Raw genomic sequence first — 236,830 nt, forward strand, 5'->3', positions numbered from 1 at the left:
AGGACCTGGAGACCTATTGTTTTTTGATTTCCCCAGTTGGCCTAGAATGTCATCTCTCATCACCTCAATTCAACTAGTTCTTCAGACTCCCTTTCCTGAAAATTGTGGCTGTGGTATCTGCGCTGGGAATCCAATATATATTAGATATATGTGGTAACTGCTCTGAGAATCTTTCTATATATGTTTCATATAGAAGCATAAACAGTTTGAAGATATCTTATTTATTGCATCATTTCCCAAATGTTAAAGTACATCTGAATAAAAGTCTTATAAATAATCACAGAAAGGCTGTTTACAATATTATACAAATTGTAACATTAGTGTGCACAAGGTATTGCCAATGTACATACCTTTTATTTCTTACCATCTAAATAGCTGTCATACAAATTTCTCATATATTAACTAGGCATGTTTGGAATAACTGATTTTTTTGGAATAAAATTTTTCTAACATTAGATGTAATATAAAGTAACAAAAAAGTGACACATAAGAGACTGCCTGAATAAAACTCAGACTGGAAGTGCAAGTATTCAGTAGGAAGAAAGATTGATTTAAATAAATGGAGACTAGATCCATGTTAAATATATTTAGAATTGGGTTGATGGTTTTCAGTATTGCAGCACTAGAGAATAAACTGGCAAAGGGATGAATCCTTTCCACGTTCATTTCCTGAAACCAAATAACCTTACAGACATTTCTGATTTCACAGTGTAAAACACTTATTAGTGTGAAAATGCATACCAGGGGGTGGGTGTGCATGCGTGCGTGTACTACATAAACAATGCAAAAATGCAATCAGTATCCGAAAGGCTGTCACCACAACCACGTGGTATATTTTTACGAATTGGTCAGTTTATAATTGAAAATTTACAATAAATCATGTTTTCATATACTTCATATATGCATTTCTTCATCCAACATTATATCAGAAATAAATACATAATTTCACATAAACAATTCTTAGTTACAAATAATTCAAAGTTGCAAAAAATGTGAGGTGGGGCATACATCTCTGTATACATCTCTGAACACTACATTAGCATTGTATATATCTCTGAACACTACACTAGCTTAGACACAATACATGATGGCAAATGCCCAAAGAGTTCGTGTTTTAGTTGTTTTTGTGTTATTTACCTGTATTGCCATGAACATTTATTTATTGTTTTTATTTATTTACAACATTCTTATGCTGCCTTTCTACCCAACCAGGGTCAACAAAATGGCGAACATAAAAACAATATGCATTTGAACAATTAAAAATACAGATAAAACAATAATATTCAGTTAAATCTCTCTTTGGAATATACCCATGTCAGTGAACTGTGTCGTTAGAACTGACCCTTAATACTTGAGTTCTTTTCCTCACCGTATGTGCAAGAAGAATTACATTAGAAAACTTGGGTTTTTCCACATAGCCCATTTGAGTTAACATGTTGCATTGTATTCTCTCTACAAGTAGGTATATACAGAGCAGTAAGGCACATACGAACACATGTATGTGATAACTGAATTTCTTTAATAGTACAAATGTTTCATCAGGCTAAATTTAGATTGCGACGAAGCAAGAATTTCTTCTTTTCTTAAAGCTTCTGTAGATAAATGCTGGACAACTCACCATGGCTCAGTTTGTACTTCATTTATGAGCAACGTCTGTGCATATTCACAAGTTTATCTTTTATTATAAATTGTCTGCATATACATTCTTGCACTGCTGGTTGGAAATTGTTGTGTTGGTGTGGGAAAAGTTGAGTTGCAAAGGATGGAACCAGGATGCTTGATTTACTTTGTTTTTAAAAATGAATTGCACAAAATGGGTTTATCTTGGATTATATGCCAAGTTGGTTCGTTTTAGCTTTTAAATATCTTAAGTTACAAAGCTTCTTCTTAAAATAGCAAGGCTTCTCTCCAAACCTCATGCATTTATTTTTGATAAAGGTCATATTTATGTGCTGTTAGGTTCTGCCCAGTTGATGTCTGACTTTTCAGGGTTTGATGATTTGATTACAAGACTGCAGTATTCTGTACATTTTAAATGTACATAACGTTCAAATCAATTTTAGTTATCATGAGTTTAACTGAGACAAAGTAAGGTACTAACTAAAGCCATCAACATCTGATGAAAGCTAATTACACAGGTGTAGAAGTAGCTCGGAAGCTCAAAATATATCAATTTTAAATCGCAGAGTTAATTTCAGGGCAAACCTCATGATAAAGTATTACAAACTACAGAAACCTGTATTATGACCCTATAATATTCACTTTAGATGGCATTACTTGTTGTAATTTGGTTCTTTAGTAGAGCAGTTTATTACTAAGTATAAGTAGCCATAAATATGTCCATAATATATAAAGAACAAGTAGGAGACTGTGAAACTTGTGGGGGGAATCACATCTCCCCTCCCCCATTGCTGAACAAGCTCAGTGAGGCTGCCACCCCTTATTCTGATCTTGGCAGATGAGCCTTGAGTTGCTCCAGGCTCACCTGCTGAGGCTGCCATCCCCATCCCCATCTCCACCACCACCACCCTTCCATCAAAGCTTCAGGCCTGGACTTTTTATTTTCATCTACCCCCACGGCACGCACTGCTGTGCTGTGGGCCAGCGTGAATGCTGGCAACTATTCTGGGCCCGGCCGACCCAGCGGGGAATGCTGGTAGCTGCCAATGCATAGAGAACACTTCATTCTGTTTGGGGGGGGGGATTTAAATCCCTCTTTTGAAGCGATTTGGATTTTTCTGCAGACCCAGAGGGTTTCCCAAGTTTGTAGAAAAGCATGGGTTTTTTTTTTGGGGGGGGGGGGGTTAGTGGTCCTCTTATCTGTGGATTTAGGTATCTGCAGATGGGGGCACACTTGGGAATTAGATATACAGATTAGGTCAGCAAGAACAAAGAACAAAAAAAGCTGAGACATCTCAGGAATGTTGAGAACAATGGAAATAGATATTATAAGAAAATAGCAAGTATTTGAGTAAATCAGATCAAAGGGGAAGTGTTAGAAAATACTTGAATGAAGTTTTTTAAATTACAGTGCCTCGTGCTTCACTTTTCATCACTGCTTCACTGTTTCAAGTATGAAGTTTCTGCTCCATGACTAAGTTTCTGTCATACAGAAGTAAAACATTTTATGGCATTGATGCAATAGCTTCCAAATTTATTTAGTGTACTTCTTCAAGGAAAAGATGTAGATATTGAAATGTTGGCTAAGCTGCTTCCCCTTTAAAAAAAAAGGACATCTTGATTAGAAAATGGCATTATACCATCAACACTGAAAAGGATGATCTAATTATATGCAATTGAAGGAATTTTAGATGAAAGCTAGTATTCTCATTGTAATTCCTTTTTGCAGTATGTTAATGCTAGAAATGTCAGATGCTGTGTTCTTTGACCCTTATCCCTACCAATTCCATATAAATAACTGTGATACCTTCTGAGGAATGTGGTAAAGCCTTTCTGTGCAATTTCACATCAAATATCTGAAAGCAATATTGAACTAATTTTTTTAAAAAAACTGATGGGTAAAAACTCTTACTGTAAAGTAAAATTTTTATATTGTCAGGTTTAATCAATCTTGCCATTCCTCCACATAGCTCAAGGGGGTGTGCACAGGATTCGTAGGCATCTTCAAATTATATGAAGTGATAAGAGGCAGCTGCTTCATAGTAAGGTGGTATAAATAATGATCTGTTTGTGCTGAAGGAAGCCTGAAGACAGCAGGTTAGATCCTGCCATCTGCTTATTGAAGGCACTGACAGCCACCAATCGTCTCCGCTTTCCCCTGCTCACAACAGGCCTTTCCAGTCCTATGAAATTTATTCACAGGGTTGAAGGACCTGCATGGAATAATAGCTTATGGTTTGGTTGCAGCAGGAAAGAGGAGAGAGCAAAGTCACTCCTTCCCACTTCTTGTGTAAGCAGAGCTCTGCTTATGGAAAGGAATAATTCTGCATGCTACCCCCTCCCCACTGCAGCCTCACAACCATTGTGACTATCACCCTGTGAGGATCCTGTGACCCTGTGAATAAACTTTCCAAGAGTTGGAAATGACTGCTGTGAGGAGAGAAAGGCCAGGAAGACTGACATTCTATGCATCATGGCCTTGTACTGGACCCAACCCAGTAGTACTTTGGATTACCTGCTGCCTCAAAATGGTCTTAAAGTAACATGATATTCTGGAATTCCTGGAACCTGTGAAAAAACCCCTGTAATCCTTAATAAGGAGGAAAATGTCTGAATTTATGAAAAAAAGATCCACAGACTGACTTTTCCAAGATATTCTGGAATGTATCCATCTACAAGTAGCCTGGCAAACTACCACAGAATGCTATTTTCATATACATTCCTATTTGCCTGTAGTAGTTTCATTTCCAAAAGAATTGGGGACTTGTATGGCATATATAAAATAGTTATATAAAATCAATTATGCCAGATTATGGCTGTGATAGGGTTAGATCTAAAAAACAAATCTCTGTAATATTTTTATCCCCTTGATCCTGTACTTATTGGACTAATGTATTCTGTGAAGTATACTTTATCTGATTTAAGTAGATTAATTTTTTAAGAACTAAAGGGTGGTTAAAGGATATTGCTTGCTTGTAACAATTATATGCATGCACACTAACCAAATATAGATATAGAATATCCGTCGTCACTTAAAGATATCAAATTTGTTAGGGCATTTTTCAAACTGAGTACATGATCCAAGCCACTTGGGTTACTAGAAAGGAATGAAATCAGACCATATACTGTTTCTCTCGGCAAACAACAACCTACAAATGCCAAAAATTTGGGGAAGAGTTTGGTCTTTCACTTTACACACTTTAAAAATCCTTAAGTGGAGGCTTCTTGGTGGTGGCTAGGAAGATGTCCATGTTTTTAGAATGAAAACTGTTTTTAATACTAATTATTGTAAAAGCATTACCACACAAACTCCATAGTGGACATGAACAGCTGTGACAAAGATGGTGAATCCCGCAAGTATTGGTTCTTCAAATCTGCCTTGAAGCCCAGAAGTTGACGTGCAGACCATGACAGCTAATGGGATCAAAAGCCAGTGAAGCACTTCGGATCTTGTGTTCGTCATCTGGCAAATTATCATCCTGCACTGTAGGAATTAAATGGAAAAGTAACTTTCCCCCCCAAATTGAGAAAGAGATTAGGAAATGCGGTTAGTACCACATTCACCAGATTCATCGTGCAATAGCGCTCTGAGTACATTGAAATGTCATTAGTGGAGTTCTGCTGATGTAGAAAAAACTGCCTGCCTCCCCTTGCTGTTGCAGCCCACTAAGCTAATTGAAATGCTGCTTCTGGAGCATATGGGAACCCCAGGAACAGTGTTGGGGTATGCAGTAGGAAAAGGGATTTGGGTAATGCTCCCTCTACTGGCTGTTACTGGTAAGACAACCTTGGGATCCAACCTAGTATTTTGGCTAGCAGAATGTTGGGGGTTCCACAAATTTTGAACCCCAGTGCTCTCTTCTGGTGATTTTTGAATGTGTTGGTGAAACAGGCATCCAGTCCTGATTCAGTTGGGTATAAATGACTAACTGGAACAGGGTGAGGATGCCACTCCATTGAAATTGATATGTTTCTGAATGTCCAGTGAGTTGCATACATTTCAATTTCTTCCTGAATTAGATATGTGTGTATCCATGACTAGAGCCGTATCAAGGTAAAACACTTATTTCACAGCTCCAATAAGATGGGAAGCATTAGCTTCCTCACCAATGAGGATAGTCCCCTTCCCTTATTTGTTGGAACTATTTATATCTGCCGAGCGGCTTAAGTTAGTCAACAATCCCCTTTCTGTTTTCCCATCATTCTAGTATCTAGAATGTGGAAATACAGTCACCACATCATGCCAACCACAATTCAAAACCCTCAAAAAGCATCAGCAACCTGAACAGTTTTCATCCCCCCCCCCCCTTCCCTGAGCACCTGCAAATAAGGAGTTCTTTGGTCCAAGGAAAAGCTGACGAATAGTATAATCAGAGCCAATTTTCATGTTGAGGCACAGCCCCAGGAATGTGTGTCCCAGATCGTGAAGAGCTTTAAAGGTAAAAATGTCAGCCTTACTGACCTCCATCTTTTGGACATGCTGAGACTGTATTTCCCTTTAACCATGAGGCACATAAGCCTTTAAATAAGCCCTGGATTTTGAAAAGATGTACAAAAAGCGCTTGCAATCTTAGGGCAATTTGGGCATTCCTCCATTAAAAATTACTACCAGTTGATAACTGACATTTTGTGCTGCGTAACATTTCCTTTCTATGCTACTTGATACTGACGAATGCAAGATCCTAAATTGTCTATTATGCTTCTCCCTGTTTTCCCCTCATAGACACGAAGTGGTCATTCCTTCTTAGATTGCATTCTTATTATGTCATAACTGATAATAAGCATTTCTTAAGCAAATGGATGCTATAAAAATAAAGTTATACAAGAGCAGATGAGTTTTGGCTAACTTGTTGGACATTTAAGACAGTGAATGAAAATGAAAGACTAGTACAATCTATTACAAATTTAAATATATTTAATCCTGTTAATAGCGGTGGGCTTAAGTACACTCAGCTCTACACAGGATTGTGACAAATTGGTAGAATTGGAGGGTAAAGAAATGGCAACCAGTCTCTGAATGGGAGAAATGAAGAGAAAGAGCTAGCAGAAAGAAAGAATGTAGTTCTTGGATTCATGAAATTTGTGGAAGGTGGGGGTAGGTATGGTGTAAATGAAGATATAGTTCAGTCATGTAATTTCCCAACACAATTATAATTATTTCTGCAAGTTGGCATTGAAATTTTTTTACTGAATATCCACAGTGAATTGCTGCCTAACAAGGAACATGTGTCTGTATTTCTTCTCTTGTGGGCATCTTGCCATTATTGGCTCAGATGTGTCTGGATAATATCAGGAGCAGGAAATTCCAAAGTAAGTTTTTCTCATTGAGGAATATAGCCTGAACTCTTAACAAAAGCATCCACTCAAGCTGAAATCATTCTGCTATAAATCTTGGCCTTTATAGAATAAAGCCACACTGCATGGTTGGATATCTGTTCCAAAGTGAAACTATGTGAGCGAAACCAGCTATTTGTGTGTATGTCTGGACCCTTAATAAATATATGAACATTTTATATTTGGTTTTAGAAGCTAAATTCTTAAGCAGAACAATGCAATTTAGGAATCCTATTTGCCCATGGGTACTGCAGCTTTCAAACATTTGTAATAATAATAATAATAATTGTGCTTTTGCCAGATGTTTTTATGAAGGATTTGTATGATGAACATTTTTCGAAGTTTTTGAAGCGATTACAATTTTAAAAAATCTGAGTAACTTCATTTATACTTATTTCCTGGTCAGTAATACCCCACAAATACTTTACAATAAAACAGAATAAACATGCAAATAATAAACCGAGGGGGCGGGAGGGGGATCACAGTAGCAGAAAGCATTTTAAAAGCTAGCTGCAATAAAACGGGTGATAATACCTAAAAGGAAAGGCCTTGATCATTCTTCCAAATAGGAAGAGGCCCAGCCTCTGGCCCCTGTAACCCCTTGGAAAGGAGGAACATCCATAAAAGACCTCTTTTAGACATCATGATGTGAGGTATCCTTTCAGTTGAATAGGGTTTTTAAAAATTAAAACCCTATCTCTTTGATATTGATCTGGAACCAAGCAAATTGATTGAGAACTACAACTGACTGAAAACTAGAACTGTACCTTCAGCTAATGTCAATCAACAAACCAGCAGTTGCATTCTTGACCAGCTATAATTTTTGGAGGCTTCAAAAAGCACTTTGTTTTAATCAGTAGCATTCTCATAAGGAATGCAGGGCACCTAGGCTATTCTAAAAGCCAGGGCATGAATTACTGAAACTAGGTCTGCAGTTTCTAGGAAAAGATGCAGCTGATGTACCACATAAGCCCCCATGTAATCAAACATTAAAACCAAATTGCAGAGCATTCTCCAACTGCAGGTTCAACCCTTTGCGGGGGAATAGCCCATCTAGAACAGGTTTACAAGGTCAGCTTGCACAGCATTGGTGACTCAGTATTGAAGGAAATACACTAAAAGATGGTATACCTCTATAAATTGCAATTTTTTGCAAATCGCTTAGTGATTTTTGCAAATCAATGTATAACGTGAGAGTGCTACTTTGGTTCGCTTGATTTTTTAAAAAATGGTAAATGGACTGTGTGCCTCTAAGCCATAATTTACCAGTTAATCTCTCTAGCAGACTAGCACTGCACTGATTCTTAGTGCTGTGTTTACCTTCTGTGCTCATACATGAAATATAGGCCGTAATAAATATCTATCTATCTATCTACATGAAATATAATGTTGTTACAATACCATATTTGAAACAGCTAATTGAAACAGATCGTGGTGGAATAGTGCTGAGCACCAAAGTCCTCTTCAGTTTCTATGGGAATAATGAGAAATCCAATCTCTTTAGGGGTCCTTTCATCCTAGAAGCACCATGCAGACTTTGCAGAGTTATAACAAAGGAAATACAGTTTCATTTCATTAATTAGAATTAAATGTTTATAAAGTGTTTTTGAAAGACTTTAACTCCCAGCCACCAAACACCCAAGTATACTTACAGTAACATTTGAGAACACAACTCCAACCATCCACAGGAACATTCTGGTTTGTTTTACCAATATTTCACAGGGTGATAAAAATGCCCAGATGGTGAGCAGTGTAAAGAGCAGCATAGGTGACAACAGTGGTAGCAGCCCTTCATACAAAGAATCCTTCAGTAATGTTTTATTTCCATAGGCTCTACAAAAGAAGCAATTTGCATTCATCTAGAGAAGCGTTCATTTATAGAAACTCCATATAGTCAGTCACAAATCCAAGGGCACTGATTGCAAGTCTTAGCCATTCATCTTGTGTTTTTTTAAGTTTATTTGACTACAAAATTACAAATAATTGTTTTAATTTGTATTAAATCGGATGATTTTTTCAAGCAATAGGCAGATTTTTGTTGCTACCTACAGTAGCCATAATTAGATCTCTTCAGCTGGGATATAGCCGTCATTTATAACTCAGGTTGCAATTTTATGGACATATCATTGTAAGAAAGTTCCCCTGGATTCTGTAGGACATAATGTGAATAAATATGCATAACATCTCAGTGGGAGAAGGACAACGTAGAAGGAAGATAGAAGAGGAACCACTCTTTATTTTAATCAGCAGCATTTGGAAATGAAAGAAAACCCACTATTGCTTGCCATTGATACATGAAGATGCCTTACACCAAGTTATAGCACTGACCCAGCTAGCTCAGCATGGTCTACCATAATGGGCAGCCGTTCTCCACAATCACAAGTGGAGAAAAGTCTTTACCAGCACTTTCTGTATGCAAAGCAGGCATTCTACCATTCAGCCAAATCGTACCCATCCCCTTAGGTTTTAGTGCAGAAACTTCATTGTTTCTGAATACACCATATTACAAGCTTACTTACAAGTAAATGTTGTAGAGTGTCTGTGGAATGGAAATAAATATGCAGCAAACTAGGAAAAGAAAAAGTACAAATGTACAATTCATGGTTCATGGTTCAATATGGCTTTTGTACAAGCAAAGCAAATAAACACAAATTCACCAAATACATACAGAATGCATTGTATGTGCTACGTAAATAGCTATTTATAAATTGAGAAAGCTGGAAAAAGACTCCTTCAAATAGAAACACAAAGCTGAAAATGACCTCCAGGGTCATCTAATCAAACTCCATGCACAACACAGGAAATTCACAACTCCCCTCCTCCCCCAAGTGACCTGAATGCCCAGAGGAAGGCAAAACAAACATACAAATCAAATGGTTCTGGTGGGTTTTCCGGGCTGTGTGGCCGTGGTCTGGTGGATTTTGTTCCTAACGTTTCACCTGCGTCTGTGGCTGGCATCTTCAGAGGTGTATCACAGAGAAAAGTCTGTTTCACACTCATACAAATCAAACTTCAGGATCCCTGTTCAATGTGGCCTAGGGGAAAAGTCCCTCCTGATTCCACAGTGGTGATTGCCGTCATATGTAAATCTGCTGCAAAGGTCAGCTGGACAGATTTTCACATTCAAGTGATGTTCTCACAATGGAGAGATGTAGGGAGTGGTGTCCCCCAAAGTTCCATTTTGGGACCAGTGCTCTTTAACCTATTCATAAATGACCTGGAAGTAGGGGTGGGATGGCCACTAACCTAGAGAGTTTTAAAAGGGGCTTGGACAGATTTATGGAGGAGAAGTTGAGAAGAAGGCTACCAATCTTGATCCTCCTTGTTCTGAGATTGCAAATGCCTTAGCAGACCAGTGCTCAGGAGCAGCAGCAGCAGAAGGCCATTGCTTTCACATCCTTCATGTGAGCTCCCAATGGCATCTGGTGGGCCACTGGACTGGATGGACTCTGGTCGGATCCAGCAGGCTCTTTCTTATGTTCCTGTGTGAATGCATGCCCTTTGCATGCAACCCATGATAATGTCCCTTACATACCTTATTGGACCACACATACCCAAAGGCACCTGCAGTTGTAAAGGAATGGCACAGGTCCAAACTGAGTATTATGGGAATGTGATATCATAACTTATAATTAAATCCAGCTACTGGGAGCTACCAACTTGAGAGGAACAATTGTAAGTTAGTGTGTTTAGTTCTTTTCACCCATGTTATTTTTTTCTGATCAAAATCACTTTATGCTGTCTGCCCCAGTATGGTATCCATACCACCAACTGGAGTACAGCAGCATGGAGGGGGGTGATTTTGATAAGAAATATAGCTACCATCTCACTCCACTCCCTGCCTCAATCAAGTTGGCAAACCCCTTCACAGCATTTCAGGGGTTTTTTTTTGTGTTTTTATTCATTTGTTCTTCCTAAAAAGAGTCGATCACATATTTCTTGCATACGTAGTTTGACCCACAGATGAGGAATCAATTAGAGTGGAAAAGTCAGTCATAATTCCATACCAACTGAGTAGTTTGCAAGTGTAAATAGGGAGCAATCACAGGTCTGAATCCAGGAGCAACTTAGATACCAGCAAGATATTTGGGCTATAAGCTTTTTGAAAGTCAAAGCTCCCTTCATCAGACTTGTCAGACTGGTAAGTATTTGATGAGGGGAGCTTTGCCTTTCAAAAGCTTATAGCCTTAAAATCTTGGACTGTATATTAATGGAAATACTTATTTTCAATAATAGAGTGGTCATAGTTGGTTATAGATTCTGTCCGAAGCCCCCAAATGTGGGGCTTTTCACTCCTAAGGAGAATCCTCCACCACAACTCTGACACTCTCAAAATTCTATACAAACTCCATGTCAATTAGGGGGGTTCTATTACTGGGACAACTGTTTGGAATGCATCTGTAAGTCGCAGTCTCTAGGTGCTACTGGATTCAAATCTCATTGTTCTACTGCACACCAACATGGCTATCCTCTGAAACTAGCCACAAGTCTACATGCAAGCCTGGTATTGGAGGATATATGACAATTCCAAACGTGGTCGTCCTTGTTTTAAGAAGCTTGAGAATATGAAAAATTCCAGATGCTACTTTTCAAGTTGTTTATTATTTTAACATTGTAATTACTCCATCATTTCCCTTTCTGCTTTCCTAAAAGAAAGCTAACAGCTGCCCTATACATAACATCTGGATTATATCCTACTAGAAGAAGCATCTCTAGTGTGTTGAATAGATTCATGTATTCTTTTAAGTACACTTCTCCCAAAACTGCCTATAGTTAATCTGCACTGCAGTAACTTATGGTTTTTATTAAGCAGAAAGGGTTTTTGCAACAAAAACCTGACTTATAATCTAGCAGTTAAACATCTGCATCATGTTAAAGATGAGCTAAGACAAAACAATGATGCTTGAGGTTAAATCTAAATTTCCTGCTGCAGTGTTAAGGCTGGATTTGTTAAAATGAAAGCTACCAAGAGGAACATGTATAGAGGCTTGGACTAGAATTAGCAGTCCAAGGCTGCTAACTGCCAATAGTTTGTTCCTTACATGCAATGCTGTTTTGGACAGGATGAACACACTGACCACAACAACCATGTCTTCGTGTTTTAACAAATGGAAAGGGATATTCCAGTTCTCATTTTCTTTCCTATGGGGCAGGTGCAGATTGCTGGACTTTCCTTTTATTACAACGTGTTAATTTTGGTCAGTGGTACTCTGGGTAATGAAGCATCTTGTTACTCACATTTTATGAACAAGCAAATCTTCAGGAATTGCTCTCATAAGGAAAAATGGATTGTGCCAAATAATTGTCACATGAGACATTCACTTGATCATTGGCACCCATACTGCTTTCAAGATGTCTTTTGCAATATGGCAACAATTGTGTAAAACAATCTTAAAGAACAGATTTACCAATGTCTTGTACTGTCTAGAACAGTCCTCACATTTTAGCAACCTGAGACCTCTCATTTTTATTTTAAAATGTTCATGGACCTCCTCAAACCTTCTCCTGTTTTCTTGCCAGCACTTGTCCCAATGGGTGTCTTACCCATAGGGCATCTGAGAGCCCCCACGACCCAACAGCCAGTTGCCTCAGACATGCTCTGCAGCTCTCGCTACTGCTGCTGCTGATTTTCTGCTGCCTGAGACTCAAGTGTGTGTGTGGGGGGTGGATGGGGGTGATCAGCTGTAGGATGTTGGGGGCTGACCACTCTCCAGTTGATTGGCCTTCTCCTGTGCTGCCGGAGTGACTTTGGGGACCTGTCAAGTCCTTCCTGGAGCCCTAGAACCTCTAGGACCACCACTGCCTGTCACATACTAGAGAGTCCCTCTGCTTCAAAACTGGAGTAGAAGATTAACTGGCATCTGTTTATTTCTCCTTATCTTTGTCCTTATCTGTCACTTGTCCAAGCAGGAGTGAAAGCATGTCCCCCTCCTTACCCTTTGGAATATGTCAAACTGCCTATGGAAGCTTCTGTCATGTCCATGGAGGCATCTGTCATGTCCTGAGCCACAATAGTTGCCACCTTAGGCAGTTCACCCGACTCTCTAAATTTTATCCCATGTCCCTCTAGATAGCATGCTAGCATGTGAAAAAAACTGTTTTCACCTGGAGTACTTCCTAACATGCCCTGATGGAAAATAGTCTTTCAAATTTTACCAAATGTCTGCTTTTTTGTTGCCTGGTTTACTTCACTCTGCAGGAAAATGTAATAGGTCAAGCAGTTGTAAGAGAGGACTTGTTCCAGATGCAGTTCAATGATTAAACATTAGTAGAAACCTCAATTTACACACCTGAAAGCTTAAAAACCTTCATCATTCCCTTCCTCAGTTGAGTTAAAATGCACCTCATGAGAATACTTCTCGAATATGTGCAAATATCCACAAAACTTTGCACTGAACTCTTTCTGCCAAATATTGATCACAGTAATAGAAGATCACTGTAAAATGCTCAGCGGTGACTAATAAATGCCACCCAGTGGCTAAATAATGTCCAATTAGTATTTAATGGCTCCAGTGGGGAACCTAGGAAATAATAATACAAAAATGTGCAAGTCTTTTAGTACTGCTTTGTTTTCATTTTTCCCAAAGCCATAGTGATCACATAAGTTGCTAATTTAACATACTAAGACAACCAATGTTTTACAAGACTAATATGACAAATACAAACTCAGCAGACATCGTTTTTGTATGTTCACAACCCTGTAGCAGCTGTGGAAACTAGTGATTCCTGTGGGATTTGTGCAGGAGAAATTGCTCTATCCATTAACAAGACTATGCATTTGTAAAATAATTAATCAAAAATATGAACCAAATTACCTCTAACAGAATTAATCCAAACACTAAAATATTTGATAATATTCATAAATGACTGATTGTGAGACTTTTTCTGCATTTCATAGTTGCATGAGGTAAAGGAGAAAAAAGAACAGTAGGGAAGGGGGTAAACAACATGGTAGACTGCATTTTTCAACCAGAAAAAAAATGCATTTCAACTTTCTGCTAATCATTCTCTTGTTCTCCACTGACAAGGGAGGGGGCACCTTTCTTAAATATATAACCAATAGGATCTATTTGCTTGCCACTCCATTCTCTCTTCTGCTCTGGTGCAGTGCCTGTCCCTGACAAGAATGCAGACATTTTGCTTGAACTCTCTGAGGGCACTTTCACACATGCAGAATAATGCACTTTCAATATACTTTGCAGCTGGATTTTACTGTGCGGAATAGCAAAATCCACTTGCAAGCAATTTGTGAAAGTGGATTGAAAGTGCATTATTCTGAACGTGCAAAAGTGCCCTGAAAGCACACGCTACAGATGGGAGTAGTCGATAGAAGCAGAAGCTAACCCACCCACCAGCAACTTTTATGTGAGAAGAAAATAAAATAAAAGGCAGGTGCTAGGGATGAAAGAGGCAGACCCACGACAGGTCACATGCTACCCATTTGTACAATGTATATTGTCTTATAGGTTAGCAGGCAGGATGCACAGAAAGGCGGGGGAGGGGGGAGGTGGTTTGCAATTAGAAGCAAATCTTTCATATGTGTAGTTCTTAAAACAAGAGGGCCAAACTAGATGTCATGTAAGAGATCTGTGAAGAAGAATCTGAGAACTCTCAGTGTGAAAGATCAGTAAATTCTGAAATCTCTTGATGTCTTTAATTTCATGGAAAAGCAGCAGCCCCATTTCCCCAGTACAAGTCACTTAGCTGCTGTTAAGCCACCAGGGAAAAAAAGGCAGCCCTCCATTCTCAGCAAAAGAAAGTTCACCTGTCTAATTTTAAACAAAAATGGAGCAAGGGGAATTTACATGGTTGTGGAGGATCCTAGGGGGCTATAAAAGTCCTGAATTGTTGCCAGGAAGAAGTATTGGAGTGGATGCAGGCTAATTAACTGAAGGTTAATCTCAACAGTTCACAAGTACTATTGGCAAGCAGAAGATTTGACCCCGGATTTAAGGTATCACTCATGTTGGATGGGGTTGTACTCCTCTTAAAGAAACAGATCCACAGTCTGGATATGCTGTTGGATCCAGGCTTACTTGCTTGATAAGCAAGTGACAGCTGTTGCCTTGAATGCCTTTTACCAGCTTTGACTGGTTAGCAAGCTGCAGCCTTTCTGTGCAGCAAAGATCTAGCCACTGTGATGCATTGCCTTGGTTACATCTAGATTAGATTGCTGCAGTGTGCTCTACATGGGGCCACACGCGAGAAGCGTTTGGAAACTTCAGTTGCTGTGGAATGCTGCAGCCAGGGTGTTGACTGAAATGGGTCATAGGGACCTTATCACTCCAGTCTTGGCTCAGCTACCCTGCCTTTTTAATTGTTTCTGGGCACAATTCAAGATATTAGTGCTGTCATTAAAAGCCTTATATGGTTTGGGACCGGAATACCTGAAGAACTGTCCACTCCCTTATGAACTGGAACATAAATAAATTTTATGTATTATGTTATGCTATTAAAGGTTTTGATTTGATCTGATAAATTTTAAGAAACGTTATGGACTATTAACATACTATAAATGAAATGTCTAATATATATATAGCGCCTACATATATAAATATAAACCATTTCATATTCCTTTTCTGAATTTGGACTAGCTAGTATTCAGTTTTGCCAAGCATCTGTGCTCACTTCTTCAATACGATTCGCATTCAAATCACACAATGTCATTTCAAACCAATAATGTGCAAGCTTTTGGAACATGACACACCCAGCATGGTGTAGTGGTTACAGTTTTGTGACTAGGATCTGAGAGACCCATGTTGGAACTCCCACCCTGCCACAAAAAAACTGGCTGGGTGATCTTGGGCCAGTCGCACCCTCTCAGCCTAACCTCCACCACAGGGTTGTTGTGAGGATAAAATGGAAGAGAGCAAAATGCTGTAAGCCTCTTAGGGTCCCTCACTTGAGAGTATAAAATAAGTATACCAAAAAAAATAAAAAAAGCAAAAGAGCACCAGTGGCCCTGGCATGCAACAGACCCAAATAGGCTTAGGATTGTTCTTAAAATCTTTGGACAAGATGCTGAATGAAAAAGGAGAGAGAGGGTTAACAAGAAGGGATCTCACGCAGCAGTTAACATGAGCTACTGTTGTACAGGAAGGCCATCTATGCACTTGTGATCTTTACTTTGAGCTATATTCCTTTTGGGTTTCCTCTCTTCAGAACTCACTGTACTCTCAGATGAGAGAATCTCCACCATTTCCAAAAATTCTCAAAGTGCAACTTTTCCTCTCCCTTTGCCAGGAAAGTGAAAGAAATCAGCATGCATTTCATTTTCTTTGGGTTTTCTTGCTCCTCCACACCTTCCCACATTTATACATTAGCAGTTTCTCCTGTTCTTCCAGTCATCACTCCAAAAGGATCAAAAGGGCTGTTTTGTTTTTGTTTTTTATTTTCATGCTGAAGGTCTATTGCTAGAGCAATAAACCCTTGAAATCAACACAAGACTTAGGTGGTCTAGTGAATTAATTCTAGACCTAAGATAGCACTCCCCCCGCCCTGCAAAAAAAAGGCAGTAAGCAACCTCCTCAGATGGAGGTTGTACGGAAAGGACAAAGAAGTGGTTGTCGGACAAAATGGCGGCTCAGCTACAGCCACTTTGCACCAGGAGAATCCCTGGCTAAGCAAAAAACCATGGGGGAAACCCATTGTGAAGCCAACGGTCATGGGGTAAGTAGTGCACACATAAATGGCTGAAGAAATGGATATTGTAGGGGAAGATGGTTAGACACATTGAGCAGCCATCCATGTTGCCATCCTACTTCATGGCAAGAGCAATGCTATCCGCCTGCAGACTTCCCTTTGTGCCTGCGCTGTTCTGAGGGTCCAGTGGTCCCAAGGGACAAAATTTCAGGAGGCTCAATGAGCTGCATCAGGAGAGGAGAATCAGTGAATATTGCTGCGCTCTCTTTTGGAAACTTAACCACCTTTAAATTTCAGAACTGATTGGCTGAATACAAACCACTGTATTAAAATACACAATAGCATAGGTTTTAACAGTTCCTTACCTAAAAGAAGCACTAGTAATATCTCTGTCAGATAATAACCAAATATGAAAGGCCTATGCCAAACTTCTACTCCAAAAGCAGCAGTCAGCAAATACATACCAACCGTAACCTAATGGGAAAAGAAAAAATATCATTCATTTTATCTGTAAAATAAAATTTCAAACTATAAAGTCTGGTTCTATTCTCACATAAAGATGTGTGAAAATTATAGGACACTTATCCACTCTTCCCTCTGTGAAAAGGCCTGGATGAGCACACAAACATGTACAGTGAGAATTTAGGGCTGAGATCCTGAACATATGTATTTGAAAATATGCTGCACTGAAATAAATGAGTCAATACCTAATAAATGTGTTCAAGCTCAGGGAGTCAATGTAATTAGGAAGGACTACCCAAAGTGCCTGAAAAAGAGGCACTAAAAGAGGTACTAAAAGAGTGGCTTGATAAAAAGGATGGCTGCTATCAAAGTCTTTTTAAACAATGATATGGGGGGAAAGACTATGTCACCCTTTTATTAAGGTTTTTTGGGTAAGAAAATGCCATTTTCAGATAGGGGAAATCAAAGGGGAATCATACAATTTTAATTAACCATAAAGAAGAAACAGCCAATTCATCCTTTTCTGATCTAAAATGTTGCTTCTGCATGTTTGGGACTGGGTGTCTCCAGTTATACCACGAAAACAATGCAAAGGCAGTTATGTTTGTGATCACAGAAGACAAGTTATTTTTAGGCCTCAATTAGAACTGAAACTTTGGTACAGAACACTGATTTCACGTGATTTTTAAAATTAATGACCTATTTCACCAATACATTATAGCCTGCAAACATCAAAAAACACACTACTGAACGCTTTTCCCTGTGGTTTAAAAATATCCCCTTAGTCAATATACATGCATGTGTCTGCACCATATGGTTCTGCCTAAATTTGTATAACACTTCCAAAGTGTACAGTGGTAGACTGCCAATTTTTAAAAGTATATTCTTGCCAACTACTAAAGTCACTTAAACTTGTTTTGTAATTTTCTAAAAGCAAGTGGTTGAATTAAAGCTTTTAAAATCAATCCTATATAATTTTAGATAGCCTTGATTGACTAAAAGTTAAGGATCATGTGTGATGGTTTAAGAATATCTGTCAGTCTAAATTCCCATGGAAGGCTAAACTGCTTTTATTGGAAATCTGATATTAGATGTTTCTGGAAATGCACAGATGCTATTGAAAGCAACAGCCCTATATCTCTTTCCTTTTCTCACCCACCACAACATCTCGTGAAATGCATAATGTGACATTACTGAACTCCAAGTTTCTCCATTCCTGATCCTCTTAACTAACTGCCATTTGCAGTGATGGGGAAATTCAGCTCAGTGGAATAGATCTCACAATCCACCACAGAGCCTTCCTCCAGTCTTCACTCAGTTTAGTAGCTCTTGTAAGATGGAGGAAAACTTCAAACATTGCCCTATTGAGTGGTAGGGTAGGGGCAGGATCCATCCCAATAATAGCTTGTGTGTTTTCTCCTAATATGGGAAAAATTAAGGAGAAACCACATGGCTGTTGATGTTTGTAGTAGCATTTTTAACATCTAGTTCTGGTTCAAGAGTTACAAAGTATCAAATTAATAGTGCAAGTGATCTGAAATCAGTGGTTAACGACACTACCAACGCCTCTATGTGCTACATCAGCCACTACTGCAAATCGAAGGAAGGAGAAAACTTGTTGCACAAGAATCAAGAATAGAAAATACACTGTTTATGTGGCATATTAAATGCACATTGGCACCCCTTTAGGCACCTAATATTTGACAGTAAACATTGTAGTGCTATTATAATTTTTAGATGTTAGAACAGGACAAGTGGGAGGCTACAAGAAATTGTGGGAGCATTACCCCCTCCCCTACTGTTTCCTTTTTTCATTCCTTGAAAGCCCACATAGTCTCTCCTCCTTTTCCATTTCCTTTTTTCCCACCAACCAGCCAATCTACTTTTATTTGGCCTCATCAGTTTTTCCTCCCTAGTGGCTTCTATCCAGGAAAACTATGATCCAGTATTTACTCCTAGGCTGGGCCCAGTTACAAAGTGGGGAACTTCCAAAAAATTTTGGAGGGCACCTCACTTACTGTTGTATTCTCCTCCTCACACTTTCCTATTTCCTGTCTACTGGCAACTCCCCTTTTCTTCACCTTTCCCTGCTGATCAACAGCAGCCAACCTATGAAAGCCATATAGTGTAGTGATTAGAGCTTCAGAATAGGATCTGGGAGATCCAGTTTTGAATCCCATCTTGCTATGGAAGCTCAGTAGGCGATTCTGAGCCAGCCTAACCTATCCCCTAGGGCTATTGTGAGGATTAAAAAAAGAGAAGAATAATGTAAGATGCTTTGGTCCACACTTTGGAGAAAGGTGAGGTATAAATGAAGAAAATAATAAACTCTGCTGAAGATGGGAGACAGATAAAAGGTTGGTAAAGGGCTAAAAAGGAGAGAATGATGCAGGGGAAAGGGGGAGGATATAGGGGTTGCCAGCGGGGGGGAGGGAGGGGGAGAGATATAGTGTGAGACGAGGGAGCAGGGGAAAGTGAGATGCCCCTTCACAAGTCGTTGAGGGCTCCCTGCCATGCAAGTAGGCTTGGCCCAGTTGCTGACAGAACAGAACTGGGCTATATGTTTCCTTAGTAGAGGCTGCTGGGGAACCCCATTGCAGAGGGTTGGACTTGATGGTCCTTGTGGTCTCTTCGAACTCCATGGCCGTTTCCGCATGGCCCTTTTATGGCGCCCTGGGGACGGCAAAAACGCCGTTCCCAGGGAGCCATTCGCACAGGCGGCGCTGCTGCAACGCAGCAGCGCTGACCTGGCTTCACTCCCCCTCCCCCAGGGCGGCGTCAGGCCGCCCCAAAAAACAACCCTTTAAAGGGTTGTTTTTGCCCCAACAGCATGTTCCTGCCGGCGCGGTGCGAACGGCACCGCCAGGAACATGCTGTTTCCCTTCCCTTTCCCACTCATCTTGTCCCCATCGTCGGCCTGCTGGCCTCCGAAGCCCCTCCCTCACTGTCCTCCGACCCCTGGTTGCGTGCGAACGGCCTCAGCCCCCACGCCGGCAGAATTCTTGCCGGCGTGGGGGCGCCTGGGGGGCCGTGCGGAAACGGCCCATGATTCTATGATGGGGGAAGAGGGAAAATTAAAGTCAAAAGGGAAAATAAATGTAGGTTGTCTGAAAAGGAGAAGAAAAAGGGAGAGGCTATAGGGGCTTTCAGGAAAGCGAAGAACAAAATACCAAGGGAGAGGAAAATGAAGTGCCTCCTCCTTGTTCTTGTTGGTTCTCTCTTGCTTTCTTCTGCAAGAAAGGGGGCTTTTATTGTTAATTATTTGTATGAATATGCCTTATTTTTATCTAGTGAAAAAGTATTTATTCAAAATTTCTAATAAACATTAGTGATCATTTGACATCTCAGCAAAATATACTTGCCCCCCCCCCCAAATACTGGTTATCCAGTTCCAATACTCTGTTTTATTAAAAATTTTAATTAAATAAAACAGTAAATACTTACTACTTGGCTTATATCATATCCCCAAGGAAGAAAAAGAACTCCTGTGTTATATTTTTCCCAGTGTGAAAACATAAAATTTAGTAACAGAACAATTAACGATAAATACATGGTCGACACAGGAACTCCACTTTTTCCATTATCACGGGAGCAGATTGAAAAAAATGAAAGGGGTAAAACTGAGGTAGCCCAACTGTCTAGGCCATGGTCAAACAGCTCTCCCAGGGGGGTACTGGACTGAGTCCTTCGAGCATGCTTTCCATCTATGGAATCTATAAAGAAACAAGAAATAATCTAAAGAATCTAGTTATTAAGGCAAATGACAAAAGTTAGTGAGATGTTTAACATTTTGGGTATCTAATTTGCTGTCTGAATTAAATCTGGGGTACATGCTTTCAAACTACTCTCAATTCTCATGGAGGCCAGAAGCTCAGAAGATTTCTTTTGAATTCTTCAGTCTTGCCAAAGCTGATAAAGGAACTGTGCATGTATACGTAATAGGCACATGCCTATATTTTATATTTAACAGAGAACCTACAAGTGGATTTGTACCAAGCTGTAGGGCCTCTATATTCCCTAGGCCAGGAGTCCCCAACCAGCCTGTGGGAACATTTGGAATTCTAATACAACATAGTGGGTTGCCACAACAAAATGGCTGTCACATATTGGCTACCGCAGGAGGCGCAGCCAGCCACAAAATGATTGCCACAGCTTAACGTCAGTAATACATCTACACTGTGTCGATCCTTGTCCTTTTTGGGCAGCAGCTTCCAAAGCAACATTTGGAAAAATCTGTACAGTCAATCAAATATCCAATAATTAATCAGAATTCTTGCTGGTCAAAAGCCCTATATGGCCACACCCACTTCCTAAAAACACTTGGCAGGCACCAGAAAACATGCTGGCAGGTGTTATGGTGCCCCTGGGCACCATCTTGGGGATCCCTTCTCTGATTTCTGCCTTTGATTCTTTTGTTACTTGTGTGGAATTGTCAGAATTATGCTTGTATTAATTATATTTGTTCTATTTTATAAGACAAATTAGTATATGTTTGATTTAACTTATAAAAGTTAGCCAAGTAGCAATGTCTATTTTACAATATCTGTTGGTTCTTTGTGTTAAGACAGTCCAATCAAATGTTTAGTATTTGCCTAAATTATAAACTGCCAATCAAAATCTATCACTGTTATAATGCAGAAGGAGGGGCAGTATGGGGTATTATAAAGTAACTTTATTTGTTTTACTCTGGGGGCGTGTGTGTGTGTGTGTGTGTGTGTGTGTGTGTGTGTGTGTGTGTGTACGTGTGTGTGTTTCCCCCAAACTTTGTGTTTGCAAATATAAAGTTTGATTTCATTAGACCAATCATTTGTCTGGAGATTTTTATTTCCAACGCTTGTGTGTGAATTAACGTATAGGCCAGTGGTTCTCAACCTTCCTAATGCCATGACACTTTAAAAAAAGTTCCTCATGTTGTGGTGACCCCCAACCTAACATTCATCCATTTTACAGATGCAGAACACTGATGCAGAGAGTCTTAGGCGACCCCTGTGAAAGGGTCGTTCGACCCCCAAAGGGGTCGCGACCCACAGGTTGAGAACTGCTAGTATAGGCTCTAATTTAACTTTTTCATTAAAGCTGAACCATGGTTCAGGTATGTAGCTCCTTGGTTGTGCATCACATTGGCTCTCCCAGCCCTCCCCACCCCCCAAACTAGTGGCTGTTTGTTATACTTTGTCTTGCCTTGAATTCTGCCCAGACCTTTTGGGCAGAACTTTTCTAGAAATCCTGCCCACAATTACCTCTCAAGTCCTGTTCTATTTGTGTCTCTATGAACTGCAAAAGATCATTTAACTGCTGAGCTCAATACAGATGTAATATTACTCTGAAGGTATCAGGCTGAACAAGCATGCAGTTCCTCTCCTAATACATTTCTCTATTATAATAAATAAATTTCTGTGCTCTCCATGTTACATTTGTCCATTGGTAACTCTGGTTAAAATACATGCATTGGTTCCCCAATAATCTTTCAGAACACTGATTAAACTCTCAGGCCTTGTCTAAGCCTTTACTCTCAGATAGTGTTACACGTGTACAGAGCTTAAATAGAAATATCTACAGGCTTAGAAATATCTACAGGCTTAGCTATGCAAGGTTTCTCAGCATACTTTACCTAAAGTGTAAGCCAAAAAGCAGGCAAAAGCACCAAACCCCCAAACCCATGTTGGAATCAACCCAGGACTGGATCCTGCACGAAAGAAAATGAAAATAACAGTTTAGCAACAGAAATGTGTATAAAACAAGTGTTCAGACATTAGCATATCCTTAAATAATTCAGATATTAATATTATTTCTGATACCACATTTAAGACACCTATATTAAAACCTGTATGTAAATATAAAGAACGGATTACAATTTATCTATCTGTTTTGAAGTTAAGATATATGTTCTGCCATTTATTACATTTCAGAGTTTGTAAAACTCACATCTACATTGTGCGGCAGATCTCATACTCACTAAGGAGGTGTAGGACCATTTCTTACTATAAAAGGGGGTGGGGTTCATATGAATGCTCCCCCATTCAGAAGTCCCTCTGTATAAAAAAACGGAATAGAAAACATTTAGCCTAGCTTTCTCCCTGACATACTATGTGAAGGGAGTGACTTTTTAAAACAATGGAATATGAGGTAAAGTCACTAGGGATGAATGGAGAAGACTGCTGGGCTTCCTGCCCCTCCCCCCATCCCCTTTGGGAGCTATGTTCTAGTCACAGTGTGCATAGCTCTCAAAAAGGAAAACCCACAATCCATCTGTAGTTGAGAGTTCTCACCACTAGCTCTAAATGTCACTTCTCATACAGGCAGGAGAGCAGATCATATTAAGGCTTAACATACATCTAACCAACTTACCTCCTAGCACTGGCGTTCCTGCCTAGGGACATGGGGTACCCCTTGTCCCCGGGCGCATCGATTGAGGTCACATGGGGGGCGCCAAAACATCCTCCTACATAGCGAGGGATTGAGCAAGCCCTAGAAAGCAGGCACTGAAGCAGCGGACTGCTCCCAGTGCCTATCGTAGCCCCGCCCACTCTGTACGGTGGCCTGGAGTGTCCAGGGGGCGGGGGAGAAGTCCCACTGGGCTTCCAGGAGCAGGACTGGGGAGCTCCGCCTCCCCTCCCTCTAACCCAGCATGCCTTATTCGCCTTAAATTAAGTGTGGCATTACTCAGAAGCCGGCAGCCGGGCGCCAGCAGGCACAGGAAAAGGCAAGCTGAGCAGGGAGCCCAGAAGCAGCAGCAGAACTGAAGATGATGCTGATGTTTGTTTGGTGAACCTTCAGATGGGGGGTGACTTGTGAGAGATTTACATGCTTAAAAGTTAATTCCCCTTGCACTGGCTTGGAGCTGTTTCTCAGGCTAGCAGCCTACCTCACAGGGTTGGTGTGAGGACACAATTAGGAAAGTGGTGGGGAGAGAGCCATGTATGTTTTGGAGGTGGGGAGAGAGCCATGTATGTTTTGGAGGTGATTTGTGAGAGATGATGCTGATGTTTGCTTGGTAAACCTTCAGATGGGGGGTGACTTGTGAGAGATTTACATGCTTAAAAGTTAATTCCCACTTGCACTGGCTTGGAGCTCTTTCTGAGGCTAACAACCTACCTCATAGGGTTGGTGTGAGGACACAATTAGGAAAGAGAGTTGGTGGGGATAAAGCCATGTATGTTTTGCTGGTGGTGGGAGGTGTTTTGTGAGCTGGTGCAAAAAATCATTGTTTGGTCGTTGTGGGGGAGGGTGGTCGTCCATACCTGGGGTGGGGGTTGGGGGGCACCAAACTCAGATTTTGTCCCCGGGCTCCAGTTTGCCTAGATTCGCCCCTGCCTCCTAGTGAACTGTGGATGTATGTCTCTGTGTGTGGAGTTTTGGCACTGAGAAGTATCCTCAAGCACCTAGAGTTATCTCCAAATACAACACTCACACAGAACAAAAGCCTTTGGATCACAAATCTGAAAAGCTTGAGAGCATCCCATCCCCTGCCAGCTACGTTATGCTATGTTAGCACAACAATTAAGATGTAAAAAGCCAAGTGTTACCTGATGCAGTGTAGTCCCAGTCATAAACAGCTAATATGAACCAGTGACTCAAAATCATCAAAAATCCTGTCAGGGTTAAAAGATTGGGAGCAATCCACAAAGGCACTATCTGTATAATGTAAAAGAGACAGAGAGAGAATACATTTGAGAACTAAAATATGTTGACCTGCAAACAGTTAATGTGTCATAGGAAGTTTTCATAATTTATACAGCAGAAATTATAAAAAGACTGCAGCACCACAGTGTGGTAACTTTAGGTGCAGCAGAGAACAGGGAGATAAGGAAGACTGAATAGCAGGTTTGAGACTCTGGTCTTATCCACACAGGATTTGTATGACATTTCCAGGTTGGAAATGAAACATTTGTCTGTGAAGTTATGCATTGTTTTTCCCCATTTGGGTTTGGAAACATTTGTAAAACACATTTTCTCTGTCTTTTTTAAAAACCCTTTTACAGTGTTTCTTTTCACTGAAACGTTTTGGAGCCAGCTTTCCTCACAGTGTGGCTGTATTTAAAATGTTTTATCTTTCTTGCTGATGTTTTCCATTCCTCTGTGCTATTGGCCAACTTCCCATTTGGCCATTTTTCATGCCCCTGACTTCTCCCCTTTCCCCTTCGTCTCTTTATTTTCATAATTTCATGTTATTTTTTTCTGTTTGGCTGAATCAATAAAGCATCAATTCAATGAACAAGGAAAAAACCAAACAAACCCTCGCAGTAGCCATGAAATGTTTGAAGGCGAGTGCAGACAAACTTGCTGGTAAAGGGGGGTGTCAAAAAGGTTCTGAAAATGTTCTAGGTGACATGTGTAGAAAAAGAATCCTTAAATGACAGAAAAGAAGGGCATAAATCCAAACTCCTCCTCTTCTTCTAAAGCTATAGAAATGTAAATATTTTGGCTTACCAGTGCTTTTACTCTCCAAATGCATGTATCTTCCTGATCAGTCATCAAATAATATTTCCTCAATTTTAAATTTAATGTTTATAATTACTCCAGAACAGCTTCCTTGAAAAATTAACTACTGAATATTTTGTGACTAATGCCAACACAAGTTCTGAATGTGAGAAAGCAATTTGAATGTTCGACAATCCAGCGCAAGAAGCTCTCTTTGAAACAATGTCAAGGAACTTGTAGGCTATACAAAAGCATGTTTAATGTATCTCCTGCTTAATTACAGAATTGGAATTCTTCCATAGTTGTATAATGACAAGTTGACAGTCATTAATACATTTGAAACTATATGTTTAGCCAAATAGCATGGTCACTGAGTCAAAGTTTGATTCACAGTTATTTTGTAAATATTAACATGAATGATTTTTCAAACGTTTTCACTTTAAAACCTGTCTATCAAACAGGCAAATATTTACCTGCTTCTTGACATCCTTTCCACACAATCCATTACCTGAATTGCATATATGTTTGATCATACTTTGGATTCAATGCCAACAACTGAACAATTTAAATAAGTTTTTTTCTTATATTCCGTTAAGTACTCTGAAAGACCCATTCTCAGCATCCATATATCAAATCAGCAACACATGTGGCACCTTTAAGGCAAAGCCCCCTATGCCACTGCTTGACTGGGACTGACCCTTTTACAGCCCAGGGTCTAACAACCTCTTGAGCCAGGAATGAGGACACAAGGGGATGAGGCACAATTAGGATGTGGCGTTGGCAGCACTTCCCACAATAATTGCTCAGATCGCATGAGTGCGGTCCACAGGGATGAAGTCTCCAAATAGGCTGGCCCCAGGACAGCACAGTGCCTTCATAAGGCAAGAGGAAGACAGCTGAAGAGGATACACCAGCTGAACGAAGCAGGGTTAGGAGAAAGATGAAGAAAAAGGCTGAAGGAAGTCTCCTTCCTTCTCAGTCTGAAGCCTGCGGGAAAATATACTGTATCCCTTACTGGCAAAAATCTGCTAGATTTAGGCATATCTTCTACATATCATATATAGACACTTTACCAGGGACACTTGACCAACCTGACAGTAACTCTTCCAGTGGCAAAGCCACAAGGGGGCAGGGTGTGTGTGTCGTGCACCGGGCGCACGCCTGAGGTGAAAAAATCGCCCCAGGCCCCTCTCCCTTCCCCCTGCAGCACCCCCGCGCACCCCCCTTCCCATATTTACCTTAGTTCCCTTTTCAGAACTTTTTCAGGCTTCAAAAGGCCTTGTTCTCAGTAAAAACGGCCTGAGGAACTACAGTTCCCAGGAGGCCCCTTAGCCGCGGGGGGCATAGGGGGCGGAAAATGTGGAATGCGCACCGGGCGCAGTTTGGCCCAGCTACGCCTCTGAACTCTTTCTCTGCTATTTCCAAATTCAGTTGTTTCTCCATTTATTTGCATATGATATATTTATTTCCTGTCCTGAAATAGTATATATTTGTAACAGAAGTGCTTTACCCAAGCTGTTGGCATAATCTACTATCCTCTCAAAGTTGACTAATACTGTTAATAATCTGCTGTCATTACTCCGTTGTATCCTCACAACAGATCAGGATGAGGACAGAAGCAAGAACTCAAGAGAGATCAGAAAATATAGATATGGAAAGCTGGAGGAAGGAAACAGCATATTTTCTTTCTCTCATTTTACACAACTTGTTCAAAACAGCTATGTCAAAACCAGTCATGAGTAATTAGGAAGCAACAGACATGAGAATGAGCCTAAAGACTACATAGTAATGTTGTCACCTGAGGAGAAAAATAAAATTTGCAATGTTAAATAGATCTCAGATTTCATTGACAGAATCGTGATAGCAATTTTCCATGTTTTAAAAATCTTCTGAGAATTTGGTGCCTAACAGTCTGGATTTTTAGTATAAAAATATAGCAATATTGAACATTCAGAAGTATGTCATGCCAGATCTTAGTCATTCACATACAAGGAAAGGATGGCTACCCAGTGTTTACAAAATGTAGCATACAAATGTCTTACTTCAATGTAAATTCATTTCAGACAGCAATATTTTTCCTGCATTGAAGGAAAATTGGGAAAAAAAGCTTCAGAGAAATGTGCTAAAATGGCCTATTGCTTTTGTGACAGTATCAGCATTTCTCTCTGGAGATTTTTACATGCTTAATTTCTGTTTTTCTTGGCTGTTGATCAATAAGCGCTGGAATCCATTTGGGAATTGGTTCACATGTTTGCCCTCCCTCTGCATTTTCACAGCTGTGGAGTCAGTTTATGTTCTTCTGCACATGCCTTTAAAAATTTGCATTTTGAAGGCAGAATGCTATTGTCGTTGGTGATGTCATCACAGAATCCCCCCCCCTTTTTAAGGCATTACAATACTGATATATCGCTAAGGGTTGTAACAGTAGGCTTAGCAAGTTTTTTAAATTCTTAGCTTTCATTCATAGCTTTTCATACCTGTCGAGAGATATAAGAGAAAAGGCATATCACACCAAGGGAAAGGGCTAAAAACGTACTTTAAAAAAATGAAAGTTGTGAATGCAGAGAACCTGTTGTTTTGATGGTTTCTAGCAATATACTGTTAATAAATAGAAAACAAAATAAAACCAACCATGGGGAAGCAGTTTGATGATGACTACAGTCCAGTCATCAAAGTGGGCTGGGAGTGGGTGGGATAAAGACAACCAATGAAAACATTTACACATGAGAAAAAAGGGGACTCAAATTGTTGTCTTAAAAAGATTGATGTAAGCAGTCTCAAAAGAATCAGAAAAAAATTGAGCGAGGGGTGGAAACGAAGTGAAAACTAAAGGGACATAAATGCATATGGAACTGATAAACTGAAGTAATATGGGGGCAGAACCAGAGGGGGGAAAACATGCAGAGAAGCCCCCTCCCCTGCTGTATTCTCTAAATGTTCTTTAAAAGAATTAATGGTACAAGATTTATTACAGGATGAGGACATAAATATTTTCCATGTCACTGTGACAAGGAATATGCAGGTCATTTAAAAGGTCAATAAGGAAGTTTATAGGTAACAATAAGGAAGTTTATAGGTAACAGTGTGAATCCATAACCTCAATATAACAGTCTTTATTAAACTGATATTCTGAATAAGAAAAATATAAACCTATAGGCAATATGCAAGCATTTTTTCAGTATTACTATCACACTCTGATGCACTTATGTGCTATTACTTCCCCCAAGATCAATACAAATGTTCAATTTTATTTTGAGTGTTATTGACTATGGTTTTTCTCCAACAACCGTAAATCTCAGAGAAAGCAATTATATTTTTGTAAAAAAAAAACCTTTCAAATACTTTTGCACATCTGAGATTTTAATTTGTTCTTCTGTGATCATGGTAGTGGTTTTTATTTTCATCTTCTTAAGGAAAATCGTGCTCCTTAGAGCAAATACTTCCAAGAGAGCAGACACAACTTACTTATCGTATTTTACAAGAAAAACAAATTATACACACAATGGTTTTCAATATCTTCCAGCCCTAGATAAAGAGTGTGTTGAAAGATAATGTCATTTTTATCAAGATTTGAACAGCTAGCTGAAATACTGGTGTATAAAAAACCCTCCAAATTCTTTGCATTCTAAGCTTTTAAATGCTTTGTATGTGCTTTTAAAAACAGTAGTACTGAACAATGTCTTTAACCAAAAATCAAAATTTTGCATACAAGGACAAGGCTTAAAATTCTCTTTTCTTCTTTCCTCTTTGCAAACACGTTCTCCTGCTGTTACCAAGGAACGGGAAAGCATCCTGTTTTGTTTGAGACACTCATAATGTGCAAACCAGAGACTCTGTATTGCAGACACGATGTTCAGGTAAAAATCCCTATAGTTTCTGGGGTCTCACAATATATAAAGTATAATGTTTCTGGGTGCCAAAACAATAACCAAAAGAATGAAGAGTAGTTCCAACAACTTTAATCTAAGAGGCAACTCCAAAAAGTTCAGGAAAGTACTCTTATCTAACTAAACTGCCTATATGAACTAGTGACCTTAGGGAAGGTCTTCAAATTAATACACTAGACTAGCATAAGGGAACTTCATGAATTTATAAATTTTATCATAACACAAAGAGGGATGAAAATCCCCCATTTCATTTTCCCCATCCTGCATCTTCCCATGTCTGTTCTCCTAATCTAGGCTGATCCATGCCAAGAGGCTGATGGATCTAGAGTATTCCTGACATATCTTGGGATTTTCCATTCAGCATAGTTGGTGCTCTTGTTACAGCCCTGGTTGACCTGAGGAATGCGAGATGACCATGGATTCTGAAATGCCCCTTGGTTTATTGAAGAGCTGCAGATTATTTTATTTTTATTTATTTATCAGTCTTATAGACCGCCTAACCCCTGAAGGGCTCTGAAATTATGAAATGGTTCAGCAGATGCTTAGAGCAGAAGTGGAGAAAAACTTGAAAGGAATGTGACTGAACACAGCTGAGAGTACATTATTTTGCCTACTTTGAAATAATTCTATGTGATTCTAGACTGTTTCTCATCCCCAAGGCATTTATTATATAGAGTCATCTTATCCCCTATGCTATTTAACATCGACATGGAAATTTCGAGTGAGGTGCCATCAATATGCAGATGACAGTGCATATTGTGACTATTTCTTCTTAACCACTAAGCCAGGTGGTTCTGTGAAATTCCTAAGTTGGTGGATGGAGAAGGCAATGGGATATAGGCCAATAAACTTACGCTCAGTCCACAAAAGAATTAGCTGCTGTTTGTCAATGCAGAAGTTGCTTGGGAACTGAGGATCCAACCTCTCTGGAAGGGCTTGCACTCCCCCTGAAGGAGCAGGCTCATTGCTCAGGACTGTTCCTAGATCCTGGCCTATGGAGGCTCAGGTCTCCTACATGGCACATAGTGCCTTCTATCAGGTCTGACTGGCCCACTAGCTACAGCTGTCCCTCAAAAAGTGTGAACTGGCCACATTAGTCCTTGCTCTGATCACATTACAATTAGATTACTGTAAAGTGTGCTATGTGGTTCAGAAACTTCAACTGGAAAGTGGAGTAGCCACGCTTTTGTAAGGAGCTGGTCACAGGAAAAATATTGCTCCTGTGCTGAAAGATATGCACTGGCTACCCATATGTTTCCAGGCACAATTCAAAGTGTTGCCACTTACCTTTAAAGGCCCTAAAGGGCTGTCAGCCAGAGTAACTGAAAGGCCACCTCCTCTAATACTATCTAGTCTTCCAGTTAAGATCTACCTCTCAAGTTCTGACCTCTGTACCCCTTCCTTCAGAGGTGAGGCAGGTAACAATTACAGACAAGGCATTTTCCATGGTAGAACCTCCCTTTTGTAATGCCCTCCCCCTTGAAACTTGCCTGGTGCCTACTATATACACTGGCATAATGCCCATTGGGCAAGGTGGGCAGCTGCCCAGGGCATCACCTTGTGGGGGGCATCAAAATGCTGGGTTCGTTTTTGCGTATTTTAGTCGTTTTCCATTTTTTGCCTGCAGGGGGCGCGGTTTTTAGGCTAGCGGCACCAAATTATCAGCGTATCATCAGGAGACTGCCCTTATGCTACCCCCCAAGTTTGGTGAGGTTTGGTTCAGGGAGTCCAAAGTTATGGACTCCCAAAGGGGGTGCCCCTATCCCCCATTGTTTCCAATGGGAGCTAATAGGAGATGGGGGCTACAGTTTTGAGGGTCCATAACTTTGGCCCCTGAACCAAACTGCACCAAACTTGGGGGGTATCATTAGGGGAGCAATCTCTGATGAGACCCTGAAAGTTTTGAGACTGTGCCTTCAGAAATGTGCCCTTTAAGCCTGCAACGGCCCCATTGACAGCACTGCAGAAAAATCAATGCAGAACCAAGATTCTTTGGAGGCAGGGAATTTCTAGGATGTTCCTGCAGGGGGTGCATTTTTGGATGTATCAGCACCAAAATTTCAGGGTATCATCTGGAGATGATGGCACCCCCCAAGTTTGGTGCAGCTTGGTTCAGGGGGGCCAAAGTTATGGACCCTCAAAACTGTAGCCCCCATCTCCTATTAGCTCCCATTGGAAACAATGGGGGATGGGGCACCCCCTTTGGGAGTCCATAACTTTGGACTCCTTGAGCCAAACCTCACCAAACTTGGGGAGTAGCATAAGGACAGTCTCCTGATGATATGCTGAAATTATGGTGCTTATATGTCTAAAAATGCACCTCCTGCAGGCACCAATGTCCTGGTGCAAAAAGAAATTTGGTCGTGGTTTTGCTGTCTCATGGGCCCTGACCAGGTGGAAAGGCAGCAAAAATTGTTCAAAATAAAAAATAAATGTCTAACTGCTTGTGTATCATATGGTCATTTTTAATTGTAAGACACTTTGAACAGGACTCTGAAGAGCTGGCATAGAAATATTGTAAATAATAAGTAAATCCCCCCCCCCACTTCTATCTATCTAAAAGAGCTGTTTTGTACAGTATCCTATTAAAATTATAATGTAATTTAAATAATAATTATAGTGATGGTTTTTATATTCTGATTTTCATTCACTGTTACAAAACAGCCAGTCATCTAAACAAAAGATGTCATAGAATCATATTCAAAGCATTATTTAATTATCCTCAATTGAGGAAGAATCTTACCTTTACAATTCTGTTCCATAATGGCTGCATAATATATACAGATAACGGGTTTGAATCCACAGCTCTGTACTGCAAGCAAAACACATATGCATTAAAACAGAACATTTTCAAACATTGAGTTTGCTTGATGTGAAGAAAGTGATATTTTAATGTGAATGTTGTGTGGTTTCTGGTCTATATGGCAGTGCTCTAAGTAGCATTTTCTCTTGACGTTTCGCCTGCATCTGTGGCTGGCATCTTCAGAGGATCTGATGGTAGTAAAGCAAATGGAGTATATATACCTATGGAATGTCCAAGGTGGGAGAAAGAACCATTTGCCTTTTAACAAGTGTAAAGGATGCAATTAGTAAGCTTGATTTGCATGTGGTGTACATGTGTTTTTGATTAGTATGTTTGCCATGGTCACTTCAATTTTGGTTTTGTTTACAATATATCAGTGTAAATGACTTTTTAAAAATAGGTGGGTTTCCCCCCCTAAAAATAGAGCTTTACATTTACTGTTTAAAAAATAGCAATTCATAGTAATGGAAATATTATACAACCACAATAATGTGAAAAGCAATCTAATTTATACATCTTCCATATTCAGACAATCAAGAACACAACAACATATTCAAATTGATTCACTATTACCTTAACAGATAATATATTTTGTTAAACATTTCTTAGCTAGCTTCACAAAAAACAACCTTTCTATGATGTATTTGTTCCTGTATTATTATTTTTCTTTTTGGAATTGCCATTAACCAAAATTAGAAAGAGGTTAGGAACAGCTGTCATGTTTTGTCATAAAGTTAGAATGAAAATGTAAGCATCTTTTGTACTAATCTCACAAATTATTATTATTATATTTATCTTCTGCTCTCCTGCTGCCAAAGCAGGGTTCACAGTGGTTCACAATAAAAACACTACATTAATAGTTTACAAGCAAATAACAATAAAATATATGATTTACATTAAAAGTATATAATAAATCCATAATAGTGGTGCCTGAATAATTGACAATTTCCCATTTTCTAAACAACATCCAAGTTAGACTAATCAGAGGCATAAGAATATATGTAACAGTCTGGTTGTGGACCTAAAAGAGAGGGGAGGCTACAAAAGGGAACTGGCAGGAAAAGAAGAAGGAGGAAGGTTTGGGGAGTCTCAGCCAGCAATAAAGATCCCTATAGATGTAAAACAATAGTTGTCTTCAACCACAGCCCTGGCAGAATATGTCTTACAGGCTCTAACTGAGAGAGGATCATTAAGGCCTGGGTCTCCTTGAACAGAGAGTTTCACCAGGCAGAGGCCATAGCTGAAAATTTTATGGCTGTGGTTGAGGACAATTGGATGAGCTTTGGACTGGGGACCACCAGAAGATTGTCTAAGAAAACGCACAAGATTCTCTGGGAGGTTTACAGGTGGTTCTGAATTATGAAGATCCGAGACAGAGCTTTGAATGTAAAGATCAGTACTTTGAACTTGGTCTGAAAATTGATCCAAAGCCAGTGCAGCTGGAGAAGCATAAGTTGGATATGTGCCCTCCAGGGGACACCTGTTAAGAACCATTCAGCTGTTTTCTATAACAACTGTAACTTCTGGAGCAACTTCAGGGGTAGCCCTACATAGAGGAAGTTACAGTAATCTAGTCTGGAGCAGTGGCGCAGGGGGGTCAAATGGTGCCCTGGGCAAAATGGTGGGCCTGCCCACCCGCCCCACTTACCAAAGAGCAGCTGGCTGAAAAAGCAGTCTGGCTTAGCCCTCCAGGTTGCTCCAGGCTTCTGCCAGGCCTGAGGGATGGGTGATTTTCTGCTCCCCCATGTGACGCCAATGGCACGTACCTGGGGCAGGGCCACCACCACACACCCCCACACCCCGTGGTAGCTATGCAACTGGTCTGCAGGCAACTGTTGCATGACAAAATGTCTGGTGCAAGCTGAGGGTGAAACTGACCAGTGGTCAAAACATTTGGGCAGGAACAATAAGTTACCTCCTGAGCTCTGCATTCCACACAGTCATGCAGGACATGTCTTGCAGGCGGCTTAGGGGGGAAAAGTGCTTTTGAAGCATTCTCCAAAAATGACACCTTGAGCTAAAATACATATATACATACTAGGGTGTCCTGAGGATCTCTTTGGAAGAAAGCTGTGTGGATGCCTTCCCAGGATGCCTTTTTTAGAGTCCCCAGGATGTCTTATTTAGGCTGTGTGGAACAGACTATCCTTAGCAGAGATACACCCTTCTAACCCCCTAATTTAAATTAATTTAAAAGAAAATAGCAACTTTAATTTGGGGGGAAATTATTCCTTGTTAGTTTATTTGAGTGTCTGTTATTCTCTGCAGGGCTAGCTGAACTCAAATGGAACAGCAGATATGAGAAAGCATCTAATGAGTTTGACTTCAACAAGTAGAATTTTCAAAAGTCAAATTCTTATGTTTCTCTAGAAGCTGCTAGAAGTAGACATTTTGTTGCTGGAAGAAGGAAGGCATGGATCTCAGTTAATTTTATCAATATTTTAAAGACACAATTCTGATACCTGGAAAGGGGAGGGGTCAAGAAGATAAATGCAGTAGGTCAGTGGCCGAACCCAAGGAACCAAAGAGTAGAGTCCAGAAAATCAGCTGTAAAGGAATAACATCTGTATGCCTGGGGCACATCCCAGTGGTAAAACAGGTAGAAACTGGGCTCTTGTGCAGAGCCAAATAGTAAAGGTGGCATGTCCAAGCATCTACGTGGAGCACCCAAAATCTTCCATTCATCTAAGACAAACAACTAATCTTGTACATTAGTTTCCTGCCACAAAACAATAGCACAATTACAAAATCAAAAGTGTAACTATGTCATAATCAGAAAGCAAGAACTAAAGGTTAATCCAGAGCAGATAGCTCAAGCAGGGGAACTCTGTTGAAGATTCCATGTCTTGTCTTGGATATACATGTAGTGCATTACTAAGGAATCAAGCTTTTACAGGAAACTGTAGAAAACATTTGTCTTATTTTGTAAATGGGGTAGAATGAGGTGGAGAAGCGATTTTATACTGCAGTTAACTACTACATTGTCAGTCTGCTGTTCTGCTTGCAGCAGTTTAGAAGCTAGTCCTCTCATGGGATGGATCAAGTTATCTAGCAGGATATCTCCCTTATTATTTCTAAAATTGCCTCCTACCTCTTTCATTGCAAATCTGCCTTTTCCCCCTTCCCTCCAGCTTGTCCATTCCTCACATCAACAGAAGATTGGGGAGAAATTGGAAGACGACCATTGGTGATGGTGTTTTATCACTTCTGGGAAATCCCAAAGTGATGTCACACCTCTAGCAATTGGTGGAAAATCTATAGTAAAACAGAATTTCCAGTGATACTTAAAGAGGATGGATGTCACTTCTGGGTCCCCTCCAGAAGGGATGTCACACTGTTGGCTTAATTGCCATTTTTATTTGATTTTTCTTTCACCATTGTTTTGAGAAGAAGTGAGAAATGGTAGCTTTAAGAATGGGATCCCATGCTCCCAATGGGAGCTGGTAAGCCTGTTCTCACTTGGTCTGATGTCCAGCATCTATCACTAAAATATAGGAAGCACAGTGCAATTTATATAAGTTAAGCAGGTGAATTTCAAGTGACATTGCAGGTAGAAAGCACATGAGCACTGAATTTTGCCTTACATGCCTGTTTTCATGTTTGGTATGTATGTATACTTATTGACAAATACACTTGCAGCTAATTACACAAGACCAATGAGAACAAAGCACTAGTTCCATAAGAAATATACAGGCAAATTTGCCTCATTCAACATCGGCATAATGTAACTTGATTATAGACATGCTATCAAATCTCTCTTGAAAGAAAATGGACCATTATAGAAAATAATGTATAAAACCATGTAGAAAGAGCCACCATGGCACAAAATAGGTTAAGAAAATCAATATCCTATAGTGACAGTCACTATTTTAGATGTTAATTATGTATGAAATGATGTTAAAATAAGATAATAACATAAAAATAGATATTTACTTAAAGGACAACATTATAAATACTGCAGGTACAACATTATCTCAGGCACAGCGGCAGACCAAAATGTGGTTTAATATCTATTTTTGAAGGCAAACGTGCTCTGTAATTGCTATGATGAAATTAAGCCAGAAAAATCCTTTTTAGTCTTGTGACTTCCTGCTACTAATGTAGTAGTTTTAAAACAGAAGTGATGACTACTCATTTTTAGTTTTTTATTTTAATGGATCCAAACAACAATTAGATGTTTATAATGTTTAACCTGTTCTTCCAGTTTAGAAAAACAAGGCAATTTATAAAAAGTAATACAAAAACATATTGACTAATATTGTTATTGACTAATATTGACTAATATTATTATTTTATTGACTAATTTTATTAGTCAATTATTATATTGACTAATATTGTTATTTGTCAATTATGTTGACTAATATCATTGTATTGTTCTAAGAGTTAAATAGCAGAAACCAGAGCTTTTAAAATTGTTTAAATAGGTAAATAAAATTAATAAATAATAGGGAAATACAAATTAGTTTTACATAAGTTACGTTAAGTCATTTTTTTTTATTACTATTCCCTATTCAATTTTTGGGGGTTGTTTCAGTTATAAACACAAATGACTGGGGGTTTTCTGGGGGACAACACATGTAGAATTTGCACCAAGTGATCCTGTGACAAATTTCAGCTACACAGGATTATATTTTTCCGATTTTATTTATTTTACTGTCAAGGCAACCCTGGTGGATTTTCAAGGAAAGGGGCATTTAGAAGTGGTTTGCCATTGCCTGCCTCCATATCGCAACCCTGGTATTCCTTGGAGGTCTCCGATCCTAATATTGGCCAAGGTGACCCTGCTTATTGATCTGACAAGATCAGGCTAGCCTAGTCTACCCAGGTCAGGGCTCCCTGTTTTATAGGCAATTCAAATTCTTACCTGCACAATAGACACAGGAAGGCATGGACTGGCAAGTGAATTAATTACTTCTGCTTTGCCCAAGATTGTTTGACCACTTCTTGCCTGCTACTCTAGAGCTTTAAGCATTTTTTTCCTCCCAGCCAGACTCCAATTCAGGAAATTCGTTGAGAAGGGGGACGCGCTTCAAGCCCCACAGTAGGGCAGGAGAAAGAGCTACATTTAGCTCGCCTTGGTAGCATCTTCCAGTTATTTAAAAAAAGAATACTCTCACATCACTGCTTTCATTACACTGAGGTTTGTCTTTTTCCCAGTAACCTAATAAGAGATGACAACTATGATAGTATGATGTGCATTAGGATGTGCGTGGCTACTTGGTGATGATGATACTAAACATATTTAGAAATCCCATAAATTGATCCGCATTGAACTCGTATGGATCTCATTGGGTCAGAGATGTCATCTCATGGTGAAAAGAGCACTGACTTTGCCTCTATCCCAGTTTGCAGCTGCTTCTTTCTAGAAAGTACAATTAAAATATTTCCTGAAGGTGTGTCACCTATCTCATGTGTCATACAGCACATATGCATGTTAGGAACTGCATGTATAAACCACCATGCCCACATAACATCTAACGTGTGGACATTGAGAGTTTCAAGACGGGTAGGGCAAAACCTTAATTTTCCTTATGCATAGCTAATGTCACATGCCTAGTGTTCAGCTCTGACATAGATTTGAGAACATTAAAGCTTCTGGATTCAGTTTCCTCTCTGCACTAACTGCATGAATTAACCATTCCAATAAGACTGCTCTTCCTCCCCACTATAAATTTCCCATGTGTTTGGTAGCATGTATAATTGATTACAGGAATAAATCCATAGCCAGTATAATCAGCTCCAGTTGGAATAACTCCCACTGTCTTCCCATAATTTACTTCCAAACAGGAATATAAATCCATGGATACTTGTTGGGTGTGTATATATATTAGCAGAGTAGACCAGAAGAGGCAGATTCCCAGTTGCTTTTTATATATGAGTTTACTAACTATAAAGGGAGGGTAACATGGAGATAAAATAAGAAATCCTTTATCTCCTGTTACACATCTACATTACTGTATGTTTGGTATGTTTGGTTACATCTTGGTGCCTATCTACTGCCTCGTGCTCATGGTCGTGGTGGTGTCATGCCTGCTTAAACAAAGAAACAGAGTTAACTTTATAACTTCAGATATACGTGCTCACTATCAGGCCCTTTCCGCACGGGCCAATTAAACCAGGATAAACCCGGTAAAAAACTCGGGTTGGGGGGAACTTTGCATGGATCCCGATCCTAATGTGGATCCACTATGGTCCCCCCCCCCTCCAACTGGGTTTTTTTGGACAATCACATTATGTGTGACTCTCGGAAACCCTTCTCTGGCTCCCATCTGCGGAGCCACACAGGAGAAACAGGCCGTATCATGGCCCAGGGGTGGGGATCGGTCCTGCTTGTGCTGTGCTTCGCAGGCAGGCAGGCAAGTAAACAAAAAGTGCCTCTGTGCGAAGGCACGCACCCCTGTCGATGCCACGGGACAGCCAGCCATGCAAAGGTCCCGGGGCTATGCCGGGTTCATTAATCCTGGTTGTAACCCACTCAGAATTTGCTGTGCAGAAAGGGCCTCATTTAAGCAATGGCTATCTAACTGACCAATAGCTAATCAATAGATCAGGTCATAAACAGTGACTTCAGCAACTTATTTACATACAGTTAACCCTTTTATAACTTGAGTTGTGACAGACACTTGCAAAATCCCAACAATACTAGGTGCACTTTATTACTTTAAATTATTAAAGTCCACAGTATGAGCTGACAAAACTATCTCTAAAGGCAATCTATAAACAGCAAGCACTTATTTCAAATTGATTTTCCTGTGATAGTACTTAGAACTCACTGCTATAACATCTTGCATATCCACTCTCTGCTTTCCTCCTGATACAGGCTTATCAGCAGTCTGGTGCTGAGAAGCTATTATTTAAACTGTGATGGCACTCTCCAGGCCCTACCTGGACATTGGCAATCCGCTGATAAACAACTTTCAGTATAGAAGCAGTTGCACACTATTCCCATGTGACAGAAGGTGAGTAAAAGCTACTACAAATGTTTCAAATTCTTGCCAAACTGACTAATTTCATCAATAGAACAGAACATACTTAAAGAGAAATGGGAGCCATATTTTAAGTGTTATATAACAGAAAGATTTACTTAGGCATATACACAGTCATTTATGATGTTAGAGTTCACATATCTGAAAACATTGTGCATATCCATACAATTTTAAGTTAAGAATATATACTATTTCCAATATCTTGATTAGAGTAAGGATTTCTTAAAACAGCATAATATTTTTATGTATATAAAATTATATGTATGTGTCTATCAGCTTAAAAAAATGAGAAAATTAGACCATTTAAATTATTAACAATCAAAGTTGTTTTTATTCAATATACTAGTTAATAAGTTTATTTTTATCACAATTATTACAAAACTTATAAGATTATAAATGCAGATCCATGTAATGTCTACTTAATTTTCATTTTCAAATTTTTCTTCCTTTCTGTATTTTTTCCCCAGATAAAATAAAAATTATTTTTAAAACATGTTTTAGATGCATTATTGTTCAGGAATAACCATTAACAGTGTGGGTAGATTATATATTTATTTTATTAATTATTTGTTTATGTTATTTATAGTCTACCTTTCTCACTTGAACTCAAGGTAAATTACACAGAGTGTACTATCAGTAGGATGGGATATTCAATAAACAGTGAAACAGGATTAGGGTTGCAGAACCAACCAGAAATATAAAAACATTACTGAAGCAAAGAATTAACTTTGTGTTTATACCCTGTTGATATATCAATAAAGGTATTGTTGATGATAATAATGCAAAAAAATTATTTATTTATTCATAGTTTTTTTTTTTACCCCGCCTATCTCCAAAGGGCTCAGGGCGGCAAACAACATAATGAAACAATATTACAATTAAAACAATAATAAATACATTAAAACAATTTATACAATACATATGACTTACATTGTAAGGATCCTATGTAAATTACATAGTAGGATCCTAATTTCAGCAAGCTATACATAGTAATATAGGCCACACTCCCTAATAATTTATCCAAGTCACAATGTAAATAATTTAGCAAGCCTATTGCTTGCAAGCCTATTGCCTGTCTAGAAAAGTCCTCTTGTATATTTCAGTTTTACATAGCTTGTAAAAAGCCTGACCTTCTGAGGTAGGCTACTGCACAAAGTAGAGGTCACAACAGAGAAGGCATGCATATGGGCAGTTATTAATTTTGCCCATTTGCAGATTGGTACCATCAGAAGGCCTTGCTCAGATGAGCAAAGCTATTGTGGCAGAGCATAGGGGAGATGCTGTTTTGGAGATTTGTGTTCCCAAGGTCATGAAGGCCTTATATGTGATCGCTAATATCTTAAATTGAGCCTGTTTACTGATGGGCAGCTAGTGGACTGTTTGCAGAATGGGAGCAATATACGGGCTCCAGCTTGCTCCAGATAATAGCTGAGCCATGGCTTTCTACCAGCTGGGGGTTCCCATCTTGACAGGAGACCAATGTACAGCACATTACAGTAGCCTAGTCTTGAGGTTACTGTGGTGCGGATCCAGGCGATCAGATCAGTTGAACCAAAGTAAGTGGTCATCTTTTGGGCTAGGCTGAGATGGAATGAAGTCTTTTCTGCAGCTGCATTAACTTGCATCTCCAGTAATAACACTTTGTCTAGCATAACCCCAAAGCTCTTAACTGATTCATCAAAGGTCAGCTGAAGTCCAACAGAAGTGGGGATCACAATTTCCTTCAAGATCTCTGCTTTCCCCCGCATTACCTCTGTCTTTTCAGGGTTCAAACTCAATTTGATCACTCTTCAACAATTTACCACAGCAGCCAGGCAGTATTCAAGACCTCTACTGCATTACGAGCAGATTTGAATAGGGATATATAGAGCCAGTGGTGTAGCACCAAGGGGATGGGAGGGTGTGTGACGCACTGGGCGCACACTGGTGCAGGGGTGTGGCGGGAGTGTGGAAGGAGCGTTCCCTGGCCCTGTATATAGCTGAGTATCACCTACATAGTGATGATGACCAACACCAAAGCTATGAATGATTTGTCTCAAGAACTTCATGTAGATATTTATTTATTTATTAAATTTATATCCTGCCCTTCCTGACCAAGGCCAGGCTCAGGGCGGTGAACATACATATTAAAAAACATTCCATAAAAATATTTAAAATGAGCTCATGGACACCTGACCAAATTTAAATGGAAGGAAGCCTCCTTATATTGGAAGAAGGATTTAAACTCTGAGACAAAATGAAAGATGATATATAAATATTTAAATGAATATAAAGTTTCCTCAGTTGAATAGTAGGATAGGGACAGGAACCACCAAACTGAGAGTTCAGACCTGCACATATAAATCCCTACCTTTTTCATTGTTAAACAGTTATATAATAAAAGGGTGAAATTCATATGCTCAGTTTCTTGGAAGTTAGCCCCAGTAAACAGAATAGGACTTACTTTCAATTAAGCATGCATGGAATTCAGCTGTAAAGCAAATCAGGGAGTCTTTGACCGAAGTGAGAATCTTTAATTCTCTTCTGTCTCCCCTTGCCTCTCCCATCCACTTTGATCCTGCTCCTTCCCTATGGCTCATTCCGCATGGGTCAAAAACAGTGGTGTGAAAATGGTATAAACCCTTTTATACTGTTTTAAACTCATTTACACTATTTTCACACCGTTTTCACACCGCTGTTTTTGGCCCATGTGGAATGTGGAACCTGGTGTTCTCTACATAGCCCATGATTACACCAGCATCTTTCCTGACACATGACAGTCTGTTTCATTTAGTTTGCTTATTTCCATCCCAGTCTTAATGCTTCTTCCTATGTGGAAGGAATCTTAAATATTTGAAACAGAGCGCACAATTATTTATCTACTTTCCCATTTTTCATACATTTATGCACACATACATACACACATACCAGTAGGTATTTTAAATGTAAATAATTGCTAAACAGAAAGTTTTCAGGGTTCCACAGTGTTCCAAGGCTAGCTGACCCAAGGAGACTGTGCAATCCCAAGAGCGCTTTCCTGGAAGTAAAGCACATTAAACAGATTTGAGTAGGATTCTGAGGAGACCTGTGTGGGATTGTGCCCTAAGCCTCCAGTGTGTCAGACAACTCGATGCACAGCCTTTTTCCTTCCTGTGAGGACCAGGAAAATGCTTCACTTGCCATTTGAGTTCCCTTTATGTTTGTAATGCTGAATAAAGGAGATTAAATCTAACGTCTCTTATTAATTCTACAGAATTCTAATATTTTTAAAGTAATTGTACTTGCTGTGAGTAAAATGCAGGGCGTATCTGCAGTGGGAACATGGGGTCACCCATGTTCTCGGGCGCATGCCTTCTGGTCATGTGGGGGGCACCAGGCACACCCCCACATCACCAAATGCCACCAAGACCCAGCCCCCGCCTCCATGCCAAGGGGGGCTCGGGGGCATAGTCCTGCCCCCCCCGAGCCCCACCCCCAGCCTGCATGGAGGTTGGGGCATGGCTTTGCTCCCGAGCCCCGCTGTTCCTGCTTTTGAGCCTGCATGGAGCGGGGCAGAGCTCGGGGCATAGCCCCGCTACTCTAGCCCCTGGCTTGCATGGCGGTCAGGGATGTGGCCCCATCCTGAGATCCGCCCCCCCGTGGAGTCTCAAAAAAGCAGGGAGGGGGCCGGGTTGGGCCATGTCCCCGACCTCCATGCAGGCCAGGGGGCAGGGTGCCCAGAGAAAGAGTAGTTTCTGGGCACCATTTCCCTCCCATACACCTCCGGTAAAATATAAAGTGGGAGTTTAGTCTAAATCAGCCTTATACAACATGACCTGTGAGGTCAAGCACAGCACTAGTAGCCCTTTAATCAAGGGCTTGACTAACCTGTTTTTCCAATGTGCCTGGAACTACAAAAATGGCAGGTGTGTGTGTGTGTGTGTGTGTGTGTGTGTGTGTGTGTGTGTGTGTGTGTGAGAGAGAGAGAGAGAGAGAGAGAGAGAGAGAGAGAGAGAGAGAGAGAGAGACCTAGCAGAGCTTAATACCTAGCTATTGGGCTGTGTTGACTTAATACAGGGGTCCCCAAACTACGGCCCGGGGGCCAAATGTGGCCCCCTGAAGGCATTTATCTGGCCCGCCAGGCATGGCAGTGATAGCTTCATTCATGTGCAGTGGGGGCTCGAGGGAGAGGAGGAACCGGCCCCAACGGCTGTTGATTGCAGTTACATGATGGCACCCCCAAATCTTCATGAATTTTCTGACCCAGAGTTGGAAACCTTACATGTGGCAATGCCTGCTCTGGCCCTCCCTCCCTCAGCTACTCCATGTGTTGCTCTCAGGCTTTCTGTTCCGCCTCACTCCCATTGGCATCAGCCAGGCTGGCGAATCGCTCGCTGGCTGCTAGGGAGGAAAGAACCCAGGAAGATACCTGATCTTGGGTTAGATGGAATGTTTCATTGGGAAAGTTCTGCTTTTTTTTTTTTTTACAGGGGAAGGTATTCCACAGCCTCCCCAACAATATTTGGAGCCCACCCTGTACTTGACATACTTTGGTCACTGTTCTAAAAACAGACCATGACAGAAAGGCTGAAAGGTGAAATCAAACATTTTACAATCATTTGTGCATAGGAATTTGTTCATAGTTTTTTTTAGTCCGGCCCTCCAACAGTCTGAGGGACAGTGAACTGGCCCCCTGTTTAAAAAGTTTGGGGACCCCTGACTTAATATATCAAAAATGAAATACTGATCTAAGATTTTAGAGAAGGCAGGAAATAATACTTCTTAATGTTTAAATAGTGTACTTAATTGCTGAAGCTTAATTAGCAAGTGTAATTATCTTATATTTATTTTTCTGCAGGGTGGATTTGATTTAAATTAAACAGAGTTAAATCACTAGGCAGGAAAACTCAGTTTAATCTTGGCTTTCTATGTAACTTCTCATGATATTGTTGCATTGTTTACATCTAACATGAATGCCAGTCTTACGTCATTAAAATATTCCCAAACTTGGTCTCTATGGTAAATCTCATATCAATGAACATTACATTCAAAAAGACTTGAACATTTCTGCAATGGGTTGGTCAAATATGCTGATGTTTTTTCCTACTGACCATCTCTCCAGTCTCACGTGTATTGCTAGACTTCTTCTCTATTCTGCAACTAACAAATCTTAACTGAACTTCTGATATTTTGCATTTTTAGAAAGAGGTAAGGGATTTATTTATTTATGGCCCTCCTTTCTGAGCAAGACTGAAGGTGGATTGCAAAATAAAGAAAAAACAATGCAGTTAAACACCATAGTAAGACATCCATTAAGCATGAAAGGCTCAGATTACAATGTTTGTACATTTGAACTAAGATGACAAGATTAGAAGACAATGCAGAGGCAAAAAAATCAGTCTAAAATAGGGTATATCTTAAACAATACATAAAATGGCTTACTGCAGCTGACGAAAAGGCAGCAAAAGATACATGATTCCATACAACTCGACTAAACAGTGCAATAAACTACTATGCTATAATGATAAAAAGAAAACTCCTAATTGACTCTGCATGCACAAATCTCCAGAAGGACAGCAGGTCTGTTGTTTATTTCTCACCTGTATATATCCACAGGGTGGATCTGATTTAAATTAAACAGTTAAATCACTAGCCAGGAAAAGTCAGTTTAATCATGGCTTTCTAAGTAACTTATCATGATGTTGTTGCATTGTTTACATCTAACATGCATGCTTCTTTGAAATATTCCCAAACGGGCCTGTTGTTTATTTCTCACCTGTATGTATTATTTATTTCAAAATATTTTTGCTGTTCCAAAATATTTTTGCTGTTAGTGAGATCAGCCCAATTTCTGAAATGGGAGCATTATGGGGGATGGATGATTATGTATTTTTAGGAGGGAGGGTTAGGGTAGGGGATTGGATGGGAAGGGAATGGATTTTAAAGGAGATTTTATGATGGTTATTTGATTGTACCCCACTTTGGTGATGGGCAGGAAATAAGTACACAGAAAATAATGAATTTTTGGGTACACAAATCCAGTTTGTGAACTGTAAAACCACATAACTGCAATGATAGATACACTGAACACTGAGTCCCATTGGATAGACAGAAAAAAAGAAACCTAAATGCAGACGTTTCTGGAATACCATGAGACTGAGACATAAGTCTATGAACTATTGGAACTCATTTTTCTTAAATACTGTGAGTATATGATCTTGTTCTACAAAATTAGACATCTTTTAGCTCTAATGTATTGTTTCATATATGTTATTAAAATCTGATTTAAATAAAAAACTCTGATTTTAATTTTTAATTGATTTGTACACATCCTGCTCTTCAGTGTACAGAGCATAGCCACAGTTAAGATGGTAGACTTGAGAAAGATAATAGCTTCCAAAGCTAAACCAGAAGGAAGATGGGTATAGCCCAGAGGTCTGCAAACTGTGGCTCTCCAGATGTTAATGGACTACAATTCCCATCAGCCCTTGCCAACATGGCCAAATCTAACCCATAGGCTATAGCCCAGTCTTCTCAGATCTTAGAAGGTAAGCAGGATTGACACTTGGATGGGACACCACCAAGGAAGATTCTACAGTGAAAGGCCATGGCAAACCACCTTTGCTTCTCATTTGCCTTGACAGCCCCTTGCTGGGGCTGCTATAAGTTAGTTATGGCTTGATAGCACTTACGTTGTATAAGACAAAATACAAGTGATGCACAATACTAAATGAAAGCCTTTAGACATATTTTAAATGACCTCAGTTTAACTATTGCAGCAAATATTGTGTGTTCCAGACCACTATATTTTCTGGTAGGATGCCTGGATATGTATCTCAAATGGTTATGTTCAAAGTACTATTCCCAGATCCCACCTATTTATCCAAGCTGATCTCTCTTACCCTATCAATAAAACTACCAACTTAAACCCTTATTTCATGTTCCAGTTTCTCAACTTGAAACAATGTTCTACAGAATTTATGGGCATCTACTTAGTTATATGTTATCATGGCCCTGAAAGAGCCTATCACAATGCGCTAACACAGCAAGTCTCTATTTTTGATCTTACAGATGCTGCCTTGTCCATAATATCAGTCATTATTTCAGTGATTTTCAGTTGCTGTCTGCAACACTGTAGCATGTTGAGGTGACTTATGAGAACAAAACAAACAACCAAGGAAATAATAGTCCACATCCAGGTCAAATAGTGGCAAGATGGCAGATTAAAATTCTATACTGTCATCCAGAATAGTAATGCCCTAGTGACCTACATTATACAATGTCAAGCCAATAGTCTGCACTTGCAACTTGATAAGGAGTGTATCCCAAAGATCCTCCTCGTTCTACAACATGAGAATCCAACTAGTTAGAGAAGCCAGCAATAAATCTAGGACCTCAAACCTTCAAGTCACGTTCCACCGTTTTGCTATGAATCCCTACCTAATCATTTTAATTAAACTGGTGAACCTGTATATTATTAATTTTACTAAACAGCCACTTTATTCTCATATATGCACACACCCAGAATCTTTCATTCATTATTCCTCCCTACACTTTGGCCCTCATTCTCCTCCTTAACATTCACACCTATTTCATTATAGCTTAACTCAATAAATATAACCACACAGAATTAAAATTCCTAGTAAACAAATATTTGTAGGTACAGAAACAAACCAGATAACCAGCAGCCTGAACATCAGCTGGAATTTCTTTTGTCTATTGGGAGTTGCTGCGGGGGGGGGGGGGGCACAGAGTTACATCTCAAGCTTCAATATTCTGTGTCATTTTAAGATAGTAATAATAAAGATGCAATAAAATTATTAATGTAGCAAGAGAAAAGTGCATGTTAAAACACTTTGGGGTTGGACAAAGCAGCTGGTACATCACAGCAACTGGTATTCCTGATGACATGTAACATAAGAAACCAACCTCTTCTCCTAATCGCTTTGCATCTTCTGCATTTATGAGGCTGTTGTTCACTAAAACCAGATTTCCCTAAGTCTGTCCGCGCTCCGTATTCCTTGGAGAAGGAATAAAAATTACCTGCCACTGATTTTTCCTAAAAATAGAAACCCGCTGCCCCGAACGCAGAAGTTCCGCGCAGGAAACTATCAACTAGTTGAAAAGAAGAGGCGACAAACTAAATAAAATGGATCACACGAAGCCATTCCAGGAACAAGCTTGAAGATTCTTTGCACTGGCGGGCTCCGACTCCCTACTTTCCGAGAAAGGGGCATCATAAGGGAAGGAAGGGCGAAGCTGCTGAAGACCTGGCTTTGCCCTGAAAGCAGCGTTACCTTGTACTGATGGAAGCCGGCTAACTGCTCAGCAGTCACATATTGAATGGACCACATACCGGCCGCTGGGTCCTCTCGCGCCTTCTGCGCCGGGTTTCCCGCCGCTCCGCTTCTGTTTCGGCTTCAAGTGGAGTGGGCGGAGAGGGAGTAGGACAAGGAGGCGGGAGAGACGCCTCTCGCTCCACTCCCTCGCTGCGAGGAGGTCGGGTGCACGTGAAAGTGGTGTGGCTCCTCGCCCAAGTGCAGCTACGCTTCTGTGGAGAAGAGGTGGGCCCTTAGTTGTGGGTTACACTCGAGGGACCCATTTGATCTTGGCATTGCAGGCGCGTTTGTTATTCTCCTGCTCCTCGTGTTTCTGCGCCCTCTCTGAAAACGGCTCGCACTTTCAGTGAAATCCTTCCAAACATCGCAGGGTTGCTTATTTCGGACGTCCCTAAAGGTCATTACTTACTGAAAAAAAGGGTGCTTGCTGTCAAAAATATTAGACTTAGTGAATATTAGACTTATTGAAAATTTTTAAACTGGTCTACTCAGATTCTTGCTATGGTTCAGTGCTATTTACTCACAGAAAATTGCCCCTAGGACTGCGCAATTTTGTCATAATGGCTGCAATCCTAACATTATAATAGAGCGTATGTCTCTCTGATGCTTATTTTTTGCAGTCATGTCACAGCTGATTTATGGTAACCCCATGGGGTTTTCAAGGCAAGAGATGTTTGGAGGTGATTTGTCATTGCCTGTCTCTGTATGGGCTGAGAGAACTGTGACTGGCCCAAGGTCACCTGGCAACACTCCACTATCCTGGCTCTTTTTCCCTGTTGCATCTGAATCAAAATCCATTAATGAAGTAATAATGATCTGTAACATATTCTGACTTGATTCTTACCCATCATAAGCTCAAATGAAATACTGACATCATAAATCAGTTATTTTGTATCGTGATCACAGAACTCATGTGACAAGTGGTGAAAAATTGTGCCAGGCAGTTTAACTATATAATAATTGTTGGAAAACTCACAAAAACAGAATTGTTACTTTGCTCATGATATGGAATAAGGGTCAAATCATAGTAGACATTATGATGAACCTAGACGGCTTTAAGATGGGACTGGACAGATTAATGGAGCATATGTCAATCAGCAGCTAGTTACTACCCATGATAACTTCAGGGATGTATGCACAGGTTGTAAACTTCTGAATTCCAGTGCTAAAAGCTCTCTATGCCAGCCTTCTAGGCCAGCTGGTTGATGACTGGGTAAACTAGAATACTGAATTAAATGAACCATTGGTCTGATCCAGCAGGATTGTTTTGATGGACAATTCTTCATTGTTGCCATCCTCCAGGTAGTGCCTGGAAATCTCCCAGATTTTCAGCAGATCCCCAGACTACAGAGCTCAGTTCCCCTGGGAAAAATACGGCAGCTTCAGAGGGTGGACTTTATGGCATTATAGCCTGCTGACGTCCCTCCCCTTCCCAAACCTCACAAGTTCCACTCCCCGAACTCCAGGAATCTCCCAACCTGGAGCTGGTAATCCCTCCCATAATAAATAAATGCATTCTCAGGGAACCCAATGTTACCGTAACTAACATATACTTTACTACTGACTTTTAAGAGAATTCCGATACATTCGGGCTGCTCATGCTCAGCAGCAAAGCACAGATTAATGTAGCAAAAATTACTTTCTGCAGAGCGCATGCGCACCGAGTTGCAACAAGACATAATGGTCCTGGGGCACGACAGCCCTCAGGAGGCGAGAGAGAGAAGCTTCAAGGAAGGCGCCGGCGCTTACGTCACAATTATTATTCTGTATTTCCCCCAATCAAGAGCGCAGCCAGGGCAACGGCGCCAAATTGGTGGGGTGTGGAGTTTAGTCCTGCTGCTGGAAGAATTCCCCCTGGGGTAGTGGGAGGGGAGTTTGTGGTGGGTCTTCCACGTCACGTGACTAATGAAAGGCTGGTTCTGAGAGACTGCGATGCCCAACAAGAAGGTACCGGGAGGGGGAGGAGGGTGGGCTGTAAAGGTTGCTTTGGCGGTAGGTGGAAATGTGGTCTGCAAGTTGCATTGCCAACTTAAAAAAAAAATTAATCACAAACATTTTAGATCTCGTTGTGGATGCTCCTGAGCGCTCTTAGTAGATCCACAGGCCCTTTCGGTTTTACGCTGAGCCTTGCAAGGAGTTAAGCCCCGAAATGATGTTTCACATTTCGACCAGGGAGTGGGTATATGGGAGGAGTAGGAAGAATAAGTATCCTGGGAGTGAAGAGTGGACTGTGTTTCGCTCAGGGTTAGCAGGAGTATACTGGCGTCCCCTTGCATTTTTTGTTTGCTTGTTTATTTCCTGCACCTTTTGTTTGCTTGTTTATTTCCCATGGTTCATTTAATTCAGTGTTCCAGTTTACCCAGTTTTGTTGGTTTATTTCCCACTTGGTTTTCAACGAGGGTTACTTTAGGCAAAAGAAATGTACAATAAATAAAACTATAAATACGTGTTAAGTTTAAAAAGCTGAAAACCTTAAACCTTTCATGGAGATTTGATTGATCAGACTGTGAGTGTGAGGATTCAAAATTATATAGTAGGGATCTGCATATGTGTGAGTAATTTTATTTAGCAGTGAAAACTGGAGCTGGCAGAAATGTAAGCTTTTCAGTGAGACTGAACTTTAATTATGAGAATTTTGTGGCTGACTGTGGCAGTGGCTCTGCATAAAATTCCTAAATTGTCAGTTTTGAAAGGCTGAAAAGCATGGCAAGTTAATTATAAAGTAGTTAAATTAGATGTCATAATGTATAATATAATTCAGTGTAACAATTGACAGAATGCTGTGTGATCCCCCGCCCTCCCACAACTGCAGGAGCAACAAGTGTGTCTGTAAAAAAAGTTTCAGGGCCCTAGAATTTTTCCCAGCATTTCTTTGCACCATATCTTTTGTTTTCAACAGAAAATCTGAGATGGCTAATACAGAAGGGGCTTGCTGTTACCCTGCTGGAATTTTTCACAAACTGTACAAAATATGAATGTTTCAAAGCAGGTCAATGAAATAAGTGTTGGCGTTTGTTTCTGCTCTCAGTGCCTGTAGACATAAATGTGTTGTTGATGTAATCTGAGGGAAGAGGCCTTAGCAGGTGGGCGATGAAGTTCTCCTGTTTGAATGTATAAATAAAATAAGAGCCTAATTACTGCCTCCTCCAAAGGCTTAGGGGGAGCTCCTGACACAATTAGTTTTTCAGACTTTCACTATTTCCCCATCATGTTTTCACTAACTAGGAAGTGTGGTAGATCCAGTTGCTGATTGTGGCCTTTACAGTTTTAAAGATCCTAATAGTTTTGGTAAGAGAGACCAACTGTCCATATAACTCTGAGAAGCAGGTGCTTCTGACAAATCTGGTATAGATGGCATCCAAGCTGGGCTGCTTAAGATAAATTTTATTGACAAAGAATCTCACAAAAATGTAGTAACTAATAAAAGGTTGCAGACCACATTAAATTAATTCTGCTTAGTGAAATTGAAGTGATGTGATAGTGGTAGAAAAATAATGGGCTTGATTGACCCCTCTGTCATGTCGTAGGTTTGAATATAGGGCTCTATAGCATGCTTTATCTGATTAGGTATTAATTGTCTACCATGGAAGATCTGTTTACATATACAGTGGAAGGTAACATGGTGCAATGGTTAGAGGGTTGGACTAGTATGTAGAAGACACATGTTCAAATACCCATTGTTTCATGAAAGCTTCCTGGGTGACATTGTGCCACTCTCACTGCTTGCAGCCTAACTGACCACACAGGGCTGTAGGATAAAATAGAAGAGGGATGAATGGTATTGTAAGCCATTTTGGTCCCCCACTAGGGAGCAAAACAGGATATACAAATTTAAATAAGTCATAAATTTAATAAATGGAACAATGAAATTATAGTTGAGATACCACACGGCCTATGTTGGTAACCATGAATAGATTCTCTTCAAAAAACATGGCAGTTTTAACATAATTTTTCAAAGCATATAACTTTGATTTTTTTGGTGAGAAACACATTGAATGTGCAAGTTAGCTGCCTTGAATATAATTCAGTTCATTCCAGATGTTCACTTGTTCTCTCTTTCAGGCAATTTTAACACAAGATGCTCATGATGTGTCCAGTTTTGTTTCCAGAAAAAAGTTAATTAAAACATCTGTTGTGGCTAAAGAATAGAATTTTTGTCACTACATGTTTGTCACAGTTTTAGAGGACCAGGGTGTCTTTCTTTGGAATACCTCTAGTATATTTCGGGGTGAGAGCAGGAAGGAATGGGCAGTATTCAGAACTGACGAAGCATTGCCTTCAGTGAATGGCATGATAACTTTTAGCCCTACTTTTTGATATGAGATAATAAAAGAAAAAAAGTATTCCACAAAGTTCATCAGAATTAATAACAGTTCTGTTTATGTAGTGATTGCCACTCATTGGTTCTTGCATACTCTATATTACTATCAAATCCATTTGCTACATAAATATAGTTACAATAGATACCTATCATATAACAGATGTGAAACTGTATGAACTGTGTAAAACTGTTCAAACACACTTTAAAGAGACCAAGTTATGCTAATATAATAGCTCATAATGGATTTCTTTAAAAAATCTGGAGAAAAAAAGTCTTTACATGCTTGTTGAGATAGTGGGGATTCCCTTGTCCCTACTGGGTCTTTCTGGGAAAGGCTTTATCCTATATAGTATACTCTTAAACAGTTAACACCTTTATAAGTCTGTTGAAGTCAAAGGGCTTAGAAGGGTAAAACTGCTTCAAATTACACTCTTGGAGAACACTCCTAAGCAAGTCTACTTCAACTCCTAGTCAGGTCTATTTAGTTCCTCCAAGGACAGAAGAAAAGGAAAGTTTGGATTTACACCCTGCTTTTCTCAGTTCAGCTCTACCAGCTGCATTGGTTACCAGAGGAGTACCGAATCAGATTCAAGATTTTGTCTTAACCTTTAAATCGCTGAATGGTGTGGGGCTGTTGTATCTATGGGACCACCTCTCCAAATACACTCCCAGGAGAGAACCCTACTCTATGAATAACAGTAATCCCTGGCCCAAAAGATATCTGGCTATCCTTGACTAGGGCCAGAGCATTTTCACCTGGTGGAATGCTCTGTTGAATGACACCTGAGTTCTGTGAGACTTGTCTCAGTTCTTCAGGGCCTAAGATGGAACTATGGTTGAGGACAGCAGTGGCACTCTCCATCATCACAGGCATCCCTACCTTTATCGCTATTCCTACTTCCTTTCCCTTTTCATCTTATTTTCCTTCATTTCCCTTACTGTAATAGAATTTTAAGGGGCTATAAAGTATGAACAGTGTAATTGGGTTTTAACTGGATTTTCTATGACCTGTGAGCATGTTCCATTATATACGGCTTCTTTGTTTTGATTCTTTTTGCCTTTTCTTTTTCACATTTCCCTTCACATTTCCTTCATTCACCTTATTTCGTGGTGCAGGGTTTTAAATTATGCAGGGTTTTAAATTGGTTTTTCTATAAGCTGCTCGAGCCCATTTGTGGGGGTGGGGGAGGGCGGCATACAGGTCAAACAATAAAGCAGCTTACGAACTCCTTCCCTTCCTCTCCATAGCAGGCACCTTGAGAGGTCAGTGGGGCTGAGAGAGTTCTGAGAGAAGTGTGACTGGCCCAAGGTCACTCAGCAGGCTTCTTGTGTAGGAGTGGGAAATCAAACCCAGATTAAAGTCCAGTGCACTTAACCATAGCTAGTGATAGACCAAATAGTTATTGTATCCAAACAGTGGATCTTGTTGATCACAGCTAGTGAGTAAGATTTCAGGTCAGTCTTTAATATATCAAGGTCCTACACTGCTGATTTTTAAAATCCAACAGTGCAATTGTACATTCATAGTGATTAACACACAGTTGTGCTAATTTTTGCAGTACAGTATATTGCTGGTTGTATGTATTTCTCCTTTCCCCTTGATGTCTTTCGCTCAACTTAAATCATGTCTATACAGTATAATCAAGAATTGGGTTGGAAATCTAGGAGTCTTAAAATGTTCTGATCTGCATTATTTCTATTTTTATAAACCTTCATAATTTTGAGTTATATCGAGTACATTAAACTAATAAATATTGTTATTGAAAGAAATGGTTGATTTTTGGGTGTGGTTTTTTTGCAGCGTAAGTGGGTGGACTGCATGGATCTTGCCTCCTTTCCAGATGACAAGCCTGTAGTAGAAGGAAAGCCAAGTGCTGGGACAGTCGTGGCTGGTGCTGCAGTTTTGAGTACTTGGCTTCGCTGTGGTGATGGATTTCAGATGGATAGCATGCTGGAGGTAAGATGGCATTTTTTTGGGTAAAACATGTTGATTATGAAAACATGTTGATTATGAAGAATGTAGTAATAGACATTTTTATTAGAGTCTGCATCTTATAAGGATTTTGTTACACACATAATGATCTGCTCTTTAATTCAGGATTCTCTAGCATGGCACCCATGGACTCTATGGTAGGGTGATTTTAAGTCAAAGCTTGTTATTGGGTGCCCTCTTTCAAATGAAATAGTTTTTCCCCCTGCAATTATCACCATGGGCAGTGGGAGATCCGGATTGTTAAGCACCTGGATTTTAGTTAGTTTGTGGTTCCATTCTTCTTTCTCTTTCTTGCCCACCCCCCATTCTTTTCCTTTTTATTCTTTCTTCTTCCTTTCTCCCTCCCTCAGGCTTTCCTTCACTTTTTTCATTCCCCTTTTGCAAATCAAGGAAGAAGATATTGGGCATGGCTCTGCCTCTTGCAGCAGCCATTTTGAAATGGCACTCACCAGCTTCTCTCAAAATTCTAAAAGTGCTCACGGGCCATTGAAGGTTGGAGACCCATGCATTAACTCTGTTCATTGATTTTTACTGAGGGAATGTAGTGCACCTCCCTGGTGCTCTTTCCTGTAGATAAGAGTAAAATCAGCACCAACATTAGCCATGACTCCCTTTTGCCAGATCTGAAGTTAATTAGCAAGACTAGTCAATATTAACCATTGGTATTGTTGGTGCAAATGTTAATTCTTAACCGCACTTCAGTCTGGGAGTACCTGGGGGACAGAGTGAGCAATCCTATGGCATAGTGCTAATCTTTTCATGGTGGTTCAGCAGTGTTACTGTCTGGCTGAAATACATTCCTTTGTGCCTTGTTAGCTATCATGTGATGTTATAAGCAGCCTACTTACCCAATGACTTAATTATATCCAGTCACTGGCACAGATGTCAATCAGGCAAAGTTCTAGAAGAATCTTGAATGTTGCCAGAGCAGTAGCAGAATCCCAGTTCAGTCAAATAATGTAAAGAATAACATAGCATGTAACATGATTTAGAGATACTTTGAGCAGTGTTTCTGTATGGTTTGCCAATGACAGAGACGCACTGCTGGAAATCTTTAAGAGCGAACTGAAAAATATTGTCAACTCTTTGATTTTAGTATGCATAATCAGTAATGTTCTTTATAAAATAAACTGAAGTGATATTTGTGAATACTCTCAAACATTTTCCGTTTCAGGACAATATTAATGGTTATCTATTAATTGTGTAATCATTTGCATTATAAAACAGACCTCAAAATCTTCAGAAAGAACATCTAGAGCTAAAAAGAGCTTTACGTCACTACTCCAGTCAACTGCTGAAGGTACAATAGCTGTTTTATCTTCTGCTGTTAACAGCATAAGAGTATGTGTGCTTAACTTGTATAGCTTTTTCAACGGTTCACAATTCCTGTATTAGTCTAGGGATAATGAGAATGACACCATTTCCTTCCCAACCAGACATTGTATATACTATTGCCCGAGTATGCCTATGGCAAAGGGAAACATTCAAATTTGTGGACGTTGTCAAGACTGAGCTTTGCCTAGCTCTGTAGTAGATGACTTTTATCTTGTGATGTAAAATGTACTGAATATATGTTTTTGTTTCTCTGAAACTTATGCATTATGTATACATTTTGTTGCTCTGAAACTTATACATTATGGCATTTTTGGGTGGAAAATGAGTTCTGAAGTTCTGAACGTCACATAGAGGCGATAAGTGTTGTCAGACCTTTTTTTAACGATGTGGCAACTTTCACATAAACTTTTACAAAAAGATGAAAAAAATGTGCTGTATGTGGGAATGGGATGAAAATTTGATCATGAAGAGATAGTACTGGCACATCCAGACATAGCTTAATCAGTCTTTTCAAATTGCAGAATCCCTGTGAAGAGAATTATTCATTGCAAATCTACATACAAAAAGTGCTGCAAGTACTTCGGGTTTTTTTTTTCAAAAAAACAATAGATAGCTGCTTGCAGTGCTTTTGAAGTACATTGTGATAGAGAAGCTGTGAAACAGATGTTGCTGGCACGGTTGATTTGGAAAGAATGCTGCATTTCAGTGTTACAACTGAATAGCCATGCATGTCTAAATATCATTTTTAGTTGTATTTACATGTTTTTCACTTTTAAAGACCCTAAAATGTTTTGCCAATTTAATAGTAGAATCTGAGGAAATGTATTAATATCTGGCAATGTAACAAACGTTCCACTCAGGTGTGATTGGCAGGATGTAAGAATAAACAGATTTAAAGAGAGTGTACCTTGGATCTCTTCTGAGATGCTATCTACAATAAAATTAAGGTGCTTTGTGAAACTGAACCTTGCTCCAGTACCCTTTCACAACTTGAGCATATGTGGCTGGGAAGTAGTTCAAAATGTCCCGAAGTTTCCTTAACATAGCATTTGTGGGATGTGTTCTATGCCAGTCATCTGATTCCTGCAATTCATTTTATCTTTTTGAGACTGATAAATGTTACAGGTTTTAGAAGAGCTAGTGTAGAATAATGTCTAAGAGACTGAACTCAGGAAATCGCCAATTCTTCTCTAGCTTCTTCCAGGAGCTGTTGTTAGGTAGCTTAGGAAAACGACAGCATTTCAGCCACTGCTCCATATCTACAATAAGGCAATAGTAAGCTGTAAGGGGTCATTCCCTTCCCTAACCTGTTTGGTTTTCCCTTCTTTCCTTGCTTGTCCACTTTCCTGGAGGATGCATCAATCTTGGATCCATTTGAATCTAGATTCCGATTCTAGATTGTCCAAGCAACAGAGATTGCTCTGGTTGCCTTTACAGGTGATCTCCAGAGACAACTAGACCAAGGCAGGTTGGCACAGCTGTTATTGCTCAGTCTGATGGCAGTGTTCGACACAGTGGATTATGATTTACTGATCCACCACCTTGCCTATGCTGAAACCCTTGGGACAGCCTTGCAGTGGCTGAGTTCATTTCTTCCAGGTTGGGGACAGAGGATTGACAAGGGGAGAGAACCTCATTGGTCCATTCATTGTGAGGGGTCTCACAACAGACTACTCTCTCTCTAATTTTATTTAACATCTACATGCTCTTCCTCACCAAGATTCAGATTTTGGGGCTGAATGTTCACTAGTACGCTGGTGACACTCAGCTATATCTGTTAATGGACAGCTGGCCAGATACTGCCCTGAATATATTGGCCAGTTGTTTGCATGCTGTGGGGATATGGTTGAAGAAGAGCCAGCTGAAGTTAAATCTGTTGAAGACAAAGGTCCTGTGGCCGGGTTGGGGAGGGGTTTGGGGTGACTCTTGATAGGGCACAATTAATGCCTGTGCTGACTGTCAAGAGCTTGGGGGTGATCCTGGGTACCTCCTTATTCATGGAGGCCCAGGTCACGAGTGCAGTCCGCTTAGAATTTTATCATCTATGCCAGGTGAGTCAATTGGTTCCTTACCTGTCCCAGTCTTAACTTCCATCCAAATACTAGCCATAGCATTTTGGAGGTCATTAATTCATCAGTTTGTCTTAAGTCAGAAGCAACTGATGGCACTTAACACAAACGTGACCCAGGCTGGCCCTGTTGTACAGGATTTTTTATCTGCCACGTGCCTCTGTTGGCTATTTGATATAACCTTCTTACATGCTTGCATTGGATTCCATAAATGGAAAAGATTTCTGTCTATGGAGGATAACTTTCTTACCGCCCTATGCTTCTACCCAAAATGCTGTTCCTGGGAATTGGAGACTCCAAGAATAGTGTCAGAGTTTGAAGTTCGCAGCAAGATGGGACAAGCTGGCAGAAATTGCCTTTTGCTTCCACCTGTGGAAATGTTCTGTGGGATCCAAGACAATGTGTGCAACATACTTTGAACAAAATACTTTGAGCATCTATAATTATTAAACCTTATAGTTATTATGCCATAGTATAGCACAACCTGTCCTAAATATAAAGATCATAATCTTGTGGTTCTCCGTTTGCATCTTCAAGAAATTTCTTATTTGATTTTTCTTTGACAACAGCTTATGGTGTGGTTGCTTGTGGAGCAAATCACTTTCTGTACTCTTCTTATCGTGTTTATCGTGTAATATCGTGTTTCCCGCAGAATAAGACAGGGTCTTATATTAATTTTTGCTCCAAAAGATGCATTAGGGCTTATTTTAAGGGGATGTCTTATTTTTTGAGCCCCAGGGGCATAGGAAGGAAAACAGAGGCCAGGGCAAAATGGCACCTGGGCGTGTCTGCCATACCCCCCACAAGGCCATGCACCCAATGAGGCCACACACCCTGTCTGGCCAGGCACAAGTACCTCAGACGCCCAGGCTACATGCAGGCCTGCTGGCTCTGTGCTTTAATAAAGGTTGTCTTTTAGCAGGCATGGTCCTGCCTTTTGCCTATCTTTTAAGTTATGGTGAGCATTTTTAAAATTATGACTTTTAACTGTAATGTAGGTTTAACATGTTGTTGCCGCCCTGAGCCTTTCTGGGATGGGCAGGATATAAAAATAAAAATGAATTAATTTGTTTTAACAGCATACCCATGAGTCTTTGTTAAATATGCAAATTATTAATTATATTTCAAGCATCCTCCAACAATACTGAAAAAACTTGAAGTAATTTTTTTTTGCAAGCCTGTTATTTTAGGATCTCCTGCTGGAGAAGATTGTAGTGAAGATCCAGATTACCTGTTGGTAATTAGCGTCATACATTTCTTAATAGCATTTGGCACAGTAGCATGGGTTGTGGGTACTAGTAGTAATTTTTAGCTTCTCTGCCATTCTAAATGAATGCTGTTCAAGACTGTAAACTCTAGGAATTTGTTCCAAGTTAGTTCATTTTTATATTGGTTTCAAACATTGTTTATAATGTATGAATTCACATTTTAAGCACTAAATGCTTGAACTAAGGTTGCTGCTTTAATACCTGACACATCTTGGTATTTTATGTAATGGTTGTGATATGCACATTGTAACGTAACTTACAGGAGCAAGTTGAATTTGGAATACTATGACATTATACTAAGGATCTGCATATTCTTTTCCATAGGAATCCCTAAAAACAAGAGTTCAAGTGAATTCACGGAAATATTATGGAGCTCCAGTGGGAGTGACTTGTCAGATGATGAAAACAAGACTTTGACTGCCAGATTACCTAGCCCGAAAGTGGCAAAATATGATTTGGTTTCCAAGGATGGTGAGGTTTTTTTTGCATGTTCCATAATATTTATAACCTTCCTTTCTATAATGCCCAAGGTGGTTTATCAAACATAACATACAGCTGTAAAAACATAATGAAACACAAAATACATCTAGCCAAAACTTGCAACATTGTCACAATCAGTTGCCAGAGACATTCATTAGTCATTTCTGCTGAAGGGGCATCAAAATAATTCTGCTTTGCAGCATTTTAAGGAAGGAACTGAGCATAAAAAAACCTTTCTGTTCTTTGTCTGGGAGGTGGTTTCAGTGTTTGGGCACCTGATGACCAATAGCTGGTGCATGGGTTCATATGGTAAAAGATGTTCTGTTTGATAGGAAGGTCCCAGGTCATGAAAAGCTCTGAAGGTAACCATCAGCACCTTAAACTGACCCTGGAAACAAATGGCTAACCAGTGAAGTTGTTGAAGCATAATTGTTATCTGATCATACTGGCATAAACCAGTTACTAATCCAGTGACAGCATTCCATGCCAACTGAAATTTCTGAATAGCTTCCAGGGGTATCCCCCTGAATAATGCATTGCAATAATCTACAGTGGTGTGGATCAGTGTGGCAGTATCAACACATGATCAGGATAGAAGGCTGGTTGGGTTTATAGATATTAGAAAACACTCCTAGCCACTTCCCTGTCTTGCTTTTCTAAGAGCAACATTAGGTCCAGTGTTACTTCCAGACTACTCAGAGAAGTGGCCTGTCATGTCCTGCCTTAGTGATCTCAATAATCACCCAGTGCACCACAAAGTTTACCCTGTGGCAGTAAACCCATGCTGGCAGGGGCTGATGGGAATTGTAGTCCATGAACATCTGGAGAGCCGTGAAATCATGCCCGCAGGGTCGCAAGGAAGAGGCGAGACGCGGTGATATCATCCGGTGGAGAGAGCCAGCAGCAGGAAGCGCGGGATCCTTGGATCTGGCAACTCTGCTGTGTGCTCGGCCCTGGAACCTTTTATTAGGGTTTACAACAGGGGCGGCAATGGGGCCGTACCGGGAGGCGGGAGAGCGGGAGGGTATCATGGGGTTGCCTACGTGCGGGAGGAAGCGTCCGTGTCTGGGTCTAATCCACACCTGGGGGCAAGAGCCCCTTTGTCCCTTTGTCTGGGACACCTGGTGACCGTGAGTCAGGCATCTCATGACCTGTGACTCACGGGGGACTGGGGGGTGGGGGAGCGTGTGCGCCCAGAAGGCCGCAGCTGGCACCGGCATTCCAAGCGCTCTTTCTACGGTTCTGCTGGGTTCGCGGGCTCACCCCTACATCTCCCCGTTTCTAACGTTTTAGAACGGGAGCCGAATTAACTGGGGCAATTTAGGGAAACGCTTGCCTCCCCAGGAACTCGCTCAAGCTGGTTGAGCTGTTTGTGCAACATGAGAACCTGGTTTCCACGCAGGGGGAAGTCATAGGGTTTCTTACAAGCATTACAGGCAAAAGCAGATATACACTGAACAAGGCAGGATCCGGTAACAAGGCATACAATAAAACCAATGAAGAATTGTACAATGGTACAATATCTTGCAACTCACGCACTTTCATATGAATCAACAACAATAAGCAATCGATAGTGGCATGATTATCTAGGGTCACTTGACGAAGCTCTTGCTGCTCGGAGGCCAGGGCATCCAAAGCAGTCGAGGTGGAGTTGATGGACTTTGCAAGGGCGCAGGCCAGACGGCTGATAATCTTGGTGTTACAGGAAACAAGTCCGGGGACTCCCACAGAGGGAAGTCGTGAGAGAAACATACTCCGCCTTGGCTAGAGCAACCGCGTCGCTCTGGCAAGAGGGGTCGAGGGAGAGGGCGGAGCCGCTGCGGCGCCTGGGCTCCTTGGGCGGAGCCTGGGGCAGGACGATGGCGAGGCGGCAGCAGAGAGCTCCGGCAGACAGATAGGCGGGGATGCAACAACGACAAATAACATAACTTCTAAAATCAAGGCATGCAATAACTTCGATGATCAGTTGGGTCATAGTACTCAATAATTCTTTTGGAGGTCGGCTCCAAAGGGCATAGACGGGGCAAGGCATAATACATTGTGCTAGCAACAATATTTACAAAACATGCATGTTTGTAGGAAGGCGACATTATATAAACGGAAACAATAAACATTGCTAAATAATACATAAGCTAGATGATGTACGGAAGGGAGGCAGCCCGTGGCTGCATAATTGTCCAATGCATGGCTCTTGCTGTTTGACTACCAAAGCTACGGAGCAATGGTGGTAGAGTCCATGGATTTCTCAAGAGCGTAGGGAGAGCTACTGATAGTCTTTAGCATTGCAAGCAGTGACTCTCACGAGCAACGCTGTGAGAGAAGGCATGTTCCGATAGCAATCAAGTGGCTGAAAACAGCGGAGAGTTCCAAAGGTTAACCTATCAGGAATGTGGTTGAATGTTCCTGGCTGCAACTCCAAACTTCAGCCAGGGGGGCGGCAGAGAGGGAGAGAAGCTTCAGCCAGGGGGCGGCAGAGAGGGAGAGAGACTGGCGACTGTAGACGAGGAGCAGCGACACGTGGCATCAACCTCTGAGCTATAGCTGACCCAGATGGTTGTTCCCCTCTGGGAGGGCCCCAATGAGGGCTGCGATCTCTGTGGGAGGAATTGGTGTGCTGGCTCCAGAGAAGTCTTTCCCATCTCGGCTCTGGCTGGGGGGCAGTAGGGCTTTCTCAATAGGGCTGCTGGGCTGGACCCTTTAGGGAGATCCGCTCCACCCCCGGGATGGGGTTGGTTTCCATCTGATGCCACTGCAGGGGCTGACCGGGCATGGCAAGCTGGACTCCTGTATGGAAGAGAAAAACAAGCAACGCTTTTCCCCCAGGGGGTTTGCGCTGGCGGAGTTAGTTCTCATAGATGACAATGGAAAACCTGAGCCCTGAGTGGGGGGCGAGCAATTGGATGTGGTCTGCTGGATGAGACCTTGATTGGGTTGGTAGGGGGGGGCACTACTCCTCTTTCTTTAGTTTGTTTGGTCAAGATCTCCTTAAAGATGCGGTCGGCCCATTCCAGTGATCGGCTTGCAACATTCAAGGCATTAAGAACACATAACACAAAGGTGGAGACAGGAAGGGCTCCGGAGAGCTTGGGGGAGGGGAATGAGGAAGGGTCACACCCAGGTCGGGTGCTTGTTTGCAAAACAATCCCAATCGCCATCTAAGGTGTGGGTTTTTGAGAAGCAACTTAAACAATTCACAGTTATGATCATATCTAGTAGAAGCAACGCATAGAGAGGATTTAGAAAGAAAAAAATGTAGAGAGAAAATTCCTGGGCTTAGAGTTAGACCGCACGAGCAACTTGAGAGGGGTTTGCGAAAAACCCTTTTCAACCCCTAGGTCTTGAGGTGGGGTGAGTCAGCCCATTTGAGAGAAGGCAAAAGGTATGCAGAAGAAAAGGGAGGGGGGAGGGTTTGGAAGTTAACCTTACCTTACCCTCCTGTAAGGAGATTCTAGCTGGTTGGAATTCGCTTCCTATCTTACAGTGGAGACTATGTAAGATAGAAGGGGCTGAGAGAACCCCTAGGTGCTGTGACTAGCCAGATGGCACTCAGCAGAAAAATGTGGGAGCACGGAAATAATTCTGGTTACCCATATAAACCTGTGCTGCGCCAATGTGGCAGTGTAGGCTCAGATAGACAAAGGAAAAGGTTCTCAAGAAAAAGCTTGATGAAGAATTTTGAGGGTTTAAACTAAGATGGAGGTGGCTTGGAGCAGATTCCACCAGCATTCTAGGGAGCACACGAGCTGTGTCCCTTTCAAGGCTGATACTATAATGGGTGGAACCTTACAAGGCATAGGCACACATAATCAGAAGGAGGAGAGCTTTAGATTTAAGCACAAGGAGAAGCACAAGGAGAACTTTAGATTTAAGCACAAGAGTATAGCTTTAGAGGCAATGGGGAAAATCCCACTCATGGGGGGGAGAACCTTAGGGGCCCCCTTTGAAGGGGCAAGACACACAGAACATACATAAGTATACATAAGCATACATAACACAATGAGGAGGTTTGCAATTTCGCTGAGAGCATTCTTAAACAAGGCGATTCAACCATAATCGGGATTTCCGTGGGAGCATTTTAAACAAGGCAGTTCAATGAGTGATTATAGCACGCAGCTTAATCAACATGCTGGAAAGGAAAAACGGGGTTAGTCTTTTCTCCTAGCTCCGTAGGAGGTGTATCCAAGCTGAATCATTTTTATTGAACATACAATTGGAGACATATCTAGGAGGAAATAACATGAGTTTAAAACGTCCGGGCTTCTTGTCCTTCCCCCTTCCTAGGGGGGAGGGGCCGGCAGCTCTTCATTCTGCTGTGAAAGAGAAGGAGTTATGTGAGGGTCGATGGGGGAATTGCGCAAGCCTTTGTTTTCTGTGAGCTTGATTCCGAACCGGCTCAATCTGGACCTTAAGGGCAAGCACGTGTTGGATTTTTATGAAGATGGCTACAGCTGGATTTGGGGAGCTTACCCTCTGGATCTCACAGGGCGGTTCCTTTGCAGGCTGGAATCCTGCTCTTCCTGAGGTACTGAGGATTCTGCTGCTACTGGGAGCATTGAGCTTAGGGCTTTGCACATGCCTAGAGGCCATGCAATCTGGGTTTTGCATGGAGGAGCTGAGGCGCTGAGCATTCCCTCCTGGGTCCCAAGGGGGCTTTCTGGGTTTTTCCTTAGTGGAAGACTCCAGATTTAAGACGCTGAGGCTAGCATTTTCCCCCTTCCGCGCCTCCTCACCCTGCAGATTTGTTATAGGGCATTCTGTGGAGGTTTCAAGACGGCAGTCCTCTTGGTTGGACTGGGCATAGTGCCAGAATGTTGGCATCTTCTTCCGTCAGCATTTCTTTCTGCTGCAAATCAATGGTTATGCGCTTTGCAGAGATTTTGAAACGCGCGCCATTCTGTGGCACTGACGGAGGCATAATGACTTCAGAAAGGGAAGGAGCGAGCAGGGCCGGAAATAGAAACACAGAGGGAGAGCAGGCAGTGAGATTCAGATCAGCTGAGGTTAAATTAGATTCAAGTGAAGGCACAGAGGCAGGAGGATCGAGTGAAAGGCAGACATTGGGAGCAGATTGCTCTAGGGAAGGCTCACTCATGAGCGGAGGAGGAGGAGGCGGCTGAGCCACGAGAGTGCGAGCGGGAGAGTTTGAATGAGGCAAGGAAGCAAGTGAGACAAGAGGAGGACAGGCGTCTGGTTTAGTGGATAGAGAAAATTCCGGGGGTGAAATTGTAGGTGAAGGATCGAAAGGAGGGACATCTATGGCAAGAGAGGCCACAGACCTGCAGACTGATGGCGACATAACATTGCCTCCACATCAGTAGCAGTGACATCGGCGCGCGAGGCTCTCTGTGCAGAGTGCGCCCGATGTTTTCCCAGTCCTTAAGATTCAATGTCCCCCTCTCAGGGTACCATGGACATTGCCTATCAATCTCCCCAACCAATTTGCGCAGATCCCTTCTCTTTACTGGGACTCTGGCGCTTTTCGTCATCCCTTTCAGTTCGCTAACGTGCTTGTCATAAGCCGTGCTTTGGCAAGCTCCCATACTTACCGGTGGTTCGTCAGACAAGAGAGTGTCCTAGAACGCGGGTCCGTGGACGATGATCCAGCGGACGATCGGTGCAGGTCCAGTGGACGGTCGGTGCACCGAGGGGGCCTATTCCAGGCGACGGTAAGCGGGCGGAGGTTGGAGATTCCCGGGTTTCGGCACCAGCATGAAGTCATGCCCGCAGGGGTCGCAAGGAAGAGGCGAGATGCGGTGATATCATCCGGTGGAGAGAGCCAGCAGCAGGAAGCGCGGGATCCTTGGATCTGGCAACTCTGCTGTGTGCTCGGCCCTGGCACCTTTTATTAGGGTTTACAACAGGGGCGGCAATGGGGGCATACCGGGAGGCGGGAGAGCGGGAGGGTATCACATGATACATGACATCATGGGGTTGCCTACGTGCGGGAGGAAGCGTCCGTGTCTGGGTCTAATCCACACCTGGGGGCAAGAGCCCCTTTGTCTGGGACACCTGGTGACCGTGAGTCAGGCATCTCATGACCTGTGACTCACGGGGGACTGGGGGGTGGGGGAGCGTGTGCGCCCAGAAGGCCGCACCTGACACCGGCATTCCAAGCGCTCTTTCTACGGTTCTGCTGGGTTCGCGGGCTCACCACTACAGAGCCGTAGGTTGCAGACCCCTGACCTAGAGCCTGAATACTTGCTGCCTTTAGAACACCTGGCAACTGAGGGAGAGGTTTGTAGCTAAACCCCCCCCCCCCATATCCCCAAATTCATAGGAAGCTGTGTGTGTTCCCTCAGTGAAGGAGGAGAGGCCTGTCATACACATGTTGAAAAAAAAAAGTGTGAAGAGCCCTTATTTCCTGTGTAGTAAAATTGAAATCTGTTTTTGCAAGTCAAGCAAAACGCTAGATGGCCATTGTTCTTTAGCGGACTCTTCAGTGTTTGTTATTCAGTAAATATTATGTAAGTGTTACTTGATCAGTCTGGTGAGATGGTATAACTTTTTATAATTTCTGTTCTCACAAATAGAAGTGATACTTATTTTCAAGATTTTTGCTGATTTTGAAATCAGCCTGTAGCACTGCCCCTGTTGCCTGCCGCTTCTGTAAGCATATAACAAAATCAAAGGAAGCTGGTTAAATAGTACCTTGTGTCTTATGTTGTGTTCCACAGCATTTTTGCTTATATGTGATTTTCTGTATCTACTGTGTTTCCCAATAATATTGTGCTTTCATTTTTGTTCTGAATTCCTCAAAACATGTACCAGTTCTTATCCATTGGTGCATTTTAATAACCCTTGACATTTATTCCAGGCTCTTGAAAACGAATCATGTGCAAGTCTATGATTTATAACTTATTAACAGTGATTACACTTTCAGCTGTGACTTGATGGCACTTCAAACACACACACGCATACACACACACGTAGCCTAAACTCTTTCATAGCCCAAAACTGGAAGGATTCTTGTCTAATTCCAGTTAAAGCATGATTCCAAAAAGGTTGATATCTACTTAAACTCTTCCATTAAACAGAACTGGTCCTGTTGAGAGATGGTAGGGGCAGAGCCAGCATAGTGTAGTGGTTAAAATGTCAGGCTAGGATCTGGAAGACCCAGATTTGAAGACCCACTCTGCCATGGAAACTTGCTGGGTGACCTTCAGCCAGTCACACCCTCTCAGCCTCAACCCTGTCAAGTATTTGGATGGGGACCTCCAAGTAATTCAGGGGGCATGATGTGGAGACAGGCAACAGCAAACCATCCCTGAACATCTCTTGCCTTGAAAACCCTACAGGGTCACCGTAACTCAGCTGTGACTTAGTGACAAAAAAGGATGGGGAAGGGCTTTTAGTTAAACCTTGATTTCTGGTTGCAAACTAGTGGAATGATTTTTTTTTCAACTGCTCTTTGATATAATTATTGTTACACTAATGTTGAAAATTATTTAAAATAAAATCAGTTTAAAAGTACAGAAAATTAATAGTGGTGTGCTGACTTTCTCAAGGATTTCTTCATTTCTACTGAAAATTCCCTGAAGTAAGGCAATTTTAAGCAATCACTTAGTTACAGATACATATTGTAGTAATAATTATTAAAGGCCTAGACTAGCACTTGCTGTGTGTCCATAACTTTTCATGTGTGTGAGAAATGAATCTTGTGACTCATGAATCTTGTGATTTATGAGCAGGTCTACTCATTACTAGAAATGTGGATAATTTTTATGTTTTTATACAGTACCTTAGAGAAGGACACAATTGTGGGCAGTGTTACTCTGGTAGACAGCTACTGTGTGTTAAGAGCACTCTGCAAATGAATTAGAGAATGTTTTTAAAGAAACTGGCCATGTTCCTGCATGCTTAATAGCTTAATGCGCAGATGTCTTCTCACACATACACAAATGTGTGTCTTGGTGAAGTGTCTGTTGAAGTGTCAGATCATTTTTAAATATACTGCGAGAAAAAGTAAGAAAGCCATTTCTAACTAAGAAAGTCATTTCTAACTATTCTGCACGTCCAGAATAATCCACTTTCAATCCACTTTCAATTAACTTCACAGCTGTGCGGAATAGCAAAATCCACTTGCAAACAATTGTGAAAGTGGATTGAAAGTGCATTATTCTGCATGTGCGGAAAGGGCCTTAGTTTAGGTTCTGTCAAGTGCTCTCTTCACTGGTGTGTTAATTTTAGTTTCCATGTATTCTTACAAGAGAGTCATACAGTTGAATAAGATATGAAGTGTTAGGCATTTTATGGGAACATTAGCATTTTTTAAGGCTGCTTTACGATTCCCAGAATTTTTCTCTTGTCTTAAGGTGAACCACAGTTTATCGATTGGGAGAAAGACAGTGATAATGAAGATGATGGGTCAAAAACAGATGACACTGATTTGGATATCTCGGATGCTGATTCTTGTGCAAACAACTGTTTTGTACATGGAGAAGAGGAAAGAGAGAAGTCTGCTAAAGTAAGACATTTCATTTTAACAAATGATATAGTATGGGTCACGTAATTAATTATCCTTTTTTCACAGCCTTTTTTTCCAAAATGTAAAGTTGTATTTTTCTACTACTTGGTAGTGGTAGCATAAGGCTAGAAGGAGTATTTGGCGTGATCTGAACTTCGTGCTCTGCAGAGGTGTAGCTCCAAGGGAGTGGGGGGGCACATGACGCACTGGGGGGCACCCCTGTGGGGGTGTGGCGAGGGGGCAGGACACACCAGTGCACTGGGCGTTTTTCCCCCTTGCTACTTCTCTTGTGCTCTGATATTAGAAAACTTGTGTTTCTTTCTGCATAAGAGAAAAAAGAGACCAGAAATTTCTTGAAAGAACTCCAGGTAGAATATTTTTAGCATTCTAAAATGTTAACAGTTTAAAGACTGTTTTTTGATGTGTGTTATGTCTATGAAACTAGTTTTGATTGCAGCTCAGTAATTCTACTTGAGTCTCTGCTTCCTGAAATTCTCTAGAGTTTTCAAAGCCATCAAACTAATTCATAGCTGAATTAAATCTGTTGAATAAGATTACTTCAGGCCCTCAGTGGCAGAATTTATGTTCACAAATGCAGAAAATTATTTATTAGGTCAAAGTGTTGATGATCCAGGAGACTTGTTTTCTCCCCTTTCCTTATTGAGCGCATGGAGCTGCCTCAGTGAAACCACAGATCTGTCAAGTTCAATCTGGTCTCCTCTGACTGCCAACGACTCTCCAGGGTCCCAGGTGGAGGTCCTTTGCACCACCTGTTGTTTGATCCTTTTAAATTGAGATGTCTCAGATTGAACGTGAGACCTTCTGTGTGCAAAACAGGTACTCACCCCACCATTCTTTATTGGAATGGTTTGTTTCCAGATTTCAAGTCTAATATCTTGATAATGGCCTAACTCTATCCTGTGCGTTTGAAAATATATTTTTAATTTTATTTTACATCAAGCAGTCTTTAAAAATGCTAATATCCTCATAAAATACCACACTCATACTATATAACCTCTTCATTTAAAAATGGAGACATACACTTTAGTTGAGCAGATTTTCAATGCTTAAAAGTCACAATATAGGTAGTTTGTATTTTGGCTTGTAAAGATTTCATCCATAAATTGTTCTCAGAACATCCAGTAGGGGGCAATAAGAGCCTGCTTGTTTTGCATTTATTTGAGAATGGCTTGAAAACCGGAAGCAAAGATGTGCAGCTTGATGCATTGTTTGCTCTACTGTTGCGTTGAAACCGTGTCAGCACCTTAAGCTGACCAAAAGATGTGCTGAGTTTTGCATGATATTGGCTACTAACAATTCTATCCTACCTTTCTTTTTCAAGCCCAATGTTGTCAGAACAATCTGGGCAAGGCAGTAACAATTGTAAAATTAAAAACTCTGAAATAGAACCCCAGTCACAATTCGAATCTGCAAAAAGACCTCTAACAGCAATTCTATCTTCCCTGCTCCCTCCTTTCACCACAAAGAATCTTCCAGACATCTTCTAGAGAAGAAGAAGAGTTTTGGATTTATATCCCACTTTTCTCTCTTTTAAGGAGACTCAAGGTGGCTTACAAGCTCTTTTTCCTCCCTCTCCCCACAACAGACACCTTGTGAGGTAGCTGAGGCTGAGAGAATTCCAAAGAACTGTGACTAGCCCAAGGTCACCCAGTGGGAATGTAGGAATGCGGAAACACATCTGGTTTACTAGTTAAGCCTCTGCCACTCAGGTGGACAAGTGGGTAATCAAACCTGGTTCTCCAGATTAGAATCCACCTGCTCTTAACCACTACACCACGCTTGCATTGCTTTTCGAAAGTTGCCAAGGATTGGAACTTTCTAGAAAAAAACATTCCACATAGTTAAAGTGTCAGCAGAAAATAACATTTTAATAAGGATGCAATTTTAGTAAGGATCCTTGAGAATCAGAACAACAGCTGTTCTGATGGGCACAGTTGATGCACATATTCATAGATAGGTCATCCTTCAAATAGCAGAATCCCAGGCCATGTAGGACTTTTGAAGGTTAAAACCTTACATTGAACCTGGAAATGGGAAATTAAGATCTTTCAAGAGAGTCATGTAGTCCAAGTCAGCAGATGTGCAACCGCATTTTGGACCAGTTGAAATTTCTAAGTTGTGTTCAGGGCAGTGGTGGGATTCAAATAATTTAACAACTGGTTGTTTACAAGCACCATTTTAACAACTGATTCTGCCAAAGTGATGCGAACCTGCTGAATCCCACCACTGGTTCAGGAGCAGTCTTGTGTAAAGTGCACTGCAGTAATCCAACCATGAAACTTTAATAGCATGGATCATGATGCCCAGATCAACTGAGTCCAAAAGACTTATGAATGCCGTGTAAATAAAAGAAGGCGCACTTTGCAACAATACAAGCCTGGGTTTTTTTTACAATTAGTGTGCACTCAGGAGCACCTCCAAATTCTTATCTTGATTTGTAATGAACAGCACAACCCTATCCAGGGTCAGGCCGTGCAGGGATACTGACAGGTGTCACCTTGTTGTTCCTGCATTACTTGACCACAACATTTAGGTATTGAATTGGGATGGAGAAATTATTGATAGGGTTGCCATTAATGCAGGGTATCTGAAAACTGCAATGTGTGACCTTTTTGTATTTAAATACAGCATTTCAAAGACTAAGAAAAACCTAAGTGACATTTAAGAACAGTGAGCCAATATTGTAAAGGGGCATTTATTTTAATGCAGTTAGTCATCTGTTTGTGATTCAAGATGATAAGAAAACTGGTCTATTTTGTTTCTTTTTAGTAGCTTGTATTGGGTTGCAAATTCAGGAGCTGCTTTAAAGCTGTTGCAAAACTGTCATTCAGCAGAGACAGTGCTTTCAGTTTCATCCAGTTTGCAGCAGTGATTTGGAGGAACTCTGGTGTGGACTTGGCCTTGCAACAACCTGGACATAGATAGTGTCTGTCTCAGAATGTTTAACTTTTTGCCTGAACCTTGGGGATTTTTGCCTATAAACAGTCCATAATTAAGCATAGAAGCAGCAACTTCTGTTCTGCATTCACAAAATAATACTCGTAATACTGAATTCTCAACTCTGTTTCCATAAAGTTCTTCATAAACCATATGCTCCATATTAGTGGATTCTGTAAAAAGCATCCATAACATGTATTTTTCCCATGAATACTCTTGCAGAAGTTATCAAACTTTTGTTGAATGTATTTTCACTCATAAAATAATTACACGAGGTACCAAAAATGTGAGAGATTTTAGCTAGCAAAATACAAATTCAAAAAATAGCTTGTTAGAGCTGAATGTTTATAATAGAAATGTGTCTATGGAATATATCAGTGTTTTTGGGTTTTATGCTGACTTGTTTTACAGGCTAGTGTTACGAAAGTCAAAGAGTGGGGTTACAATTTTATTTGAACCTAAGATCAACTCTTTGAAGCACCACAAATTTTGTGGAACATCTTTTGAAAAAGGAAAGCAACAACAACATCCAATAGATCAGCATCTGTCAGCACAGCAGGGACAGTTCAAACTGAAACTCTTGCAGTACAATTTTTGTTTTTATTTTTATTTTACATATTCTTGACAAGTATTTAATGCTGAATGATACTTTGGTATAAACAAGATTGAACAATATCTGCACACTTAGAAATATTAGCTAGGATCCAGTTGAAATTTACCATGGGTAATAGGCTTTCAGGAGCACAACTTGCCTCGTTCCCTACCACCCACTGTAACCAAAAATGTCCCCTGAAATGCTGATTGTAGGGGGCTGGGGAGTTGAAGAGCTGCCCTGTTGGGGGTGGGTGGGTAAGGAATTGGCTTGCGCTATTTGACAGTATCCAACACAATACTCTGTAAACTTGTTAAGGTCTTTGGTAACATTTTATAGTCATGGTTTAGCAAGCTGAATAGTTGATTGAAATGCTGTTCTTGCCTGGTTTAGCTGTAAGAACAGTTCTGCTCTTCATGTGGGCATCAGGGACTTCTTTTAGTAAATGAATTTAGTTTACAGACTGGGTTAATGTAATATAGAAATTATCAGAAAAATACTGATATAATTCCTCTCTCATGTGACTCCACTGCTGTGATATTTAAAAAAAATCATCTTTGAGGAAAAGTTATGTTTGAAATGTACTGGGGAGCTTCTGTAGAAACAGAGTGATATACAGGTTATATTAGGAGAGTCTGTTTTGATTTCTTTTAATCGGCACATTTTTCTTTGCTCATGTTCAGGGAATATTTATGTTACATTTTTAATTATCTTTGCAATTAAATACAAATGTTTGCAGTGTGAAGCCATCCCAGAAACGGGTTGCATGCATTCTTCAGCAGCTCCACTAATCTTAGGGTTTGCATGCTTTGTAGTATTTGTAAGTAGGGCTATAATGAATTTAAAAAAGGGGGGGGGGAATAAACTTAGAAGAAAATTGAGAAATGTGAAATGGAGGAGGTTTGGCAAAATGAATACAGGATACTGCTTTTTCATTTGCTTTTGAAAAAGGCAAAATCCTTTGTCAATAGTTCTTCCGTCTGGGAGAAAGAATATTTGGGGAAATTGTCTCTTTCTGCTAATTATCATGCTGACATAATTTTACAGGTTTTTTCCCTTGAAGACATTCCTCTGAAGCTCCAGTAGAACACATTTCTTTATACTGTACCCATATAATAGCAGTGCCATCCAAAATAGAACCAGACTTCCAGCAATCTCCATACTATTGTGTCTTTTGGTGGGAATTTCCAGGGCAGTGGCTTACGTCGATCATTAACGTTGGGAGTTGACTCATATTGCATGGGAGATGGCTATTATAATTATTGACTCCTTGCATGTTTTGCATTCTTAAGTGCATGATACATGCTTTGGTCCTATGAATAGTTTCATGGGCAGATAAAGCTGTGAGCAAGAAACATTTACAGTGTGTGTGTGGGAAAAGTAGCTGTGCTAGGTGATGGGTTTTAAAATTACAAAACAAAACAAAAACCTTATTTTGTTGTCTTTACAGTAGAAAAAACTGTAATGTACAAATTATGACAGCATCATACAGTTAAATAAAACCTTATGTTCTAGTAGTGAAGTCAGCAAGGACTCCAGGTATGCAGAAAAATGTAAAAATAAAAAGATTTGGGGGTTTAAAACATCCAAAAATGATAAAAAAATCAGTGCATGTAATTTTAAGCAACAAATTCTCTCCTTGGCTGTTATTGGGCAACCACAGTGTTCCCAGACTTGGTTCTACTAGTCAAAGCAAGAGGGAGGGGAAGGAGCCCTTTCAAGACCTATTTTGGCTTTCAGGGAGGGCACATTGGGACGAGGCCTGGCTAGAGTTGCCAGCTCCAAGTTGGAAAATTCTGGGAGGCTTTGTGGTGAAGTCTGAGGAAAGCAGGGTTTGTAGAGGGAAAGGGCCTCAGTTGAATATAATGCAATAAAGTTCACCCTCCACAGCTGTTATTTTCTCAGAGGTGGGGGGAGATGTCTGGAGTTTAGCTTTAATTCTGGGAAGTCTCCAGGTTCCACCTGGAGCATGGCAACGTTAAGCCTGAAAGGAGCCTCAGGGTGACTTGATACTACCCGATTTTCAGCACTCCACTAGGCTTGGCAGCTTGATACTATTCAACAGCAGCCACATCATGAAAGCCACTTAGTGCAGTGTTTAGAGCAGAGTCTGCAAGATCCAGATTCAAACCTCCATCTTGCTGTGGAAGCTCACTGTGGACCAGTCACATACTTTTAGCCTAATGTACATCACAGGGTTATTTTGTGAATAAAAAAGAGTAGAGGAGAATAATAATGTAAGCTGCTTTGGTCTCCTCTGTGGAGAAAGGTAGGGTATAAATAAAGTAAATAAATGATCAATATAACTGAAGATGGGAGGTAGATAAATGATAGGTAGGGGAATTCCTGAGAAAGAGAGGATGAGGCAAGAAAAAAGAGAGGATATGGGCATTGCCAGTGGGAGGGAAAGAGGTAATAGTGAGGGGAAGGAGATACAGGGGAAATTGAGTTGTCAACAAGTCCTTGAGGTTTCTCTACCATGCAAGTGGCCTTGGCCCAGTGGCCAGCACCACACAACTGGGCTACATGTTTTCCTTGGTAGAAGCTATTGTGTGCGGGAGGGAAATCTTAAGACAGAGAGGCAGATAAAGGTAGGTTGGCTATTGAGTGGGGAGGTGATAGCATTGCTAACGCCAAATTAGGAAATTTCTAGATATTTGGGGGATTGAGTGAGGGGAGGATAGCATTTGTGGAAGGGGAGATATCAGTGAGTACAGGGCGATAGAGTCCTCCCTCCTTTCTCCAGGGAACTAGGGTTGTCTGCTTTCTGGTGGGGACTGGAGATCAACAAGAATTACAACTGCTGTCCAAATGACAGAGATTAGTTCCTCTGGAGAAAATTACCGCTATGGAAGGTGAACTCCATGTGCTGAGGGTGCTTCCCTCCCCAAACCTTGCCCTCCCAAGACTTCATTCCCAAATCTCCAGGAATTTTCTAACCTGAATCTGGCAGGCTGGGAATTTCCCAACCTGAATCTGGAGAGCTGATCTCTGTAGTTGGGAGATATGTTGTCATTCCAGGAGATCTCCAGGCCTCACCTGAAGGCTGGCCACCCTTGAAGGAGAAAAGGAAGGAAGGGAAGGAGAGATGCCACCCGCAAGTCTTTGTGGGCTCCTTCTTGTTATGTAAAGAGTATAGGACAGATAGAATGCAGAACATTTGACTTGCACTACCTGATTATTATGGCCTAGTTCATATACTGAAGGAAAATGAGCAGTATTGATTGTAGATAGTGCTGTGGATTTTAAATCATGTTACAGAAAATCCCATGCCTGCAACTCTTCCATCATTCTCAATGCCTTCAAAAATAACAGCCTTGTGGTGCTTTCCAAAACCCCCAAGTTACTTCATTTGTTACAGTGTTCTGCAAGATAGGAGTCATTTTTGAAAAGTGGAGGGGGGCTGAAGCAGAAAGTATCCCTTCTGTGAGTTTTACGTGGACAAATCTGGTTTCTAATGCAAGTTGTGTCAATGCAAATTACAAGACAGTGGGGTCCTTAGCCTGTATTTGCAGAATTAATGTTTTTATCCTTCATTCACCATTCAAAAAGAAACGAACTTGGCTAAAAACAAGTAATTGTGCCTGGAAGCTTTGACAAATGGTTTCGTTTAGAACAGTTAAATTGGCTGGATTATACAGATTCAACAATCACCTGTAAATGAGGTTAACTAGGAGCTTTTACTCAACGTCACACTGTCTGGTGACTGGGAGTTTTGCATTCTGTTGAGCCATGGCTCACATGCATGAGTCATTTGGGTTTGTCGGTGTTAAACTTATTCCTTGTCCTACAGGCATCTTTGTAATGATGCACCTCATTGGTATCTAGTCATAGTTTAATTACCTAGATATTGACTACTTTATTACAAGAGTTCAGGGGAAAACCTTTTCCTTGTGTAATGAGGTAGGATATGAAGGCTATGCATAAAACTGAACAATCTAATAAAACAGACGAAAGAGACTTTTACTAATAAAGCTCACTGTTTTGCTTTTGTTGTGCAGTGTATAGTAGGAATAGTGGTGGTCTAAAAAGCTCTGCTGCTTAGCATGCCATATATGTATTGATGGTTAGTAGTTTTATTGATTTGTGCTTCAGGGAGTATGTTCTATTATTGTTTCTTGAGTGGAAAATCACAAGTTGGCCAACTCTCTGTATTAAATTTTTGTTACTTTCCAACATTGGTATAAAATGCCCATTTGTGTAGAATCATTGTGTTGGAAGAGACCACAAGGGCCATCAAATCTAACCCCCTGCCATGCAGGAATACACAATCAAAACATTCCTGACAGATGGCCTCTAGCCCCTGTTTAAAGGCCTCCAAAGCAGGAGACTCCACCACCCTCTGAATCAGTGTATTCCATTGTCAAACATCCCTTTCTTCAGGAAGTTCTTTTTAATGTTTAGGTGAAATCTCTTTTCCTGCACCTTGAATCCATTACTCCTTGTCCAAGACTCTGGAACAGCAGAAAACAAACTTGCTCCTTCTTCAACATGACATTTCTTCAAATATTTAAACATGGCTTTCATGTCACGACTTCACTTTCTCTTCTCCAAGCTAAACAGACCTAGCTTCCTAAGTCGCTCGTCATAGTGCATGGAAGCCAGACCTTTTACCATTTTGGTTGCCCTCCTCTGGACCCATTTCAGCTTGTCAATATCCTTCTTGAATTGTGGCTCCCGTAAGTGGACACAGTATTCCAGGTGAGGTCTGACCAATGCAGAATAGAGTGGTACTATTACATCCCTCAGTCTAGACACTATACTCTTATTGATGCAGCCCAGAATTGCACTGACACTTTTGGCTGCCATATCAGACTGTTGACTCATGTTCAGTTTGTGATCTACTAAGACTCCCAGATCTCTTTCACATGTACTGTTGTCAAGCCAGATGTCACCATCCTATATCTGTGCATTTCATTTTTTTCTGCCTAAGTGTGGTATCTTACATTTATCTCTGTTGAAATTCATTTTGTTAGTTTTGGCCCAGCTTTCTAATCTGTCCAAGTCATTTTGAATTCTGACCCTGTCCTCTGGAGTATTAGTTATCCTTCCTAATTTAGTGTCATCTGCAAATTTGACTAGCGTGCCCTCTATTCCATCATCTAAGTTATTGATAAAAATATGGAGTAGCACTGGGCCCAAGACAGAACCCTGTGGCACCCCACTATCATTTCTTTCCAGGATGAAGAGCCATTGGTGAACACCCTTTGGGTTTGGTCAGTCAGCCAGTTATAAATCCATCCAACAGTATCATTGTCTAGCCTACAGTTTACTAGCTTGCTTGCAAGAATATCATAAGGCTTATAAAAGGCTTTAATAAAATCAAGAGATGCTACACAGGGACGTAGGTATAGATTTTTTATGGGGGGGATTCGGCGGGTGGGGCCACCCCCTGGGGAGCGTGGCCATGCCTCCCCAAGCCCCGGCCCGGCCTGAGTACTCTCTCTATATATAATTTCTACCCCGCCAATTTCCCAAGGGACTCAAGGCAGCTTACATACTTATAAAAATACAATAATATCAAACGTTACAAAGTGTAAACATTAAAACATTACAAAAATGTAAACATTTGGAGGATATAAACATATATTAACAGAAATATAAATATTTGGAGGAGCTTAGTAGAGAAGAAAGAGAAGGGAGCGCTCTAACACGTTTGGGAACTCCTTCTCTTCAGAGCTCTCCACTGTCATCTTTACAACAGCCCTCCTAGGTAGCAGAGTCTGAGAACATGTGACTGGGCTGAGGTAATCCAGCTAGCTTCTGCAGCAGACTGGGGATTCGAACTCGGGGCTCCCGAATCTCAGCACAACACTCTACCCACCACACCCTGCTGCCCAGTCAGAGATGGGCCGAGAGGCTCATGGGAGGCCCAGCGGAGCAGCTCTCTGAGGCCAGGCCCTGCCCCCCCACCACCCCCCCACCGGCTGGGCTCCCAGCTGGCAGTCCCTTCTGCCCTCTCCTCTGGGCAGAGACGTAGCTAGGGAAAATGGAGCCCAGTGCAAAATCTGAGTTTTGCCCCCCCTCCAATGGGCGGTCGCTATGATGCTGGAATCCACCCCAAACAGCATCACTTTCAATGGTGTTTTAATTAGGGAACCCGGATTCTCGCTTTAAATCCACCTTAAAGGGAGAATCTGGGGTCCCCAGTTAAAACAACATTGAAAGTGATGCTGTTTTGGGGTGGGTTATCCCCCACCCTGAAACAGCATCACTTTCAATGTTTAAACTGGGGACCTCCGATTCTCCCTTTAAATCCATGCTGGGGGGGGGGATTTAATTATTATTACTATTATTTATTAAATTTATAGGCTGCCTCATCCCTGAAGGGCTCGAGGCGGCTCACATTTAAAAGGAGAATCTGGGGAAATTTGGGGGATGCCTGCTGTCAGGGGTGCAATTGTTAAGCTAGCGGCACTAAACTTTCAGGGTATCTTTAGGAGACCCTCCTGATGATACCACCCTGGTGAAGGGGGGTCAAAGTTATGGACCCTTAAATGTGTAGCCCCCATCTCCTATTAGTCCCCATTGGAAACAATGGGGGATTGGGGCACCCCCTTTGGGAGTCCACAACTTTGGACCCCGTAGTCCAAACTTCACAAAACTGGATGGTATCAGTAGGAGACTCTCCTGATGGTACCACTCATGTTTGGAGAAGTTTGGTTCATGGGGGCCAAAGTTATGGACCCTCAAATGTGTAGCCCCATCTCCTATTAGCTTCCATTGGAAACAATGGGGGATGGGGCACCCCCTTTGGAAGTCCATAATTTGGACCCCCAGAACCAAACTTCACCAAACCTGGGTGGTATCATCAGGAGAGTCTCCTAAAGATACCCTGAAAGTTTGGTGCTGCTAACTTAAAAACTGCGCCCCCTGCAGGCCAAAAATTGAAAAAACACTTTAAAATACAAAAAACCACAAACGAGGGGCGGAGCTTCAGAAATGTAATGGGGGGGCTTGAACCCGAGAACCCCCCCTTACCTACGTCCTTGATGCTACATCAGCATTCCCTTTGTCTACCAAACTTGTCACTCTATCAAAAAAAGAGATAAGATTAGTCCTGGCATGACTTGTTTTTAAGAAAGCCATGCTAACTCTTAGTAATCACAGTATTCCCTTCTAAGTGCTGTCTGTTTAATGATCTGCTCTAGAATCTTTCCTGGTATTGATGTCAAGCTGCCTGGGTGGTAATTGTTTGGGTCCTCTTTTTCTCCCTTTAACAGCACAACAGGAGATGGATGATTGTGAACCTAGGGAGTTTAGGAAACGGTAGTTCATGATGTCTTTTTGAGTTTTTGCAGTTTGCACTCTGCCATTACTCCCCCCCCCCCCACTTCCCACTATAAAAGATAATCCGTGTACAGGCAAAGTGTACATATGTTGTATTTAATATTTTTCTTTAATAATTTTCCTTTTTAATGTCAATATATCAATGTGTCAATAGATTGCTCAATCTATTGATAAGATTAAAGATAAACATTAAAGATTATATTAAAAATTAAAGCACGTGTGCACGATAGAGAACCTGCAAAATAATGCCCCCCCCCCTCCCGGATGCAAGCAAAAAGCTGTCTGATGGGTAATGCCTGCCCTGCTGCAAATATGTTGGTGTGTAATAATGTTGAAGATGCCCCAAAACAAAAATTTTCCAGGAAATTCTCTTTAAGGTCGCAGGAACCTCACCGAGCATGATCAGCCAGAGACTAGCTCTTGTTTGAGATAGCATGCACAATATATTCCTTCCAAGAACCTAACTGAAATTTATTTATTTATTTATTTATTTATTAGATTTCTATACCGCCCCATCCCCGAGGGGCTCCCTGTGAATAAATAGCCTAGTTGTGTGTTAAAGAACTCATAATCAGCCCAATGAAAACACCTGTTAAGTAACCATAACCAAACATTTGCCAAATTAAAGGAATATACAAAAATGACTGCTCAAAATATAAGGTTGCTCCAAATATAGTTAACATGTGCCTCACTTTTAGCCCTGTAATCAACCCCAACTGTATGCTCTGGGTGCACAATAAATATTTTTTTGGGAAAAAAATGATAGGAGTCAATCCATGAGTCCAAACTTTCTTCTTGAACAGCAGCTTGGCCCCCTTGCCCAACGACAAGCTGCTTTTAAGAGGGAGGTTCTGAAATAGTTTGTGATACGACAGCATGGGTCAGCTGATAAGAAAAATCTCTGACTTAATGCAAGTTTATTGCATGAACCTAAGTACCTTCTTATATTGCAACTCTGGAGTGCAACCTGTATTCTACCAAAGGTAGTTGGAAATGTTTCAGTGGCGTATGATGGAGTTGGAGTGCACCTTTGGTTCCTAGTGCAGCGATCTGTCTAAAATTAGGGCACTGTAATAATAATAGAGGGAGAATTAGCTGTATACGTATTTCACACTTTCGTTTCCTGTCCATTGATTTCTGTTGTGTAATATAAAATGCTTGTTTTAGGATGTTGTGTCATCCTGATGACTTAATTCTGATAAGAGATTTTGTGCCTATTGCAAATGGTTGTTTTTTTTGCTGGCATTTGTTAGTGCTAATGATAATGACACACCAAATGCCATGCTGCTCTGCCTGTTACTTGAGAACTTTGAATGAATCATTAGTAATATCTTTTTTTTAAAAGTGCCCTTAAATTAATGCTGAATCAACATTTGCAGAAGAGTGAAGTGATAGAAAGGGCCACAGTACTTCAGACTGCGACTGAAGGGTTACATTTGTAATTTTTTCTTATCTTTAAAAATCCCCTTTGGAATAAATACTCTGGCTCACTGACATGCATTGTAGAAGGCTTTCAGGGCCAGACTCAACTGGCTGTTATGGGCTTTCCAGGCGACGTGGCCATGGTCACATCTACCAGACCATGGCCACATAGCCCGGAAAGCCCACAACAATCACTGACATGCCTTTGCGGGCTTTTCTGGGCACTGTTCTCCAACGTGGCACCCATCCAATTTCTAGGAAAATAAGCAGCGCTATTGTGGTTGGCACCTTGAAACTACCGCTGCTACATGGACTTGAGGATAGGTAAACTGTGAGCTTCTCTGAGATACAGGCCTTGCGCCAAAGATCAAAGTGAAGGACTGTCCTCTTCTACAGCCCTCTCCCATATCCTTCTCTGCAGTCTCAACACTCTCATTCCAGGACCTGGGCAGCTGCTGAGAGGAGAGGAAGCTGGCAGAGAAAAGAGTATGTGCAGCCATCCAGGAAAAGAACAACGATGCGTGGGTGGTAGTTTTACTTCTTTTTCTCCATGGTCAGCTTGCTCTTCTCTGGAACGCTTGCCTCTCGTCCTGAAGAGAAAATGAGAAGACAGCCAAGGAATCCCTTCCCCCACACTCCAGATACGTAAGGGCTGGCAAAGATTTAACAGTAATATGGAGAGACAACCCTCCATGCTCAGAAGTCATCTGGAATTTTAAAAGATTATACTTAACGCAATTAATATTAATAGTTGGCTCTTTAATATTATTGTAGATGTGCGTTTGGTGAGGTGATGCACAGGGTAGTCAGTGCTTACACGGCGCTTTTGATTGACGGTAGTTGCAAACTTCATGAGTTGTAGAGTGAGCAACCTTGGAATAGAGAATCAAACCAGCTGGCAAAGGGATTGGCTCTCCAATATGCCAATTTTAAGTTTTCAGGGACTGATTTTTATTTTAACATGGGGAAACTTTGAAGTGGGTACTCTGCAGGGGCCCATGCCATTCAGCTGCACATGTAGGGGAGGCCCAACTATAGCGGAATAGAGTGCAGAAAGTTCTCTGATAGCAAACTCTGTTCCTAATAGAGATCAGATTTGTACTAATTTAAAACATGCAACTACTTTGTTTCCTAATCTCCTTTACGTGACATTTAATTTCTTGCATGTTTCTGGAGAATGGCTGCTTAAGTATATCTGACAGCCTTCGCTACTAGTACTTTAGCACCCTAACTAATGGTTTTAGAAAACACTGAAGAAACATTTCTGATAGTCTTGACAGCGTCAGCATTTCACATAGATGTGAGTTTGTTTTGGGCCCGGATTTGTAGGTAGTAGAGCTTAGAACAATGCTAAAGGTATGCTCGTAAGAGTGCACATAAGGAATTTCCAACAGCTGTAGGAATATGTACACACTTCAGTGCCCATTCCTTTTTTTTAAAGGAAGAGAAGATTAATATTAAGAAAGGAAAGCTGCCTTAAAAAAACTATTACCATTTGACCGCTCCCCCCCAACATCTTAATTTTCTTTCAAAAATTACCCTGGTTTTTGGTGAGGGGTGGCATGCAAGGGGAAGGGGGGCCAGCATCTGGACATGGTCCATTCACCCTAGCAGAGGAAGGGGGAGGGGAGGGAGGGGTGGCATGCAAGGGAGGGGAGGGAGAGGCCCAGTATCTGGACATGGCCCACCAACCCTAGCGAGGGAGGGGAAGGGGAAGGAGGGGTGGCATGCAAGGGAAGGGGAGGAAGGGAGAGGTATCCATATGCCTATCCTGTTATTAGTTTTGTATACCGCTCTCCCCCTAAGGCAGGGGTCCCCAAACTACGGCCCGGGGGCCAAATCAGGCCCCCGGAAGACATTTATCCGGCCCGCTGGGCAGAAGCGGATCTCCCTCTTCTCTATCTCCTTTTCCCCAGGTTTACAAACAGCCTCAAGCGCGGGCGACTCGCTGCTCATTCCAAGCGGCCGGAGGGGACTGTACCAATGCGGCAAAGGGGGGAGAGAGAAAGGCGGCGGAGCTTCAGGGCCGGATTGGAAGGGGACCGCGGGGGTGGGGGGCTCGGCCAGGGACGGGTTGAGGGCGGATGGATGGCCCCCCCCGCGGGCGGCACTTGGTCCGGCCCCCGGCTGGGCTTTGGCCATGCGTGAACTGGCCCCCTGTTTAAAAAGTTTGGGGACCCCTGCCCTAAGGGCATGATGGCATGCAAGGGAAGGGAGCGGGGGAGAGGATCAGGGTTTTTAGGCTATCCACAAAGAACTGTGCTGTTGCCCCCCCCACCCCCAGCTGCCTCCTCCACTCATGCCATGGGAGCTTGCTTGCTGACCTTGAACTAGTCACACACTCTCAGCCTTGACACTGACTAGTATTTGGATAAGAGACCTCCAAGAACTATCAGGGCTGTGATTCAGAGGCAAGCAGATTTTCTGAAAAAAACTTTCATCTGATGACTCTCCAGGTGATTGTCATAGTGATTATGCTTTGCCTGTGATTTATGCTATGTATCTGCTTGTATTGTTTTGTCCTCCCAATTTATTTGAAGTGCTGCTAGTTTCTTTGTGGAAGATGTGTCGTATAATAGAGCTGTTTGTTGTCTCGCTCCTAGTAGAATCTTCTTAATCTAGAGAGAACTTCTATAAAGTTTTCTTGATGTTTTCTGGAAGACTGAGATTCCAGAAATCTAGTCATTTGAGGCCTGTGTGTCTGTTTTCTTTCCATTTCTTAGATGGATAAAGTTCTTGTCTTAGATGTGTATCTGTATAATTTTACGCCTGTTTTATTTCAACAGGGAGAGGCCAACCTACATATTTGTGCTTTCTTTCATGCTTCTGCTGGCCTTTGCTTGGAGGGAGAATAGCCAAATGGCATAAGATAGAGAGGGGCCAGGGTGGTAAGAGCTGTACTGATATTACGGGTTACTTGGGTGGGACAAGCTGGAGCAGGAGGAAAGAGAAACAGTTGTTTGCATACCTTGATGGTATCTCCATTGCTTGTATTGGGGGTGCATTGTAAAAATGAACTACTTTGTTTAAAAAAAATGGTGCTTTTCCCAAGCATAGCAACATTTATACACTTCCTTCAGTTATGATGGCTCTGGTGACTTGCTGTTTTGTACTTGTTTTGGAGGATATAAACTAGGGGTGGCCAACTTATGGTGCTCCAGGTGTTCATGGACTACAATTCCCATCAGCCCCTGCCAGCATGGGAATAGTAACCCATGAACATCTGGAGCACCATAGGTTGGCCACCCCGACTTAAACAAATGGTACCCCCTCTACCCACACATGCACTCCTTAACACAGTGTTTAAACATATGGTCACCCAGGATTTTAATATGAATCTGACCTATAGACTGAGGTGAAGTCCCAGAAGGGCTCTCACGTTGTGCTAGAAGCTGCCCATATTTTCTTAGGAATGCTTGTTTTCATGGTGGTTTTGCGTTATCTCTGTGTAGATAGGTGAGTCATAAAACAAGCATTTTTTTCTTCCATAACCTGCCATTCATATTTATGATGCTTCTCTTATCAGGACATTCCAAGTAAATAGTTTTTATGAATAATACAAACTTTGAGTAGAGCTTGCCTATACTTGTGCTTAACACCCCCCACCCCCACCCCATCTATCATTGTAGCTGGTGTTTACAGAAATGGCACATATACCAGATCAGCCTCAGGTTTTAGACTTTCCTTTTCATGAAAACCAGCCTTTGGCAACCTGCAGCTCCTGTTAGTAGTTTAGGTGTTCTTTTCATTCAGTATAGTATACTTCTGTTTGGACGGAATCTCCAATAGAAATATACAAGTGGGGACCCCCAAGGAACCATCCCCCCACTTTTGATTACTCCCCCGTCTCCCCATTTCTCTCAGTGTCTTTTCTCCCCCCTTACTTTCTGTCAATCTCTCTCTCTTATATCCTGTCTTTCTGCTTCCACTGACCTATCATCTTTTTGTCTCTTTCTGCCTCCCCCACTCCATTACTCTCTATTTCTTCACTAGTGATGATGGCTTGCCCGACAGCCCTGCCTCTACACTGCTACTGTGGCCCGCTCTGCCCACCCTCCACCCCACATGGATTTGTTGCCTTAGCAGCAGCAGGACCTCATGTAGCCTCTGGCAGATTCGCCGCCTCAGCTGGTGGCTTGCCTGGACTCTTTGCTTCCTGTATTTTGCGAGACACACCAAGTCTCTTGGCTGCCACAGTGGTGGCAGCTCACCTCCTCTGCTAGCAGCGTCACCATCTTAGCAGCACCTCACCAAGCTCACCAGCCTCTTCACTGCCTTACCATCATGGGTGGCAGCTTGCCCAGCTTCTTTGCCACCTTGGTGGCTTGCCCAGCTGCCCTGCATCTTCGCTGCACAGTGGTGACAGCTCACTCCCCCCCACCCCCCAGAAGCATTGGCAGCAACTCACTTGCCTGCCCAAGCAGGGGTTGATGTATCTAGCACAGGGGTCTGCCTCCTGCGGCTCGCCAGATGTTCATGGACTGCAAATCCCACCAACCATGGTGGCCATGCTGGCAGGGACTGATGGGAATTGTAGTCCATGAACATCTAGCGAGCCGCAGGTTGCAGACCCGTGATCTAGCAAGTTATCACTTCACTATTTGTCCCACAAGAAATAAAAGGGAGAACGTGCCTAGACATTTGTGCATAAACTTTCTGGTTTAAGCATAATGCATCTACTATACCTTGGGAATTTTATATGCAGCTCTGGGCAATTTAGAGTAAGGAGTAAGTTTGGTTTAGCGGCTAGAGATTTGGATTTAAGAAGCCCAGGTTCAAATTTCCACTTTTGTGTGAATCTCACCGGGTGACCTTGGCCTAGTTCTTGGAGCCAGATTATCTGAATAACTATGGGCTGCTGACCAGCACTCTGTTCGTGCTTGAGTGTGTAGTGGCTGAGCAGCTTCAGGTGATCTTGGAAGAATTAGGGTACCGTATATACGCGTGTATAAGTCGACCCGCATGTAAGTCGAGCCCTTCGGGGAAGAGGCGGCCTATAAATCTAAAATAATAAATAAATAAATAAATAAGTCGAGGCACCTGATTTTACCACAAAAAACTGGGAAAACTTACTGACTCACGAGGGTGGGAAATGCAGCAGCTACTGGTAAATTTCAAAAATAAAAATAGATACCAATAAAATCACATTAAGGCATCAGTAGGTTAAACGTTTTTGAATATTTATTTCAAAGAAAAACAGTAAACGAGCTCTGTAAGCCCCGATTCTCCCTTTAAATCCACTCAGAAGGGGGGGGGGGTAATTTAAAGGGAGAATCTGGGGAAAATTTGGGGGTGCATGTCAGGGGAGGAATGTTTATGTTAGCAGTACCAACATTTCAGAGTATCTTTAGGAGACCCTCCTGATGATACCACCCAGGTTTGGTGAAGTTTGGTTCAGGGGGTCCAAAGTTCTGGACCCTGAAAAGGGTAGCCCCATCTACTATTTGCTTCCATTGGAAACAATGGGGGATGGAGGCACCCATTTTGGGGATCCATAACTTTGGATCCCCTGAACCAAATACCACCAAACCTGGCTGGTATCAGCAAGAGATTATCCTGATGATACCACCCAGGTTTAGTGAAGTTTGATTCAAGGGGTCCAAAGTTATGGACTCTCAAAATGTAGTCCCACCTCCTATTAGCTCCCATTGGAAATAATGCAGGATGGGGCACCCTCTTTGGAGGTCCATAACTTTGGACCCTCTGAACCAAACTTCACCAAACTTGGCTGGTATCATCAGGAGAATCTCTTGAAAAGTCCCTGAAATCTTGGTGTCGCTAGTCTAAATACTGATTTCTAATTGTTCTGAATGGCATTTCTGGTTTTCTAGCTATTTCTTTAGCTGCCTTGAGCAAGACTGTTTTGGAGAGGAGAGATAAGAATATTTTAAATAAACAGCATCTCTGGCTGTTCCTTTGATAGGTGTTTTACTTTGCTTATATTGTTCTAGTTACAAAATTGAGGTTGATTCTTCTGAGCATTGAGATATGAACTAGAGAAGGCGATTGGTATCTGAAGAGCACTGAATCAAAGATAGTTGTGGAGATCAGATCAGGTGCACAAAGATAGAGAAATGAGGAATTGTATGCAGCAGAAATTCTGATTTCTGGGTTCAAAGTGCAACTGCTATAGCTTGTCCAACAGGCTATTCTGTGGCTGCAAGGATGTTACTGCCATTTTTCTTTGCAGAAAGACCAGTGAAGGTTTATTGGTAGAAAGCATTTCCTAGCGTGTCAGCTGAAAAGATTTGTGTGTGTTTTTAGAGAAGTAATTTTAAATTTGGGTGCTGTGTGGTTTCCGGGCTGTATGGCCGTGTTCTAGCAGCATTCTCTCCTGACGTTTCGCCTGCGTCTGTGGCTGGCATCTTCAGAGGATCTATATTTTAAATTTGTATTTCCATTTGAGCTTGCACTGTTCTATAGGAAGTGCCATCATAAGTGGAAGTGGTTTGTTGATTAATATAGTGTGTGATCTGCTAACATGCTGATTAGTTTGTGACTAATGGAAGAGTCATTGCTTTAAGACAGATGTCATGAGTGACCCTTTTTCTTTCTTACATCCACATGGGTCAGAAAAATGGGACCAATTGGTCATGTGCAGTAGGTTACTGTGGGGCAGAGTGGACTGTGGAAAGTTGAACTTAGAGAAATGATTGCCCAATTTCTATAGTGCTCACTGTCAAGCAATAAAAGTCAGTCTCCATCTCTTCCTATTTTTTCAAATGAAAGATGATTATGCTCCTGATGATTGTTTTTTTCTGAGTATTCTTCTCCTTTTCCTTGTAACTTCATCAACATGCAAAGTCATAACCTGTGTAAGTCATTGCACAAAAGGACTGGTAACACACTTTTGTTGTGATTAATAGATTACTGATACAGAATTACTGATACACTGATATAAGACATCAGTGAGGTTTCTAATCAACCTTCCCGTCTCCAAATATTAATCTCTGATCTGCTTACCATAATAATATTTCTTCATTGCCATGTAATCCTTATTTTGAGAACTTTAATATATTAACTCCTCAATCCAGAGCTGATGGGCCAGCAGGAGTGGCATCATTTGAGTGTCGCTCCACCCACTCCAAAGAACTTTCTCATGAAGCAAGAAGCCCAAAAAGATTTTTAAAATTTCTTCTTGAAACTCCCCCCATAGGAGAGAATAGAGATACTCTGTGCGTATCTCCACTGGCAGCCCTCCCAGTGTATGGGAGCTGAGAAGATTCTGGAGGCTAACTAAGGCCGGCCCTGCCCCCCAAGATGCCCGCATAGCTCTGAGTAGTGTGGGCTGCTGGTAGGGTGCCAGGCACCGTGGCCATTCATCCCAGGGCCACGCTGTAGCCGGGTGCCAATTGGTTTGCCCCTCTGCTGGTGTAAGTGCGCTGGAGAGGCAAATCCACAAGTATAAGCCTGCGCTACCTCTGCAGGGGGATTCACCGTCCCCCACCCCCGGATTGCGCTACCCATCTTTTTTTTTTAATCAGACCATTGAACTGTTTAGCCTAGTCATGCCTACTGAAACTGATACTGGCTTTGAATGGTCTAGGAAAGATAATTTAAAAGGGTGACTAACAAGAAATAAGTTAAGAGAACAATTTTTACAATTAATATGGAGAATTTATTTTGAGCCAGTACACACATGGTTAAATCACGGTGTGTGAGCTTATCTACCTACATTTAAATTTTTTCTAAAATCAGTCTTTTTATTATATGATTATGTTGCTTGTTAAAGAATACATGAATGATCCCAATTCAGACAAGTTCACACCCAATTAAAGACAGAAGAATGCATTGTAAAAAGTAATAGATGCACTTTAGAAGTGAGTAGAAGGGGGAAAATGGTGTATGATGCCATTGCATGCTTACCACTGCAAAAAGCTAGGCACTATGTTCTAGTGTGTTTCTTGGAGCTTGCCATTCAGAAAACTTTTGTACCTGCACCTCTGACCAAGTTTCTCCTGCAAGCCACCATTTTATCTGCTCACCTTAAACAGCAGTATTGCACTATAAAATGTGGGATTGCCTACTAGCTATGCTACTTCTTGCTCTGCTTTTCTTTGATGTTGACTCATGTGCTCATGGCATCAAGAAAAGGTGTTGTATACATATGTGGCTAAAACTGCTGTTTATTGAAATGTGGGGCATGAAATGGCAACACGCTTGTTTAGAAAGAACTTTTCCTCCGGCTTTGGAAGCAGATAAGAAACCAGATTAATATACAGGTGGACTGTAATTGTCTCCAAAGCTCCCAACATCTGTAGTACATGGCTGTGCATAGTCTATTTAACTATTCCTTGTAATATGGACTCAGAAACTGACAGGAATAAAGAGTCTACTGGAAGTTTTGAGTTCTCTCATCTTGTAATTTTCCAGTGCACTGAAAAAATCAGCCTCATCCTGTCTGAGCCAACCGTCTTATCCATTTAAGTGATTGCAAACTAGTCTGTGCTTTATTACAAAGACCAGTCGCCTACATGATTATGGCAAGTGTGTCACATCCTCCTCTAGTCAACTCTGCCCTACTTTATGGCACCCGTCCATGCTTTCCCACTAATCAACAAGGAGTGCCTAAGAAACCTCACAAACTTGTAGAACCATTTCTCAAACCAACTTTCAGACTTCATTGAATTTGAATGGGAATTTTGTGATATGGCTAGTATTGGAGCAGGATATCAGAACAGCCTATAAAAGTAACCTGCATCACCATTCTGTGCATAGTTGTAACTTCGGAGAAGTATTTTAATATGTTCGCAGTGTTTTCCTTCTCATGTGATATGATAATTTCTTTACATCCTGGTGTCTGCATTCTTGTTCCTTTATTGACGTTCAGGAAGGATCATTACCCCTAAAGTCGTGTTATTAAGTGTTACTGTAAGCAAAGTATTAAATTCAAGACTATATTTAATTATCTCGGATTATTTAATCCTAGCAAGGAGAATGAGGGAAGTAGTAGTAGTGGAGGTTGAGCAGTTTTGTAATAATCACGTACATCAGACTGTTTGTCATTATGACAGGCAAGGGGAATGAGCAGGAGTTAAAGTCTTGGTATGGATTGCAATTAAATGCATTCATAGCTAGCCGTATAACATGATACTAATTTTTATACCCTCACATCACTCACCCCCTTGTAGTACATTAGTTTGCAGAGAGGATCCTGCCTCATGGCAGGTAGTATCCTCTTTTCTTTCTCCTCCCCCCCCCCCCCCGGCCACTTTTCCTTTGCATGTTGATGAAGTTATAGGGGAAAAGAGAAAAATACTCTGATACAAACTCCCTCAACTTCTGTACTTCATAAACAGGACATAGCTCAATTTCCTTCTTAACCTCTACCCAGCAGACCATCAATGTTTTTATCATGTAGGAATGGTAACACTGAGATTCAAAATGGGTGGAAATAGCAAACATTAAAATTTCTGCTAAAAACATGGTTCCTTGGACAGTAACCGGGATAATGTCTTTAATAATCTTTAAGAAAGCCTTCATAATAAGTGAAGTATGCTAAAGCCATTCACGAATGAACTGTCAAATTACAATGTTTCATTTATGACTGTTGTGTGTCTGAAAATGGCCTCACAAACAGGCTTGTTACTGAGAAGCCTGCATCATTGGGAAAAGTATAATGACATTTTTGTTAAACCTCTGTTTTACTTGGGCAAGGATGACAACAGCATCATTTTGGCTTGGAAGGACATTAAAAAAAACTTGGAACCAGAATGACAATAACACATTTTTTGTTTTAACAACTATGCAATTTTATGGGTGGGTCAAATAAAGATGGCATGCTGCATGCACTTTGTCAGACTGCTTTTACAATATGGGGGGGGGGCTGTGGTATTTGCAGGATTTATTTTTCACTATCTAGAAGAAAGTGATCTCTGAAGTTCTTGCTAGAGTTAAGCTCTGGTCCTGGATACTATATCATTACTAGGCTTGGTCAATAGAGTAAGTGACTGGCCCAAGGTAACCCAGTGAGCTTCCATAGGAGTGTCTGTGGCAATTGTGGAGATTATAGTTACGGAACTGTACCACCTTGCTGGCTCTCTGAGAGGATCTCTGGGACTTCAGGAAGAGGAGACTTCTCTCAACATATGCCTCATGAAAAGCCAGAGATTAAATTTTAAAGCTTTTACATATGCTCTTATCACTGATCAACATCACTTGCTTAAGGGAGCATTCTGTGTGCAGAGCATGATGGTGAGTCTCTCTCACAAATTAATAACTGCAGCCTGTACATGTCCACTCATATGTAAGTCCTGTTGAGTCTGATGGAGTTTACTCTGAAGTAATTGCTCATAGGATTAAAAGCCAGAGTAAATTTCATGCTTTCTTATAATTCCATGATTTAACAATTATTGTATCAAAGTAGAAAAAATTATCTATTGGATTCCAATTCTATACCCAAAAAGTCATCCTTCAAAAACTATGCTGGTCCACACAATACAGGGACGTTGATATATTTTGCATGTGTGTGCAATTTTCATTCTTCAGAACTTGTATTTCAGGTATGCTGTTGAGGAGGAGGATGAGTTTAGCCCGACTCCTCATCAATACTGGTGAGAAAGAAATGCCCTGTAAGGTAGAAACTGAATTAGTGTGAAGAGGAGGGACAAGTGAAATTTGGCATAGCGCACTGGGAACGAATTACGGGGAAATCCCAAATGAGGAAATGAGGGTGAGGAGGTAAACTGGCTTATTTACATAAGGAAGTACATTGAGTTCATGGTGAATTTTGTGTGCCTTCCCTCTTGCTTGCTTCAAATCTCATGACTGAGTTAACATAATCCATTTATGAATGACATAACTTCACAACTGATTATGCCGTTGAGAAGAATTGTGTGAAATGTCTACAGTGTAGCATCTGTATCAAGGTTTTGAGGGGAAATGAGTCATGGATTGTTATTAGTTTAACTGGCTGTCACTCCCTTCTCTTGGAAGTTAAAAGGTGACTTGGAATTTTCCAGGTATAGAACTAAAGGAAAGAAGGACATAGAATATATTTGAGCTTGGATTTGAAGACGTATTGAGGGTGGGGTGAGACTTGGGAGCTCACTTCGAAGACCTATAAATATATATTTGCTTTTCAGTGAAACAGGAAAAAGCATTGAGAAGCATTTAAAAACTTCCTTCAGCAAGCAAATGTACAGATTACTACTTCAAGTGTTGTGTTTACTATCCCTTTATTACTCGTTCTTTTTATTAATGTGAAATGTTATACTTAGATTCTCTCCAGCATTGCTTTCAACACATTTTTGTGCTTGTGCCAAGAACACAGTGTTCTGTTAAGTCATTTAGTGACGTTGCAAGCTGGCTTGCAGCCAAAGAGGGTCAAGTTCATTCAAATAAGTTTCAGCGTAGGCTCTGGCTGGGCAAGGAATGTCAGTCATGTCTTTGCATGATATGTAACTCTGTCATGGCAAATTCTGCAAATAAATGAAGGATTTTTCAAAGTGCTGGCATAATGATTAAAATACATTTTTAAATAAAACAAAACAGATTGAATCTGATGTTTTAGACTATAAACTATCGATAGGGAAGGTGGCTTAGTGTTTTTGCTCAGTGTTTTTAAATCCATATGTTAGGACAAACATGGTTCTTCAGCACTGAAAATTTTGTTGATATCTTGGTATTTTGTCTCCGCTTGGACTTAAATTGGACAATCTTAGGTGTTTTAGATGTGGTTTTATTTCTTGCCTGCAAATCCAGACTTTATTCTTACATCTGCATGAATGCAGTTCTGTTTCAAATACTGGATTTTCATTTTGAAAGAAGTCAGTCTCCTGATGGATCCCTCCTTGAGAGTACACTGTGTCACTGTGGAAATCCTTAACTTTATTTGCTTACTGCTTCCCTTTTAGGAGACCACTGTTGCTTCTACTTTGCATAGCTTTTCCTTCTTGTAACCCTGCCACAAACTGCATAGCACCCCTGCCCCCACTCCCCTCCCTTACTTCCAGTAACTGCCGTGTTAGCAAGAATTTGGGAACCTCTGGCAAAATAATCTGTTTGACAAGCCCATAAACCAGCTAGTAACAGGACATCAGTTACAGCAGCTGTAAAGTCAAGCTGCCTTTAAACTATTCCAAAACAACTGCTGATATTTAAAGCACAAATGGAAATCATCCACCGCCACCCCTTAATCTCTAGATTTGTTTTTATTTGCGTGTTGTTTTTTTAAATGACAGAAATATCTGCAACAGATCCATTTTTTATTGGGAAGGGGTGTGCTTCCCTGAGAGAATTAAGTGGATAATTGACTGAAAATTTCTGTTCTGTCTGGCTTCATTACCAACTTGTTTTGGGGTTATGTATCAGCGCTGGGGTTTGGCTCTCTTGATGTTTAGTTTAAGGGAGAGAAACACATTTGTACCAGGTTCCCATGGTTCAACACCCACTCCTGAGCAACTACCTGTCAGAGCTTGCTCCCTTATCTTAACTGTGTGGGAGAGTGAAGTCTGATCAACTTGGTACTCATCACTAGGTGTCACTCGGTTTCAACGATTTCCTGTATTGTGTGTTTTTATTACAAAGCGTATGAGGCTTTGTGTTGTTTTCTTCTCTTCTGTGGAGAGGAAAGGAGGAAGGAATTTTTATTATTCTTTCTCTGCCAAGAAAGTTATTCTTTCTGCTACTTATTTGCTAGTCTACTTACTTTAGAGGTGTGTTTTGGTCTTTAGTTCTACATTATAAGATGGTTCATTGGTTTCAAAGAGGCATTTCTCCTGAATACAGTCTGGCAGTTTTCTCCCTTTATACAGGACTAATTTTCACAAAACACCAAGTTATATGGTAAAGATACATCAGGATTATATTTCAGATTACAGGTGACAGTTCAACTGACAATACTATCCCATGAGGAAAAGTATTACAGAACAACAGCAATTCAATAAAAAAAAAAACTAGGGTAGAATTTAAATTTTGAAGGCTTTAATATATGTTCATTTTATGATCCTATCTTTTGTTGTCTTTTTGCTGCTGCCAAACTTATTTTTTAAAACCTGCACAGTCGATCAAAAACCCTTTGCTTTTGAAAAAGAATGGGATAGAAATTATTTAAATAAATAGAATCCCATTTTCTGACTTGAAGCTCTTCTCTGTGTTGGATTTTATTTTTCTTAAATCCCTAGCAACAGTCTGAAGTTATACAGTCCAGAGATTTGCATACTGCTTCATTTCTTGTTTTGTGAGATCTATTAGGCCAACCTTTTTTGAGCCTGTGGACATCTTTGGAATATCACAGGCTCGTGGGTGCAACCACAAAATGGTTACCAAAGGAGCCAGAGCCAACCACAAAATGACTGAACGTATTGTTCACACAGCTTACATTCAATGACATAGTGAAGATCTTTTTGCTGCTGCCAAACTTATTTTTTAAAACCTGCACAGTTGATCAAAAACCCTGCTGGCCAAAATCTCCATCTAGCTGTGCCTACTTCCTGACATCATTGGACACCATGATGAAGACACCTCCCCTCATACTAGTCCATTGTCCTGTGTGCTTTTCTGCATGTCTTCATTTTATTCCATCTTCTGTGCAACCATTTCATAATTCCATAGGGATGGCCATGTTCATCTGTGGCAGCAAAAACAAGTGGGAATCTTGTGGCTTATTAAAAACTAGCAATATTTTATTCCATCATAAACTTTGATGATCTAAAACATTGTTGTCAGATATGTTCAAATCATGTAGAATCATTACACTGGTTTCTTGCTGCTCTCCCCATTTTATTGTCTCTGTGCAGATGGTGGCTTTTCTGAAACTTAAAATCTGTTCTAGTTGCTTTTACCACTTAGGTAGTTTAAGATTGCAATAAAGAAAATAGTACATTTTTTTCCCTGCAAGGAGGTTCCTCTCCACTCCACTGCATGTGTACTGCTATCAGTTATTGCTACCATGTCACTTGGTCTGAACCACTAAGCACTAATTCAATTCTGTTGCTCCATGAAAATAATTGTCTATATAGCCATCTATTCCTTTGCCTTCAGAACAATAATATGCATTTCCTGGCCATCCCACAGATTTTTGTATTCTATAATGTCACTATCCCAAATGGCAGAAAAAAGAGGAAAAGAGAGACAAAAGATGTGTATGGGTGATTCTGCACAGCACATTACCAGCGGAGCTCGACTTGTGTTCGACTCGGGTAGTACGCACAGCTGCAGATCTCAACACAAGTCCGACTCTCCTTCGACCCACCTCAGCCGGATTTTCTCGATCCTGCTCCGAGGGAGTACTTTCTGGTGAAGTGCCGTCAAGCTCATGCTTGTGTGGACCGTCTGTTGAGCCTGACTCGCCCCGCCAGCCAATTGTGTCGCTCCTGTCTCTGCCCAATCAGGGCTTAGTTTCCCTTTTACCAATCATGGCACGTTTTCGGCCAGCCAATCATAATCAACCATTCAGAGCAACCAGAGTCTGTCGCTTTCAGATAGATTTCTAGCTTTTTAGCCAAAGGGCTTTTTGCCAACCTCTGAAAATGAGCTGTGCTGGGGGACGAGAAGGTAGCAGTGATGGCAGCTTTTCCATTTTGATGGGGCGTTTGCACACGGGAAGCTTTCTCCTGATCTCGGTACCCACCTGAGAAAGCAGGTAGCTCAACGCCTGCGGGTCAGAAAGCGGGATTCTTTCCCAAACATCGCGCCTTCCCTTGCCCGACATTACAATCACAGAAAGGCAAAGCAAAACAAACCTTTTCTAGGGGCGCCTCCCGCCTGCCACCCCCCCCCGACACACACACGACCAGCAATGCTGCGCTGCCTTTTCCCAGCCCTCATGGCATTTACCACCTCCTGACTCTGCAAGCCAACTCTAATCGGAGAGATGCACGAGCTGGCCAGAAGCCAGCGGGACCAGCCTTCGGCACCAGCTCTGAGGCGGCTCCGTCACTCTCATTTCCTAACTTGACGGCCCCCTCAGCATTGGAAGGTTTGAACCTCCCTCCCCACTCCCCCAGTGACAACTTTTGCAACCTGGAGGGCTCGAGAGGCACCAGCCCCGAGAGAAGCCCACGGAGGAAGGCGGCGGAGCTGGGCTGGGCACAAGAGGCGGGAGCTGGGGAGCCACTCCTGTCAGCACCGCTTCCTAAGGGAGGCTGCTGACGCTGCACCTGCCTCCTTCGCTCCCTCCCTCGGCTCCCTCACCCGCCGGGCTGCAACCGCACAAGCCCATGCACACGTGCTTCGCTGCCTGCCGCCAGTGTGGGAATGCGGCTGCCACCGCTGCACAGAGCTGCAGGCTTCGAGGGGCTCTGACCAGGGGCACGCACATGCCCTGCGCCGCCCGCCGTGCCCCCTCACCCCACCGCGCCAGGAAAGCACTGTGGCATGGAGGAGCTGCTGGCAACAGAGCGCTGCCTGCTGGGCAGGGCAGAGGGGTGGATGACGCACAGAGTCGACCCCGCCCACTGAGCTTGGGTAAGGAGGCAGATCTAACCTCCAGCAATGTCGCGGATTAATGGCGGAATCCGAGCTCAGGAAGGAAGCTCTCAGCTGCTGTCGCGGAATCGCACCAGCAGAGCTCGACCCTCATGAAGCAGAAAAAAAAATTCAGGCAGATGCAAGTCGAGCCTTACAGAATGTGGAGAATCACTCTAAGTGTCACAATGACTTGCAACCGTGACTGTCTAGAAAATGTGGAGTGTGGTACTTGTTTTGATCTTTTTAGTCAGTCTTCTGTAGTTGCTTAGTTTCCATTCTGGTGATTATTCCACCTCTCAATCATGAGTTTTAAACTTTGTAATCTTATTTTCAAAGCTTTAACAGCTACTGTACTTTCTAGAAAAGAAGTTTTAACCCCACTTCGGCATAAATGCTAAAATATTTCAAGGGCTTTTGGATACATCTTTGACTTTTTGTTCTATGTTCTATGGTTCATTCATGATTTATAGAAATGTTCCATAATTGTCCTGACTAGCAGGCTGATGTGTTCTAAGGCAAGCTGTTTGTAAAGTTGTCCTTCAAAGAAATAATGTGCAGTATTAGACAACTAATAATTGGCTAAGTTAAAAAGCATTTAATGTATTGTCGACGGCTTTCACGGCTGGAATCACTGGGGTGCTGTGTGGTTTCCGGGCTGTATGGCTGTGTTCTGCTAGAACACGGCTATACAGCCCGGAAACCACACAGCGCCCAAAAAAACATTTAAGTACTCCATATTTCTTTGACACCTGCATGGAAAAGTCAGCTCAGGTAATGGTAATGCCCTGGTTTTCTCTCCAGCATAATTATTGTGAACTCATGACAGACCCTCACAGATAAATAAGTGAGAGAAATGCTGCTGCTACAAGGGATCAAAAATCTCTTACTTTTGCTAAGATGCAGCAGTCACATTGCATAAGATTGTATGGTGCAGATTTCCTGTGAACAACTTGCTGATGGGTATAAAGTTCCTCTTTTATGATACCTTCGCCAAACACATTACTGCTACGTTGATTGTTGCTATCATTGTGGGATACTATTTTTCCTCTTGGTTTCAGTTTAGTGTATATAATTTAAGGGTATCTTCATCTGTTCAAAAAGAACTTGTTGTACATTGAAATCCAGAGAATGCCACTGAATAACTCATCCCTCCTGAGGTTTGATGCATAACAAGCTGACTGAAATGTTGGAAGAGTTCAAGAAAACTCTGAAAGTGTTGAAGAACTGCTGTTCAACAGAATCTAAGTTTCTAAAGTGATCTCTGGATCCATAAGGAAACAACTAAATTTCCAGCGGTGGTTACCAAATTCTATTTTCCCCATTTTTTCCCAGCAAAAGTACTATAAATCTTTCTCCTTCACCCACATTGTAGAGAGAAATGAATAATGGATGGCCCTGCTGATACTTCTTTATGGGTGACAGAATTCTTAGTTACGGTATTGTGAGTCTACTGAGATTACCAAAGAAAGGGGGTGTTTGCCTTTGTTTTAGAGTAGATTCCTTTATTTATGTGTTGTATTGCTGTGTTTATATAGCATTAAGTTTGAATTAACAAAGTTGTTCTGCTCTTAGTTTCTTGTGCAAAGGATATTAATAAAAACATTAAATATGAAGCTATTTCATGCAATTCTATAATTGTCTTCCATATGTTAATAATTTAGGTTCTTGTTCATTATATACGTGAAAAGGCGTATGTGCACAAATTACATTGTATGTCTTATCTAGACTCTGTATGAAACTCTGTATGTTTTACATCTATGTGTTCCCTGCTCTGTTTATAATATAATTGCTGGAAAAAAATTATGCTCCTTTGCAGTTGATAGGGCTTTTTGGAAAATGACAGGTACTTTATGTATTTTTCAAGAAGTCTTAAAGATACATTCCTTACTAAAGATGTTTATGAGTTAGAAGAATATATTTCTTCTAAGCAAACTGGTTTGTAGTACATAGTATTGAGACCTCAATTTTAAGAAGCAGCTTTAATATATACCAAGCTCAGGTGTAACGTCCATTATTTTTGAAAGATGAGTATTCTGTTCCAGAATTAAATGCAGGATGCATGATCCATGAAGATCACAGGTCTATGATGAGATCATTTGGATCTCTGAATTAAAAAATAAAAATAAAAAAGCTTCACTGCAGGCCTCTTAATTGTTAACAAATTATTGAAAAGGAATGTTTGTGGTGGACAATGTCCCATCCCTTCATTTTTATTCATATTGGAAAACATCTGTTTTACAGTTTTTTAAATTGTAAAGAGACTCTCTAGAATTTATCTAACAAAAATCTTCTTTGAATGCTTCTTTCCTGTTGCAGTTGGAGAAAGCTATCATATAGTGAAAAAGGAATGATAACATCAAAATGTTCTTTGGTGGGCAGATATTGTGCATGAAACCAAGCCAAGAAGCTTAAAGTGTGTTTTCCGGTTGCCTTTCATGAAAGATTAATATTTATCTTTTATTTTATGAAAAGATTTGTCAGATTTTGATTTGTTGCTAGAAGAAAGCAATCTTAGACAGTCACAGTCTTAGACTTGAGGTTTAATGGTGACAGCTCTGTGTGCTTCAGGTTGGTAATACAGTCAAGAGTTACATACTGGTATTTTAGTAGGTAAAATAAGTTCTGACCTGGATAGCTCAGATCTCAGAAGCTAAGCATAGTTGGCCTTGATTAGTATTTGGAAGGAATACCAAAGAATACACAGAGTCAGGCAATGGCAAACCACCCCTGAACATCTATTGCCCTGAAACCTCCCATGGGGTTACCATAAGCTGGCTACAACTTGTGGGCAACGAAGAAAAGAAAGGGGGGTAAATGGGAATGCTGTAATGACCTGTTAGGCAAAGAGATCAAAATATTCATCAGAAATACTTTCAGCCCACCTTTCAGTATAAAATATCTCTAAAGTAGCTTACATAATTGAAAATTGAGTTAAAAGCAGTTTAATAATATTTTAAACTGCACAACGCTTAAACACAGATGCTGGTCAGACTGATGTAAAACAGAGCAAAATGACTTAAAATAATTGTTGAAATCCAGAGCAGATGAAATAATACATAAAAAGTCAGTATCATAAAAGTAACACTATAAAATACAGTGTTAGCAGAATACCCCAAAACCCTGTCAGAAAAGAGAAGTTATAACTGTATTCCCAAAAATCTGCAGGGCTGAGACCAGAAAACCCTATCAGTACTGAGTTCAAAATGTACTGCAAATGTGTACAGTCCACAATGTTACCATATTCATTCAATTCATTTTAGATTGTGTTCAAATGTTGTTTGTGACTAGAATGAGCCAGAAACACCTCAGGCTCAAATATTCCACCTCCTTCCTCCCTGTGAAGTTCATGCCAAGATTGATTCCTGGTTTAGATGCTGTCCGAATCAGGTGCTTCAGTAAATTGCAGTTTGTTTCTTACAGACTAGAGTTCTAATCTATGGCTTACTCCTGGTTTATAAATGAGAAATAATAGCTATGCAGCCTTCCAGCCATGTAGAGTGAGTTACTAACCAGAGGATCAGTGAACATCCTGTGTACATTGTTTTTTTAGGACAGTAAAAATGGGGGTTGTCAAACACAACAGGCCGCTGTAGCTGGCTTGTGGTTGTTTAGATTTGTGGACCACAAGTTATACATGCATGTTTCATTGAAATTGAGCCCTGTGGGGGAGAGTGGCCTATAATGAAACTCACATGCTGCTTGCCCTATTATTTATTTATTTATTTATTTATTTATTTATTTATTTCATTCATTCATTCATTCATGAAACTTACTTGACACTCTCCCTCATTTTTTTATTTGTGTGTGTGTGTGTGTGTGTGAGAGAGAGAGAGAGAGAGAGAGAGAGAGTGAGTGAGTAAAAGGGACCTAGAAGTAACTTCTGTGTAGAAATCTTGTCCAAGCATAAACGTGGGCTTTGCCTTGAGAGAAATTAGAGTTACTTTTTTTTCTGAGATGGTTAGTTATGTAACATTGAAAGCATTGGTAAATGTTCCTAAATGTTACTGTGTGTTTCTCTTACATACTTTTTGTTAGCATTTCTAAACTATGAGTACTTTTAAAGAAGCAAAGTAGTAAAGTGTGCTCAAAGCATAAAGATAATTTTCTAGACATGCTTCAATTACTAGTTTTACTTCTCTGTATGACTTTCATCCTTTTTGACATCTAAATTGTTTTGGAACATTAAATTCCATTCCACAGCTTCCCCTTTGAGCTGAATGTGCAATTTCCTTTGGAGGAACAGCTTCTTCTAGATAACAAAGCCATTTCAACATCTACTCTGTAGCTTGCCTTTTTCCAAAAGCTCTGAAATCAGTGCTACATGCAAGATACATGGAATACATAGGAGGATAGTGGTTGCTTTTGTGTCCTGCATATAGTTTCTTGGAGACTAGTCTAGCTACAATTGCAAGCAACATGGTGGACTATTCGGGCTTGTGGCCTGAACCAGCTAAACTCTTGTTATGTTCATAACTCTGCTTTTAAATTTCGTCACTTGCTGAATTGAGGAACTATAGAAGGAAATGCCTCCCAAATAATGAGAAGTTGATTGAGTTGTACAGTTCTGATACATGAGCTAGATGTACCCATACAATTTAGAGAATGTAATAGCGTAAGCACAGAAATTGTGGATAATAGAAACATTTCCGTTGTCCCCAGGAGTGGGGGATGGAGGAGAGCAGAAATTTTTTTAAAAAAACCCTAGAGCTTATTTACAGGCAGTATTACACAATTCTTACAGTGACATTTGGGTCAAAGACACATTTAAATGTAATTCAAAAAGTTAATCCTCACAGTGCTTTCCTTAGGCAAACAAATGTTTGCTTAATTGAATGCTAAATACCAGGCTTATTTGATTAGTTAGGTTAGTGCTTTGGATGACCAAAAATGAAATGCTTAAGACTTGGTTTTCAGAAATAGTGAAGGTCATTCACAGTTACCAGGTCAACTAGAATTTTGTCTTTAGATCTGCAAACAGAATATTAATTGGTTGTGGTGGGTTTTCCAGGCAGTGCGGCCATGGTCTGGTAGATCTTGTTCCTAACATTTCACCTGCATCTGTGGCTGGCATCTTCAGAGGTGCAACACACCCCTAAAGATGCCAGCCACAAATGCAGGCGAAACGTTAGGAACAAGATCTACCAGACCACGGCCACACAGCCCGGAAAACCCACAACAACCGGTTGAATCAGGCCGTGAAAGCCTTCTACAATACATAGAATATTAATTGTTTTAGTTGTTCAGTCCACTTGTGGGCCTTTGTTTGAAATTATATCAATAGACATTACATCTCTGTGTTTTAAGCTGCAGAAGGAGGTGCTTGTAAGAAACTCCTCAGATAGTAACATAATTATATGGAGATCCAGTGTGCATATTACTACACCTTCAATCCCGTATTGCTTGTGAAGTTGTTGTGAGAAAGGATTTATTAAAAGGGGGAAGGTGTAGACAGCCCACATTTCCAAGAAATAAAAGGGAATAGTCACCATCTTTATTTTTTCTAGAAAAGAAAAACATCCAAATCTAAGTGGCAAAGTAAACAGCTTAAAATAATACTTGTTGAAAAACATGAGCAAGTGCTCTGTGGGAACATTACAGAAAATACTTTGCTGTATCTGATTTCACAAACGGTAGAGACATTTTTCCTTAAATCTGGACAAGTGATTTTTTTCAGACAGTTTTGCTTTTGACATTCCTTTACATCTGTCTACCTGCTTGTCTTCACATAAACATACATGTCTGGCATGCACAGCAGCCCCACACATTCACTGACTGCATGGGAAGGCGGAGCAGGTGTGAACCTCCACACTTGGCTATCTGCAGGGTGAGGCCACATGGTGGAAGTGTCTGTGTAAAGTCTCCTTTCCCATAATCAGCAACATTTGAGAAGCATCAGCTCTGATCATGGGAAAGGGGTATGTGCACAGACATTTCCTCCACACAGTTTGCACCTTGCAGATGACTGAATGTTTACATGGAGGCTTGTCTTCAGGTTCAATTAGAAGCTAACCTGAGATTCTAACTCCTTTAAGGATTAGTTGAAAAACAACTAGACTTCCAACCTTTAGGAGACCTTTCCTTTTTTGGGACAGTAAAACAGAACAGCAACTTGGACTTTTCCGCCTCAGATTTCTGAAGATCAGACACAACCCAGATGCAAATTGTTTGCATTTTTTCCTCCTTTCATATTTTTCTGTTGAGAAGCAAAGTATGTTTTAAATATTGAAGATACCTCTGGAAAAATATAGGGAGAATAATCTTTTTATGTTTTCAAGAAATATTTTAGACCTTTAAGAAATATTTAAAAAGAACAGGAAAAGTTGTTGCCTTGTGGTACTCACTAAATAAAACATATTCAACTGCCCTAGATTTACTATTTCATGTGTAAACTGGGTGATGTACCATTATAGTTTAGAGGGGGGAAAGCTAAGACTTGTATAACAAAGCATGCTGCTTCAGTAAACAATTAAAATTTTTTCAACAGTGCAGATAATCTGCAACAAAATGGAGTTCTAATTCATGCTACCAGTTACCCCTGTTACCCCTGTATTTTTTTACAGGTGGTGAAGAATAGATTTAGGGGAATGGAGATAAACAGATGACAGGGAAACTTCCCACTCTTAACCCTCATTTCTTCCGTTCTTGTTTTCAACTCCAGCATCCACTTTTTGTGGAGAGAAAACTGTTAGAGAAGGCCATGTGGAGTTTCATGCAATGCACAGTTTGGCTTTGTATCTGACCTTATGCATGTTTGAGAACACATTTCCCAAGTACAAAATGAAGCACCCATAAGTCTGCTGCTGTTGTTGGCATAGACACTACCAGAACTTTGATTGTAAGGGGCCACAAATGCAAAAAGTAAAGCTGTGAAGTGGTCCAGTTATACAGTATAGTACAGCATTGCTGTACCCAGTAGCTGTGTTGTACAGATGTTCCTTATATTAAGACAGCAGCTTTGTATATTGGTAGTTATACAGCTGTTCTTTTCCAGTTATGTTTATTTCAAATGAGTTATGGCTTATCTTCCCACAAGTCTGACTGTTTTTGAAATAAAGCCGAAGTATCCCTTAAACAGGTGACTACTGATATTTTAGCTTGAGTGGGGCATTATGGAAGAAAAAAAACCACCCTGTTCTTGCAGAGGCAGGCTGTAACAACTTGTTATTGAGTCTGATGAGTGTAACCTGTGAAACCTGTTTTACTTACGCAGTGTGTTTGCACTCAGAGCTAGAGAGTATCACTTCAAATCCAAGAAGGCTGCACCTTCTTTTCTTCATATTTCTTTTTTTTCTTAGAATCCAATTCCCTTGGTTTTATTCCTTGGAATAAGTTGAGTTATGTTGTTTGACCAGTTGGATTTTATCACGAGGTAAAAAGGGCCTTGCCGTCTCTGTGTATTCCAGCATTAAATGAAGAATTCCTTAGTGTGTTTGTGTTTGGAGCTACTCCATTTAAGCGCTTTGATTTCAGTGGAATTGCACTACAAGCTTCAGTTCTCTTGTGAAAGTGATTACCATGTATTAGGAGATACAAGTAGTGTGTGGGTGCATAAGGATCATTTGAACCACTTTTTCAAGTCAGGAGTTTGCAATTTTGTTTGGGAAAGTGATGGGGGAGCTAGTTCTTATATAAGCCGTGCTTTGATCAATTTAATCATCATCGTTCTTTTAAAGTAATACAGGTTATATTATTTAGGTCAAATTAAATACATGATAGGAAATGCTTTAAAATATGTTGGAAGCAGTACTCAACTGGTTACAAGGACATCTGTTTCGGGAATTGTGCCATGGTGGTTATTTTTCTGGCTAGTACAGAAAAACACAGCTATTCAAAGGTCCTTTTAGCTTTTCTGAAATCCTTACGGTAGTAATTTAGTGATAAAGGCCCCTTCCGGACACACGAGGCGACTCAGGTTCGACTCGTGTTGGCGGAATCGTACCTCAGCTCGAGTCCTCCCATTCCTCCGCACAGCAGCTGACTCGTGTCTCCGGAGCCGAGCTCAGAGGGCGGGACCACCTCCCTGCGCTATGCCGTTCCCGAATTCAGGTTGCACGGAGTCCCCCTGTTCATGCACATGCCCAAAGCTTTTACCTTGCCGCCACAAGTCTCCCCTTCTGTGCATGGGCGTGAAATACTAGAGCTGTGATTGGCTAGAATGGCAGAGTCAGGAGTGGAAGCCAGAGATTCTGCACTCCGCTGGCTTCAGCTCAAGCGCAACCCGAGTCTGCCAGTCGACTCGACCCCCCAGTCGACCTCAGAAATTCAACGGCGAGAGGGGGGTGAGTCGAGTCAGACACGAGTCCGACGCTATGTCTGTGCGGAGGACTCGGGTCGGACTCAAGTCGATCTAAGGTTGACTCCTACAATGCGGAAGGGGCCAAAGGCCCTCTACTAGCAGGGGTTGTGAGGTGCCTGTGCACACCAGGTGCGATTTGCATCTGTTGAAGGACCAGGATACAACTAGCTGAGTGTTTCCCAATACACAATCAAGCTTTTCAGAAAGTAGTCAAGGCCAGGGTCATTGTAAGGCAGACTTCTTATTGGTTGCTGTCATTCAAATGGGAGGGTATCCATATCAGACAGTGGAAGATCAGGAGGATTGGAGCTTTCCTTACCCATTGTGTGGAGGATTCTTTTTTCCGGCTTGACCAACTGTTGCTACTTTTGCACAACAGAGAGTGAGTTTTGTTCTTGTCTTAGAATCCAGGAAGCTGGACTGTTTCTTGGGGGTAGATCAGGAGTAGAAGCCCTCCCACTCCTTCTCCAGGCTTGCTGTCCTCCCTCTGTCTGACCATGAGTCTAACCAAAGAACAGAGAATACTAACACTGAGAGACCAATGGGCAGACTTTGAATAAAGCAGCTTTATATATTCAGTGTGGTTGCTTTGTTGATTCTTTTGCAAACTGAGAGGAGAGGTGTTGTGTTTGTGCTTTCTTCTGCAGCCATTTTGGCTCCAACTCCTATGGGGTGGTACTTACCATTTGCTCTCAACATTCTAAAGATGCAGCAGACTCAAAAAGGTTGGAGGATCCCTGCACTAGCTTGAAGATGGAGTTAGTTTGGTTTGGCTAGTAGATTTATAAGGACTTAATAGTTTTCAGTCTTTGTGTGTCACACTAGTGAGGTTTACACCAACTTAGAGCCAGGATTGGGAAGCATCTTCTACTAGCTTTTTGGCATGGAAATCCCTTCCTTGAGCAAGGATCCTTTCTTGCTGCCTGCCATGTATTTTTAGAAAGTTGGCAGGGCTAGGTGGGGCTTGTCTTCAGATTGGCCGTGGAGATTTTTAGAAAACATTGCTTTGACATCATAAGAACATAAGAAAGAGCCTGCTGGATCAGACTAGAGTCCATCTAATCCAGCACTCTGCTACTTGCAGTGGCTCACCAGATGCCTTTGGGAGCTCACATGCAGGATGTGAAAGCGGTGGCATTTTTGCTGCTGCTGCTCCTGAGCACCTGGTCTGTTAAGGCATTTGCAATCTCAGATCAAGGAGGATCAAGATTGGTAGCCATACACCGACTTCTCCTCCATAAATCTGCCCAAGCCCCTTTTAAATCTATTCAGGTTAGTGGCCATCACCACCTCTTGTGGCAGCATATTCCAAACACCAATCACGCGTTGCATGAAGAAATGTTTCCTTTTATTAGTGCTAATTCTTCTCCCCTACATTTTCAATGTATGCCTCCTGGTTTTAGTATTGTGAGAAAGAGAAAATTTTCTCTCAACATTTTCTACTCCATGCATAATTTTATAGACTTCAATCATATCCCCCCCTCAGACGTCTCCTTTCCAAACTAAAGAGTCCAAAACGCTGCAGCCTCTTCTCATAAGGAAGGTGCTCCAATCCTTCAATCATCCTCATTGCCCTTCTCTGCAGTTTTTCTACCTCTTCGCTATCCTTTTTGAGATGTGGTGGCCAGAACTGAACACAGTACTCCACGTGCGGTTGTACCGCTGCTTTATATAAGGGCATGACAATCTTTGCAGTTTTATTATCAATTCCTTTCCTAATTATCCTTAGCATAGAGTTTGCCTTTTTCACAGCTGCCATGCATTGAGTTGACATTTCCATGGAACTATCACATAAGACGCCCAAATCCCTTTCCTGGTCTGTGACTGATAGCACTGACCCCTGTAGCGTTTATGTGAAGTTTAGATTTTTTTGCCCCTATGTGTATCACTTTGAATGGAGCATCATCTTTGCATTCATGTGTCCACATTTTCTGCAGTGTGTGCCTTTTGAACTTACTGCATTGTATTCATGTTGGAAGGAACTGCTTATTTTTAACTGTGGTCTTGTGTTTGTGGAAAGGGGGAGTTCTTTATGGCAGAAAACTAGATTGTAAAGATTCCAGATCTTACCTCTAATCATGTGTAAATTCCATCAATGTGAAAACATTCATGACTATTTGAAGAATATCAGTTACAGGTGAACAATCTGTTATGTTTGTTGCTTGTATTTAACACTGTTTTTCTGAATTTTAGATAATTATTATAATTTAGTTCTTTCACAGCCCATTGCAAGTGTTGTTACAATTCACTTTTGTCAGTTTACCAATTAGTAAATTAAACTTTGTTTTGCTTATGCAGTACATTCAACCCAACTGAAGAAAAAAGGTGCTACAGAAGAGGCGAGACAAGAGTAATAGCTTGTACATGAAATAAACAAATTTGGCTGCTTCAGAAAAGTTTTGAATTTTATAGATATACAGTGCAGGTTACATAAGTTAACAATGAAGTGAACATGTGAGGGAAACAAGAAATAAAAAGGAAAGTGAGGTTTTAGGTGTAACAGGTGGAAGAAACAGTAGAAGGTGATAACAGGAGAATAGTTAACAGAGTTCATTTTTAGGACGTGAAAAGCTATAGGAAAAATAGAGCTTTATGAAAAAGGAATGAGGTCATCAGCGCATAAATGGTAATACAGATCATAAAAGCTAAGTAGGAGAATCATCATACATGAGACTCAGACTTAATCCTGGGAAGACAGATAGTATCTATGAGAGAACTCTTGACAGAAACACAGAGGAAACAATAGAAAAGGCTACCCTAGAATCCAATAAGAACAGAAGCAGACAGTTCAGAAGAAGAGCATGATCCAGGTTGTCTGTAGCAGAAAAATCTGCAAAGAAAAAGTACCATCTTGAAACCCAGAACAAAATAAATTGATTGAGATACAAAGTTGGATCACAGCAAAGATTTCTCAGTCTGAAACACTGGTAATTTCTTGACATACAGTTTTTAAATTAAATTTATTACTTTGTAAAGGTTTTTTTTTAAAGCTTGTATAGATTTTTCTGTGGCAACTAATTCTTGGCAGGGAGGCCCTCGAAGGGTGGTGCCTGGTGGCAGAGGCATTCCTCCCATTGGGAAAAGTGGGCAGTTGCCTAGGGTAGCTTCACCTTGTGGAGTGCGCAAAAAAAAAACTGCAGGTTCGTTTGTGGGATTTTTTGAATTTTCAGTGTTTTTCCGTTTTTGGCCTGCAGAGGGTGCAATTTTTAGGCTAGCACAGGGGTAGGGAACCTGCAGCTCAAGAGCCGCATGCGGCTCTTCTGCCCTTGCACTACGGCTCCACGAGCTGAGCCGCTGGCTTCATGCCCTTGCCCACCCCGTGCAGGCAGCAGGGTGGGTGCAATCCAATTGCCCAAGCGGCCCGGCTGGGCAGCGTGCTTGAGGAGCTTCTCCCTCTGTCTGCCGCCTTTGTTCAAGCTGGGCGGGCGCTTTTCCCGATGGCCGGGCAAGGCCGAGAACCACTGGCTCTATTTCTGATACCATACCCTGCAGGCTGAAAGCAGGGCAGTGTGCAAAATCCACAAGCTTCTCAGAATGAGTGGAGTAAAAGGTAAAAAAGCCCAATATATACAGTGTTATCTTTATTTTAAATGTCAAAAATTATTTGCGGCTCCAAGTGTTTTCTTTTCCCATGGAAAACGGGTCCAAATGGCTCTTTGAGTGTTAAAGGTTCCCTACCCCTGGGCTAGCAGCACCATAGTTTTAGGGATTTTTCGGGAGACTCTCCTGATGATATCACCTAGATTTGGTGAGGTTTGGTTTAGGAAGTCCAAAGTTATGGACTCCCAAATGGAGTGCCCCCATCCCCCATTGTTTCCAATGGGAGCTAATAGGAGATCGGGGCTACACCTTTGAGGGTCCATAACCCCCTAAACCAAATGTCACCAAACCTGAGTGGTATCATCAGTAGGGTCTCATGAAGATACTCTGAAATTGCACCCCTGACAGCAGGTACCTCCTAAATTTCCCCAGATTTTAATTTTAAATCCACCTCCTTCCTGCCAATGCTTGTTTTCTTTCTTTCTTTCTTTCTTTCTTTCTTTCTTTCTTTCTTTCTTTCTTTCTTTCTTTCTTTCTTTCTTTCTTTCTTTCTTTCTTTCTTTCTTTCTTTCTTTCTTTCTTTCTTTCTTTCTTTCTTTCTTTCTTTCTTTCTTTCTTTCTTTCTTTCTTTCTTTCTTTCAATGCCTAATAAAGGTTATTATTATTATTAAATCCACCCCCATCGGCATGGATTTAAAGGGAGAATCTGAGGTCCCCAGTTTTAACATTGAAAGTGATGCTGTTTCAGGGTGGGGGTAACCCACCCCAAAACAGCATCACTTCCAATGTTGTTTAAACTGGGGACCCCAGATTCTCCCTTTAAGGTGGATTTAAAAGGAGAATCTGGGCTCCCTAGTTTAAACACAATTGAAAATGATGCTGTTTGGGGATGGATTCCAGCATCACTTGTTTACAATGTAATTTTTCTTATATAAAATTGCTTAACAGGGGGTCTACTAAACCAATGTAGTTATGAACATTCATGATAAGTGTCTTCACATCCAATTGGGATGTGTTTTACATTTCTGCCATTCTGTAATGATTAGTTTTTTTCATGATGTGTTTGTTTTCTTTTCTCCTCCTGTCTTCCTTTTTTCCTCTTCTCTTCCTAATTTTCTACTGGCCCACCCGTGTTTCAACAATTGCATTTTGTGTAATCTTTCTTACCAGACGATGGATATGTAGAGAGAGAAGTAGCGCAATATTGCAATGAACTGTTTTACTCTATTATCCAATGTAAAAATATTTTCTTCTCTCATCTGTGTTATCTCCTCTTTCTATCTTTATCATGGTTTTTTGTGGGTGTACTTTTTTGTATATTTGTATTTTTCTTTCTTTGTAATTTGAAGTATTTCAATAAAGATTAAAATTTAAAACAAACAAACAAAGAGATTTGGCAGATTTTATTGCTATTACTAGTTTTTTATGAAAATTTTTTATGAGTTTTATTATATATGCCAATAAAGATTTTACTGACTGACTAGTTTTTTAAAGCTTAATTTTTGTTTTTCAATTCAGGTTCATTTACAAATTATATTTAGCAAAATATCAAAACCTTTACAAACTGAAAGGGGCAGCCAGTTATTAATTTAATAAAATTCAAATATGAAGCGAAGCTTAATGTGTTACTTCTAATATCAATATGTACAATAGAAAATTCAACTTTTATCTGTAGAAGCATTTTCATTTACTTATGCTGAGATAATTTATTTGACATAATTTGCCAAATTTTGTTACCTCAGGACAAATGTTGTTACCTCAGCTTCCTTGCTTGCTTTTATGTATTTGTCATTGCTTAAAGAAGTATGGTAAATCCTGCATTGTCTTATGGAATTTTTTTCCTCGAGATCTAAACTGGATTGAGAGCCTCAGTTAAAAGATCTGAGGAGATGAGGAGCAGTCCCACCAAGATCAAGAGTTTCCCCAGCAAGTTCTTACTGTTAAAAGCAGAATTTTATATAAACTTTAAACATTTCATGAGATAATAAAGCTAAACAACAAAAAAGTCAATATCCAATATTTCACTTTGAGAGAGCTTTTCTGTGCTCTAATCTGAATTTCATATCTTTTAATATTTGTGATCTTGGATGCTTTCAATTTTAATTATCTACTCATGATAACACTAGAGTCTTATCAGTACATACTTTTGGCCAGTGTACACCTAGTCAACACTACAAGACATGTACAAAATGTACACAGTGTCCAGGAAGTGATATTGATTGCTACCTTCATGTAGAGATAATAATTTATGCCCCAATGTGATAAAGTTTTGAGCTTCTGGGAATGGTATCATTTCTGAACCATAAAATAAAGCTTGTAACCACATTTTAAATATCACTTAAATGCTGTTCTGAGGACACGAGGTGTTGACTGTAACTAAATTCTAATCTGATGAACTGTAATTTTCCACTTCATTTACATTATTTTTGTTCATTTTGTCCTAAGGTGGCATATGATAGTGTACAATGCAGTTGCCATTTAGTTTGATGGAGGTACAACCTTTTCAGGAACTAATTTGCCAGATTGTTTCCTCTTGCTGTTAAGACTGGCAACTGGTGAACTGGAAGATGCATTAATTGAGAGTAAGCATGGTTTAATAGACCACTGGACTTGTTTCAGAGGTTGTAGTCATGAATAGTTGTGTGGTCTTGTGGCAATAATTGTTAAGCGATTCTTGGTGATGTTTAAAAATGTTGTGTATTATGCTGTATGAATCAGCATAATATAATCCTTTCCTAATTGTAACCATTGGTAGTAATCATTAATAAAAGCTTGAGCGTTAAGCAGTATATTTAGTGAGTCAGACTTCGTATTTTTCCTCACAACTTTTTCCTCACTCTTCAAAGAATGAGTGGCTCACTTGCAGACCATCGTAGCCAGTAGTTTACTACTCTTTGGGTCAAACTAGACAAAACAAGGAGTCCTATGTACTGAAGACTACTGATAGCTGGCTTGTGAAAGCACTGTAGAAATGAGAGACTTTCTTCGCTGAATCTTTGTCATTAAAGTCCTTCAAAACACTTCTACTTCAGTCATAGTTCTTTATTCTGTCCAAGCTGTTCAGCAGTTTTATCCAAAGTAATTCCAAACAACCCAAAAACACACTACCGATTTTATCCTGTTTTGATAGCCTTCATCAGTGTACATAATATTCTACTAGGCAAATTAGATAATCAATACTGTTTATAATTACACAAAACAACTTGAACCTACCAGACTACTACCCTGTTTTTAAGCACTTTGATGACAAAAACTCGGCAAAGAAAAGCTGTTGTTTCTACAACGCTTTTACAAGCCAGCTATCAGTAGCCTTTACTACATGGAACTCCTTGTTTTGTCTATATTATACCATGTTTTTCATCATTTGTGTATTAGGGCCCAATTAGACATTACAGAAGAACAATATGTTTAAATCTGAGTCTGCTGCTGTTATGTTCAAAGCAGGATTAGGAGAGCATTCTGATTTGTAGTACAAAAAATGGATGCTAGTGAGGGGTTGAGAATGTTTCCTGGAACTGCCACTTATCTTCTAGTTCTCCTTCTCCACTTAGTGTGGTTCTCTACTTTGAGCTCACCCCTGGTGCTGGGAGTTCAGTATAGGGTAAATATAGTGGGGAGGAGGAGAGAAACTGGTGCACACTGTAGAAAGATCATCCACACTCCTCCTTAACTCTAAAAAAATCTTGCTTTAGATGTGATTGAGGAAGGCTTAGGGATAAATGTGTCTGGCCCTTAGAGGGCTGTATTTTTATGCAGAATAATTTGGTCCACCAGACTGCGGCCCCGCAGCCTGGAAAACGCACCAGAACCAGCAGAATAATTTGTTCAAAATAATTTTAAAATACTTTAAAAATCAAAATAAAGTTTAAAATAAACTTGTTTAAAATAATTTTTAATCTGAACATGAGTTTCCAAAACCTCATTATTAAGTGTAGTGTGAAGAATGATTTTGCACATGAAGGAATGAAAAACATATCAGAGATAAAGGCATTATTATAAAAAATTATTTAGCAGTAGTTAAGTTTAATGTCTGGGCTTGCTATTCTGAGAAAAAAACCCCCCCAAAACTTCAGATTTATCGGTCTTATTATTTCTTTGTGTTTGTCATCATGGTAAACTCTGCCCACGCATTACTGTTTAATCTTTCACTGACTGCTGCTTTTCTGTGGTTTTATACTTTGAAGAAAGCAGGTGTCACCCACAGTATTGTGCACAGAATTAAAGAAGAATGAAAGTTTGGGTGTGTACCTGAATTTTCTTCTTTACCATAAACCTCTGTATAAAAAGAGTTCAGAGGGTAGAAAGCTTCCATATTTAACCGAGTGATTTTGATATGGGGAAGAAAAACTGCAGTGGCCTGTTCCAGTGAGAGGTATTCTGTAACTGTTCTTAGTTTTAGTTTAAAGAGTCTTATTTATGCTTTTCTTCACTTGCCATGGGCATGCCATGATTGACTTCGTCATACTGTCCCTGTTAAAATCTACTGACATTTCATTATACTGATTGAGAGTCATGTAAATAGAAAACTTATGGATTTTTTGGCCTGATTATCTAACAAATGGCATTTCATAATGCAAAAAAGGAAATTGTTCTTTTCTTTGCACTGGGCTTTGTTAACCTTTCTCTTTAGTTCTGAATATGGCAGATAGTCCCTATATAGGGGGAAATTCTGATTACCGGTAGGCTGACCAGCAGAATGTAACATTAGAAGAATGGTGGGAGTATATATGAGTCTTAAAGTAGATAACAACCGTGTGGCTCAAAGATGAAAGAATTAAGAAATCCTGGAATATATTTTATATAGTGTTTTTTAAAATAATATATATGTCTGTTAATCTCGTATTATCACAACCTGATTTGAGTGAAGATTGAGAAATGACAGCAAACAGTGGTAATTCATTTTGGCCTGGCTGTGGAGATATCCCAGAGGCACAAGATGAGCGCTTGATTAAGAGTCAAGTTTCTGTTGGCATGGCAGGGATTGGACTGGATGGCCCTTGTGGTCTTTTCCTGTATGATTCTCACCTATATGTCTCATCCTGAATTGGAATTTAATTCCTACCATGTTTCTCTTTTGTAAAGCAAGATAGAGTCTCCTGGCCTGTACCTCTGGCTGCATAGGTCTTAGGAGTATAAGGAACTCAGGAAGGAGATTTGTTTCCCTCTTGGCAAAACAGCTAAAAAGTCTTTGTCTTAGCCATTGAATCTATCTGTACTTTATATGTGCAAGTGAATTAAATAAAATAATGTTGTTAAAAGTTAAATATTTGTTACTGTGGATTGTGATTTGTGTTTGACTTTTTTTTCACCACTTGAGAATTGAGGCAATGTAAACATGAATAAATCATAATCTGTTCATTAAAATAAAACCCAGCAGTGAAATTTTCTCCATGACAATCAACACTATTAAAAAAAAATCAAGATGACTGTATCTGGATATTTGATGTGCAGTTTAAATATGTATGATTAGACATTAAAATTTTGAAAATGCTAGCCATAGATGTCAAACGCGCGGCCCTCCAGATGTTATGGACTACCCATCATCCCCTGCCAGCATCATGCTGGCAGGGGATGATGGGAACTGTAGTCCATAATATCTGGAGGCTGCGAGTTTGACACCTGTGTGCTAGACCATGAGAGGGCCAGTGACTCATTGGTAGAGCATCTGCTTGGCATTCAAAAGGTCACACGTTCAATAAGAATTTTATAAGCATTTTTATTGTCATTGTGCACGCACAACGGAATTTACATTCCCTGGCATCTTTCACTCAAAAAGATTGGATAGTAAGGTGATGAAAGAACACTGCCTGAGAACCTGGAGACACATCACGTCTAAATAGACAGTACTATGTTAGTTGGATCAATAATCTGAATCAACATAAGGCAGCTTCATGTGTCCAGACCATCACCTGCATCCATATTATTTTTTAAAATGGTTAACACATTGAACATTTTGCTATTTGCCCCTTGCCTTTAATCATGCATCCTGATCATGCAGTATAGGTTGTTTAGACAAGTTGTCATTTGATGGTGAAGTGGTGGAACCACTCAGCAAACTGGTTTGCTAATTCAGAGGTTGCTACAAGCTCATGATGTGCTGTTGCTGAAGGATTAGGAACAGGTAATTTTTTTCCTGGTGCTGTAAATAAATTCTGTTATGATTAGCCATATTTATTTTTTACTTACAGAGTTACTAAACAAAACTTTAAAAAGTACACGTTAATTTTATGTGCTGTACAAATTCCTAGTAACTACAATTGAAATCCCCAATTAGAAAAAAAGTGCATTTACTGTTGCTTAAATGTTGCATTGAAACAAATTCAAGGCTTTGTGTGGAAATTATTTTTATTAGACAATTTGTAAAAAGTATGCATGTAATAAATAAACTTTCCTTATTTAAATTTCCAAAAAAAACCCCCGTCGAACTACTGAAAGCTGTTATAATTTTGTGTACTCAAAGTGGTACCCAAAATTATTTACCCAAATTGTAATCCACCTTAAAGCTACAATATGTTAGCAGCAGAGGCAGAGCTACCTGGGGGCCGGGGGGGAGTTGTGCGCGTTGCAACAGGCTCACCTGGAGGGGGCAGAAAACGCTGCCCCCCCCGCAGCGCCCCTCACTTACCATATTTGGTCATTGACCGTAAATAAAGTCGTCGTCGTCGTCGTCGTCGTCGTCGTCGTCCTCCTCCTCCTCCTTCTTCACCACGCACACTTACCTTCGAGAAACAGTGCAGGCTGGGGAAGCAGCCTGTTCCCTTCAAGCTGAAAACGGCCATATGTAGGAAGCAGGTAGATGGACATATGAGGCCTATTTAAGAAATTTAAGTGAACTCAAGGAACAGACTGGTGAGCATAGACTTCTATCAGAAAATGTTGTAGCTGATGAAAATACAAAAGGAGTCAATTGAGCCACTGTAGTGATGCATGAGTTCAAGCAGCAGTGGGAAAAATAAGCTGAGCATCAAAACTGAGAAGAAACAAGATGATCACAAATGAAATCAAAGTATAAGGGAGAGAAAAGTTGTTGAGGGAAGATGGGTTCTTTTTTCTGAAACAACTCAAAGGGAAGAATAACCTATGGAGAACCAGGCTGTATGGAAACATGTGAAGTAAAAAATTGAGAATCTGAGAGGCAACTTATAGAAGCAAATGGGGAAAGAAATAATGCACAGATTGATAGAGCTGGGAAAAACAACGAGTAGGGTTTTTTTTTTTTCCTTTTCTGGAATTTTAGGAGGCTCCCATAATCTCTCATCACTGCCTTCTTTGAAGAAGGGCACAACTAGCTGTCATACCAGTGAGCTTAAAAGCCTAGAATCTTTAGATGAGAATGCTAAACATCATCTTTATAACATGTTGTTGGAACAAAGGTTAAATCACACAGTCTTGCTTAACTTCATATGTGTCTCCATGTCAAAAAGTCATTTGAAGATTATTGGAATTTGGCAAGTAATTAATATAGGTTAAGAAGTGGTGTAGAAAGAAATGTGAGAAACTAAACATTTTGTTTTGGCACTGTTAAGAGTGCAATCCTGAGCAGAGTTACATCCGTTCAAGTCTGTTGAAGTCAATGGGGCTTAGAAGGGTGTAACTCCATTTAGGATTACGTTGTTAGTGTGTAGAAATACCAGATTAATTCATATATCTGAAATGAAAACCTAAGTGGGCACGAACTTGCATATATCAGCAGATGAACACCGAGAAAGATTTGCATTAGTTTTTTTAAAATACATTCTAACAAAATAAATGAGATTCCTGTTCAAATACAAATATGTGGCATACATTGTAAGGATTTCATTTAAGCAGCGCAACGTTTTGGGGACATTGCCAAAACCAAGCGAGAGGCAAGCATAGCCTAGCAGAAATTCTTCTGTTGTTGGTTTCTGCCTACAGCAATGCTAACTTGTGTTGTGTGCCAACGTTTCTCCCAGTGCTTTGCTATGAACAGTTACGTTTAAGTACCTTCTATGAGTTAATGCTAAATGAAGCAAATATGTTGAACATGTTTAACTTTTTGAAAAACTGCCAAGCTGTAAGAAAATACGTAAACAAGAGATGGGGTGGGTAGGGGGAAATTTGGATGTTAAGAACATTAAAGGTTTTTGTTGTCATTGAAACAGTTCTGTGCTCATGAAAATAAAATTGAACTACACCGGAAATAAAAAGTGTTTATTTTACATGCATGCTCTCAATTTCTTTCACTTTGTTTTGAATTGCAGTGTTGTAATTCTGTCTGATAAACAGTGGATGCTGGATGTATGCAGTTGAACAAAAATAGTGAGATGCTCTAATGGAGTGGCATTTAGTTATTTTAAAAAATGGACTGGCTCCAGTCAGCTTATTGACTGGTGAAAAAGGGAGAAGGTCCAGTACTCTCCCTGCACCCCCAATGGTTATATTGAGGCCCATAGGACCTGTAGAACTGTATGCAAAAAAGGCATGTGAGATGCGGTATGTAATAAGGGGAAAGGTGACATTACGTGAACAAGCTAACTGCATCCAAACCAGACTGCAGCCTCCAGACTTCGAGGCTAATGCTTAATGCCCCAATCCAGAGGTAATTGTACACTCATATTGTCCATATAAAGATCTGGTCCCTCAATTGGATTGAATGAGGAAGCTGGATTCTTTAAATGAATGGCTGCAAATTTTTAGGCAAGATTCCAGAATTAAGGGGTCTAGAATCTTTTTTTCCCAAAATAATGAAAACTGGGGGTCAGCTGCATGTGAAAGGCATAGAGTGTCATGGCAGCCCAACAGCCCCCTCCTTCCCGTTTTTGGCATGAAAAACCACTTTGGGAAAGGAGGACTAGGCGTGCATTTGAATCTCCATGGGGGAGGGGAGACCTGCTTGATATGAAATAATTTGTGCAGGGAAATGGTTACTTGTCTTTTCTGTGCTGTTTCTCCGCTCCCAATTACACCCCTCTGAAGTAGCTTTTCAATCCAAGGGAGGCAATGATCATTTTTATAAATAAAATGTTCAGTTCTCAGATTAATATTTCTTCATAGTTTTCAAGTTTTTGACTGGCAAAATGAGAGGGAAAAATAACGAATGATAGTGATAGCCACTGGTTTAATGCTGTCATTTTTAATAATATCAGCGATAAAATATGGGACAGAAGAACGGATGCATCTTCTTGATTTCATAAAATACCTTGTGTTGGTCTTATTCATTGTACAAGATTGTGGGCCTATCGAGAGACCCATCCAGGCTTAAAGTAGCTTACTACAATCAATAATGGCTAGTCTGACTCAGGGTATTTAACTGCTGCTAGTTAGTAGGTTACTTATTACACAAGCAAGTTGAGTCTCAGTGTGCTGGCCGAATCACAGGAGTACAGCTCTGGACAGGGAGATAAAGGGTGCAGAGAATACTTGCCATTGTCTGCTGCATTGCTGGGAACATTTACCATATGAAGGGGCTTGGCTCAGGACCAGGATGAGCTAAATCATTGGGACTGGCACAAACTAAACCGCCAACCTCGTCTTATATGGCTTATGGTTGGGGAGCATGTTACTCCAAAGCATTGCTACCATTTTCTCTGGAGCTTGGTCTGCACTTTTGGTGGCATGGATCTGTCAGAGGGAAGGGCAACAAGCACGTGCCATACTCTTCCCTTCTTGCACATTTATGTCTTCTTCTGTTTGTAACATCTGAAGGGCCTGCTTTGGATTACTTGGGTGAGGAACTGGCCCTAGTAATGTGCAGGGGCCTACTAGTTACAGGTAGCCAGAAAGGGATTCTGTAAAATCAAGTATTTTATCGTCTGTTTTGCTGCACTCATGTCACAACAGGTAAGGGTCTCTACTTATAGGTGTACACTCTTTACAGTGTAGGACAGTTTTCAGATGTGCATTCCAACCTCTGCTGAAGTTTCACTAGGAAGTGAGAAGTCTTGTAAATGACCTTCCCTCCCAGGAAGATTCATCTTGGGCTCCCTGCTAGTATAATTGGACTCTCTTGAGTTTGGGTATGGAGTTTAGCAATGGGTAGTGTAGTAAATCATGCACACTCATAGTAAGTAGCTTCCTCTGTGGGTTGGCAGGAATCTTTCATTTTATTCAATATATGTATCTTACTGTGCTTGCACAAAATTTAGAAATCAATGGCTTGATCAGAAGTGGGACAAATGAACAGCAAAAGGCTCTCAGCAAAATCTGGGTTGATAAAAAAGCAGCACATGGACAGATGGATGAACAGTCATTTATCTCGGGCAAGTTTGTTTGTAATTTGTGTCAGATTTACTGGAAATCTGGCTCAGGTGAATATGCACACCAGAAGGATGATTGTTGAGCTGTAAGTATCCTTGCCTGGCAGATGCACAAAGAAGAAAGAATTAGCTTTAGGCTTAAGAATCTTGGCTGGTCCACTGCTCCATGTAAACGGAATAAACATTTTTATGATTAAAGTTCTTAGAAAATTGGAGTGTGTCTCAGTGGCAAAATGAAATTTTATGCTTAAATTGAAAAGTTATTTGAGAGAGTCTAGAATTTCAGTGTGGTTTCTACTTCTTTTCAGAGTGGTTTTTTTTTTGAGGGGCACCTTTTTTAATGAACCTTGATTGTCTGAAAAACTATGGAGATGTATGTAGTTTTGTAATCTTACATTTAATCCTTATGTTACATTAAAGCACATACTCATCTGCTTTATATTGTCAGATCATTTCTCTATCCAGCTCTGTATTTTCCCATCCCTAATAAGCAGCAAGCGCTCAGGGTCACATGCAAAGAAAGATCTTTCCTACCGCCTGGTACCTGGGATCCTTTATCTGGTGATATTGGAGATTGTAATTAAGATCTGCAAGCAAAGCAGGGCCTCTGCTGCTGAGCCATGGCCCTTGTCATTGTCTAATTATCATCTTAATAAGTATACTATAGAAAAAACTTTTCAGCAATACAAACAAAAGCAGGGGTGTCATGTGGGCCAGGGGCTGGATCTGGCCCTTTCATCAGACCTGGGAGTCATATGAGACAACTCCTCCCTCACTTCTGATCTGGCCTGACAAGCCTGTAGTGGGTTTGCCAGTCCAGGCACCCACCCCACTCCTGATCTGCCCTGGTGACTCTGCTGTGCATTCTTCAGTCCAAGTGAGCCCCCTGTTCCCAATCTGCTCTGGCAAGCCCACTGTAAACTCATCAGCTGTGACAGCCACCCTCTCCCCCAGGTCTGACCCACTGCTGCTCTGGGCTAGTGAGCCTGCTGCAGGCTTGCAAGTCCAGGTAGCCATCCCCCTCACTCCCAATCTGATCTGGCAAGCTATCTCCCCCATTGCTAATCTGAGACAGCTTCCTCCCCCAGTGCTTATCTGCTTTGACAAGCCTGCTATGGACTTGCCAACAGAGGCAGCTAGTCCCCTCCCCAGTGTTGACTACTTCTTCCAGTGCCATTCTGGACTAGTGAGCCTGCTGCAGATTTGCCAATCCAAGCAGCTGCCCCCTCACTCCCAATCTTACCTGGTGAGCCACCCCCACAGTGTCAATCTGGGTCCAGTGCTAGCCACTTCCACCAGTGCTATCTGTGCTGGAGAATCCACTGTAGGCTTGCCAGCCGAGTTAGCTACTTCCCTGCCCCCCACAGCCTGGCCTGACCAAGTCACATTTATGTCATTTCCAGCACAAATGAGTTGAACGTCCCTGGACTAGAGCAAAATCCTGGTTACTCTGGAATATCTGGCATTAGTAGTTTGTCTAATTGTAATTTTTTTTGGTGACTTTATGGCAGTTGGCTTGCTTTCCTTACAATAAACAGATTATATTTCCTTTTCTGCAGATAACATCTATAGAAATTTCTGAATATTCCTCAGACAACGAAAATGTAGAAGAATGGCAAGTAGAAACTTCTGCTAATTTAGAGCTGCCAAAAAAGCTCCAGTTAAGTTTTGGAGCAGGAACTGAGCTGGATACTGGAAGATCAGCAACTGAGTGGCTAAAATCTGCTCAGGCTGTTCTGCAAATGCCCAAGAAGAAGACAGACAAGAGTTTGAAAAGCCTAGATAATTCTGCAAAGAAAAAAAAATTGCTAAGGTATATATGATGTTTTAAATTTAATAATTCAAATTCTAACCAGTACTATTTCAAAATTGCAGCCATCCATATGGGGTTAAATATCTGACAACTTTGTTTTGGAAAGGAAGGGTTATGCAATAAAAGTGAAGATAGTGAATCATCCCTGCAAGCTCAATTTATTTTTCAGAAATTTTCTAAGAGATGAAGAGTTGAGATCACAATATCTATGTCGTTTGTCAGAGCATTCACACAACTACTCTCCACCCCAAACAATCAAATATTTAATTGCTCAGATACAATCTCTTTTCTCAGCAATCTCATTTATTTTTTTTATGTGGGCAAGTTTTTAAATCCTTCCTGATACGAAAATTGTAACTCATGTGAAATGATGATGTATTTGAGGAATAGTATTGTCAAAGGCTTTCACAGCCAGAATCAACTGGATGTTATGGATTTTCTGGGCTGTGTGACTATGGTCTGGTGGCTCCTAGGAATGAGAGCAAACTACTTCTAGACCATAGTCACATAACCTGGATAACTCACAACAGCCTATTTAAGGAATTCTTCAACTCAAAGCTGTGCCCTGTGAAACACATACATACTCTCAAATAAGTAAATCACCAGGTGAAAACTATAGTAACTGTTATTCATCAAATGTCTTTTTGTGCAGACAGACATCTCTGCTTCCTTTCCTTGCTGTGTGCTACTATCTCTTCTAATAGTACTCTTCCATAGTGGCAGATCGAGTACGGAGAGAGTAATGCTCGCCCCACCTCTTCTTTCATGACCATTTGGACAGGAAACCAGCCCACTCTTGCTCTGGAGGGGAGGGGAGGGAGTGTTCTGGAAGCATTCTGGTCAGATCACCGCCCTGAGCCTTTCAGGGGAGGGCGGTTTACAAATTGAATAATACAATACAATGCAATACGTCTGTGGCTGACCTGCACCACAGAAAACATTTGATGAATAAGTTACAGATAAGTGCAATTTTGGTTTTCGGATTTCCATTTCTTATTATTTTAGCTGTTTTCTCAAAAGCATGATTATTAAAATTATGAAACTTAAAGAAAATAGCATTTTATCTGCAAAAACAGTTTCTGCTGTATAAGTGCACTACCTTAAAAGTGAAGTATATGAAACACATTTTTAAAAGGCAGACATTTAAACCCTTTTAGCACTTGCAGATTACATGTCTTGTTTTTTAATGTCTAGTATTTAAACTTTAAAATAAAAAAATGCAATTTAAGCTATTAATGACTTATCAAAGGTAGCAAATAAAAAGAAATGATAGTTAATCTGTTACACTGTTCCAACATAAACAATATATAGTAGATATTTAATTCAATATACCATAGGTAAAGTCAGGTGAAGCATGTCAGTCCTTGAAATCCAGTGTATAACTTTAAATGCCTATAGGCCAATACACTGACTGACTTCCTTAGAGCAATAATGGTGGGCTTCAAGCAACAAAACACTGCAGTTTTGGGAATTTCAAGCATGGCCTCACCTATACATTTAAACTGTTAGTAGAATCATTTGTTCAACATGTCACCAGCTCAAAGGCAGCTTCAGACAAAATGACTTTGCAATATGGGCAATATTAGATCTGAATTGTACATACCATACTGCTACAATAGTTCCTGGAACATATTAGCACTGCATGCCCTTCCCCCTTTCAAATTCTGAACTATTTCAGCCATGAACTATTTCTAGTCCACTGAAAGTGCAGACTTGACCCAGCTTCTGAAATGAATCACAAGGTCAAGTATGTGCAAAAACTATTTTGGGACAGACTCCTTGCCAGTGGTCACACATCTTCCAGTAATCTGCTGTAGACCAAGGGTCAAAGTATACCCAACAGAGAGTTGTGGCTGAAATTACACTCTTCAGTAAGAGAGTTGCACTGACCCAAAGAGTCCTCTTGTTCTGCCTTCAGATTTGCCCATCTTCTTATTCCTGGAACATAGGAGACAAATAGCGTATGAACACAGTTTCTGCCAAATAGAGGTTGTACAAAATTCTGAACAAGTTTGCATCATTCTATGTGTTTGGCTAAAAAGGTTACTGTGTTTGGCTAAAAAGGTTAATCTTGGTATAACTGTGTAATCCTTTGTACCCTGTAGAGGAGGCCTAGCAGAACGATTGAATAGGCTGCAGAACCGAGAGAGGGCCACTGTTAGCTTTTGGCGGCATCATTGTAGTTCAGATTATCAAACAGCATCAGGTAAGAATCATAGTAGAAATGTGGCATTTGATTTCTGTCAACTATTTTAACAGAGCGTACATATTTTCTTTAGCAGGACATGATCAGTGCAGTTGGACACCCTCATGTCTGTTCAGTATGGCTGCAGTACGGAGAGATCTTCTGTTCCCTAACTGAGCTCTGTGGACCACTTTACACACGATACCTGATCTGGATATCACTCAGATTCTTTAGTGAAAACAGGAAAATAATGTATTAGTATTACAGCAGCAACATAATAATTGTCATCCTATTGCAAAAACTTCTAATTTTTTTCAGACACTTTCCTCAAACTTTCTGAAACCATGTGAAGTGTGTGTACTATATGTACATATGTATGTTCATACACATATATAGTGAACTAGCGGGGCCCGGCCACGTGTTGCTGTGGCAATTGTCCTTCTCATCACAGTCCACAACCCACACAGATGTCCATGCAGGTCCAATGATCCCCAGCATAGCCTTTTGGGAGCAGCAGTGGCATAGTGGCTAAGAGCAGGTGCACTCTGATCTGGAGGAACTGGGTTTGATTCCCAGCTCTGCAGCTTGAGTTGTGGAGGCTTATCTGGGGAATTCAGATTAGCCTGTACACTCCCACACATGCCAGCTGGGTGACCTTGGGCTAGTCATAGCTTCTCGGAGCTCTCTCAGCCCCACCCACCTCACAGGGTGTTTGTTGTGAGGGGTGAAGGGCAAGGAGGTTGTAAGCCCCTTTGAGTCTCCTACAGGAGAGAAAGGGGGGATATAAATCCAAACTCCTCCTCCTCCTCCTCCTCCTCTTCTTCTTCTTCTTCTTCTTCTTCTTCTTCTTCTTCTTCTTCTTCTTCTTCTTCTGGGGTGCTCAAATGGAATCCCTCTTTCCCTTTTCAATTCACATTATTATATGGTGCTGTCTTGGTTTTTAGTATAAGGTAACCCTTTCCATTCCACAACGGAACTGTCCAGAGTGCGAATCCTGCTGTCCATGAGGCTGATTGACACGCACAGTCCTGGCTTGGGTAAGGCAGAACTGGGGCAAGGAGGCTATGTCAGTCAGGCAGCAGAAGCAGGGTGGTGAGGCGCTCAGATCGAGGCCAGCTCCCTGGGTTTTTAAAGGGCCACGTGCAAAAGAAGCAGAGGCAGTAGTGTTGGTTCGCCCCCACCCCACGGATTTTCTTAGAAGAAAAAGGCAAACTCCAGCTTGCTTTTAGTAAAAGAGAGCTGTGGCGAATATGGGTGAGGAAGTGGGTAAGTGGTGGTTGGATGTGAGGGAGGGCAGAGTGAGGTGTGTGAGGAGGATCTGGATGTGGATGAGAGTATGTGTGTTGTGTGGTAGTAGTGGGTGAGGCACAGAGAGTGAAAGTTACCTGCATGTGTGAGGGGAAACCCCACCTGACGTCTCACATGGCAAAGTGTGTATGTGTTTCACTTCCACTTGTATTACCTAACAGTATTACCTATTTACTGTTTTCACTGCTCATCTCTGCCCATCTGCATGAACATTCTAAGCCCTCATACCAAGCCCTCAGGCCACAGACAGACAGGCTGCATGAATATTCTAAGGGAGACAGTTAAACAGAGGCAGCTTCATGGCCTGGTGCGCCAGGAAAAAGACGTTTTATCTGGCTCATGTATGGACTTTTGGCGATTTGAAGGTCCAATTACCTACCTGCAACAGGGAGGGATGTCATGTGAAAATTTGGGGGCGATCCGTCCAGCTGTTTCGGCGTTAGGGCATTACCAACAAACAAATGGTTAGCTTTTTATATATATATATAGATTATCAGATAAACCCTGGTGAAATTAATTAATAATACCAGTTTCGGGAAATAAGCATGGTGTATTGGATCTCAGAAGCTAAGCAGGGTTGGCCTTGTTCAGTATTTGCATGAGAAACTACCAAGGAAGTCTGCGGTTGCTATCCAGAGACAAGTCAGGGTCAGAGGCAGATCTGTGAGTTTAGTGTAAGTCAACTGTGACTTGATGTTACCTTACATACACATTGGGTGTAGTGTAGACAGCTGCAACAGAAATATAAGTAACAAGTTTGAGGCACAACAGCTAATTGGTTTAGGTTTCATGTAAATCCTTGAACCTGTTGAATAAAGTCATCTGGTTAAAAATTAGGCCGTAGTTTGGTGATGTTGACAGAAGGCAATGCAGAGCGGTCAGAACCTGCTTATCATGAAACAATCAGCAACAGATTCTGCCAAAAAAGGTGGCACAAATTCAACCTGACATTTTGCAGTTCTGTTAGTTGTATAGGTGGCCAGATTTTTGAGTATTTGAAAAACAAGCAAATCTTTAAAATCCAGTGTGTTTTTTAAAAAAGTTATAAATGCATATGACCAAGAATTGGGAGCTACAGAGCTGTTCCTCAGCTGCTTGAGTTAGATGATGGCACGGAGACTGAGGTTTGGTTTGTAAATGATTATTACTGTCAAAAATGGAAACTTTCATGAATATCTTTACTAAGAAATGTATCAGCACCTTTACTTAAAAATGAAGGACCTGTGTTTCTCATTGTGCTAAGCATCATGTTCCTGGAACATGGTCTAGTGGGCTGTCTTTAAAAAATATCCACAAAGTCAGGCTACTTTAAATTTTAACTGGAACCAGAATAAAAATGAAGGGCAGTGGGCAGTCTGTAGCTTACTGTAGAGCAGTTGTGGCGAACCTATGGCACCCGTGCCAGAAGTGGCACTCAGAGTCCTCTCTGTGGGCACGCGCGCACAGAGTTCGTCATGCAATGCTTCGAACCATGCAACGCTTCGAACGGGTGATTCACGATCCTAGGAGGGTTTACTCAGAAGCAAGGCCAGCCTAGATATATGTGTGGGGGTGGGGTGGGGGGGGGGGGGGGGGGGGGGGGGGGGGGGGGGGGGGGGGGGGGGGGGGGGGGGGGGGGGGGTGGGGGGGGGGGGGGGTGGGGGGGGGGGGGGGTGGAGGGGGGGGGGGGTGGGGGGGGGGGGGGGTGGGGGGGGGGGGGGGTGGGGGGGGGGGGGGGTGGGGGGGGGGGGGGGTGGGGGGGGGGGGGGGTGGGGGGGGGGGGGGGTGGGGGGGGGGGGGGGTGGGGGGGGGGGGGGGTGGGGGGGGGGGGGGGTGGGGGGGGGGGGGGGTGGGGGGGGGGGGGGGTGGGGGGGGGGGGGGGTGGGGGGGGGGGGGGGTGGGGGGGGGGGGGGGTGGGGGGGGGGGGGGGTGGGGGGGGGGGGGGGTGGGGGGGGGGGGGGGTGGGGGGGGGGGGGGGTGGGGGGGGGGGGGGGTGGGGGGGGGGGGGGGTGGGGGGGGGGGGGGGTGGGGGGGGGGGGGGGTGGGGGGGGGGGGGGGTGGGGGGGGGGGGGGGTGGGGGGGGGGGGGGGTGGGGGGGGGGGGGGGTGGGGGGGGGGGGGGGTGGGGGGGGGGGGGGGTGGGGGGGGGGGGGGGTGGGGGGGGGGGGGGGTGGGGGGGGGGGGGGGTGGGGGGGGGGGGGGGTGGGGGGGGGGGGGGGTGGGGGGGGGGGGGGGTGGGGGGGGGGGGGGGTGGGGGGGGGGGGGGGTGGGGGGGGGGGGGGGTGGGGGGGGGGGGGGGTGGGGGGGGGGGGGGGTGGGGGGGGGGGGGGGTGGGGGGGGGGGGGGGTGGGGGGGGGGGGGGGTGGGGGGGGGGGGGGGTGGGGGGGGGGGGGGGTGGGGGGGGGGGGGGGTGGGGGGGGGGGGGGGTGGGGGGGGGGGGGGGTGGGGGGGGGGGGGGGTGGGGGGGGGGGGGGGTGGGGGGGGGGGGGGGTGGGGGGGGGGGGGGGTGGGGGGGGGGGGGGGTGGGGGGGGGGGGGGGTGGGGGGGGGGGGGGGTGGGGGGGGGGGGGGGTGGGGGGGGGGGGGGGTGGGGGGGGGGGGGGGTGGGGGGGGGGGGGGGTGGGGGGGGGGGGGGGTGGGGGGGGGGGGGGGTGGGGGGGGGGGGGGGTGGGGGGGGGGGGGGGTGGGGGGGGGGGGGGGTGGGGGGGGGGGGGGGTGGGGGGGGGGGGGGGTGGGGGGGGGGGGGGGTGGGGGGGGGGGGGGGTGGGGGGGGGGGGGGGTGGGGGGGGGGGGGGGTGGGGGGGGGGGGGGGTGGGGGGGGGGGGGGGTGGGGGGGGGGGGGGGTGGGGGGGGGGGGGGGTGGGGGGGGGGGGGGGTGGGGGGGGGGGGGGGTGGGGGGGGGGGGGGGTGGGGGGGGGGGGGGGTGGGGGGGGGGGGGGGTGGGGGGGGGGGGGGGTGGGGGGGGGGGGGGGTGGGGGGGGGGGGGGGTGGGGGGGGGGGGGGGTGGGGGGGGGGGGGGGTGGGGGGGGGGGGGGGTGGGGGGGGGGGGGGGTGGGGGGGGGGGGGGGTGGGGGGGGGGGGGGGTGGGGGGGGGGGGGGGTGGGGGGGGGGGGGGGTGGGGGGGGGGGGGGGTGGGGGGGGGGGGGGGTGGGGGGGGGGGGGGGTGGGGGGGGGGGGGGGTGGGGGGGGGGGGGGGTGGGGGGGGGGGGGGGTGGGGGGGGGGGGGGGTGGGGGGGGGGGGGGGTGGGGGGGGGGGGGGGTGGGGGGGGGGGGGGGTGGGGGGGGGGGGGGGTGGGGGGGGGGGGGGGTGGGGGGGGGGGGGGGTGGGGGGGGGGGGGGGTGGGGGGGGGGGGGGGTGGGGGGGGGGGGGGGTGGGGGGGGGGGGGGGTGGGGGGGGGGGGGGGTGGGGGGGGGGGGGGGTGGGGGGGGGGGGGGGTGGGGGGGGGGGGGGGTGGGGGGGGGGGGGGGTGGGGGGGGGGGGGGGTGGGGGGGGGGGGGGGTGGGGGGGGGGGGGGGTGGGGGGGGGGGGGGGTGGGGGGGGGGGGGGGTGGGGGGGGGGGGGGGTGGGGGGGGGGGGGGGTGGGGGGGGGGGGGGGTGGGGGGGGGGGGGGGTGGGGGGGGGGGGGGGTGGGGGGGGGGGGGGGTGGGGGGGGGGGGGGGTGGGGGGGGGGGGGGGTGGGGGGGGGGGGGGGTGGGGGGGGGGGGGGGTGGGGGGGGGGGGGGGTGGGGGGGGGGGGGGGTGGGGGGGGGGGGGGGTGGGGGGGGGGGGGGGTGGGGGGGGGGGGGGGTGGGGGGGGGGGGGGGTGGGGGGGGGGGGGGGTGGGGGGGGGGGGGGGTGGGGGGGGGGGGGGGTGGGGGGGGGGGGGGGTGGGGGGGGGGGGGGGTGGGGGGGGGGGGGGGTGGGGGGGGGGGGGGGTGGGGGGGGGGGGGGGTGGGGGGGGGGGGGGGTGGGGGGGGGGGGGGGTGGGGGGGGGGGGGGGTGGGGGGGGGGGGGGGTGGGGGGGGGGGGGGGTGGGGGGGGGGGGGGGTGGGGGGGGGGGGGGGTGGGGGGGGGGGGGGGTGGGGGGGGGGGGGGGTGGGGGGGGGGGGGGGTGGGGGGGGGGGGGGGTGGGGGGGGGGGGGGGTGGGGGGGGGGGGGGGTGGGGGGGGGGGGGGGTGGGGGGGGGGGGGGGTGGGGGGGGGGGGGGGTGGGGGGGGGGGGGGGTGGGGGGGGGGGGGGGTGGGGGGGGGGGGGGGTGGGGGGGGGGGGGGGTGGGGGGGGGGGGGGGTGGGGGGGGGGGGGGGTGGGGGGGGGGGGGGGTGGGGGGGGGGGGGGGTGGGGGGGGGGGGGGGTGGGGGGGGGGGGGGGTGGGGGGGGGGGGGGGTGGGGGGGGGGGGGGGTGGGGGGGGGGGGGGGTGGGGGGGGGGGGGGGTGGGGGGGGGGGGGGGTGGGGGGGGGGGGGGGTGGGGGGGGGGGGGGGTGGGGGGGGGGGGGGGTGGGGGGGGGGGGGGGTGGGGGGGGGGGGGGGTGGGGGGGGGGGGGGGTGGGGGGGGGGGGGGGTGGGGGGGGGGGGGGGTGGGGGGGGGGGGGGGTGGGGGGGGGGGGGGGTGGGGGGGGGGGGGGGTGGGGGGGGGGGGGGGTGGGGGGGGGGGGGGGTGGGGGGGGGGGGGGGTGGGGGGGGGGGGGGGTGGGGGGGGGGGGGGGTGGGGGGGGGGGGGGGTGGGGGGGGGGGGGGGTGGGGGGGGGGGGGGGTGGGGGGGGGGGGGGGTGGGGGGGGGGGGGGGTGGGGGGGGGGGGGGGTGGGGGGGGGGGGGGGTGGGGGGGGGGGGGGGTGGGGGGGGGGGGGGGTGGGGGGGGGGGGGGGTGGGGGGGGGGGGGGGTGGGGGGGGGGGGGGGTGGGGGGGGGGGGGGGTGGGGGGGGGGGGGGGTGGGGGGGGGGGGGGGTGGGGGGGGGGGGGGGTGGGGGGGGGGGGGGGTGGGGGGGGGGGGGGGTGGGGGGGGGGGGGGGTGGGGGGGGGGGGGGGTGGGGGGGGGGGGGGGTGGGGGGGGGGGGGGGTGGGGGGGGGGGGGGGTGGGGGGGGGGGGGGGTGGGGGGGGGGGGGGGTGGGGGGGGGGGGGGGTGGGGGGGGGGGGGGGTGGGGGGGGGGGGGGGTGGGGGGGGGGGGGGGTGGGGGGGGGGGGGGGTGGGGGGGGGGGGGGGTGGGGGGGGGGGGGGGTGGGGGGGGGGGGGGGTGGGGGGGGGGGGGGGTGGGGGGGGGGGGGGGTGGGGGGGGGGGGGGGTGGGGGGGGGGGGGGGTGGGGGGGGGGGGGGGTGGGGGGGGGGGGGGGTGGGGGGGGGGGGGGGTGGGGGGGGGGGGGGGTGGGGGGGGGGGGGGGTGGGGGGGGGGGGGGGTGGGGGGGGGGGGGGGTGGGGGGGGGGGGGGGTGGGGGGGGGGGGGGGTGGGGGGGGGGGGGGGTGGGGGGGGGGGGGGGTGGGGGGGGGGGGGGGTGGGGGGGGGGGGGGGTGGGGGGGGGGGGGGGTGGGGGGGGGGGGGGGTGGGGGGGGGGGGGGGTGGGGGGGGGGGGGGGTGGGGGGGGGGGGGGGTGGGGGGGGGGGGGGGTGGGGGGGGGGGGGGGTGGGGGGGGGGGGGGGTGGGGGGGGGGGGGGGTGGGGGGGGGGGGGGGTGGGGGGGGGGGGGGGTGGGGGGGGGGGGGGGTGGGGGGGGGGGGGGGTGGGGGGGGGGGGGGGTGGGGGGGGGGGGGGGTGGGGGGGGGGGGGGGTGGGGGGGGGGGGGGGTGGGGGGGGGGGGGGGTGGGGGGGGGGGGGGGTGGGGGGGGGGGGGGGTGGGGGGGGGGGGGGGTGGGGGGGGGGGGGGGTGGGGGGGGGGGGGGGTGGGGGGGGGGGGGGGTGGGGGGGGGGGGGGGTGGGGGGGGGGGGGGGTGGGGGGGGGGGGGGGTGGGGGGGGGGGGGGGTGGGGGGGGGGGGGGGTGGGGGGGGGGGGGGGTGGGGGGGGGGGGGGGTGGGGGGGGGGGGGGGTGGGGGGGGGGGGGGGTGGGGGGGGGGGGGGGTGGGGGGGGGGGGGGGTGGGGGGGGGGGGGGGTGGGGGGGGGGGGGGGTGGGGGGGGGGGGGGGTGGGGGGGGGGGGGGGTGGGGGGGGGGGGGGGTGGGGGGGGGGGGGGGTGGGGGGGGGGGGGGGTGGGGGGGGGGGGGGGTGGGGGGGGGGGGGGGTGGGGGGGGGGGGGGGTGGGGGGGGGGGGGGGTGGGGGGGGGGGGGGGTGGGGGGGGGGGGGGGTGGGGGGGGGGGGGGGTGGGGGGGGGGGGGGGTGGGGGGGGGGGGGGGTGGGGGGGGGGGGGGGTGGGGGGGGGGGGGGGTGGGGGGGGGGGGGGGTGGGGGGGGGGGGGGGTGGGGGGGGGGGGGGGTGGGGGGGGGGGGGGGTGGGGGGGGGGGGGGGTGGGGGGGGGGGGGGGTGGGGGGGGGGGGGGGTGGGGGGGGGGGGGGGTGGGGGGGGGGGGGGGTGGGGGGGGGGGGGGGTGGGGGGGGGGGGGGGTGGGGGGGGGGGGGGGTGGGGGGGGGGGGGGGTGGGGGGGGGGGGGGGTGGGGGGGGGGGGGGGTGGAAACCCCTTCCAGCATGGCCAATTGGCCATGCTGGAAGGGGCTGATGGGAATTGTAGTCCATAACATCTGGAGTGCCAAAGGTTCGCCACCACGGGTATAAAGAAACAGTGGGTTGGATCCTGCACTCATTTTCCACGAAGGCAAAGACAGCAGAGGAGGGGGTGATTTTTGTCACTTTCTCCTCTTACTACAGACTCCCACAACATTCCCAGAACTGTTGCTTGTGATGCCTTGAACCCTGGGTGCACAAGGAGCTGCATCAGGAGGGAGGCAGAAAGACTCCGCAGCATGAGCCAAATTCCTCTTGCAAAACATTGGATCCAGCCTCAAAACTATTTTTTTTTAATTACCGGTAGTTAAAATTTCTGTGTGGGTTTTTGGGCAGGGAATATTTGGAAAATCCATCAATATATTGACTAGTCAGGTGTTTATTCATTTTATAAAAGAATATAACTATAGGCCCTTTAAAATAGGCAATCTGAACTTTTTGACAAGGTTCAACACACAGATTTAAAACACCCTGTGAGTGTCACGGTATATAGCATACTAATATCTCTTCTAGAAGGTATTTTTAAATATATGTTCTGTTAGGACTGAAGTCTTGTGCATTGGGGATAACTGCTCTTAAACATTTACTTCTCATTCTTCTGCTGTTTTGCAGTAGTAGGCTTCTGGCTTTCTGAGCATTTGTATTCTTTTATAAGCTCATTAAATCTAGGTACCGGTAACTGAAAGCAGCAGTAAAAAATAAAGGTAAGGAAGACTTGTCACACAAGAATCATACAGGATCTAATTTTTATGGCAGCTGCATACACAATGCTTACGTATTACTGGAACAGAGTTCCTTTGATGTGGTGCTTTAAAACCCCTCTTGGCTATACTTTCTAACCTGTTCAGAAATCTTGGTAACTATACTTGAGCGTCTCTTCTGACTCTGTAGTGTTCTAAGCGTCAAATGGCTATTCCTAACTCTGCATTTTTAACACTATGTCTAAGCTTCCACATCTGTTGCCAATAGAAGATGTTATGGATTATGAGCTGAGAAACCGTGAGGGAGGAAGACAATTTGGACGTCCCATCCTTCCCACCAGAATTTTCAAGCTTTCTGGGTAATTCTCAGCATTCTCCTCATCAGACTGTTTTTTTGAGGATTTTTTCATTGCATTTTTTTTCTTCAATTAGAATTTATTTCTTCATTTCTGGGAAGACCTTCAAGCATGTTTTGTCTGTCAGTGTCCTTGGTTTGCTGCTTCAGTTATCATAGTGAGGGGTAGTCACTTCAGGACTGGATACAGTGAATGGCTGGGAGCATTCATAATATAACAAATTGACGCAACCCACTTCTCAGAATCATTCCCTTCAGGCTTCCCTTTCTCAGGGGCTTCAGCAGGCTAATTTTTTCTCTTTCATACTTTCCCCCGTTAACTGATATTCAACTGCTATTAATATTTCATACCTTCAGAGCCTATTTAGTCTTAAGTAAGCTATTTTATGCCCACCTTCAGTTTGCACTGTCATATTTTTCTATATGTTTGGGGAGTCTTTGCTAGTATATAAAGATCCATCTGTCATTGAGTCTGGTTTTATTATCCACACAGGACAAAACAGTTTGCTACCAGATATGATTGCTTGTACATTGTAACTCATCTGTTGATTGTTAAATTGCTAAAATTATTTATGCTATAATCATAATGATTTAAGTAACTAAAATAAATAATAGGTGAAAAATCTGTTTTTGTGGCATACTTGTACCCCTTAACTTTGGGCTGCAGGCCTTACTTGGTGAGCTCCTTTAGCCAATATTTTCTTTGTTTAGACAAGTTTTCATTGGGTGTCTTTCCCCTTGCCAAGTAAGAGAACTTAAGCTCTGGCAAACATTCAGTCTATCAAGACCTGCTCATATTTATGAAACTGTTTGCCTGTTTAGCTGCATCTCTCCTCAGATTGTCCACATTGAATAAATATCCCTTATTTATTGTGGCAACTATTTTACTTTGTCACACTCTAAAATATTACTTTAAAGCATTTTGATAGAAGTAATATATTTTATTTCTCAATACAACAATGTATAAAGGTGATAGATTAATTTGCATATACTGGAGGCTTGTATGGTTCTTTTTCATGGTACTGGATTATTATAGTTATGTGCTTTGTACAAACAAGGAAAACAATGAGAAGGAAACTGGGAAACATTTATTCTTGTGTGCTTTCCTGATCTCACTAGTTTTGCACTGCTTAATTTTCAGGTAGTAAGTCTGGTGTACTAACAGTGAAGATCTTGGAAATGCACGAAGAATGCATTATGTGCATAGCTATCTGCCAGCAGATGGAACAAATTTGTGCTGCCGATTCTTCTGCAAAAGAATCTCAGCCAAAAATCAAAGTTCTTTTTGCAAAAGAAACAGTCATTCGTCTCAAGGCAGCTCCACAGGATGTCATATCTATCTATCCTCCATGGTAAGTATGAAAAACAGGCTCTACATGGTAGCTTAATTGCTTCTTTTATCAGAACAATCCGTTGTCCTGTTTTAGAGTATGCCAAGGTGTTAGTGCAGCACACCACAAGATACCTAACCTATGATTTTGGTCACAGAGCAGCAGCCTAGCATTTCTGGCTTCTTCCTATAATGGCTGTTCTCTCACAAATGCATTTATTTCTGTGTATTGGAGTCTGCTGTATTTTAGGAAGTTCAGATAAAGGTTTAACCACTACCGATTCCATTCGACTGGCATTAGTTTAGTTTAACTTATTCAATTTGATATCCCATCATCCCTGGCCAAAGCCAGACTCAGGACAGCTAACATTAAAATCACAATAAATTATATGAGTTACAAAAATAACATTAAAACATTCAATGAACACTTTCTCCATGTGGCAATAAGTCCATATTTCTCATAAAACACATACTAACATGGCGGGGGGGGGGGGAGCGGTGGGAGGAGAGAATAATCAGGGGCCAGCAGATTTCAGCAAATCTGATACAGCTTTAGTTGTAGGTCTGGTGAAACAGTTCAGTTTTACATTCTCTCCATAACTGTTTTACTCTCCAGAGAGTTCGGATGTCTGCTGGCAAGGCATCCCACCATGCAGGAGCTAGAGCTCAAAAAAAAAGAAACCCTGGCTCTGGTGGAAGCCAGTCATATATCTTTAGGGCTGGAGACCACTAACAGATTATTGGAAGACTGTAGGCTCCTCCATGGGCAGTACAGGGAGATGTGGTCCCGAAGATATGACGGTCCCAGACTGCTCAAGGCCTTAGAGGTTAACACTAAAACCTTGAAAACAATCCAGAATTCAACTGGTAACCAGTGCAGGCAGTGGAGAATAGTTCTTATATGTTCCGTCACTGGTGTTCGGTGAGTACTCTCGCCGCTGCATTCTGGACCAATTGTAGTTTCCAGAGAAGTTTCAAGGGCAGACCAGCGCAGAGCAAGAATTCTAACCTGGAGGTGAACCGTCACGTGGATCACTGGGGCCAGGTCTGAGCAAGACAAATAAGGGACCAATTGTCCAGCCTAACAGAGATGGGGGAAAAAGCCAGTCTGGCTGTATGTGTGATCTGAGCCTCCATAGACAAGGAGGACTCAAAAAAAATTCTAAACTTGGGAATGCCAAGCTTATCAACACATTTGACTATGACGGTCTTTCAAATGATGAACAAGAAGTTTTTGGTCTGGCAAGAGATGAACTGTACCGTGCTATGTTTTCCAGCTCTGAACAAGAAGCCCCAAACAAACAAAAATCAAAGAGATTCTGTGTATCTTTAGTTCCTCTATTTATCACATTGATAAAGAGAAGCTCCCCAGATCAGAGGTGCAGCGGGTAGATCAGAGCCAACAAGGGATATAGTTACTGCACAGTTCTGTGATACTGTATGCATTTAAGAAGTTATAAATATTCAAGCAGACAAAGTAGGGGAGAAATCAACAGACAAATCCCTACCATCCAAAAGAGAGTTAGTTGACTTTTTCATTCTTCCTTTGAAGTTTTTTGCAAAAACAGAAAGGGTAGGGTTCTGATAAGGGCAAGAACTTAACCATGCCATGATAAAATTCTACAAAATTCAGTCACTGGCTGCAAAGAAGATGTAATTATAATCTGATTACTTCTTCAAAGACCTTAGAACTGGAGATTATAAACTATTCCTGAAATCCTTTCCCCATGAAGTATCTTTGGTTAGTTTGCATGTTTTGTCATGGTTCACAAGCTGTCATGAAAGATAATAGCTCATTTTTAAAGTTTCTTACACGGCAGGATTATTGTCTGTCAAGCAAATTATTCTTAGTTTAACTTCCATACTAATGGTACAGTAATAAATGGTAGACAATCCAATCTTCAGCAATAATTTTGGGATTGAAAAGGCGTTTAGTCTGTTCAGAATCCATCTTTCATGACATTATTCCTGGGACAGTGAAAAAAGCTTTTGATTTTATGTTTTAAGAGGATAACTCTTTCAGTAGTCACCTCTGAACTTTTCACACATTTTTCTGTCCAGATTATAAATACCACTGGAAATACCATGGCCTAATCTGGGTATCTAACGTGTGTGTGTGGGGGGGGAGAGGGGGGTTGTTAGAGGAGAAAGATATTGAGCTTTGAAACAAATGAATATGTTCTAGTGTAAAAATGTATCAGCTGTGCTAGAGTCAGACTTCTTTCTTTGTACCAAGAAACTTTACAGAGGATTTCAAGGATACTGCAGAGACAGAAATGGTCAGTTGTCAGTTGAAATCAAAGAAAAAATAGCGGACAGTTTTGCTAAAGCCAGCTGAAAGGTAATAAGGAATTAACTCCATTCTAGATGCAGGGCTTTCAGTTATGTATCGCTCCTGAAATGTGTTCCTTGGTTTATTTAATCTCTTTATACATCCCTCTATTTATTGAATGTCAGTAGTGAAACTCAAATCTGTCTCTTTCAAAAATAATAAGTTTGCTGTATAGATTTGTTTTGTTACGGAGGGGAAGCATATTATTTATGTTATTGTCTGCTTTTCTCAACTGGGACTCATAGTGGGTTGGTACAATCAACAAGATGAGACATTCAATAAAAGTGAAATAGGATGTGGGTTGTAGAATTAAACAGAAGTTTAAAAAACAGAACCAAAGCAGAGCATAAGAGTAAACATGACATATTAATTGATGCAGAATTACATAATATGGTCCAATTTACTGCAAACTATACACAGTAGTGAAGACCACAGACCTTAATTTATCCAAGCAAATTTGTGAAGCCTTTTAAATAGTGCAATCCTATTGCCTTCATAGAAAAGCCACCTTGAATTATCCAGTATTGCATAGTCCTCAGAAAGCAAGAAGAGTGAGAGCCTTCCTGACCTCCTGAGGCAGGCCATTCTACAAGGCAGGGGCCACCACAGAGGCCCCTGTACAGCAGTTTGTTGACTGGCACCTGTAGAAAACCATACTTGGATAAGTGAAGCTGTTGTACCGGAGCAAGAGGGGAGAGATGTCCGAGGCCACAGAGGTCTTCAAATTGAGCTTGATAGATGAGTCGCCAGTAGAGTAACTGTAGAATGGGAGTAATCTGCATGCTCCATCTAGCTCCCAATAGTAGCCAAACTGTGGCATTCTGCGCCAAGTGGAGTTTCCAAATTGAGTTTGAGGAGAGACCAATGCAAAGTGCATTACAGTAGTCTAGTCTCAATGTTACTGTAGCATAAATCCAGGTAGCCAGTTCAGTCTTCTCAAGGTAAGGGCCATTTTTGAGGTAAACTGAGTTATGAATTACATTTCTACCATCTCAAATTGTTTTTAAATTACAAAAGGGTATGTTAAGTTTCGATCTTCAGGCGAATAGCAAGGTAAAAACAAGGTTTATTTACACCGACAGCTTCCACAGTAATACATCAGGCTGAGCAGGCAGAAATTACGCATGCACTCACTTAAATATAACTCTGTTAACTGACGTTCCCACACAACTACAGAAACCTTAATAGCGCAATACACAACAGAGTACATGACATTTTTAAATCTCATAATAGCCATCAAAAAGCAACATTTTGTTGCAAAGATTTGACTACAAATCTACATTACTATTGTTACAGAGAAAGAAGTGTAGGAATGAACACTAGTTCTTTCTACATTAATAGGTTACATTAGGTTGTCCTGTGGACAGCCAGTGCACCGGCCGGGGGTGTGTGCCTTTGCCAGGAGGCGCTTGGGGGGGGGGGTAATTTTTCTCAGACACTTACCTCCCTGCAATGCAGCTAGGCAGGCAGGCACACAGGCTCCCCCAGAGCCTTGCTGGATCCATTAGTGCCTGCATGGCTCTGCAGATGGGAGTTGGGAGGGGAAGAAAAAAACAACACAGCCGCTCGTTTGCTGAGCCCCGTCTGCAAGGCAAATTAAAACAAAAGAATTGCACATAGTGCAATTGTTGGGAAAATGTGGAGTGGATCCATGTTAGGATCAGGATCTGTGCAAAGTCCCCCTCCCCCACCTGGGTTTTTTACTGGTGTTATCCTGATTTACTTGACCCATGCAGAAAGGGCCTAGGCAAGACAGTGATGTGGATAACCTAGGCTAGCCTGATCTCATCAGATCTCGGAAGCTAAGCAGAGTTGGTCCTGGCTAGTATTTGGATGTTGTCTTGAAAACCCTGTGAGGTTGCCATAAGTTGGCTACGACTTGATGTAAAAAAAAAATTGTGGGCAGAAGATGTTAGCGCAAGAACTTCTGGCTAATAAAGAGGCTTACGATTTGTTTTAAACAATGTAATAAATTAAAACAACAAATTATAACATCCAAGTTCTATTGTAACATAGCCTTAGAAGTACATCATATGTTTCCATTTTGTACTGCAAGAATGGCCAATTGCTGAATAAATTAGTTGAAAGAAATCATCATACAAAAACCAAAGACCCTGAAGGTGTTTTGCTATTTGTGTGTGTTTTTCATACACCATGAAACCACTGAATCCGACCTAGATTAGGAAAGCACAGGAAAATGGGATTGGCTTTTTGAGGCCTGATTGTTGAGTTAGTTTCCCAGTCAAGGAGGCAGCGTTAGCAGGAACAGTACACATGGCAGTATGGCTTGGAAAAGTCTGATCATTTTGGATGAACTTTTTTAGCCACTGGTCTTGATCCCCTTTCCTGCACCAAGGCAGAGATATGCTTTACAAGAAAGGTACACAGAGAGCAAATGCGAATCTGACATCAGTCACTGGCAGGCTTTGGAATGATGCTTGTGAAATTTCTAAGTTTAGACTTAACCTGCTGATATAAATATAGAAGATATCAGGGAAACGGAGAAGCATGCTTGCTTAGGCAAGAAAAGACTTGTTTATAAGTGTCATTCTTCCCATTTCCGGTTTGTCCTTGGATGGTGTTTTCATCAGTGCAATGCATATAGAACTGGAAAGGAAAGATTCTCTTTTCCTCCTCTTGTGTCAAACTGGAGATAAAATACAGATGAAAACTGGAGATGTACTGCAGAAATATCCTTGTTGTCTTGTCTTTTCACATTATTGCTTGTCCTGTTTTAAGGACATTATGAGATTTCTGATTTAGTCCCCAAAGTGAAAGTTGTTTTGCCCACTAACAATTTAACTAAGTTAAAATTGTGAGATGACATGTTGCTAAGTAATGTTTCTCTGTTTTAAGTGCATGCGTTTCTGGGAATTTGGGAATGTGCCGTTCCTTGCCAAATGTTCCCATTAGTGATTTAAAGGGAATCAGATCTCTTGCTGACTTTGGGCCAGGGAAAGTTGGCTGTGACTACATGACCACAAGTCCCTGTAATGGGACTCAGGAGAGTCATGGGATTTTGAGGCATCATTTTGAACAACCTTCTTCCTTGTTGTCTACACATGGAAAATAATTTTTGTGATAGATTGTTTAGTCCAGTTTCACATCCCTGTGCAACTTGTCCTTCCTGCATGCTGGGTTTTTGGCATTGTGAAAAGTTGTTGTTCCCAATAACTTACATTGGTTGTAGTAGGCAGAACAAACAGAAAATACTTATCCAAAATAGGCTTTATGAAAACACATTGTGTTGGATCCAAAGCAAGCAAACAGAGCTTTGTTTATAAAATAGGACTGTCCTGCCTGCCCCTTCCCACTTCAGCCAACTATTCCCTTTGAAATGCTGACCCCCAGGGTTGAGGGGGCCCAGGGTACTGGGTATAATGTAAAGAATTCCCAATGGGCAGAAGAGTATAAGAGTTTGAATTTATATCCTGCCTTTCTCTCCTGTAAGAAGACTCAAGGTGGCTTACAAACTCCTTTTCCATTCTTCTCCCCACAACAGACACCTTGTGAAATCAGCGGGGCTGAGAGTTTCGAAGAACCGTGACTAGCCCAAGGTCACTCAGCAGGCTTCATGTGTAGGAGTGGGGAAACAAATCTAGTGCACCAGATAAGAGTCTACCGCTCAAGCCGGGTTCTCAAGATCAGAGCCCCATGTTCTTAACCAATACACTACGCTGGCTGGTGTGGGGAACTGGTGAAAATTACTCTGCTTTCTCTGGTACAAATGCTTTTCCATTAGTAATAAACTAGCATTGAATCCGGTCAACTTTATAAAGACATCAGGTTGGTCTGCAAAATACAATATGACCGTTTTCTTGGGAGCAGGCTGCACTTGAGAGCCAGCGGGGTGTAGTGGTTAAGAGCAGAGAACTCTAATCTGCAAGAGTGGGTTCAGTTTCCCACTCCTCCATATGAAGCCTGCTGGGTTAGCTTTGGCCAGTCACAGTGCTCTCTGGACTCTTTCAGCCCCCACGGAGGCAGGCAATGGCACCTCCAAAGGTCTCTTACCTTGAAATCCCTGTGGGATTGCCATATGTCAGCTGTGACTTGACAGCATACAGACGGCCACCAGAGTGTACTTTGGTTGCTCATATAATGCCAGACTACTTGATTGTAGCTGAGACATGGTCACCCTCTGTTAAATCTAAATAATCCTTGCTTTCTCCCACCCCACCCCTTCCACTACGGTGTAACAAAAATGCACAGAAGTGATACGTGATAATTTCAACTACCGAATTTGGTTTGGGCAGCTGGCCAAAATTAAACCACGCACTCAGAAATAAACACAGTAGTTTCAATAACAACATGCATTAATTCAATGAAAAAAAAATGACCAGGTTTGACCTTCTGTTAGGCAGCTAATAACAACGCAGAACAGTTTTTAACATGATTCAGTGCAGGCTGCAGCTGCTATCGCATTCAGTTAGCTCTATTAGAGGCTGGAATTTCCAGACAGTTCTGAACATTGGGAGGCGGAATGCAGTGCTGACGTCAGAAGCTGCTCCTGGGAATGTTTCACATTCCTCTTCCTGGCAGTGGTCAGGTGGCTTCCAGCAAGAAGGAAGGAACAGTGTTTTCCAAGGAGGAGGGGGAAATGGGGGGGGGGGACGAGAACAGTTTATAATAAAAGTATTGTGGAGGAGGCACTTTCATTGTAAGCCAGATTTGAAATTGGAAGCAGATGCCTTGCATTTGAAAACTGCATAAATGTTAAACGCATCTATTAGTGACTGTGATGGCTGAGGTATTTGGCTGTCTTCCACACTTTAATCTCATTGCTCTATACTAGAGGGGAACAGAAGTGGAGAAAAACAGACTTTTGTTCCTGTGCTTTAAACTGGTTCTTTTGGAAGAAAAGTATGAGCAATGGTCTTTTTAGTACGAAAAGGCATATATAAACAGTGATGCATATTTTTGTTAAAGTTTTTTGTTGTTGTTTGAAAGTAACATAAGAACTGTAGTGGCATTTCAGACTATATACCTCTCTATATAATCAGAAAAGCAGGTGCTTAGGTGTAATTTCATATATTTGCAAAGTATTTACCTTTCTGTATGCTGTCTGTAGCATCACCAGCGAAACTGCATCTTTAATTACGTCAAAATACTGGTAGAAAATATGGACTTCATGGATGTGCCATACTTTAATGTTATATAATTAACAGAGAATTTATGCAAGAGATTTTCAGCCTCTCATAGAATTGGTTGTTTACTCGGGCAGGATAGGACCACAGCTTTAATGTGGGCATGCAGATACATGGGCAAGTGAATAGACTGTTATATAATTTGCAGGCGGTGAAAAGGGATGTCCTTTCCCCCTGTGCTGATGTACTTGATCAGTTTGATCTGTTTCTGTTTCCTTTTCCAAATGAGAGCTGAGGTTTTCTTATTATATGAACAAGTTGCTAGTGTATATTGAGCTTGTACCTAGTGCTGGAACTGCGTGCCTCCCATGAGTTCCTCTTGCAAGTGGCACAAATACATTTAAAATTATTTTAAAATGTATTAAGTATTTGAACATTAACATGACTCATGAGGTATTGCCTGTTTGTCTTAGGAACCAAATTTAACAAAGATGGTAGCCTAAATTGAATTTTGAAATTTTGAAACATATTGGAAATTTGGAAGTAAGGTATGAGAGAGAGAGAGAGGTGACAAATTTAGGTCCTTGTACCTATCTTTTTCTTCATATGCAGCTAATTGCCACTTTGGATACATTAACTCATGGAAGATATGTAGGAGGTTGACTATTAAATATTTGCACATAGTGACCCTTCCTCGATTTTTGAAAGCAGCTGTGTAGGGCTATTAATTACAAAGGCACACAATCATAATCTCAGATACTTTGTGTTATGTCTGTTTTGGCCTTGATAGTGCAACAGCTTAGATGTTCAGCATAAGGAAATGTTTAACTTTAATGTTAGAGGTGGGGGTGAATTCCTTCCCAACTGAAGTCTGATGGTATCTGGACCAGAAGGGTTTCCAGTCAGAGGTTTTTAGGCTGTAGGTCAGTGGTTCTCAGTCTGTGGCTTGCAGAGAGCCAGATTTGCCATTACTTTTAGCATATAACTACTATATGTCCTATTAGCCATTCCACCAAATACATACAATAATATAAGATAAAACCATTCAATATATAATTATCTCTGATGTATCTCAGAATCGTTATAATCAGTATAGTTTGTATAATGTGTTGGAAGCTTCTGCCTATTCTTGGTAGGTCTTTCTAAACTAGAGATTTTGGTAGACTGCCTAAAACATTTGCATTCTCAGATACATTTCTAGAACATAATTGATTGGTTCTTCACAGCCATAGTTTACATTTCAGGGTGTGTGTGTGTGTGTGTGTGTGTGTGTGTGTGTGTGTGTGTGTGAAATGTCAAGTTGTTTCTGACTCATGGCGACCCTATAAATCAGTGTTCTTTTAAACATTCTATTGTGAACAGATCTTGCAAACTGGGGGGCTGTAGAGCCAATCCATCACATGTTGGGTCTTCCTTGTTTCCTGCTTACTTCAACTTTTCTTAGCATTAGTGTCTTTTCAGGTGAGTCTTGACTTCACAATGTGACTAAAATACAGTAGCCTCATTACCAGGCACTTATACAAATAGCTTACTTATTATCATGGAGTACCTCCTATTAAGTTCTGATATTATAGTATGCTGAAATTTTTACCAATGCTCCTGTGAATAATAGGATGCTAATGCAAAGAGGAGACTTTGAAATATTAACAGTTGGGTAGAAGAAATTTTGGCAAGTACTGTTTGTCACACAGTGATGGAAAAGCTATATCGGCTGAAATTCTCTCTATGCACAGCTATTAAAGAAGCAAATGCCCTACCCAACTTTTTTATTACCATGTTGAATGAAAATCGTATTTGAGAAGCAGTCCCAGTAAAGAACAGCTTTCCCTTTGTCCAAACTAGATCTTGGGACACAGATTACAGTGTTATGTGATACTTTTATGCTTTTGCTATTTGATGTATTTTGAACATATATTATTCCAGTTAATCATAAACTGAATTGTTCTAGCATTTATTTTTTGCAGTTTTTGCATGATCAGAGATTTTAAAAAAGCTTTTTCTGCTATCCTAATGTTTGTTGTTCAAAGCCTTATTTTTCTGAAACAAAAAGAATCTGAAAGCAGTAGGGTTGATAGCTATACAAAAATATGCTTATGTGGCTCCAAGTAAAACGTATGTTTCCTGGTATACACTGAACTGGATTTGAAGTTTCCTGCTATATGGGAGGAGTTTACACTGAGGAATTTCCAGAAATGCTGAGAAGAGCTGACTCATAGTACACAAGCAAATGATCCAACTGAGGTTAGTTTCAGGGAGGTTTTGGAGTTCTTGGCTGAAGCGAGTGAAAAGTATTGCAGTAACATACAGTTTTATTTTTAGTAGTGAAGAAGGGCTATGTTGCTTAGCTTAACATGCTTGCTGACCGACGTTTCACAGTTTGAGAGTTATTTTTTTGTCTATTTTTAGAATTTGGAAAGCAGGCTGTTTGCTAAAATTATTGCCCCATTCTGTTTCACCCCGGACATTTTTTAAGGCTTCATAAGACACTTTGGCTATTAACACTAGATCATAGTGGCTTTAAAGATGCAATAAATGAAACCTGAATAAGCATGCTGTGGAATTCTATTGCCTGCACATATTTTATTTCACAAGAAGCCTGGTTGTTCTTCAGAAACAATATCTATTAGATTATTGGAATTGTAAGAGGAAATAGACCTGTGTTGTGTTAATCGCTACCTTCAAACCAAAAGAAATCCGATTTAAAGTCTGGAGGTGCCGACCAAATTGAGGAGAGCAAGTTTTTAAGCTTTCCCTCTGGAAGTATTCCTGTGTTGCACATATAAATTTGTAAAAGCTAAATTAAGCTTATTAGTTTATTTTCATAGTCCCAGTAGTGCCTAGTGAAGGTGCACACAGAAATATGGTCATACACTGGTTATAAAATTATCAGTATCTATATTGCATCGTATATTATGTTAAAGTGTCGCTAACAATGGTTATTTTTGAATAAGTGTACATATTCCTAATATTTTTAACTGTGTGGTGTTAAAAAGCATTCTTGTTAAGTAGTAATAGAGTTTCTACTTTTCAGGCAGAAATTAATTTCATTTTAACCCTTAAATTATTAGTATTTTAAAAGTTGCACTTTGTCAAGTTTCATCTTTGAAAGATCATTACTTTTCTGATGGTAATCGATTTTTTTAAATAAAAAAGCTTACTGTTGTAAAAAACATGTCAATATATGAGGTATCTTACACAATATTTCCATGGTCGAGCTTTCCGTAGACTGTAGAATGTTGGCTTAGACAATTGTTTGAGTATGTCTTTAATGTGCATTTATTTTTACCTTTTAAAAATATTGTACAATGATAACTTTTATATGCACAATACCATTTCTGCTCACTTTGGGACATTCCAGGCTATCTCCCTTGACCGAAAAGCTGATGTGGTTACTACTTTAAATGATTGGCTTGGATAATCTGGACAACATAAGTCAGCAAGATCACTCTGCTTCTGATTACTTCGAGTATAGCCTTTTGCTGGGCTTTGGAAAGCACTACATGTACTATTGCAAATTAAAGCTGCCTTCTGCAAGTGCAGAGCACAAGACATGAGTGATCTGACTTTCCAAGAAAAAAGTCAGAGACAGTATGTCTCAATCTACTCATTTTACAGTCAGCACTTTGTAACTAAAGCAGTCTAGCAAATCCTGTCCTCTTTCGTATGCTCGGATATGCAGACTTGTTCTGCCTACAAATGTCAACTGTCATTTATATTAGAGTAAAATCAGGAGTGAAGAAACTAAACTTCCCCTGAATTGGTAGAATGTAATATTGTGATGGGGTGGAGGGATTCTCAGTGGCAATACATAGGAACATTGAGATATTTATCATGTATGAGTGTAGAGCAACAACCCGCTGTTGCCCACACAAATTTATTCATTTAAAGCAGTAAATAATGTATTGTGTACAAAAGCTCCTGCTTCAAAGGATCAGGCATTTCTCTTAGTCTGTTCTTTGCAAGACTGTGCAGTATGATGAATATAGAAAGAACATGCTGTCTTGTCAGTTCTGTGTGGGGTTTGGAATTTGTTCCACTGTTCAGTGAGAAGGAACATAACTCATAAACCAAATGTCAGAAATGATATTTAGATGTTTTGCCTAATCATGGGTACACTCTGTATTTTAAAAACATCCCAGTTTGTATTTAAATTCAGGTCAAATAACTTTTAAAAATGGATTAGTGAACATCTACAATGTCGTCACATTTATCTGGGCTGTGGTCGCAGACATATTTTAGAAATGCATAACATTCCTGTTGTGTTTAGAAGTGAAAAATTGGGATGAGCAGGAACATTCCACTGCTGAGTCTTTCATTTGGGAAGGTTTTGGTGTGTGTCATACTTGTTTTTCAAAAGGAAAGACAGAGTTCAAAAGAAAACTCAAGGTGGCATAGGAGTCAGGGCAAATAATTTGTTTAGAACAAATAAGGGTTCCACAAAAGCCTGTTAATTTTCAGTATAGTCAATGTACTGTTCCATTAGTACTGTTCTAAAGGCAGTATTATTCACTTAGTTTTGTTGTCGTGCTTTAAGATAGCATCTTAAATTAAACCTTTCTGCTCATTTACCAAGCACCCATCAGCCAGTGTGATATAATAGAATGACAGGTTATGATCTGGGAGAACTGGATTTAAATTTCTGCTTGGCCATAGAATGTGGCTGGGCCATCTGGGGCCAGTCATACTCTGAGCCTAACCTACCTCACAAGGTTGTTGAGAAGAGTATGGAGAGGAGAATGATGGAAGCTGCTTTGAGTCTCCATTGAGCAAAAGTTAAGGTGTAAATGCAGTAAATAAGTAAATAAAAGAGTAAAGTGCAGAAAGGTTGAAATGCAGTTACAAATCAGCCATTCTGCTTATTCAGTCAATCAATCAAAACCTTTAATAGGCGTAAACATTCTGCTTATTCATAAGTCCAACAGACGTGCATTCAAAATTGTCTTTCTTCCACATATGAAGCAAATATTAAGAGAAGGTCTGAAAGTGTTCTAAGTGGCATGAGTGAACACAACCTTTTAGTTAGCATATTTTTAACTACCTTCCCCCCTGAAGATCCTAGAGACCAGACACATAAAATTAATCATGGAGCCATTGTATTATAAAAACCATCGAAAAAGCACAGGGGAGTAAACTTTACGTGTTTTACCAGTGTCAGTATAAATTTGAAGGGCTTTGTGAAGGCTGACTTTTTTTCTCAATGCACAGAAAAACTAAGTCAGTTTGCAGCGGGCAGGTCAACCCAGTGGGAGGTAGATTGGTCTTCCAAGTGGCTAAGATTCTCTCATTTGTGTCGGCTATGGAGATAACTCATGAAAAATGTTTTAAATAGGAAAACGATATATTGCCAGAATTGGCAAGACCAGCTGAGTATGATCATGTACTTTTGGGGCTGAAAAGGCATCCAGGATCAGAGTCTGCAGAGCAAACATCCCGAGGCAATTTTTAGCAAATGGCAGCAGGGAAAATCACTACAGCTGCACACTAAATGTTGGTTCAAATGTGAAACTGATCAGAGAGCAAAACAGTCAGACAGGAATAAGACGCCTCCTGAACTCTGCATTCTGCACACCCAGGCAGGGGATGTCTTGCAGATGGCTTGGGGGGAAAGTGCACTTTGAAGCGTCCCCCCCCCCCAAAAAAAAGATACTTTGAGCAAAAAATAAGGTGTCCTGGGGACGTCTTGGGAAGAAAGCTGTGTGGAGTGCCTTCCCAGGATTCCTTTTTTAGCATCCCCAGGACGTCTTATTTAGGCTGTGCAGAATGGATCCATATCATACTGTAATAATAACAATATATTTTTGCTTAAATATGCCAGTTCCTCAAGGCAGTCTGTAAGAAACATAATGAAATCAAACATTTACCAACCTGAAGACCCTGCCTTTTCAAATATCTTCCTTTTGACATCTTCATCAAAGCACTTCTCATAATGTTGTTTCATTTGGACCAGCAGACCTTGCATTTCTTTGTTGCAGTGTTTGCATTTTACCTGCATGTTTGCTTTACACATAGCTAGAGGAACGTCATTAAAATATTCCCAAACTGCACCGTAAAACAGCCTTCTGCCATAGTAGGTTTTCTCATTCAAAGAGAAAATAACATGGTAAACCTGAGGCTATACACACAAAGATCCCAGACTTGTGGAATATTCTGCTCAGAAGGTTTCATTTTCATTTTTACTGCTTGTCTCGCACTCCATACACTGAGCTACTTATGCAGATCTATACGCTTAGCACTTAAGAGGTAAGGGGTTGATTCTGAGTACATAGATTTGCAAGGGGACAATGAGGCTAATGTCTTTCCCCCTGTATAACATTTCTGCTGTAAAGATGAAGCATGCGATCTCTGCAGTCGCAACAAATTCATAGTTTTGAGAAATGCAAAACGAAATATCTGCGATAATAGCCTCTAGATAGAAAAATTGCCCGAAATGATCTTACAGAAACCTCTGTAACATTGTGAATGGATTAATGGAGTTCATTTATCAAAAAACCCATAAATGTTGTGTAGCATCATGTTACATAATTAAAAACTAATTTTTATTTCATGATCAGTAACTTTTGGACTACAATGTATTAATAGAAAACTATCTTTAGATCGATTTTTCCACAAAGAAGGCATTTCATTTTAAAAGCCGGTTTAAATTTAAAAATCCATTTTCAAATGAATTTTTAATTAAAAAAACACAAGTTTTTATCCACCTTGCCACCCAATTTATGTTCCTTGAGATACTTGAGAATAGTGAAATTGAGGAACTGTGTTCAGATGGTTTTGCTTGATGGAATTTGTTGTGGGCTATATTCACACACACTTATAATGAAATGCTTCTACTTTGCTTTCTGGGTCAAGATCAGGGTCAAGATCAGGAAGTCATCCAGAAAGCACTGGGAAGTACTCTTTTTTGGGAAAACAGGAGGTAGGAATCAAATAACAGTTTCCTTCCAAAGCAGGAGATTTTTTCTTCCAAGTTACTTTTCGGTATCCAAGGATTTTGGAACTCTCAGTTTGTACCCTTCCTTAGTCTGTTTCTACCCTTCCTTAGTCTGTTTTTTTTAAATACAAGCATATCTGATAATAGGCTGTATCTTTTGAAAGGTGGCACTGGTTAGCCTGAGTATCTGTTTTTCTCTTGGTCCAGTATCTCCTAATAATCCCCAGCCACCAGGAGGGAGGTGGTAATATTCAAACAAGACATTCACTTCCTGTTCCTGTTTTTGCATTCCCTCTGACTGGGTAAGGCCAAGGTGAGCAGTGGTGCACCAGTTGATTTTACTAGAGAAAGGTGACATTGATCTCCTTTCCTAGTGTCCTTCTTTCTTTCCAGACTCAGGTCTGCTTCAGATCTCCTTCAGGCCTCACCTAATTTAACATTACCTAATATCACCTTAAGCTCTGATCTGAATAACGCAGGCTAGCCTGATTTTTTCAGATTTCAGAAGCTAAGCAGGGTCGACTCTGGCAAGTATTTGGATGGAGACTTCCAAGAAACACCAGGACTGTGACATGGAGGCAGGTAATAGCAAACCATCTCTGAACATCACTTGCCTCTACAGGAGTTACTATACGTCCAATGGGACTTGGTGGCGCAATAAAAGAGTCTCCTTTACCTCTTGGTTTGTTGTTGGATGATATATTTATTTGTGTTATTTATAGTCTGTCTTTCTCACTGGACTGAAGGCAAATTACACAGATTAAGTCAATACAATCAATGGGATGGGTCATCATGTAAATAATCCAATAGATTTAGGATTGTGGAAACCTGGAACCAACCAGAAATCTAAAAAAGAGAACTGAAGCAAAACTTGAATGTCAACATAACATGTTAAATGATGCAAAAAAATGCAAAATAGTATCCTATACAACAAGCTATATGCAGCATATAGAACACAGTTCCCCAATAATTTATCCATTTAACTTTGTGAACCATTTTGTTCTTGACCCCACCTATTACGTTTCTGTGCATGGCTCTTCTTTTTCGCAAACTGACCCTAGAGGAGGAAGCAGCCTTTCTGTTCCTGCATCTTGTTGTCTCAGAATAGGGTATTATTTGTTTCTCTGAGGACATGAGAAGGATAAGGACCAAAATACTGTGGTAATTTCTGTTGTGACAGAAGAGAACAGATGGGTTTTTTTAATAGCACATCTGAGGGTTCCTTGTACTTTGTATATTGTCCTTAGTGGGCTAAGTGTAGGTTGAGACAGGGCTATAACATTTCATGTAACAATTCAGTAGCAGTTAACTTTGAACCTGACTTTTAGCCAAAATGTCTCCCTAAGGACTTGACACTTTCAAGAATGGGCTTTTGATTTTCCCTTCTGATTCTGTGCTGTGTGAGGTACTTTTGAAAGATGTCCTCATTTCATAACTTGTCTAACACTGTCTTCCTACCCAGCTTTATCTAGCAATTTAGCTATCTGCTTCCCTGTCCATCCCCGCCCCCGCCCCCGCCCTACCTCCTGCACTGCTGCATGGTTGATGGTGTCTAAGAGCCTTCCAGAGGCTGGACATGGCTTTGGGTGTCTCACAGGGGCTTCTAGGTTTTTGGAATGTCTTTCCATACTTGAGTAAAAGGAAGGCTTACAGGTTAGAGAGAGAACCTTTGTCTAAAGAATGACTCCAGCCAAGCCTTGAACCAGATTTCCTGTTGCCGTTGTGATAACAGGTATTCCTCATGTATGAGGGTGAATGCCTGTCATCTGTATTTACTGAAAACCTCAAACCAGTCATTGTTTGGCTGGCTGCCCTTTCCAGACTTTTGTAGCAGCTAAATGAGCAGTTCCCTGTTTACACTGTGTCCTGAGTAAAGATCTGGGAAGCGTGAGGGGAAAACCCAAGGAGGTGAATGAGTTTGCTTCCATTCTGTGCCAGAGGTCAGCTCATAGTCCATCATATGATACTGTTAGAAACCTCAGCCCTTCTGCACAAATGCTGAATAGCATTTCAAAATGTGTTAAGATAGATTTTAAGTGTGCCGTTTGGTTAGTAAGTTAGTATGTTTAAAATTTGAGTAGTTCTTTTGCTTTCATATATTAGCAAAGTATCAAAGATTTCCATGTTTCTCTTCCAAGTTCTCAAAAATTGAGGAAGGAGTAGGATTTTGCTGGGGCATTCAAATCTATATAAATTAATACACTGAAATAACTGCTGTGTTTTTCTAGGACTCTGTTTTATGGTGACCACATGTTACACTGGGAATGGTTAAAAACACTATTAAAAAGTATTGCTTGTTTAACCATAGTACTGGGCTCCTAACAAATACATAATGCATTTTTGCCTGCTTCAACTCAAAATAAGTGACATCTCTAAAGCAAGAATGCAGCTTTCCTAAACAAATGCTGGGGAATTGTTATCACCCTCCCCCACCATGACAAACAATGATTTTTTCCACCAGGTCGTTTCAAAGTCACCATCATATTATAGAACATGTCCCAACTCACAAATCTGAACACAGCAATGGGCCATGCCACACAGCAGAAATAATTTTTGGAAAACATTTTCAAAATGCTTTTAAAATGTTTTGTTACGGCTATGAAAACATTTTATGGTGTTGTATCCAGTCCCCTCAATTGGGGGAAACAGCATCACTTTCAATGTTATTTAAACTGGGGACCCCAGATTCTCCCTTTAAGGGAGAATCTGGGCTCCCTCGTTTAAACAAGTCATGCTGGACTCCACCCCCAAACGGCATCATTTTCAATGGTGTTTAAACTAGGGAACCCATATTCTCCTTTTAAATCCACCTTAAAGGGAGAATCTGGGGTCCCCAGTTTAAACAACATTGAAAGTGATGCTATTTTGGGGTGGATTCTCCCCCACCCTGAAACAGCATCCCTTTCAATGTTAAAACTGGGGACCTCAGATTTCCCCTTTAAATCCATGCCTAAGGGGGTGGATTTAACAACAACAACAACCTTTATTAGGCATTGAGAGAATAAAAGAAAGAAAGAAAACAAGCATTGGCAGGAAGGGAGTGGATTTAAAAAGAGAATCTGGGGAAATTTAGGGGGTGCCTGTTGTCAGGGGTGTAATTATTAAGATAGCAGCACCAAAATTTCAGAATATCTTCACGAGACCCTACTGATGATACCACCCAGGTTTGGTGAAGTTTGGTTCAGGGAGTCCAAAGTTATGGACCCTCAAAGGTGTAACCCCCATTAGCTCCCATTGGAAACAATGGGGGATGGGCGCACTCCCTTTAGGAGTCCATAACTTTGGACTCCCTAAACCAAACCTCACCAAGCCTGGGTCATATCATCAGGAGAGTCTTCCAAAAAAAACCCTGAAATTCTGGTGCTGCTAGTCTAAAAAATGCGCCCCCTGCAGGCCAAAATTGGAAAAAACAGTGAAAATACAAAATCCCCCACAAATGAACCTGCATTTTTGTCACCCACAACAAGGTGGTGCCCTGGGCAGCTGCCCACTTTGCCCAATGGGAGGAACTCCTCTGTTGATGAATGCTTATGGCTTCTATTTGATGGATGCTTACTTCCTCCTCAGCACAAGATAGTTCTACCCATTTATTCTACTGTTTAGTTACCATAAGAACCACCAGCTGAAATTAATTTCTACTATTGCTACTACATTAACAACCATCTTTTCCTACTGTTCTCAGTCTTCTAAGGGATCTCTTTGCCCCTTCTGAAGTAGAGTAGCATTTTTGATCAATTGCTGGTTTTTGTATTTTTGATGGAGTGCTTCTATTTTTGGCATCTCCCTCTTGGAAGCGTAAGGGTACAACCCGGCACTGACACCATTAAAATCTGCATACCTGGTTACCATTTCACACAGGATGCATATGAAACAAACACTTAAGATCATGGCCTGAGAGCACCCTTCCCCACCCCCTTTTCTAAAAGCAGACAGCCTTGTGATGAATTACCAAGACTTCATAAACTTATACAGTGGGGGGTACAGGCTGGGAGAAGCAGTCCTGCAAATACAAATGGCCCCAGACCATTTAGGGCTTTAAAGGTAAGCACCAGAAACTTGAACCGGATTTGGTACTTCACTCAGAGCCAGTGCAGTTGGCTCTGGTAGAGACAGTTTGTATGTTTGCACACCCCAGGATCCCAGTAAGGACCCCCGCTTCTGATTTTGCATCAGTTGAAGTCAGTTGCATCAGGCCCAAGGGCAGCCCTGTATAGAGCAAGTTGAAATAGTTCAATCTAGAGGTGCCCATTGCCTAGACCCCTGTGGATAGGCTAGTTCGGAACAAGTAGGGTGCCAATAGTCTCACCTAGTGAAGATGATAGAAAGCCTATTGAGCTATGTGTGTGACTTGAGCCTCCGTCAATAAGGAGGCATCAAGTATCACCACAAGATTCTTGATGGCTGTTGCAGGTATTAGGTGCATGCTGTCAATGGCAATTGACAAGTCTCACCCACTCCTTCCCAACCCAACCACAGGATCTGCATCTTAGATTGATTCAACTTCAACCAGCTCAGTTTCAACTATTTTACCACAGCTTCCAAGCAGCTGGGATGGAGTCAGGATGACTGTCCGCCAACAGAAATAGCTGAGTATCATCAACATATTTATCAATATCCTTCTTAACCCATGGTGTCCTAAACTAAACACAGTATTCCAAGTGAGGTCTAACTAGAGCAAAATAAAGGTATACACTTTGTGTGATCTGGACACTCTACTTCAGTTGGTGTAGCCCAGGATCACATTTGCCTTTTCAGCTACCGCGCCACACTGCTGACTCATGTTCAATGTATAATGTACTAGAACCCCTAGGCCCTTTTTTCACAGGCTACTACCAAGACAAGTCTTCCCTATCTTATAATTCAGAACTTTACATTTATCTCTGTTGAAATTCATTTTGTTAGCTTTACCGGTTTTCCAGCTTATCAAGACCATCCTGAATCTTGTTTCTGTCTTTTTCTGCATTTGCTACCCCTCCTGATTTATGGCCATCTGCAAATTTAATGAGCATCCACAGTATTCCTTCATCTAAGTAATTTATAAAAACCATTGTACAACACAGGGCCCAGGACAGATCCTTGAGGCGCTCTACTTGTCACTCCTTTTCAAGAAAGAGGAACCATTAACAAGCACTTTTGGGGTGCCATCTGTCAACTAGTTACAAATCCACCTAGCTGTAGTAGGATCTGGGTGGGGGCTCTCCCCCCACGATCAAGCATTGAGATCATTGGTTTGCATATAAAGCTTTCATGTTAACTCCCATAAATTTTAGTAGAGTACAAAATGATGAGTGCTGTGAATTATCCTTTAATGAGGATAATTTTCTGTGTCATCCTAGGGTGGTGTTGCTGAATTTGTTTCTGAAGAATTCCCAGCATGGGAATCCGGATCCTCCTCTCATGTCCAATTATGGCAGCTTCCTTTTTATATAATGAAAATGCATTTACAGAATAGACAGAATAACAGACATTGCTTCAGCTTTTCCCCAGTATTCTTTATTTGTTCTGATCTAGCTATCTTTGAAGTCATTTTTTGTGCTAACATGTTCTTCGCATTATTTGCTAATTTGTTATCTTAAATTCACCAAACACCTGGCTGAGCAGTAGGCTCCGGTACTCCCCAAACTCAGCTTGCTGGGAGCTGTTTCTTTTGTTCAAGTGGGACACGGTAGCTGGGATCTGGTGCAGGTTGGCATGGGAGTGGGAGGCAGAAAAATCACACTCTGCCAGAAGAAATTCTCACATCCATTGAAATGCTAGTCAGAACCCATTCCTGGTATCTGTTGCTACCGATGTGCAAATAGTCAAATATGCATTGTCTCAATAATTTATTTTTATTGTTAAGGAATATGTATTTATGGGCCTATACATTGTAGCCATTTTGGTCTGGGTGTGGATGAGGTTTGGGAAGGACAATTGGGTACAATCTGTCTAGGGCAGCTAAAAACAAAGTATGGCAGGAACTATTAGGCATAAAATATAATTCAGGAGATGTATTTCAGTGGCATATCAATGCTAAGAGTACTTTGCCATTCTGGACTCATGGCTCTACACTGCCTCTTTTTAAAAATTACCATTTACTTGTTTGTGTATTAAAATGTTTACGTCTGACCTTTTTCCTTGAGACTCCTGGCAGCTTACAAATCACAATTTAAAAGAAGCTAACATCATCCCACGTAGTTCAAGATCTGAGCTGAACAACTGGCATGTCTGTAAGCAAACCCCCCAAAAGATTTTTTTTGCCATAGCAAAGATTATCTTGGAAAAAATATTAAAATACATGTATATAATATGGACAAACCTATATATGAAACAGTTGTCTGCTCTTAATGTTAGCAGTTCTGGATCCCTATAAATTTGCACACATATGTAACAAAACTGCTCTTAATACTCCCTTTTACTTATGAGTTCAGGACTCATTGAAAACCTTATAAATTTATCCTTTTTCTGGTTTTACTCTACACTCAGTAAACGCTTATCTCACCGTCTCTGTGAATATTCATAGCCTGAGGATGCTCATCTTCTTTCCACAAACAGGACCTTCTGTGTTAGTTGTGTTTTTTATAAGTAGTATAATTGTTGTTGAGTATGCAGGGGAGGTTCATCAGCCTGGGAGACAAAACTAAATAGTATAGGAATTCACTCCTACCGAAGATAAGAATAATCACGGAGCCACATATTTTAAAACTGACTGCAAGCTCATTCCTTCTGGGGTTTTTTTACATGGCGTTCTTTTAATTATCTCTGAGTTTCCACCCATTACTTCTGTTGTGCATTGCAAATACACTCTATACTTGTACACTCAGGCAAACTCTTGCATCCCAGGAAGACAATCACAAGAAGTAGAAGCCTTTTTTTGTTTACATATAAACTTCAGGAGTGATCGTATTCTTCAGAGGTATATTCAATTCATTGATCAAAATTGTAATGGCAGAATCCTGTGGTACGAGTACTGTTTTAAGACAGTCAAGAAAAGTAACCTTCCAGAATGATACTTGTGTTTATGAACTAGGACAGTGATAGCGAACCTATGGCACAGGTGCCAGAGGTGGCACTCAGAGCCATCTCTGTGGGCACACACAAACAGAGTTCATCATGTGGGGGGGGAATCGCGCCCCCCCCCCCATCTAGGCTGGCCTGGGCCGCTGGGCTCAATTATTAGACCTAGTTTTGGGGAAGCAGTATAGGTAAACCTGTTAAGCGCTGTTAAACCCCACTGATGATGGATTTTCAGCTGCTGCAGTTCATTCAACCAAGAAATTATTCCAATTGCAATGAAGCCCAAGAAGAGTTAACTCTTGGCTATTTATTATATACTTTAACTTATACCCCACTTTCTCCCCCAGTGTGGACCCAAAGTGGCTTGCATTGTTTTCCTCTTCATTTTATCCTCTCAATAGCACTGTGCAGTAGGTGAGGCCGAGAGCAGTGGTGGGATTCAAATAATTTAACAACCGGTTCCAGTGGTGGGAATTCAAATAATGTAACAACTGATTGCTTACAAGCACCATTTTAACAACCGGTTCTGCCAAAGTGGTGCGAACCTGCTGAATCCCACCGCTGGCTGAGAGCATGTGACTGCCCCAAAGTCACAAAAGTGAGAATTCAAACTTGGGTCTTCCAGATCCTAGTTGAACACTCTAATCACTATCCCACACCGATTAATAGGATATGTTGCTTAAAACGATTTTTAAGCACTGTGCTGCTGGTATAAGTTTTTGGGGTATCTAGTCATAAAAGCTCTCTTACCAGCAATTAATAATATATGAGGTAGCCAAGTTTCAAAAAGAACTCGACTGAAAAGGGGAGGGATAGTATGATGCTGGGGGAAAAGTCTAAAATGGAATCACAACATTCCATCATTCCCCTTGTTTAGTCCTCTGTCCTAAAATCCTTTCCTATACATCAGCAGCTGTAACATATTTCACCATGAGCCCTAAGGCCAAAGGAGCAGACAGTCTCCACCAAGGCTGTAATACAGCTCTCCTGGCAGGCTTCCTGTAGAAGCTGGATACTGATATGGTCTGCACAGGCTCCTTGCTCTTTGCCCAGTGCCTGTCAGGGTCATCAACCTCCAAAGGATAATATGTTTTTTCTGAAATTTTGGATGTAATAATATTTTAATGTAAGCAAAGGAAATCAGTCAGATCTTAACTGTCCTTCTGATTCTCATAGATCCGGGTAGAGAGGGAATTCTGTGATTTCTCAGGAATTGTTATTTTCCTCTCCCCAGCTTTTCATTGCAAAGCAAAGAAACTCCTCTTCTGAAATGTTATGCTTTGGGGGTTTTGTGTTCTTATCCCCCCCCCCCCAAAAAAAAACCCCTACTAGCCTTCTGTACAGCTTCTATTTTGCTCACTGTAAAGTGTTCTTTGTGCAGGGATTTGGCAATGAGCATTGTAGCATCAGAGTAATTTTTAAAATAATCAAATGCATATTAAAACTTGAGATACGTACAGACTCTGCAAAGTTAGTAAAAATGCTGAATCTGTCTTCTGTGTGATGTGTGAGAGTTGATCTTGCTGTGTTGAAGAGAAGGGGTTACATAAGGACAGACTTTCAGCCTTTGCCTTTATTTTGTGCTTTAGAGTTTGCCAAGACTGCAAAATAGCTTCATCTTAATTATCTCCTTGAATGTGTCTTCATAAGTGACCCCTTATCTTACTTGAGATCTCAGAAGGAATTACCACTCTGTTTTATTTTCTTTGGTTTCTTGTATTTCAGAGCATCTTCTTGTACCTTGCTTTATTTGATTAGAATTTAGAGTCATGAAGGACACAACATACTATAATTATATTACTTCAGCTTCATCCTCTCATCTCGTATGAAATCTCCATTGTATTTAAACAGCCCTTCGTTCTTTGACAATCCAAGAAAACCAAGGGATTTATTGGCAATGGAATTAATCAAGTTTTCTAAACAGTTTTCTGACAACAGTTTTCCACCACACCCCCGGGGATAGGGCAGTATATTAAATTGAACAAACAAACAAATAAATAAATAAGTGGCCATTCCATTCCCCTCCATGACATCCAACAGCCCACAATAGAATAGAATAGAATAGAATCTTTATTGGCCAAGTGTGATTGGACACACAAGGAATTTGTCTCCGGTGCATATGCTCTCAGTGTACATAAAAGAAAATACATTTGTCAAGAATCATAAGGTACAGCACTTAATGATTGTCATATAGGTCTAGTAAGCAATCAGGAAACAATCAATAGTAATAAAAACATAAAATGTAAAATCATAAAATAAAATGAAATGTCAGCACAGGCTATAGTCATACAGTCATAATTGGGAGGAGATGGGTAATAGGAATGATGAAAAAAGTAGTGCAGTAATTATATAATAAATATATAATAAATAGTTTGACATTATCGAGATTATTTGTTTAACAGAGTGATGGCATCGGGAAAAAACTGTTCTTATGTCTAGTTGTCTTGGTGTGCAGTGCTCTGTAAGCGGCGTTTAGAGGGTAAGAGTTAGAAACAGTTTATGTGTCAGGATCTTGAGGGGTCAGTAAATGTTCACAGCCCTTTTTTTGACCCGTGCAATTATCTGGAGTCCTCAATGGAAGGCAGGTTAGCAGCAATTGTTTTCTGCAGTTCTGATTATTCTCTGAAGTCTGTGTCGATCTTGTTGGTTGCAGAACCAAACCACACAGTTAGAGGAGTGCAGATAACAGACTCAATAGTTCCTCTGTAGAACTGTATCAGCAGCTCCTTGGGCAGTTTTAGGCTTCCTGAGTTGAAGCAGAAAGAGAACATTCTTTGTTGTGCTTTTAATGACATTTTTGATATTAGGTGTCATTTTAGGTCATGAGATATGATGGAGCCTAGAAATTTAAAGGTCTCTACTATTGATACTGTGTTGTCTAGTATTGTGAGAGGAGGTAGGATGGGAGGGTTTCTCCTGAAATCTACCACCATTTCTACGGTTTTAAGTGTGTTCAGTTCTAGATTGTTCCAGTGGCACCACGAGGCTAGTTGTTCAACCTCCCGTCTGTATGCGGTTTCATCGTTGTCTCGAATGAGACCAATCACTGTTGTATCATCTGCAAATTTCAGTATTTTAACAGATGGATCATTTGAGATGCAGTCATTGGTATACAGAGAGAAGAGAAGTGGTGAAAGTACACAGCCTTGGGGGGCTGGTCTCTGACTGTAAAATGCAGGTCCTGTAGAATGACCTGTAGAATGCAGGTCTCTGACTGTAAAATATGAACAAGATTTCAATATGAGACCTTGAGGGGAATATTGGAGAGGGAGAGCTGACCTTCTGCCTTGCCCTAACCAGTCCTACTTTCCCAAGGGAAATTGCAATGGTCAGTAGCCCACCCAGAAAATCCCTGTGCCACTTAAGCTGGCAACAGTAGCTTTTACTTCTCTCTGCAAATACAGTGGAACCTTGGTTATCGTTGACATTGGTTTTCGTTGTTTTCTGTTTTGCTGATTCTTTGGGCGAAAATCTTGTCTCGGCTTTTGTTGGTTGCTTCGGTTTTTGCTGGTTTTTGCCTGCGCGCACGCGCTAATTCCGCAACAAAACCGGCGATTCATGCAGGCTCCATTGCTTGCCAATGGGAGCCTCAGTTTTCGTCTGTTTCGGTTTTCGCTGAGGTAACCCAGACGGATTACCAACGAAAACTTAGGTTCCACTGTATACTTTTATTTGATGAAAAATTATCAATTTCAGAGTCAGATTTGTTCTACAATAAGTTACAATAGAATATATTGGAGAAGAGTAGATTTGTGTTTTTTTATTTCTGGCTTCCAATATGATTTATCTGCACTCAAGGCAGATTTGAGAATTTTTTTCTAAAATAATGCCTGGTGTGACGTCGAAATTTGCATTCTATACATTCAGTATGGGAAACTTAATCTCACATTGGCAAAACAGACTGGGTTAGAGCCTCATCTCATTTATAGTTAAGAGACAAACCTTTCAAACACTTTCGCCTTTATGCTCAAAAGTTCTCACAGTGACTAACCAATGAAATATTTAAACACTCTGCAAAAACTGCTGAAGACAGCCAGATAAGTGGGTATTTTGATGTATATTTTGTGGCATTGTCTATATGGTTTCTAAAGAGATAATGTCATGTTTCTATGGGGGGGACACTAAAGCTGGCATAACAGCTATATCAACTCATAGGTGGCAGCAGTATGGCATTTCTGCCACTCTGGAGAGCTTTGTAGTGGTAACCATGCTTTAAGCTAGCGGTTCCCAGCATTGTAACTGTGGGTGCCATGATGACCACCAGCACCTTTTTTGGTGCCCACCAAGTGCTTTTAGAAAGTGGGTGGAGCAAGGTGAGGCTTTTGATCACTGATTGGCCACTGACATTTTACTGGCTGTGCATATTTTTAAAGAAAGTTACTTTGGTAGCAGCTGCTACCACAACACAAGGATGTTCGCTGTGTGGCTGAAGGTAAACCATCACAGCCTTTTTTGTGGCAGCTATTTTATGACAGCCATTTTGGGCCCACCGCACAGTGTCAGAATTCCAAAATTGCTCACAGGCTCAAAGAGGTTGGGGAACCCTACTATAAGCATACATGAATTAGAACTGAAATTTGAAGCAAACAGTGCACTTCTGTAACAGAAATCATCCTGATAAATTTATTTCTGTTCATTCAGAAACTGCAGACTGCCCCTTTCTGTAGAATTGTGAAATTCCATTTCTTGCTTCTTCGTGTGACATGACATGATGCTGCCTTATACTAAATCAGACCCTTGGTCCATCAAGTATTATTGACTCAGACTGGCCGTGAGTCCTCAGGATCTGAAATAGAGATTTTTCCTATCAACTACTTCTTGATCCTTTTAACTGGAAATACTGGGGATTCAGCCTGGGATCTTCTGCATGCCAAGCAGAATGTTCCACCACTGAGCCAGAGCCCCCCACCCCCACACCCACACCTTCCTTCACTTCAAGACTGAAACTACATGCAATTACTACAAAAAACAAGATAGCAATGAGTATTGTAGTGGTATTATTTTTCAGCTAAAACACTTTATAACCCAAATGTAGCCAGTAGCTAATTCAAAGCTGTTTTTGAATTATTAGGCATATTTATCTAATAATTGCAAATAAGAGGGTGAGAATATACCATGTGAGAGACTCATGATTGGATCTTCCAATATATTATACTTTATTTAAATAAGCATTGGGAGAAGAGGTGATTTGGCTTAGAGCTGTGATACACAGGGATTAAACCTTCCCCCAGGTAATTTCCTACCTCAAAATCAATTTCCTCTCAGCTGCTATATCCCTGATATGGGGAAAACCCCCACAGGTTTTTCTGTTGTCTTACCTTATAGGGGCTAACAGCACTTTTGGGGGAGATTTCTGTGGGGATTAATCACTCAGTCAAATCAACTCTACTCTTCCTCATGTACCCCCCACTGTCCCAATCTAAACATCTGATCTTAGTTTTCCTGATCTGTCATGTTTGAACCTCAGTTAATTGATGCCCCATAGACAGTGTGGCTGAAGTAAGGAGGCAGAGTACATAGTGGACTGAGAAACAGAAACTGCAGGGAAAGCTAGACAGATAGGATGAAGGAAGAAGGGAGTAGTGAGAAGGGGTTGTGGAAGAAATTTCACACAGGGCCTAAGGGAAAGAAAGGCCAGATTTTGGCAGGAAGAGCATAAGAAGAACACAAGGTACCTGGCCAAGAATCAGAGCAATTGAAAGAGAGGTGACGGGGGAGTATTGGGCTGGAAAACAGGGCCTAAAGAAAGATGAATGGTGAAGGAAATGAGGACAAGGCAGAGAAATCGAAGCATTGTGATGAGAAAAGCAGCACCAATATAATCCTTCCATCTGTACAAACTACAAACTCTTAGGTATAGACATTTTCTTAGGCCGTTTCCGCACGGGCAAAATATGACGTCGTCGCAACGGAAAAAGAAGCGTCAGAGCGAGAGCGTTCGCACGCGCAGCGGCGGAGGTGCGCAGTCGCGCCGTCGCGAAAACGCTAAACCGGCGCGAAGACGGTGTATTCAGAAAACGCTTAAAACCACTCTTTTTCCCCATGTGACGCATCGACGCCGCACTCGTGCGAACAGCCGCCACGGAGCTGTCGTCAAAAATGGCGTCGGGCCTGCACGGCTTCGCAAGTGCGCAGGCGCAACGTCGCGAGACGCCGCTTCCGCAGCGCTTCCGTGCGAACCGTCACATTTCTGCGGGGCTGCGGACGCCCGCAGCTCCGCCTGTCTGTGTGAACGCTTTTTTTGGGATGCGTCGCAATTTGCGACGTCATCGCGTCGCTGCTTTTGGCCGTGCGGAAACGGCCTAAGCCTTCTAAGTGAGTATCAAGTGCTAGGGAGGATAGGAGGTATCCGATTTCAGTTTAGAAATCCAAACTTTGAGTGAAGGTCTCTTATTTTTGCTAATAACTGCAGTAGCCGTTCATTCCTAATAAGACTTTATACCACCAGTGTTATACAATCAAAACCTTTTCTAACCTACATATACTTTAAGTGTTCTTGAATCCAAATTCTGTTTAATTTAGGGGACAGGGGATTAATACTTCTGTAGAGAACAATTGATGTAACTGTCAAAGTACTGAGCCTTTTTATTTTGACTTCTGTATCTCAGTATTCTATTTTATTTAGAAAAAAATCAGCTACCTATGCTTGTGCTCAGAGCCAGTGTGGTGTAGTGACTGAAAGCTGTGGCCTCTGATCTGGAGAGCCAGGTTTGATTCCCCACTCCTCTGCGTGAAACCTGCTAGATGACCTTGCGCCGGTCACAGTTCTCTCAGAACTCTCGCAGGCCATGCAGAGGCAGCTATCTCTGAACATGTCTAATCTTGAAAACTCTACGTTGTGGCCATAAGTCAGCTGTGACTTGACAGCAATTTCCTCCACCGTATCTATGTGCTAACTTGAATATATAAAGCATTCAGCATAGTTGGGCACTTCATTGGTTCCTTAGGAAATACATCAAGTGAAACAATTGACCCATTGCTTTCTGATTTATATTTAACTGTTGCTTATGACCAGCTGGATCTTAGTAACTTGAAATGAGTGATTGTATTCATCCACACAGACATTTAACACTTAAGGGTACTTAAATGTTTTTAAGAGGGGTTGACGGGTGCACTCCTGCCCAGCTATGGCCCTGCTTATCACTGTCTACTTTTGTTAATTTCAGAATTTTTTAATTAGTGTACAGTGCAAATAGTAGTCTTGCGTACATTAAATCTGTACAGCTGCCATGCTTTGCTATTGAATTACAGGAAAAATTAGTGACCCTTATCTGCAGGTGTCCTTTGGATGCCATTAACTGGAATTCTGGCAGCACCCCAAAAGAAAGTGTTCCCTGTTTTGACAAACTGGGAGTGATATTCCCATCATTTGTTTAATTTGTCATAGCCATGCAGTTTCTGTATGAGTGAGCTTCATGGCTTTTTACCCCCTGGGTAGTGAATAGGAGGAACTAATTAAAAACCCTGGAAAGCTGCATCAAAAACCTAAGTACAGTAATACAACTTAAATATAGCTGAGCAATGTCTCAACCTGTTTCATTTTGCTAATACTAACAACTTAGTTAAATACATGAATACTTGGCTATGACTTCTCACATCATATGCCTCTTGTTTCAGCAACCTTGTGCAGCCAGAGTCCTGTAATTACTTCTCATGTTAAGTAGTTTGTAACTTTGCTGGAAGAGTTGAATTGCTCACAAATGTTGCAAGATATTCTGTGTCTTTAGAAAATGTATCAATTATTTTTATCAGCTGGCTTTACATATATATATATTGAGTGTGTAAAATTATTCTTCTCCCAAAGCATTAATGATAAAGCATTAACATTATGTTGCCTAATTTTGATATGTGAAATTCTTTTCTAGTACAGGACACCTAAGAAGTCTAGGAAGTCCTTTAGAGGGTAGGTTAGGTGAAACTTTGGTAATTTACCTTTCTGACAGCTCTAGCGATCTGATTTATATCCTGCTCTATTCCCATAGGGCTCAGGGTGGGTTACATCATAAAAATGTACAATCAATACAATCATAAAAAATAGCAATACAAATATTATTTGATATACTATCTGATTTACTTTCAGTGTGGTTCAAAGTGGTGTGAAAAGGGCAGGCATCTGAAGTTTCCATCATCTGTCTTTTAAAAAACCATGCTGGCTGTGATAGTAACGTTAAAGAGTAGCCAAAGTCATATCCTAAGCAGGTCTACTCAGAATCCTACTCAGGTCTATTCAGTGGGCCTTCCTCTCAGAAAAGTGTTCTTAGGATTGCACTGTTAGCTCCTAGCTAGGTGAAAGTCTACTTTCCACAGCTAATGCAGGTATGCTGGAGCTCATAGGCAGAAAACTTTTGAAAATTTCAGATTACAAATATGAGAAACTTCAAACATTGTGATGCTGCTGTGCCACCTGGCAGAGATAACTGCTGTATATTTATTATACACAAAAGAGCTAAAATGATATTATGAATCTGATGCAAGAAAAGGGAATTAGATCTATTTTTAAATCCTATTTTCCTATTTAAATCCTATTAAATCCATTTTGGTATTATGAAGAAAACAGTTTCTTATAGCATGTGGCGGAACGTCGCCTTCAGATTCAAACTTCCTTGAACATATGTTCATCAATATTAATATTTCTCTGACCATCCTCCAAACTGTGTATTAAATCTTAAATAGTTACTAAAACCATTTTAAAGCATGCAATAAAGAAATAAGTATATAAATCTGAATCAGATTTCCATTGAGTATTGTATTCTTACTAGTTTGAAGCTTTTACTTTTTACAAGGCAATAAGTATGGGCTCATAATTTTTTTTTTCAGGCAAAAACTTCTTCTGCCAAATGAAAATGTTCCAGTAATTCTGAATACCCATTTTAGCCAAAAGGTCTTTCTCAAAGAACCAAAAGAAATGAACAGGCTACATTTTGAAGAGCTATTACTTATTAAAAGGAACATATGTCTGGCCCAGGTATTCAGTCTCTCTGATGCAAAAGAAAGTCAACCTCAGGCATCTGCAGTTAGTCAGGTAAAGTTTGTTTTTACAATTTAACACAATGAACCAAATATTCAGAAATAACATGAATCGTCCTATGCTATATATATACCCTTCCTTTGACCTGCTTAAATACTGTTCAATAATGAATAATATTCATATTTTTAGAAGCAACATTTTAACATTTGGTTCACTTACTCTTGAGAGAGTTATGGTACTGGGCTGCTTAGTGTTGCTTCTGTGGCTTTGGTAGTTTTTTATGTAGGCATCATGGGGGGGGCAGAGAGGGCTCAAGTGCATTCAATCACCAGCTTGGCTGCCTCCCTCTCAGGAGTGAGGAGCTGGAGCATTGCACTCCCTGCTGGCTCCTCCCCCTGCACCCTGTCCCCCCCTAGCGCCTGTGATGGCCTTAAAATTAAGAGCCCTTCCGGACACACGAGTCGACTCAGGTTTGACTCGTGTCGGCGGAGTCTTACCTTGACTCGAGTCCTCCCGTTCCTCCGCACAGCAGCCGACTCGTGTCTCCGGAGCCGAGCTCAGAGGGCGGGACCACCTCCCTGTGCTGCGTTCCGATTGGTTGCTGTGTCCCCCGTTCTGCGCATGCCCAAAGCTTTTCGCGCCGCCACGAGTCTCCCCTTCTGCGCATGGGTGAAATACTTAGTTGTGATTGGCTACATGGCAGAGTCGAGTGACGGAGATTCCGCACTCCGTCGGCTTCGGCTCGAGTGCAACCCGAGTCCGCCAGTCAACTCAACTCCCCAGTAGAGTCGAGAAATTCAATGGCGAGAGGGAGGTGAGTCGAGTCAGACACGAGTCCGACGCTACGTCTGTGCGGAGGACTCGGGTCGGACTCTAGTCGATCTCAGGTCGAGCACGACAATGCGGAAGCACCCTAAGTTTATTTCAGTTCTTAGCAAGTGGTATTGTGGCCAGGAGGAGACTGGGGACGAGGCAGGTCAAAGAAGACGCTCCTTCTCTAGCCTTCGGCGAAGGGCAGTCTAAAAATGCAATCAATCAGTCAGTCAATCTAAGCAGAAAATACTACTGGAACAGAGCCATACAACCCAGAAAACCCACAACATCTTAATCTTGTGCAAAGGCATACTGGTGGGGGGGAAATGGCATCCGGGGCACCACCTGCTTCAGGCACCCCCACTCCTGCACTCACACCCCACGTCCCGTGCACCCCACTTATCTTTGCAAGCCTGCAGGGAGGGTTGGGGTGGGGTGGGGCTTGGCAGCGGGTGGCTCAGATGGGCGGCCTGGGTAGGCACCGTGGTGGCAAGCTGGCTCCTGTCCTCCAGGAGCTGGCCTGCTGCCGCAGTGCCCACCTGGGCTGCCCACTGCTGAGCCCTGCCCTCCCCAGCCTCCCTGGGGAGGGCAAGAGCTGGCCTGCAGGGAGCCCGGGGGACGAGGCTTGGTGGTGGGTGGTTCAGATGGGCAGCTCGAGCGTGTGCTGTGGCGGTGGACCAGCACTTGCCCTCCTCTGTTTCCCTGGGGGGCAGGAGCCGGCCTGCGGCTGTGGCAAACACCTCTGCCAGTGAGCATTGCCCTGGTATGGGGGGAGCTGCTGGGCGCCGGCTGTGTTGCCGCACTGTGGGAGAGGCCGGATGCAAAGACCTGGCCAGCGCCCGGCACCTCCCCCAAGTGACGAAATGGCATGCGCCCATGGGACATGGCCCCTGATCTTGTGAACAGCTTTTTCAGTTTCATGTCAAGTTAATTACTGCCCAAAGTACTTCAGTCATCAACATGAATTGAGTCAAAAATCATGCCTGTCTGTTGGTTCCAAGGGGAATCATGTGTTTTAAAGTTTTGGCAGGCACATCACTGTAGTTCCAGGCAGAGTCAACTCATAAATAACAGCAGGGGGAAAAAACTCAGGTTCTGATAGAAATAGAATTTAGCCATAAAACGGCAACATTAAAATTTATGGCACATAAACTGGTGGAGATTTTGAGTGTGGATGATGGTGTTTTATTCATTCCAGGACCAGATAATGACAGTGTCTAGAGAGGTAACATTTCGATAAGTTTTGAAGTCAGAAAAGGTTATGGCTTTTATCCCTAAGATAATGTGAAAGTTTTGAGAAAAATGGGAGGCAAAACTGCTTTACAATTGATGTTTCCAATTTTTAAACAAAAGAAAAAAATATTATTTAAAGCTAGAAACATTCCTCTCTACTATCAGCACTATCCGGAAATAATATCAAGTCTACAGCACCTATTTAGTAGTAGTGATAGTAGTGGTCCATGTATCATCTGTTAATAGTTTCTTCCTAGTTAGCATCAGATTGGAAGGCACAGAGTCAGTCTATCACCTCACTATGTTGTGGGCCCCCCATCAGCCCAGACTAGACCTGTCTTTTGGCTAAAGCACAGTTTGTGCAGAGTCAGAGCTAGAGCACTGTATTCCTTTCCTTGGGAGCTTATTAAAAAGGCAAATCATGTCAGTACCTGCTGAACCTCTGCAGACAGAAGCAGGGCCTTATCCATGGTTATGATTATGTGGTCATTGTTTCACTTTTATCCAAGTGACGCAGTTGTTAGTTTCTGGTTGAGGTTAGAGGTTCCTGGATAGTCAGTATTGTTTTCAGAATGTAAAAAAGGTTCTCCCCCTGGGTGCACTACAAAGATTGACTCTGTTTTCCCATCAGAAACTGATGCCAGCCTTGATGTAGAGACTGACCTCTGTAATCCTAGAATTAAATTTGCAGTAATAGTTTCTCTTGTTCTAGTAATCAGCACAGTGATTTCATTTATGGTTTTATTTTTGCCAGGTTTCCTGTCCCAATATGAAATTTTTTGAGGACATACACACTCATAGCAGCAGAGAGTCCAAACTGTCTCTCTTTGCAGTTTCTTCTCTGAGTGATTCTCTTCTTGACGTTGTGGAGACTCAAGGAAGAATTGGAGGAAGAGGAATGCAGGTGCAAGTGGTTGTTCAAAGAGTGTATTATTTGCTTGCTAAAGAAGAGTTTCAATGTCATCGTCAAGGAAATCACTCTGCCCAATACCTGACACCATTGCTAAATTCAGATCTGTCAAACATTAGGTAAGTAACAGTATGATCTCTGTGTGTGATCCAGTATGATCTCTAGCAAAGTGCGAAGTAGCAGAGTAAAAAGATTAGCTTGTAGGATTACATGTCATGGAGTTTTTTTCCATGGCCAGAATGATTCTGCCCTTTTGCTCAAAATGGGACTCTATTACAAGAAGCACAAAAGAAGACCAAAGCTACCTGTCAGCGCTAAAATCCAAATTAGGATTCTTTCAGGGGATTTGCTCTGCTGGGTTAAGAAACACAATGTAGTAGAAACGTTTCCAGGGCTGTTTCTGTTTGAGAAAATAACGCAGGGGAAGGGACTAACTTACCTGCAGTCTGAGAATAGGGCTATGGTCAGTTTTAGGTTTCGGGTTTTTGTTGCAATTTTGGGAACAATTTATGACTGAATAAATTAATTAAAAATAATAAGTTAGGGTTAAGGCATGAGCAAGGACTCGGACTTGCCTTAGTGTTACGTTGAGTACTAGGGCGCAGTCCAAGAATAGAGCTATAGTCAGTTTAAGGTTTCGGGGTTTTGTTACTATTTTGGGAACAATATATGACTGAATAAATTATATAAAAAGAAGTTAGGGTTAGGGTTAAGGCAATGGCAGGGGTTAAGGCAAAACCCTAAAACCTGACACTGACCATAGCCGTATTCTCGGACTGCGCCCTAAAACTCAACACTAAGGCAAGCCTGAGCTGCTACCCTTGCCTTAACCCTTACCCTAACCTATTCTTTTTAATTTTTTCGTTATCATTTTGGGAAAAATTGATGGCTGAAAAAATTAAATAAAAATAATAAGTTAGGATTAGTGTTAAGGCAAGGGCAGGGGTTCAGGCTTGCTGTAGTGTTACGTTGAGTTCTAGGGCGCAGTCCGAAAATAGGGCTATGGTCGGTTTTGGGATTTTTTTTTACAATTTTGGGAACAATTTATGACTGTATAAATTAAATAAAAATAATACATTAGGGTTACACACACACACACACACACACCCAGACCTGAAACTGACCATAGTTGTATTCTCAGCCGAAGGCGCCGCTTTGCAAAAACCTCGATTCTTGAGCAAGGTTTACAGAGGCGCTTTCGCGCGGCTCCTGCATGGCCATGCGAACAGCACCCTGGGGACACCAGTTTTTCCATCCCTAGGGCGCTGTTATTTGGCTGTGCAGAAAGGACCACATAATATTTTAATGGGAATCTTGATAAGGAACTGTACATTATTCCTGCTACATTGAGCAATTCTTATTCTGATGAGAGATTTCAGATCTGCATTTCTATATTTTGATCTTAATGGATAATTTGTGTTTTAAATGCACTGGTTGAATCCAGGAAAAAAAAGGATCATTGGTATAGTTTACTTCTGCTTGCATTGTTAAGCTGCGTAGATGAGTGAATCTTTTTAAAAAATTAATATTCATCCTAAGGGCTCAGGGCAGGCTGCAACATTTTCTAAACTCAGCAACAAATTAAGTACAGTAATTCAGGGTATAACTATATTCAAAACCAATTTCTCAGAACATGGTGTCAAAACATTTGGGATCAGAGAGCCAAATACAAGCGTGTATACTGATTTCTTTCCCCACAAAAACAATTAACTTTTATATTTCCCTTGTGTTTCCAGCTCCTTCATTATCTGTGTTGTAGTTCATTGACGCCTTTTTTCTACTTACAAAATCTGCCTTCTTCCTGAATATTAATAAGATTTCACCTTTACCTTGTGCAGTTTCATGGGGGTGATTTTGTTGACCTTGAAAGGGTTTTCATCCAGATACATACATGGGATCAGCAAACATAGTTGAGTGAACATTTTTCCAAAAATTACTGTCATTTTCTTTAGCAAAAGGATTACATAGCAAGATTCATTTCAGAATTTAACAATTCATTTCCTATTGCACTTTCCTATATGAAAGTGCCTGGGGGAGAGGATACTTGTGCATTGTTTCAGTATTTCTGTTCTGCACGCTATCAGAGTTAAACATGATCAGTTGAGTTTATCTCATCTTTCTTTAATCATGAACTTCAAGGTGGCATATGTAGGATTCCTTGGCCTTCCCATCTAGGCACTGACAAAGCCAGACTTTTTTAGCTTCAGCAAGTCTGCTGTATCCTCACTATTTCAATTCTTTTCTCCCTTCTGTTGCCCTCTTCCACCAAAGGATGAGAACTTTTTTGTTTTATCAGGTATTTACTCCCTGATCCTGCCTTCTTTTATATGTTTTAATTGTTGCTTTATGTATGTGTATTATACTTTGGTTTGAAATGTTTCAATGATGTGTTTTTCTTCGGAATGATGTTTTTTAAAGTGCGTTTTTATTATTTTTATGCCTTATTAAATAAATCCTGGCAGTCAGGAAAGGAAGTATCATACAAAGTACATTTTGCAGTGTAACTTTTGGTGGCAAGTCTATTGAAAAACTTCAAATCATTCTTTGTAATAAAGTCCTTAGCAACGACATATCTAGGGGGGGACAGATGACCAAGCACCATTGCCTGAATCATGTGTGGGGCGCATGTTGGCCATCTGCCCCCTACCTCTCATCCCCCCCACAGGCCAGGCCAATGTGCCCTCCTTGGCCTTGTCTCCATCCTCAGTGTGTTGCCAGCCTTGGCGCGCTTGGCTTGAACCTTGGCTTGTAGGGGTGGAGTGTGGTCAGGGGGCTGGAGAAGATGTGCTCAGGATGCTGGAAAACTCTGTTGCACAGCAACAGTGATGGTACACTACTGATTAACTTCTGAGTTTCAAATGCTTATGATGCAGATCATCTCACACCTATGCTTCATTCACTCAATATCTGCTTCATCAGTATGTTCTGGCTGTGAAGAAATTACCCCTGGTCTTGTCAAGGTCTATGTTTTAGGTTGTTAGTACTGTTGACCATGTCTGAGATAGGACCATAAACTTTTCAGGGTATTGTGTGAAGAAGTGGAATGAAATTCAGCGAACTTATATTCCATACAGATCTTTGTTGGTTATCTGGAAGGGGGGGGTGGGATCTTAAATGGTTTATTAGACTGAGAGTTGAAATTAAAGTGATTGTCTAATTCTAAACATGGCCTTGGAATGTAAATAGGACCATATACAGAGGGACCCTAAGTTTTGAAGAAGAATCTATAAACAAAAAAGGAGGGGAGGGTTTACAAACAATCTGAGGCTACAGAAGCATTATCTATGCTTATACAGATAACATAGAGGAAAAAGTTCACAACATACTATAGCAGGTGGGGGTGAAAGAGGCTGATAGCAGAAGGGAGAAAGCCAGACAGACAAAGAGGGTGAACAACTAGGGATGAGAAGGCAGGGAAGAAAGAAGAAGAGTTTGGATTTATACCACACCTTTCTGTCCTGTAAGGAATCCAAAAGCGGCTTACAAACTCCTTCTGTCCCTCTCCCCACAATGACACCTGGTGAGGTAGGTTGGCTGAGAGAGTTCTGTGAGAACTGCCACTAGCTCGCATCTGTAGGAGTCGGGAAACAAATCGACTTCACCAGATAAGAGTCTGCCACTCATGTGAAGGAGTGGAAAATCAAATTCGAGTTCACTGCTCATAACCACTACACCATACTGGTGTCACCATTACTGCCAGGCAAAAAAAAAAAAGCTGTTGGGCAACATGGCAGCAGTGTTGGCTGGAGGGGGAAGAGGAGACTGAGAAGCTTTCTTCTTCCATCCACAGCTGCTGCCCCTGTCAGGACAAGAAGGCAAATAAGCATTGGTGAGTCTCCTCTGTCTCCATAAAGAAGAAGAAGAGTTTGGATTTATATCCCCCCTTTCTCTCCTGTAGGAGACTCAAAGGGGCTTACAATCTCCTTGCCCTTCCCCCCTCACAACAAACACACTGTGAGGTGGGTGGGGCTGAGAGAGCTCTGAAAAGCTGTGACTAGCCTAAGGTCACCCAGCTGGCGTGTGTGGGAGTGCACAGGCTAATCTGAATTCCCCAGATAAGCCTCCACAACTCAAGCGGCAGAGCGGGGAATCAAACCCGGTTCCTCCAGATCAGAGTGCATCTGCTCTTAGCCATTACGCCACTGCTGCTCCCCTGCTGAAGAGCAGCAGTCCCCTGCCACTGCTAAAGGAGATGAAGTGAGCAATCAGCAGTGGCCCACAGGAGGAGGCGGCAGTGGTGTTTTCTCCTTATCCACCTGCTATCCCACCCTCTCTTGGAGTCAGAAGATGAGCAAAAAGGGACAGCATTGAAGAGAAGAAGGAGATAGTGGAAGCTGTTCCCATTCTTCAGAAGATTCTCATGGGTTCCCCTTTGTTTATTATAAAGTCTGCCACTCATGTGAAGCTGACATCACAGCTAATTTTGTGGAGAATCAGTCAACTGACCTGTTGCTACAAGGAAATATGGTGACTTTTCTCGTAGCTCAAGTCCATGTTGCTTAACTTCCATGAGATGAGATCTTCCATGAGATCTTTTTAGTGGAGGAAGGACTCTTAAAAGTTGAGTGACAAAAAGAGATCCTTGGTTTGCAAAAAAGGTAACAGACTCTCTGGATCCTAGCCTGGTAAATGTTTGGCAAAAAGCAGATGGTGAATATCTATTTCTCTTTTGCAATGGTCTTAGAGTCTTTGTTCCTCTAGTCACAGTGTATCACTGTGATACTGGCTGTTCTACAGCCAGTCATCATTCATTAAAACCAATGCAAGAGATATAGTATCTTATTCATGACCTGCAGTGTGCTCTACCTGTGACGGAGCCTTGTTATTACATAGTTCATCAAGAAGAAGCAATTTGCAGTATAGCAGAGGCAATGCTCTATTTTCTTTTGTAAATTAACTAGTGGTGAAATTAAAATATAATTTGTTATTCTTTCCAGATTTCCCTTTTTCATATTTGCCATTTATTGAGTGTGGGTGGTGGTGGTAGTATATAAGAATTTTAATAACTTTGTTCAATGGAACACAGTGTTAAACAGTTTAAGAATCACTGAATAATGTGTTTTGCAGGACTGATAAAAAGCAGCCACCTACTTTAAATTTCATGTGTTGTACTTCATTCCACCAGTCCCTGCTGTTAACTAACATAGTAGTGTTTTGTTGCTGGAGCTGTTTAATTGATGTGGGTAATGAGGAGCATGTACAATTTTTAGTGGGAATGATTATGTTTCAACAACTTTTAATGAGTTTCTGTATGAACTTGTGCAAAGCCAAATATAATACGTCTCCTTTACCTGATTCAGATCTGAATTATTCATAAGCTTAACTTTTTTTGTTTTTTTTCATGCTTTGTCCACTTATTTATCATATCACAAAAGTAATTAATTTTTTCTCAAGGACTGTATCTGAATAAAGATAATGGGCCCAATATGATAGCTGACATTTCTAGGTAGTTAAATTGGGATTGAGGTCACTCATGTTTACCCTAAGGAAAACCTAAGCTTGAGTTACTCAAGACATTTTAAATTAATGTTTATTGTGGTTAAAGAGGGATGGGAAGGAAAGGACAGTTTTGGAAAATCCATGTTCACAGATGTTAACATCTGTCAAACCGTTTTCTTTTGTGGGCAACTTTCATTCTGTTTACAGCATACCATTCATTTTTTTTAACTAAAAGTTTCTAAACAGAACATTCATAAACATATGATTTTTTAAGAACATCACTAATTCCTTTGGGATGCATTTTTTTCAAGTGTGAGATAAACAGGAAACAGACAAACTACATGTGCTTCATTTAATTCCACAAGATAGAAACTGTATAGTGTCTTTATAAATGATGTATCTATTTTTAGTTTTTTCATAAAGATGTCTAAATATTGTATGCCAGGGAACATACATTTCAAAATTATTTGAATCAAAGAACTCTTCAGAAAATACTTTGAGGGGTTTTTTTTGAGGGGAGGGGTTATTTCTAAAGTATAGTGGGGGTTGTGGTGCTGAGTAATGCATGTATTGGAAGCTAATCTGAAATTAATTCTATTTATTATTTACCTCAGTCCCCTGTTCCTTTGATAATCTCAGAGATGCTTAAATGGGGCTCGCAAGAAGCATTATAAACCCTAGTTTCATTGTTGTGGCTTCTGTGCAGCCCACATTGGGCCTGAACATGCTCAGAGCCAGCGATGGAAGGATCTTGGACCTTTTTTTCTAGAGGGTGCTCCTGCTGTTAGGCGTCCTCGCGTGCTTCCTTCTCAATAGTCACATGCCTAACAGCGCCCTCCCTTCAGTTCCTTTTTCACCGTGATGAGGAAACATTGAGTTTGCTTAGCTGTGTGAGTTTGGCTGTTTGTCAGTCCAATTGCTCCTTCTGTCTCACTTGGGTGTAGTGTAGTGTAGGGCAGAAGATGGCTTTATTTAAAAAGTGTTAAGACTGCGGGTCTAAGATGACAAACACTGATGATCACAGTCATGTTGCCTGCCTCAGGGAAGGACATAATATGGCTGGTTGCAAGATATGCCAGCAGTTTATCCTGAAGGCTAAGCATCATAGGGCACTGAAATTAAAAACTGTGGTTTACGGGAAAAAATCCTGTCAGCAGTCAACTTTCTGGTGAAGGGACCTTCTACAGAAAAGAGGGTGCGGTCATCTTCAGTCTCGTCAGTGAGGCTGGTTCTGATGGGGTCATCATAGGAACAGGGCTGGAACCATTCCTCTTCACAATTGGTTCTGAGGACAGTCTCAGAGCCACCTGGAAAGAAAGCAAATAAAAAGTTTAAATATATAGAGGAGCCCCATAGCCCTGCAAGGAATTTAGGAGATACAAACAGGGGGACAGCACTCCCTACGAATACTGTTGGTGCAGTCACTTTATCTGGGGGCACTGATTTGAGAAAGGGAGCAGACAGCACCAGTGAATGTGTTGGTTCCAACTGAATTGTGACCGTTGGTTCTGATGACATGAGATACGGCTAAAAGTTTACTTAAGTTGTTGATGTCATCAGCTTTTCATCAAGGGTTAGAAAGAATTTCATCAGTTCTGGTAGTGGAACCAAGAACAGTTCTAGTGGGACAACAAGAGCCAGACACATTGGAAAGGACTAGCTCTTCAGACCACAAGCTGGAGTCAGATAAGGAGAGCAGCTTATTGGTGTCAGGGGAAGAATCGTATCTGACAGATAACATGTCATCAGATGAAAAGGTTGTGGAAGTGTCCAAACCATTGCCATCAGAGGACTTACGCCACGGTGATATGTTCAATAGATGTTGAAGATAGCGAAAGAGCTAGATATTGAGGTCTTGACTTAGTCTCTTAAACCCATTGATAAGGTTCTGAAGTACATATACTCAGATTCACAAGGTCAGCGGTTCTCAACCTGGGGGTCGCAACCCCTTTGAGGGTTGAACGACCCTTTCACAGGGGTTGCCTAAGACCATCGGAAAACGGTCTTTTATATTTTATATATACCAATTTTATGGTTGGGGGGGTCACCACAACATGAGGAATTGTATTAAAGGGTTGCGGCATTAGGAAGGTTGAGAACCACTGCACTAGGCTTTGTGATATTGCCAATGCTGGATGGATTAATAGAGTGCCTGATTGAGCTGTGGCTGCTACAGCCAGACATCTAGAGAATCTTTACATAATCAGAAAGGACAGCTGTCCTTTTTTGGCAAGTCTCCCCGCTCTGAATTCATTAGTGATGGAGGAGCTTCAGTCCATTTTCTAGGGGGCAGTTTCATGCTGCTGTAGTGAACAAGGAGGGGAAAAAGATTGATGCTTGTTACACCAGGTTTATACATTGGTGGCATTGAATCTGAAGATGGCGAACTATGCCATTTTCGTGGCTGGTTACCAAATGCCATGTGGGAAAAGGCTGGTGAATTCAAGGAGAGCTGTCTGAAGCATCGAAAGTAGAACTGGCTGCTATGAGTGAGGAGGCATTAAGACTCTCTAAGCAGCAGATAATTGTGAATCGGCATGTGGCCGAGACTTTGGCTTTGTGCTGCAGAGACACACCCGGCTAAGATTGACAGTGTTACTGTGGGAGACATGGTATAAGGTGGAGGATCTGCCTTTTGAAGGAGTGAATTTGTTTTCTGACAAGACTGATGAGTTTTTGTCGCAAAAGAAGAAAAAGAGACAGTAGGTGAAATACTTTGGGGTGTTGCCTGCAACTTCTGCATCCACTTTGAGTGGTTGTAGACATTGATTGTCTTATCATTGGCAATCTTACTGACGTGAGCAACGCTCATTCCAGTATAATAGGGTGGGAGTTTCCTAACCAGCTTTTGTTTTCTGATAACAGGTTAGCCAATTTTAGTGCCCACTGGCACACAGTTACTACTGATTTGTGGGTTTTGCAAATGTTTAGAGTTTAAGTCACAAGTTACACTGAATATGTAATACTTACATAGTCTGCCTCCAAAGCAGTTATTAGATAGTTGCGTTAATTTCTGCGGATTGTATTATGAAATTTCTGCTTTTAAAAAAATACTGGGTTTTTCATACTCTTGTGATATTGTTTTTGATACATTTATGATTTATCTTATTTGTTAACCACCTTGAGTACCAAAACACAGCAGATGGCTGAAGGCTCCCAGCTAACATTGGCTCTAGTCTGGCTGCACCCATGCTATGCCTTGCTTTAGCTGACAGGGAAACAGAAGGAGGAGGCTGCGGTGGCCACACTCCAGTAGAATTACCCCTCGTTCCGGTAAATGCCCAAGGGAGGGCAAATCTGCTGGTGTGGCTGTGCGCTGCTCTGAAAGACACCCTCCCCACCCCCCCGAATGAGGCTCTTAGTCACTGTTATACCACTTGTCAGTGAAGTTTCAGTTAAATGTTTTCTAAGTACCTATAGCAAAGCCCTGCCCTTAACTGGAGAATCACTAAGTGCCTGGAGATAAGTGAGTGGCAGGCAGGTAGCTGTGCAGTTTGAGTCTCGTGGTGTGGTAGGTTGGCATGGGAGCTTCCTTTAGCTGCATACTCTACAGCCTGAAGAGGTGCAGCAAGTGTATATCAGAGTCCTATGTGGAGGTACTCCAGCCTAAGCCTGTTTGTTGCAGGGGGTTGCTCTGAATGCAAGGGGTGCTCTAAATAAGCACAGGGTTGCTCTGTTAAAGGCTACAGCAAGCAACTGCATGGGATTGGGTCTCTGAGATTCCTGGGACTATGAAGAGTTTGTTGTTCTGCATCCCATCATGAATTTCCCTCAGTCCAGTCTCCAGCAAGCAATTAGCATGACTCAAGGAGTAGGGTGATCCGCAGGGCATCTAATTTTAGCCTTCTGATAAAAAATTTAAAAAGGCTCCATGTGAGAAAGTAAGGTAGATTAAGTGAAAAATAGGAGTTTATAGGAATCACGTTTTAGTTTACCAACTGTGATGCTGGTGAATGGAGGAAGATGGATGGGATAGTCTCAGTTGATTAGATCTCTAGCAAAAAAAAACATTTCAAAAGGTGCTGAAATGTGTCAGTAGCAGCATCTTAATTAAATATGCAGATTAATGATTTATCGTTCATCACTTCAGTTTACAGATGGTTAACTCCACCAAAAAAAAGTATTGTTTTGATGCCTGCAGCTACTGACTATACCATACAAGTCTTATGCTAGTCAAACATTAATTCATAATGGAACCTTTAATATTGGAGTATGAAAAACAAACGTTCAATGATCCCATCTGATTCATTTTTTTATTTCCCTGTTTATTTATCTGTGCCATACCTTTCCCTTCAAAAACAACACCCAAGGTAAATGGGACATATACAATGTAGTGCAAATACATTACACTCTTTTATTGGGTGCTGGTCTTATGTATTGCAAGGGTCCCCAAGCTTTTTAAGCCAGTCAGCACCTTTGGAAATCTGATACAGGATGGTGGTGCAGGGAGATTATGCAAAACTGAATGTAGCTCTTCAGCATGTCAAACTGCATTCAACAGGATGCTGTTTGAAATGAACATATTGTTTAAAAATATTTTCTTGCATACATACAAGTATCCATATTGAGCTGACTAAGAAATACTCATCTGGCAGATCTCAAATAGTCCCATCTGCCTTCTAAAAACACTTAGTAGGTGTCACGGTTTCCATGTTGCAGACCCCTGATATAATGACTGGGACCCCTAAATTAACAACCTTGTGCAAATCATTGTCTCCTGACTCCCTATCTGTAGTATATAGATAACACTAACCAAACTTTTCTGTTACTTGTAAGAATATGCTCTTGTATCCCTGTGGATTGTCTAGTGCAGGGGTCTGCAACCTGCAGCTCTCCAAATGTTTAAATATGTACTGAGGAGAACTACCAAATGAGTTGAGGGCATGTAATGATGAGAGCCAGTGTGGTGCAGTGGATAACAGTGTTCAGTGTGAGGGAACAGCAGGTTAAGTGAAATGTTTCCTTAAGGAAATCGCAGTGCTGTCTACATCACAATTGCGTTCTGTGTAGGCATATAAAATCTATGAAGTTGCCTTACACTCATTCAGAGCATTGGTCATCAAACTCAGAATCTTTGACTCTTGGCAGTAGCTCTTCATGACCCCAAGCTGAGAAAAATGTCCAAACCTCTGCTATCTGTTTTTGTCAGAGATTGAAACTGGAAGACTTCTGCATGCAAAGACCTGTTCTCTACTCGTGAATATACTGCTCTTTTCTTTTATAATGTTTTAATAAGTGAGCGCCAGACTGGGGAGAGTCTGTTACATCAAGAGCAGAGCTGTTACCATCTTCTGTTCCCCACTCTGCGGATTAGTCTGTTGATGGCAGATACATTCATTGTTAGGCTTCCTATTCCTTTGAGCCCCCACTGAGCAGAGAAAGGCAGGTTAGAAAGACCTAAATTAATGACGTTTTGTGTTTGCATTAAGTGAGATTATACTTTTAGTCTAGTAATCACTTTTGCATTTTTACATTTTAACTGGGGATGAGAAGTAAAGATTTGTCCAGTGAACCATTGGCTGTGGTTTTGAACCTAGATCTGCTGATTCATGCTGGTCTTTTTGTACACATTCATTTGCCAATCATCTTGCTTTATTTTTCCTTCCTTTTTTCACTGTAAGTTTCCCAAAGATACTTTCCATGCTTTACAGTACAGCAGTACCCATTTTTGGAGCACTGGTCTATATGATGACATGTCCTTTCGATATCAATATTTTGTGAAGTTGGAGATGTGAGTGCCAGTTAAATAAACGGTACATGTCTGTACCAGGAATCTTTTATTTTCGTATGCTTCATTTTCCCTGTTTTGTTTAATCCACGTAGCTTTCTTTCTGGTTTTAATTAAAAGGACACTGCATCTGTCACCAGCAGTCTTGATGTGAGTACAGAGATGAGTCATTTTTTACTTGTTTTGGTTTTTAGAGGACAAGGCTTTGATCCAAAAAAAGTGAAATCTCCATGTGGTGATGTGTGCACAACAAATTATTTTGGTCAGTGTCCTGTTCAGAAGCTTTCCCCACTGAATTAAAAAAAACCTGACTGCGGCATGCAGGATTTGGAAATCTTCTTGGGATGGAGAGAAGTTACTAAATAGGAAAAGGGCAAAAATCCTTGATTGTGTGTATCCTCAGTGTCTGGTAGTGATATTTTGTCCCTTAGCTTGGGAATGGCTCCCACTCTCATTCCTTTCTGCAAATTATGCAAAACTGAATTATTCAAGGGGCAATTGAGTTGCACTGTGCTAAATAATTCACAAGGTTTCTTGGACAAATTATTAGGTACTATGGTCTATATTACTGTGTATAGTTTGCTGAAACTAAGATCCTACTATGGAATTTTGTATCATTTAATGTGCCATGTTAATACTTATGCTTTTATTTAGTTCTGTTTTTAGACTTCTGGCTGGTTCCTCAGCCTTAACCCTGTCCACTGTTTATTGCATGTCCAGTGCCTTGATTGTGTTGACTCACTCTGGGTAATCTGCCTTGAGTCCAAGTGAGAAAGGCGGACTATAGATAATGTAAATAAATAAAATAAATATCCCCATTTTCCTACTAAAACAAATGATGGCTTTAAATTGTTGATTCAGTTCAAAGAATAAAATATTCAAAAACAGCAGCATTCTGCTATTTGGAACCAAATATAAGTATGGCCCTGGTTAGTATTTGGATGGGCAACCTCCAAGGAACACCAAGGTCATGCCGTGGAGGCTGTCAGTGGCAAACGATCTTCAAACATCTCTTGCCTTGAAAACCCTACAGCAGGAGCATCCAACTCTGGTGCTTCAGATGTTCATGGACTACAATTCCCATTAGCCCCTGCTGGCATGGCCAATTGGGCCCTGCCCCTGCTCTACAGAGTCTCCATAAATCAGTTGTGATTCAACACTACCAAAAAAAATTATCCAGATCCTAGCTAAGGAACTTTGCTTAGCATTAATCAAGGCCTTTGAAGTGATTGCTGGGAATGGGCTTTTGTAGCAGAGAAGCTGTGGCGGAGGATGTGCAGCATACAGCCAGGTTGAGCAACAGATTTGCTTATATCTGCACCAGCCCAAGTTTGTTGTTCATAAATATTCATGCACAGTCATCTGAGTTGTCTGAACTGTAGGTGCAGAGGATAATTGTGCTAAAAGGTAGATTTTTAGTCTCTGTTGTGTTTTGTTTGGAATGGTATGGTATGATTGTTTTCTTATTTCCAAGTCGTTTAACAAGTTGAAAGGTGGAAAGCCCCCCAAAAGCTCATGAGCAAGCTTTATTTGTGTAGCACTATAATTTAAATCTTCACATTTTGGTGTATGCACGTAAGCCTTTCGACAAAACTGCGTGGGGAAAGATGGAAATAAATGCATGGGTTCGGTTTCCTCAGATTCAGCCAACAAATGCATTGAAGGATTCTTACATTAACTGAAGTATAATATTTAAGTACTCAGAAGTAATGCAAGTTGACATTCTTTTATTTGTAGATTTGTACGTTTCATTATTGGAACTTCCTTTATTCTCCTCTTCCTGGTCTTATTTGCTCAGAAAAGCACATATTTCAAGGCTATCAGTAATACCCATTGCCTGAGCCAAGGGATCATGTGATTTGTCCTTCCCCCATGATTAGTGTGTGTCTCTGCACATGCTGTTCAGTAAACAAACTTCAGGGAACCAGACCAAGCTAGTTCAGAGCAGGCAGTTCATTCACACAGAGCACTTAGAATGTGATGCCTTTGCACAGCTTTGACGTAAAGGCTAAGAAAGTGGAGAGTGCGGAGAGTGCGGGTGGTGAAGGCCGCATTTGTGTTTTCATTACTGCTTTTTTATATCTGGCAGCCTGCTGTAGCTGGTTAACATTTGCCTGTTAGGATGCCAGCTCTTTATGTGGGATTCAGGGCTTCTGACGGAAACAGAATTGTTAGTCATCATATCACTGGCTTACATGAAGTTTTTGACATGTTAGAGATTATGCATTAGAACAGCATGTAGCTCTTGTAAAGTAAGAGTTTAGATTATTTTGGCACCTGAAGAGAGACCATCTTTTAGTTTTTACACAAAACCGAGATTTCTGGTTTTGTTTCTAATCAGATTTCTAGGAAATGCAGCTGATGATGCATTATTTAACATCTGTCTTTTTAAAAGATAAGACCTATAAATTATACTGTTTCAAAGGAAATAGCATACACCCAACTTGAAGGGACTAACTGGTAATACGGAGCACTAAGGATTGGATGTCTGATGTCTGAACAACCTTGATGAAGGTTTTCCTCATTCACAAACTACTGTACTTGGTCTGTTTTCTGTTAGCTTAGCCAGGACTGGTTTTCATGAGGTACCTTCTATGCTCTGTTTAGATGGAAAGGTGATGAATTAGTTGCTGAGCCATGGAAGCTAGTGAACATTAATACTAGCTGGGATTTTCCATTCCACTAGTGATGTGTACTGGATGGACCAGCCAAGCTACTGATGAGATCAAATATAGATCCTGGTTGCTAACCAACTCTGTGCATGAGGCCATTCATTTCAGTAGCTGAGACAGGGATTTCTTTTATTTTGTTACACTTCAGGTATGTGACTTGGTATTGTCTGTTCCCTGTTGCTGGTTCTTGAGTTATGATTCATTCTTGAAGTAGATCTGGAATGGTCCTCAGGTGTACAGTGTTTGTATGAGATAGTAACATTTTGTTCCTGATTTTTCTGGAACTTGTGATTATTCAGGCAATAACAACAAAAAATTCTAATTCCCTAGAAAGTGATGGCCCAGAGTTACGTGGGACTGCTTTTGTAGTCATGGGCTAGAATTTAGTGAAAGGGGAGGGTTTTCCTTTCCTCTCCTTGGCTCCATGGTTGCAGTTTGGAGCAAGGTGTGCTGGCCTAGCAGCAGCCCATGCCTGCCAATCAAGCACCTGGGGGCTGCTGGCAGAGAGTAGGGGACATCCAGAAGGACTTGGAAAGCAGTGTCTTTACTCCAGTTTACTGCTGAGGCCTCATAGGGGTGCAGGAGGTAGGGCAATTCAGTGACGTGCCCTACCTGAGGGCTATTGGCCAGTGCTTACTCCCAGAAATACACAAATAGTTAAGAGTGCCTCCAAATTAATCAAATACTGTCCTAAATAAATACATTACTATACGTGGGTGGAAGACACATTCAGGATGAATGTGTCTCACTTTCACCTTTGAGCCCAAATTTACACTAAAGGAGCTGCTGTAAGGGTCTATACCCAACCTAAAGGAAAGTCCCTAAACTGGGCAGTGACCTAGTATAGCAGCTATGAAGGATTTAAAGGATTCTTGCTTGTACACATTTTAAACGAGTCCTGAGAACACATATTTATCTGTACCTTGTAAGAACTCCATTAAAGGATTGGATTGCAATCTTAAGGGTGGGGGAGAGAGCAAGTGTGAAGGGGAGACAAACCAACCCAAGAACATGACCAGACTAAGAAAGCCACAGCTTTATTGAAATGCAGCAACAGGGAAAGCTTTACCTTCTACTCTTTTTTGCTCACAACTTGTTGGGGTATGAGCATCAAATAAAAATGAATGAACTAGAATTTACTTCTACTCTTTTGTCAACCAAGCTGATGGCACAGGCTGCCTGCTGCCATCATTTCCAAATATGGGGCTGACAAATAGTTGAAAAGGGGCATCATGGACTAAATCCCAGAGAGATTACATAAACCTCATAGTGGGTGGAACTTGCTATGCAAAGGTGTGGTTGAGTGCATTGTATTGAGGGTGGGGTTATCAGTACTTAGAAAATGGATTTATAACCCCACCCGCAATACAATGCACTCAACCACACCTTTGCATAGCAAGTTCTACCCAAACAGTTACTGATTGGTTCCCCACCCTGGGACATGGACAATATACCCCACTAAACTTTCCCTTCTCACTAGACACAGTGTGAAACAGACTTTTCTCTGTGATACACCTCTGAAGATGCCAGCCACAGATGCAGGCCAAAAGTTAGGAACAAAATCCACCAGACCACGGCCACACAGCTCGGAAAACCCACCACAACCAGATATGAGAATTGTCAGGAGGGAAAAGGGAAATAGTTCAGGGAGGAGAATACAAGGGAAAGTGAAGTGCCCCCAGAAGTCCTTGAGGGCTCCCTATTGCGCGAATGGACCATAGTTTTCCTAGGGAAAGACTGCTGGGATGCCAGCCACAGACTGCTGGGATGGAAGAGGGAAAGCTGAGGACAGTGGGCAGATAAAAGTCAGCTTGTTGGAAAGAAGGAAGCAGGAAAATTGGAGATGCTTTCAAGGAAGGGAAAGAAGTAGTGAGACAGGGGGAAATGAGCTGCATCCCAAAAGTTCTTGTGGGTTCCCATTCCTACATTCTAATAGTGAAATGTGGTCCCATCCATGGATATTTACATCAGTGAATCAGGTTCACACCGATAGAACAAGGTTATAAAAAAATCTGAAAATTGAAAAAAATATATCAGGGGTTTAATTCTCTCCCCCCCCACCCCCAAGGGCATTATCTGTGCACATGCAGACCAGGTACCAGTAGCCACCACCAGGTTCTGAGGAACCTCCACTATCTTTGCTATGGTCAGTATGGCTCCCAAAAGTGAGAAATAGTATAATGTATCATAGGAGAGAGATGTGTTCCCAGGAAGTTCTTATCACTTCTGTCTGTTTTCTTGCTCTCTGAATTGTCTGACACAGAATCTGAAGCTGTGGAGCCATGGACACAAAGAACATTAAAATCATCCACTAAGAGAAACTGTTTACATAGTGGTTCTTCCAAAATAGCTTGCAAAATGTTATAAATGTAATAATGCAAAGATATTATATTTCAAATAATGTTACTGGCTGTGCATACACACAATTGTGCATGAGCACTGTATGTATTTAAAAAGAGAATAAGCAATCTGCTAAAATTAAAAGTGGACAATCAGTGGGTTTATTCACCCAATGTCACACAGTTCCCCTTAGCTCCTATTCTGCATGCCCTTTGTCCATGAAGGCCCATGAATACCAGTATAGGCTTTTCAGTGCTCAAAGGAGACTCTCTGCTTCCTTTTTTGGCAGCCAAAAAATTGATGGGATCCAAGCTTTAAATCAATCCTGAAAGGAAAATGTGAGAGGCAGACAAAAGGATGTGGACAATTCTTGAAAATTCTGGGAGTTAGTTTTATATGTATAAGTTAGTGTGGTTTATTAGTCATGTGTGAAGATCAGCAGTCTGCCTCTCCACATGTTGCTTTTTCCCCTTAGGATTTCTATTATATCGACTTATTATACACAAACCCAAAATTTAGTAGGATGAGGTACGATATGACCTCCATAAGAAGTTCCATTTGATAAACCAAGCATAAGATTCTATGGATTTTAACGAGAAACAACACTTTTTCTGGAGAGACAGTAGCCTTATTAACCTGTATGAATCCTTCTGTAACCTTTTAATTGGGTCAAACATTTTGGTTCTTTGATCTTTTGTTTGCATTCAGGTTCAGCAGCTTGAATAGTAATGAGCAGTAGGCTGTAACAACTAAGTACTATGATATCATCTAGAAAGTAAATAAAGATTCCATCTAAATCTCAGAATGTTATGGGTACCTTAGAACAATTACAGTTAGTCAGGTCAAGACTTGTTTAACTATTTTTAATTTGTTGATTATCATCCTGCAGGTTGATATGGCTCATGAGCAGAACAGTTATGATGCCCAGTATTAATACAGGTTAAGCACAATAAAACAAAAGTCTAGTGGTACCTTGAGTTCTTGTAAATTACAGCTCATTTCTTCACATATGTAGATAAGTTCAAGCACAACTCCTTAGCATGCTGAAAATGGAAGTATTGATGAAAAATAAAATTAACAACAGCTGCCTTTATAAACCTTCTGTTTGTATTGTAATTGCAAATTTTGTATATTTATTTATTCTCCCCTGAGCTGGACAACTTCTGGATGATTCCCACCACTTTGAAAGGGAGGCAGGATCAAATCTTTCAACTTCCTGTTTCCTGTGGGAGTCACCCCTCCAACTCAGTTACATGTACTCTGAAGAGCAGCCTGTACTAAAAAATAATCAGCTTCTAACAACAACGTGAAAGCATCTAACTTTCATCTTGAACTATGAGCAGAATATAGGATGGAGGATGCTATAAGCATAAATATGTAAGGAAACAAAAGTATTAATTAATTAGTCACCTAGCTAGACACAAACAAACAGGAAAGCAAGATGTTCTTTTATACTCAGTGGATAAGGACTCTTCACAGTAAGTGTCCACAATTGTTTTTTACAGTATTTATAGCTGGTCTTTCTTGCTGAAACTCACAATGGATTACAGACTGTAAAACAATGCAATTAAATAGCATGAGACAGCCAATTAATAAAGCAATGGGAGTATAAAAATTAGAAAAAATGCAAAAAAGTATCAAATATATGTCACAATGCGAAAAATTGAGTTATGAAAGTAGAAAATAATACAGTATGATAAGACAGTAAATACAATAAACAGTGGGAATATACTACTTCAGTCTTGTTCCCTTCTGAACCATTCTCTTATTCTTTGCCTTATTTCCTTCATAAAAATGTCCTTTGGAACAATTATGTTTTAATTATGTTTTTAATCCTCAGACAAATACCTTATGATTCTTGACAAATGTATTTTCTTTTATGTACACTGAGAGCATATGCACCGGAGACAAATTCCTTGTGTGTCCAATCACACTTGGCCAATAAAGATTCTATTCTATTCTATTCTATTCTAATTTGAGAAATGAAGGAAATGTTGGAAGCCCTCTTCGCTTCATCAGGCAGGCTATTTATTGTTTGTTTAGTGTTTATGGCTAAATCACCCATTTCAATTACTGAATTCCATTTATTCCAGAATTACACAATTATGAAAAATGACACATCCTCAGTGGTTCACATCCCAAAGTGGCAGATCCTTTAACTGGATCTTTCTGCATGCCAAGCAGATGCTCTATCACGGAGCCACAACCCCTCTCTGATATTTTCCTTTGGGGAGGGGGCCTTTTGTTGCCATTTAGGAAATTATTGCAGTAATTGTAGAAAAAATACATTTTATTCTTCAGGGGGATATTTTTGTTCCTTGTATTTTATTATATCCATAAAAACATGTAAGTCTGAGAAAAACCAAACCACAGAATCACGAAGGAAACCTTCTCTCCCGCCCCCACTCCCTCTGTTTGGTATGTAATTCCTTTGCAAGTTCATATTGGATTTAAAATAATGTGTAGTAGGATAGGACCTGGGAGATCCAGATTCAAATCATCACTCTGCCATGCCAACTTGCTGGGTGACCTTGTGCAAGTTCCACATCTTAGCCTAACCTTAGCACAAGGGGTTAACATTTTTAACATCTGGGCTTTTTTTTAGTTTTATAGATTATGTAACTTTGCAGGCATCAGCAAGAGTTTCAGTGACAATGGGATGTTTAAAAATAAAAATTCTGCATGTCCATAACCAGCTGCCTTTGGAACTTTGTGTAATGAGCCCCAGAGCTGAGTGAAAAGAATCTCGCAAGGTCACTTCACATTCCATGCTGAACAAGAATTTTGGGGGAGGGGAGAAGGATTTCACTCATTTCATAAAATAATCAAGAGGTTGGGTGTATTTCTGGCCAATTAATTGCATATTCAGTGATTTCACTAAGAAGGATATGGCTGGTTCTTTACAAGACTGCCCCCCACTCCCGAGTCAGTGTGGAGCCATTACTTTAGCATGCTGTGTATGTATCAGTCTCATGCTACAGGTACTCCCAGGTAAAGAATAAAATCCAAGTCTAAATTACTCATTTGAAATTACTCATGCAGTTTGGGCATGACTTAGTTGATGATGTTAACAAAATGCCCTTGTCCATTTCTAATTGTGTGATTACCTTCAGTCTTCCCTAATTCCCTCTGTAGTTTAGATTAGATATGACATTCTTTGCTTTGTGCTAAGCCTTTGGCTAGTAGTAAATAGACCTGTTTTTCAGTACTGATAACGGGAAATACTGATTACATGGCTGGAGCAGAAAAGTAGAACCTAGATCCATTTTGAAGATAGTATGCAAAGCTCTTTGAGGTCTCTTATGACAAAAAAAACCCTACATATGTGCTAGACTGCTAATGATTAACTTTAATTCTTCTTCAGTACCCCTCATAGCTATTTGGTAGCTTTTAAAGAAACCTGGTGGTTTAAAAGCTACATTTCAAAGACATAAAATAGTTCTTATTGTACAAATCTATTTCTAGCAACTGCTGTCATATTTACTGTTGTTTGGAAGTATCATTCACACATCCTTCAACTTCAAAATCAGCTGACAAAAGTCACTGAAACACCCAACATTTTGTTGCCAAATTTGTACATATTGTAAAAGGCCAGCCACCACATCATTTGTCTGTCATTTATGCTATCTAAATAAATGACTACTTTCCTTAAGTCCCTCAGACTTTCTTCCAACCAGTTAGTAATATCACTAATCTGACTTCTTGACTATGTATCTGCTGCATTTTCTAAAATAAATCCTCAGACAATATGATACCATGGTCTGCTAGTTTGTTTTAACTTTCTCCCTTACAAAAAAATTGTGAACTTTTATCTGTGTCTAAGACAAACATGTCTCATATTTTCAAAGGGTAAGAGTACACAAAAGTCTTTGCTGTCTTGTTTCTAACATTCAGTGAGGTCCACAAGGCACCATTGCTCACCCAATAGCAGCCCCGTCCAAATGGCATGTCATCCAGATGCAGCACCATGGTTGTGTTGACCCGCTGCTCCCGAGGAAGGTTTCTGGTGGCATGGGGAGGCTAAAAATGCAAACAAACCTCCCCACCACTGGAAAATTCCTATTGGGCTCAATGGACTTATGCCACCAAAAAGGGGGTGTAAATCTGAAGCCCTGCCCGCTGGTGCAATGGGGGCAGTGGCCCGAAGGAAGCAGTTCTTCTCCTAGCCATGCCCCAGACTGCCCCTGCTTTGCTGGGATGCAGGGACCCTGATGCAGCATTCAGCATCATGCCCCACCTCAAGGGAGGGCCACGGCAGCAGTGCACTGATGAATTCACCCCTCTGCTGGGGCATGTGCTCTGGGGAGGGCAAATCTGCTAAAACGACCCTGTACCACTCGCAATAGTGGATTTGGCCCCCCTTTCGACAGGGCCACTAGTCTAGAAAAGTATCCTCCATTATCTTAGAACTAAATTGCAGGGTAGGGCTTGTCTAGTCATGACTGTGTATGTATATTTTCTTTCAAGGGTTTTTTGGGTAACATTTTAACATATTAATATTCTACCACCATAGTCAGTGTGTTATAGTGGTTATAGTGTCAGTTAAGGATATGGGAGATCTAGGTTCAAATACCTACTCTGCCTTGATAGCTTGCCTGGTGAGCCTCTGCCATTCAAACACACACAACCTAGCCTACCTCATAGAGTTGTTGTGAGGGGAAAGGGGAAAAGGGTATAAGCCTAACACTCAATCCTATAGGGGGAGGTGAATGGGCCGGTGGAGGTATCATGGGGCCATGCTGGTGTGTTTGCCCCCTCTGCTGGCATAAGAGGCACCCCTTCAGCAAAGGCACTGGTGGCTGGGTGCCTTTCAGCTCCGTGGCAGCGAAATTCAGAAGCAGGTGCCACTGTGGAGCTATGCTGCCATACGATCAGATACCAATAGGGAAGGGGGCAGGCTGGACATTCCTGGGGGTGAAGCCAACTATAGTCAACTTTTGCGCAGGTGGCACTGCAGTCAGCACCCTGGACTTAGCCTCATGGAGGGCTTTCAGCAGCCGGGGCGGTTTTTTGTTTTTTCTGCATTCCTGCACCATCTGAAAGCCCTTTGGAGGCAATGGGACAGTGCAGCAGAGTCGCCATCCCTGGCTCCCTTGGGCTTTGGATTGCCACTAGTAAAGGTATGCTGAATCTATGAAAATTTTGGAATACTTGGAACATTTTTTGGAACATTTCTGAAACCTCTCCTAATAGAAAGCATGGAATTTGAAAATAACTATTTTGTGTATGTGGGTAGATAGTTCAGTGTGTAGCTTGGCTGTGAAGATGTTATAATGCAAAGTAGGATTTATAATCACATCTCACCTGACGGTTTTGCACTGCAGAGTTCTCATGGTTTCTGCTGACAGAAATGTAGACCAATCCTGAATGTGTACTCAAAAGTAGTTCCTGATAAACTAGTGGCATTTAATAAACACACACTCAGTTTCAGCCTTAGTGTGGCATACTGTCTTAGACCATATTCTGATTTTGGTTAGGATATTTCTTTTGAAATACCTAGTCACTGGTTGCCTAAGAGCAAATTACACAATTCTAGTTCTCAATCTGCCAAAGGATAAAAATGATAAAAAATATTACTATAGATTAACTTACTGTTTTAGTAGTAATAAATGTTACTATGTGGAGCATCCCAATCCATTAAGAAGTATGCACGGAGTGGCAAACTACAAAATGTCCTTAGGAGCAAAGATTGCCCTTCCTGCCATGTGGTTTCTCCCCCCTTATATCCCACATATACTCAGTGCCTAGAAGAGTGGTCCACCCTGCTGACTTTTCATATCTGTTTTTCATATATCTTGTGGTACTTCTGTAATGTTTGAAGTTTTAGACACATATTTAAAACAAGACTTCATTTGAAAGTAGACAGCAATTGCTGCTAGCCTTCTCCAGTTTAATTTGTATTGGGTTGCCCACCTGGAGGTTGGCAACCCTAGTTCCCCCTGGAAGAAATGGCTGCTTTGGAGGGTGACCTCTATAGTATTGTACCCCTCTGAGGTCCCTCCCTCACCAAACTCCATTTTCATAAGTAATAAATGATAGCCTGCAGTTATAATTAGAATTTTTCAGCCTGTCTCTACGCCTTGGGGCGTATATGGCCTGATATTCAGGGAGCAAAGACAAATGCATGTAGCTGGCGAAGACGTAGTTCAGCAGGATGAAATTCTACACACAAACTGCTACAAAATCTGTAATGTCATCTTAAACAAGACTTGAACGATCATATATCCCCAGACCACTCTGGTTGCCTAGAAATATTGTCCTTGAGACCTTAACATCAGACATAAACTTAATTTTGGCACACGAGAGTTAAGAGTTTCATATACTATCTAATTATGTGTTTTGGTATTTATATGACATAAAATGCATTAGGCAAACCACATTAGATTTATCCATACACCACATATTAATTAGTTTAAAAGGTACTAAATCACTTCATTAATTTTCAGTTATAAGCATTTCTTTTCAATCTTCCAGTTTTAATTTCTTATTTCCAGAAAGATGGATTCCATATGATGCAGATAAGCCATCAGTAACTAAGAAATAGCAAAGTGGCTTCATACCAGTAGGAAATCGATCTGATCTTATTTTGTAATTACATATTTTTGATCTGTGTTCTCAAGAGCAAAACAGGAACACATTTATTTGTTTCAACACAGAAAATATATCGTTTCATGTTCAGTAACTATGGGCAATTCTGTAATTCCAACCTCTTTCTGTTAATTAGCATGCTTGAACATTAAGATACAACATACCTTAGGATATTGGTTTTTTATGCCATTTAATGAGTCTTAATAAAAAATAAGTTTAAAAAGATACAACATACCTAGATGTTGTATCTACACACACAAATACATTTTAATGAGCAATGACAAATCCCTCTTTAATTTATACTTATGGACAAGTATGGCTGTGGATTCTGTTGATAATAAGCTAACAAAGCATCCAAGAGTCCTAATTTAAACCTTTGAAAAAAAGATGTAAGTTATTTGCTTCAGATATTTAGAATGATAGGTCTGGATCTGAACTCCATTACTTAACACTGTTTTCAAGCAGCACTTTAATCATTAATTTATAGTTTTATTTTACAAAATTTCAAGAACAAAATGTCTATATGTGATACATTACTCTGCTTGTATTGTTTGGCGCTATATATGTCATTTTGAGCCAGAAAACCAAAACAAAATCAGTTCCTCAGTCCATGCAGATAATAGCAACATTACATATTGGACTGATTTGTAATAGTATTGCTAAAAATAAAAAAAACCCAAACCAGTTGAATTTAACAAAAAGGGCTCTCAGTTCATGTGCAAACTGGGTTGTTCAGTTAACATCTCATCAACTTTAAAAAAAAGTAAACAAGATTAACTGTTTACTTTAAATGAACCGAAGTCTGGATGTTTTTCTGAAGAAGAACACAATGTACTGTTGTATCTTGTTTCCAGAGTGGTGTTTATCATAATTCCTTGTGCTGTGGTTGGTAGAGTGCTGGGAAGCCACTCCGCCCACTCATGGCTCATTCGTGCTTGCTCGCTTGCTCTTCCTCTCCCATTGAGGCCTCACTACAGGATTGTAAGACTGAGCGAGCTGTCCTGTGTCAGCTCTGCTGCCTGTCATGAGCCGACATTGACCTAGAATAAAATAACAGAGGCCGTTTCCTGGAATTCTCGATGGACTGCTGAGAAGCGCTACCATAACTTTTGTAAACAATCTGCTTGCATACACACAAGCTCTCTTGCTCTTAAGCAGGCACCTATGAAACTGAGCCAGCAAGCGAGCAGAGAAGGGAAAACAATTGAAGTGTGTGTATTTAGAAGTGGAGAGAAGAAAAGAGCTAGAAAACCAAAAGCAATATTGTATTTCTGCCAAACAAGGATTCTCAGCAAATCTCCTCATTTCTATTTTTTCCTGCTCTTTTTGTCCTGTAGCTTACTTTGTGAAACAGTAAATTATTATTTTTTAGTTCGGATTTAGGGATGATACATTAAACAGTGGTAAGAACATAACCCCAAATATATGCCCCACGTCATAATAAACTTTATTAAATGTCATTTGCGTGGAAGCTGTGATCTTTTGTTTATTTTGTCTTCAAGTAGGGGTATATTTGGAATGATCTCCCCATTTCTAGAACATATGGACCATTTCAAAAGTCTTGTTTTGTAGTCCATTTTACAAATTATTTTGACATCCCATTCACATTTTTCTTTGTGTGATTGAATAAATGCTACTGCATTTATTTTTCTTTCTGTCCATTTCACTTTTTTACTATTTCAAAGTGAAATTATTCCACTCTTTATTAGTACTGTTTTATTCACATTACTGCTATTTCAAAGAGATTTTTTTGTAATAGATACCTGTTGCATGTCTATCATTAGCTAATCTTTCAATAATACATAGGACTCGAGTTTTCTCATATAGGGGAGTTCTATTGATTCTGCTTGTCCAGATCTTTAGATTGGAAATGTGGCTTCTCCCAAGCCAGGCTGCTTTAGGGAGCAGAGCCTTCCCCTGCTTGTGTTATCATTACTCCTTCTTCCCTTGCAGCTTGACCAGGGAGTCTGGCCACTCCTACACTAAAAACCTGGCAGGTTTCCATCTCCTGAAAGGGGTACAAGAACTCTTGTAGACTTTGTTTTTGGCCTGTAATATTCAGGAAGCAGAGAGGAAGAGGCAACCTGCCTAATCAGTTGGCCAGGTGCCACTTTTCTCACCTTACATAGGATTTCAGTGAGCCAGGAGCCACTTCTCAAACCTCAGGCTGGTCAGGAGCTGCTTCCCTGATTTCATACAGGGCTAGCAACTGCCTTTCTTGCCTGAGGCTCAAGTAGGAAAAACTGGGTATCATTGCTACTTCTCTTACCTTGTACAGGTGGAGCCTGGTGCCACCAGATCGCTCATTTTGTCTAACATGGGCCCCAAGTGGGTTGGCCACCACCTTCCCTGCCTCATATAGCTGGGCACCATGGACTCACTTTGTTCTGGACTTAGGCGAGCTGTGAACTGCCTCCCCCACCTTGTATGGGGCTCAGGCAGAGATGGTTCTGCCATCCTATCACGAGGCTGGTCCACCCCATGGTAAGGCATCTCAATGCTCTTAATGGGTAATTTGACCCTGTAAATTGAATTAGGTTGAAAATGTGCAATTGGCCCAAGTTTCCACAGCACAATTGGGGTTCAAGTTCTTAGAGTAAAATTCTGACCACTGCACCTCACTGGCTTTTATAGGGTGGTTGTTTTTGAACAGTAGTAAGCAGCCAGGCCTAGGTAAGCCACACAAATAAAATGGTAGTAGGTTTCCTGGTAGCTGTTGCTTCGTCTTGCCCTGTGAAGTCATCCTTGAAGGACAAAACTAGTCTTACCCTGTGAAGTCGTCCTTCAAGGACAAAACAGCCATATTAAGGTTCCTGCTCTGCCCTGCCTTTCTTAACAAAAACCAAGCTTGGTGTGCTGGCAAAACCAAGCTTGGTGTGCTGTTGTGATTGCCTACCAGTGGCTACTGAGGGCATCTATTTCTTAAAGCCACAGGTGCTCCTTTTAACATTTTATTTATTTATTTATTATTTTATTATTTAGTTTTCTATACCCAGTTTTCTATCCCCAGGGGGATTTTGGGGATTTTTCATCTTCCTGTATGTGTGTTTTAAGATTTCAGATTTTTCTGCAAGTCTTGTCTGTTGATGGTCCCAATCTCTAGATTTAAGAATACTCAGGTTTGGCTGTGTTGAGAATTAGACATATTGATTATGATGATGACATTTCTATAATTGATTGGTAGCTTAGACTTCATATGGCTTTTGTGAAGACACTGGGGATTTTTACCTTTTACAATGAACATCTGTGCAAGGATATTAACAGTTAAAAAGCCACTGCCATATCTGTAAGAGGACAAGAGGTAAGTCAGGTATGCTGCACTTAAAAATACTGAATAATTTTTTCATTTATTCTGGATAAATAAATTATTCTGTCTTCCAAATCAGATCCTGGATTCAGTACCATGCACTTATTGTTTACTGTATTTACTATGTGGTTTCTCCGTAGCTGAATCCCATTAACTGCCCTACATGCTTCAGTAGCAACTTGCCCAGGCTTCTATTCCTGAAGGCACAGTGGCATCAAGCAGGATGAAAGTAAATCTTATTACATCTTGCCTGTACACGTTTTCATAAGTAGATTAATTAACCTATATTTTAGGGGCGAGACTTAATAGTGTTTCGTTAAATCCACATATAATCTTATATGTGTCCTTTTATTAAGTTTGATTAGCTTTGCCTTAAACTAACTTTTAATCCATGGGGTCTGTGCCAGCTTCAGGATTTTTGAGCCCATGGCATCTTCATTGAGTCTGCATAATTTGGAAGAGGTGGAGTATGTAGACTAAGAATTCTTTTGCTATCTTTGACAACATTGGATATGTACAAATTGGCTATGCTGCTGGGGCAGTGAACATTTTGCCAATCAAGATCATAGATTTTTCATTCTTTTAATGCTTACTCTGCTCCAATTATCAGTCATGCCCTTCTTCTATTGAAAAGCAATTCTTACTATCTCTCCTCTCTGTTGTTTGGATTATTTGTGTCTGGGCTGCCAGGTACTCTAATTTCCTCCAGTGCCTGAGTCACATGCATTGACTCACTTAATATAGTTCTACATTTAAAGTAAATAAACCTGAACCATTTTCAAGAAACCTCTAAAAAACCTTGGCCTGTATCTACACATAGATTATCATCCAAACAAGAGTGGGTGTTTTTGGACCATCCACACAACTTCATCCCCTAAATGTCTATTTTTTGCATTTTCACACTTTCAGTGTACTTTGAAGCTGGATTTTACTGGGTAGAGTAACAAAATCCACTTCCAAAATCCACTTCCAAAATCCAAAATCCACTTTCAAACAGCTGTGAAAATTGGTTGAATGTGCATTATTCTTCATGTGCTCAAGGGGCCTTGGTTTGGTATGATCTTTTTGGGAAAGTAGCAGTCAGATATGTGCTTTTGCAGGTTCCACCCACATTGACACCCTTTTCCTTGCCTCAGTCCCACCTTCCAACTGCTGCCACTCTCTGCCACCAGGGTGTTTTTTTCAGGCTTATCAAAATAAATCGATTTTGGCATTTCACTATAATGTTATAAAAGTCTATGTACCAGCTTCCATATTCTAAATAAAATCTATAGCTGTTTTGGTTGCAAAAATATGCCTCTTCACATGGCAAGGAAACTCAGAAGAAGAAGAAGAAGAAGGAGGAGGAGGAGGAGGAGGAGGAGGAGTTTGGATTTATATCCCCCCTTTCTCTCCTGCAGGAGACTCAAAGGGGCTTACAATCTCCTTGACCTTCCCCCCTCACAACAAACACCCTGTGAGGTAGGTGGGGCTGAGAGAGCTCCGAGAAGCTGCGACTTGCCCAAGGTCACCCAGCTGGCATGTGTGGGAGTGTACAGGCTAATCTGAATTCCCCAGATAAGCCTCCACAGCTCAGGCAGCAGAGCTGGGAATCAAACCCGGTTCCTCCAGATTAGATACGCAAGCTCTTAACCTCCTACGCCACTCCTGCAAAGAAAACAGCCCATGTTGCTATTGTGAATGCTTCTCCATTCACAATGGCAAGGAAGCTACTCAGAGAATCATTACCAAGAGAAAGCAACTGTGGTATATCATTTACGCCTTAGTTTGCGGTTATTTGCATTGTAGAAGTGAGTAAAGTACATGCAAGCTGATTTCTGCTTTCTCTTCTTGTGCAACAATGTTATGCATGTTTGAAACCTGAAATAACGTTCGCAGTTGTTTTGGTTTTTTCCAATTACAGTTACTATCAATGAATCCTAAAGAGAGTTACTCCAGCCTTAGCCCATTCATTTCAATAGGCTGAGACTGGACTAGCTCTGCATAGGACTATGCAGTATGTCTATGATTGTAGGATTAATGCAAAATATATTGTTGTTTCTGGGAGCTTCTACATTAGGGCAATTTAGCATTTCACAGTCAATTATCTTCCATTATCAACTGGAAATGAAATTATGTTTGGTTCCATTCATTAATTTTATTCCAACTAACATGCTATTATTTATGGTTACTGGTCTGATGCTTTGTTTGTTTGTTTGTTTGTTTGTTTGTTTGTTTGTTTTGATATACCGCCTCATCCCCAAAGGGGATGCCATAAAATACATGCCATAAAATACTTTGTGCAATGTGGCTATGAGCGTTTGGGGAAAAAAATCTGTGGAAGAATAATAGCCTTAGAATTTTGTTCAAGCATGGCTTATACCCAAACATATAAACACCCACCTACAAATTCATGATATATATGACAATTATTTGTAACCATAGAATTCCCAAATTAATAGAACAGCAGTCGTTTATTGCTGTTGAAAGTTTGTCTCTTATATACAGTTACATTTTAATCAATTCATAATAAAAATGTGCTTCTACACAAACTTTCACACAGAAGCAGAAGGTTATGGGAAAATAACAGTCACTGGGCACATTACTATTGTACTAGAACTCTCCTCCAAAGCAAGATTATAGTCAATCTACATGTGTAAGTATTGGACCATGATCCTGTCTGGAATTAGAAAAAATCACAATTCAGGAGTTGAAAAAAATGAGAGGACAGTAGGGAAAACATGAACACACAATTTTCTGTGAACAACAGTATCCAGTAAACAATGGGATCAGATTTGGAGAAAATGAATAGCAACATTTTGTTAGAATCTTCTTAAGTATGTGAAATAGAACTTGTCCACACACGCGCGTGCGCGCATGTATTTCCTGGTACTGACCCTGAAAATGGAGAACACATTTGCTAATCACAGAGAACATTCATTGATAAACTGTGTAAGTTTTAATTTTGATTAATAGTGCTCAGGTTTTGTATTGGTAGAGACTTCTTCATTGTGGCTAAAAGTATTGTGAAAGAGTTCATGACAACTGCACTGGAGGCTGCAAGATTGTGGAAATACTATAAGACTGATGCATTTTTAAAAATAGAATTTGGCCACTTTTTTAGTTGTTTAAATATGGGCTTTTACATAAAAGAACCCCTTTAATGAATATAGGCTGAGTATTGTGTCCTTTAAAGCCTGCACAGCTATCTCTCCAGTTCTGATTGCATTAAAGATAATATTCACAATGGGTGGAGGGCTTTTGTTTGCATTTGAGAGGTTCAGATAAGTTTAATCCAGTTTGGGTGGAGTTTCAAAAGTTGCTATTTCATTCTAAGCCACACCAGTAGAACTTAAAGTGCTCCACCTCAAGACTTGACCAGACAAGTTGCTGTGTAGGCACAATGCGGTGCCTGTTTTGATTCAGAGAATGGCGTACAGAGATCCTGAATACCTGTATGCCTGTGTCTCCTCATGCTTTGCCCCCTGCCAGGAATGCATGTGCACAAATTCTTCCCAAGGAGCAGACACAATCAGTAGATCACTGTCTTGGATGAGCAAATGTTGCCATAAATATCAGACTATGGTCCCTTCCACACATGCAGAATAATCCACTTTCAATTCATGGTCAATGCACTTTGCAGCTGGATTTTACTGTGCGGAACAGCAAAATTCACTTTCAAACAATTGTGAAAACGGATTGAAAGAGCACTATTCTGCATAGCGGAAGGGCCAGTGCTGTACTGCAGTGATTTAGCAGAGTAAATTATAGGGCAGAGATGTGAGTTGTTTTGTAGAACTTTACAAAACAAATGAATTTACACTAAATACAGGAACAGCAAATTTTATCTATGCAAGTGCTCAGTTTGGGTATCTGTGCAGTCTATCTGTGCCTGTATGTCTGCCTCTCCACTTTTGCTAGAAGAAGAAAGGACAGATCTTTCCAGAAGCTCATGTGATTCTAGGCGTGTGTCTTCAGTAGATTTCTTATTCGATCACATGGGAGAGATTCTGAATAGCAAGAGCATGCTTCATATGATCCAAAAATTTTGCTCATCCAAATAAAGGAGAGCAGGTAGAGTGGGACTACTAGCCAGCGCTTAGTGGGTTTTTTTTTTTGTACTGTGATCACATTTGCTGAAACAGTTGTTGCTGGATCAGAGGTGCTCACCCAGGCTTCTTCATCCCACATCTTGCTTCTTTAGGCGCTTTCTTTTTATAAGCAACTCACTTTGCATCAAAGAGAAAAGTATATGCAATGGAAACTTCTGTGCCCTTCATCTTTTGTTGATTTGCAGTGAATTAGCAGAGGATGAAGCAGGCACTTGTAAAATTCTGAAACATACCTCTTGAAATTATTCTGTTTATTTTTCATTTCAAACTGCTATAAATGTTTTCATTATTGTTACACCATTTGGATAAATTATATATCAAATTTATTGTTGTGTTTTATGCTGAAAACTGCCCTGAGCCCGTAAGGGGAAGAGGGCCCTATAAATAGAATGAGAGAGACAGACAGACAGACTGCAAACTTCTGCCTTTCTTTCTCATCCTACTTGTCACCATTTAACAAATAAATTGGCTGAAAGCTGAAAAATTATTGTCCTTTCTCAATAACACATATTCTCCCTATTCTTCTTCCTCTCTGTAGTGTGAGGGCAAGAGTAGTGCCAACCTCCTGTTCTCTTTGCTACAGTCTGCCTTATGTCTGCCATTGTCCTGCAGCAATGGTGCTGCTGTTCTCATCATCAGGTCATTTTTTTAAGTTGCATCTGTTGATCTTGTGGACTGTTGTTTAGTCCTATTCCTTGGGGGATCAAAAGATACAAAGACACCCACAGCCTCCAACCATGTTTTAGAGTTTGTATGTACAAATGCAAATCCTTTTCCTCCTTTCTCAGGAAGGATGACTAACTAGGAGGGGGCATGATGGCATAATACCACAATCATTTCCAAATACCCACTGAGAAATAAGTAGATATAAGCATTACCACCACACTCATAAAATAATGCAAAGTAATTGGCCTCACCTTCCCTCTCCCCTGCCTGCAGCTCTTTTAGGAAATTAACAGAATATTCCCAAGCTTTAAAATAATAGTCACTGTAGCCTAGTTCTCACTGAGGTTGGTGAACTGTGTATGAAGTCTACCATTTCTGACTGCAGGTGGGGACCCACATGATTGAATACATATCCATATCCCCCTCGCAAGCTGGCATGTCAGTGAGAACTAGCCAAGACTTCTTGACAATGGTAGCTTTAAGGTGTAAGAATTTCTTTTTGATGCTGAAGAGCATTCCCTCATGTAAGCTGCCGTCTGCAGTCTGAAAAGGTACATGCCAGGCACAAGTTTACCACCTCAGGAGGAACAAAGCCACTGCAGTGAGGAGGAGGAGGAAGATAAAATTTTTTAATCTTTACCTTATTTCTTATCGCTTCCTGCCCACTGCTTTTTTGCTCTTCCCAGTGAATCATGTGTGAGCTTTTCATTAATCTTTTCTCACACTCTCATCTTCATGTCCTCTCTAGTGGTATATACACACCTAAACCTCTCTTTTTGTCTTGGGGCATCTGCACATGTTTTTGCAGCGCTAATTGCGGGAAACATCAGTTTTACCCCAGGACAGCTTCCACCTGTTTTGATGTTGATCTAGGAGTAGGCTTCCATTACCCTGAAGGATGTTCCCTTACCACTAATGAATTGTCTCTAATGACAGCTTTATTTATTTATTTATATTTCTACCCCCGCTTTTTAAAGTTAGTGTTCAGGTCCTCTTATCCTTTGGTACCTGCCTGCAGGACAACCTGCTGGATATGTAATGCTTAGGTAGGGACAGGAACATCCCAAGTTGTAATTTCTTGCTGCAAGGACAAGTTCTGCCTTTCTTTCTGGCTTGTTTTGCTGTGCCTGTCTTTCCTTCTTTCCTTCTTTCTGCTTGCAGCAGCTCCACGATGGCAGTTTTTCTCAAGCTGAAAAGTTCTCTGCTGGATCTGGGCCAAGCATGACAGAGTCAGCTTGAAGGAAAGTATAGACAGACATTAGATGCATTCAGAGCACAAGTTGAAAGCATTTGGAAACACAGCAGAAGGGAAATAAGGTTGAAAAAACTTCCCTTGACTCAAATCTCCTCCATTTGTTTCAGGTATTCCAATTCCACTGTGTCTCCTTAAGCTACAGTACCAAAGCAACAAAATGCCAAAACACTAAAAACAACATAATTGTCCATGAGCACAGTAAAAACAATGCACAAGAAAAAAAATTGCCAGATCTGCCAAAACAGTTTACCCTCCACAAAACACACTCTGAAATAGGTCTAGACGGTCTTACACACCTTTGTGTACATAAGTAAAATGAAAGCAATTGTTGCATCTCCTGGGTTGGGATGACACAGGGAGAAGGCTGTCTGAATAGTGGGAGTATTTCAGTAAGTACTGGGTCCAGAGGTGGGATCCAACCAGTTCTCACCACTTCTCTAGAAGTGGTTACTAATTTTTTCTGAGTGCCGAGAAGGGGTTACTAAAGCAACCTCCCTGCCCAATAGGGACTGGAGGTGCGTGTGTGTGGCGGCGCCACTGTTTGAATCCCACCACCATCAGAACCTGTTATTAAAAATTTTGTATCCCACCGCTGTCTGGGTCTCTAAGCTGTGATGGCCTAATAACCAGCATTTTGAATCAGGCCCAGAAGCAAATAGCTCCCAATCCTACCTTATCTGCTGATAGCTGTTACGGGGTTGAATTCCTTCCACCCACTTTATCTTCTTTACCTTTCCTGCGCTGCTGTTCAGCTTTCCTCAGTATTCTGTGCCTCCTTATGCATGCTCAGACACCATCAGGCTGATCTTTTGGAGAAGGCTTTTTTCTCTTTCTTTTAAAAATATATCATGTACTGATTTTCTTTATGCTTGGGAAATTCACCAACATGAGGCAACTCTTACCTTGTCTGTGGGTTTCACTGTCGTAACAAGAGTCACCTGCCCATCAGCTTTTGATATTAGAGGGGTGATACCTCCTGCTGCCCTGCTTCCCTCCCATCCCCCAGCAGCAGAGTCTGGATGTTATGCTGTTTCCTGTGAATCAGGATTTGTTGACTACCTTTCAAACATTGAAATGTAGTAATAGCTTCTAACTGATTGGATGATTATTGCAGTGAGCTTTGTTTCATGTGGGGAACCTCAACACAGTATGAATCAGTATTGGCAGCAAAGCATCACATGAGCTCCTTAACTTATGGGAGAAAAAACAGAGTCTCTTGGTGTTCCCTGAAGCATAAGTAGAATATTCTTTATTTCTCACATCAAAGGAAAAGATGCTCTCTTTATTTTGTTGGAAGCGATTGCCCTTCTCTTCTGGATTCATTCTGCCAGCTTTAACTGTGGCTCAGGGTTATGCCAGTATGGATGTCAGCTATTGTTAATACTAGCCAGAATGCTAGCATGCAAGCATCCCCCATCTCTAGACCATAGTAATCTTGTGTGATTATGTATCTCCAAAGTGTTTGAAACAGCCTACAGCTATTTAGTAACATGTGCGGAAACAAAGGCAGAAAGTTTATATAGAGCTACTTCACTGCAACTCATTCATTGTGGATCTGTTGCAACTGATCTACAGTTTTTATAAGGCAGCTGTCCATTAACCTAAAGTGTTGTGGTGATGGGACCTGTAAACACTGGGTGGAAGAGAGGGTTGCCAGGTCCCTGTCATCTCAAATGCTGAGACTCATTGGGCATGGCCTGATTATGTTATCAGTTATGACCAGTGATGTCACAGGATGGAATAATTCTACCTTAAAACTAATAAAAGGAAACACTTCTTCACGCAACGTGTGATTGGTGTTTGGAATATGCTGCCACAGGAGGTGGTGATGGCCACTAACCTGGATAGCTTTAAAAGGGGCTTGGACAGATTTATGGAGGAGAAGCTCTGCATTTCTATGGCTACCAATCTTGATCCTCCTTGATCTGAGATTGCAATGCCTTTAACAGACCAGGTGATCGGGAGCAACAGCCGCAGAAGGCCATTGCGTTCACATCCTACATGTGAGCTCCCAAAGGCACCTGGTGGGCCACTGCAAGTAGCAGAGAGCTGGACTAGATGGACTCTGGTCTGATCCAGCTGGCTTGTTCTTATGTTCTTATGAATCTGGCTATTACACTGAATAGCAGTATTAGTAATAGTTCTACACATTGAGGGTCTTCTCTGTCATGGCACCACAGATGGCTGCCTGATTACCGTTGTTGACACACAGGGACATATGAAAGGAGATGGTCCTTCAAATATGTGGGTTCCAGGTCATGAAGGGCTTTAAGGTCATAACCACCACCTTGAATTCAACTTGGAAACAGATTGGCAGCCAATGTAGCTGCTTCAAAATGTACAATATATGTTCCTGGCAGCTAGCCCTTGACATAGTCAGGCTGCTGCATCCTGAACCAGTTTCTGGGTTGTCTTTGAACACAGCTCCATGTAGAAGATATTGCAGTAATCCAACTTTTTTTTTGTTTCATCTGGCATTCTTTCAGTAACCCCTCCTCCTGCCTTGAGTTTTAAATGTTTTCTTTGTTTTTACACATATATTTTAATTTTAATTTGTCTGCTGACCGGTTTTTATAATATTCTCTTTTTGTTAGCTGCCTTGATGGCCTTGATTGGATAGAAAGGTAGAATATAAATTTTGTAAATAAAGAAATACATTTATGTATGTGCCATGTGGTATCTGTGTATAGTCACAATCCTTCAACTTTGAAATGATGGGCTATTTAGGAGACTTAAGGAAAGTGTAGAAATTTAACTTCACTAAAAGTAAAATATGCTTAAGCTGTTAGCCTCCCATCTCCATTTACATGTAAAATATTTACTATGAGCAGGCATGCAGAACTGTCTTCATCTAAGCCATCTGCCTGTAATTTGGCATGTCATCAGCTATCCAGGAAAACTGAATTGCTTTTTAATTATACTGTCAATCTTTGGTTGATAAAATTAAATCTACTTATATATTGTCTCAAGATTTTGCAGGTCATAAAGTTGGCCAAAAAAAGATTCAGAACTGTTGAAGTTGACAGTGGAAGCAGTGACAGATTGGCCATTATGACCAGTGGAAAAAGTTTCAGGGCTGATGGACTGGGAGCTGCATCTCCAGAGCCCTCCCCCTTCAGCCTGGCTGGCCAGGTAGTGAGGAGATCCTTAAAGATGAGCACAAGGCCACTGCCAGGCATATTGTGTGGGCCACTCCTTGGTTTGGCTGAATCCTGTGGCAGCTGCTGCTGGCCTGGTCAACTGCCCACGCACTCAGTGGTAATGCTGCAGCAAAGCAGGGTTCCATATGTGTGTGGCCTACCTGGCCCTGTCGTCCCTCTCTCGGGGGAGGGGTGTGGTGGGGAGGGAGCATGGTTCTTTCCAAGGCTGTTTTGGCCTCCTAGTCCACCCCTGAATGAGGAAGATGGTAATGAATCAGAAATTCCTAAATTAGATCTGCCTGCAAATTGCTTTCCTCCAACCTAGAAAAACTCCTCTATTACTAGGTAAGCAGAAGTATGTGTTTACTGTGTGGTAAGAGGAAAGCAGTTTGCACATGTCTGGAGTGTTTATAGTCTTGGCATCCAGAGAAGGAATAATTCTTGGTTGAGATTTGTTTAGATTCTCCCAAAGACCTTATTTTTCTTCAGTGAGAGTAGGGGAGTTTGCTTAGGTGTTATGCCTCCTAGGTCCTTTGGTCTTTTACACTGAAGTAGTTGTTTTACTGTAATGAGAGGTTCTGGGGTTTCAACAGTCTTGCACTATTACACTTCAGTCTTGCACTATTACAACTGATCTCCAGGTGACAGAGATCAGTTCACCTTGAGAAAATGGCTACTTTGGAAGGTGGACTCTATGGTATTATACCTCATTGAAGTCCCTTCCCTCCACAAACTCCACCCTCCTTAGGCTCCACCCCTAAAATCTCTAGATATTTAAAAATGTAAACATATCTACAATTATGCCTCTTTTTCAAGTGTGGACCAGGCATGTTTCTGAGCAGGGCACTATCCTCCTGTGGCTCTCTGTATCTATGGACTTACAATGCAGTCAGCTGAGGAACAGTAGCATACCTAGAGGGGCAGAGGCACCACTTGTGAGAGTCACAGGGGGGTTCATTCAGTTGCCTCTCCCCGCCCCCCTGCGCCCCTACACACCAGCTCTGACTGCCACAGGCAACAGGTTGAAGACACCCTTTCCCTGCATCCTTCCCAGGGGCATGATTTTGGGGGAGGGTGCAATTTGGAGGGGCACAATTTCAGTACTTGCCCAGGGTGCCATTTTGTGAAGGTTGCACACTTCTGAGGAACTGTGTAGACATGCTGTGGGAACTTATCCTTGTTTTGAAAGAACCATACACTTGCCTATTACAAACAATATGCCACAGTGTAAACTTTGTTGCCATATAGCCCATGCTCAACAGTTATGGTTCTCTATTTGAGCCAAATGGCCTGCCTTCTTTTGCAGTATCTTTTGCCCCTTTTTATCCCAGTATCAACTTGATATATATGTGTACATTCTTATTACCCAGCTAGATAAGATAAGGGAATTTGCTTTTGTTTTATGTTTTTGCTTGGCAGCAGTGAATTGGTTAATTATTACATTGTATTGTTGAAGGCTTTCACGGCCGGAATATTGGTGTTGTGTGGTGGAGCCTGGGTTAGGGTTGTTCTACGCAGCATGCTCGACGCTATTTGGGATTTGTGGCCCTCGGTGCATATCTTCAGAGGATCCTCTGAAGATGCCAGCCACAGATGCAGGCGAAACGTCAGGAGAGAATGCTGCTAGAACACGGCCATACAGCCCAGAAACCACACAGCACCCAAATTATTACATTGTTTCATTACATTAAAAGTACTCTATGGAATAATACACGATCTTTCAAGTTTCTTCTGGACAGCATGGGGGAGCTGCAAATTTTGGGAACAGTCTTTTGTTTGTTTTTAGTCTTGAACACGAGTCATGTGTAGGGCATATGTATGTGAGCCCCAAGTATCTGAAGAAAGTTGGAACTCACTCTGACCAGGTCACTGAGCAAACAAATTCTAGGAACTGTTGCTTTTAAGGTATATTCTTGAAAAATATACCTTTAAGGGATAGAGGTCTATAGCCTAAACACTGGCTCATATTCAAATTAGCACATGAAATTCTTATCTATATATGTATGAAGTTGCCTTCCAGTCCAGCACTTACTCTACTGACCGGTATCAGCTCTGTAAGGTCTTGAGCAGAGACATCTTCTGGCTTTCATAGGGAATATCCCTTTAAGTGTATACCTACAATAAAGGAGAAGGTTGCCAGTTGTAAAACATTGAGGATTCAACAATAGAGCCAGCAGTAAAGCAAATCCTCAGTGGAAAAAATTAATTCCAAAGTATTGAAGAACTTTGATGTGCATGCTGCTAATGAGATAATTTTATACACTCTTTCACAGATTGTGTCTCCTTGTTCAAGATACTTATGGGATGTTCAGTGAGGTTCAGTTTCAGATCTTATCTTCGTCTCTAGAAAGCATTGGAGAATACAGCAAAAAGTGGGAAGGAAAATACTGTAATGTATCTGGTATGAAAGTTCTGCACAGAGCCACCAGAGGAAGGTGAGAATTAATACCTTCAGAAAATATTTTTTTAAATCTGAACCAGGGATCCTCAATATGGTGACCATAGACACCTTTGCTGGCACTCTTATCTATATGGTTGTGCTATTCTGTTTTGAGTTTGGGGTTGACCAGAACTGTACTCAGTCATTACACCTTCAGCTGAATACTGCTACACTTTCACTGTACACTCTCTCTGTGTACTTTTATTAATGATCAGACCTTCAGCTGCCCATGTGCTCTGGTTGAATTTGTTTTTGCACTCTTGATCACCTATTTCCCACTGGTCCTGAATTTCTGATACTTTCTCTTGAGTCATCACACAAGCTGAATGTCCTTTATTACGCCCCCATTTTATGATAACTATTGAGAGTAGTACTATTTCATAGCCATACAACTAACTTTCCCCTTTACCGTTGTCCTCTAGCAGTAGACATCTCTAAGAGCTGCTGTTTCAACTTAGTATATAATAACCTTCCACCCCAAACCCAGCGAACCGCTTCTATATGCTTTGCAGCCTGCTGTTTCCTGGACTTTCCCACAACTCTTCTTTCCTTTTTAGTTAATTCAAAATATCTGTGTTAACATTTTTGTCACTGTACTAATATTCTCCTGTCCTTTAATCTATTCACTGGTGTGCTGTTGTTTTTTACATTCCCACTTGTGCTACAGAAGCTTGCTGGGTGACCTTGGGCTAGTTGCACACTCTCAGCCTAACCTACCTCACAGGGTTGTTGTGTAGATAAAATGGAGGAGAGGTGAACAGTGTAAGTCTATTTGGATTCCCACTGTGGGGAGAAAAGCAGGGGTATAAATTATTTAAAGAAATAAATCTGCTTTAAACTTTGTTCTTCTATTGAACACTGTCCATGTCTCTGTCATTGCTTGTCATCCTGTTATTGCCTTGTGGTACGAAACAATCTCTGAGGCTTTACCCACTGCTGCTTCAGTAATGTCTATAAAGAGGAAACATTTGAATGGAATGAATAGTGTTGTTTCCTCCCAAGTCAACAAGGCCTTTCTCTGGTACTGGCAGGAGAAGGAGCCACATCCTTGGCCTAGTCCACATGGTTCCTCCAGGTAGACATTGCCAGAGGGGTATCAGATCCAGCTGTGAGGCTATAGTGACCATGTTGCTGTTGTAACATGTGAATTGGCTAATACTCCTTAGCTTTCTCCACTCGATACCAGCATGTCTATCTCTGTTTTTAGACTTCTGTATCCCAGTGTCCATTACTTTCTCTAGCAAGATTCACATTCTGATGCAAGCTTCACTAATTTACTTTCCTACAATACAGAACAATTAGATAGGATTTTTGTTACCTTTTATAAATGAATATAGTGAGAGAGATTCTTTGGGAGTCATGGGTTGAAATCATATTGCTGTGAAGCAAGGCACAAAATCTCTTTGGAGACAGGACAACTTCAGCACCTTTCATGGCTGACTTCAGTCATGGGGAAGGTTATGATACAAATATTTCAATAAATAAAATATATGTTAATTGTTGTTCATTAGGGTTGTGACCTTGCTGAATGTCACAAGTATGCATTTTTAACAAATGCTGCCTTTAAATAAGATCTAATTATATATATGTTATAATTAATGTAGTGTAATATGTGATAAAAACATAATAAATTAGTGCAATGCTTAAGAATCAGTATGTTTCATCTTCTGCTAATATACAAAGTGAGATTTAATAAGGACAACTAAAATGTAGAATTCAATGAGAAACTAAATGAATTTCCTTTCATAATACTGGGTTGTTTTATTGTATTGAATAAAGCATCCTAAACCTAGATTTCACACTTCATGTATTTTGCTTGTGTGTGCTTGATTTTCCTAGAAATGCAGGACTTTTTAGCCTAATAGACAGCTTGTGGCCTCCAGTGTCACCTCTAAAAGTTCCTGGTCATAGTCAAGAGAATCACACGGTAAGATACTATTTTTATAAAAGAGAACAATCCTCTCTCTGATTAAGCATTCATATTTTATAAGGTAAGAATATTTGTTATATGCCTTCTGGTTTCCACTTGATGTTTCTATGGCCTATTTTGTTTTTCTCAGTCCTCAAGAACAGGATTTCTGGTGAGGTAACCATCTTAAACTATTGCTGTGAAAGCAAAGAAGAGCCTTGTGGAACCTTAAATAACTTCTTTGGAATTCTGATCCATGATTGATGGCAGGAGGCACCATGGTGCCCACCAGCAACTTTCCTGGTGCCCTCCCAAGTGTTTTTAGAAAGAGTGTGAGGTCAAATAGAGCTTTTGCTCAGCAAGGGTTCAGATTGGCCTTTGGAGATTTGATTGGTTGGGCACATTTTTAAAACGGTTGTTTGTCAGCAGCTGCAGCAGTACAAGGACCATTTTGTGGCTGGTTCTGTGTCCTTTAGGAGCCATTTTAGGGTAGCCATTTGGCAGCTGCACCCACCACTGTCAGAATTCAAAGGTGCCTACTGACTGTAAAAGGCTAGGGACACCTGTCCTAAACAGAGAGGCACTGAAATACAAAATTTTACCTGAGTTATACATTATTTTTGCATCCTCATGCCTCCTGTACAGGTACACATAGCACTGGGTTTGCTCAGGCCTACTGTGGAGCTCAGTTCCAAAACTTTTCTATATAGAATATTCAGAGTGTTCCCCCTCCCTTTGATGTGCCTTGGAGTTTTTTCCCATCCAAACTGGCTTGGGAAAGAGGCAGAGAGAATGCTCCTTCCCTCAGTCCTCTTTTCACCACTGTGGAGCATGAACCTGTGGCAGAGGATCTCATAGCTGAGAAGGAAGGAGGGATGTGTCTCAATGAACAACAGTTGCAGGAAAATGCAATCCTGTTTTCATCTTCATGGCTTCTGTGCAAACCAGGGGTGTCCAACTCTGGCACTTCAGATGTTCATGGACTACATTTCCCATCAGCCCCTGAATTGTAGTCCATGAACATCTGTAGTGCCAGAGTTGGACACCTGTGGTGTAGACCCACATGGGAGAATAGCAAGCTCAGTTACTGCAGGATATGGGCATGGAATACTCAGGAACTAATGATTGAACAAATGCTTTGGAAATGAGCTCTGTGGCAAGCTTGTACAGGTGCGGTCCCATAGGTTTCTGGTAAGTGCAACCCTGTTTTCTTCCCTATTGATATAGGACAACTTGCTAACCACAACTGTCCTCCCACCTCTCTGGCTGCTAACAGAATCCTCACCCATTAAGTCATCTGTGAAAAGGGAATCCCCAAACACACTGACTTTCCTAAGCAGCACAAAGCCCCAAATATTTCGTCCTTTTCACTGGAATGCAAACATGTTTTCTAGACTCAGTACCATGGTAGTTTATCCATGAAATGCATGCCATGCTAATGATGTCAAGTCACCATAAATCCATATTTTTGAGTCTGCGGGCACTTCTGGAATTTTCATACAATATGATGGCCACAGCCACAAAGTGGCTTCTATAAAATGACTGCCATGGGAGGCGGAACCAGCCACAAAATGGCTGCAGTAACACATTGAAGATTCTTGCAGCGGCGAAGCTACCAGGGGACGGGGGTGTGCGCCACACACCGAGTGCACGGATTTGGGTCACATGGGGGGGCAAAATCCCCCACCCCCCTCTTCCCCTGCGCCCCCTGTGGTGCCCCCAGCCCCTGCGGTGCTCCCACCACACTTACTTTAGGAAACCAAGCTGGCTGGAGAACAGGCCTGCCTGTTCTGGTTGGAACTACATTTCCCAGGGGACCTGGGAAATGTAGTTCTCACCAGAACAGGAAGGCCTGTTCTCCTGCCTACTCAGTTTCCTAAAGTAAGTGTGGGGGGAGGTGCCACGGGGGGGGGTGCGTGATTCCCCCCCACAGCGCCCCCCCACACTTACTTTAGGAAACCGAGCAGGCTGGACAACAGGCTTGCCTGTGTGGGAACTACATTTCCCAGGAGACCCTGGGAAATGTAGTTCTTACCAGAACAGGCCTCCAGCCTGCTCGGTTTCCTAAAGTAAGTGGTGGGGGGGGCGCCGGGGGGGTGCCGCGGGGGGCGAAAAAGCCAGAGTGCGCACCGGGCGCAATCTGGCCCAGCTACGCCTCGGGATTCTTGGATTGTAGTGGCAGCTACTGCCAAAGCAATGTCTTTACAAATCTGTGCAGGCAATCAGATTTCTATGGCTAGTCAGATGGTTTGCTGGGAAAAAAGCCCCACCTGACCACACTGCTTTCTAAAAATCGTTTGTGAGCACCAGGAGAAATGTCAGCAGGTTCCACAGTGCCCCTGAGCACTATATTGGGTGACTTGTGCTATGCTATGCCAGTTGTTTAATCCCTAAGCCATATCTTATTTTTATTACTGCCAGTTCCTGGGAATCTATTGTCATCTCCATATTTTCATTAATACAAATGTTTCTGAATAGTCCACATTATTTTACATTTAAATTAACATCTTTAAGCTAATGTAATTGTTCTTGGAAACATCCATGATGGATCAGAAACCAGCCTATCTGCTAGAAACATTTGAAAGTAATCCAAGTTTGGTTTGACATTATCCTTGAAAATAAGAGCAAAAAAATTAATAGTTGAACAACTGATTCTGTTAATCCTACTTCTGTTAGGATTTCTAGGGACTTTCAAGCAACAACTCCTGAAATGAATTGTATAACTTTGGTGGCACTAAAAAAATGTCTAATACTGAAAGCTCTAGAGTTTGTAAAGGTGACATTTATTATCTTTTAAATAGAAGGGTTGATCTCATTGTAACAGAGAGAATCAGTCACATTGCTTGGTGTTCCCATTATGCATGTTCTCTATTATCCTCTCGCTGCCCAAGATTTAATTTGGCAGCATGTATGTTTCTCAGTGACGCGGCTTCATCTGTTTATTGTCAAATTCACCCACATGCTAAAATTCTTAAATGTCAGAGAAATCATTCTAAGTCATGAAAATAATGGAATCAATTTCCACAGTGGCTGCCTTGACAAAAACAACTTTTAGGAACTGTTGATTGTGCTTAGGTATGTTTTCTTTTGACACAGATTCTTAGGTGTAGCCACCGAGCAAATTACAAATAAAATATTATTCCTAATCTTGCCAAGAGAGTCAGTCTTCCAGTATTTGGAGAAAGTCCTGCTACTACAAAATGGGGAGAGGGCTGTCCATATGTTGCTTCTCCTTGCCTCTACTAGGATTCTTCCTGGAGAGAAAATTGATAGACTTCAAAACTGTGTACTTAGCTTTCCTGCATTCCCCATAAAAACATTTCATTTCCTAAATTCAGGGAAGATCCTGTATTTAGTATCCTTCTAGTTGATAAGTACACCTCTCCTTGGAGGGGGAACCAGGGGAAGACAGAGCAACCCAAGTCCTTCTAACCCTTGCTCTCTTTAAAATTAATTTATTTAAACATTCATTTCCAATTTGATGACGACCTCTCTAGAAATATAACATGAAGCATTCACTTTTTATAACCATATATATTTTGATTGCCTTATTTTAAACAGACTGCATTGAACCTGCCCCCTCCTAGTTTCTGTTACATTCTTGCTACTCCTCCTGACCACATCAATGCTAATGAGAGTGAGCAAGTTTCAGATTCGTATTTTCCTCCAGCTGTGTATACTCTCAAGGAAATTCTTCAGGTAATTATTTTTGCAGGCTTTACATGGAAAATTTAATGGTGAGTTAACAGATCTACAATAAAATGTTTGGCTCACTTTTTAATTGTATTTCAGACATGTGAATTGAATAAGTGTTGCAGCTTTTGGGCATATGTGATACATCGAAGACTGAAGGTAACTCAACTTAACTATCTTAACAAACCATCAGAAGATTGTATTCAAACATGATCAGTACAAACCCATGGAAGTCTTTCTTCTTCCTGGACCTTTTCTGGCCCTCTCCAGCTGATTTTAGAAAATGTGTGGGCTCAGTGTGACTCCTGCCCAGCAGAACTTCTGATTGGCCACAGGAGATTGAATTGGCTGTGTAGATTAAAATAATGTTGCTTCTGTGGCCGTTGCCTCCACAATGCTGATTTTTTTGCTTTTGTTCTTCATTGCAAGTGCATTTTTTAAAAATTACTCCTCTGGTCCTCACTCTTGGACTTCCTAGGTATGTGTGGTAGCCATTTTGCCTCTTGTGGTGGCCATTTTGTAGTTGCAACCACCACTCTGTCAGAATTCCAAAGATGCTCACAGGCTCAACAAGTCTGGGAAACCCCTGGAATACATGGCCAACTGCCATTTTTCTCTGGCAGAAAAAGTGTAAACTGTGCTGGAGTCCAAATATTATATATTTATTTAGAAAAAAACAACAATTTGCTGATATCATTCAAGAAAATCTGATATATATTTATGTGATGAAGATTGTGAAGAGTAAATTGCCTAATCCTGGAGCTTCCAAAAATTATGGGAATGATATGGCCATCTAGCTCACAATTCAGTTAAGGTGTATGGTGCTTCATAAGTGCAATTTCTCCTGGATCCATGATGTGTATGCAGGAGAAAGAAGTGGAGAATGATTAGATTTATCACAGCAGTTACAGTTTTGATGGAATTTATATTTTTGTGGTAATAACTTATAGATGAAAAAGGGGGAAGGGGTTGCAGAAATACTTAGAGATGATGTTTCCATCCCCATGGGTAAAAGGAAAAGGTACAAATTTCATACTCAAGACTTTTAAACAGGGTGAGATGGTTTGGCAAGTGAATAAATAGAGAACTCTGAGTTAGACACACACATAAACACCATTTTCCTCAACCTCAAAGATCCTTCACCCCACTTGTTATTTGTCTTGCTGAGGAAAGTGTATATATTCCCCCTAACATGGTAAGTAATGGTTGCTATGTGCCAGTTTTTTTACACATTCAGAATATCAATTCATGGACCTCCCAGTGTCTTGACTAGTCTTGTGGAACCTTCAAGATGAACAGATTTATTTTGACATAAACTTTCTTGGAGAAGAAAATATCTGATAAATTGAGTTTTAGTTCCCAGTGTTTATGACATAATATATCTGTCAGTTTTTAAGGAGCCACAAGACGCTCTTATTTTGATCCAGACCTAGAATAGCAAGTAAAGTTATGAATACTTCCAAAATGAATCAGCTTCTGTAGAATAGTGACTTAATCCAACAAGAGTTAAATGTTCTAAGGGCTTGGCATCAGTGGAACTTCAAAAAAGAAAAAGAAAGCTTGAATTCTTTAATTGTGCTCTGAGATGGGATTTTTAGAGTTGATGTTTTGGTGTGACTTGAATCACTTTCATAGTTGGGGTAGCGTGGGTTTGATCTCAGGCTGATAGCTCATATATTTTTCTGTGAAAGGATGTATTCTTGGTCTTTTGCTGCTTGGTTTAGAAGACTTTAGAATCCCTAACTAAGGATTATGTTTTGACCCTGGATATATCCAGCCAGCTTCCACTTTCCATTGAGGTACTTTTAGCTTTGATAGTTAATTCACTGTAATATCATGCTATTATATCAGCACACTGGATACAAAGATTTCTAACTATCATATTTTATCCCATCTTTCCTCAGAGGAACAAAAAAGAACTTTTTCTGTCCTCTCTATTATCCCCAGAGACAAATTGTCTGGCCAGAAGTCACACAGTCAGCTTCATGACTGAGTAGCAATTTAAACAGAGGTCTTTTCAGCCTAAGTCTGACATTCTGACCAGGACACCACTCCTTTACCCATTTGACAAGCACTTACCCCCCCTCCCTTGACAATATAGCAGAAAATATTGTGCACTGTGCATAGAACAGCAAGTAAAAAGAGAGTGCCATCCTGCTGGAGAGTTTATAGCATGATATTCTGAGAGATTTATTTCAGTATAAAACATACTGTGCGAATTACTGCGGTTACAGAAATATTGGTGAATTAGAGACTTGGGCTATGATACAAGATAGGACATTTGCTTTCACCTTTCCCGAGACCTACCTTAGCACATGCAAAGATGACATAAAAGTGACAGTGAGATGTACTGAAAGAAGACTGTTAACTTCAAGGGACTGAGATTGCATTCTAAAGTTCCTGTCTAAAAATGACATTACAAGAATATTATATGCAAATATTTTACCCTTTGGTCTTCCCTCTGGCCCCTTATATGCACACTGACTTCCTTTCTTATCTTTCTTCAGCAATCCTGCAGGCCCTAAATTGTTCCCTTCAGTTTAACATCTGATACCCTTAAAATCCTCAATTCTGAGGTTGTGTACAATCACTGAGATCTGTCCTACCATTGAACTATTTTCCAATACTTCCAATAAGATATATTAAACACATCTGCATGTATATAGTCTGTTCCCATTCTAAAACTTAGATTGGATAAGATCATATGACAGTCAAACGTGAAGTACATAATAAACTATAGTGCGGTTGACCAGTGAATAAAATCAGAGTCCAGTATCTTGAATATCACTTTGGAAAGCTTTGGTGAGTAGCTAGAAATGGTCTGCTTTCTGCAGAAATTTGCAAACTCAAGGTGAGCTGACTCTCTGTCTGCCTCTTTTTCTTAAGGCAATCAATCACGTACCTCTTAACACCATTATCTATTGTTAAAAGGCTTGCTGTACAGATTGGATTAGTCTGTTTATAATAGGATACCTTCGCTTTTATATTTACTTACTTGATGGCTAACAAAATAATTGCTTTTAAGGAACCATTGGTAGTTGTATGAGCTCCTGCTGGAAGAAGCAAGGCTATTCATATCTCACTGGCTCTTTTGTGCTCTCACATCTTCTCTGTGCCGTCTTGTCTGGTTAGATATGCCCCCCCCCCAAGAAATTCCACATGAAGAGACAAAGAAACCTGGAAGATTTGTTTTCCAAAAATTATTTTGAGGGGTGATTCTCATTTTTTGCTCATTACTTCACTCCAGATCAGGGGATAATGGTGTGTACTTTAAGGACTGCTGGTCGCAAGTAGATATTTTAGGTCAATATCTCACTCCTGAAAGGGCAGATATTCAGATATGAGTTGTACTCAGTAAACAGCAGTTTCTGTTTCTTGTTCACTGGCATTCCCCCCCCCCCCCCCCCCCCGCACACACACACCATTTATGTTAATAAATGACAATGATGGAAGAGAATTAAAAGGATAAAATGCAAAAGAATAGAGGAACATCACATCATTTGCCTCCTTTCAATCCCAGAAATTCAGTGTGATTCGGTGGTCTGCAAAGGCTTCTTTCAGGGACAGCAGTGTTCAGACAAATGTGGAAGAAGCAGTTTTGTGTGGTTGTGTAGACTGTAGAGATACTTCTTTGTAATCTGCAGGGTTAAAATATTTTGCAGCTAATTAAAAAAAACCAATTCAACATTTAAAACTTCAAAAGTGATTTAAAAACTGCTACAAATTAACAGTTTTATATTTTTTGGTAGCAGTAGGGCTACAAACCACTTACCTTTTCTAGCCATTGCAGGCAAAATTTGTTATTTCGTTGTTGCCATCAGGATTCTTTTCCTGGCACATCATAAAATATGGAGCAGAAGACTTTGATTCAGGTTAGAATTCTTTTGCAGTCTTATTCATTCAGAAATGAGAAGCACTGCCTAAACTTGAACCAAGCAGAAAGGCGGGGCATAGATCAATTAATAATTACGATTCTAAGTATTGTTGAAGGCTTTCACGGCCGGATTCAACTGGTTCTGGTGGGTTTTCCGGGCTGTGTGGCCGTGGTCTGGTGGATCTTGTTCCTAATGTTTCGCCTGCATCTGTGGCTGCCATCTTCAGAGGTGTATCACAGAGAAAAGTCTGTTTCACAGACTTTCCTCTGTGATACATCTCTGAAGAAGGCAGGCACAGATGCAGGCGAAACATTAGGAACAAGATCCACCAGACCATGGCCACACAGCCCGGAAAACCCACCAGAACCAGTTAAGATTCTACGTTTTTACACATGTGTATGTAGGTATGTGTGCTAAAATGGCTTATGTTACTGCATGTGGCCATTTAAGTAGGAACTTCCCATGGAAGAGGAAAATGGAAATATAGCATTTTTATTATTACTATTCAGAGTAAGTATTATGGTATAAAAGGAAAATGAGGAAATATATTCCATCTGGACTTGGGGCAGCTGTACACATAACTCAATCCTGCTGCTGTTTGTCTGTTCTGGCCTTTCCGTTCAGAACAAATTGACACACATACAGGAAGATAATAGTTTTAAAATGACTTGTGCTTATGAGTTATTATTGTTTACTTTTTTTGGCTGATTGTCTCATTGGTCAGAATCTAGACTGGTATTTAAAAGCTCTACTGTTCCTCTGTGACTTTTAAAAACATAAAATCCTGCCTTTCACTGAGCTTTTAAAATTCTGCAGTAATAGAATATTTTTGGGGAGTAATAACTATAAATCTTGAAATGGAGACAGCAGCAAGTTTGGATTTAATACTTGCCATATTTTTAGTCAAAAAGTATTCACTCATATTTTCCAAGCACTGCATTGTGAGACTATTGCTATAAATCAGTACATAGAATCTGTATTGTTAGGGTTTCATTCAGATGTCACAATATTCCTTAAAAAATCAAATATGTATAAAAATGATTTTTTTAACAAAACATTAAATGGTGACATCTGAAGCCTTAGCTATACAAATTCCAGAAGAACGGATTTCATTCTACTAAAGAGTCTTCTGGCATCTTATCTTTGAGGCCGTGAAGGCCTGTGCCATAATAAATGTGTTTACTTGACAATGATCATAAATTTGTTCTTTCTTAACAATGTCCCTCTCAAATGTACAAATAGTTGTGTTATAAGGGAGGGAAAACGAGGAAGAAGTCCAAAGCACCTGAAAGAAAACAAAACAGATGTTCTGGTCAAATTTACCCATTCAAGCCTGCATTTGGGTATCATAAGTGTTTGTTCTTGGTGGGCATGCATCTAGTTTGCTTGAATGTGCCACTCTTGTTTCTTCTTGCTTGTGGTGTACAACTGAGTGCTTCCTTGATTTTGACACATTCAAATGAACTCCAGTTCACCATGATGTTGAAATGCAGGTGCCTGGGTAAGCAGGAATTTGTTTCCTTCCCAAAAAATGTGATTCTAAACTATGATTTAATCCTGAGTTATGGGGAAGAAACAAAAGTCCAGTTTGCCCCGGCAGCTGCATACAGAAGTCGCTGCTAACAGAACAAGGGAGTTCATGAGCCCAGCAAAAAGCCCAGTTGATACCTGCCATCACTATCAACCCTCGTGTTTATGTTTGTCTCAAGCCACTGGCTATTGCTATTTAATTCTGTGTTAGATGCTTTAATTAAGGATGCTGCCAGTGTCTTTTGTCTGTGGCACTGATATAGAATTGGCTTCTGAGATATGTTTATATAGGCTTTATAAAAACAATTTCAATAGCTGTGTCAATATTTCAATTTGGAATACTGTACATGCATACATACAATAAAACATGCAGGCAATTAAAGGATAAATTTAAAATTTGTAAACCCTGCAGATAACTAAGGAAATATGATTACATTTTATTCCACTGCCGTACCTCTTAGATCAATACTTGAAATACACCTGCAATTTCTCCCATGTTTTGTTAGTAATTACATGAAAATGTCTGAATAACGAGTTTGAACTCTCTTCCAGTGTAGAGTATAACATGAAAGAGGGACATTCTTCTTGTGAGGCTGTTGAGTTCTGTATCTTTTACTTTTAGTTGAATATTGTTTTCTTCTTGTCCTAAACGCACAGGATATTTATGTTGCTTGAGCAGATGACTTTGTTTCACTCATTACCTTTTATGAATCATCTGCTTTCTATGCATCCTTAAAAAATGTTGAAGTTTGTCCAAGAGGAAAACTTCCAGGCTTGTACATATAGTAGTTTCTACCAAGGGAGTGGAGCACATTACACAACCTAATAATAATGCTGCTTGTGTTTTTCTTATGTAAATCTTGGGTTTCTTTAAAAGAAAATGTCATCACACGTGAAGAGTGTTTTTAAAGTTAGTTGGTTAAGAACCACTGAGCTGCCAGTGTTTTAAAACTCTTATACAGAATGGTTGCTTATATGGCCATCTTAGTCTATCTTCTCTACTGAAATGTGCAGAATTGGCTAAAGCAACATTCTGTGGCAGGACATGCACCTCTGTTCCACTTGACCTTAAACTGTTCAGCTGTGCTTACTGCAACAGTTTGCTGGTTCAAAGTTGTAAAGGCTTTGCTTGTGGCAAGTTTGCAACTTCTGTTACCATCTTCTCCCTCTCTCCAAATCCTGTGTGGTGGTTGTCCTCATGTCACCTGGGGTTTCCCTAAAGTCCTAAAGGCAGCCACTGTTGTAGTACAGTTGGCAGGTTTGGCTTGCAGCAGGAAATCAAGAAGAGGACTCCCAAGAGACTGGATCCAGAATGCCCATGAGTGGAGTATATTTGCACCACAAGAGTTTAGCACTTTCCCACAGCTGATCCCTCTGCCCCTGCCCACTGTTGAGGGTCAAGAAACCCCTAAGAACAATAGACTCAGGTTGCACAGAGATGATCTGCAAAAAGAGGGGACTGGCCTACATCTTCCATACACCACTGTGACATGAGTAGAGTCTGAGTTCTGGGAACAAAGTTGCCTTGTGTAAGAGTGAAGTGTTGATAGTGACCAATTTCCTCTTTGTGTACTACATGGTATATTCTTCTGGAGGGTTTCATGGCCTTCATCAGCAGGGCATTTGTTGCAGATGTAAGGGAGATAGTAAATTGCTTCTCCAAACTTCCTGTGTTCATACAAGCTTGGCTGCCTCTGAGGTTCCATTGCAGCCCTTCGCTCTATGCTGTATCATAAACACACATAGAATCAAGCAGTGTGGCATGCTGAGTGTCAAACAGTTCCACCTATCAGTATTGAAATGCAGGCTAACAGACTGAACAAGATAAACTCATTCCAAATCTAATGTTGGATAAACGGTAATGTTTATTTCATCATATGTTGTTGACATGTATGTATTTTTAGAATTGGTTTTTCTTTCCAATTCTAGGTAACAGGTACTGCTCCCTCAAGTCAAATACAATTTTGGCTGTTTGTGACTGATTTCTCACTGCAGTATGAGGCTGAAATCCTCAGTCCTGAAATTCCCAAAGCTCTGCCGGTCTCTGTTGCTTCCTCGTGTGTAGTTGATGTGGAAGTGATGAGGGTACTCAAGAATATACCCCACTGTGCCATTTTCTTCAAGGATGCCCTTTGTAGAAATGGTAAGCACCAGAACAAGCACTGCCAAATCAAATTATATCAGTTCTGTAATATTCTTCATGCCACTCTAAGAATTCAGGAGCATCAGGTTGGTGGACATTCTGCATTTTCCTGAAAGCAGGAGGCCCTTAAGAATTTGGCCCCAAGTCCATCTTTTGCTCAGATTTTATCTTCCAGTGTTACCGCTTTTCTTCTTGGGAGAATGAGTCATGTGTACCTTTAGTGTCTTAGGTATGTTTCAGTTATGAGTGAAACTTCAATAAGAGTAGGGAGGTTTAGGGCTTCCTTTTCTTCAGTTTTTGACAAGAAGTGTATTACCCCTATTATCCACAGTTACCTCAAGGGACTGGCCAAATTTCCCTTAGAAATACAATGACCAACTTTTGTTTAAATCTCGTTCATGTTCAAGGATACAGCCCTGCTGCTGTATTTGTAATTGTTATCATAGTATTTACTGTTGTATATGCCTATGCTGGAAAAAAATAGGACTGGATTATAATCACATTATGGAGAAGTTAATCACTAGATGATAATGACCTTTGGTCATTGTGAACCACTCTAGCCTTTGAGCTGCTGACCTAGTTAAAAAAGAATGTCTCAACAAGCTTCCAGATCCACTAAGACTCACTTCATTGGACAAAAATCAGGAGAGCAAAGTACTGCCTGTCTTTCTTCTGAACTGCTTGGCAATAATATTCCGCCCCCCCCCCCTCCCAACAGCAATACAAAAACGCTCAGAGAGAAATTCTGCAGGTAATAATAAAGCCAACAGATTTTCTCCTTTCTAAATATTCCTGATATTTGGATGGTTGGGCTAGAGGCCTCTTTGCCTGGCTTTGTCCAAACATGTCCACCAGACCAAATGAAGATAAGAGAAAGGCTGGCTGGGAACATTATTGGCCCAGATAACAAATATGGTCACTGTATTGTCGAAGGCTTTCACGGCCAGATTCAACTGGTTGTGGTGGGTTTCCTGGGCTGTGTGGCCGTGGTCTGGTGGATCTTGTTCCTAATGTTTTGCCTGCATCTGTGGCTGGCATCTTCAGAGGTGTATCATAGAGGGAAGTCTGTTACAGACCCACCACAACCAACAAATATGGTCACCCTTTCCCCCTTGTTATTGTAATCTCCAAATGTCTTTATCGGCAGGTAGGATTATTTGCATTGAACGTACCATTCTATTGTTGCAAAAGCCCCTTTTGTGTGGGGCTGCCAGTGCTGAGATCACTGAACTGACTGGTCCTGTCAGACTAGATGAGCTGGATTCTGCAACTCCAGTCAATTCCATTTGCACCGTAAGAGGTTAGTACAAATCTTTCTGAGAGTAAAAAGTTTGTTAATAGTTTGGGGTAATGAATTCCTCAGTGCTACATTAACATAGCAACATAGAAAATGGGGGAGGGGTTGTTATTGTGTGCTCTTAGCATAACTTGTAAGTTGTCCCATCCTGTTTTTGACAGATGCTTTGGGGGCAGAACTATTTTTATCTGAATTTCTGAAGTGCTTATTAAAATAAAGATCAGTGTATAGCTATGAGCTTGATAGTATAAGCTCTACTGTCACTTTTTCTTCCTATTTTAAATATTCCTTTTCTGCCTCTTGCTCCTCTGCAACACTGAATTGGCAAAACAGCACCCTCACTTAACTGATTACTGCAAGTGACCCCTAATTACTGCATTTGATCCTGACTTCAAGTCCATTGATGTTGATAGACTTAGGGTAGTATAACTCTGTTCAGGATGGCACTATTAATTTATTTGTTTACTATGCAAATGCAGACATATTTCAGTTGTGTTTTAATGGTGCTCATGCAGCACAGTGTGATTGTGTGGTGGGGTATATACTGTGGGATATCAACACGGTGTCATGGAGAGAAACACTTCTTATTGTGACATGCCTCTGAATATACCAACCATAGATGCAGGTGAAACGTCATGAGCAAAAACTGCCAGACAAAGGCCACACAACCCAGAAAACCCACAATAGCCAGTTAACTACGGTTGTGAAAGCCTTTGGCAGTCATTAGGAGTGCTTGAATTGCCCACCAGATCTCCAGTGCAATTAGGTAGCCAAGAACACCTTCGAAGTCACTTCTTCCCACTTGGGGACCCTTCCTAACTTACATTTTTGGGGGAAATAGCCCCAGGATGCTGAACTGCTCTCCTGCTCCACTTTGGCCACTCAGGTAGCAGTCCTTACACACTCCTTTTTTTTTACAAGCCTAAAATGAAAGACTCTTCTGATTTTGAACCAAGTATTTTGTCATACAAGTGGAACCAGAATCTGTCCCCAAACCATGATCTGTCTTGTTCTGCACCTCAGGTACTGTCGATTTCCAAACTACTGTACTTGTGTTTTCATTGTTGTGAAGCACCCCATCTGACATGCATTACTAGTCTGTACTGTTCTTCTCTTTCCATTACTTATGGATTATTGATTTCCAAGGTTCTCAGATCCCTGCTTGGGGGATCAGGCTTTTGCTTGAGTTCCACAGATATAGCTTCTACTTTACCCTCTTGCTGTTCTTGCTTCCCCTTTCTTGAATGTGGAATACATTGCATATTTACCAAGCCAACTGTTTGTATTATTTTCTTCAGTGAACTGTTTCACTCTATCCAGATTCTCCATATTGTTTCCAAACTTGCAGAGGGGCTATGCCACTTTCTCAGCAGAGCTTTTCTATTTCTAGGGAACACTTCCCAAATTTACAGTGCAATCCTAAAAAGAGTTATACCGATCTACATTCATTGATGTGAGTGGGCTTAGAAGGCTGCAACACTGCTTAGGATTGCACTATTAGTTCAGTACCATTAGTATTGGATAAATCTTAAAGCTATCCACTCTTGTAGTGGTGAAATGAGAGGTGATGGAAAGAATATTACTTCCTTGATACTCAGGCTGCCTCTGTTGTGCACTTGTCTTCCTGACCACACATGGTAACATGGTGTGTTTGTTACAATAAGCTCAAGAGGAGAAAACAGACATTTTCTCTTCAGAATGTCACAATTTGGACAAGATATGTGAGGATCTCTTTTGCCAAAAGCTGTTCAACAATTACTACAATATAAAGGGAAAATAGTGAAAGGTTCTTGTCATAGTAAAACTTTTTCTAGCATATACAAGGGGGATGTTTCTTAACAATTCCAGCCTGCTGAGTCTTAATTTATCTGTTTAATTTCTAGATTTATTCTTTCAAATAAGAATGTAGGGCACCTTGGAATAAAAATGTTAGCTGCTGAACCATGCATAGTAGACAATGTGCAATTACTGTTTTTTTTCTACATTCTTTCTCCAGGCTATCATTTAGTAACTTTATAATGTTTTGGGACTGCTGACCAGTATACATTACCACTGCCACACTTGCTTCTCCAAAATTCTGTTTTGATTCATAGGTTTGAGTGGTTCTTGCATTGCTCAGTAGGCATTGCTAGGTGTTTGGCCTTCAGTGTATAATCTGTGGGCTTGGCCATTGTGTGTAATCCATTCATTTGCAGGTGTCCCAGATCACCAATCTCTGTTTTACTTGCAAGGGCTGCTATGTCCTTCACATTTATTGCTTGGCTCAACACATCACCATTGTTCTATCTTTTTACTGGCCTTCCCATGAAATACTCAATTTACTCGATTTATGATACTTAGCAACAATACTTAACTAGTCCTCCAAAATATCTCTGGCCCTCAGTCACTAACATTTTAAGTCACGTATGTTAGATTTTTTTGTCAAAAACTGACTTGATTTACTGGTTATTCTGATATAAATAAAGAGTGTGTGTGCCTGGGCATATATATGCACATATACATTTTCCAGTTATTGATATGACATAATGGGACTAAGTCAAATTTAAAAGCAGCCTTATCAGAGGTTTTTTGCATTATGGGGATAAAAGAAATGGTAACTTTCAGAGTTTCTCTGAAGTCAGTTAATTTTTTTTAAGGAGCAAGTCACAATATACTTAAGGTTATTTTTAAAATTTGGTTTTAAAACATGCATGTAGCAGAGAAGATGCACCTTATCTTAATCCAAATTTAGATGAGAATTGAAACTGGTTGTGATCCGTGTACATTTCATGTAAGCAAATGTTTTCCCTTTTTCTAAGGTATTGTTGTTGGTGTTAATGAGGGAACTGCTTTCTCTTGGCCTACCTGCAATAGATGTGGCAATGGAAAAGTAGAGCAGCATTCACAAGACAGGTAAGAACATGCTTATGTCGACCAGCATGCAGATAAGGGCAGTCCTGTGGGTATTTATGTGTTACTTGAAGTCTCAAAAATCTTGACAAAGGTCCTCATCAAAGATTCCTAAGGAAATTTAGCAGTCATGGGATAAGAGAACAATCTGGCCCATGCCTGCCAAATTTTTATTGAGGTGTGGTAACAACTTTGCCTGTAGTTGCGCTAGATAAGAAAATTGCTTTCCTGAGTTGTGGAGGATGTTGTGCTTTAAGTGTGTCCTAAACTATTAAAACGGGTGTGCTTCATGTGGACTGGAAAGAACAGGCCCATTATGATTTGATGTTAAAAAAATTAACCCCTTAATTAAAAGCCTGGATGACCAGAACCTATTGGCCTAAAAGAGAACAATGTAGGCATCAGGTGTGTCTCAAGGTATTCCATAGTGAGGTGCCACTACTGAAAAAGCCCTGCCTCTGGTTCCTACCCATCTCACTCTGAAGGTTGAGGCGCAGAGAGCAGGCTTATGAGGCAGATCTTTACTGACTGGCTGACAATATGAGAAGAAGCGGTCCTTCAAGTATCCTCAACTCAAGCTGGTTAAGGCTTTAGTGGTAAGAATCAGCGAAACTTTGAATTGTGCCCAGCAACAAATGGGCAATCAGTGCAGATCTTTTAGCACCAGCGTGATTAATCCCTATATCCCATCCTCAACAGTAGCGTGGATGCTGAATTCTGGATTAGCTGAAATTTCTGAGCTTGCAAATCATACTTAAAACTGAAGAGATGAATGTGCCTTACAATTGGCCATGCTGGCAAGGACTGATGGGAATCGCAGTCCATGAACATCTGAGGCGCCAGAGTTGGACACCCCTGGTTTAAGCCAATAACAAGTCATAGCACTGAATTTGTGGTCAGAGGATGGGAAGAGGCTGTCACACACATCATTTGGCATCTCTCCCCCGCTCCCCGCCAACCATTGTAGTGTCTGCACAGTTCTTATTGTGGTCTTTGTCCAGGCATTTCTCAGCTTGAACAGAGTGCTGGCTGAGGCTGCAAGCGTTCTCTAAAGTGGGAAGCTTCAGCAAGGGATAGAAAGAGAGAGTAAAAGGAAGCAAATATCATTCTCTCCCCCCCCCCCTTGTAATGCTTTGTCATGGGACTCTACCTCTTGTCTATAGTCTTAGAAAGTTATCTTGGGGTCAAAGTAAAATATTCACTGAAAATGTTATCTGAGAACACCATGGCAGTAAAGAGGCACATTCTAAGTTGGTTATTCAGTCATTAGCAAGAAGGGATAGAAATGACGTACCATAAGGCTATTTTATTCATATAATGACAGGCCTCTTGCCCCTTTTTTCTGGGAAACGGCATATGTGGAGTTACTTTCATTTTGAAGTCTGTGTGAAATTGATTATTTCATCTCGGAAGGGCAACAAAATAATGAGAGTAATGAAATATAATTACATATTTATTTGGGTTTCAAATTGTTCCTTGGCTCCACGCACTTTACTTCAGTAATCCTTATAGCAACCTTGTAGGAGAAAGTAGCCAAACCTTGACCATATTGGGAGCAAAAGACTGAGACTTAGTAGTGTGCCCAAGGCCATCCAAGGAGAAGTAAGGTTTGAGCGGGGGTTGTTCCAGTTCACAGTTTGCCCATTTGATCAAAACCGTAGGAATGAGGTTGCTGGGGTCAAATATTGTGGAGATTTATATAGTCCTTCCATCTTCTCTCTCTCAAAACTTGAGAACCCTTGGTCATCCAATAAAATGCATTAACAGTAACACAAGGAACACTTTGTGTAACACTTAACCAGTTTCAACAATTTATTGCTTGGTTTTTAAGAGGGCCAAATGCACCCAGAGGGAGAATCACTGTCAGTTCTTGGTGGATATAACTAAGAACGTTCAGTGAGCTTCTGAGAATTCCTTGGGCTAAGCGACAGTGGGAGGCTTTTTTCATCATGCCCTGCTTGAGCATAACCCAGTTGTTGACTAAACATGTCCACTAGTAGACACATTAATGTGGTGGTAAGATTGGAGGTAACTATCATGGGAAAGGCCCCCATATTTTTATATCAAGCCATCTTTTTTCTGGTCTTTAGAGATATGTGGAAGAGAAAACAGTAAACTAACTGAGGTGGACCCTCGCACAGGGTAACTGGCAAACAGGGAAAAGTTAAGCACTTTCCTGCCTTTCAGTTCTTCCCCTCCCGCCCTTTGTATGCATAACAAAGAAAGCCAGGCTTGGGAACCCAATCTTTCCCTCAATTCTTGTTTCCCGTACCTCTGGGTGGAATTGTGACACATTAAGTCATACTTGAGAGCCGGCATGGAGTCGTCGTTATCTTTTGCATTAGTAATAGGGAGATCTGAATTCAAATCTCTACCCAGCCACAAATCTCTACACAGTAGTATGTGGTATTTTCCACACAGGGACAGGCTTCCATTGTTTCCCTCTTTCTCCTTTGGCTGCCAATACAGCACAATGGCAGCAGGGCTTCCACATATCAGGTTTCCCTCCTTCAGTTCCCTGGCTGTGACCACCCAAGCCCCTGGGGCTGTTTCAATTGAAAAAAAAATCGGCAATTAATTATCATTAACCACTATCACAATATAATAGTCTGTGTATCGGATTCTTTAATTATCAGCGTTAATTATTTATTTTAAGTCTCTACCCCTTTAATTGCTGACATTATCCTTTCGCCTTATATATTGGCAACAAAAAGGACTAGAGACTTAAAAAAACAAAATCTGGACATTCAAAGAACCCGATACGCAGATTGTTATATTGGTATAGTGATTAGTGGTATTCAGATGCTTATTTTAAAAAATGATGGGTGGGAAATAGCTGCCATGGGAAAAAAGGCAAGGAAAATAGCTGCTGTGTGGGTGGGCTGCCATCCATGCAGCAATGCAGGTTTCAGAAAGGCTAGAAAGAAGTCTAACAACAAATACACTATGATGCTGTGGGGAAGCAGGACCCCCCCCCCCCGACTTTCCAGCATAATTGAGCAGAGAGTAAATAGTTCATGTGCAAATGGCCTAATGCAACTTTCAAATATTTTGAGTACAAGGGGGGAGGGAGTAGCCATGTAAACTATTTTGAACGTCTTGGAGGAAGTTTGAGATTGAAAATACATAAATAATAGAAATGAAAAGATAAGCGTTCTTCCAGTTGGAATCAAAAGTCATCCCAAGAAGGCTGATAACATGTCTTGATCTTTTGAAGCGGACGGAGGGATAAATGGGAGTGTGATGCCATGTGCTTATATGACTTTGCCTGTTCTCGTGCATTTCAGAGCATTTCTATACTGCAACCAATGTTCAGAAACCATAACTTCTCCAGCTCTCAAAATGCACCTGGAAGTCTTTCTATACTGTCAATCCCTACCGCTTTGCACAGTAAAAGTAAAGGTATGCTTCAGTTGGACCTAGTGAGGCTCTTTGTTTCAGTTCAAGAGCTTTGAAAACAATCTTCCACTTCTTTAACAGCCCTGGCTGAAGAAAGGTGTTCTCTTTAGGCCTTTCTTCAAGGCTGCGAATCTGAAGATCCTCAGAGTCACACTGTCTTCAGATCTTGTTTGTGGTACATTGTAATTCCAATTATATCAGTTAATTGGTCAAAGGTGTTAGACTTAGAGTGATCTGTGGAGGATCCTGCCCTAGATCAGACCCTTAAGAATGAACAAGGAATTGCAAGAGAGGGGAACAATTTGGAAATCTTACCCACCCCCCAGGTGCCTCTGAGCTCAAAGGATCTTGAGCGGACTGGTTTTCCTTCCTGTTTGAGTGATATATGTTTGTTTGAGGTTCTTACAATTGCTGTCAGCATTTCAACCCTTCTGGAGCATATTAAATCTTCATTTGGTTGGTATTTCAGGACTTCTAATTTTTTTTACATGCTTTACAAAGTCATTTTTTTTCTTCATATTGATTTCCCCAAACATGTAGAGTCCTCAGCCTTGTCTTAGGGAGTGGGGCTTGTTTGGTACTTTTGGCCATCAACCCAAAAACTGCTTTGAAAGAATAAGAGTTTGGATTTATATCCCAGATTTCTGTCCTGAAAGGATTCTCAAAGAGGCTCACAACCCCCTTTCCATTCTTCTTCCCACAACAGACACTTTGTGAGGAAGGTCGGGCTGAGAGAGTTCTGAGAGAACCGTGACTAGCCCAAGGTCACCCAGCAGGCTTCATGTATAGGAGCAGGGAAATACATCCAGTTCACTGGATAAGAGTCCTCTACTCATGTGGAGGAGTGGCAAAAAACCTGGTTCTCCAGATCAGAGTCCATCATTCTTAATCACCACACCACGCTGACTTATGAAAACCTTGTGAAATAATGACTTTCAAAATGTTCAAGCCCCAGAGAGACCAAACCAGTTGATCTGTACAACTTTGATGCCCTTTCTGTGGACTTTTATGAACCCAGAACTACCATTTCTTCTATGGGATAGCATTTAAAACTCTATCCAGCATTATTCCCAGTCCTAAAGGCTCAAGAAAGGTTAATATTTTTATTAGATTTAAGCCTTGTAGCAGCTGGAAGATAGTGAGTTGACCACTCCCCAGTTTGCACCATGACTGAAGGACACTGAGACCTTCGTCATTCATATCCAACCTGTTTCACTGGCTTCTTCACTGTCCGATAATATTTCTATGATCTGCTAAAAGACGCTAGACAGATAATCTTCCCCATCCCCCTGCAGTGCCATTCAGGACATTTTTTGTGTCAGATTATTTGACCTGTGCATGGCTTAAAGAAACTATAGCTTTTAGGCACAAATGCCCAAGGCACAAATGCCATCTTACATTTGTTTTCATCATTAGTAAATGCTGCCATTTGTAATATGAGACCAGAATTTACACATTAAACTGATCTCTGTTTTGTCATTTTGCTTTTTGTACATCAGCTGCTGCAAAGGACCATTTCTTTGCTTCTGAATTCTTCCCTCACTAAGGATGGGGTATGTATACTTTAAAGTATGCTTATTAAAGAAACAAAGCTCTGTAAATCTGGTATAAAGGGACTGTACTTTAAAGTGCTTTTTGAGTTAGAGAGGTTAACATCTGTGAACACAACTATGTCTATATAAAACATATATATCTACTGAGTAGTCTCTTGATCTAAGAAGCTGCCTCCATCTCAGAAATATTCCTTAGATATTGGTTTTGTGGATTTTCTGAATTCACTTAAATGTGCTCTGGGTCAACAAATACACAACTTGGTTACTTAATTTTTAGTCCTTTTTTCCTGAGACTGGAGGCAGATTATGGTTTTATGAAGATGAGTTATCAAACTTGTGTGGTCACATGATCATTTGACCATATGCTGAAACTCTGGTTATACATGTTGTTGATCAGACTGAAAGGAGGTTGTTCAAAAGTATGCCATACAGTAATATGCGTTCGTTCATTTTAATGGCTGCAACCCGTTGAGATTGAAATTGGTGACCTAATACCACGCAGACTGTAATGCTGATCGTTTCACTTAAACCACCAGCTTGCCCAGCCTCAACACATTCCCCTTTCTGATTGTTAATTAAGCTCATGTAGACTGAAGAACTGAATGGCAGGATGACACAGGAGAAAAGAACCTGCCCCTCCTAACACATCAGTGACCAAGAGCATGGCAGAATTATCACAAGCATCCATTGGAATGGTCACCTAGATTCTCTAAAAACGTTCATTAAAAATAGCAGGTTCATACTTTTCTACCGTAACAAATAAAATCCTAAGAAGAGTTACTCCAGTCTTAGCCCGCTGAAATGAATGGGTTTAGACTGGAATACCTCTCTTTAGGATGATACTGTTAGCTAGCTACAAATATTGTGTTTCTGTATTCTTCAGATGTTAAATCACACTTCTTTTCAGTTGTGCTTATGTGATGTTATATGCATGTTTTGCTTTGGGAGCAATAAAAGGGTTAAAGCATTTTATTTGAAGAGTCCCCTGCACTTGGTATCTTTGAGTTATATGCTGCCTAGAACGAAACGTGCAGGATTGTTTGTTTAATGAATACTTTTTATCAAAATGCTTCATGGGGACATCGAGGACGAAGTGCAGGAGGCGCCACCTTGTGGTGGCGCCAAAGAGTACAGGGATTAGATTGAAGTGGCTTTTTTCTATTTTTCACGGGGTTTTCCATTTTGGCCTGCAGAATTTGGCAGTTTTGAGCTGCTTGGCACCGGAAATTTCAGACTATTGTCAAGGTAGTAACTCTCCTGATGATACCAACCAAGTTTGGTGCAGTTTGGTTCAGGGGTCCACAGCTATGGACCCCAAAATGGAAGCGACCCCCCATCCTCCATTGTTTCCAATGGGAGCTAATAGTAAATGGGGGTCCCATTTTGGGAGTCCATAACTTTGGACCCCCTGAATCAAACTTCACTAAACCTAGGTGGTATCATAAGGATAGTCTCCTGCTGATACCACCCAAGTTTGAAATGAAGGTTGTTCAAGGAGTCCAAGTTATGAACCCCAAGCTCCATCCTTGTTTCAATAAGGGGCCCAATGGTAGATGGGGCTACCCTTTTGAGGGTCCATAACTTTGGGCTTCCTGAACCGAAACTTCCTTTAAACCTGGGTGGTTTCATCAGGAGAGTCTTCAGAAGATAGCCTAAAAGTTTGGTACTGTTGAAACAAACATTGGTCCCCTGACGAAATCTTTCCCTCAAATTTTCCTTGGCTTCAAAATAGCATCACTTCCAATGTTGTTTAAACTAGGGAGCCCTGGGTGTGTTCAGATTTGTGTGTTGGGGCATGTTCTATAATGCGATGGTGACTTTGAGATGACCTGGTGCAAAAAATGTTGTTTGGTCGTGGTGGGGGAGGGATGCTGCCCAAATTGGGGGGGGGGGGCGCAAAACTCAGATTTTGCCCCGGGCTCCATTTACCCTAGCTACACCCCTGCTTTTTATCATTACAGAGTTATGAAGTGAAGAGTGTGCTGGGAAAGGAGGTGGGGGTTTTATATTGTTACGTCCAGTCTGTGACAAACCACCCATCCAGCTGTGTGCGACTGGAAGAAATTGTTCTCCCTTCTGCAGAAAGAAGGGAAATTCTGTCTGCAACTCAACGTACAAGCTTTGTAATATAGTTCTTAAGTATTACTGGTAGACCATATGTGATTGTAGAAATGCTATCAACTGAGTTAAATTTTTTGAGGGATGACTTGGAAAATTGTTGGGGTTCCTTCGCATTCAGTACTGAGCATAAGCCAACCCACATCAAGCCATTTTAAAGTCCCCTTCATTTGAATTTAAGATTTCAACTTCTGTTGAAATAAATGGAACTTAAAAGTGCAAATAAATATTTGGCTAGGTTTTGCCCGTTGTATCTTTATTTCTGGTCAGTCAAAAGCCATTTCAGAGCTCAGGATTTAAATATATATTTTCCAGCAATGTTACTCTTCATGTGAAAGCTGGTTTTTGTAATGAGTTCCAGGGACTGTTTTTTATGAATACATGTGAATAGTTGAAGGCTTTCACGGCCAGATTCAACTGGTTGTGGTGGGTTTTCCAGGCTGTGTGGCTGTGGTCTGGTGGATCTTGTTCCTAACGTTTTGCCTGCATCTGTGGCTGGCATCTTCAGAGGTGTATCACAGAGGGAAGTCTGTCCAGTATGTAACAGACTTCCCTCTGTGATACACCTCTGAATAACTCTCAACCACAGTAATCTGGAAGGTGAAACGTAGAACAAGATCCACCTGAACTTCATGGCCACACTTCTATTAAAAACTTCTACAACCACAACCACATGTGAATAGCTTTTTAACTCATAAAGATGTTTTCAATTAATGTTCTGAACTGTACATTTTAAGATTGTGCTTATTAATGCCTAGGTTCTAATAATTATTTATTGGATAATATGCATTGAAACAGTTTGCTTGACATGTCATGGTGTAATGTTGATCTGTATTTATTACTAAATTGAAATAAATATTACAAAGAGTTAAGTGTTTTACCTTTTGCTGATGTGATAGTGTCAAGGGCATATTCCACTAATGTGCCAAGTTAATCATTTACATACATAGATCTTTGCCTGTTGCAACTTTTAAAATCTTCCCATAAAGTGTATATTGCATTATACAGTGTCATTTAAAGCAAAGAACAAGATAACGGACTCAGAATAGTTATACTCATTTAATGATAACCATGTGAGATAATTTTTAAACTTCATTTTGGTTTATAGATAAGTGCACAAACTTTTTCTTAGTTTTCTACATTATTTGAGCACCTTATGTTTCCAACAAATTAATAGCACAATTCAAGAACATTGTACTTGGTTGGATTCTGACAGTGTAATGGTTTTGATCCAAAACTCTGCATTTGCAAGAATTGTTTTCTTTGGAAAGAACAGGAAGCAGCTGCACACATGGGATTTTCTTCTTGCTCACACTCAGCTTTTTCCCTGCTCAGTTTGCTGGAATTCTCAGCATACTTATCAGGTTGCCAACAAACTGGAGAAAATCTACTAGAGGCTCAATGTCTGGAAATGGACAACTGACACTTTTTCTGGCATTGAGGTAAATAATATCTCATGGGAAGGAGCATCCCATTAAGTCTCTATTATGATGGGATGATTTTCTGTTCATGCCAATTGGCAACCCTACACGAACATTTCCAAATAAATGTGTTTCTTTTCAAGATATGTTAGATTTCCTCTTGGGTGAATCTAGCCACTTTACCTCTGAAAAGATCTCTAGCTACATAGGGTGCATTTTTAGTCAATAAACCCTGTGACATCTCAAAGTAATTTCTGGGGAAGGAGTAATGTTCACATGTATATTCTATGTGGACATGCACTTGATTGATGTTGCCATCAAAGTTTCCAGCGTTTCTGCCTGCTGCAAAAATGATGTGTGATGTGTGACTATGTGTATGTAAGATAGCTCACGATCTTCTGAATATGAATTTTGTAATTTAAGAACATTCCTTCTTTGATCCAGTGTTTTTCTACTGGGCTCTTCCCTACCCCACCTTCAGTATTCCCCCGTTTATTGTTAGGTATGTATTCATGATATATTAAAGAATTACAATTAGCCTTGTGTTCCAGAAACTGCTATTGTTTGTTTATCCCTGGAAGGTGTTCTACTATCAACCATAATGTTTAATATGTGATCATAGTTTGTCACCTTTTGTGGCTTTGTCTTCATGCGCACAACTACTGTCACTGTTTGAAATTGTGTCCAACATCTATGAAGCTCACATCCAAGGTTGCTTTTAGTAGTCCATTGGAATTTTGCCATTTCACATGGTAGTCCTTGGCCATAAGCATGGTAGTTTCTATGTCTCATTAAAAATTATACTAATATTCAAATTAAATATTTTAGGCATAATGTCAAGCGGGATAAATTTATACAGGTGCAACTGAATTAAAGATATGGTGAAGAAAAGATTCGTATTTCTCTCTTAGGGTTAATGGGTTGGATCCAAGAGTGTTTCTGGAGGCTGGTGGCCTTTGCAAAGGAATGGAAGGTACATTGTAGGGACCTGTGGTAAGAAAGGAAAAATTGGCAAAAATCCTAACCTTTTTGACATTTTGGTTGCCACCCATGCTGCTCAGTCCTATGCAGGTAAGGCAGTTTGGTTTCACTGAACTCAAGTACATCCAAATTAGCATAGGATTACAGCAAATGCATTACTGCAATAAAAGCTAAGGGTAGCCTCTGCTGGAACTCCATTTTAATTGTGGCTGTTGACTGAATAATGCTGGAATTCAAACACCTAATTGCTCTAAGCATTTCTGTAGCAAGAAACAGTATATTGATCTTCTACCCCATTATGTTTCCTCACCACCACAAATAAGCCAAAATAAATTTCAAAGTTTTTTTTATTTTTTAGGAACGATGTAAAAATCGATATAAAAGTTTTGAGCATGCTCAGTCTTATTTTTTTCCTTTTGCTGCTTACAATAAAAAGTGTTTGAAAATCATTTCTTACAAAGTACCATAGCTGCATCAATATGAGTAAGATGTAGAAAAAAACCCCACCCATATCATTACAAAAATAATTTAGGAAAAGAGAAAAAGGCAACATTTCAGCTTTTCTTTTTTTTCACTATTTTTTGGCAAGTTCGGTGGTTTAAAGACACAGGCTTAGTCCGTTCAAAAGGCAGCTTATTCCACTTCCCCTGTTGCTTTCTGTGTCCCTGGGAGGAGAACAGGCATGACAGCAAAGAGTCGCCGCCTCTCTGCGCACCTTGGGCACGATTTCGGCGTGCAGCGCGGTTGCGCGCCCTTTGCACCCCGAGGCGCGCGCGCTCCCCCCTCTCCCTCCCTCCGCGTGCAGCTCCCGCTGCTCTGTGCGGCTCTCCGTGAGGTATTTTGAAAGAAGTTCAAAGTCTCTGGCCCGGCGGCCCGCGGCTCCCCCTCCTCGGCCGGTTACCGGCAGTCCGTGGCCGAGGGGCCCTGCAGGAAAGAGGCGCTGGGCAGCTGCTTGAAGAAGTGCCGCAGGCTGCTCAAGTCCCGCGTGAGCTGCTCGATCTTCTTGTGGAGCCGCTCGTTCTCAGCCGACAGCTCCACCAGCTTCTGCTGCATGTCCTGGTTGCGGCGCTTGGCCTTGTCGCGGCTCTTGCGCACGGCGATGTTGTTGCGCTCCCGCCGCTGCCGGTACTCGGGGCTGAACCTGTCCACGCCCTTCTTGCCCTGTCGCTCCTTGCCGCCCGACGACGACGACGACGAGCGGCTGCTGCAGCTGGACGGCGAGGCGCTGCCCGCGGGCTCCGGGGAGGTGGGCGGCGTGGGCTGGCCGCTCAGGTTCACCACGGTCTGGGCGCAGGTGGCGATCTGCGACGGCAGCAGCGAGGAGGGCGACGCCGAGGCCTCTTCGCCCCAGCTGGGCTCCTGCTTGACGGCGCCCCGCAACGGGCCCTGGGGGAGGCCGGCGTGCAGCAGGCTGGCCAAGGCGCCGCCCGCCGAGGGCGCCTGGGGCTGCTGCGGGGCCGGCGGCAGGTAGTCCCCGTAGTTTGCGCCGCCGCCGCCGCCGCCCTTGTGGTTGCTGTTGAAGAGGTCGGCGAAGAGTTCGTCGTTGCACAGCTCCAAGTTGGGCACGGCCGCCATGGAGTCGATGTAGGAGCTGAAGTCAATGGCGCTCTCGTCCTCGTACATGGCCGAGGCGGCGGCGCTGAGTTCGGCCAGGTCGCGGCTGCCGCTGCCCGGCCCCGAGGGCATGCCGCCCGGCTCCTCCACGGCGCTCACCTTGCATGACGCGGTCAGCCTGCCGCCTTCGCCCACCTTCGCCTCGTAGAAATTGGCGGGCTCCAGCGACCAGGTCCGGTAGCAGGACAGCGAGTCCAGGCTGTCCAGGGCTGCGGCGCTCATTGGAAGCGCTCGAGAAGGGGGGGCGCACGCAGAGAGTCCCGGGGAGCCCTGCGGGGCGGAGGGTGCGCGGGAAGGGGGCTGCTTCACCTGGTCTCTTCCCGCCGCCTTCTAGCTCCCAAGCCCCGTCGCTGTCTCCTCGGACTGTCACGCCGCTGTTGCTGCTGCTGCTGCTCTCGGGCTACTTGCAGGCGGCAGCCTCCGGAGGGCGTGTGACAGGGAAACCTGATGGTGCAGAGCTCCCCGGCGCCCTTTTATCGAGCGCGGCTCCGCCTCCTGCTCCTTGGGACGGCGCAGGAGGGGTGTTGCTGGAGAAACCCCGGGAGGCGGAGAAAACTCCGGGAGGCGGAGGGGGGCGGGAGGGTTCGCGGGGCGGGCTGTTCAGCTTGGCTTTGCGCCCTTCTGAGTTGCCACCTCGGATCCTGAGGGGCCGCTTCCCCCACCGTCAGTCGTGGGGCGCGCCCGAGGGAAGGGGAAAACCCCACTGGCCGGCCGCTCGGGGTGGGGTACCTGCTCAAGCAGCGCTTATTGTGTCCTGGCTTTTTTGACACGGGATGGGGGGGGGGGCGAACTCTCCTCCGTCGGGGAGAGTCGGTGCGAGAGACGGCGCTGGAGTCCGTGGGGTTGCCTTTGGAGCTGCCCTCAGCTCAGACTCGGGAGTCTTCGGCAGCCCCACGGGCTCCAGCGCCGTCTCCTGCCCTCGCTGGCCGGCGCCGTAGCAGCAGACGCCTTCGTATCCAATTCCTGGCGCATCTCGCCCCCCCCCCCCCGGCCTGGCCTGGCCTGGCCTCTGGGGAAGGGGGTGGCCTTGCGCCTCCTGACAGCCGCCCCCCAGGCCCTTGGCTCCGGCGTTGCGCGGCGTGCAGCTGCTGATCTCAGGGAGACGTCAGCCAGCCGACAGCAGTTTAGGGGCAGAGCGGGGAGGGAGCGAGACTGCAGCCAGCCAAGGAAACTTGCAGGCTGTGGGGACTCTGCTTGCTTTTGCCTGCAATATCTGCCCCTCATCTTCGGATTTAGCAGTCCTTGCCAGCGGAAGGTCAGGGATCTGTGAAGGATTTGCCCGAGGCTGCTCTGTGAAACTGTAGCTGAAGTGATATTGAACACAGCGGGTGACCAATCATGGATCGTTACACTGAAAGTTGCATGAACTACGGACTAGGGCTACTTCTGAGACGTAGTTTAGCCCTGTCTCTTTCGTATGCACAACTTTGCCTTCATAGTAAAACTTTTGCTTCTTAAAGTAAGCAGGGTTTTTTTTAAAGTTTCACACACATTTAAAACACAATCCTCCTACAGTTAATGAAGCCTTAATCTAGGTTTTCCAAAACCTGTTTTGAACTGGATTGTCGCACTTTACGCTTTAGGTATGTAAAACCCTTTTTTTTAAAAATCCATTTGACTTCCAGCCAAAGCAGACTTAAAGGATTCTGTGGGAAGGGACCCAAGACAGTAGATGCGCCTCAGTAGGTTTGGAAAGGTCAGCTGTATGTTTCAGTGTTAAGACATTAAAACAAAAACCAACAAGTTGGGTCCCAACCTCCTGGATTGTCTTGCCTTTGACACTGATCTGAATAGTCCAGAACTTACATTGTTATGTATCTCAGCTGTTGTGAAAGTCATTGAAAAGCAAGTTTATAATACTACCTTGCCAGATGGCTCCAGAATTTGGCCCTGACATGCCACCATCTCACATAATTATGTGAACGTTTATGAAAGCCTATGAGATGGCGACGAAGGAAGCGAAGAGGGTCTTCTTCTCCTCCTCCATCGCGTCCGCTAGCTCTCGCCCAGCTCAATTGTAAAAAAAATAAAAAATAATAATTGTACTATATGGAAATAATGCAAAACTGGATTTTGTTAGCCACTCTGGCCATGGGATAAGCCCTCTTGTTGGATTTGCCCTGCCCAGTAATCTCTTTATCTCAGCAATGCACACATTTGCTTCAGTGCTTTAACTGTTGAAGCATTGCCCTCCTGTGGATGAATATTGTACCCACATTTATAATGCAAGCTATCCTCTCCTGAGCATAGTTTGTCTTTGCAGATTATCTACTTTAAGGGGGCTCTACTGTCACAATATGGCCAATGAAAGTACAATGCAGGATAACTCTAATCACTCAAGCTGATTCTGAAATAACTTTTCTGGGCTATGTAATGATGGTCTGGTAGTTTTAGCCCTTAACGTGTCTACTGAACACAAAAAAAGCAAATACAATTTCTCATGATTGCTAATGTAAGAAGATAATTAGAATTGGATCAGGCTGAAATGAAAGTATTTTTGCATCTGTGTCACAAATAATATATATATTTTAAATATACAGTCTTAAATCCCCCTAACAGGAGTCCCCAGCCCTCTGTAATGGGGGGGGGGGGGCATTTTAGGTTGCTGTGAGAGCAGGAGAGGCAAGAAAGTTGTGTTCCATGACGAAATCCTTCCACCTGTGGAGAAACTCTAAGGGCTTTAAGCCAGTGGTGGGATTCAGCAGGTTCACACCACTTCGGTAGAACAGGTTGTTAAAATGGTGCTTGTAAACAACCAGTTATTAAATTATTTGAATCCCACCTCTAGAACCGGTTGCTAAATTATTTGAATCCCACCACTGCTTTAAACTGTAATGGTTGATGCTCACTGCCAGTTTGTTAAAAAAGAAATAGGCTTCTAAGTTTCATAGCACTCTGTTCTTAATACCGCCTTTCCGACTTTAAACAATATTGCCTTTACAAAGGGAAGTGCTCAGTAACAAAATTTTAGGAAGCCCTGAAAGACAACATACTTTGCACTGGACATGGTGTTTAGCTTACGTAATGGCTTACTTGCATTAGGGAGGTAGAAAAATGAAATAGCAAGATGGATATGTAATGGTTAGTGTGTTGGACTCTGACCTGTGAAACTCTGGTTTGAGCTCCCCCGCTGCCATGAAAACTTGAATCATCTTGGTCCAGTCACACATTCTCAGCCAAACCTACCACACAGGATTTTTGTGAGGATAAAAGAGAGGCAAATTATTCTCTTCCTATCTGATGTATTTTTAAAAAAATATTGCTGGTGCCTAAGGTTTGCTAAACATTTGTACCACTGATTAATATACCATAGTACAGGCCATGGATATGGAAAGCAGTGGGGAGTTTCCTGGCCAAGAAATGGAAATGGCAGAGCTTTGTCTGAAACCACTGGTATGATCTTACAAGTTTTCATTAACCTAGTTGATGCAATTTTGGCTGTAATCTTAAACACTCACTTGAAGTGGGCTTGTTTGAATGTGGTATGTCTTGCACTTGTGAGTAAGCGTAGTTAGCATTGCAGGGAGCCCCTGAAACTGTAGCTCTGTCAGTGTCCCCACAAATCTCATGATGACTCTAAATAGGTGTGAAACTCACGGCCCTCCAGGTGGACTACAGTTCCCATCATCCCCTGCCAGCTCATGCTGGCAGGGGATGATGGGAACTGCAGTCCATAACATCTGGAGGGCCGCGAGTTTGACGTTGCAGTGAATGTAAGCCTTACTACACTTTAGTTCCCTCCCTCAAGGTATTTAAATTGCATGACTAAAGAGAACACTGATGTACTGTTACATTTTAAACACGAAAATGTGAATATTGAACAGGCAAATAACTTTTAGGGCAGGAAAATCACTTGTGAAATGAGTACTCAAGAGTCTGAGCACACTGGCCCTAAATCACATACAGAAATGGAATTCTAAGTGCCATTCCATGTTGCTGTAGGGCAGGGCAGTCCCTTGTATCCAGCAACTTCTTTTCCCAATTCAGAAATCCCAGATGCAGCACTGCCTGCTTCCCCACCTCTGAGTCTGGTAAAGGGAAGGCAGTATAGGAATCCACTTCCTTCTCCTGGTAATCCATTCAGTATAGCACTCACTGGGTATGCTCTGTGGAGGACACTGACTAATCCACATGCAGTTGTATCATTTTGTCTGTCTGGTGGTGTCATACTTTTGTCACTGTATAAGTGATATGGGTAACTTTCACCTCAGCAAAACTATGATTGACATTACCCTTTCTGCTGCAACCACATGCCACAAAAGCTTTTGGCCCTAATGCCTTGATGAGTAACCGCTTGCTTTCTTGGATAATGCACTGGAAAGACACCAGAAGCACAGTACTTTGCATAGCACTGTGATTGCAGGCATATCATGTTAGCTAATGACAACATTTCACTGGAGGAAGTTCAGCTATTCTCTCTGCTAAGAAATAATATTTTATAGTTGCAACAAAGGAGTGTGACTGACATTATTAGCTTGACATTATAATAGCCAAAGTATGTTATTATAAGGAAGAACAATTAATTGCATTAATTAGCTGTATATAAGACTGGAAGAAACAGTCATACAAACTAATTTTTCAACAAAAAACATACACATTTTTGCTATTACTGTTGCAAAAGTTGGAACGCAACAGGAAATGGATCGTATTTCTGAAAAGTTTTAAGTCAAGAAGCATCCCTAATAATTTTCCAAGTACTTTTTCACAGTCCTTCTCTTAGAACTGAATCACATTTTACACATCACAGATGATGTGGCCATGTGCTGAAATAAGCAGTGAACAGTTAATATACTGTACATAATATTTAATATTTTTATTATATAAACAGAACTTCGTGAAACAATGCAATATCAAATTCTGGATCTTTAATTTTAGTGTGGGAACTTGATTTTAAGAACGAAACCTGCATGTCTTCTCTGTTCAAGGATACCATGAAAAAGTCTGCTCCCACCATTCTTTTTTTGTGAAGCGGGCAGCCAGAACCATGGCTTAAGGAGACATGAACAACTTTTTGTAAGTTACTATAGCAGTGGACCTGGTGACTGTTTCGTTGAACTTCGCCACTACCTATGGCTCACAACATTTAGTTGGTGCTGAAGCACCAGGAAGGGTCTGTTGTGGGATCTTTTCTGGTGTATAATTTAGGCGGACAGCTCTACCCTTTGAATCGGTGAACAGGATCACGGAATTCTGATTTCCCCTCCCTAAGTTTTGGGTACCTGCCTCTGCCCTCACAACACTTGGCAGCTGAGCTGGAAGCTCCTGAGAGACATCATAGCACCACAGTGTTTGCATTCAGGTTACTCAGGCAACCTAGCTCTATTGCTAATTTTTGCCAGGTATGTATGTGGTTCACCTGCACAAGGCATCTGGATCTAGATCTCTGTTTTGTCCCCTAAGTAATTGATCAGAGGAGAAAAACAGAGTTAAACACCACCTCTTGGTCCTGCTTCACTGCATCATCAGGGTGTGGTGATAGCCCTACCTCCTGTGTCACCACAGAAATGTGTAGCCATGTTACATATCTACTTGGCTAGTCTGGTTTTGACACCACTTTTACTTTGCTGCTTGGATTAGTCCCATTAATGCCAGCAAGATCCCAATTAACTAAAGGCCTCCATCCTTTTCCAACAGATCCTTGCTGTCAAGCGGAAGGGTTCTCCCTTTGACACCTCTCTCTACAGAACTGACACAGGGACAAAGGACAGTAGAAATAAGGCTGCATTGTTTTGCCCTTTCCATTCCCCTCGATGGATATGATGAGAAACCACAGCAAGCACATGCCAGGCGACCTAATTCAATGGGTAAATTAAAGTTAACAAGAACGCAGCACGCTGTTGTTAAGCACAGAATAGAGGCTCACTGTGGCACTACTCCATATTTAAGGCACAGTGTAAATCTGCATTCTATACAGGGGTGAATTCAGAGAACTGCATTTTCAGTTAGTTGTATGCACTGAGCAAATGAAGCAAAGGAAAAAATAGTGTGTGATATTTTGGCAACAATCTTGTTCTTCTACCTTTATGATTCTGAAAGTTTAGGAATTGTAATATATCGTTTGCACTAGTGATTCTTA

At 42.1% G+C, this 236,830-nt stretch overlaps 3 protein-coding genes across 3 annotated transcripts; 1 reads left to right on the forward strand and 2 right to left on the reverse strand.

Annotated features, from left to right (window-relative positions):
* Nucleotides 1-2,545: 2,545 nt before the first annotated feature.
* LOC125439339 (ethanolaminephosphotransferase 1-like) lies at nt 2,546-47,508 on the reverse strand. Its single transcript, XM_048508401.1, has 10 exons — nt 47,411-47,508; nt 32,110-32,178; nt 24,585-24,693; nt 22,670-22,744; nt 20,503-20,771; nt 16,962-17,070; nt 9,474-9,522; nt 8,607-8,787; nt 4,922-5,104; nt 2,546-3,217 (listed from the first exon to the last, which is right to left on the reverse strand). Exons 1-10 carry the CDS (start codon nt 47,465-47,467, stop codon nt 3,155-3,157), a joined length of 1,164 nt encoding a protein of 387 aa, XP_048364358.1. The 5' UTR covers nt 47,468-47,508; the 3' UTR covers nt 2,546-3,154.
* A 1,763-nt stretch (nt 47,509-49,271) lies between these two features.
* Nucleotides 49,272-227,191, forward strand: SPIDR (scaffold protein involved in DNA repair). Its single transcript, XM_048508338.1, has 20 exons — nt 49,272-49,399; nt 53,575-53,730; nt 54,994-55,066; nt 58,763-58,909; nt 67,231-67,382; nt 118,668-118,921; nt 121,027-121,127; nt 131,214-131,424; nt 161,560-161,764; nt 164,511-164,785; nt 202,166-202,327; nt 204,172-204,259; nt 207,803-207,940; nt 208,034-208,093; nt 215,269-215,482; nt 216,630-216,782; nt 219,578-219,671; nt 222,956-223,070; nt 224,567-224,620; nt 226,582-227,191. The coding sequence occupies exons 1-20, from the start codon at nt 49,385-49,387 to the stop codon at nt 226,750-226,752; spliced, it is 2,838 nt and encodes a 945-aa protein (XP_048364295.1). The 5' UTR covers nt 49,272-49,384; the 3' UTR covers nt 226,753-227,191.
* A 2,278-nt stretch (nt 227,192-229,469) lies between these two features.
* Nucleotides 229,470-231,247, reverse strand: CEBPD (CCAAT enhancer binding protein delta). The gene has a single exon (XM_048508403.1). It carries the CDS (start codon nt 230,974-230,976, stop codon nt 230,038-230,040), a length of 939 nt encoding a protein of 312 aa, XP_048364360.1. The 5' UTR covers nt 230,977-231,247; the 3' UTR covers nt 229,470-230,037.
* Between the last annotated feature and the right edge of the window lie 5,583 nt (nt 231,248-236,830).

Source organism: Sphaerodactylus townsendi, linkage group LG09 (genome assembly GCF_021028975.2).
Source record: "Sphaerodactylus townsendi isolate TG3544 linkage group LG09, MPM_Stown_v2.3, whole genome shotgun sequence".
In the NCBI taxonomy this organism is placed as follows: Eukaryota; Metazoa; Chordata; class Lepidosauria; order Squamata; family Sphaerodactylidae; genus Sphaerodactylus; species Sphaerodactylus townsendi.

What these genes read in the sequence shown, in the direction of transcription:
- LOC125439339 (XM_048508401.1), bottom strand. Translation starts at nt 47,467, where the DNA reads ATGTGGTCCATTCAATATGTGACTGCTGAGCAGTTAGCCGGCTTCCAT. An exon ending in CTTTTTGGCTTACACTTTAG is followed by an intron (nt 20,772 to 22,669) that starts GTAAAGTATGCT and finishes GTTTCTTTATAG; the next exon opens with ATTCCATAGATGGAAAGCAT. An exon ending in TTGTGTTCTCAAATGTTACT is followed by an intron (nt 5,105 to 8,606) that starts GTAAGTATACTT and finishes TAATTCCTACAG; the next exon opens with TGCAGGATGATAATTTGCCA.
- SPIDR (XM_048508338.1), top strand. An exon ending in GGATGCCCTTTGTAGAAATG is followed by an intron (nt 215,483 to 216,629) that starts GTAAGCACCAGA and finishes CTTTATCGGCAG; the next exon opens with GTAGGATTATTTGCATTGAA. An exon ending in TTTGCACAGTAAAAGTAAAG is followed by an intron (nt 223,071 to 224,566) that starts GTATGCTTCAGT and finishes TTTGTACATCAG; the next exon opens with CTGCTGCAAAGGACCATTTC.
- CEBPD (XM_048508403.1), bottom strand. Translation starts at nt 230,976, where the DNA reads ATGAGCGCCGCAGCCCTGGACAGCCTGGACTCGCTGTCCTGCTACCGG.